We start from the raw sequence: 230000 nt of genomic DNA, 5'->3' as shown, positions 1-230000 counted from the left end.
GGGACAACAAAAATCATCCAAAACCACAGCAAAACCGAGTCAGAACTGGTACAAACCCTCATTCCCAGGTTTTGTGCTCTCTCTTTGAAGCAGCCTGCAGGGTTTTAGTCCAGCAAACTTTTAAGAGCCACCCCAGGTGAGCAATAGCAGGAGGAACACACTGCTGGAGGAACCTGCCAACAGCAACTCCCTGGGCTGGAAAGCACCAGAATCCCTTGGGCACGTCAGTGATTTATCAATATTGCACATTGCAGCCCTGCTCACCCTCTGGGCCTTGCTGCAGCTCCTCCTTCTGAGCAGAGCTGGTTTCCTCTGGGGTAACAAAATCCTGGAGGCCAGGGGGTTGATTAGCCTGCTCCCCACCTGCCTTCAGGTGGCTGATCAAAGCTCCCTCCAGCTCCACCTTGACCTTGGCTTGTCCTGCACATTCTTTACCCCTGGGTAATCGTTTCCCACCCTCTGGGTTGTGCTGAGTCTCGTGGAGGGAACCTGCAAGGAAGGAGAGGGCTGATTTCTGCCTTGATAAATGAAGGAAACCAACCTGGTCTGTGAGAACACAGAGCTTCCTCCCACAGATTATCCCGATTTTATTCCTCAGTTATGTCCCTCTGCTGCTGTTGGCCATGTAGATTTGGGCTGGGACATCCATCTAATTCCTGAGATAAATTCAGATCTCTGGACTCCAAGGCAGTGGTGCTGTCCCTGAGCACCTCCCTGCAGCTGAGGAGTTTGTACTGCTCTGCAGGAGGGTTCATGATAAGAAATATTAAAGAGCTGGCCACAGAATTTTCAGAGAAAAATCTCACTATTGTTTTGAGTCTTCCATCCTGCAGCTGAGGGAGCAGAACAAAACACCACTTTTCAAAATCTCTGCCATTTTCCCTTTTTCTCCCTGGCTGGTTCTGTTTCACCAGTGGATAAAGGTCTGCAGTTTTAACAGGCTGCCTCTTGCAATATTCATGTCATACCCCCTTTTCATATTTTTGAAGGGAAAGGAGTAAAAACCTGAGCTGGGTTAAGACATTTGAAATGATTTTTTGAGAGAGTGCTGGAAGCTTTGTAATATTTCCCCTTGAATCTCGTTGCTCCTGTCCCACAGACAGGTCTGTGAAACCTGCAAAGCCTGAGAGCATTTTTAAAAATAACAACACTGTGAGCTGCTTTGGGCAGGGAGGGGAGAGGGGAGAGAACACAGCTTTCTGTGAGGGTAGAAACTCGAGTTGTGCCTGTTGTTACCTGTCTGCACATCCCTCCCCTGTGCAGAGTGGATCACCCTGACCTTTTCTGCCTTCTGGGCTGATGATCCAGCATTTCCCCCCCTCTGCTGGCTGTGAGGGAAGGGGCTGGGATAGGAACTGCAGGATAATGAAAAGGTCACCCCAGCAGCAGCCTCACTTCAGGGGCTGCACAGGCAGCACGTTTTTGGTACCTCACCTTGGTCAGGGAGAACATAATGAGATCAGGAATCAGCACTGAAGGAGGGGCTGGGACAGGAAACCAAAAATCCATGAGATATTTTTGCTGCAGTCCTGAAACCTTTCAGAGCTTTGGTGGCCAGGGCAGAGAATCTGGTTCACAGCCCTGGTTTGGCTCTCAAGGAACCAAATCAGAAGCAAAACTGAGCGAATTCTGCTGGGTGTGTTCAAAAATATCAATTTTCCTCTGGCAGGAGGAGGAAGGGAAGCAGAGCTCAGGGCTGGCTTAGTGACAGCAACCAGCAGGGCTGGGGGGTTTGCCACCAAGGGCTCAAATATTCCTGGGATGGAAGCACAGGTTGTTGGGAGGTGGGGAAGCAGCTCCCTGTGCCCCTCTGCAAGGTGAGGGTGGGATAGGGCTGCTCCTTTAATTATCATTAATTAAATTGTGGTATGGGATGTGCAGGACCCTGCATAAGGAACGGGGTCACCAACAGTTCGTGTCCAGCAGGTCCATCTGCCAAGGAAGATCAGTAATTCCATCAGTAATTCCATGTTCAGGGGGCTGATGGCAGCCAGCTGAACCTGGTGGCTGAAGGAATTCATGGAGGAACCTGAAAACAACCAGAAAAGCTGAAAAACCCCAGAATCCAGGAACATTTCCACAATTTATCAATATTCCACACTGCAGGAATATCAATATTCCTGCCTTGCTCATCCTCTGGGCTTTATTTCAGGTGCCTTCTCCCCTGGCACAGCTCCCTCCTCATCCTCTCACCCTTCTGTCCTGATTCCCTTCTCCTCAGCCTGGAATCCCAGCATGGTTTGGGTTGGAAGGGACTTTCAAGATGATCCTTTTATTTTTCCCGCTATCCCAGGTTGCTCCAAACCCCATCCAAGCTGCCCTTGGACTCTCCCAGGGATCCAGGGGCAGCCACAGCTTCTCTGGGCATCTCACAGGGGATGTGTGAAATTCCAAATCTGGCTCCACAAGCTCCCAGCCCTCCTCAGAGCAGGAATTCCCAGTTCCTCTGTGCTCCAAGAGCTCTGGGCTGGCTCCAATCCTGGATGCTGATCCCCACCATGGTGTAATAACCCTCCCTAAAAATGCACCAGGCCCTTTCCCATGTCGAGGAAAAATAAATTAAAAGAAAAGAAAGAGAAGTGAAAAGTATAAAGGGGATTTCATGGGATTTGAGTGCCAAACTCCAACAGGCTCTTCTGAAAATCCCAGCTTAAAGCAATAGATTTGTGTTCTTGCATTTCTTTCTCCTGATGTCAGTAATAACGATTCCTGAATTGGTTTAAAGATCTCACATATTGCTCCAGGTTTTGTTTGTTCATTTATTTTCTGCGTTTTATGCTCAGAAATTTAATAAAGGGAAAATTCCTCTGCAAAAGAATGGAGGAAAGAAAAGATAAAATCAGAAATAAAGGGCTGAATTTTCATCCCATTTAAATCCACTGCTGATAATTGAAGAGGAAAGCTGTTTTAAATGAAGGATCTCATGGAAAGATTCTGTTTCTGTGTCCCCACTTACATCCTGCCTATTCCAGAAACAGGTTCAAGTGCAGGGCTCTGGCAAAGGCCGAGTTTAACATTCAGCACAGGGCTTCAAGTCCATTCACTCCACTGTGACTTTTTTATTGGGTAAAACTTAAGCCTGAGTCAAGGTCAGTGGAGCTGAAATTAAGTCTGGAGCAAAGCATCTGCTGGAGTGCTTTGCCTGGTCAGAGCTTTTATTGCTCAGCCTGGTCCAGGAGGAGGCTGGGAAGACACAAAATGTGCTGCAGTTCTCCCCATGAAAAGTTCCAGAGACCCCCTGAAGTTTTCAAGTGAAATTATCACTGAGAGGAGGATGAGCTGTACTCTGGATTTCACTGGGATGAGACATGCAGGAACTGAGAGCTCCCTGCTCTGTCTGGGGGATCTGATTCATCCTGAGCTGTCCCTCTCACCCATCCTGCCTGGTGCCACTTCCAGTTTGCACTCTTGGGTTGCAAGAGGGATGAAAACAAAACAAGCCCTAAAACCACACCAGGGGCTCTGGGGTCGGTGTGTCAGCCTTTGATTCAAAGGAAGAGTTTCCAAAAAACCAGCAAGGAATTTCCCTGTGGGGTTTTTTTTAGTCCAAGAGCTCGCAGGAGGCAGCACAGTTAAACCAGCAGTTAAACCTCAGTCCTGGCCACAGCTCAGCCCTGAGCTTGTCCTTCCTGAATGACTCTGAGACCTCCCCAGCTCTGGGGTCACCCCTGAGCCCCCAAGTCCCTGTCAGCTCCTGATCCTCAGGGTGCCCTGGGAATGTCCAGGCACTCCTTCCCCTGAGGATTTCAGGGAGGATGTCAGAACCCAGGATGTTCCTCTGGCTGCCCTGGAGGGCTCCAGACCCTGGCAGGGGGCTCAGAGACCTTGGCATGGAGGCAAAACTATCCATGCCTTGGGTTTGAGCCCATGGAAACAATTCCCAACTTTGTGTGAGCCACAAGAGTCTGAGTGGAATGTTGGTGGATTTATCACAGGGTGAAAATGTAGAATTTTGGGGTTTTTAGAATGGGGGATCAGGAGGAAGGATGGAGGGATTTGGGGGGAGATTCCTCTGGAGGAATTGAGACCCTGGCAGGGGGCTCAGAGACCTTGGCATGGAGGCAAAATTATCCATGCCTTGGATTTGAGTCCATGGAAACAATTCCCAACTTTGGGTGAGGAGTTACAAGCCACAAGGGTTTGAGTAGAATGACAGTGAATTTGTCACAGGGTGAAAAAGATGAATTTTGGGGGTTTAGAATGGGGGTTCAGGAGGCAAGATGGGGGAAATTGGGTGTGTCCTGTCCTTCTTCTCTTGCCCTCCATCTCCTGCTGGGATGGTGGCACTTTTGGATGGGTTTAGAGTAGAAGCTCACTGTCTGACACAGGTGATGGGGATTGGGAAGTTATTGTAAATAAAGCACAGGTAGTTTTTAGTACAAAAAGCCAACAGCACCCCGAGGGCAGGAACTGTGCCACAACCCGACCTGCAGGACAGAGCTCAGCAGGGCAGGGAAGGAATGGAATGGATAAGAGAAAATGAACAACCCTGAGAACCAGAACTGAGCAATCCCAACTTCCTCTTCGAGCACAGGGCTGGGAAAAAGAGACTTTCCAACACCTCGGGGTCATCTCGACCCCAGAGACCCCGTCAGGAGGTGCCCACCCCTCCTGCTGTGCCAGGCCCTGCAGGATCAGAAGCAGCCAGGGGTCCGAGGAAGGCAAACTGCCAGCGTGTTATTAGTGCTGTCAATTTAGCCAGGGATGTTGTGGCACGTGTGTCACCGGCAGAGACAGAAGCTATTATTGAAATGAGATTAGAAGCGTTTTGAAACATCAACAGTGGCATTATGGTTGGTAACATTTCCATCTGAAATAGATGACATTGATGCTATACAATCAACAATGCCACTGGGAATACAATATAGAACTGAAGACTAGATTGTTTTACTCTCTATTGATTTTCCCTTAGTACTTTTTGATTAACTGTCAAATCAATTAGCTCTCCCCACCCAAACATAATAATTTTTGGTGTCCCCCCTCAGAAACTCCCTGTTCAAGAGCAAACAACCCAGAGGAGCTCAAGTGCTCCAAAGTGCTCCGGAACAGAGGAATTGCAGGCAGAGATAAGTCCCCACAGCGAGCCTGCTTCTCCTCACCCTGCTGGAGTCCAGCCATGTTTTTATTGAATCAGGTTCTGAAGCTGTCTGAGGCACTGAGGGATCTGATTATAGCCTTGCCACGATGTCCTTTTAAAATAAAATGTGTGGCATTTTCACAGTGACATAATGTTCCTTTGTCTCAGCAGAGACAGCGTGGCTGCAAGTTTCTTTACCAGCTTGGCCCTTCCCATATTATAAATCTGTAAATCTATAAATCTATAAATCTAAATCTCTAAATCTATAAATCCATAAATCCATCCATCCATCCATCTATCCATCCATCCATCCATCCATCCATCCATCCATCCATCCATCCATCCATCCATCCATCCATCCCCATCAATCCCTCCATCCCTGTGTCCATCCCCCATCCATCCATCCATCCATCCATCCATCCATCCATCCATCCATCCATCCATCCATCCATCCATCCCTCCCTCCATCCATCCATCCATCCATCATCCATCCATCCATCCATCCATCCCTCATCCATCCATCATCCATCCATCCATCCATCCATCCATCCATCCATCCATCCATCCATCCATCCATCCCTCCATCCATCATCATTTCCCAGTCTCTACACAGCCACACACCTTGATCATTTGATCTTGATCCCACAAAAGCCCCACAGAAGCTGTAGGAAAATGTTATTAAAGGTGGGCATTAAGGAGAATCAGTGAGACACCAGGGAATTTGCCCAAAGTCACAAGCAGGCCCCAAACCCACCTGGTTTGCCCAATTTCAAGTCCCTCACCTGGACTGGAATGGTGAGGAAAAAGGGAAAAGAGGTTTCAGTCCATGAAACAGAAGCTGAGAGCTCACCCAGCTCCTGCCACAGCCTCACACCTGAGCAGCAGTGACTGATGGAGCAGCAGCAGGAAACTCAGATCCACACTGAGGCAAGATCCCAAATCCCAGAAGTTCAGGAACCTGCTGGACCTTGTTTTTTCTTGCCCTTTTTATTCATCAACCACTGCCTTGGTTCTACACTTTCTTTTTGTTTCTCCTATTCAAACTGTGCTCATTGTGGGTGTTGAACGTCTCCTGGGGGTGCTGCACATCTCCCCCATGCACTGGGGCTGGCAGAGTGGACAATGAGGAATGTTTGTGTCAGCAGTGCCTGCGGGGCCAGCTGGGACCAGGCTCTGCTTCTGCGGGGTTGTGCAGCCACCCCAGCTCCAGCTGTGGGGCCCTGGCAGCCTGAATGGAGGGGGCAAGGCAGGGAAGGCTCAGAGTCATGGAATTCACAGAATTCCCAGAATTCACAAAGTCACAGAATTCACAGAATCATGGAATTCACAGAATCACAGAATTCACAGAATCATGGAATTCACAGAATTCACAGAGTCACAGAATCATGGAATTCACAGAATTCACAGAATCATGGAATTCACAGAATTCACAGAATTCACAGAATTCACAGTCACAGACTCACAGAATTCACAGAATTCACAGAGTCACAGAATCGCAGAATTCACAGAATTCACAGAATTCACAAAATCACAGAATTCACAGAGTCACAGAATCACAGAATCACAGAATTCACAGAATTCACAAAATCACAGAATTCACAGAATCATGGAATTCACAGAATTCACAGAATTCACAGAGTCACAGAATCACAGAATTCACAGAATTCACAAAATCACAGAATCACAGAATTCACAGAATCATGGAATTCACAGAATTCACAGAATTCACAGTCACAGACTCACAGAATTCACAGAATTCACAGAGTCACAGAATCGCAGAATTCACAGAATTCACAAAATCACAGAATTCACAGAGTCACAGAATCACAGAATTCACAGAGTCACAGAATCACAGAATTCACAGAATTCACAAAATCACAGAATCACAGAATTCACAGAATAATGGAATTCACAGAATTCACAGAATTCACAGAGTTACAGAATCACAGAATGACCTTCAAGATCACCCAGCCCAACCCAGCCCCAACCCCTCACCCAAACCCTGGCCCCCAGTGCCCTGGTGGGCACTCCACCACCTCCCTGGGCAGAACATTCCAGAACTTTCTCACTTTTCTGTAAAAAATATCTTCCTGATATCCAACCTGTATTTCCCTTGGTGCATCTCCAGGCTGTGAGCTCTGGTTCTGTCAGTGCTGCCTGGAGAAGGAGACAATCACAGGGCAGGGGAGTGTCTGGGACAGGTCCTGGGTAATTCCCAATTCCCAATTCCCAATTCCCAGCTCTGTCCCCGCGTGTCCCTCACCACCAAGGCCTTGGGACAACACACGATAAAGATTAATAAAGACACTAATAAAGACTTCCAGTGTTCCACTAAAACCCAGATCACCCAGCCAACCCTTCCAGGCTCCCCCAGGAGGGACAGGGGTCAGTCCAAGGCTGAGCTGGCCCAGAGCTGGGCTCAGGAGCCGCGGTGGAACCAGCTGCTGCCGCCACGCCGCCAGCCAAGACTCTCATTTGTTTTGGCTGGCGCTGAAGAATCAGCTGAGGCATCTCTGAGAACAAAATGGTGCGTGGAACAGGGCCAAGCTGCAAAAGATAAGAAGCAAGAAGAGTCGCAACAGATTATTTGTCTGGTGAAACAGAAGGAGAATCCTGTGGGGGGGGAACGCCAGCGGATCCCGGTCCGGTGCCGCGAGAGGAGGTTCTGTGTGTGCAGCTCCTCCTGGGCTGCACGGGTGTGCTGAGCTGCTGCTGCTGCTCCTGGGGGATGGCAAACTGCTGTGCCAGGAGCCGAGGCAGAGGAGAGCACTGGAGAGGTGGTTCCTGCACGGCTGCAGGGGAGAGGAAGGCTCTGCAGTGACATGGCAACGCTGCCGGGGAGGGATGCGGGATTCAGCCAGGATAAACACCAGGAGCACCAGTCTGAAATAACTGCTGTGCTCTCCTGTCAGCCTGGGAAGGGAGCTGGGGTTGAAGATTAGCCACAGCCTGCCCCGAGTGATTCTCAGCCAGGCAATTAATCTCTCTGGAACTGGACCTGGGATAAATGTTATCAGCTCCTCGTGTGTTTCAAACAGATTGGGTCCATTTTCGCTGTGGCTCTCACACAGCAGGGGAAAAGAGCAGGGGATGCAAGTGAGGAGGGATGGCACCACACAGATCACAGAGCCCCAGCGTGGCTGGGGTCAGAAGGGACCTTAAAGCTCACCCAGTCCCACCCTGACACCTCCCACCATCCCAGGGCGCTCCAAGCCCCATCCAGCCTGGCCTTGGGCACTTCCAGGGATGGAGCAGCCCCAGCTCCTCTGGGCTCCCTGTGCCACGGCCTCCCCACCCTCCCAGGGAGGAATTTATTCCCAGTACCCCATCTAAATCTACCTTCCTCCAGCTCCAAGCCCTCCCTTGTCACCCTAGTACCGCATGCCTTTGGAAATCCAACCCAAAAGAGGAGAAAAACAGGGAATTCAGGAATCAAATATGAGCTTAATAAGCAGTGAGTGAAGGCTGGCACAAATTCAAGGATTAGGTTCTCACCTGACTCACCCCAGTCTGGCTGAAATAGCCTTAAAGCCCCTAAAGTAATTTTTATTCTATGAAAGCACCTAAAGTAATTTTTATTCTATGAAAGCACCTAAAGTAATTTTTATTCTATAAAAGGACCTAAAGTAATTTTTATTCTATGAAAGCACCTAAAGTAATTTTTATTCTATGTCACGTCCTTAGTCAAATGTGGACTTAACTTCAAAGTTAAGCTTAAAACTTAAAAACACTGATTTCTTTTTTAACAACATCTTCTTTTAAGAAATTAGGATTTAACACCAAATTCACTGCAAGTTTTCCCTTTCAAATCTAGCTTCATTCCAGCCCAACCATCAACTGGGAAATAATCCCGAAGAGGAGGCTCTGAGCAGGCACAAACCAACACCCACCTCCAGCCTAAAGAACTGAATTTGCACATATTTTGTGCAAAAAAACCGAAGGAAAATACAATGGCAGTGTCTGTCTTGGTTTCCCAGCCCTGTGAGGGGATGCAAGAAGACAGATTGCTCCTCCCTGTGAACCCAGGCTGCCTCAGCGTGCAGCATCTCTTAAAATTCAGGATGTTAAAGCCCTTATGATAAACACATCTCTGCAGCCAGAGGGATTTTTAATCTCCCTTGATTTACAGGCATTTCATTGCGTTTGAGTATAACTTATTTTAATAGCCTGGTGGAAATTGCAGCAGGGGCTAATTAGAGCAACGAAGTTAGTTAGATTTGTGTGCATTTGGAAAACAGGCTGCATCTTTTTTAATAGGATAATCTAAATGGATCACTCTGACCTGCAGAGTTTCCCTGGAGGTACCAGGACACTCCTGCACTTCTCTGAGTGAGGTAACTCCCTTGGAATTAGGGGGACAAAGATCATTTATCCCTGCCAGGGCCAGGTCCTACAAATTTGTGGGCAACTCCCCTTCCCACAGGAATACTGGGCAGCTCAGAACCTGGCAGGACTGAACACTGAGAGGGAAAAAAACTCTGCTTTCACTGCCATGTCATTCATAGATGCTCAAGGTGCCAGCAAGCCCCACTGCTTGGGGTTTTTAAGCCTCACAGTCGTGGTCTTAAACTAAATTACAAACCCAGCCCAATCTGACTTGCTTCAACACCACCAGCCTGGTTTGAATTTTTCTCAACCCGAGGTCGTAGGCTCCAGCTAATTCAAAACACGTTGTGGAGGTCAACAAACCTGTCCCTGCCTCTCCCTCTTGTCTAATCCCTCCAGGTGAGTTCTCAGACCCAACCATCCCTGGATCCTTCTAGATAATGAACATTTTGGGGGTACTGAGTCGTTCTCGGGTATTTTAGGGTAAGTCACATTCTACAAGGAGAATTTATTTTAAAGAATTTATTTTAAAGGAGAATTTATTTCTGCACGACCAGATGGGAGGAGCAAACAAAGGATTGACCAGACACCATTCTGCTCCCTGCCACCATCCACTGAACCCTCCCAAGCCTCTGTGGACCCACTTCTAAGAAAATTACCTGACTTCCAACAATTTAAAGGAGGAAAGGAAAAATCATCCCTGCATTCTGCTTTTCCAGGGTTTCCCTGCCTCACACTGGAACAGGAAAAGTCCACCTGGGCTCTAGGAAAAAAACCTGGGGAGCATCTTTGATCCCCTTTGAAATTTCCACAGAAGGATTTCATTTAATTTTCCAGGCTTCTCTGCCTTTCTCCTGCAATAATGGCTGATATCATTTAGTGCAAAGCACAACGACAGCCATTAAAAATGGTTATTAGTCTGGAACTGCCTTCCTAATAGGAAACACACATGGCACATTCTGGGAGTTCAATGGTTTTTAATAGACTCGGAGGAAAATGCCACTGTGACCCTTATTCTTCAGGAGGGAGGGAGGCAGACAGGCAGGAATTCCTTCCTTGGGCTGAGATTTTGCCCTTAGGCAGAGCCTTGGGCGGGAGGTGGAGCAGCTCCACGGCTGCCCTGGGGAGGGACAGAGCCTCTGAAACGCTCCTGGGAGGATCTGCAGCTCTGCTGCAGGGGAGGAGGATGCATCAGCGCTGCAGCATCCCCGCTCAGCTGGGGCGCGGAGCCGGCTCGCAGACTGACAGCCTTCTCCTCCCTCTCCAGCCTTCTCCTCCCTCTCCAGCCTTCTCCTCCCTCTCCAGCCTTCTCCTCCCTCTCCTGCTTCTCCTCTTCTCTTTCCCCCTTCTCCCTTTCCTTTCCCCGCCTCTCCTCCCTCTCGCTTTCTCCTCCCTCGCCGGCAGTCTCATCCCTCTCCTGCCTCTCTCCCGCTCCTGCTTCGCCTCCCCTCCTGCCTTCTCCTCCCTCTCCTGCCTTCTCCTCCCTCTCCTGCCTTCTCCTCCCTCTCCTGCCTTCTCCTCCCTCTCCAGCCTTCTCCTCCCTCTCCTGCCTTCTCCTCCCTCTCCTGCCTTCTCCTCCCTCTCCTGCCTTCTCCTTCCTTTCCAGCCTTCTCCTCCCTCTCCTGCCTTCTCCTCCCTCTCCTGCCTTCTCCTCCCTCTCCTGCCTTCTCCTTCCTTTCCAGCCTTCTCCTTCCTTTCCAGCCTTCTCCTCCCTCTCACTAGCCGTCTCCTCCTCTCCTCCTCTCCTCCCTCGCCGCTTCCCTCCTCCCTCTCCTGCCTTCCTCCCTCTCCTCGCCGTCTCCTCCCCTCCTGCTTCCTCCTGATCCCTCTCCTGCTTCTCTTCCTCCCGCGCCATCCTTCTCCTTCCTTTCCAGCCTTCTCCTCCCTCTCCTGCTTTCTCCTCCCTCTCCTGCCTTCTCCTCCCTCTCCTGCCTTCTCCTCCCTCTCCTGCCTTCTCCTCCCTCTCCTGCCTTCTCCTCCCTTTCCTGCCTTCTCCTCCTTCTCCTGCCTTCTCCTTCCTTTCCTGCCTTCTCCTCCCTCTCCTGCCTCCTCCTTCCCCCGGGCACTGCGGGACCTTTGCAGGGCCGGGCTGCCCTTCAAGGTGACCCTGGCAAGGCTCAGACAGACACGGGGGGCTGGGGGTTCCCAGGGCTGATCCCGGCTCCCCCTGCCTCCCAAATGCTCCTTCTGGAGCGAGGGATGATGGAAATTCCTGCCTTGGGGAAGAGGAAAGCTGGATTTGCCAACCTTCAGCAGGCTGCACATCAACGTTTAGCAGTAACATCAGGGAGAGTTTCCTTTATTTACTCCCCTTCTCCTCCCACACCTGCTTAAAAGCAGAACTTGGGGCCTCTGAAATGAAAATAGCAAAAACACCTTCCCCAGTGCAGAGTGAGGAGCTGGGGGCTCCCTGACCTGGTGGGAAATCTCTAAATCCACGGCACATCCAGGGCTCTCAGCTCTTTTCCCCACCCAACAAAGATCCCCCCCTTCCTCAAAGCCTCTTTCACCGAGTGGGAATTTGATTTGCACTGTCAGGGAACCTCGAGTGCCTCTCTGATGTTTGCATGAGGATTTGTTGTTGTTTTTTGCTCCTTTCATCACCTTAGAAAGGCCACCCAATGATTGCGTGATGCTGAGACTCCTGACAGATGTAACATATGTGCAACAATATTTATCATTTATTTAGCATGCTGGGCAGAGAGGCTGGCAGGGCTCTGCCATGCCTGACTTAAAGGCTGCTGGCATTTCCATGAGATAAAATCCCATCACGCAGGGGGTTAAGAACTCAGGCATTTCAAATCGCATCAGCCTGAATCATGACTCAAATCAGAAAAGCCAGGTTTGGGTTCACCCAGGGCTGACAGAGTCGGGCTAGGGGGAGGCTCAGGGGGAGCGGGATGGATGGCAGGTCACGAATCTGCTCTTGCTCTATGACCAGGCTGGGTCTGCAAAGAACTGGGGGAGAGGGGGGCTCTGCCCAGCTCCAGGAGCATTTTCAAAGGCACCCATCTCCTCCTTGCTGCTCCAGCCAGTTTTGGTGGAGGCAGACATCAGCCAGCAGTCACCCTCTCTGAAAAGCCCCCTGCAAAGGCTCTGACAGCTGCATTTGGAGGAGCACATGCCTGCCAGACACGGGAGCTCTGCTCTGCACCGAGGTCCTGCAGCTCTCGGGAGCAGAGAGGAAAATCTGCTGATGGAGAGAGGCAGCCAGAGCCCCAGGTGGAGCTCAGGAGCTCAGCATCCAAACCTCTGGGCTGTCTCAGTGTCTGTCAGGTGGGACTGACACTTCAGACCCCAAACCAGTGCTCAGTGCAAACATCCTTCCTTCAGCCATCTCAAAATCAAGATTTTGCTGCCGGCTTCAATGGTAATTTCAATTTCTTTTCATTATTTATTTTCATTCTCAATCAAAAAGGGATTAAAGACCCCACCCAAACTGCCAAGGACTGCCAGCTCATCCTGACCCTGACTCTCCTGAAGAGGAATGAGAGGAGTCCTTAAACTCCTGCCCAGTTGCAGCTCCCTCTGTTCTCAGGGAGCAGCAGCATACCACACATTTCATAATTAGGGTGAGAGGCAGAGATAAGGCCGTGGGGCTGAGCACATGAAAGGAACGTGCTGGGTGTGGGGAGATGGTGCTGAAAGGAAGGAGAGTTTTGTCCAGGCTGGAAAAGGCTCTGGCAGAGCAGGGCTAGGGAAGGGGGAGCTGCGTGTGCCAGCGGGAAGGAGCACGTGTGGCAGGAGAACGGGGCTGCTTGCCCTGCCAGCCCCGCTTTCCAAGGATTAAAGAGAGGCTGGGAAAAATCCCAAAGCCCAGGGAAACACATTTGGGAGGGGATTTGGCATCCAGGTAAAAGGAGAAATGCCCTGCAGTCAGAGGGACACAGCCAGGGCGGCTGTCCCCGAGTCCTGCAGGCCCAGCTTGGGGCAAAGAGAAATTTGGGATTTTTCCCTCTGACCATTCTGCACAAATCCACCTCAAGGTAACACTTGGGAAGCCCACTCTGCATTCTGGAGGGCTTTTGTGGTTTTTTTGGTTTGAATAGCCCTGGTTTTGGCAGCAGGGCTGAGGAAACCACACATTTTTACACGATTCCAGGGTGAAGAGAGAGCACAAAGCACACAGCAGTGGCACAGCTTTATTTGCTGAGTAAATCCCAAAAAGAAAAGCCAGGAAAAATGAAAATACAGTGACACAGAACCTGCAAATTCTGATTTTTGGCCTGGTCTCTGCTGCCTGTGGGTGAGGTGACCTTTGGTGGGCCAACCCATGTATTTGTGCCACTCTTACTCCTCACACCTTGGGATTCTTGCCCCCATTCCAGCTCTGGAATCCACAGCTCTGGACCTGCTGCACTCCCGACCTCTGTGGGCACTCACAGCTGCTCCTGAAGCACCAAGAAATGTCTGCATTCCATATTTCACCTCCCACAGCACTCCCTGAGCAGAGAGGAGCCCGAGAGAAATCTGAATATCGGAGCTGATTTTATTCCTGTGAAAATTCCTGGGTGGGAGTAAATCCATATTAACCCTCAGCATAAATCCAGCCCATCTGATTGCTTTTTTTTTGCTGGTTTAGATATTAGAATTCAGGCCTGGGTATCAGGTGTGGGGCAGGGAGTCTCTCTGCTTCAGATAAAAGCAGCTCTCCTGATTTTACACCACTGGTTTTGTTCCAGAGACCCTCACGGAGATCCCTGCCTGATAAACCAGGAAGGAACCACCTCAAAGCCTTTTTATTTTTCTTTTTAACATCTATTGAAATGCTGGGTTTGTACCTGCCAGCCCTTCTGCTGGGGGTTTGCTCCTCCAGCAGCAGCAGCAGCAGCTCCCCACAAAGCTCTCCCAAATCCTCCCCCAAAACCAGCCCATGATCCCCTCCATAAAAATGGGAAGCACTTCCCTAAAACCAATCCCTGTTATTCCCCTGCAGGCCAATCTCATTGTCTGCTCCTTCCTCCAGAGGCTGATTTCTGCCAGGTAGAAAATTCAGTTTCCTTCACTTTTTTCTTGCCCTGCACCATTTTTCAGCGGTTCAGCCCCGTTGTTCGGTGTGGGAAAGCGATTTCCTGTCTCAACAAACAAGTGCACACAAGGCTTTTCTGGACACATAATGGCCTCTTTTTATTTTTTCCTTTCTTCTTCTTCTTCTTCTTCTTTTTTTTTTTTATTTTATACAAAAATCATTCCACACTTAACACATCAATGAAGCCACTTAAGCTCTACTGCATCTGAATTAAAGGGGGAATTGTGTGATCAAAGAGTGTGAAGGAACCACACATGGAGTTCTTCAGACACTTTACTTTTGTTACATTTGATACATAACAAACCCAATAAATATGCTTATCCCAGCAGCCCATTTCATTATCTCATATCCTTATCTTTAAGAGCATTTCCTTCAAGAGTTCTCTTTCCCCTTTGGTTTTTTGTTTTTTTTTTGTTTTTTTTCAGCATCACGCTTTTGAGGCGGTTTATTTTAAATGAAGATGCTAAAAAGAGAGAGAAAAAAAAAAGAATTTATTCTTTTTTTTTTCCCTAGGTGTGCTCAAACTAGACCAAAAATCCCCCTCCACTGGGTATGTATTTATTCATGTGAAAATCCTGGCATTACCCTCAGTTATTGCAGATTTTTAGAGACAAGACTTGCACCAGGAATGATTCCTAAAACTCTTCACAAAAATTCTCCACAAATTCATCCCTTTCCCTCCACCATCACTTGGAAAAAATGCAGATTTTTGTGTGCATTGATGCTTTCAGTGCTGAGAACAATTACCTATCTGCAGCTCAATTATTTAAAATTACCAATATTGGAGCCTGCCCATTTTTCCTGTTGTTTCACATGGAAGTGACCTTGCAACAAAGAAGCTGCAAGGTCTGAATTTGGGGGAATTGCTGGTGATTTGTAGCGTTGGTTTGGTGCCTTCAGTGAAAGATTTTGGCTGTTGGCACTGAAATAAGAGTGGGAAAAGGTGGAACCTCTTAACCTTCAGTGGAGCTCCTGAAAACTCTGGATTTTGCACAAAGAATTGCCCAGAAATGGATATTTTCTATAACATAAATTTATATTTAATATAATTATAATAATTAAAATGCATAATAATAAATAACAATTCAAAATTCATTGTTTAAGTGCCTCCAGAGTAAGATTTAGACACTGAAAAAAAAGTGGGAAAAGGTGGATCTGGACCTTAACTTTCAGTGGAGCTCCTGAAAACTCTGGATTTTGCAGGAAAAAGAGCCCAGAAATTGATATTTTATATAGCATAAACTTATATTTCATAGAATTATAATTAAAATAAAATTCATCATAAAAAATAAATAATGAAAAATAATAAATAATAATTCAAAATGCATCATTTCAGTGCTTCCAGAGCAAGATTTAGGCACTGAAATAAGAGTGGGAAAAGGTGGATCTGGACCTTCACCCTCATTGTGGCTCCTGAAAACTCTGGGTTTTGCAGGAAAACCAGCCCAGAAATGGCTATTTTACAACATAAATGTATATTTAATTTAATAGTATAATAAATACTAAATAATAAATGAATAAGAATAAATGATAATTCAAAATGCATCATTTCAGTGCCTCCAGAGTAAGATTTAGGCACTGAAATAAGAGTGGGAAAAGGTGGATTTGGACCTTCACCTCCAGTGAGCTCCTGAAAACTCTGGATTTTGCATGATAAAGAGCTCAGAAATGGCTATTTTATATAAATAATTGCCTATGTAATGTGTTTTATGGAGCCAGGAGAGCAGGAGCTCTGTGCTCTTGCTGCTGCTCTCCCTTCCAGCCGGGCTGGGAGGATTTTCAGCCCAGGGTGGAGCCCCTGAAGAGCTGGAGAGGGATCTGAGCTGTGGCATTTCCCTTTCAGCCATGGCCAGAGGGAGGAGAGTCCCTCTGGGCTCCTGAACTTCAGATAAGCACGGGCTGTGCCATGGCTCTGCTCTCCTCACAGCATTCCTGGGATTTCCACTGCAGCAGGAGGAGAGGAGACAAAAAAAATGTAAAAATAAAAAGAAAAAATAAAAGGAGAAAAGGGAAAAAAAAAGGGAAGAGAGAGGGAAAGGTTTGGTTTCCTGGAGTTGTTTTTTGGTGAGGTTACCCAAAGGCTGGGTTCAATCTCACACCACACAAAGCTCCTCCAACACCTCCCTCTCCTTCCAGAGGGAATTTTTGGAGGCTTTTCCTCAGTTCCAAAGGAGGAATCTCTGTGAGTCCCACTTTGGAGGGAGATGGTGACTCCCAACCCCAGGGATGCTCCAAGAACCTGGCCCTGGAGAATCCAGCTGCTCCCCAGGAGCCAGGGGTAAAATGGAGAAAAGAAACGAAAAGAAAGACAAGAAAAGAACAGAAAAGAAAAGACAAAGAAAGAAAATAAAAGAAAAGAAAAGACCAAGAAAAAAAGAAAAGACAGAAAAAAAGAAAAAAGAAAGAACAAAAAGAAAAGAAAATACCACCCTCCCCATCCCCGCCCTCCACTACCACGCCATACAATACCCTCCTACTCCCCTCCCCGCAGCTCCCACCCGCACTCCCCTCACCACGCCCCCGGCCCTCCCCTCCCCTACACTCCCCCCGCCCCGCCCTCCTCCCCTCCCTCCTTCCTTCCCTTCCCCTTCCCTCCCTCCCGTCCCTCCCCCTCCCCTCCCTCCCTCCCTCCCGCGCCTCCCTCCCTCCCTCCTCGCCCCTCCCGCCCTCTCCGTCCTCCCGTCCCGCCCTCCCTCCCGACCCTCCACTCCCTCCCTCCCCTCCCTCCCCGCCCTCCGCCCCGCCCCCCTCCTCCCTCCCTCCCTCCCCTCCGCACGCCACAAAGAAATCTGGAGGAGTGGCTGGGACACTTTGGGACACTTTCAGCAGAGATTCCTGGGGGAGGTTCCTCATTTTCTCTGCTCTCCTGAGGGTTCTTCCTGCCCTGAGCATCCCCAAATAATCCATTCCCATCCTCCCAACTGCAGCTCCATCACTCCAGCGATTTTTGGTGTCCACGGGGTTAAAAATGCTCAGAAATCCACAAAGCTCAGGCCCCACTGCCCTTGTTTTCTGATCTGTCACCACCTCAGGGTGCAGAAACGTAAATAAAAACTAAAATAGAACTAAATAAAAAATATAAATAAATATGAGAGAAAGATATAAAATATATAAAATATGAGATATATATATAAGATGTAAGAAATATAAAATATAAGATATAAGATATATAAGATATAGGAAATATAGGATATAAGATATATATTTTATAAGAAATATAAGAGATAAGAAATATATGATACAAGAAATATAAGAGATAAGAAATATATGATACAAGAAATATAAAATACAAGAAATATAAGAGATAAGAAATATCATTTATATACAATATATATGATATAAGAAATATAATATATAAGAAATATAAGATATAATAAATGTAATATATAAGAAATATATGATATAAGAAATATAAGATATAAGAAATATAAGATATAAGAAATATATGATATAAGAAATATAAAATACAAGAAATATAAGATATAAGAAATAGTATAAGATACATACAGAATATATGATATAAGAAATACAAAATACAAGAAATATAAGATATAAGAAATATAAAATACAAGAAATATAAGATATTATAAATATAAAATACAAAAAATATAAGATATAAGAAATACAAAATACAAGAAATATAAGATACAAGAAATACAAAATACAAGAAATATAAGGTATAATAAATATAAAATACAGGAAATATAAGATATAAGAAATACAAAATACAAGAAATATAAGATACAAGAAATATAAGAAATAAGAAATAGAACTGAAAAATAAGAGGCTGTGAGATAAATGATTCCCACACCAATAGACAGAAGCAATTAATTAGATTTAGCTGATAGATGTTCTCAAGTAAAACAAATATCAACTCCCAGGGATTGGTTTCTCCCTTGTATTGTGAGATTTGATCAATTATTCTTCCTTAGAATGCCTTTTTTTAAGAAAATCAATCAGCAGTTGATTTTTTGAGCGAGTTCATTCCTTGTTTTGCTCATTCCCTCCTGCTGGAAGTTCATTTCTGAGCTGGCATTTTGGCTCCCATTTCGTTTCCCACCCATCCAGACAATCCCAGCACAGCCTCTCCTCCCTCCCCAGATAACACTCACTTGCTGCAGAGCTCTCAGGCTGTAAATCACCTCCAGGAGCTAATTTAGGGATATCCACTTGCACTATTCAGGGCTGCACAAACATTCCAAATCCCAGTTTTTCACCAAGACATTTTGCAGATGAAGGCAGAAGATCGAGCTCCAACCTTTGATTTTTTTCTCCCCCTCCTCCAACGAGATTATCTTTATTAATTATGTAATATTCCCACACAGCCAAAAGAAAATATCTCTAATTTCCAGTGTATTTAGGAGGTCCTAAGGGATGGCAGAGTTCCTTCAGCCCGGAGCAAACTGCAGGAACCAGAACCACCCCATTTTTTGGGATGGTTTTGTTGCAACTTCTCCCCCAAAAACCTTGGGGGTGTGACTCTGGAATGGAAGGAGAAAGTGCAGGAGTGCCTCTAGGAATGGCTGAGTTCATACAGATCTTAGGGCTTCTCCCTCTTCTTCTGCTCTTGGTTTCTGGATTTTTTGGTTTTTTGGTTTTTTGGATTTTTGGTTTTTTGGATTTTTGGTTTTTCTTGGTTGGTTTTGTTGCCACTTCTCCCACAAACCCTGGATTTGTGACACTGGATTATGGAGGAACTCAGGGTGGCTAGGAATGGCTGAGTTCATACAGATCTTAGGGCTTCTCCCTCTTCTTCTGCTCTTGGTTTCTGGTTTTTTGGGTTTTTTTTTGTTTTTTTTGTTTTTTTTTTTTAATTTATTTTTGGGTTTTCTTGGTTGGTTTTGTTGCAACTTCTCCCTCAAAAACCTTGGGGGTTTGACTCTGGAATGAAAGGAGAAAGTGGAGGAAAGGCTCTAGGAATGCCTGGGTTAATAAAAATTTTAGGGTTTCTCTCTCTTCCTTTGCTCTTGGTTTCTTGGTATCTTTCAGGATTTTGGGGTTTTTTTTGGTTGGTTTTGTTGTCACTTGTCCAAATCAACCCCAGGAACCCTGGATTTGTGACTCTGGAATTAAAGGAGGAAGTTCAGGAGTGGCTCCAGGAATGGTTGGGTGAATACAGATTTTAGGGCTTCCTCTCCCTCTGCTCTTGGTTTCTTGTTTTCTTGGATTTTTGGGGTTTTTTGGATGGTTTTTTTGCAATTCATCCCCCACAAACCCTGGAATTAATTCCTTGACTCTGGAATTAAGGTACAGAGTTCAGGAGTGGCTCTAGGAATGGCTGGGCTAATACAGATTTAAGGGCACCTCTCTCTCTCTCCCTGTTCTTATTGTTTTGATTTTTGCTTGGTTTTGTTGTCACTAATCCAAATAAACCCCCCAAACTCTGGGTGAGTGACTCTGGAATTCAAGGAGAAAGTTCAGGAGTGGCTCTAGGAATGGGTAAATTAACACAAATTTTAAGGTTTCTCCCTCTCCCTCTGCTCTTGGTTTCTTGTTTTCTTGGATTTTTGGGGTTTTTTTGGATGGTTTTGTTGCAACTCATTCCACACAAACCTTGGGGGTGTGACTCTGGAATTCAAGGAGAAGGTTCAGGAGTGGCTCTAGGAATGCCTGGATTAATACAGATTTTAATGTTTCTCCCTCTGCTCTTGGTTTCTTGTTTTTTGGGGGTTTTTTTTGCTTGGTTTTGTTGTCACTAATCCAAATAAACCCCCCAAACTCTGGGTGAGTGACTCTGGAATTCAAGGAGAAAGCTCAGGAGTGGCACTAGGAATGGGTAAATTAACACAAATTTTAGGGTTTCTCCCTCTCCCTCTCCTCTTTTTGTTACTGTTGGGTTTTTGGGGAGATTTTGATTGATTTTGTTGTCACTTCCCCACACAAACCCCACAGCCCTGGGTTTGTGCCCTGACCCTGCTGAGGGGAAGCTCTGCCCCTGCTTTGGTGCCAGCCCAGCCCTTGCTGCTCCCCGTGGATCCCTTCCCACGTGGGAGCTTGAGGAGACAGAAAGAGGGAGAGGCAGCAACACTCAGCTTTCTGTTTTTAGTGGGGGAGTGCAAAGTGAGCTCCCAAAACTCCTGACAACACTCCAGGAAAATAAACAGAGCTGCCACTGGGATCTGTGCAAGGAATTTTATTTTTCCCCCCATTTTTAAGAGCGCTCAGTCCTCCTCTCCTCTGCTGTCTCTCCCTTTCCCATTTTTTTTTGTTCCCTCTCATCTCTTTGGACAAAAGGTTCCACAATCAGAGATGCAAACAGCAAGCAAGGAGGATTTGTGCTTAAAATGCCACATGGCCAATAAAACCCATTTTACAGCAGATCTCACCTTTTACAAGCAAATTGGCCACTGTAAGGAAAAAAAAAAAATTCTGGCCCAAATCCCGGTATAAAACAGCCCCCAACACAATCACAGCTATTTAAACAATTCTCTGAAAAATAACCAAGATTTTAAAAATAAAATTCACAATCCTGGGAGTTTCAGCATCCAACCAAAACGACCGAAAAGAACGAGGCCACAGATTTCAGGAATTAATTTGGGTTAATTCAGATGGCAGAGATGAGGTAGGCAAAATAACAAGCAATTACCTTTTCCTGCCTTTGAAGAACAATGAACTTGGGAACTGGTCCAACTTTAGGAAGAGTGATCACAGATTTTCTGCTCGCAGAAACCTCTCCCTCCTCGAGACACACAACACATGTGTACATATGTACTTTTTATGGCCATCCACTTATCTGTAGCCCATAACACTTGCAGGATTAATTAAAGATAAAATTCAATTATTTATTACATAGCCTGCTAATTATTTTTGAAGCTCCATAAAGAGAGCAGGAAAAGCTGCCCAACACAAGCCATAATTAAGCAGCGAGGCAGCATTTGTGTGGTCACTTGGCCAACCCAACGTGCAAAACGTTTATCATTTAACCATTTCCTTTATATTGTGCACCAGCCTAGGAGGGTTTGAAAGCTGGGCAGAATGACAAATTCGACTTAAATCGAATTTTGAGGAGGGAATATCTCTTTCGACGAGCTCCGACAATCACTTCAGTGGATAATCAGCAATGTTAAATAAAACATGTAGCTAAATAGGCATTAAAGGCCTTTTACATACTTGGAAGAAAAGAAAACAGTTTTTTTCTCTTTTTTTCCTCCTTTTTTTTTTTTTTTTTTTTGCTGCAGACTGCAGGCATTTTGGTCTATCTCTGTCAAGTGCAATTCTTTCTTGATGAATGACAAGGTACGATAATAGGCTGCCGTTACCAGGGCAACCAGACAGCAGAGCTGTGTGCCTTGAATTTTGTCATCTGAAAATGAAACCAGAAGCAAAAGAAAAGCTGAGAATCGAGCGACAGATTAACTCTGGGAGGGGGGGACTGGCGGGGGGAGAGGGAGCACGGGAGGAGGAGGAAGGAGAGAGGAAGGAGGGGGAGAGGGGGCTGCATTACAAGCAATTAAAATTACTGTAATCTGTGCTCGCTGTGTGTGTCTGGGCTGCAGTTGCAGCTATCATTTGTCAATAAGCTTCCAGCTCTGTTTTCCTCACCGTTCTCTTTGTTCCAGAAACGTGGGGAGGGAGGAAAAAAAAAAAAAAACCAAAAAAGCTTTAAAAAGTACTTTTCAGGGCACTCACCTTTACAAGAGGTGGCTCTGCAGGTTCTCCCAGTTGCTCCCAGTCCCGCTCAGCTGGGAGCTGAGGGTGGGCATGCAACACTCATTTTGGCCAAATTTCCAAACCTTCCATTTGGACCAGGCTCTAACAGCACTTGAAAAAAGGGTTTTGGATTCCTGGCTCACATCTCCAGGTCTCGTTAGGTTAAACAGGATCCCCTCAGCCCAAGAATTCCCCAGGGATTGACCCAATGGCTTCACCCAGGCCTGGGAAAGTCTCCTTGAAGTCCTCACCTCAGTCACCTGGTTTCTGATCTGAGCCATCCCCACGGGAGTTGGTTTTGTCTCACAGGGACAAGGTTGGGGACATTCAGCCATACCTGGAAGCAGAAGAGCTCAGGAGGGGACAGTCCACCAACTCCAACCTGGCATCACATTTAAACACCAGGAGGGCTGGATCTGGCCTTGGTTCAGCTTGGCTTTGTGGAGAAGAGCTCAAATTCTCTCCTTTGTACCCATAAATTCCAATCAAACAGAATCAACACACACACAAGCCTTGGCTTTATAAAAAACACCCAAACTGCCAAGTTTAAGCTGTAGATGCTGGGTGTAAATGGCTTCACAAACCCAAAATATTCCCAGCTGGGCCAAATCCTGCCCGCCCAAGCCCCAGGAACTCAACCTGCAGCAAATTTCCTCAGCTCTGTAACCCGAGCCCTCACAATATTCGTGTTTCACCCTCTTCCATTCCCTCCAGAGATTTTCACGGCTGTCTCCTCTCCCAGACCTCCTCTCAGACTCAACTCCACTCCTGCAGGTTGGTGGAGGAGCTGTTGATAAAATGAACCTCCTGCAATTCCTCCGCAGCCCTGAGGCGAAACTCGCCGCGATCCTCGCGCGGTGTGTGTGAATCACGGGGCTCCTGCACCTCAGGAATCGCCGTTTCTGCCAAGTTGGAAGATGAGGAAACCGCCACAGAGAAAAATCTGCCTGAGTCAGAGCCTTTGAAGAGTCCACGGGACTCTCTCCTCCTCCTTCAGCTTGGACCAGGCTTTCACAGCACTTGAAAAAAGGACTTTGCATTCCTGGCTCACCACTTCAGGTCTCATTAGGCCAAATTTCTTCCCAATGAGCTTGGTCTGAAAACCCTGATTTAGAAAATAGTTAATGCAATTAAAGAAGAATGCAAAGCAATAAATGTTGCCTAACCAAAATTACTCCACCTTTGCACAGGGAAATTATGCTCTGAGCGTGTCAGTCATGGAGATGACATGTTCTGGGAATAAAAATTCATAACCTCTGCATGTTTTTACATGGGCAAGTCAGTTACCTGGTTTTTAAGGTATCTAAAGGAAGTGATCATCCCCCTTTTTTCTCCACAGTCTAATGGGTTCTAAAAGAATGACTTAATTTTTTTGGCATCTTGACTGCCAAACATTTGAATATTTTCCATGGAAGAAGTGATTTTTCTCAATGCCATCACTCGTGTGATTGGCTTTTTTGCCATGGCAAGCCCAGGACGTTGCAGTTGTGCTGATTTATTTCTGCCTGGCTGTGTCTGCGTGGCACCAAGGAGAAGAACCCCTGCTAGCCCTGGCAGCAGCAGCAGCTTCGTTCCACAGGGCCAAATCAGCTCTGGGTGTTTTGGGAGGGAATGTGGCAATTCCTGCACCTACACAACGTTTTGGAGCTGGATCATCCCCACGTTCCAGCTGAGCTCCTGCACAGGTAGCAGGAAGCCAACATTTTGGTTTTTTGGGGGTTGAGGGAATGATCTGGCTGCTCCTCCAGTCTCCATCCAAGCAAGTGGTCACCAGGGCAATTACAAACTGGTCTTTATTGCAAGCTGCTTCCAAACCCTGCATTTGGAAGTTGGCTTATTCCTCCTTTTCCATTCAGTTTTTGAAAGGCAACAGGAATCTGAGCTAGAATTTGTCACCAGCTGCATTCATAATATGTGAAGTCCTGATGATCTGGTAACTCCCAAATTGGTTTTGTCTGATGCAAAAAGGGTTTTTATTAAGAGATTTGTAGTATTTAGGTTTTTTATTATTATTATTTCCTTTTTTTTTTTTTTTTTTTCTATTTCCTTTTTCTACCCTTTCTGCATCCTCCTGTTTGTGCATTGTGAGAAAGGAAGAAAATGAGTTCTGCTTGGTTTGAGTCACTAAAAGTCAGGAGATTTGGAGAACACACTGAACTCCAGCCTTTCTGCAGCTACCACCCATCAGTTCTGCTTTTCCCCACGTGTAGCACAGGTGCCTTCCACCACTTGGGAACTCTCATGGCAGAACCGTGAAAACCATTTGGGAAATGATGCTTGAAACCTCGGGAAATGCTCCTCAAAACCTCGGGAAATGCTCCTCAAAACTTTAGGAAATACTGCTTGAAACCATGGGAAATGCTCCTCCAACTTTGGGAAATGCTCCTCAAACCCTGGGAAATACTCCTCAAACTTTGGGAAATGCTCCTCAAACTTTGGGAAATGCTCCTCAAACCTTGGGAAATGCTCCTCAAACCCTCAGGAAATGCTCCTCAAACCTTGGGAAATGCTTCTTGAAACTTTGGGAAATGCTCCTCAAACCCTCAGGAAATGCTCCTCAAACTTTGGGAAATACTCCTCAAACCTGGGAAATGCTCCTCAAACCTCGGGAAATGCTCCTCAAACCCTTTGGGAAATGCTCCTCAAACCCTTGGGAAATGCTCCTCAAACCTTGGGAAATGCTTCTTGAAACTTTGGGAAATGCTCCTCAAACCTTGGGAAATGCTTCTTAAACTTTGGGAAATGCTCCTCAAACTTTGGGAAATGCTCCTCAAACCCTGGGCAGTCCTTCTACCCGCTTTGGTCAGAAAAAGCCACCCTGTTAAAAGAAATCATCGACACATTTATGATTTTGTCTCATTCCACCCTGCTTTTCTCTCCGCTGGGTGAGGCAGTGCAGAGCACGGCCACCACGATTATTTTAAACTTGGGCCTGAATCAATCCCTCAGAGCTGCCTTAACCCACCAGACCATCCTGCATTTTCCATCTTCCTTCCGTGCACCTCTGTGTTACCTCCAGCTGGGGCTGAATTATGGCTCCTTCTTATCCCTGATAAGCAGGGGCAGAGCAAAGCTGGAGCTGGCTCAGCCCTGTGCATCCATCAGCAGCGTGTCAGGCAGCTTCCAGCCCTGGAATCCTGATTAGCCGTGCTGATGGAAGAGGCGCCTGGAAAAGAGCGGGGCTTTCAAACCCCTTCAGGAGAGGTGACAGCTCAACAAATCACCTTTGGATCTGTGAGCTCAGCAGATTGTTCCTGGAAGCTGCTGAGAGAAAATAAATATGGAAAACCACAATGTCATTTCTAAGAGTCGCTTTTCAGAGCCTGACCACATTTTAAGTATCTGCTAAGTGATGTCCTTTCTCCTCCCCTGCTCCCGGCCAAAACCGATGTTGTATCAATCTCCTGACAAAGACAAGCTTGAGCTGGGCTTCCAGACACCAAAACAAATACCACCTACAGCCCTCGTGAGTCATGCAACTCATGTGATTTAAAACAAAAATAATAATAAAAAAAAAAAAAAATTAAAGAAAGAAAAACTCAACTAATTCCTAATCTGTGAGACTCACAGAAAGGAAATAACTCAGCGAGGATTTTCTCTTAGTGAGTGACTGGGTGTTTGAGGGAGAGAGGATGAGTTATAAATGTGAAATAACGCAGCACATCTTTATGTCATAAATGAATTTTGAGCCAGGCCCAAACCTGCTCTGCATGGTCTGACCCCACGGGCAGCCCCTGTAAGATCTGTCTCTGGGAAAGGGCAAAACTTCCTTTCATTTCCATGGAGTTGGATGGTCCTGCAGAGAATCCCAGAATCCCAGAATGATGAGGTTGGAAGAGACCTCTGAGACCATCGAGCCCAACCCGTGCCCTGACACCCCAACCAGACCACAGCACCCAGGGCCATGTCCAGTCTTTTTAAACACCCCCAGAGATGGTGATTCCACCTCCTCCCTGGGAAGAACATTCCAGTGCTTTATTATTCTTTTGGTGAAAAATTTTTTCCTCATATCCAACCTGTCCCTTCCCTTGAGGCTGGAGGCTGTGTCCCCTGGTTCTGTCAGAGACCGACCCCACCTGTCCCCAGCCTCCCTTCACGAAGGTGTGGAGAGCAATGTGGTCACCTCTGAGCCTCCTCTTCTCCAGGCTGAACACCCCCAGCTCCTTCAAACCTTCCCCACAGGGTTTGTGTTCCCAGCCCCTCTCCAGCCCTGCTGCTCTCAGCTGTGGAGCTGAACCAGCTCCAGCCCTGGGTTATTGATCCTGGAATGCCAGCACAGCCTGCAGACCCCAGCCTGCTCCCTCTGGGAAGCCCTGGACGCTGGCAGGAGCAGCTTTGGTGTCTTTGCACCTGTCTGTCCTTCTGTGCTGCTTAGCAAACTTCTCCGAGTGTCCTTCCTGAAATCTGCTTCAGGGATGAATGGAACATTTAGTAAGGACTGGGGGAAATGGTTCTTTTGGAGAGCAAGATAATGCTAAGCTCATATCCATGGCATCTGGGTTTTCTGGTTATGGGTACATTAAAATGTATTTAAATACTGGTATTAAATGAGAGCTTCTTGCTCTGAGTGCAGTTGTCCAGTAAATTATTTCAGAAATGGCTTCAGACTTTTGCAGTGATCGTTTTTTGGCAAGCAACAGGACTCTTAAAAGAAGCACTTTATCATTCTGAGGAGATCATAAATGAGAGTTAACTCCTAGACACGGTCGTTTGCAAAGCCATCAGAGGTAATAACAAAATATGAGCCACCTCTAAATGGACTCTGAGGAGGAAAAAACCTGTCCCCAGCCCTCAGCAGGCCAGCAGGTGCAGGCAGAGTGGATTCTGCCCTGCAGCCCAGAGATCCCCTCTCTGTCAGATGGAGCTGGCACAGGAGAGCTTTTCTCTCTGAGAATGTCAGAGCTGTCTGGTGGGCATCATCTCCAGTGGGCACTGAGAACTCTCTGCTCCCAGCCCTGCTTCTCCCTCTGATGCCATTTGCAAGTTTCACTTTCAGCCTTCTGCTCTCTCCAACAAAAGAACAAACAAATCTCTCAGATTTTTATTTTTTTCCACCCAAAGAAAAAAAGTCATTGCTCATCAACCTCTGACCACTTTCTACAGAGGGGTTCTTCACAGGAGCACAGCCCCAGGAGGAGATTCTGTCTGCTCTGGGTGCCTGAGGGGCAGCTTGGTTACTCATGCACCACATCCCAAGGGATGGCACTGCTGACTCACCCTGACACAGGCACGGCGAGAAAATGGGAATTGTCACTTTTGGAGGTGGCCCTCAGACCTCTGCTCCCTCTGACCAGAGACAGGACCAGCATGGGGACAATATGGGAATTGTCACTCTTGGAGGTGGCCCTCAGATCTCTGCTCCCTCTGACCAGGGACAGGACCAGCACGGGGACAATATGGGAATTGTCACCATTTCAGGTGGCCCTCAGATCTCTGCTCCCTCTGACCAGGGACAGGACCCGAGGGAAGGGCTGGGAGCGCTGTCAGGGGATTTCACGGATGGGAGAGAATGGTTGGGAAGGGTTTCAGGGGATTTTTTTTGGCCCAGCTGGGAATATTTTGGGTTTGTGAAGCCATTTACACCCAGCATCTACAGCTTAAACTTGGCAGTTTGGGTGTTTTTTATAAAGCCAAGGCTTGTGTGTGTGTGTTGATTCTGTTTGATTGGAATTTATGGGTACAAAGGAGAGAATTTGAGCTCTTCTCCACAAAGCCAAGCTGAACCAAGGCCAGATCCAGCCCTCCTGGTGTTTAAATTTGATCAGGTTCTGTTGGGTGTTTGGAGGAGGTTCTTTGCCCAGAGGGTGGTGGGGCACTGACCCCCCCAGGGAACGGGGAGTGAGCTGCCAGAGCTCCAGGAGAGTTTGGACAAGGTGGGATTTGATGATCCCTGTGGGTCCCTCCCAACTCAGGACATCCTACAATGCTACAGCTCCAGAATAAATCAGTGCCCAGCAAAATGATGTCCCAAAATGAACCAGTTATCCATGGACACTCTGATAAACATCCCTCAGACCCTCTGGATTTGGGGACCCCTGACAGAGAGCCCAGGGCCTCGAGCTGATAGAGGAACCCAAATATTTGGAGAATGACAAGAAGCAGCTTGGCCAATTCCTCTTCTCTGTTCTCACAGCAGTTGGAGAGGCTCCTGCACCTCTCTGGGGAGTGGGTGGGGGGTTAGGAGAGCTGTCACTCTTTGATAAGTAGGGCACTCTGCTCTGGAAGATTAAGGCCAGAGATGAGGATGCAGCTGAGTGTAAATGAGACTCCCAAGAGTGAAGATCAAAGTTGGGGGGAAAACCATAGCAAAGCACGAAAACCAAACTTCCTACCGGGAGCTGAGGCATGAAAGGGCCATGGTGACTTTCAGCCTCGAGGCCAGAGGCTGAAGGACTCACTGAAAGGTTTTGGGGGGTGTCTGTGCCAAGCTGGGATGGTCCTCACTGGAAACAGATGGGAAAGGAGGGGTTCCTGCATGTCCTGTGGAAAGAATCAACTCTGCAGGCTGGGGAGTCGTGCTAACCAAGCCAGACAAGATACAGCTTTGATATTTCTTGGCATTTTTCTCCTATAAATATGAAGACCACAAGACTTTAAAAAAAGCCCAGAGGGTTCTTGTCTGTGTGTAGTCATGTAAACCACTGCTCATCAGAGAGCCTTTCTGGCCAAGGAATTAAAGCTGTTTCCTTCCTGGCCCCATTTGTTAAAGATTTTTTCAGTACATCATAACTGGCTGGGACTTCACAGGATGGGAGAGAGAAAATCTCTGCCACGACAAGGTGATAGCCAGGAACATCATCTGGTGCAGGAAAAGAAGGTGCACTGGCCTCAATTCCATGTTCCCTTTATCACAGGAACTCTGCACATGTTATTACCTTGGCCAATTCTCACTGTCTGAATGACTTCATGTGAAATTTGGGGTGAATAATTCAATTTCCCTGCACCTGCAAAAGAGGGGGGGTGGTTAAATAATGATTGTACTTACCCTATAAACTGCACTCAGCCATTAGATCCATCTGATCTGAGCATCTGATAATCTCTTGCTGCTTCCCACACTGTGAGCATTAAGTTTGTGGAAATCTGGCCTGGAAGGAGCAGGGGTGAGGTCTGTGCTCCTGCTCAGGTCAGAGGAGCAGTGAAAGGAACCCAGAGGAGCTGCTTTGGCAATGGTGTTCTCACCTCCCAGATCCCAGCCTCCTTTAATTAACTTTTCCAAAGTGTGTGAGGAGAGAAGGGAGGAGCACTGAGCTCCTCTCTGTGCTCTGACAGCAGCAGAGCTTCTCCCCAAGGCTATTTTCAGCAGTGCAGCTTCCAGTGGAGGGGGGACAGGGGTGGCATCTCCCTCAAAATGTGCCAGCACTGCTGCCTGCACTGCCACCTCTCAGTTTGGGGTTAAAAAGGATGGTTTAAGGTGCAGTGGAGCTTGCTGGGCTCCCAAGGGGAGGCAGGGCTGCACCCTGGGCAGCTTTGGATTGGCCCAAGGACACCCCAGTGTCCCTGCCCTGGGACAGTGACCTGCTCCCAGGGGCTGATGCTGGCCAGCACCTTCCCTTTCCCAGGGAGCAGGAGACAGAGCCTTGCTGGTTTATTGTCCCCCTTCCCCACCTTCTTCTCCTTCAGCTTCCCATTCCATCCTCATCATCTCTCTCATCAGGTCCCTCCCTCCCTCCATCTCCCTTTTACTCTGGGGACAAGCCAGGTGTGGAACTGCCCATCCCTCCCCCCCAGCTCTGCCCATCCCCAGCCTGTCCCAACCCCAGGGACCCCTGTGCTCACTGAAACCCTGCAGCAATGCCTTTGGCAGAGGTGGGCAGGGCTGAAGGGCTCAGGAGCTGAGCCTGGCTCTGCTAAACCTCACAATCTGCAATTCCTGGGCTGGAGCTGAGAAAGGGCTCTGGGTTCTTATCCAGGGAGCTGGGCCAGGCTCCTTTCTGTGCTGCTGCATTTCCACCCCACCTTTACCTGGGAGCACAGCCACAGCCTCCTCACACCTTCCCCCCTGGCAGCAGAGCCAAATTCTGGGATGAATTCCCATCCACAGGCGACCTGGTTTTGTTCCCACCAGTTTTCCCCTGATTTTGTTCCCACCAGTTTTCCCCTGGTTTTGTTCCCACCAGTTTTCCCCTGGTTATGTTTCCACCAGTTTTCCCCTGGTTTTGTTCCCACCAGTTTTCCCCTGGTTATGTTTCCACCAGTTTTCCCCTGGTTTTGTTTCCACCAGTTTTCCCCTGGTTTTGTTTCCACCAGTTTTCCCCTGGTTTTGTTCCCACCAGTTTTCCCCAGTGCTCTCCTTCCTCCCATCCCTGCAGGAAGCAATTCCTGACTGGGAGCACAGCATCCAGGAGAGCAGGAATATTTACATCAGCTGGGGATTGAACCAGATTATGTTTGGCTTCATTCCCTCGTTTCAGAAACAATAATGTTATGAATAATCCTTTTATGTTCATACATCTTGTGTAAATATCTGAAACATGCAGAAAACCAGGGATGAGAGGGGATTCATTGAGGTGGTCAAGGGGAATGTTGCTGCTCAGGAGAGTTAAAATTGGTTTATCCCATTACTTCTTTAGAAAGAAACCAGGGTTAACTAAATCTAAGGAAATTTTTCTGCACAATGGTGGGTATTAGTTTGTGGAAGCATGTTCCTGAGGAGCTCATGGGAGCATTAGTGTGTTAGTTCAGCTGCCCTAAAATATGCATGATAGTTTTTCTTCCGTGTTTCACTGCAAAATTCCTGATCAGGCAGGTCCAAAGTCTGGAACCAATAATAATTTTTCAATAGAGTTCCATGGATTTACAGGCAGGCCCCATGTGCTCATTATTTAAAATAAATGAGGGGAAGAAACAGTGAATCAAAATGTGACAGGAGCAGCGATTTTTGGAAAATCCCCCAAATTTTAAAGAGACCTTCAAGCCAACTTTTAAAGACAGCACAGGGCAGGCATTGAATTGCCAGCTCAATGGCATCATGTCACCCTGATTTCATCTGCTCCCAGCATGTTCTCCTGGAGTGGAACTCGATGCAGCTCCATCCAGCTCGCTGGGATTTATTACAATTTCAGTGATAAAGCACCCAAGAATGTCCAGGCAATTGGATTAGCCCATTGACTGAGTGTGCAGACAGCTATTTTTAGGGGAGAGGTGTCAGTTTGTGCAATCTTAGACGGCCTGATCTGGTTTTTACTGAGGGGGCAGGGGAATCTCCCTTCTCTCTCGTGGTTCTGATGTTACCTCTGCGCTCTGCTCTTTTTAAGTGGGGATCTGAATGTCACAAGATTTTATTCATCAGAGGTGAGACCAAGTTCTTGACACCCTCTGCTGAGTTATCTGAGGGAGAGAGGCTGGCAGGATGAAACAAGCCCAAATTTTGCCTGCACTTTAAAGAGATTTAAACACGGATTTTGGTGTTCCTACATTCTGTAGGGATGGGTCAGCAATGACAATTTATGAGGAGCAGGACTAGAACACATGCAAGCCTCTGGATGCCAAGTTCTTGATTCACACCATCCCATCCTCATAAATTATCAGGTGGATCCTCCAGGCTGGAAGCTGCTTGGACACACAGCTCCAGACAGACAGACAGACAGGAAGTGGAAAAAAAAAAAGATGCTCCTGTCTTTTGTTTGGCAAATATTTTAGGAAAAGGCATGGAGCCAAAGCCAAAATAACCCTGGAACTGGAACAATTCATGAATAGCATGGCACAACAAGAAAAGGTTGGTGTCAGTGAGGTGAATTCTTCAATTCGGCCAGGAGGAGAAAGTGCTAAAATCCACACAAAGAGATCCCAGCAGGAGATGAAAGGCTCCTTGCAAAGCCTTTGGTTTGCTCAGCTGGGTCACCTGGGGAGCACTGAGTGCTCAGGTGTGGCCTGGCTCTGCTTTTCTTGTGTTCCTGAGAGGGGCTGGGGCGTGGAGAGTGTTCAGTGGGGATGAGATGTGTGGATGGGGCGGGGTAGTTTATCAGCAGTGGGGATTGAGATTTGTGGCTGGTGATGTTTCAGAGCGTGTCTGGAGATGTGTGGGGGCTGGTGGAGTGTTCAGGTGGGGATGGGAGATTGTGTGTGGTGCGGGGGAGTGGTTCGTGGGAAAGGATATGTGGTGTGGGGCTTTGGGGGAGTGTTCAGGTGGGGAAATGAATTGTGTGGGGCTCGGAGGGAGTGTCAGGAGGGGATTGAGATGTTGTTGGGGCTGGGGGTTGTTTCATGAGGGGATGGATATGTGTGTGGGTGCTCGGGGGAGTGTTCAGAAGGGATGAGATGTGGTTGGGGCGGGGGGTGTTTCAGGATGGGATGGAGTATGTGTGGTGGGGGCTTGGGGGAGTGTTCAGAGAGGGGATGGGATGTGTGTGGGGCTGTGGGAGTGTTCAGAGGGGATTGAGATGTGTGTGGGCTTGGGGGAGTGTTTCGGAGGGGATGGAGATGTGTGGGGGCTGGGGGATGTTCAGGAGGGATGGAGATGTGTGTGGGTCTGGGGGAGTGTCCGTGAGGAGGAGATTTGTGGGCTGGGGAGTGTTCAGTGAAGGGAATGAGATATGTGTTGTACTTGGGGGAGTGTTCAGGTGAAGGGAAATGCAGATTTGTGTTTGGAAGGGGCAGGGGCTGGGGGCTGTTCAGGTGAAGGGAAATGCAGATTTGTGTTTGGAAGGACGGCGTTAACCGTTCCAGCCATCCCACACCGAGCTGCTCCCATTCCTCCGGACAAAACCAGGGACAGGAATCCAAAAATTCCTTCCTGTCTTGACAGCAAACCCTTCGTTTCACATGAAAGCACCAGCAGCTTCTGGGAAACAGATTAAATCTAGCTGCAAAGCTCCTCTTGATGTGGATAAAAATGTCCAGGAGGGCTGGCAGGGCTGGGCCCAGCAGGAAGGAGATCTCCTGCTGCTGAGCTCCTGCTCCAGCACTTCAACCCCTGATCTGACTGTCCCTGGGTCACTGTGATGCCTCCTGCCACTCTGACAGTGACATAGGGGCAGCTTGGGAAAGAATTCCTCCTCTGAAAGCACCAAAATCCAGCTCTTGGGGAGGCTCTGAAGGCAGCAAAGAGGGAAAAAGGCAAAACTCAGGAGAGAGATTCATTTAAAAATAGAAAAGAGCAGGTTGAAGTGCTCGTTCTTATAAACATCTCTATTTTTGCATCTCCTCTGGTGGTAGAAATGGTTTGGGTTTGTGGAAGGAGCATGGAGGCAGCAGCAGTGCTGGGGATTTCAGGGATTAATTGATGAGATATTGCTAATTGTGAGGGGACCCAGGGGGCCACCAGGGTGCTGTTACCTTTGTCTTCTGCTTTAGCAGCCAGCAGGGAAAAGCTGCAAGGGAAGGACAGGAAAGGAAAATCTGGCCCATGGGATGTAAAAATAGGGACAGGCTGCTACCAAAATCAGAAATTCCCTCATGGAATTGCCCTCCTGGTGCAGCTACCAAACCCCTCTGGGCTGGGCTTTCCTGGCAAGATTTACATGAGATATAAAATTATAAAATCATATAACACATCCATATGTAAACTATATTTTACAAATATAGATTTTTATTTAGACCTCGTTTTACTCATTTAATATTGTTATACCGATATCTTATATATATTTAGTAATATTCCATTCTTTAAATATAAATATCGATTAATCTATTTTAAAATATTTTTCTTTTTAATCTTTACCTGTATTTTTCATATTTCTTATATATATTTCTATTTCACTCTCTCTCCACCACCTCTTTGACCACTCTCTACTTTTTGATTTTTTTTCTTACTCATTTTATTTATTGGTATCTTTTACTTATATATTTTTCATTTTTATCTATAATTTACCTATCTTCATATCATCTCTATTCTGTTTAATATATATCTAAATTATAACATTAGCTTGAAGGTAATTCTGCAGCCAGTGGTGGAGATGGAGCTGGGAAGTGCAGGGATCCCAAAGGAGCCAGTGCTTCCTTCCCATGGCCATCCCTGTGCTTGATTCCAGGGAATTCCCTGACCCTGCCATTCCCACCCCACCTCCCTGTGCTGCATTTATCCAGGCCTGGCTGGCTGCGAGGCAGAATTTAATGGTGGAGAAAAAGATGTGCAGAGTGAGGGGTTTATAATGATCTATTTAAAAAATAGATAAATTTTAATTTTTTAAAATTTAAATTTAATAAAAAATATTAAAAAAATAAATCAATTGAGGAGCAGGACTCTCACAGCTTTTGGATCTTGAGGTCAAAACCACCTGGAGTCCTGGCTGAGCCAAGATTTGCCTGTGCAATTTTTTTCTGTGTGACTTTTCCTCTCACTGACGTGGGTTAGCAGAGGAAAATCCCTCCTGGAAGCTGAGCAAGCTGCAAAACTCAGCTCTAAACACCCCAAACTCAGCTCCAAACACCCCAAACTCAGCTCCAAACACCCCAAACTCAGCTCTAAACACCCCAAACTCAGCTCCAAACACCCCAAACTCAGCCCAAACACCCAAACTCAGCTCCAAACACCCCAAACTCAGCTCCAAACACTCCAAACTCAGCTCCAAACACCCCAAACTCAGCTCCAAACACCCCAAACTCAGCTCTAAACACCCCAAACTCAGCTCCAAACACCCCAAACTCAGCTCCAAACACCCCAAACTCAGCTCCAAACACCCCAAACTCAGCTCCAAACACCCCAAACTCAGCCCCAAACACCCCAAACTCAGCTCCAAACACCCCAAACTCAGCCCCAAACACCCCAAACTCAGCCCCAAACACCCCAAACTCAGCTCTAAACAAACACCCCAAACTCATCTCCAAACACCCCAAACTCAGCTCCAAACACCCCAAACTCAGCTCCAAACACCCCAAACTCAGCTCCAAGCACCCCAAACTCAGCTCCAAACACCCCAAACTCAGCCCCAAACACCCCAAACTCAGCTCCAAACACCCCAAACTCAGCTCCAAACACCCCAAACTCAGCTCCAAACACCCCAAACTCAGCTCCAACCCCAAACTCAGCCCAAACACCCAAAACTCAGCTCCAAACATCCCAACTCAGCTCCAAACACCCCAAACTCAGCTCTAACACCCAAATCAGCTCCAAACACCCCAAACTCAGCTCCAAACACCCCAAACTCAGCTCCAAACACCCCAAACTCAGCTCTAAACACCCCAAACTCAGCCCCAAACACCCCAAACTCAGCTCCAAACACCCCAAACTCAGCTCCAAGCACCCCAAACTCAGCTCTAAACACCCCAAACTCAGCTCCAAACACCCAAACTCACTCACTCTAACCTCCCCAAACTCAGCTCCAAACACCCCAAACTCAGCTCTAAACACCCCGAACTCAGCTCCAAACACCCCAAACTCAGCTCCAAACACCCCAAACTCAGCTCTAAACACCCCAAACTCAGCTCCACAACACCCCAAAACTGCTTGGAGGGTGGGAGTGCCCAACTCTCAGTGCCCCCAGAGCTGCTGGGGCACAGCTCCATCCCCCCCTGCTGCCTCACCTCCACTGGAGGTGTTTCAGGGCACAGATGGAAGAGGCTGGAAAGGAAATCTGGGAGAGCTGAGGGTGCATTAGGGAGTGATTGCAGCAGGGTGATTTATGGCTGCAGTAATGGAGCTGAAATCCAATTATCAGCCCGGCCATCTCGGGCTAAATGCTCGAGCCAAACTTTCTAATCAGTGCTTTTAGGTTTGGGTTGGTTTTCAGAGGTGCTCAGCACTTCCTCACCCCACAAAAATAATAATAATAATAATTATATCCCTGGCCTGCTGCAAAGCAAAGCCTCAGCCTCCCCTCCCCTGTCCAGGAGGGAAAAATAGATTAAAAAACCCTAAAAGAACCCATTAAATCAGATTATACTTGATATTCCTGTGCTTGATAAATATTTTCAATAACTGGGTCGAAAATCAATAATCTTACTCCATGTCATCAGGAAAATCAAAGTGAGGAAAAGAGGTTAAAAATGGCAAAATTGAGGGATGTGATTCTCTTCCTGAGGGCATCAGGGTCAGGATCAGGAACATTTCTACCCCCACCTCACAAAGGCACCTGGGAGAGTTACCTGAGGCCTCTGCAGAAAGGCTGGAGCTCCACAGGGGAAGCTGCTGTGGAAGGGCTGCATTATTATTATTATTATTATTATTATTATTATTATTATTATTATTATTATTATTATTATTATTATTGTTATTGTTATTGTTATTGTTATTGTTATTATTATTATTATCATTATTATTATTATTATTATTATTATTATATAATGAGGGGCCATCACATGTGAACAAAGCACTCTCAGGTATTTCTAAGTCATAAATTTCTCAGCTGTGTTCTAGATCACTGTGCTGTTTTCCAGCAGCCTCATCCACTCCAACCTGCAGAGGATCAAACACTCCCCAGAATATTTTATATATTTTTTTTTAATTATTCCCTAGATGACAGCACTGTTGTTTCTTTTTGGAGTAATCAAAACAAAAAATGGGATTTCTTTTTTGTTTTTTTAAATAGAAAGGAAGATATTTCTAAGCCATAGATTTCTCAGCTATGTTCTAGATCACTGTGCTGTTTTCCAGCAGCCTCATCCACTCCAACCTGCAGAGGATCAAACACTTCCCAGAATATTTTATCTTTTTTTTTTAATTATTTATTAGATGACAGTACTGTTGTCTCTCTTTGGGGTACTGAAATCAAAAATGGGATTTATTTTTTGTTTTTTAAATGAGAAAGGAAAATATTTCTAAGCCATAGACTTTTAGCTATGTTCTAGGTCACTGTGCTGTTTTCCAGCAGCCTCATCCATTCCAACCTGCAGAGGATCAAACAATTCCCAGAATATTTTGTCTTTTTTTTTTAATTATTTCCTAGATGACAGCACTGTTGTTTCTTTTTGGGGTATTGAAACCAAAAATGGAATTTATATTTTTTTTAAATGAGAAGGGAAGGTTTCACACTCTCAGATATTTCTAAGCCATAAATTTTTCAGCAATGTTTTAAATCACTGTGCTGTTTTCCAGCAGCCTCATCCACTCCAACCTGCAGAGGATCAAACACTTCCCAGAATATTTTGGATTTTTTAAAATTATTTCCTAGATGACAGCACTGTTGTTTCTTTTGAAACCAAAAAATGGGATTTCTTTTCCTTTTTTTTTTTTTTTTTTAAATAAGAAGGGAAGGTTTCACACAGCCTGTGCCAAGGAACAGAACTTCTCCCTCGACATCTGTCCCTGAACAAGAGGGGAGACCTTGGCTCTCCTATCTGAGTGCAGAGATAAAAGTGGCAGCTCCTCCCCTGTCCCACTGAAGTGTCCCACTGGCTGGGACACATCCCTCAGGACACTGCTGGGAGCTTGGAGTCTCCTCTCCCTCCCAGAGAACTCACCCTGATCCTCCACACAACAGAGAGAGCCTGGGCTGGGAATTGGGGCAAATCCTCCTGAAATGTCCCAAAACAGAGGCTGGGGAGCAGGAGCAGTTTGATTTGCCTTTGCAGTGCCAGCTCCTGGGCCATGGATAATTCCTAAGGAAAAGGAGTTTTGCCTGCCTGAGGAATACTCCAGCTCCCTGTTGAATGCTTTTAGCAATTGAACCAAAATGTTGTGCTTCTCCTGGGCTTTGATCAATGTTTTTAGGTTGTCATTTCACATATTCCAAAAGGAATTGGGTGCTGATGTCATCAAGGACACCCCTAATTCAAAACCAGGGCTTCCCTCCTGCTACAGTTTTGCTGCAGCAAATCCAAAATCCACATTATCCCCCAACACTGCACACAGGAGGTCAGGCCATGTGAAAAACAGCAAAGGGGGATGAAGGAGAGCAGGAATTCTACCTGCAAAAAATAAAATAAAGCTGTGCTGTTATCTCTGAATTATCCATCAAACAGGGGGAGGGAAAAATCCAAATTTCAGGATTTTTTTTTCCCCTATTTGGGCCTCCAAATGAGATGCAACAAGCAGACAGTGGTGGAGTGAGAACAGCATTCCATGGAAAGGCAGATTTAGTGTGTGAGGTGCTCCAGGAGCCCACCAGCCCTGTTCCCAGGGAGGGAGAGGCTCTGCAAGCCCTGGTGGGAAGGGGAGAAAGGGGGGAGCAAAAGAGACAAACACAAGGCAAGGATCTGGTTGACAGAGGTGCCATTTACTGGGCTCCTGGTGGGAAACCAAGCTCTCTGCATGCTCACACATGATACAAGCACACCAAAGGCAACCCAAAGTCCACTGGTGACTTTGTGATCCTTCCCACAGCTCGTGGCCTGCTCAGGAGGAGCTGCAATCCAGCTGAGAGCGACTTTATCCACAAATGAGTGCACTGAGAGGGCTCTTCTCCATCCTCAGCGTTTCTGGTGCTTCCCAGAATTTCTGGCATAATTCATCCTCAGAGTGGAGCTGCCAGCGGGGCAGGCGAGTGGGAAGGGAGCACCAAACACCTTCCAGGGCAAGCTCAGCTTCTTGGAGCAGCCAGAGGGAGCAGACTTCTCTCAGGGGCTGAGCTTCTCCTCCTTGCCCTCCTGTCCACCTTCCAGAGGATTCCACAGCCCAGAGCACCAGGCTTGGGTCGGGAGCAGCCGTGGAATAAACTCAATTTATTCAGCAGCCAGGAATCGACTCAGCCAGAGCTCGTCCACTCCTTGTCCCTCAGGTCCTTCAGCAGCTGCTGGTGGGGACAGCCCTGGCTGGGAGGGTGGTGGGAGAGGCACAGCAGAGCCCCTGCTCGTCCTCCCATCCCTCCCTGCCACCCCCAAAACCAGCAGACATTTCCATCAGATTCACCCCCAGCCCACTGCTGAGCGCTGCTGGAGGTGGAGCTCTGCGAGTCGAGGCAGCAAAGAAAGGATTCTGGAAGTGTCAGACATTTCAGTCCAGGAGATTAGAGATTCATTGACTGCAGTGTGGGAAGAGCTGTTAAAGAAAAACAATTGCAAGCAGGCTCACCGAGGAAAGCAGAGGTTCCTCTTTCATCTCGGGAATTATACATTTATTATTTTTTTAAAAATTGGTTGGAATGCCCTCATCTATTCAAACACAGTGCCAGAGCATTGGGTGAAGGACAGAAAAACAGAAAACATGAATTTCTTGTTCCCAGAAGTAGCATGGATCCCACTGTTACAGGTGGGGGTACACCCGAGGGGCTCCTGGCATGGCAGAACCTCATTCCCAACCTGGAATGTTCCAGAGAGGAGGAATTTGTGCTTAAAGAGCAGCAGCCCTGTAAACCAGGAGACAGAAATATCTTGGTGTGCTTTGCTTCCTTGGCCAAAGCACTTTTGGCTGCCTTTTGCCCTCCTGTTCCCTCCTTTCACATTCTGCAAATGAGTCTCCACCTCTTTTTGGGCAGGGAAAAATCATTTTCTTTCAGGGGAGCCTGGAGGTTTTTGCCCTCCAGAGATAACAATAACCCCAAAGTGTCAGATCTTCCCCCACTGCAGGACTTGTGGGGTATCCATGCAGTGAAAAGCACCAAAACTGTAACCCAGGAGGAAAATTCAGTCTGGGCCCAGGGTAAAAACCAGAATTATTGCTGAATCCAAGACTGAGGCACATCCCCTTCCGTTATTTAAGGCAGGAGGTTTTCAAGGGGCTGGAAAAGTCAAAATTTCAGGCGTTCCTTTGTTAGGCAGAGGGAAAAGGAACCCAAATATATCAAACACAGAGGCAGAGAATGGGAGTTTGCAAATGCCTCTGGTGAACCTGGGGATGCATTCAGATCAAAGGAGCAAAATGAGATATTCTGGATAATACAGAGAGATATTCTGAGCAATATTTGATGCAGCTAACGTGCCTCACTGAGTTCTCAGGAGCAGGATCCATGCCCTGCAGGTCCTTGCCCACAGAGAGGATCTGTGGATTGCCAGCCTGGATTGAGCTCAGGGGCACCAGCAGCCACTGATTCCAGGGAAAAAAACCTCATGAATCCAAAGGAAAAATTTCTTTGTATGGCATGAGAGTGGTAGCCATGCTACTGAAGACCTAAAACAACTCCCCAGATGACGATGGAGCTCTCCCCAGTTTGGCTTTGGCCTTGGAATGGGAGCCCAGGTTAAACCAGAGGTCCCAAACCTCCTCTGGACTTGGCCACACATTTCCCAATGCCCAAAATGAGCTGAAACCAGCCAGTTCAGGACCCCAATGAACTCATAAAAAGCTCTTGGACTCCATGAGCTCCCAGTGCCAGCCCCATCCCAAGGAACCCAGGAGGGGCTCCTGGCTGAGGATTTCACCTTTTCAATGGATCCCTCGGGACAGACCTGGCCTCTCCTCTGCTATTGACTAATATTGAGAATTCCAGCTATGCATATTCATTTCCTCTAAATACCTGATCCCCTTCCATGGAAAACATTCTCTTGAGGAAGAGCCCAATTCCATTGTGCAACTCTTTGGTGTTTCAGCGTCAGGTGGGGAAGCAGCAGCAATTCTGGAAAACACGGGATCTTCGGGAAGCCCCACGTGTTGTTAGCTTTGATGAGATCCATTTTCTTGATGGCTTCTGAAAGATCTTCCTGCTAATTAGCTAAGAATACCACTGAATTATTTAATTATCTCTACTTTTGTGCCATAAAATATGTTGTCATATCACACTCTGTCTTGCTGTTGCTCTTCATGCTTAATGATGCCTTTAGAGCTCCTGATTTCCTTTGTTCTCCCTCTGCAAGTGGTTTTTGGTGGTGCTGGGGAAGGAGGGGAGGCCAAGGGAAAAATCTCAGCTTTTAAAGAAATTTTGACGTGTGGGAAAATCTTTTTACACATGCTCAGCTCCAGCTCCCTGTGCCTGTGTCTCAAAGATTTATATATTTATTGCTAATCCAACCAGGAATTCTTTCCAGAGGTGGGAAAAAAAAAAAAAAAAGGAGAAAACACCATTTGGGAAAAAAAATTTAAAATTAAAAAAAAAAAAATCAGCAAGAAATGGTTTTTTTTTAACCAAGGAAGAGGTAAATTATGATAATTACTCTGACTGGTAGGGTCCTTAAGCATTACTAATTAGCATTTATTGCCTGGATTATTGAAACAATGTGTGTGTTCCCAAGAGTGAGGAAGAACTGGGATGCTCTTTCCTTGGGAGCCCTGGGAAAAAGGCAGGGCAGCAGGAATGCGGCACAGTTGGCACCGAGGCTCCTCTCCCCGAGCTCCAGCCTCGTGCAGAACTGGGATTGTACCTTGGGCAAACCCACGCCTTGAACTCCTCAACCCTGCCTGCCTTCCCCCCCTCCCTCCTGGCCGAGAAGGGAACACAATTTGGGGCGGAAAAAGGAGAAAAAAATCAAAAATCAAAAAAGGTTTGGCAGTGGTCGTAGGTGCAGGTGAAGGTGGAGTTCATGCTCTGGGTCTCCTGCTATTCCAGGGATTGTGCACAAACCTCCTGTGAAGGAGCATTTCATGGCTCAAAGCACTGAGCTACAGCACTTCAAAGGGTTAACAAATCCAACAAAAAATAGGAATATTATGGTATTCCCAACTGGCATTTGGAGCGACTCGCTGAGGAGCTTGCAAGCAGATTTCGGCATAAACTGCATTTTAATATCGAGCATTTATAATGGGATTGAGGTTGGGAATTAGAAATCGATCAGGAATTAATCAATCATCTAATCAGCACTGGCCACTGCACAGCATCTCAACTGCAATTTGCTATCTGGCCCAATAAATCCTTAAGTACCTTGGAAGTGATTCAGGGAAGAAAGGCAATAAAAGTAATTCTCCTTTTTTTTTCTTTTTCTTTTTTTTTTTTTTTTTGTAGCTGCAGCACCGTGCAACTTTAGGTCCTGTTAAACCCCTGGAAATAAAAGAGCAACAATGGAAAACTGCAGAATGCCTCGGACCTTTTATTTTTACCTTTTCCTGCCACCAAACCCTGCGCCTTTCAACTTGGGAGAGCAAGTTCCAACTCAGCCACAACGAGGTCAAAGTCACCGAGCTCAAAGCTCCAGTTGCTGCTCAGACAAAACTCCCAGACACAGAGTTTTGCAAAAGTTACAACATTTTTTTTTTAATAAATAATCATATTTTAAAAACCCTACGCTTCACTTGCATATCCTTCTCCTTTTTGATTATTTGCATCAGATATTGCACAGAATATTTAGCAATGTGTTCTATTAAATATAGTGGCAGCATATTAAAAATACTTTTAATTGAAACTTGTTCCAGCCTGGTGGTTTTTATTTTAGCATTATTGAAAATTAGTCTTATTGAAAAAGATCTTCAATTCTTATTAAGCTTCACTTATTCTATTTATTGATTAAATTAATGCCTAATATTTATTTTCTCTTCCATTTTCCTTGTAAGAGGAAAAAAAAAAAAAAAACTTCGTCCATAGATTCGGGTTTTTTGGTTTTTTTCCCAATGAAAACATAAAACCATGGAAACTGATGAAATTGTTATTAGAAGAACTCTGTAACACTAAGAGCAGAAAGCCTCGGAGCCGGAGGAATAAGACAAAATAGAAACCCCAAGCTCAATATCCCTCCTTTTGTCTGCAGAAGGTAAAAATCGCTGCGGGAATGGTTCAGGATCGAGTTCTGCCCGCTCGAACAGAGACGATCCCGGCCGGGTATTTCTGACGGCCCCGACTTTTACCAGCTCTGACATTTCTGCAGCTCCGGGGCACGGCCGTGGCCGAGAATCCCCGGAACCCTCCCGGAATTCTGGAGCGGGGAGCAGCGAAGGGAAGGAGAAGCCTGGGGGGGGTCACGGTTCTATCCCAGCCGCTCTTCCCTCCTTTTCTCCCCGGGAAAACCCCGCTCGGGGGGCAGCGCAGAATTCTCTCTGCCCCCCGTTATTTCCATCCCCTGCACTCGGGGGGCAGCGCGGAATTCTCTCTGCCCCCCGTTATTTCCATCCCCTCCGCTCGGGGGGCAGCGCGGAATTCTCTCTGCCCCCCGTTATTTCCATCCCCTGCACTCGGGGGGCAGCGCGGAATTCTATTTGCCCCCCGTTATTTCCATCCCCTGCACTCGGGGGGCAGCGCGGAATTCTCTCTGCCCCCCGTTATTTCCATCCCCTCCTCTGGGGGGGCAGCGCGGAATTCTCTCTGCCCCCCGTTATTTCCATCCCCTGCACTCGGGGGGCAGCGCGGAATTCTCTCTGCCCCCCGTTATTTCCATCCCCTGCACTCGGGGGGCAGCGCGGAATTCTCTCTGCCCCCCGTTATTTCCATCCCCTCCGCTCGGGGGGCAGCGTGGAATTCTCTCTGCCCCCCGTTATTTCCATCCCCTCCGCTCGGTTTTTTTTGGGGGGCCACCTCTGCCGCTCTGTCCCTTTAAAGCTGCGGAGCCGGAATTGATGCGTCTGGGCCAGTCTAGACCGGGAGCGGCTCCCGAGCGCGCAGGGGCGCGGAGCCTGCGCGGGCTCCGTCCTCCCCCTTCTCCCCTTCCCCTCCCCGCCCATTGTTTTGCCGCAGCCCCGCGCAACCCCCGCCCCGCACCGCGCAAGCAGCGCGGACACAATAGCGACCCCCGGGGAGGGGACAGCGGGGACATTGGGGGGGTCCCGAGGCGGGGACCCCCCGAGAAGCGCGGGATGCGCGGGGGTGCGCGGGGGATGCGCGGGGGAGCCGTCCCAGCCTCGCAGACAAAGCGCTCGCCCCTTCCCTCCTGGCGGAGCGGGGGGGAAAAATCGAGACGAAAAGCACGGGGAAAGGGTAAAAAGAACCCCAAAAAAGGGACTTTTTGGGGGTGTGGTAATGGCTGGACAAAGGTGCGGGGCTCCAGCGCTCCGGATCGCAATTTACAGCGCCGAGCAGGTAACAGAAAATAAATGCGGCTCGCTTTGGAATTAAAGAACGTTTGGAATAATACAGAAATTCAGAAGGACGAGGCTTTCTTGGCATATTTTTTTTCCTCCCCTCGAGGAGGTAAAACGCTCAGTGAAATTACAGCGTCAAGAAAAAGCAGCTAAAATTCATTTAAGAAAAAATATTCAAATCAAACAAACAACCTTTTGCAGTTCAATAACTGTTAAACAACAGGAACCAGCAAACATATCCTAAAGCTCTTAAATACCAAAATGTTACACCGTCAATTAATTTTTGGTGCATCGTTTTTTAAGTCCAAGCATTTGCATTCAAATATCAAACAGCAATTCGGTGCCATAACAAGGTACAGGAACTTCAGCATAAATTGCCTTGCAGAACAGAGATAAGAAATACAGTTCCAGCCAGAATTAATTTTACAGCAACATAAAAAAAATCCAATCATGAAAAACAGCAGCAGCAGGAAACATTTCGAACATTTCTGGTTCATCATTTACACATCATATTGCCCGCAAAAGCAGCAAAGCTGGAAGTTCTAGAAAAGGACTCAAAGGAAACTTCAGCATTTCTTTTTACTTCCCAACCATTAATACACGCAACCATTTTATTCTGCAGTTTATTTTTCCAACCTATAAAACCCAACCCGTCTCCTGGCTTTTTATTTGTATTTTTTCCCCTCTTTTTTAAATTTTTTTTTAATATTTTTTTTTTCTTTTGGTGTGTCCATAGAGCACATTTCCAAGATTAATCGTTCGGTTTTAAACTTGGAAGCATGAGGCATGCTGGGATTTCAGCTGAGGTCAAGCACCAATGTACCGAGCTGTTACTGTTACGCTCTCAGGGTACTCTGTGTTGCTCTCAAGAAGGGGGGGGAAGGCAAAAAAAAACCAAAAAAAAAAATCAAAATTCAGATGCTCTATGCAGTGGCCTGCAGCAAAAAAATCTCCCTGTTTTACCACAGGCGTGATATTAATATTCCTCCATTTTGGAATATCTGTATTTACGGTTTTATTTGCTTCTGTGAATTAATGGGTGTGGGGATGGCCACGCACACCTCAAGAACTGCATTTACATGCATCCATATCGTGTCTATCTTATCTCCACACCATATTTAATAATCACTCCGTGTGTACACACGTACACCCCCATATCTGCATCAGCTGGAAAATTATCTCGTGAATATACACACACACATTTGAAAAGAAAAAATTTATATATATATTTAAAAATAAAAAAATCTCTGCGGCACAAACGCTGATTTTAATTTGATTTTTATAGAGAAAATGGCCAGAACCACCGCCCTACATCAGCCGATGGAGGCTGAGGAGGAGAAATAGATTTATTTTTTCCTTAAAAGGTCTCTAAAGATTATTGTATGTGTGTGTATACGGCTCTAAATATCCACACCCGCGCTCACACTTACACACATAGAGAGAGGAGATATTTCTAAAATAAAATAAAGATGTCAAAGCACAACTCACAGCTCCCAAGAGCCTAACCCGTGGATTTAAAAGCTAAACATCACAAGTTAGGGTCTCAGGGATTGAGAGGGGCGCAACAAACTAGTCCTTGCAAAAAAAAAAAAAAAAATTTTTAAAAATATAAAAAAAATACTGAAACCAACGGGGATCAAAAAATAATAATCATAAAAAATAAAGATCAAAAGGAGAAAGAGGAAAAGAATAGCAGGCAAGTTCAATTCATGGCTCAAGATTACAAAACAGGACACACAGGTGGAAGGAAAGAGCTTCTCTAAGGACCCTCTGTTGAGAGAATACATTCCATTTTTAATCGTTTATACAAAAAATAATAATAATAATAATAATGACATGGCGCGGCAGGTTCCTTACAGCTCCCAACAAGGTCGCTTGCGACAAATACACGAAAAGTCTCCGCATTTAAATAACGAAGAGGAAGTTTGGGGCAGTGACGGAATTATTTTCATTGTTTCAACGAGAAGGAATGCAGAAATAAGAGCAGGAATCCGCAGGCTCGCTCCCGGCCCCTGGCACAAAGCGTGCAGCAGCAGCAAGGCGCTGCCTCCCCGCCCCCTCCGCCAGCCCCGGGGATGGAGAAAAACCCCGAGTCGCCACAAAACCAGGTAGAAACTCACCATTTGGAAGCGGGGGAGGCTCCGGTCGGCGGCGCTGGGAAGGGCCGGGGGGGCCGGGGCAGTGCCCGCACCAGGCTGGGTGCCCGGCGGGGTTTGACACCCGAGCGGGTGCGAGCGTGCGGTGTGTGCGCAGGGAGGGAGGGAGGCGGCCGAGGGAGGGCGGGTGTGTGCAGCTGGGCAAGCCGCTTGCATTTTTAAAACATATCTCTCTCTCTCTTTCTTTTTTTTTTTTTTTTTCTTCCTCTCTCTCTCTCTTCTTTTTTTTTTTTTTTTTTTTTTTTTTTTTGGGGGGGGTTTAAAAAAATAAATAGGGAATATAGCAAGGAAAAGGAAAAAAAACAAAAAAAAAGGGGAGGAGGAGGTGGGGGGGGTTGGTTGAGGGGGTGGGGGGAGGAAAGGAAAAGGAGCCGAATTCCTCCGCAGCTCCTCTCGCCTGCCGCCCTCCGCGCTCCCCGGCAATGCCGCTGCCGCCGTCGCTGCTGTTGTTATTATTATTATGATGAAGAGACGGGGCTGGGGGGCTGCGGGAGCCGGGGCCAGCCCGGTGCCGGAGCGAGCCCCAGACTGTCAGCGGGGAGGAGGAGGAGGAGGAGGAGGAGGAGGAGGAGGTGGAGGAGGAGGAGGAGGGAGGAAGGGCGCGGGCAGCAGCGCCGCAGCCCCGGCCGCCCTCCCCTGCCAGCCGCCGGCCGGGGCTTCAAAGGAAAACCTGGAGAAAAAGCCGCTCGCCCGGGAGAGGAGGGTGCGAGCCCCGCGCACACACAGCACACGGCACACACACACAAAGGGACTCCATCCTGCACCGACTCCTCTCTCCGAGCACCTTGTGCACCCCCAGCCAATGGAAATTTACGCCGGCCATAACCCAGAGCAGGATTTCGTCCCCAGCTTGCCACCTCCTTCCCTCCGCTCTTCTCCCCCTTCCTTCCCTCCCTCCCTCCCTTCCTCCCTCCCTTTCCTCCCTCTTTCCCCCCCCCACCCCCCCGCCCAAATAAATAATACGGATCCGCACCCTCCACCCAGCTCTGGAACCGCTTTAGGCCCAGCGGCATAAGCGGGGAGAAGCCGAAGCGTTCCGGAGGGCCCGAGGTTAAAAATGCCAAATCTGCGGCGCTGCCGAAGGCAGGTCCCCCCCGAGCCGGCCCCGCCGCCGCCCGGCCGGGGGCAGCGGTAACAGGCACCATTACGGAACCATCATCATCATCATCATTCACTCCGTCCTTTTCTCACCTCGGGAGTCTGAGCCCATTCACCAAAGTCCTTCCTCGTCCAGGAGATCAAATATTTTCTTTTTTTTTTTTCCCCTTTTTTTTTTTCTCCTTCTGGATCAGCCAGTCCCGACATCATTAAACTATAGTCCTCCTCTTCCTCCTCCTTCCTTCTCCCCCTCTCTGTCTCCCCCTCTCTCTTTTTTTTTTTTTTATTTCAAAAAGGGGGAGTGGGGGGGTGGCTGGGGGGTGTGGGGGGGAAGCAGACATAGCTGCATGAAGTGGCTGCCTTTTCGAAAGCACATTTAATCTTTCCTGGCTCCCCTAGGCTTCGATGAATTAGAAGGGAAAGGAGAGGAGAGGGGGAAAGAAAAAATCCAGGCAAGGGAGGCTGTTGAGGGACAGCAAGCATCAGGCTCAAATCAACGACCAGATGAAAATGTACTAGACCACACTGCCCCCTCTCTTCCTCTCGCTCTGTCTCCTCTCTCACACACTCTCACTCCTGGAAAGCTTCAGTGTCTGGTTACAGACTCTTTTGGATCCTTCCCCCCGCTCCCCACCCTCGCCCTTTGCCAACTATCCTAGAGATTCCTTGCATGCCTACTTAAATCTTTAACAGAATAAGGACCCGGCTCCCCCCGCCGCCAGCCCCGCACACACTCTCACACTCTCACACACACCACTGCCGGTCACCCTTCCCAATAATCCCTGGAGCTGCCGGCAGAAACCCTCCGGTGCATCCCCGCCGCATCCCCGGCCCCGCCGCATCCCCGCCGGGTACCAGCCCCGGGACCCTCCGGGCGGCCGCTCCCGCTCCCCCCTCCGCCTTCCTAAGGGGGTGCAGGGGGCTGAAGGGGGAGCAGAGGGGGAAGCGGAGGGGCTGCAGCCCCTTCGCCTCGCATCCCCGCGGCTGGCGGCGGGTTTTAAAACAATAAAATCCAGCGCTGGCTCTGGCGGGTGCCCCCCGCTCCCCCCCTCCGCCACGCCGCAGCCGCCCGTGGAAATCGCACGCCCCACGTCTGCAGTGAGGCAGGCAGACTGCCTGGCTCATGCCCGTGATGACTTTAGAGCTGACAACCTCCTCTCCTCGACCCCCCCTTCCCCTCCACACCCACCCCTGCGCTCAATGGCAGCGCCGCTGCCTCTCGCACCAGACTATATTTGCAATATGTGCTAATTTACCAGCTATATGCCCTTGGATTTTAAAATGAACTCATCAGTCAATGTTTCTAGTAGCGGTGCTCCCTCTCTCTCGCTCTCACACACCCTCCACTGCAGACATGTTACTCATTCCGCAAGCATTTCCTCCCCGAATGTCCGTCAGACGCATATACACTTCATTGATCAAACCAAATCCCCTGATAACAATAAATAATAATACAGACAGTTAACATCAGCGGGGAGTGGAGCGGGGGGGCGCGGGGGGAGAGACAAAGATGACGACTAAATCTGCATTGTGCTTCGGGAGCTCAGCCCTGCCTTTCCCAGGGATGCTCCGCACAATGCGGGGCGCAGGTAGCCCCAAATCCCAGCTCACGCCTCGCCCCAGCCCCTCCACTTTGCCCAAACCCTGGGGATGGCGATGTCGGATACCTGAGCCCACACGGGCTTCCAAAGGTGCTCGGAGGAACAGAAGGGAAGGTGGTGCTGGCTGCGGAGGAGAGGAAGCACCTCACGAGAAATCCAGCAAGGAATGCCGGCAGTTTCTTTGTTAGGCTGAGCACCGCACAGACGCTCAGAAATTCCAGGTGTCCGGGCACCCAAAGGCACCAGGAGTGCCAGGAACACCTTCCAGCTCCCCCTGAAACCCCTCTCCTTTGTCCTCACCTCTGCAAGAAGCCAGGTGGGGAAGGAGGGCTGTTGAACATCCCTCTGTGCCCGGTATTTCAGGGGCTTTAGGGCTGCCCTGGCTTTATTTCCCATTTTTCTGGGGCTGAAACAGGGGAGGCAGGAGATTGGGATTGCCCCTTGGGATTTTGGCTGGTTAGACAGCTTGTGTGGGTCTGGCAAAGAGAAAGTGGCTGCAGCGTGAGTGTTCGGGAAGTTGGGGAGGGTGGGGCTATCTAGAAATCTTTGACTCACTGGGGTAACTCCCTGAGCACAGGAATCAAATTATTGCTCCAAGCAAACTGCATTTTATGAGCAGCAGCCTCAGAATGGATTTCTGCATGCACACGGAGCTGAAATAAACGCATGGAAATAAAGATGCAGTCCCTGATTCAATTACTGGGTGCAGTGCAGAAGTCTCTGGGTGAGGGAAGAGGTGGGATTATGCAGCAAAGTCAGTTTGGGAATCCACAGACACAAATTTTCTTATTTATACTGGCATAATCCTGACTGGCATTGGCCTAGACAGGGGAAGAATCAAAGCTGTGTCCTGAAGGATCTCATCTTTGGGAGAAGTAGTCTGGATTAGTGGCTGGATCTGCCAACCATCCTTTCCCTCCCTTTGGAGTCCCTCACCACCCCTGCAAGATTTTGCCACCACACAAAACATTTCACATCCATTGTCTCCTCATCTTCCCTCCCAATAAAAAAAACGGGTGATTTTTTTTTTCTTCCCAAAGTTTTGTAGCAAACACATAATTTCTTTATGCACTTTAGCCAAGCCTTTGGAGGATACTTATTTCAAGCAGTTAACACCTGACCCCAATTTTTGTGGGTAATTAGTGAGCTAGATAACCACACAAAGTGGGTAATTATTTAGGACCCAAGGGTACTGTACAAGAGGGTAGAGGCTGGCGGTGTTAACAAAAGCACATCCCTAATTATTGGATCCATCCTGATGTTTTAGGAATTGTTACTTCCACCTAATGATCCATGATAAATCAGCAAACTCCTCTGCCTCCCTGGGATGGGATAACCACGGGCAGGCAGGGAGGGCAAAGCCAGAGCAAGGCACCACTTCAATTTGTGCAAGCTCCAAGAAAAGAGAGAGGAATCCCCTTGGAGAAGGCAGGACTGGGAGTGCCAGCCTGAAAACCATCCCTAAAATCCACCAGGGTGGTTGGGAGGGCTGGAGAGGTGACCCTGCTGAGGGATCCTGGAGAGCAACTCCATCCTGGTCCCACCAAGCTCGGCCTCGCTGCTGGAAAATCACTTAGAGCTGCACAAAGGGGAGCTCTGGGTTTGGGGAGGCTCAGAAATGCCAGGGGGCTGCACTGGGAGGGATAAAAAATATCCCAGTGGATGAATTTCAGTGATCCATCACCGCCCAATAATTACATTGCATTTCTCCCATGGAAAATGCTGCCTCCTCAGGGGGGTTGTCCTCAAATTTAAGAAGGGAGAAATGAAATCAATATTAAATATTGAATATTATATATATATATATATATATATAATCTCTTACAATTTGAAGTTTCACCCTGAAATCTGGCAAATTTTGAAGTACATCCGTTACTAAGTGATGGAACTGTAGGAATATTTGAAATATTGAATATTTGAAATATTGAAATATTGAAATATTGAAATATTGAAATATTGAAATTGAAATTTGAAATATTGAAATTTTGAAATTTGAAATATTGAAATATTTGAAATATTGAAATATTGAAATAGTGAAATATTGAAATAGTGAAATATTGAACTATTTGAAATATTGAAATATTGAAATATTGAAATATTGAAATATTGAAATATTTGAAATATTGAAATATTGAAATAGTGAATATTGAATAGTGAATATTGAAATATTGAATATTGAAATATTGAAATATTGAAATATTGAAATATTTGAATATGAAATATTGAAATATTTGAAATATTGAAATATTGAATATTGAATTGAAATATTGAAATATTGAAATTGAAATATTGAAATATTGAAATATTGAAATTTGAAATATTGAAAATGAAATATTGAAATATTTGAAATATTTGAAATATTGAAATATTGAAATATTGAAATATTTGAATATTGACATTTGAAGTATTTGAAATATTTGAAATATTGAAATATTGAACTAGAAACTAAACAATATTCAGCAGTTAAACCCATCCAAACATGCCCAAGGCAGGTGTCAGAGGAGGGTGCCAGACTGGTTCTGGTGACAAAGAAAGGAGAAATGGCCAGAAAGTAAAACTCAAGTTCCACCTCAGCCTGAGGAAGAAGTTCCCACCCCGGAGGTGGCAGAGCCTGAAGGGCCCGGGGAGGTTTTGGCTCTCCCTGCCCGGGGCCAGCCCAGCCCCAGCTGGGTGTGTCCCCGTGTCCCTGCTCCAGGTGACCCTCCCTGGGCTGGGGGCCCTCCAGAGCTCCCTTCCCACCCCAAATAAATAATAATAAATTTTTATTATTATTTATTATTAACAAATAATAAATAATAAATAATTATTAAATTAATTAATTTATTATTATTTATTAATTTATTATTTCCCAATAATAATGGGACTCTGTGAGATATAAAAAATTGTTTTTCACCATCATCATCATCATCAGCAGGTGATGAAGAAGGGTTTGCTGGGAACAGATCCAGGGCCTGGAAGAGCAGAGCCCCCATGCCCTGAGCACTTCACACTCACTTAGGGACATCTCCACCAGGACATTAGGCTGCAGGAAAAGCACTTTCCCCTTTTAATTGCTTTGATGAATCACCACCCACATCCAGCCACTTCATTCACTGGAGTCCAGCAACCCTGTTCTGCAAACACTCCAATTCCAAAATGGTAAAGGCCTGGCAAATGTAATAAAATAAAAAGAATTTGAAAGCCAGAGGTGTCATTCTGTTTGGTTTGATGCCAGCTTTGCCTTGCTGCTCAGGCACTGCACCAAAATCACCTGGCCCTGTGACCACCAGGAATCCAAAATTTAAACAGAGAAAGTTGGAGGGGTTTCCACAACTTCTCAAATTTCTCTGTTGTCCCGTGGTTTGTTGGGTTTGGGTTTTTTTTCTTTTATTTCTGGAGTGAATTAACCACAACAGAGAGAGGCCTGAAAATTGTTCTCATATTTAAAAAGGGGCCAAGTCTCTGCAGTCCATTTATAAATAAATATAAATAAAATCGGTGTCCCCTCCACTAATCCTCTCAGGGACATGGTTTGCAGGAAATTCTTGCAGAAGAGAAAGAAAGTTTGTAGAGAGAAGCTGGAAAACAGAAAGGAAGAATGAATTTAATCACGGAGACAGGATCAAAGGGAGGAGAGACCTTGGTAGGTGCTGCTGTAGCAGAAATGAAGTAAATACAAACTATCAGGATTTTTTTTCCCCCTCAGATCAATTGGAATTAGCAATTCAAAGGGGAAGACACACAGGAGAAGGGATGCTCAGCCAGGGAGGAAGCTGTAGGGACTTCAGCATTAAATATAAAACCTCGAGGCCTTTTTGAGAGCAGTCAATAACTTCACTCTGGGCAGAGTGGACAGAGATCATTCAGGAAATGTCTTTAAAATAATGCTTACAGTCAGCTGTAGTTCCCAAAGTCATAAAACCTCTTCAGGGGAGTAAAAACCATTCAGCAATAGAAATTAGGAATTCAAATGATGGGAGGAAAGGTGAAATTCAGAGTGGAAAGCAAAACTGGGCGAAGCTGTCACGATTTGGACATTTCCTGCATGGTGACCTTGCCAACCAAAGGTTCTGATTTGAGCCTCACTGTTGTGCAGACCAATTCCACACCAAATCCCTGATAAAATCAATATTCTGTCAAACTGCAGAACCATCAGGACAACACTTACCCCATCCCTGGAGGAGTGTGAGCCCTTGGGAGAAGCTGCAGTGTCCACATGGCTTCTGTCCCCCTCCTCTGATCCCCTGTGTTCAACAGAGAGGACAGAGAGTGGTTCAAAAATCATCCCAGCCCCGTTTCACCACCCCCAAATCCTTTTCACCCAGCACCTTTCCCCTCCAAACCAACAGATTTTGCCTCCCCCAAGCATTAAAAATTGGATTGCATTGGATTTCCCCCTCACCCTTCAGTCCTGCCAGCAGGTTCTCCTTGAGCCCAGCTCCACCCCTCCCTGGAGAATGGGGAAAAAATGAACAATTAAAGGTGAGAAAGGCATGAAATGATTGGATCTCAAGGTGGTGAAGCAGGGGAAAGGAAGAAGGTGTCTCTGGACACAGGGAGCCCTGGCTGGAGAGGGATGTGGCAGCCAGGATGAGTGTCAGGGCTCAGGGGCTGTGCCAGGAACAGCAGCAGGAGCCCCCGTGCCCTCCTGCACTGCAGCTCTGCTCCACCCCAAACCCTCAGCTCCTCCTGCCCACACTGCACCAAGACAGCTCAGCACTTCCAGGAGGGGCAACAGGAGGAAAACAGGCAGAAAAATCTGAATTTCAGCTGATTTGCTGGGATAATAAATCCTGTTACTTGGGGTTTTTCGTGTGCTGTAGTAACGCTCTGGAGTCGATTGCACAAAACCAGTTTTGGATGATAAATCTCTTCAGTGTAAAGCTAAAAAAGGTGTCAGCCCATCAGAAACATTTCTTCCCAGGGTGATCCTTGCAGTTCCAACGTGAGTGCCCCTGAGCAGCTCGCTCAGGATCACTTCCTCTGCCTTCACAGCTCCCTCAGGAGGAACAAGGACCTCCTTTCACAGGCAGGGAGCAGAACCAAAGGAACACAAGGGACTCATCCCAGACCCCACAGGGAGCCCACAGCAGAACTCCTGGGCCTGCACAAGGGTTTGATCAAGAAAAAGAAATGGTTTCACTCTAAAGACAGAGCCTGTGCAGCCTCTGCCCATCAATAACAGAACCAAACGAGCCCCACCAGCTGCACCCCAGCAAGGGACAGGATTGCAGCGCCAACCTTCACTCACCTGGTGTGCCCAGGAAACCCAAACTCCTGTTTCCCACAGGAAACACCAATTCCCACGGAATCCCTCCCAAAGCCACCTTTACCTGGGATAACTCAGTGCCAACCCCTCCTTGCCACTCTTTGACCCACATGGGTGGTCCCTGCTCCCTGCAGGTGGAGCCAAGTGCAGCAGCAGCAGCTCCCCAGAGATTATTTGATCACTTCCCTGCTTAATTGCCAGCTTTAATTACTCGCAGGGCAACAACAAAAAGTCAATCTGGCAACGGAAATCCATTCTTTGAACAACTTCTGCCTCTTCCCTCAGACACAAACTATTGCTCCATAAGCCATTCCTGATTAACAAGGGGCCCTCGTGGGAAAGCCACTGGATTTCATTTCCTTCAGCTGATAGCCCCAAGTCCCCAAAAATCAAGGGCAAAAGAACCTTTATTTCATGGTGCCAAGATGACACTGCTTTCCCCCTTGCCCTTTTCCTTCAGGAAGATGAGTTAGCACAGCATTTGCTCCTCCATGTGGAGGGATTTCTGAAATAAAAACGTCTGTTCCATACGTCTGAGCTTGGAAGCAGAGCTGCATTAGCCTGTTAACCATCCACGTTTGCTTCAGACTTGGCCAGCCACCTAGAAAACCTGCCAAGACCTCTCTGGCAGCATTCTCCTCGCAGTTCCAGGAAAACATGGAATATTCAAGGAATTTCAGGGGCCTCCCGGCTTCGTTTGTCACCACTCTCCTTGCCCACTTAGAGCTAAATCACAGGCAAATTGCTCTAATGCCCTATTAAAGATTTAAAAACGCTCTTCTCCAGAGGAGGGTATCTGAGGACAAATCTCTGCTAATATATAATGCAAGAGCCCCGTTCAGATGTGATGCAATGTGGCAGGAGGCAGGGAGGGAGCTGCTGTGCAGTCCTGCAACTTCCCAAGGGAGTTCTGTCCTTTCTGGGGCTCTGGGAGCTCCCTGAGCCAGCCAGGCAAGGCAGGGATTGCTTTGTGCTTGCTGCTACTCCAGCAATGGCTGCAGCCTCACAGAGGGCGGGCTTGGATGGGGCATTGGGAATAAATCCCTGCTGTGAGGGTGGGGAGGCCCTGGGATGGGTTTCCCAGAGAAGCTGTGGCTGTCCCTGGGTGCCTGGAAGTGTCCAAGGCCAGGCTGGAGCACCCTGGGATGGTGGAAGGTGTCCCTGCCATGGCAGGGCGGGAATTAAATGGTTTTTGGGGTCCTTTCCAACCCAAACCACGCTGGGATTCTGAACCCGTGGAGTTTCAACAAAAAAGTGAATTTTCAGCAGGGCTTATCATCCTGGGGCTGAAGGCAGTGCTGTGGAAGAGCTGACCTAGGGACAGGGAGGTGACCAAATGACATCAATGGCATACCCAGAACCAGAGCAGGGAGGTGACCAAATGACATCAATGGCATACCCAGAACCAGAGCAGGGAGGTGACAAAATGACATCGATGGCATACCCAGAACCAGAGCAGGGAGGTGACCAAATGACATCGATTCCAAACCCAGAACCAGAGCAGGGAGTGACCAAATGACATCGATTCCAAACCCAGAACCAGAGCATAATCCATGGGAATGGCTCTGGAAACATTTCTCTGCCCTTTAAACCAGGAGCCAGCTCCTCTTGAAGAGGAAAATCCTGAGTGAATAAAGTCACTCCCCACCAAGAGCAAAAACCAGCCCAGGGTAAAAGGCTTTAAATAATTTGGAGAGGTTTTTTTTTTTTTCCTTACAGAGAATAAAACCTCCCTGTGATTTCAGATGTCAAGCAGACTTTCCTTCATTCCCAGCACTAGTTTATGGATTAAACATTTTACCCTTGACTTGAGTATGGATGGAGAGTTCCCTGTTGCTGAGAGCTAAGCAATAATAAAAATTCAGATTATATTATAAATACTGTATTTATTATCTATTATAAACTATACTTTCTTATATTTTTTGTGTTATATATTAAAACTGGACACTGATGGTGTTTTCTCCTTTAACACCTCCCCTGCTCAACTCCTCAGTCAATAATTACTCTCACATGCAAATGAAGCCAAGCACGTGACTGAACTGTCTCAGGGCTCTCAGAAAATTCAGTTCCTTTCCCACTTCAGAAGGGGAGAGAACTCTCTAAAATCAGCTGTAGATCTGCAGCGGAGAGCAGCGGAGCCTTGCCTCCCAATTTCCTTCCTGTTCCCCTTCTTCCCCTCCAATTTCCTTCCTGTTCCCCTTCTTCCCCTCCAGATTCCTTCCTGTTTCCCTTCTTCCCTTCCAGTTTCTTTCCTGTTTCCCCTCTTCCCTCCCAATTTCCTTCCTGTTTCCCTTCTTCCCTTCCAAATTCCTTCCTGTTCCCCTTCTTCCCTTCCAGTTTCTTTCCTGTTATCCCTTCCAAATTCCTTCCTGTTTTTTCTTCCAATTTCCTTCGTGTTTTTCTTCCTTCCCTCCCAATTTCCTTCCTGTTTCCCTTCTTCCCTTCCAATTTCCTTCCTGTTTTTTCTTCCAATTTCCTTCGTGTTTTTCTTCCTTCCCTCCCAATTTCCTTCCTGTTTCCCCTCTTCCCTTCCAATTTCCTTTGTGCTTTCCCTTCTTCCCTTCCAATTTCCTTCCTGTTTTTCCTTCCAAATTCCTTCCTGTTTCTCCTCTTCCCTTCTATTTTCCTTTGTGTTTTCCCTTCTTTCCTTTCAATTTCTTTCCTGCTTTCTCTTCTTCCCCTCCAGTTTCCTTCCTGTTTCCCTTCTTCCCTTCCAATGTCTTTCCTGTTATCCCTTCCAAATTCCTTTGTATTTTTCCTCTTCCCCTCCAATTTCCTTCCTGTTTCCCCTCTTCCCTCCATTTTCCTTTGTGTTTTCCCTTCTTCCCTTTCAATTTCCTTCCTGTTTTCCTTCTTCCCTTCCAATTTCTTTCCTGTATTCTTCTTCCCTTCCAATTTCTTTCCTGTTATCCCTTCCAAATTCCTTCCTGTTTTTGCTCCTTCACTTCCAATTTCCTTTGTGTTTTACCTCTTCCCTTCCATTTTCCTTTGTGTTTTCCCCTCTTCCCTTCCAATTTCCTCCCTGTTTTCCCATCCCTTCCTCCTTCTTTTTCCAAGCCCCACCTGCCCATCCTCAGAGGAAGGAGCTGCAGATCCCAGGGGCAGCTGAGGCTCCTGCCAGGCTGCAGACCCCCCTGGGCTGCTGTTTGTTGTCACAGGAGATGAGAGGCCACTTCAAACACAACCAAAACAAACTTCTCACGGAAGCCACACCAGTGCCATTAATCCCAGAGTGGCTTTGACCTGCTGCTTGCAGCCATTCCTAAATCTCCCTGAAGATGAGGAGCACAAAGGGGCTGCCCAGGGACTGTGGGGACCCCAAATCTCACCAGCCTGGGCTGCTGCACCCCAAATCTGCAGCCAGGGTGGCTTGGGAGGGACCTCACAGTGAAACAGGGCTGGGAGAGCAGAGCCAGCTGGGACCCTCACTGCTCCTGGAACTTCTGTGGTAATGCCAGGCTTAGAGGAAATTCATTTCTGGTAGTGCCAGGCTCACAGAAATTCATTTCTGGTAGTGCCAGGCTCACAGGAAATTCATTTCTGGTAGTGCCAGGCTCACAGGAAATTCATTTCTGGTAATGCCAGGCTCACGGGAAATTCATTCCTGGTAGTGCCAGGCTCACAGGAAATTCATTTCTGGTAGTGCAGGTGTACAGAAATTCATTTCTGGTAGTGCCAGGCTTAGAGGAAATTCATTTCTGGTAGTGCCAGGTGTACAGAAATTCATTTCTGGTAGTGCCAGGCTCACAGGAAATTCATTTCTGGTAGTGCCAGGCTCACAGGAAATTCATTTCTGGTAGTGCCAGGCTCACAGGAAATTCATTTCTGGTAGTGCCAGGCTCACAGAAATTCGTTTCTGGTAGTGCCAGGCTTAGAGGAAATTAATTTCTGGTAGTGCAGGTGTACAGAAATTCATTCCTGGTAGTGCCAGGCTTAGAGGAAATTCATTTCTGGTAGTGCCAGGCTCACAGGAAATTCATTTCTGGTAGTGCCAGGCTCACAGGAAATTCATCTGATGCCAGCTCACGGAATCATCGTAGTCCAGGCTTAGAGGAAATTCATTTCTGGTAGTGCCAGGGTACAGAAATTCATTTCTGGTAGTGCCAGGCTCACAGGAAATTCATTTCTGGTAGTGCCAGGCTACAGGAATTCTTTTGTACAGAAGTCATTTCTGGTATGCCAGCTAAGAATTCATTTCGGTATGCCAGGTACGAAATTCATTTCTGGTAGTGCCAGGCTCACAGGAAATTCATTTCTGGTAGTGCCAGGCTTAGAGGAAATTCATTTCTGGTAGTGCCAGGCTTACAGAAATTAATTTCCTGAGGAGGAAAAAGGCCTCGGCCCATGTTTGGGTGCAGATCTGTGGCTGAGTGAGCTGGGTTTTGTACCCAGCCCTCCAGTGAAGCTCTGCCTGGCCTTGGGTGTTGCTCCCCTTCCTCTGCTCTCCTTTGCACTGGACAGGAATTGCTCAGTGCCACACATCTGAAAATTGCCATGAGCACTGCAGGGCTGCAGCTGTGAGGAGGACAAACACCCATTCCCCCTTCACTTTCACTTCCCAATGGGAAATTCAGTGCTCAGCCCTTTGGAGGAGCCATCCACACCCATTCCCCCTTCACTTTTACTTCCCAGTAGGAATTCCAGTGCTCAATCCTTTGGGAGAACCATCCACACCCATTCCCCTTCAATTTTGATTTCCCAATGGGAAATTCTCCATCCTTTGGAGGAGCCATCCACACTCATTTCCTCCTTCATTTTTATTTCCCAATGGGAAATTCTGTTCTCAATCCATTGGAAGAACCATCCCCATTCATTCCCCCTTCAGTTTTACTTCCCAGTAGGAATTCCAGTGCTCAATCCTTTGGGAGAACCATCCACACCCATTCCCCTTCACTTTTATTTTCCAATGGGAAATTCTGTGCTCAATCCTTTAGAGGAGCCATCCACACCCATTCCCCCTTCATTTTTACTTCCCAATGGGAAATTCTGTGCTCAGCCCTTTGGAAGAACAATCCACACCCACTCCCCCTTCACTTTTACTTCCCAGTAGGAATTCCAGTGCTCAATCCATTGGAGGAGCCATCCACACCCATTCCCCTTCAATTTTGATTTCCCAGTGGGAAATTCTCCATCCTTTGGAGGAGCCATCCAAGGACTGGGCCACACTCCAGACTTCCCCAACATTCCCCCCCAGAAGTGACCAGAATGAGCAGCTTTGGACAGCCCAGATCTGTCCAAAGGAACTCCAGGGAAAATCTGGATTTTCCCTGCTCTTGAGCTGCTGCTTTTCCTCCCAAACCTTCTGGAGTCTCAGCCCAGTTCCAAAGCTGGTACAATGGAGGCCCACAATTCTGGGTATGGTTATTAAAAACACAAGTATCTAATCTGCTCTAGACTTGCAAAGTTCCCATTAATTCTAAAACCAATTAGGTTCTTTTTTTTTTATTTATTTTTAATTAAATACTGGTGGAGAAAGAATGGCTTTGTAAAACAGCTCGAATCTGTCCCTATTTAATTTCACTCACTCTGTGGGACTGAGAGATTCCCAACCTCCCTCCTCATCCTTTCTTTTCCTCAGAACATCCAGTTGGGTGTTTTTTTCCTTTCTGATGGGAATGGTTCAGTGCCTCATTTCAGATTTAGCTCTGCTTTTTTCTGGTATCTTTTTAGCCCCCTTTTGTCCTCTCAGGTTTGGTGGAACAGCTCCTGTGCCATCTTTGGACCCCAAAATTTCCCTTTAGTGCTGATTGAGGGTTTTTATTTTATACGAGGAACTCCCACTTTATCCACTCCCATTTTATACATGGAAAGAGGCCTAAAATATTCATAAAAACAAAAATTCATGGCTCCAGTTACAAATCTACTGGATATAAAAAAAAACAAACAGCAAGATCTGGTTGCCCATCAAGAATTCAATGATTCTTAAACAGGGAGGAGGTGATGGGAGGGAGGAGCCACTGCTGAGGGACAGGAGGAAGAATTCCAATTTCTTTCCATGCCTGCCCCAGAAACCTGATTCTTGAACTTCTTTCCCCAGGAAACAGGGCCATGACATTGCACAAAGATTCTCATCCCACCCTCCAGCATGAACAGAATCTTTGCCTGGGGAGAACACATTTCATATTTTAAATATTATATATTTATAATATAAAATTTTATATATTTTATATTATATATATTATATTTTATATATATTTTTTATATTTTATATATTTTTTATATTTTATATCTATTTTATATAATATTTATATAAATCTAAATATGTGTGAGTGGCACTGCCAGCAGAGCCAGGGCAAGCAGGAGCTTTGTCTTATTTAAAGAAGAAATTCAAAGGAATTTGTTCTTTAAGTAAGAATTAATTTATTCAAATTCATATTTATATTCCCAAACAGTTTGGATTTTCTTCTGCTGTGGGAAATTTCCAGATGTGAGATTTCTTCTCTGTTCCAGTTTGCTGAAACCCTGCAAGTCCAACCCCACAATTTGGAGTTTGTCCCTGAGCGGACACAGAACCCATCCCAAAATTCAGAAATGCTGAATTGGTTCCACCCCTGAATCCCCAAGCTATGGAGAGGGGAAAGTGGGAATGAGAAGGAAAAAGTTGGTTATAAAAGGGAGATGTGCCTTCCCCTCTCTGCTGGGCATTCCCAAATCCTGAGCTGCTCCACACCAGCTCAGCCTTCCTCTGAAAGCACATCTGTGCCCCTTATAGACTAAAATTTTATATGAATTATTCTATTTATTGAAATATTCTAATGAATTTATTAGTTTAATCGATTTATTGAAATATTTTAAATTTATTTATAATTTTATATAAAATTCTATACCTTTAAGGAGCAGCATTTCTAGACTATAATTGATTTCTGAAGTATAATTTATTTTTTTTTATTTATAATTTAAATTATATTTCTTTATTTAAATTTTAAAATTTATGTATAATGTTATATAAAATTCTATAGACTCCAAAAAAGAGAGACAGAGAGAGAACTTCCCTCTCCTGGCACTCCCAAAGATGTGAGGAGCAGCATTTCTGAGCTAGAATTGATTTATTATTTATTTTTTATTACTTTAATTTTATTTATTTATTTAAATGTTTTAATTTGTTTATAATTTTGTATAAATTTTTATTCTTTTAAACTCCAACACATGAACACAGAGGGAGAACTTCCCTCTCCTGGCACTCCCAGAGATGTGAGGAGCAGCATTTCTGAGCTATAACTTTTTATTATATTAATTTTATTTATTCCTTTAACTATTATAATTTATTTCTAATTTTATATAAAATTCTATACTTTCAAACCCCAACACATGAACACAGAGGGAGAACTTCCCTCTCCTGGCACTCCCAAAGGCGTGAGGAGCAGAATTTCTGAGCTAGAATTAATTTCTGAACTATAATTTATTTAATTTTGAATTCCGGGGGCCGTGCCATCCCCTCTCCATGGATTCCCTCTCCATGAATTCCATGGGCTGGGCCATTCCCTCTCCATGAATTCCCTCTCCATGGATTCCATGGGCTGTGCCATTCCCTCTCCATGGATTCCAGGGGCTGTGCCATCCCCTCTCCATGGATTCCCTCTCCATGGATTCCAGGGGCTGTGCCATTCCCTCTCCATGAATTCCATGGGCTGTGCCATTCCTCCATGATCCCTTCCATGAATTCCAGAGGCGTGCCATCCCTCCATGATCCATGGCGTGCCATCCCTCTCCATGAATTCCCTCCCATGAATTCCGAGGCTGTGCATCCCCCTCCAGATCCCTTCCATGATCAGGGGCTGTGCCATCCCTCTCCGGATTCCAGGGGCGTGCCATCCCCTCTCCATGGATTCCATGGGCTGTGCCATTCCCTCTCCATGGATTCCCTCTCCATGAATTCCAGGGGCTGTGCCATCCCCTCTCCATGGATTCCCTCTCCATGGAATTCCAGGGGCTGTGCCATCCCCTCTCCATGAATTCCAGGGGGCTGTGCCATCCCCTCTCCATGAATTCCATGGGCTGTGCCATTCCCTCTCCATGAATTCCAGGGGGCTGTGCCATCCCCTCTCCATGAATTCCAGAGGCTGTGCCATCCCCTCTCCATGAATTCCAGGCGTGCCATCCCCTCTCCATGAATTCCCTCTCATGAATTCCAGGGGTGTGCCATCCCCTCTCCATGAATTCCAGGGGCTGTGCCATCCCCTCTCCATGAATTCCAGAGGCTGTGCCATCCCCTCTCCATGAATTCCAGAGGATTTGCCATCCCCTCTCCATGAATTCCAGGGCTTGCCATCCCTCTCCATGAATTCCCCAAGAAGGGCTGTGCCATCCCCTCTCCATGAATTCCAGAGGCTGTGCCATCCCCTCTCCATGATTCCCTCTCCATGAATTCCAGAGGGCTGTGCCATTCCCTCTCCATGAATTCCAGGGGCTGTGCCATCCCCTCTCCATGAATTCCAGAGGCTGTGCCATCCCCTCTCCATGAATTCCAGAGGATTTGCCATCCCCTCTCCATGAATTCCAGAGGATTTGCCATCCCCTCTCCATGAATTCCAGAGGATTTGCCATCCCTCTCCATGAATTCCCTCCCAGGCTGTTTCTGGTCCTTCCCTCCCCGCTCAGGGACCCCAGGCCAGTCCCAAGTTTCCATTTCCCTATCTCAGGACAAACACTCTGCTGGGAGCTGGATTGTTTCTTTTGCCTTTCCCATTCCAGTGGAAACATTCCCTGACAAACATTCCCCTATCTCCCTGGCCATCCAGAGGCTGAGCTGAGCAAAATCTGGGAGTGCATCCCAAGGAAAACAGGGCCCTGCTGTGCCTCCCCTGCTCCAGGGACAAACCCCGCCATTCCAGGCATCCCCTTCCCTCTTTCCTTCCTCCCCTCCTCACTCCCAGCTCCTGAGCTGTTCCTCCCCTCCGTGCAGAAGGTCCAGGGCTGTAACAGAGCCACGTTCTCCTGGAAATCTCCTGGAATGGCACATGATGGGAGCCATATGATGGCAGCCTAATTACACAGGGGGCATATGGGAGGCATACGACACGGGGACATATGGAAGGCATATGATGGGAGGGCATCCGAGGACAGCTGATGGGAGTCTAATTAATTGACAATACTTCCCTCTCATCAGGGGGAGAGCTGGAATGCTGCTTTGTTCACAGGGAAAATATGCACATGGAATCCTGCTCACCACTGGCCATTCTCCTCTTTTAACCGTGGCTCCTCAGCTTTGGAGCGGGATGGGAATTTCATGGACAGCTCCCAGCTGGGTTGGACAGGATTAGTAGAAATAATCACCAGGTTTGGACCTCCTGAAGTTTGGAGTGTGAGGAGCAAATAGGAAATGTTACCATCAAAAAAAAAATATATATATATATATAAAAGCCTGCTCTTATTTGGGATTATTCACCAAGCTGCTCCTGAAGAAGTCCCAAACAGATTAAAAAAACTACAAAAAAAAAAAAAAAAAAAAAAAAAAAAAAGAAAAAAAAGAGCCTGTTTTATTTGGGATTATTCATAAAGCTGCTCCTGAAGAAGTCCCAAACAGCTTAAAAAAAAATTAATAGCATGTTCCTAATGTTCCTATTTGGGATTATTCACCAAGCTGCTCCTAAAGAAGTCCCAAACAGGCTAAAGAAACACAGGAAAAAAAAAAACTAAACAAGAGCCTGTGATTGTTCACAAAGCTGTGCCTAAAGAGTTCCAAACAGGTTAAAAAACCACAAAAAAAAAAAAAAAAAGAGGCTGCTCCTATTTGGGATTATTCATAAAGTTGCTCCTGAAGAAGTACCAAACAGCTTAAAAAAAAAAAATAATAGCATGTTCCTATTTGGGTTTATTCACAAAGCTGCTCCTAAAGAGTCCCAAACAGGTTAAAAAAAAAAAATAGCATTCCTAATGTTCCTATTTGGGATTATTCATAAAGATGCTCCTAAAGAAGTCCCAAACAGGTTAAAAAAAAAAACAAGAAAAAAAAAAAAACAAACAAGAGCCTGTGATTATTTAGAAAGCTGTTGCTAAAGAGTTCCCAACAGGTTAAAAAACCACAAAAAAAAAAAAAAAAAAGAAAAACAAAAAAGAAGAGCCAGTTCTTATTTGGGTTTATTCATAAAACTGCTCCTAAAGAAGTCCTAAACAGGTTAAAAACCACAAAAAATACCTGAAAAAAGAACAGCCAGTTCTTATTTGGGTTTATTCATAAAGTTGCTCTGAGAGAGTCACAAACAGGTTAAAAAACCACAAAAAGGAAACCCTAAAAAAAAGAAGAGCCTGTTCTTATTTGGGTTTATTCACAAAGCTGCTCCTAACGAAGCCCCAAACAGGTTTAAAAAAATTAAAAATAATAGCATGTTCCTATTTGGGATTATTCATAAAGCTGCTCCTAAAGAGTCCCCAACAGGTTAAAAAACCCACAAAAAATACCCAAAAAAAGAAGAACATGTTCCTATTTGGGATTATTCACAAAATTGCTCCTAAAGAGTCCCAAACAGGTTAAAGAACCACAATAAAAAAAAAAAAAAGAAAAAAAAGAAGAGCTGGTTCTTAACTGGGTTTATCCACAAAGCTGCTCCTAACAAAGTCCTAAATAGGTTAAAAAACAAAAAAAATACCCCAAAAAAGAAGAGCATTTTCTTATTTGGGATTATTCATAAAACTGTTCCTAAAGAAGTCCCAAACAGGTTAAGAAACCTCAAAAAAGTTAAAAAAAAAATAGCATGTTTTCATTTGGGATTATTCATAAAGCTGTTCCTAGAGAATTCCCAAACAGGTTAAAAAACCACAAAAATACCAAAAAAAAAAAAAAAGAATAGCATGTTTTTATTTGGGATTATTCACAAAGTTGCTCCTAAAGAGTCCCAAACAGGTTAAAGAACCACAAAAAAAAAAAAAAAAAAAAAAAAAAAAAACACCAAAAATAAAGAATAGCATGTTCTTATTTGGGATTATTCACAAAGCTGTTCCTAAAGAAGTCCCAAACAGGTTAAAAAACCCAAAACCCCTCAGTGTTGGATGGGAATGAATGCAGCTGAAAATGTGCACTTCCATCTGCAGAAAGATTCATGGGGGGGAAATAAGGCAGAGCCTGGAAGGTGCCAGGAGGATTCCTCAGTGTCTGGGCCATGTGGCTCCCTAAACACAGAGCAGCCTTGTGCTCCCCCTCAGCCTCCCCTCCTCCTGAGGAGCTGCAAACCACGGCAGGGCTACCTGGAACCTCTCTGGAAGCAAAACGGGATAAAATCCCATGAATCCACACTTGGAAGAACTCCCAAGTGAGCCCTGAGTAACCCTCACAGCTCTCTCTGCCTTCAGCAAACAGGGATTTGAAGATATTCAGGTTTTTAAGGGCTGCTTTACCAGAAAAAAACCCAATTTTTGGGTTATTTACGTGCCTTGAAATATCATTATGGCGTTCACACTTTCAGATTATGGTGTTCACTTTCACACTTCCAGATTAATTTAATGAAATTAACCCAGTGCCTGCTCTTCATTTCCCTTCACCAACTGAACAAGTTTGGGAAGAGACAGAGCCTCTTAATTCTGGGAACTCAGAGAACCTTGCCAGAATTACTCATCTAGAGAGGGAAAAGATTGAAATTCAGGTCCTGGGCCCTGCCCAAGGGTTGTGGCCACCACCTTCCCCCAGAGGACCTGAACCCTGAGTGCTGCCAGCATGGAAATGTTCACTTTGAAACCCTTGAAAGTCTCCTCTTCCAGCTTGAGGAGACTTTCAAGGGTTTTTCAGGTCTCCAAAATTCAGGCAAATAAACCCAAGGGTTTCAGGAGCAGTTGGGTGAATTGGATGTTCCCAATTCCCTGCATTTTAGACCTGGAAAATACACCAGAAATGTGGGGTTTGGTCCCACAGCTCCTCCACCACATTTGGGGTGTTCCCCATCTCCTTCACCCAAACTGGAAGGGAGAGGCAAACATCTGCTTTGATTTTTAGGGTTTTTGTCCAATTTTAATGGACAAAAACCCTAAAAATCCCCCAAAATTTCAGCTGAATGCATTCCACTGGATATTCCCAAGGAACAGCTCGCCTGATTCAGGTACTTTCACCAAAACCCTCCAAGGATTTATCTGGAATAAAACTCTGGATAAAACCTCCAAGGCTTTATCTGGAATATCTGGATAAACCCTCCAAGGATTTATCTGGAATAAATCTCTGGATAAACCCTCCATGGATTTATCTGGAATAAATATTCCCATTTCCCTGCATTTTAGGCCTGGAAAACACACCAGAAATGTGGGGTTTTGGGTCCCACAGCTCCTCCACCACATTTGGGGTGTTCCCCATCTCCTTCACCCAACTGGAAGGGAGAGGCAAACCTCTGCTTTGAAACACCCAATTTTAATGACTAAAACCCCTAAAAATCTCCAAAAACTTCAGCTGAGTGTATTCCACTGGATATTCCCAAGGAACAGCTCTCCTGATTCAGGTACTTCCACCAAAACCCTCCAAGGATTTATCTGGAATAAATCTCTGGATAAAACCTTCCAAGGATTTATCTAGAATAAATCTCTGGATAAACCCTCCAAGGCTTTCTCTGGAATATCTGGATAAAACCTCCAAGGCTTTCTCTGGAATAAATCTCTGGATAAACCCTTCAAGGCTTTCTCTGGAGTAAATCTCTGGATAAACCCTCCAAGGCTTTATCTGGAATAAATCTCTGGATAACCCCTCCAAGGAGTTATCTGGAATCTCTGGATAAACCCTCCAAGGCTTTCTCTGGAATAAATCTCTGGATAAACCCTCCAAGGATTTATCTGGAATAAATCTCTGGATAAACCCTTCAAGGCTTTATCTGGAATAAATCGTTGGATAAAAACTTCCAATGATTTATCTGGAATAAATATCTGGATAAGGCCTCCAAGGCTTTATCAGGAATATCTGGATAAACCCTCCAAGGCTTTATCTGGAATAAATCGTTGGATAAAAACTTCCAAGGCTTTATCAGGAATATCTGGATAAACCCTCCAAGGCTTTCTCTGGAATATCTGGATAAACCCTCCAAGGCTTTATCTGGAATAAATCTCTGGATAAACCCTCCAAGGCTTTCTCTGGAATATCTGGATAAACCCTCCAAGGAGTTATCTGGAATCTCTGGATAAACCCTCCAAGGCTTTCTCTGGAGTAAATCTCTGGATAAACCCTCCAAGGCTTTCTCTGGAATCACCAGCCTTGTTTAACCCCCCGTGTAGAATTAACGGAGCCAACCAAGGACTAATGGGAAGGAGGGAAAAAACCACAGGATATTTTTACCTTTGGAGACTTGCTGGCCATGCAGGCAGGAGCACTGGGAGGTTGCCATGGTGCTTTTTTGGGAATGTTAACACCACCAGGCTCGAGGGCTGATGAAGGAAGACAAACATCACTGGATTTGCTACAAACTCAAACCAAACAGCACCAACAAGAAACAACATCTATAAAATCAACATTCTGATCATTCTAGAGAGGCAGAAGGATTCCAAAAAGGTTTTCCAGCTGGTCTTACCTGCTCTTTTCCTGTTCCAGGTGTCCAGAGCAAGGAGTGCTGAGGATTTTTGGTCGCTCCTCACGCCGGTGTGTGCAAGACCCAAGGAAAGCTAGGAGGTTGTACAGTTATCTCCCTTGGTGTAATTCTAAACTATACAACCTACTACCTCAACCTGGATGCATGCAGTCAAAAATTCATAACCTCAGGGGCTTCTACTCACAAAAAAAAATTATATAAAAAAAACCAAAAGGCCTGCAGATCCTCCTCAGTGGTTTAATTTTAATTTAGAGGGAATAAAGTGCTGGGGGAAAGACACCGAGCCCAAATTCAGCTCCCCACGATGGAAATGTGACCAGACACGACAAGCCAGGCCTATTCCTGCTGGGTTTGGGTGAGATCACTGAGCTTTTCACACCAGATGGAATCTTCTCCCTGGCCAAAATAACGGTGCTGCCCTTCCCCAGATTCAGAACATACACAGGCACATTTATTTCTTAAAAAGCAATTAAAGAAGGCTGAGGGTGACATTTGTCCTGCCAGTCCTTTTCCTTCCTGAACCCACCGCGCTGACCTTGGCTCCTGCGTGATGTGCAGGATGGGGCTGGGAGAGAACTGCACCAGGGGCACAAACCCTCAGGTGGATTTGACCCTTGCACCACAGGGAAAAGCTGGATTCTGGAAATCTGAGTCTGGAACATCCCCTCAGCCCCCTTCCCTTCATGAGCCACACTTTTTCACTTGTACTCATGGGATGGAATTCCATTCACATTCATTAATGTAATGGATTAATTCCCAGCCAAACAAGCAGGGTGTTATCCTTGGGACTCACCCAGCACCCACCAAGCTAGCACAGGCTGCCTGACTATTATTATCATTATTATTATTATTATCAGTATTATTATTATTATCATTATTATTATTATATATTATTATTATTTATTTGATTATTCTTATCTTTGCATTATTATTATTATTCATTCTTTGATTATTATTTTCTTATTATTATTTTATTATTATTATTATTATGCTGATACTTATTATTATATTTGCTGATATTATTATTATAAATAATTTGCTGATATTATTATTATATGGCTGATATTATTATTATATTTGCTGATGTTATTATTATACTATAATTTGCTGATATTATTATTATTATTAATATTATTATTATTATATGGCTGATATTATTATTATATTTGCTGATATTTTTATTATAGTATAATTTGCTGATATTTATTATTATTATTATTATATGGCTGATATTATTATATTTGCTGATATTATTATTGTAATATAATTTGCTGATATTTATATTTATTATTATTATTATTATTATTATTATTATTATTATTATTATTATTATTATTATTATTATTATTATTTATTAAATTTGCTGCTGTTATTGCTATTTTTGTTGTTATCATCCCCGAATGTGCTGGTGGGGCTGGAGCTGCCCCTCAGGTGCATCCAGCCCCTGGCCTTTGGAATCCCAGGAAGGGGATTCCAAGGGATTCAAAGGTCAGGGATGAGCCCTGAGCTCTGCTGAACTCCAGGAATTGCTGCTGATGGAGAAGGCACTGCCCTGCCTTTGCACCCCAGGCCTGGCAGGAAATACAGGAGGGAGATGGGAAGCAGCATCACTGCCCAGAGTTCAGCCTGCAGCAGCAGAGAACGAGCTGGGAAAAATGCAAAATAATCTTTCTGCGATGTCTGAGTGCCCATGGTGTTGGTGGTATCCCAATTCCTCAGGATTCCATATTTAGTAAAGTTTACTTTGACCAAGGAGTGGAAATGCAGCACATTTCAGTCAGCAGAGAGCAGAGGCACTGTTAACTCTTGGAGCAGTGACCAAAGCACAGCTCTGGAAAAGGAGCCGGACAAAGCCCCATTATTGTGCCATTATTGTGCCATTATTGGTGCCATTACTGGTGCCATTATTTATTTGTGCCAATATTTGTGCCATTGTTTATTTCAGCCATTATTTGTGCCATTATTTATTTGTGCCACTGTTTGTACCATTATTTTTGCCATTATTTTTGCCATTATTTTTGCCATTATTTGTGCCATTGTTTGTGCCATTATTTGTGCCATTATTGGTGTCAGTTTGTGTCATTATTTGTGCCATTACTTGTGCCATTATTTATTTTTGCCATTATTTATTTGTGCCATAATTTCTGCCATTATTTCTGCCATTATTTGTACCATTATTTTTTTTGCCATTACTTATTTGTACCATTATTTGTGCCATTATTTGTGCCATTATTTGTGCCATTATTTCTGCCATTGTGCCATTATTTCTGCCATTATTTATTTGTGCCATTATTTATTTGTGCCATTATTTGTACCATTATTTATTCGTGCCATTATTTAATTGTGCCATCATTTATTTTTGCCATTATTTATCTGTGCCATAATTTCTGCCATTATTTGTGCCATTATTTATTCGTACCATTATTTATTTGTGCCACTGTTTGTGCCATTATTTGTGCCATAATTGGTGCCAGTTTGTGCCATTATTTCTGCCATTATTTATTTGTGCCATTATCTGTGCCATTAATTGTTTTTGCCATTATTTATCTGTGCCATAATTTCTGCCATTATTTGTACCATTATTTATTTGTACCATTATTTTTTTTGCCATTATTTATTTGTGCCGTTATTGGTGGCAGAATATTCCCAAATTATTCTATTCTATTCTATTCTATTCTATTCTATTCTATTCTATTCTATTCTATTCTATTCTATTCTATTCTAGTCTAGTCTAGTCTAGTCTAGTCTAGTCTAGTCTAGTCTATTCTGAATATTAAAATAATATAAGAACATTCCCAACTGCTGCCATAAAACCGTGCCTCATGCAGGAACCCCCTGCCCCAAATCCCCCTTTTTATGCATTTCCAGACTTTGAACAGGACTCCAGCAATGGGCACTCTCTGTGATGGGCAGGGAAGCTGAATTTTGCCCACTGGGTACCAGGAAAATCCCCCCTGAGCTGTGGCTCTGACCCCTCGGGCTGGGAGAGATGCAGGAGGAGGAGGAGGAGGATGAGGAGGAGGGCTGAGATCCCATTCGCCAAATTTCAGCCTGGAGGGATCTTTATTTTTATTATTTTGTTTTTATCCACCTCAGACAGGAGGGGTTTGTCACACTGGGAATGCTGACAGGATTCCTGCTGCTCACCTCCCTCCTTCAGCTTTATTTGGTGGAACTTTCTTAGAAGTTGGGTGCAATGAGGAACCTCAAGGTTTTCAAAGGTTTAGCCCAGCTCAGAGAGCTCTCCTCAAAGTCTGGCAAAAACACTGAAAGGGGCTGGAAGGGCAAGAGGCTGAAAGCAGGGAGAGAAACCTCATCCAGGCTCAGCTGAAATCCAGAGCAAGCAAATATTTTGAAAGCTCTCCAAAATGTTTCAGCTCATGACAAAATCCTTGCCTCCACTTTTAGCCGGGGTTGCAGCACTGAAGGTTTGCTCAATCCTGCATTTCCAGCTCGGGGTTTTGCTAGGGGAAAGGTGGCTGGGCTGTCATTGCTGGGCTCTCACTGCTGGGCTCTCACCCCTGGGCTCTCACTGCTGGGCTCTCACTGCTGGGCTCTCCCTGCTGGGCTCTCCCTGCTGGGCTCTCACTGCTGGGCTCTCACCCCTGGGCTCTCACCCCTGGGCTCTCCCTGCTGGGCTCTCACCCCTGGGCTCTCACTGCCTGGCTCTCCCTGCTGGGCTCTCCCTGCTGGGCTCTCACCCCTGGGCTCTCCTGGGCTCTCCCTGCTGGGCTCTCCCTGCTGGGCTCTCCCTGCTGGGCTCTCACTGCTGGGCTCTCACTGCTGGGCTCTCCCTGCTGGGCTCTCACCCCTGGGCTCTCACCCCTGGGCTCTCACCCCTGGGCTCTCACCCCTGGGCACTCACTGCTGGGCTCTCCGCTGGGCTCTCACCCCTGGGCTCTCCCCCTGGCTCTCACTGCTGGGCTCTCCCTGCTGGGCTCTCACCCCTGGGCTCTCCCTGCTGGGCTCTCACCCCTGGGCTCTCACCCCTGGGCTCTCACCCCTGGGCTCTCACCCCTGAACCTCATGGGGCCCTGGGGAGCACCAGCCCTGGGTGACACAGCCAAACCCGAGCACCCCGTGCTGATCTGGGGGGAAATGGCACCAGCCAGGAGGGTGACATCACTTGAGGGCATATATTCTATAATATACAGGGTATATATTATATATTATATACTATGGATTATATATTATAATACTCCAAACTCACCCCAAAAACCCAGAGCAATCAGCAAACATGCTCAGCCTCAGAAATAACTCCCTGCTCCTCCTCCCAGCAGCTCCCCCACTTCTGCTGCCACTTCTCTCAAGTTTCCTCTCCAAGCATCCAGCTGTGTTTAGACCAAGCCTCTCACCAAAAGGAGGTAAAAAAAAAAAAAAAAATCAGATATTGATCAGCAGGTCCCAGCTTCTTCAGAGAGAAATTGCACTAAAATGTTTTACAGAGAAGAAAAAAAAATCTGTTTATTCTTTCTTTTTTTATGATTCAAGTATTGATTTCCTAATTAAAAAAAAAATCAAATCAATTGGTGGTGCCTCATTTTGGGACATATCTGACCCAATTCCCCTGCCAGGGGGTGTTTGGCACTGTCCAAGCAATGCCACCTGAAGGGCCAGAACATCCCTGGCCAATTCCAGGCTTTTCTCAGCCCATTCTACCCCAAATGGCTTCAAAGAGGAGAGACCATGTGACAGAAATCTGGATTTTATTGGGTTTCACCAGCTCAATTCTCCTTGGAGCTCAGACTAAAGGAGCCCAGGCTTCCCTTGGAGCCATCACTGTCACCCACATGTGCCATGAAAAATCCTTTCCTTGGGATTTGTTCCTCCTGAGGAGCTGAGAGAGCTCAGGAACAAACTGCAAACAATTCTTCTCTGCTGCTGTGGGTGCAGCAGGTGGGGCTGGGATTGGTCTCTGGGGTTGTTTCTGATCAATGGCCAATCCCAGCCCAGCTGTCCAGACTGGCTGGGGCACAGACAAACCTTTGTCATTCATTCCTTTGCTATTCTCAGCCAGCCTTCTGCTGGAACCCTTCCTTCTGCTCTTTTAGTGTAGTTTAATGTCATATAGATCATAAAATAATAAGAATAACATAAATTTTAATGTCATAATATCATAAAATAATAAATCAGCCTTCTGAACATGGAGTGATCCTCCTCCCTTCCCTCACCCTGGGACCCCTGAGAACACATCCACACCTGCCCATGGAACAAAACCATTCTTAAGGATCCTTCCAGCCCCAAACCAGCCTGGGATTCCATGGGATGTGAATTCCATCTCCCAGTCCAGTCCAAGCCCAGGAGCTGAGATCTGGGAGCTGAAACCTCCCCTGGGGGCAGGAGGCCACCATAGGAAAATGCAGTTTAACAGAGGGAGCTGGAATGAATCATTCCATCAACAGAAAACCCAAACCTCTGTCACCAACCTGTTCTATGAAAAATCCTTTAATGTAATCTATCTATCTATCTATCTATCTATCTATCTATCTATCTATCTATCTATCTATCTATCTATCTATCTAATATATATATTTATATATATAATTTAATGTAATATAGATCATAAAATAATAAATAATAAATAAAGTTTTAATGTCATATATATCATAAAATAATAAACCAAGCCTTCTGAACATGGAGTCACCTTTCTCATCTCTTCCCTCACCCTGGGACCCCTGTGAACACTGTCACAATCAGGTGATGAACATCCACAGCACTTAAAAACCAACCCCAGAGCAGCCCACATTTTTCACAGATCTTGTTGGAAAACCATTTTTTACTGTCCCCATCTCCATTTTTTGCTGTCCCCATCTCCATTTTTTGCTGTCCCCATCTCCATTTTTTACTGTCCCCATCTCCATTTTTTACTGTCCCCCCGTGGATGGAGCAACGTCCACCCTCCAGATCCCAGAGGAGAGCTTGGCTCCAGGGCCTCTCCTGGGTAAAATCCCACCACAGAACAGTCCAGGAGCAAAAGTTCTGCTGGAAACGACTCCTCAGCTTTCATTCCTTGATTTCCCATCCAAACATTTGGGGAATTTTCAGGACCAGCTTTTATGCCCGACTGTAAATCACACAGGACACCAAAATGCAATTTTTCCCCCTTTTTTTGACCCTAGTTTCAGCTCACAGGGAGAAAGAAGAGTGGTTGGACTTCTCTGACTTCGTTTTAATATAAATGTTTAATAAAACTTCTGTAATAAATAGAAAACACAGAGAAAACCCTGGAAATTCAGCAAAGAAAGGAAAAAAAAAAATCCCCTTTTTTGGCCTACAGCAGGATGTGTCAAAGCAGCCAAGTTCAAACCAGAGAAATTTAAAAGTGGAAATGCAGAGCAAATCTTTGGTGGAATTAACACCAAAAGCTGCTGGAAAGAAACAGTCAGGCTTTATTTTGAGTTTACAGCCTAATTATTTTCATATAGAATCTGTACATTGGGGTTTTAAAAAATGACTCCTTCGAGAAGAATTGTTCCACTCCCCCAACTTTAAAGGTCACTTTTCCCCAGCAGCCTTTGCACTGCCTGCTCCCGTGGGCTTTTCCTGTCCTACCACTTCCTTTGCACTTCCCTGCATGAATTTTCTCTTAAAATCTATTTGAAAAGACACAAATGCCATGAAATCAGGAGGAATGGGTGCTGTATAAACTGATTTTTGAGAGTGGAGCTGGAAGGCCAAGCCCCTCCTGTGTCAGAGAAGGGATTCCAAGTTCCTGGATAGAAAGGAGGAGAAGTGATTGCTCCTCTCACAAATTCCTGGGCTAAGCAAGGAAAGATCAACTCCATGTTGGTTTTATAAATGAAATTATTTTGTCTCTTCCAGAATCAGAGCAGGGCAGGCCATGGCTGTGGGGATTTAATTTCTCCAGCCTGATGTCAAATCAAGTCCCCCCCATCCCCTTTTTCCTCAGCACCAACCAAGCAAACTCCCCTTGGGCGCTGAAATCTGAGGGAGAGCTTTGCAGCTCCACTTTTATATTCCTCTAAATAAATTAAAAATAAAAATAAATCAAAATAAAAGAGGGAGGAAGGAGGGGAAAAAGGAGGGAAGAGTGAGGAATGTTTGGAGGTGAAGTGCAGCAGCACCCCAGGGTGCTCTTGCCAGCCAGCCCCAGACCTATAGATACAAGCTTGTGTGGAATATGAGCACAAGTTCGGATCTACGGGTTTGTGGCAGCAGGCAGGGATTCCTGCTGGCCCTGACAGCGTTTGGGGTCACTTTTGGGAGGGGATGGAAAGAGGAAAAACCTTCCTGCAAGTGGAATTTCTGAGTTGTAGCCGGGAGCCTTCGTTCTCCCAAAGCCCCTCCTTGGAGGTGGGGGGCAGAGTGGATGATGGATTTTTGTTCTGACATAAAGCCACAGATTCCTGTGGCCTTTAGGAAATCAGCAAAATTAAATAAAATAAAATGAAATTAAAGCAACCAAACTAGAGCTGATCTGTGGTTCTTCCTCACCAGGACTTTGCTGGGCAGGATTTCAGGAGTGAGGTGAACAGGAATTGAATTGAGGAGCAGCGCTGGAGGTGTGTCACTAAAACAGGGTGGGAAATGATCCAGCAGCAAAACTTCGGGATACAAACAGAATTCCAACACACAGCCATCCCCCCACCCTGCAAAAAGCTGTTTCCATTCTGGCAGCCTGGCTGAAGCAGGCAGAAGAAAACTCCCTGAGAGCTGCTTTAACTTTCAGAGAAGTCATTACCGGGCTGGGGATCGACTTTAATTCTATTTTTAAAGGCAAAAAACAAAACCCCTGTCACTGTGCTGAACAAGCTGGCAGGTCCCCCTAACCTCAACTCTGCATTTCTTCCACCCAGACAAACAGAAAAGTTCTTTAGGATTTCTCTAACAAAGCTTGAAAAGCAAAGTTTTGCCCCCTCCTTCCCTGAGGTTTCCAAGTTTTCTCTCCTGTGGAAGGAACATTTCCCATTTTATGGGTGGGGAAAACCAGCCTGGCTGGGAGCTCCACATGGAGCTGGGGCAGAAAATCACTTGCTCAAAGTGTCTCCAATTTTTCACTTCTTTTCCTTCAGGAGACAAACCATATTAATGCAAGTTAATATTATCCTCTGTAAAATCAAACAGGCAACACTTGGAAAAGAATTTTGCTATTTGGATGCTGTTAGAAAATTCTCCCTCTTCTTTTTTTTTTATTTTTTTGGGGCAGGTTCTTAAAATAAATCACTTCAACCTTTGCAGCCTGGTAAATATGCAATTATAAAATGCAGTTTTTTTCCTTTATTTGGCATCTCTGGGTGGCAAGAAACTCCTGTTATAGATGTGAAACTTTCACCATCTGCCCAAAGGGTATCTAAATTCATCCTCCAACTTTACACTCCTCTGCTGACACTCACCTTTAAAGCATCCAGCTTTCCCCAAAGGTCTCAGCAGCCCAAATCCCTCCTGCAGCATCTTGGAAAATCCAGGGTTGGAATTGTGGGGTGGAGAAAGCTCAGTGCCTGCAGTGGTGGAGGCAGAGCGGGGCAGGGACCGTGCCCTCCTTGGGAACAGAGCTGCAGATGGAACACAACAAATGTTACCCAGCCAAAAACAACCAAAATAACCTCCAAAAATAACCAAAATAACCTCCAAAAATAACCAAAATAACCTCCACCACACAGCTCATTTACTGCAGCAACCTGAGGCTTAAACCCAGGTTAAAAACTGGGCCCAAAGGTTCAGTTTTGGGGTCAGTCAGTGCTGGGTGCACCAGGATTTCCCCCTGTAAAAGGGAATTTTGCCCTCAGCCTCACTGCGCTGGGAAAGCTCCACCAAATGCTCTCTGTCTGTTCAATATGTTCATTTTTAACCCTAAATGGGGGAAATGAGCTGGGAGAGAAACCCTGAGGGTGAACAGAAGGTTTGGTGAAGGTTGTGGGAGGTTTGGTTTGCTGGGTGTGGTATAGGAGGTTTGGAATATAGAAGGTTTGCATGGTATAGGAGGTTTGTATGGTATAGAAAGTTTATATGGTATAGAAAGTTTATATGGTTCAGGATGTTTGTATGGTATAGAAAATTTGTATGGTATAGAAGGTGTATATGGTATAGGAGGTTTGTATGGTATAGAAAATTGTGCCCCCTGGATTCCTGAGAGCAGGGAGGAGTGGGCACAGGGATGGATTCCATGGCACCTGGGGCACAGGGATGGCATTCCATGGCACCTGGGGCACAGGGATGGATTCCATGGCACAGGGATGGCATTCCATGGCACCTGGGGCACAGGGATGGATTCCATGGCACAGGGATGGCATTCCATGGCACCTGGGGGCATAGGGATGGATTCCATGGCACTGGGGGCACAGGGATGGATTCCATGGCACCTGGGGGCACAGGGATGGATTCCATGGCACCTGGGGGCACAGGGATGGCATTCCATGGCACCTGGGGGCACAGGGATGGCATTCCATGGCACCTGGGGCACAGGGATGGCATTCCATGGCACTGGGGGCACAGGGATGGCATTCCATGGCACTGGGGCACAGGGATGGCATTCCATGGCACCTGGGGCACAGGGATGGATTCCATGGCACCTGGGGCACAGGGATGGCATTCCATGGCACCTGGGGCACAGGGATGGCATTCCATGGCACCTGGGGCACAGGGATGGATTCCATGGCACCTGGGGCACAGGGATGGATTCCATGGCACCTGGGGCACAGGGATGGATTCCATGGCACCTGGGGGCATAGGGATGGATTCCATGGCACAAGGATGGCATTCCATGGCACCTGGGGGCTGGAAATTGCAAATATCCAGCAACCAACCTGCTCCTTTTGGAAAAGGACAAGCTGTAAGGCAGCAAACTGAGGAATGCAGCAGCAAAGCAGCAGTTTTGTTTGGTGAAAAATGTGGATTTTAAATTTTTTTTAATGAGAGCTGCTTTTTAAACTTCACTTGTCTCCAATATATTGAGGGGGATTGAAAGGGAGCCGTGGGTTGGCCAAGATGTGGGGTTGGAAATGCTCCCCCCATTGATCCATCCCAGATCTGATTGATCCATCCCAGATCTGATTGATCCATCCCAGATCTATTGCACCTTGTGGAAACCTGATGAACATCCCCAGAGAGGCAGGAAATCCACCAGAGGCAAAGAGATCAATCTGCATCAGCCTGGATGGGCCTCGAAGGCTGAGATTCCAAATAAAAAGTTCCACCTGTGCATGGAGGGATTTTTATTTCGGTTTCTCAGATCCTTACAGACTTTTCATTGTTAATTTTACAATACCAGTGATCACAGGATCTGCTAGGTGGGACAGTCAGAAATGCAGAATATTTGTGTCAGCAACAGCCCAGTATAAAGAGATTTTAGAGATTTATATCCAAAGGAATAGAGATGGAAATATGGAGAAATAAAATCTCTAAAGATCTGACTCTGGGCTTTGGTCTGTGGGTGGTTTTTCCTTGCAAACCACAGAGCAGAAATGCCCTGTCCAGGGAAATGGATCCCTCTGGAATGCATTGTGTGCCTGAGCAGAGAGCTGTGTGCAGCCACTTGGACCTCCTGCCCCCAAATTCAGGCAAATAAGAAACACAACTGTCAGATAATTCCCATTCTTTTCTCCCCAGTTTTAACCCCTAGCTAATTAGGCCTATAAATAAATAAATAAATAAATAAATAAATAAATAAATAAATAAATAAATATATATATTTGCATATACACACACACATACACTCTATCCTAGCTTCAAAAAGCAACTTTTTAAGGATTCCTGTGCTTGAAATAATTTTAAGGAACTCGAAGGGAAGGGGAGATACTGACTGAGAATCCAAATTACCTCAGCAGCAGCAGCAGCAGCAGCATTCTGCAGGATTTCCTGCCATATTGCTAGGCCCAACTCCTCGGGAAGGCATTCTGGAAGACAAAATATTTATGGATATTTTCATATTTCAAGGAATGGATGCTGTTTTCCTACACCCAGAGGCTTCCAGCTTTTAGGAGCAAAAGGAACAGCCAAGCTCCTGGGAGAAAAACGCCGCCCCACCTCCCAACATCTTCATTTTTAAATTAGTTTTTTTTTGGGTGATCATTTCCTGTCTTCCACCTTGGCTCAACCCACTGGTGCTCTTCCCCCGTGGAAATCAAACATTCCTGGGAATACAACCCCTGGAGAAGTTTGCCAGTGCTGTTCCCACCAAATCCATTGAGGGAAAGAAAGAACCAGCGAGGTGTTTCTCTTTGCCTTCCTTCCCTGGCAGTTCCTCCCTCCTTTCCTTCCCTGGCCATTCCTCTCTCCCTCCTTCCCTGGCATTTCTCCCTCTCTTCCTCCCCTGGCAATTCCTCTCTGTCTTCCCTGGAAGTTCCTCGCTGAATTCTGTGGCAGTTCCTCCCTCCCTTCCTTCCCTGGCAGTTCCTCCCTCCCTTCTTTCCCTGGCAGTTCCTGTCTCCCTTCTTTCCCTGGTATTTCCTCCTTTCGTTCCCTGGCAGTTCCTCCCTCTATCCCTTCTTTCCCTGGCATTTCCTCTCTCCCTTCCTTCCCTGGCCATTCCTCCCTCCATTCCTTCCCTGGCATTTCTCCCTCTCTTCCTTCCCTGGCAATTCCTCTCTGCCTTCCCTGGAAGTTCCTCACTGAATTCCGTGGCAGTTCCTCTCTCCCTCCCTTCTTTCCCTGGCAGTTCCTCTCTCTCTCCCTTCCTTCCTTCCCTGGCATTTTTCCCTCCCTTCCTTCCCTGGCAGTTCCTCCCTCCCTTCCTTCCTGGCAGTTCCTGTCTCCCTTCTTTCCCTGGTATTTCCTCCATTCCTTCCCTGGCAGTTCTCCATTCCTTCCCTGGCAGTTCCTCTCTCCTTCCTTCCCTGGCAGTTCTCCCTCTATCCCTTCTTTCCTGGCAGTTCCTCGCTCCTTCTTCCCTGGCATTGCTCTCTCATTCCTTCCCTGGCATTTTTCCCTCCCTTCCTTCCCTGGCAGTTCCTCTTTTCCTTCCTTCCCTGGTATTTCCCATTCCTTCCCTGGCAGTTCCTCTTTTCCTTCCCTGGCATTTCTCTCTCCTTTCCTTCCCTGGCATTTCTCTCTCCTTTCCTTCCCTGGCATTTCTCTCTCCTTTCCTTCCCTGGCAGTTCCTCTCTCTCTCCCTTCCTTCCTTCCCTGGCATTTTTCCCTCCCTTCCTTCCCTGGAAGTTCCTCTCTCCCTCCCTTCCCTGGCCATTCCTCACCAACTCCTACAAGTGATTATTTCTCCTCTGCAGCCCCTCACCCCCGAGTGCAGCTGGAGCAGGCAGAATCCAAGAGGAGCAGCGTTACCTGCTCTGGAGGAGGATCACCAAGCAAGCTTTGTGCAGCTTGTTGGCTCTTTGAACACTGACACAAGGAACAATCATTTCTGGCTGGAAAGAGGAGAAGCCCCGGGTTGTGGTGGCTCCGTGGATGCTATTCTTTTTGCACCACAGCAGGATTCTTGGCCGCCAGTCCAAGCTGCTTTCACTTGCCAAGTTTTAAGATGCCGGTTTTGCCTTTCATTTTATTGTTCCTTTCGCAACGTTAAAGAGCGACTTAAAAAAAAAAAAAAAAACAAAAAAAAAAGGGAAAAACCCAAAAAAAGGAAAAAAAACCCACATGCACAGCTGCTATCAGGGAGGGGGGGGGATTATTTGAATTTTGCACAAGAATGGAGAGGAGGAAGGAGAGCTCTGTGTTGTAACCACAACGACACCCACAGAAATATTCCCAATATTGAGGGGGACGGGCTGGCTCCCGGCGCTGGCCAGGAGAGCAGGGAAGAACAAACCCCAAAAGCAGCCAGAGCCACGAGCAGCCAGGCTGGGGTGGGGCTGACACCTCTCCCTCCTCCCAGCACCACCAGCTCGATTGTTCACCCACTCAAGGCTGCTCCTCCCCACGGAGGGGTTCACCAGGGGGTGCAGGGATGGTGGGATTGGGGAGCAATCCTGCCTGAAGGATTCCCCTGCACACCCCACCCTTTTTCCATGATGGGATTCACCCATTCCCAAACATCCCAGCCTTTCTTGGATGCAATGCCACTGGGAAGAAGCTCCATGGAAAAGCCTCTTGGTCCCAACTCCCTCCAAACAAATTCCTTCAGCGTAAGCCACCGAATTTCATTTTTAAAAATTTTTGTATAATTTGTCAATAGATCGATTTTAATTTTTTTCCTTTTTTTTTCCCTTTTTTTTTTCTTTTTTTAAATGTATTACATTTTTTAAAATTTGGTTTTTATCATTATTATTTTTTTAAATCCCCAACTTCACCACCGAGGAGTTGATTTATTTCATTTTCCTTGACGTAGAAACAAAACTCCTGGGAGCGGTGCCAAGGCTCGAGCGCATTTAAATGAACAAACAGCAACAAAAAAAGTTGTTTGTGATCCTTCTCGGGCTGGAATATTAAAACCATGATGGGGCTGATGCTCTGTGTACACCGTGAAGTGCAGGATAATGGAGCCTGAGCCACCACTTGGTGCTGCAGATGTTGGAGGGACACAAACTCCAGATGTGGGCAGGGAAAATCCCGGCTCGGATCCTCAGCTCCCTGCTGGACACAGCTCCTTTCCCCAGTGCTTTTATCCCAAAAATGGGAGCTGTTCCCAGCTCACAAAAAGCCCTGCCAGCAGCTGCTGGGTGTGCAGGATGATGGAGGCACCCCCATAATTTCACATTTCAAGGCAAAATCCTGAGTCCCACACTCCAGATGTGGGCAGGGAAAATCCCCACTCGGATCCTCGGTTCCCTGCTGGACACAGCTCCTTTTCCCAGTGCTTTTATCCCAAAAAAATGGGAGCTGTTCCCAGCTCACAAAGAGTGAGGTGCAAACAGCCCTGCCAGCAGCTGCTGGGTGTGCAGGACGATGGAGGCACCCCCATAATTTCACATTTCAAGGAAAAATCCTGAGTCCCAGATGTGGGCAGGGAAAATCCCCGCTCGGATCCTCAGCTCCCTGCTGGACACAGCTCCTTTTCCCAGTGCCTTTATCCCAAAAATGGGAGCTGTTCCCAGCAAAAGCCCTGCCAGCAGCTGCTGGGTGTGCAGGATGATGGAGGCACCCCCATAATTTCACATTTAAAGGGAAAATCCTGAGCCCTAAGCTCCAGATGTGGGCAGGGAAAATCCCCGCTCGGATCCTCAGCTCCCTGCGGGACACAGCTCCTTTTCCCAGTGCTTTTATCCCAAAAAAATGGGAGCTGTCCCCAGCTCACAAAGAGTGAGGTGCAAACAGCCCTGCCAGCAGCTGCTGGGTGTGCAGGACGATGGAGGCACCCCCATAATTTCACATTTCAAGGAAAAATCCTGAGTCCCAGATGTGGGCAGGGAAAATCCCCGCTCGGATCCTCAGCTCCCTGCTGGACACAGCTCCTTTTCCCAGTGCCTTTATCCCAAAAATGGGAGCTGTTCCCAGCAAAAGCCCTGCCAGCAGCTGCTGGGTGTGCAGGATGATGGAGGCACCCCCATAATTTCACATTTCAAGGGAAAACCCAGCCCCAGCCCCGAGTTTCTGTGCAAGCCCACCGAGCCTGGAACAAAAGCAGCGTGAATTAACGAAAGGGGGGAAGGAAAACAGAAGCTTTGTTCTAAAGTGGAAGCAGAAGATGTGAAATTTCAAAATCAGATGGCTGGGGCTGTGATTTCTTTCATTTAAATGAACTGATCTGTTGCTAAACTGCTGCTCTGGTGCCAAGAAACTTTTAACTCCTTCGGCTCAAAGCCGGCTGAGTTTTGCTGTTTCCTCTCTCCTCCCAGCCAGGCAGAGATTAAATCAGAGGGGAGAAGTGAAAAAGGGAGGAAAAAATCTCAGAGCATGGAAAGGATGGGGGTGAAACCCCCAGGCAGCAGAGGCAGAGCACAAAGGAGCTCCGGGAGAATTCCTGCAGGAGGAACAGCGAGGTTCTGGTCCTGCAGCCCCCTCCCAGCACTTGGAGAGGGGACAGAAAGGCCTTGGAGCTCCCCAGCTGCACTTCCAGCACCAGGAGCAGCAAGGAAAAGCCCAAAATCCCTGAAATCTCTGACCTGACTGCTGGCAAACGTTCACTTACCGAGAATGCCAAAGCATTTCCAACAGAGCCCCCTTCCCTACGTGTGTGAGAAAGAACAACCCAAAAAAATCCCTCCAAAACAGCCCTGGAAAAATAAATGCATTGGGAAAATTTGGGTGGAAGCTCCTACTGCTTTTCCATTTGGTTTTGGGGTTGTTTTGCCCTTGACAAAAAAAAAAAAAAAAATTAATTAAAAAAAAAAAAATTGAAGAGAGACGTGTTGTAATTAGAGGTAATTCCAGGGGAAAAATATTTATGTGTTGAACAAAAAAAAACCAAAAAAAAACCAAACAAAAAAAAAATAGAAAAAACAAAAGAAAAGCAAAATATATTTCTATATTTCTGTATCTCCCACTTTGCAGTTCCCCCTAAACTGCTGCTGCTTGCTCCAATCTGCTGCCTGCTTAACGACGGAATGACAGGCAACATCTGTTTGTATAGAAGCCAAGATCAAGCCTTCAAAATGTTTTTTGGCTCAGTTTCTTCTTTTTATTTTTTTCTTTTTCTACCCCCTCCCTTTGGAAATTAAAAAAAAAAAAAAAAATAGAAGCAAAAGAAAAAGTAAAAGCACCCAGGAAGATTTTGAAACAACTCAAGTGAGGCTGCAACTCTTTTCCCCTTGAGTTATTTCAAGGTGCAGGGCTTGGAGGAGAACTCGGCTTTTCTCCACCCTCCTCCCCTGCTCTCCCCACCCTTCAGCCTCTCTCTTGCCCCATGCTATTAATAAAGGATCACAGAAATGTGGGAAAAAAAAAAATAATCCAACGTACCTTGATCCCTACAAGGCCACTCCCTCCTCTGGGGAGGGAGGGGGTTCTTCAGGAGGCCACTAAAAAAATGGCACGGGGAAGGGAATGTGGGATTCAGGGATAGACTGCCACGATCCTCTCACCCCGGTGGGTTTTTTTGTTTTTTTTTCCTCCTCTCCTCCATTTTACAGAGTGTTAAATATATTGGAAAATCATAAATATGTTTGGAAAATCAAAGGGGTTGTTATGAAATGAAAAAGAAAACAAAACAAAAAAAAGATGCGGGTGATTAAAATAAATAAATTAATAAATGAAAAAAAAATTACAAGAAAATCAGCCCGGCTCCAAATACAATTGCAATGAGTAACAATGTCAGGCTGGTGCCAATTCTGTGGCAAATGGGGAGAAAGCAGAACAATTCCACAGGCTGAGATGTGAACAACTGCAAAGGAACCAACTCTGGGCAAGTCACAATGAGAACCATCCCAGTGCCCCCTCTGATCTGCCATCCTTCCTGGGGGTACAGGGGAGAAAAAAAATAAAATAAAATAAAAATGAAGCCGCTAATTTAAAAGGAAAAGGCAAAACAACCCCGAGACCGTCAACGAAGCGGTTTAAAAACTCGGGGAATGTTTTATTCGCTGGAGATTTGGGACAACGCCGCCGCACTCGCACATATGGGGGGGGAAAAAAGGGGGAAAAAAGGAAGAAAATAATCAGCCAAGTTGCTAAGGAGACTTGTGTAAACTGGGAATGCAGCACGCTGGTGGCCTTTCCCCCCGCGCTGCATCTGGCATTCCGATCACGCAGCACTGCGGCACCATTGCAGCACGGCTCCGCTGCGAGCCAGCGCGGCCCGAGCGGCGCTGCCGGGCACGGCTCTCCCCGAGCCCCTCCGCCTCATCCTTCAACACCACCGAGCCCCAGGCAGCCGGGGGGAACGGGCACCTGAAGATAAAATAGGGGAGCAGCAGCTTGGGAAGGGAATTTTAAGGAGGAAGCGTTCTCCGGGAGGCTCGGGCTGCGTCTCTCCCTGTCTCTCCTCTCCCCTCCCCTGGCAGATGTCTGAATCCCTGCCAGCTCTAACGATGTCCGAGCCACTCGCTGCCACCAGACACTGGGGCTGGCTCTCCCCCAGTTATTTTAACTCCAAATCAGTGAAATTGGTACCCAGGCAGACGCTGAGCTGGGCTGGGGCTGCCCACACTCCTCTGTGCCCTGCAGAACTTCACCCAGGGGAGCAGGGAGACATTCCCTGCCCTTGTCCCTGGGGTGAGCAGGGAGACATTCCCTGCCCTTGTCCCTGGGGTCATGGATCCACACCAAACAAGGGGTTTTTTCCCTCCCCCTTCAGTTCTTCCCCCCTGCCTGTTCCCAAAGCACACTCTTGGATGTTATATTTTCACCTTCCACTTTTAGGAAGGGACAGATCAAATCAAAGCCTGAGCTATTTGTGCCTGCTGACCTTGTCTGGGACAGGATTAAACTTGGTGGGGTTTTATTTTATTTTATTTTAATTTTTTTTTGGCTGTTCCTTGATTTGGATGCAGGAAATCCATCTCTTTCTTTAAGCCCTCCTTCCCTCTCTTACCCATCTCAAACCCTCTCCTGCTGATGAGCCCAGAGGGATCATTCAGCACCTGCTTTTCCTGCTCCTTTTGTGCCCTGCACTGGGGGAGATGAGATTTCCATCCTCACAGAGGGATCCAGGATTTCCCTCCTCACAGAGGGATCCAGGATTTCCATCCTCACAGAGGGATCCAGGATTTCCATCCTCACAGAGGGATCCAGGATTCCATGCTCACAGAGGGATCCAGGATTTCCATCCTCACAGAGGGATCCAGGATTTCCATCCTCACAGAGGGATCCAGGATTCCATCCTCACAGAGGGATCCAGGATTTCCATCCTCACAGAGGGATCCAGGATTCCATCCTCACAGAGGGATCCAGGATTCCATGCTCACAGAGGGATCCAGGATTTCCAAGCTCACAGAGGGATCCAGGATTTCCATGCTCACAGAGGGATCCAGGATTTCCATGCTCACAGAGAGATCCAGGAATCCACAGAACCAGCAGCACACACGTGGGAAAAGCCAATTTCATGGGCATTCAGCACTCAGGAGGATTTGCAGCTCCCAAGGAAAATTCCTCCTATGGCAGGGCCTGGGATGAGGTGGGCTTTAAAGTCCCATCAGATCTGGGATTCTCTGAGTGAGGGATGGTCCTGAAGGCAGCACATCCCAAAACAGGAACCCACAGTTCCCCAAGGAGCATCATCCTTGCTTTCTACCCAGGACAAAAGCACAGGAGAGGGAATTCCTCGTGCTCAGCCAGAGGTTCCCTGTCCAGGCCAGCCCAGGCAGGAGAAGCATTCCATGAGCTGGGAGCAGAGATCAACATTTGACTCACCTGAGTGCTTGTCTTGGTTTGGGAGAGCCCACCTGAAAGGAAAATACCCAAATAACAAATTAAAACTGTTCATCTGAGACTCAGCTTTTGCCCTAAAAGCAGAAATCATCCCAAAACCAGGATTTTGGAGTGTTTCTGTGAGTTAAACAAAAACACACAAAATAAACATTCCCCTTCCCTCAGCTTGCTCAGCTCCTTGGTACAGGCTGGTGCTTCTGTCCCAAACCCAAAAATGTGGGGGTGAGGCACCTGCCTTGAGCTCCAGACATCAACAAACAGCTGGAATGGGGTTGGAGGGGGTGCTGAGGATGATGAAGGACAAACAGCTGGAATGGGGTTGGAGGGGGTGCTGAGGCTGATGAAGGACAAACAGCTGGAATGGGGTTGGAGCGGGTGCTGAGGCTGATGAAGGACAAACAGCTGGAATGAGGCTGGAGGGGGTGCTGAGGCTGATGAAGGACAAACAGCTGGAATGAGGCTGGAGGGGGTGCTCAGGCTGATGAAGGACAAACAGCTGGAATGGGGTTGGAGGGGGTGCTCAGGATGATGAAGGACAAACAGCTGGAATGGGGTTGGAGGGGGTGCTCAGGCTGATGAAGGACAAACAGCTGGAATGGGGTTGGAGGGGCTGCTGAGGATGATGAAGGACAAACAGCTGGAATGAGGCTGGAGGGTTGTTGGAGGAGGTTTTCACTTCCACAGCAGAGCCAGGAGATGGGATCCAGCCACACTCCCAATGTCCATGAAATCCCAGTTATTTTAACTCCAAATCAGTGAAATTGGTACCCAGGCAGACGCTGAGCTGGGCTGGGGCTGCCCTCACTCCTCTGTGCCCTGCAGACCTTCACCCTGGGGAGCAGGGGGACACTCCCTGCCCTTGTCCCTGGCAGCCACCTGCAGCTCTCCTTGGAAACCTCTCCCTGCAAAGCTGAGACCTCCAGCTCTGCTGGGGCTGCCTCAGCCCTTCCCCATCCTGGGAAAGCACCAAGGCCTGAGCAGCCCCAAAAAGGAGCCCTGGGCAAAGCTCCTGAGTGCAGAGAGCCCTGAACGACACCACAACGGAGAGAAAGCTGGGAAATAGCAGGAAAAATCACTTTGAGCTGACAGAGAGGGGGTTTAGTTGGGATCCTGGGGAGGAATTCTCCCCTGGCTGGGTGGGCACAGGGTGCCCAGAGCTGCCCTGGATCCCTGGCAGTGCCCAAGGCCAGGCTGGAGCAGCCTGGGGTGGATCTGGATGAGCTTCCATGTCCTCCCCACCCAACCACTCCATGGCTCTCTGGAGAAAAGCACAAGAGGCAAAAGGATGCTGAGCCCCACTGCAGGGGCAGCTCCAGGTGCTCTTCACACCTTCCCACTTTGGGGCCCCGAGGTTTTCAGAGGAATTTCTGCTGCTGAGCTTGACTGAGTGGGGCCACATTTTTGTTTTGGTTGCCAATTGGAAGCCACTATTTTTATCCACCAGTCCCCCAGAGCATCTGTTTCCCTGGAGCTATTTAAGATTTCCTTTTATAAGACCTACTTCGAGGTGCATCATTATTTTTAAACGTTACTCCACGCAGCCCCACTCCATTTTATCATCATTACAAGTGTCATTAGCCCTGCTTTGAACTGGGGAATTTAAAGGAGAGATAAAATCCTTGCAGGGGGGATGAGAGTTGCTTCCCCTCCAGCAAATATTTTGGGATAATACCTGCCACTTGGAATGAGCTGAAAGGAAAAGAAATCCCAATTTATCTTGGGAAAAATTATATCTAGGAAATATTAATACCTAGGAAATGATAAAAATGTTTGGAAGCATCCACAGAGCAGATAAATCTCCAGAAAAGAGGGAGAAAACCCCACCTAAGTGTTCCTATAATGTGGTGTAAATGCAGCTCAGGTGATTTAATTTAGGGAGCCTTTTCCCTTCTGCAGTTTCCCTCATGGAAAAAATAATATCCAGGAAATAAATAATAATATCTAGGAAATAATAATATCTAGGAAATAACAATATCTAGAAAATGATAATATCTAGGGAATAATAAAACTGTTTGGAAGCATCCACAGAGTAGAAAAATCCCCAGAAAAGGAGAAAACCCCACTCAAGTGTTCCTATAATGTGGTGTAAATGCAGCTCAGGTAATTTCATTTAGGGAGCATTTTCCCTTCTGCAGTTTCCCTCATGGAAAAAATAATATCTAGGAAATAAATAATAATATCTAGGAAATTATAAAAATGTTTGGAAGCATCCACAGAGCAGAAAAATCCCCAGAAAATAAAAAAAAAAAAAAAAAAAGAAAAGAGAAAACCCCACTCAAGTGTTCCTATAATGTGGACTAAATGCAGCTCAGGTCATTTCATTCAGGAATTTTCATTTTCCCTTCTGCAGTTTCCCTCATGGAAACTCCACCTTGCTGCTGCTGGCCATGGGGGTTTTTATTGCCTCATCACCACGAAAATGAAATTTTTCTCCAATCTCTTCCTACCTTTTTTTTCTTTTCCACTCAGATGGGCCATGGAACACCACCAGGATCTGCAGAATTTCCATTCCTGACAAGCCACAGCCCAAATTTGCTGATATTTGGAATAAGAGCTGCCTCTCTGTCCCAGAGCAGTTAAATGCATCAAGAGAATCATGACTTAGGAATGGTTTGGATTAATTTTTTCACACCTGTCAAGGCTTTCTAGCAAGAAATTTTGACCTCTACATGCCCTGTTCTAGAAATCCCACGGAGAAAAGGAAATTTACCTTCTTCCAGCTTGGAATTAAAGCTGTGAAAAAGGCAGATTTTAACACCAAACCAGGGCAGCTGATCCTGCAAACTCTTCTGGACACACAAACCTTCAAGTACAAATTAATTTAGCAGAAAATAGATGGTGACACACCTAAAGAAAGAGTCCAGAAATTCTCCTTCCTTCTTCCCTTCCCTCCTGCCAGGTACCAGGAGGACAAACCTTCATCCATCAGATTGTGACACTGGCCAAGAATTTCTCCAATTCAATGGATTTCAGTGACCTCACTAAACAAATACAGCTCTGGAGGCACAAAATTAATTCTTCTTCCCATTGATCCCTCCAGCATTGCTGGTGGACACTCATTCCTTGGGAATCTCACCAAAGCCAGGGGAAAAGGCAGCCTGGCACTGCCACCCCCAGGCCCTGATCCAGGCTGTCCCTCACTGTCACCAGGCTGAGGAAAGGGAATTCATCCCTGTCCTTCAAACTTCCTGAGCTTCCTGGCCTTCATTTCCAACTTCAAGCTTTGCAGGAAGGTGGGGATGGAGCACTGGAATTTTAGCCCCAAACTGAAGGATTTCAGAGCATTCCCTGGATTATCAGTTCAATCCCCTGCTGAAGGGATCACAGGCAGAGGATGGGGATGGAACACTGGAATTTTAGCCCCAAACTGAAGGATTTCAGAGCATTCCCTGGATTATCAGTTCAATCCCCTGCTGAAGGGATCACAGGCAGAGGATGGGGATGGAACACTGGAATTTTAGCCCCAAACTGAAGGATTTCAGAGCATTCCCTGGATTATCAGTTCAATCCCCTGCTGAAGGGGTCACAGGCAGAGGATGAGGATGGAGCACTGGAATTTTAGCCCCAAACTGAAGGATTTCAGAGCATTCCCTGGATTATCAGTTCAATCCCCTGCTGAAGGGATCACAGGCAGAGGATGAGGATGGAGCACTGGAATTTTAGCCCCAAACTGAAGGATTTCAGAGCATTCCCTGGGCTGTCAGTTCAGTCTCCTGCTGAAGGGGTCACAGGCAGAGGATGAGGATGGAGCACTGGAATTTTAGCCCCAAACTGAAGGATTTCAGAGCATTCCCTGGATTATCAGTTCAATCCCCTGCTGAAGGGATCACAGGCAGAGGATGAGGATGGAGCACTGGAATTTTAGCCCCAAACTGAAGGATTTCAGAGCATTCCCTGGATTATCAGTTCAATCCCCTGCTGAAGGGGTCACAGGCAGAGAATGGGAGCAGAGGGAGCAGCAGAGATCTCCAGGAGGTGACAGAGGAAGTGACCATCAGAGCCTGGAATTTCTCTCACATCCCTTGGTTCCAGTCCAAATGTTTAAACCACCACATCATCCCTCAGGCCTGGGACACCAACAGAACCTTTAACCCTCGTGCTGGAACCTCCTGAATCCCTGCCCAAACTTCCTACAGCAGAGGTGGCTCCAGGCTGGGGCAGGACCCTGCTCTGGAGGAACCCAGCCCAGTTTGGGATCTCAGCCCATGCTGGGTTCCTTCTCAGAGTTGGGCATTTCATGACAGAGCCCTCCAGGTGTTTCTGCCTCAGCTGGGCTGGGGCAGCCTGCTGGGAGCTGGAAATGGGGAGGGAGAACTTTTCAGACACAATTTCTCACCGGGAGAGTCTCCCCTGCCATTCCTTTCCAATTGGGGGAAAAAAATGAAATGGGAACTTTAGGAAAACCAGGAGGTGGTGAGAATAATTTAAAAATAATCTTTAAGTTCTCATGGAGGTTTGTGGGGAGGAAAGAGGGAAGTCTTCTGCTGTCCAGAACGTGGCTTTAGCAGGCATAAAACCACTTCCAGCCCAGTGTCCTTCCACACTGAGCCAGCCAAAAAACACAATTAAAGGGTGCTGATTACCACAGCAAGAGTGATGGCTGGGGAGGGAAACAAGGAGGAGGAGGAGGAGGAGAGTGTCCATTTTCCCAAGCTAGGTCACCCCAGTCTGTGCTGCCAGGGCTACCTCCACCATTCCCCATGGTCTGGAGTAAGTCAGCAGCAGTTTTGGGAATGTTGAAGAGGTGACAGCGCCCAAGGAATGAATGGAGGGGGCTCCTTACAGCCCAGCCATCCAAGGAGATGGATCACCAACCTTGGGATGATTCACCCACAACCCAAAGCTAAAAAACCACATTGTCCTGGGCTCTGGACACAGCCCCAGCAGAGAGCATCCTTCCTTCCTTCTCCCATTCTGGCTGCAAAACCCTTCTGTGGTGAGGGGAACCAGGGGTGGAAAGGGCATCACACACTGCTGGCAACCCTCTGCAGGTACCTTGATTGTCTGAGAGCAGCAGAACTGAACTGGAACCAGAACAGCTGGAATCAGATGAAAATGAAGATTTTTTTTTTCCCTTTCCTTGCTCTTATGGGATTGTCCTGGGCTCTGGACACAGCCCCTGGAGAGAGCATCCTTCCTTCTCCCATCCTGTCCCAGGCTGGCTGCAAAACTCTCCTGTGGGGAGAGGAACCAGGGGTGGAGAGGCTGAGGAAAGGTTTCACACACTGCTGGCAACCCCTCTGCAGGTACCCTGATTGTCTCCCTGCAACTCTGAGAGCACCACAACTGAACTGGAACCAGAACAGCTGGAATCAGATGAAAATGAAGATTTTTTTTTTCCCTTTCCTTGCTCTTATGGGATTGTCCTGGGCTCTGGACACAGCCCCTGGAGAGAGCATCCTTCCTTCTCCCATCCTGGCTGCAAAACTCTCCTGTGGGGAGGGGAACCAGGGATGGAAAGGCTGAGGAAGGGCTTCACACACTGCTGGCAATCTCTCATGATTGTCTCTCTGCAGCTCTGAGAGCAGCACAACTAAATTGAAACCAGAACAGCTGGAATTAGCTGAAAATGAAGGTTTTTTTCCCTTGTGGGATTGTCCTGAGCTCTGGACACAGCCCCAGCAGAGAGCATCCTTCCTTCTCCCCATCCTGGCTGCAAAACCCTTCTGTGGTGAGGGGAACCAGGGATGGAAAGGGCTTCACACACTGCTGGCAATCTCTCTTGATTGTCTCTCTGCAGCTCTGAGAGCACCACAACTGAACTGGAACCAGAACAGCTGGAATCAGCTGAAAATGAAGATTTTTCCCCTTTCCTTGTTCTTGTGGAATTGTCCCCCAAACCCTGAAGGCCGAGCATGTACAAGTTGGTCCCGTTTGTCAGAGCAACACCCACTGCTGCCAACGGGGAGAGGGAGAAGAGCTCCAGCCCTGCTTTGGATTAGGAAGAGACAGGAGAAATAAAAAGAGCATCTGACACCAAAATAAAACTGTTTTGGTCACTGCCATCTCTCTTATTCTAAATGAAGCAATTGTGGGCCCCGTTTGTTTTGCATTCGTAATTAGCAGACGGAACAGATGGCAAAGGCGTCACTTAAAGCCACACGTCCACAAAATCACCCAGGCTGCCAGGGCTGCTTCTCTCTGGGAACAAGGAACACTTCCCCCTGAAAGGCATCCCAGAGAGAGGAGGCAGCAGGGGAAAGGAGCCCATTGTGTGGGGAGGGTGCTGGGAGGGAAGGGAGGCAGCAAATGGGACAGAAAATAGGGGTGGGAAGGAGCAGAGCGCTGCCAGCAGCACAGCCAGGGGCTCAAAGGACACTGAGCCCCTCCTGCCTTCAGCCCTGGGCTGCAGGCAGAGCTCTGGGCTCCATCTCCAGGATGGATGGGAGGTGTGGTCCCTGGAGGTGCTGTGCCACTGCTGTACCTGGCTCATCCTCTCCAGACCTGAGGGAGGATGGTCTGGGCTCTCCTGAGGGGAAACTCACTGGGAAACTGCTCAGAGCACTCTGGGCTCCATCTCCAGGCTGGATGGGAGGTGCTGTCCCTGGAGGTGCTGTGCCACTGCCATTCCTGGCTCATCCTCTCCAGACCTGCAGTGGGATGGTCTGGGCTCTCCTGAGGGGAAAACTGACTGGGAAACTGCTCAGAGCACTGCTGCCCATCCCTGGGTGTCCTCAAGGCCACGCTGGGCCAGGCTTGGAGCAGCCTGGGGTGGTGGAAGGTGCCAGGGTGGAACTGGATGAGCTTTAAGGTCTCTTCCCACCCAAACCACCCTGGGATTCTCTAAACCAAGCAAAGCAGAGCAGGGGGGAAGGACCAAGGGAAAGAGGAGGATGTGCTGTCCCTCCAGGCTCTCAGTGCCCCCAACACCCAGCTGTCCTGACCCTCCACAGCTCCTGCTAGAGTTGTGGGGAAAGAAAGATGGAATTTCCACGTTTTCAGTGGGGGAAAAAAGGATTTAGTGCACTGAAAATTGCCACTGATGTGCTGCCTTGGGCACTCACCTGGCAAAGGGGAAAGCTGGGCTCTGCTCCCTGCTCCTGTTTGAAAAATCAGCAATTAGAATGCACAATCAGCCCTCAGAGCTATAATCTCATTAAAAATAAGGACTGAAATTAAAGAATTCGCCAGTCCAAGCCTTCCTAGGGGCACTGGGGAAGCAGGAAGGGAGTACCTGCAGTCAGAGCTGCCTCTGCCAGGAGCTGGCTGCTCATGCAGCATTAGTGCAGCTGGAATTCAGCACTCTGACATTCCTGCAGCCTGGCTGGGGCTCAGATTTCCTGGAGGAAGGGAGGGAAGCAGAGCAGGCTGTGCCACATCTGAGGTGACCACACTGAGACACGGGAGGGAAAGGAGCTGCTCCCATCGCCTCCCACTCCTCCCTGATCCTGCCAAACCCAGCCCTGAGAGATGAAATTCCATCAAATCCCAGCATGGCTGGGCTTGGGAGGGAGCTCAGAGCTCCTCTGATTCCATGCCATGGGCATAATATTAGAAATATTTTATTAGATTGTTAGACAGATATGAGAATATTCTATTAGAAATATTTCTGTGCTATCAAAGGACACCTCCCACCATCCCAGGCTGCTCCAAGCCCCTGGATTGTCCCTGCTGTGTGGTGTCCTCCTGGAATGTCCCTGCTGTGTGGTGCCCTTCTGGATTGTCCCTTCTTGGTGCCCTCCTGGAATGTCCCTTCTTGGTGCCCTCCTGGATCGTCCCTGCCTGGTGTCCTCCTGGAATGTCCCTGTTTGGTGACCTCCTGGAATGTCCCTGTCCTCCTGGATTGCCCCTGCCTGGTGTCCTCCTGGAATGTCCCTGCTGTGTGGTGCCCTCCTGGGTTGTCCCAGCTTGGTACCCACCTTGATTGTCCCTGCCTGGTGCCCACCTGGATTGTCCCTGCCCTCCTGGAATGTCCCTGCCTGGTGCCCACCTGGATTGTCCCTGCTGTGTGGTGCCCACCTGGATTGTCCCTGTTTGGTGCCCTCCTGGATTGTCCCTGCCTGGTGCCCTCCTGGAATGTCCCTGTTTGGTGCCCTCCTGGGTTGTCCCTGCCTTCCTGGGTTGTCCCTGTTTGGTGCCCTCCTGGGTTGTCCCTGCCCTCCTGGGTTGTCCCTGTTTGGTGCCCTCCTGGAATGTCCCTGCCTGTGCAGCACCTCTCCTGTGCCTGGCATTCCTTCCTGCCCTGGGCAGGGCTCCCACAGTGCCATAAAACACACACTTACCTCACTGCTCATCATCAGCTCAGGAGAATGAGGTAACCAAACTCACCCACAAGAAATCCATCCTCATTATCCAACCCCAGCTTGCCCCTTTTTTATCATTATTAATTAAACTTTATCATTATTAATTAAACTTTATCATTATTAATTAAACTTCTCCCTGTGCCAATGCATTTATGGCACCTTGAATGACCATCCCCTGGTGTGGGTGACTCCCCAATATCCCACTGGAGAGATTCTCACTTGGCAGGAGATGGCTGCAGCCTCTTCCCAGCTCCCAAAACAAAGGGATGTGCACCAGCACCAAGCTTCTGGAACCTTCCACACCACAAGTGCCCCAGGTGAGTTTTCCCCACAACTTTTCCAAGCTCAGGCAAGTGGGCTGAGCTTAGGAACAGCTGAGCCAGTGCCACAGCCTCTGGAAAACCAAGGTTTTTATTGATTTTTGCATCTCTAAGGACACTGGGAAACCTCAGAACTCTGTATTTCCAGTGATTTTGACAATGAGACTCTGATACTGCTCAGGGCTTGCAAAATACAGATAAAAAAGCACCCTGATCTCAGCATTAGGACTTATTCTCTGATAACAAGTTGAAGTTCCTTTGGCTCACTTTCATCCTCTTCCTACCAATTCCTGCCCACATTTCTCTGGAGGGTAGAACTGGAGTCCCTTCAAAAGCACCAATAAATAAAATAATAATTAACAGGTGACTCAGATAAAGGCTTTCCATCTCAGGGCAGAGGAAAGTATTAGCTAATTAATCATGGAGTTGGCATCACCTTATCTTTTGGCACCTCCAAGAAAATGTAAATCTGAAACGAGTTGGGGGTGGTGGTGTGTGGAAACAAAGGAAGAAGAAGCCAACAATGGTTTTGGAAATGGATGACAAAACCCAAATGTTCTGCCTGACTGCTGCTAAATTAAGCTCTGTGTTATCAGTGCAAAGATTAGGAGAAGAGAGATTTTCCTCTGAACCTCCAGTCACACTCAGGAGCTGCACAGGACACGGCAGGAGTGGAGACAAGAGGATTCACTCACCCTGGAAAGGAGTGGAAATGGAAAAGGATCTGCTCGGTTCTGGCTCCCCCCAGACACGGCCCTGCGGAGGAAAGGAAGGAAGAAGGGGTTAATTCATTGTGTAGGAGTTGAAGAAGGGATGCCCACCCTCCCTCCCACCCCAGGCTCCATCCAACCCACCTCTGCCTTCAGCCCTTTGGGCCCTTTTTGCCCCAAATTCCCTTTTCCCCCACTCTGAGTGGGAAGGGCTGCAGTGAGATCCCACTTGGGCCAAACGCTGCTCTGGGAATTATTTCCGTGCTAAAGCAACCAGGAAAATTTATTTTCCCACCTTCATCTGAGGCTCCCAGCTGCTGGCCAGGGATGGAACTTCATCAGCTGGAATTGTGTTTGCTCCAATTGACATTTTTTGGGGGGTTTCCTTTGAGTAAAATCTCCCTTTCAGGGAGGGGTCACCTCCCCAAGCACCCATTAAAGCTCCCTCAAACTCTGCTCGAATTTAAACCATCCCAGCTGGCACTTCCACCCCAAACCCAGCCAGGGAAATGATTCCACACGTTCCTCCCTCCACTCCAGTTAATAAAGATTCAGCTCAGCCCCATGACAAAGGTTTTGCAACCACCTGTGGGAGTTTATGGGATCAAAGGAGCTGCATTCCTTCCTGCCCAGGCACAGATCCCTTCCCTCCTGCTGGAGGAGGCAGTGCCACGGATGGGCACGCTGCTCCTCCAAAAAAAGCCACTTCATTCCCAAAGAACTGGGAATTAGGGAAGGTAGAAAGGCTCCCTCAAAGTATTTTTGTCTTTAATTCAACATATCCTGACCTCCAACAACCTCCCAGGTGACATCCAAGTCTATAAAGCAGAAGGGATGAAGGCAAGTGGCAGCTCCAGGAAATCATGATATTCCACAAATCCAGCTTCATTTGGGGCTGGATTTGTGGAATCAATTCCTGATCAATGAGTCAAAAAGTTGATTTATTCCTAATCAATGCTCAGGCACAGCGCAGAGCCCACAGAGCCTCTGCAACCCATCCAAATCAAAACTTATTCCTTCCTCTCTTCCCTTCTGTTTTCTTTTTGCCCCCAAAATGATGTGAAATCCAACAATTCAGCGCGTTCTGATCAAATGCACAAAAAACCACCAGGACCTGGCTTTAGCTGATCAAAGCCCAGCAGAGGCTGCATTTTCTCCCCCAACTCATCCAGCCACAAAGATTTACAAATATGGCAAAGGGGAGCAAAACATTTTTAGATCCCCACAGAAAAGAAGATGCAGGATTTTTTTTTCTCCATTAACTTCAAGAATGAAGTCAAAATTTTTATTATATTTTTCCTCTTTTTTTCCCTTTTTTTTTTTTTTTTTTTTTGGTGAACGTGGCTGGTTATTTGACGGGTGAAGCATTAGATTTGCGAGTTGTTCTGCAAGCCAAAACACGCTCCCTTTTCATTCATAACACTGAGCTGCTCGGCGTTAAACAGCCGATTATCATGAATGAAGTGGGTGTAACTTCCTTGAAATCCTCCAAAGACCTGTCAAAGCACAGCTACCGCAGCTCGCTTTTCTCCTTGAAGCACACACATCATTGCTTTAATTGTTCCCCTATCCCCCAAATGTGTTCCGTTCAAAGTGAGCTTTTTTGGGGTTTTTTTGGTTGGTTTTTTTTTTTTTTTTTGGGGGGAGGACAAAAAGGAGAAGGGTGGGGAATATGCCTCGGGATAAGAGAGGGAAAGTGGGGCTGTGTCTCCGCCATCGAATTTTGATTTTCTTGCGGGGATCTAAATTAAGCTTCATCCGTTTAAAAGTGTGGCAGACAAAACCTCCCAAATCAAAGCCCTGGCCTGTTTTGCATGGATAACCAAGAGCCGCTGGCTCTTTTTCTAAGAGGAAACGTTTAACCCTCAAGAGAAGAGGACTCTGGGGTTGAAGTGCTGGCCAAGCACTTCGAAAATTTAAATTTGACTCCAGGTCTGCCATTCTCCACCTCCTTCCCAAGACTTTTTTGCCCCGCCGTTGCCACTTTGATGTTTGCAAACTGGGATGGTCTGAGCCAAGAGGCTGAAAACCTGCGCTGATAAAAACACATTTAATCGAGGTTTAATTACAGATCTTTCCTAGGATGAGCATTATCCCAAAGAAAGACCTGCAGCATTCTCAGCCATTCCTCTTATCCCTCTTATCACTCCCACATTCCTCTTATTCCTCTCATTTTTCTTTAGGACACCAATCTCAGCCAGCATAAATCGTGATCTCACCACTGACCCACCAAATATTTCACTCTCCTGCTAAACACTGTTACAGCCTGGAAAGCTCCAGAAAAGCCACTAAAACAACCCCAAACCCACGAGGACTGACCCACTTAACGAGGTTTAGTCTCAGGAAACGCTGGGGAAAGTGGCACCAGGGAAAACGATTAAAATGTTCCTGTTTCAGCTCAGACTCCCCGCTAAATGTCATTATCTCACCCACAAGCAAAACATCAACAACAAATCTTGATGGTGCTTCCCTGACAGCAGCTTTTGCACATCCCTTCACAGCTCTAACACTAACAAAGGCTGGTGCTTGGGGGGGAAAAAACATAAATATTTGTCCAGCATCTTGGAAAACTCCAAACTTGTCACGTATTGCAGCCAGCTCCAGAGACAGGAACTTCCCACCTGCTCCAGATTTTTATCCCAAAGGGGTGGTGCCCACCTGGGAGCTCCCACCTTTGACTGGACACTGGATCCCACTGAAAATTCCAGTGAAAAAAACTGGGTCCTCCACCAGCTCCACCTCATAAAAACCCACATTTCTCCCTCACCCAGCTCCCCAGGGATTTCCCTGCTCCCATGGAAGCCGGGGGGAATTTTGAGGCTGGTTTTGAAGGCAGTGAGAGCCGGCTGACACACGAGCAGATCTGACAGGCTGCACTCTCCTCCTCCTGGCTATCATGGGCTGGAGGATTCACTGCAGGGCTGCATGCAGCTGCATTGCTGTGAAATGCATCACTCCCTCTGACTCACCCTGCAAAGTTCACGTTTGTAAACTGACCCAGCACTGACAAAATCCTCTCTTTCTTCACTTGGAGGAGGCGAGATGAGGCAAAGGTTCCTCGTGTGATTCATTTCCTGGGGAAATTTTTACTCCCTGCATCTTTTTTCAGTCCTTATTCAGCCAGCGAGTAGTGAAGTGATTAATACAAAATCCATGCTTGACACAGAGTGGAAAGATTCATTCAAATTCTTTTAAAATCAGCTCTTAATTAATTGCTTAGAAAAACAACCCGTTGCCAAAAATGTGGGGGGTTGGTTTTCCTGCTTTTTTCTTTTCTTTTTTTCTTTTTTTTTTCCAATTGAGAAAGCTTTTTCAGTTGAGAAACTAATTACAGGCACACAGCAAAATGCACGAAGGACAAAACCTGGCACCTTTTTGATATTCAGCCCCTCGGAAGGAAGAAAAAGGAACGTGGACAGAGCTCCAGGGCAGCTCCAGCTCTGCTGCTTCTTCACTTCCATCCAGCCCTGCTCCTTTCTCCCAGCCCTGCAGAAATCCTGCGAGGATCAGGCACAGGGAGCAGGAAATTCAAACTGCCAGAAATAAAAGCTAAGGCAAAGAGAGCCCTGTGGAAAGTGCTGTAAGTTTCTGGGCAATTTTTATCTCCCTGATTATTCATCCCAAGGCAGTACTAACCAAGTCCAGATCGGGATGGGTTGGGAACAGTCCCTGGGGCTTGCAAGGCTCTGCAGGGCTCGGCACTCGGGACCAGCCTGATTTCTCCATCCTGCCAGGGAGGGCAAGCTCAGCCTCCAGGATTCAGGAGAAGAACGAGCCTGTCCTTTCCCTTCATTTCTTCTCCCTGCCTCTCCCTCTCTCCACATTCTTCTCCTCTCGCCTTTTCCACGGCGAGCACTGAATGATGGGATTTTTGACATCAGAGGAAAGTCATCCCTTCTCCACTCCCCCAGCTCCTGGCTGTTTCCTCCTCAGCCACTCTGCTCCTTCGCGAGCTCCATCCCCACTCGGGGATCAGCTGATCCCACCACGGCAGCATCCCCGAGCATCCCAAACCCTGCCCCAAGCACACCAGCCCCATCCACTCCCCCTGGCAGCCTTTAGAGCTCGCTCCGGCTGCTCCAGAGCTGTCAAAGCTGCGGCCAAGTCATTGTTTAGGCAAGGTAAAGCCACCTCTGTTTGCTGGGACAGCTCAGCCGCCCGCAGGGAATAACTGGGCTGGAGAGAAGTGAGAATGCGGCTGGGAAAGCTCCGCGCTGGCCGCCACAATGAGCCGAATGTTCGGGCAGTTCATGCCCTCTCTCCTGCGGCTTCTCCAGCCCTTTGATTTATTATCTGCAGCCAGACAGGCAATGACCCCATCCCGCTGCAGCCAGCCAAGGACAGATGAGAGACTTGTTCAGCTCAGCGCATTTTCTGATCCTGCCAAATACCCCGTTAATTATCATAAGCTGCCAGGCACCTGCCATAAGTTGTTTATTAAAGAATAGCACTAACCAAATCGGGATTTTTTTATTTCAAATCCCGCATTTCCTCCTCCAGCAGCACCAGCGAATTCCAGCTGGACCCATGTTGGGGTGCACGGCACTTTGGATCTTATTAGCACAAGGTAATAAATTGATAGACATTGATAGACAATTGATAAGAGAATTGATAGACAAAAGAATTGATAGACAAAATGCCTCGGCAAAAGCAAACGGAACTTTGAAAATTAGACCTGGATTGCAAGAAGATTCAATCAAACAGGTTTATGGGAAAAACAAAATCCCATTAAACTCTGCGAGCAAGAGATATTGTTATATGCACAAGTTTGTGCGTGTGATTTTAACCTAATCATTGCAGTACACATTGCTAGTGTCCCTAAAATAGTGCATAAATGCTTGTGTCCCGCAATAAAATCGGATTCTGGTCACCGAGTCTCTCTCCATCGCCCACAGAGCCAGGGAAGGGCGAGCGGGGCTCGGCGGGGTCGGGGGAGCCTCGGGAGCGGCTGAGTCACGGCGCTGCCCCGGCTTCCTCCGTGCTCCGGGGGGGCGGAGGTCGGAATTTCCTGCTGGCCCTTGGCCTTGTAAATCACCACGTCCTGCCCGAGCAGCGCTGCTGGGAGGTCAGCGAGTGGGAGAGATGGGGCTGCTGCCCGCTCCACCTGCCCGGCAGGAGGAGGATGGGAACGCTGGCCCCACGGCACGGCAGCACCCCGAGCCTCCTTGCTCCACCCGGAATTCAATGATCCGTAATTCAGTGTGCCCTGACACCTTCAGATCCCTGACAACCTTGCTGGAACCACACACTGACCATCCAGCAACCCACAGACCCAAATCTCCTCGTACATGGACAGCACTGATACAGCCCCAGGTGATCTCTCTGCCTCCCTTCCCCATAAATGAGAAGCCCTGGTGTCAATCACCCCTATGGATTGAAGGAAAAATCAAAATGTTGGGTGGAGGTCCTGGGATAAATCCAACCCTGTGAAAGTTTTCCCAGTTGAATTCAATTTCAGATGGGCTTGAAAGATTTCACTGTCCCAAAGAACTCAGATATAATTCAGTGATCCGTAATTCAGTGTGCTCTGACACCTTCAGATCCCTGACAACCTCACAGACCCAAATCTCCTCGTACATGGACAGCACTGATACAGCCCCAGGTGGTTTCTCTGCCTCCCTTCCCCATAAATGAGAAGCCCTGGCGTCAATCACCCCTATGGATTTGAAGGTGAAAACCAAAATGTTGGGTGGAGGCCCTGGGACAAATCCAGCCCTGTGAAAGTTTTCCCAGTTGAACTTTATTTCAGTTGTGGCTGGAAAGATTTCACTGTCCCAAAGATCTCCTGGATGAGCTGTGCCACCATCACCCTGAGAAAAGCCAATGGGTAACTGTGGCAATGGACCATGGATAGTCAGGAAGGGATTTCAGCCATGTGAGGATCACCTTCCAAACCCAACCACCTTCCAGAGCAGACCCAACCACCCAAAATCAGTGTTTGAGGTAGGAAACAGTGCTGGGAAGGAAAAGGGTGCTGATGGCTCCCAGCAGAATTCCTGGCCATCCCCCAGGGCTGGTGACAATCCCAAGTTTATCCTACACCAAAGGCATGTCCAGGAGGGAAGTTGAGCTCAGCACACCTTGGCAGGTGTTCCTTCAGACTCTGCTCAAAGCTGACAGACAGATTCACTCCCAGGCTCACCTGGTACCTGCCCTTGGTGCCCAGCTGTGATCACTCCACTCAGAAACTGCTCAATATCACACAGTGACAAAGAATCTCACGCAGCAGCTCAGCAGCCCCTTCCACAATGGGTTCACAATCCCCTGCCAACCATCAGGGGGGACTTTTAAACCTTTCTCTCCAGTCCTGCACCTTTACTCTGCTATCACTTCATCCCTTCCAGCTGAATTTGCTTTAATTATTGCAAGGAAAATTGTCCCAATTTCCTGCCAGTGGAGGCACAGAGATCCCCAGCCCAGCCCAGGACTGCTAAAAGCATTTACAGCACCGACACTGCCTGGGGAGTTTGTGGGTGGTCAGACCTGAATGGATTTTGGCACATCCTAAAAATATTACAGTTTTTGAGAGAGATCAGTTGGTTCCTCTCAGACTTTCACGTCTTATCTGGGAGATGACGGCTCTTGGAACATCTTTTGTGCCATATCATTATCTAAGGGCATCAAAGACCTGGACAAAATAAATTTCCATGAGAAATACAAACAGGTAGAAGCACGGGGAGATTAAACCTAAGTAGGTTTTGACCAAAACCAAGATTTTCATCAGCCAGAGGCAATTCCCCCCTGCAGGCACTCCTGAAGGCCAGTGGGTGGATTTCCATCACTCAACATTTCAAAACCAAGGCTGGGTATTTTTCATGCAGACAGGGAAGTCTTTTGGCCAGCAGTGCCCAGAAGGTCAGAGCAGCCTGAGCTGAGGATCCTGGCTGGCTCCAGCTCCTCCCCAGCACTCACCTACAGCAGCACTTGTTCACAGCCAGCCTGTTTCCCCACGGATGACCAGAGCTGACCCTGCTTCGATTACAAAAGTTAAAGGGTCCAGAAGTGAGGAAAACAGGAAATCCAAACAGTGAAAATCTCAGCAATAACGTTTCCTAACAAAGACCTTCAGATCTCGCTCGGGGCCAGCAGCTGTCTTGGTGACGTCCAGAAAGGGCCATGTTCAGCCTGGTCCTTCTGCCATTTATTTTTACCCTGTTTATTTTTCTATACTGTGACATTTTCCTCCTTTTTTTAAAGGCCTGGTCATAAATGAGGGTGCCAATCCAGACCTAAGAAAACAGACCCAAATGCACGCACCCCATGTGCTTCCATGGCATGGAATTTTCCCTGCAGAACATCAGGCTGTGCACCCTTAAATCCCTTTTTGGGCCCCAAAACTGGGATTGAATCCTGCAGGAATCTGAAAGGAGATGTTCCACATCTTAATTTATTGCACCATAACCTCTGGGGCTGCAAAGTAACTCCAAACATGATCCTGGTAAGGAATTATGAGCTTCATTTTGAAGAAAAATATCATGTTTGTTTGTTTTGGTGCTTCTGCATCTTAGACCTCGCCCAAATCTCCTGACCAAATATTCTGTGTAGGTCTGCCTGTGATGCTGCTGTGGGCCAAATCTGTGGGTGGCATAAACTGGCATGAACTGGCATCACTCCTGTGCCACTGGCTCATCAGGGAAGACCTTGTCCTGGTTCTTCCCAGAGCCCGTTATGGGAATTGAAGGAGCTTGGAGAGGCGTTTTTAAGGCCTGGTTGTTTTTCCTTCAAATTTGAAATTTCACCTCCGCGGGTGGTTTTGGGGTGAAATTCGCCTTTTTCTCCCCGGCAGGGCAGGTTTTTGCCATTACACTGCCACCTAGTGCTGCGAGCTCGCAAGGGAAAAGAGCCCCGGCCTGGAGGGGCCACCACAGAGAGAGCCAAGCTCGGGGTCCGGGAGTAAATTAAATCCAATTAAACAAACGGGATCACCAAGTGCACGGCCACTGGTGGCCCTCAAGCACGGCACAATAACCAAACACTTTTACAGAGGGAATGGCACGGAAGCTCATCCATTATCCAGCTGTTCTCCATGGTGGGGCACCTTTGAAACTCAAGGTCTCCAAATCCAGCTGCTCACCTGGCACCAGGTGTTACTGCTGCCATCAACAAGAGTTTTTCCATGAGAAGAACCCTCCTGCAAGCCCCTGAATGCCTCCAGCCATGTCTTTTCCCCTTTTCCTGGATCTCTTCCTCAGCCCAGCTCCCTCCTGCCTTCAGCTCGGTTGTATCACAACATCTGGGCCAAATTTATTCACTTTGTAATTGATTTCAGTGGTTTCCACCAAGGGCTTTCTGGAGTCCCTCTCCACAGCCATCCCTGTGATCAGCATCCAGAAAGGATTTTCCAAGCCAGCACTCACAGAAACCCTCCCGAGGCTCAAGGCCTGGGCAGCAAAGCTCAAACTCAACATCTGATCTCTCACAAAGTGACCTTTAGGAGTTAAAATCCCCAGTCCTGAGGTTTTACTCATGCAGAGGATATTTGTCCTCTGTGGAATGCGTGTCAGAGGGCGTGAAAGTGAGAGTGTCTCGAGGTTAGCGATGGTTCAGCCTCAGAGTGGATGAATCATCTGATAACACCCCAGCAACATCCTGCAGGATCGTCAGGAGCCTCCATTTCTCTATTTCTGGCACTGTGTCCCTGCCCTGCCTCATGAGCAAACGTTATTTGTGCTCTGCTACGGAAACCCCAACGCAAACACTGCGGGAGGCTCCTCCTGACAGCCCAGCCAGGATCCCCAGGGCCTCCGTGAGCCTGCAGAGCCCCACTGGGTGCTGGGTGCTGTTCACAGGGCTGGGATGGAGGGATGGATGGAGGGATGGATGGAGGGATGGAGGGATGGATGGATGGATGGATGGATGGATGGATGGATGGATGGATTGATGGAGGGATGGATGGATGGATGGAGGGATGGATGGATGGATGGATGGATGGATGGATGGATGGATGGATGGATGGATGGATGGATGGATGGCTGGATGGATGGATGGGGGATGGATGGCTGGCTGGGTGGAGGGATGGAGGGATGGCTGGCTGGATGGATGGATGGCTGGATGGATGGATGATGGATGGATGATGGATGGATGGATGGATGGATGGATGGATGGATGGATGGATGGATGGATGGAGGGATGGATGGATGGATGGATGATGGGCACCTGAGCTGCTCTCCACATGTGAGGAGCAATATTTGTGTTTCCCTGGGCGACACTGAGTTCAGCTGGAATACACTGGGCACAGGTGAGGGCACACCTGGAGTCCCCATCCCTGGGTGTGTTTGACAAAGCCTGGATGTGGCACTGGGTGCCAGGGTTTAGGTGAGGGGTTGGGGCTGGGCTGGACTGGGTGATCTTGAAGCTCATTCTGTGAATTCTGTGAATTCTGTGATTCTGTGAATCAGGGATCTGGGACAAGGCTTGGGAGGCTCTGGGTGCTGAGGGAACAAGCTCAGCAGTGCAGGTCAGATTTATCTTTGCCTGTTTCCCTCCTGGATGGCCACAAGAAAATAATTTCGCTTTTTCTCCCTCTTTTTTGCCTCCCCAGAGCCCCAGCCCACGGCTCTGCTGCTCTTTGAGCTGCACCAGGAGCACACTCAGCTTCCTTTGCCAACCTCAGCACAAACTGAGGATCTTTAAGGTCCTTCCCAGCCCAAACCACCCCACAATTCCACCTGAGGGAAGCCAAACACGGCGTGGCACAACAAACCAGATTTTGGGATTGCAGGAACCACACCAAGGAGCTGCAGCCTGAAAATCCAGCTGGGATCCCAGTCTGGAAGTTCGAGCTCACATTTCTAACCCCTGAACCCCACAGGTGGGGCACAGACAGGAGATCTGGCTGCTCTGGGGGGCAGATCCAGCTGCTCCATGCGTCCCTTCCTTGGGAAAGGTTTGCTGGAGGAACTCTTGGAGCAGCCACTCTGAGGGCAGAGGCCCTTCCCGAGGTGATGGCAGGATTTTGGCCTCTGGTTTGGGACTCTGCTTCCAAAACATCAACAAATAGAGCTCACATTTCAGCCATAATCCCACAAAATTCCCGGGAACCGTGGTGGAAACACCCTGGGAAAAATCAGGATAATGGCACAGCAACATTTTTGTGGGGAATAACACCAGGAGAAACCTTTAAATCCTGTAAAACTCCACTCAAAAACTTCCAAACAAATGTTTCATCCCTCATTAGAAATTACATTTTGCTTTTTACTTCGACATGGGTTTGACTATAGCTTTACTCTTATTTTTTCATATATGGAAGACAAATCCAATGTCAGTGCAGAACCCTTTTAATCCATCCCCAGTGAATGTGTGTTGCCTTTTAAAAATAGCCAAGGTTTTGGTGAAATGGGAAATTCTGATCAAATGGATTCTTTTTAGGAAGAAAAGAAGAAAACCTTCTTACAGAGAAAGTCTGGGCCTGTTTCTGAAAATAGCTAAATTTGAAATATTTTGCAAGAATTATCTTCTCTTTAAACCCAACAAATTTCTCAAACAGCACTAAATGATCACCATTTCTATTTTTCCATCTCCACTGCAAACACTTGCAGGCTTTCAAGCACTACTTGCAGTAGGAATTTCCAGGATATTCCCACTAATAAGAAGGAGATTTTTAAAACAATTAAAAAAGGAATTAGCCACACATCTTCCATTAAAACTAAAGCACCCTTGACTGCTTTACAATCTCGTGGGATTAATTTGAAGAAAGTCTATTTAAAATGAATGTAAAAGTGGGCCAGTATTAAAATGTGGGAGCTGAATCCCTTCTCAGTGGGATCAGATGGGAATTTCCACACGTGCAGCCCCCAAAAGGTGCTGCTCTGGATTCTGAACAGAATCAAAACGATTCCATTTTTACTGAAATCATTTAATTCCATGTCAAAACAAACACTGAAACCAAAACCAACTCAAAAAAAAAAAATCAGTTTAAAGTCAAACAAGCCAGTGAGGACGTCAGCAGGGGAAGGCAGAGACGCTTTGTGAGGTCATGTTTACTCTTTTGGCTCGGAACCTTTGGATCATTTGATCCCATTTTTCTGCTTTCAAATCCCAGACCTCAACCTGGCTCTGACACAGCCCCAAAATCCTGCACCACCCCAAAACCTGACACCCCCCCTCCCCTGCTGCAGGCCCAGCCAGGCTGAGCATTCCTTCCTCTGAAACGAGGGGGGGAAAAAAAAAAAATCCTGTCAAATTCAAAAAATATCTCCAGTGCTGCCTCCTCCTCATTTCCTGACTGCAGGCAGAGCGGAAATAGCTACATTTCCTGAGCAGGGCTGTTCTCCAGGGAATGGCAGCCTGTCTGTCTGTCTGTCTGTCTGTCTGCAGCAGCAGCAGCAGCAGGGGCTGGGCTCAGGAGAATCCCTGGATTTCCAGCAGGAGCTGGGACGATGGCACTGGGGTGCAGGAGACACCCAGGGTGCTGAGGAGGGAGATGGGAGCATAAAAATGGGTTTAGAAGGGGAAAATAGGGGAAAAAAGAGGGAGGAGGAGGAGGAGGAGGAGGAGGAGGAGGAGAGTGCTCAGCAGGCAGGTCTGAGTGCAGGGAAGGCAGATGGAACTTGGTGGTCCCCCAGATTCTGTCTGGGTTCTGTGAATCCTTAGGCTGCACTCCAGATAAAGGGAATCTGTTTGCTCCTGATCCCTTTGAAGGTGGGGTTCCTATGTCCTTATTCCATATTCTGGATATGGAATATCCAGAATATTCAATAAAGATATAGAATATACCTATATCCAGATAGGGAATAGCCAAAATATGGAATAAAGGTATAAAATATATTCCTGTATCCAGATATGAATATCAAATTATGGAATAAATATATAGAATATATTCCTATATCCAGATATGGAATATCCAGAATATTCAATAAAGATATAGAATATGCCTATATCCATATATAGACTATCCAGAACATGGAATGAATATATAGAATATGCCTATATTCAGATATAGAATATCCAGAACATGGAATGGATATATAGAATATACCTATATTCTGATGTGGAATATCCAGAATATTGAATAAAGATATAAAATATATTTCTATATCCAGATATGGAATATCCAATATATGGAATATCCAAAATATGGAATAAATATATAGAACATACCTATATCCAGATATGGAATATCCATATCCTATATCTGGATATAGGTATATTCTATATATTTATTCCATGTTCTGGATATTCCACATCTGGTTATAGTAATATATTCTATATATTTATTCAAATTCTGGGTATTTCATATCTGGATATAGGGATATTCCATCTCTTTATTCCATATTCTGGATATATACATTATGGATATCCATTTGGGCCCTAAAAGTTGACTTTGCATTCTCAGCTCTTTGTTTTGGTGCTTTAAATCCCAAATAAAGAGATTTAGGCAGCTCTGGGAGGAAACCAACCAACCCTAAGGCAGAGGAAATGATGGACACTACCCATCTCAGCTTGAAATGAGTCAAGAAAAATCTCATTCACAGAGGCAGTTTGAGGAAAAAGAACCCAAAAAAATCACAGGTGAAGGGCCTACCTGCTATTGTAATTAACAAATAATCCCCAAAATTGTGACCTGAGGTCTCCCCTGGCTCTGCCTGCTGGAAGCTGCCTGGATTGGACCCCTGGATCATCTCCCAGAGAGGATGGCAGCTGATAAAAGTGATAAAAGACAAAGTTTTCGTGCTGAAAACATCACCTCAACCTGACCAGGATCAGACCCAATCAATCTGCTGAGCTGCCCCAATTTCCACCCACAAAACATCTTTTCTTTGGTAATTATCAATCACCCTGCTGCAGAAAGGTTCCTCCAATTTTTCTGAACTACTCAATCCTTGGAGAGACAGATGAATTTTAATGATTGAGATTATTAACCTAAAGGTTGATCCAGACTGGGAGGAACAGAATAATTTGTTTAATCATTATTATTATTTATAATTATTTAACATAGGGGAGAAAAATATCACCTTAAATGTCATCATGATGCTTTTTTAATTGCCTCGGATGAAATTCAGAATAATCATTACCCTGTAAATGTATACAGATCTAATTTTAAATACCCCAAGATGCTGGATATTTCTCTGGAAAATGCAGAGGATGCACATTCATTCCTGGATGGGGAATTGCAAAACCAGAAAAGAATTGATCAACCACTTATTGAAAATTAATTCTTCTCCCACCTCACAGCTGGGCTGTCATTTGGTAGAAGAAGAAGCTGAGCCAGGTAATTTTTTCTTATTCCCTCATTCCAGAACTTTAGGATGTGCCCTTTAGGAGCAGGGATGGCTTGTGGCTGCCTAAAAATGTGCTTTTAATTTGGAATATTTGCCTTGTGGATGGTCACCCTGAGGGATGCCCAGCACAGGGACAACTCCCACCTGGGAGGAATATCAGAGCCCAGCCCCACATGGGGTGTGCAAAACCACAGCAAATACACAAAAATCAACATTTCACAGGAATTGTTGCTGCTTTAGCTTGGTTTGGTGTTTGTTGGGGGATTTTTTTGGGGCTCATGCAGCTTCTTTTTGGAGATGAACAGCAAAAAAAGAAAAGAAGTTTTGGGATGGAATAGGGTGCCCAGAGGAGCTGTGGCTGCCCCTGGATCCCTGGCAGTGTCCCAGGGCAGGTTGGAGCAGCCTGGGACAGGGGAAGGTGTGGAAGGAGAAGATATTTAAGGTTCTCTCCAGCCCAAACCACTCTGGGGTTCACTGAAGGACAATCCAGCATCTCCAGGGCATGAACAGCACAAAAATGGGAAATGGGAAATGGGAAATGGGAAATGGGAAATGGGAAATGGGAAATGGAAATGGGAAATGGGAAATGGGGCTGCAGGGCTGCCCCACAAACCCACCCTAAAGCAGGGACAGCTCCTATCCAACAGTGCCATGGGAACTGGGCCCTCCCTGCAGGTTCTGGACTCTGGGATCACTTTCAGAGCTCTGTTTTCCATCCCCAGGGGCTGCAGAGACCCAGGGCCAGGAAAAACTCCCAGAGAACCCAAAAGATGGAAAGAGAGAACTAAAGGATCCCCCAGCCCAGTGCCAGGCAACACAGAGCTGAATTTGCTGCACTTCCAGCAGGTAACCCTGCATTTCTCCTGCTCCCACTTGATTTTCCAGCACCCTTGGACTTCCAACTCTCCATTTTCCCCTGCTCACATTTGGTTTTGTAAAGCCCTTGAACATTCAGCAGGTAACCCTGAATTTTCCCTGCTCACACTTGGTTTTCCAACACCCTTGGACTTCCAGCAGGTAGACCTGCATTTCTCCCTGCTCACACTTGATTTTCCAAAGCCCTTGGACTTCCAGCCCTGAGTTTTCCCTGCTCACACTCAATTTTCCAGCACCCTTGGGAGTTCCAACCCTGCATTTCTCCCAGCTCACACTCAACTTCCAGCAGGTAACCCTACATTTTCCCTGCTCAAACTCGATTTTGTAACACCCTTGGAGTTCCAACCCTGCATTTTTCCTGCTCACACTTGATTTTCCAACACCCTCGGACTTCCAACTCTCCATTCTCCCCTGCTCACCCTTGATTTTCCAACACCCTTGGGACTTCCAACCCTGAATTCTCCCTGCCCACACTCAATTTTCCAGCCCCCTTGGGAGTTCCAACCCTGAATTCTCCCTGCTCACACTGGATTTTCCAACACCCTGGGAGTTCCAACCCTGAATTCTCCCTGCTCACCCTTGGTTTTCCAACACCCTTGGACTTCCAGCAGGCAGCCCAGGCCTGTCCCTGCTCACACTGGATTTTCCAAGCCCTTTGTCCCCCCAGGAGGCTCAGGACAAGCCCTGCCATTCCCAGCCATTCCCTGTGCTGGGGACAGGCCCCTCCAGCCTGGCTGGGGAAACATTTGCATTTTCATTGGCACAGGTACAGCATTCAGAATTCTTTCAGGCCAGGCCAATTAAAACAAGCTGAAAACTGCTGAGTGAGGCACTTTCAGGCAGGATCTGCTTACATTCCCCCTCAGAGAAAAGCGGGGGGCCCACTTGCTGGAACTCTCTCCCTCTCTGCACAGCGTGGGGGTTTGAGCTTTTTTTTAAATTTTTTTTTCCCCTTTTTCTTTTTTTTTTCCCTTTTTCTTTTTTTCCCCCCCTTTTTCTTTTTAAGGTGGAATAACTTGTGCCCTTTACATCTCTTAGAGATGGGTGGCAGGACTTGAGAATGTGGCTTCGTTTTCAAACCAGGCTGTAAAAGCAAATTGAGGCATGGGAATTTTGTAAAAAAAAAAAAAAAAAAAAAAAAAATTAAAAAAAAAAAAGGGAAAAAATAAAGAAAAAAAAAAAAAACACCAACCCCAAAACTGGTAACTCTGCACAGATTAACACATTTACCTCCTTCACAAACCTTGCATGGTATTTTCTTAAAAAGGAATAAAGCCACATAATTAGCAATCAGTGGAAGCCTAAGGCTTTTCTGCCACCACAGAGACTATTCAATGCCTGCTGGCTCTCCCAACACACTCCTATTACTCCTGGGTTTCATTTTGGACAGCCTCTTTCAAACCTCAGCTGGGTTCTAAATGCAACCTGACAGGTTAAAAGATACCATTTTTATACCCCTGAGCAAATAAAAGAAAAAGAAAACCCCATCCTACCAGGGCTGCTTTATTTTAGAGTGATAATCCTTGAGAGGTGCAAGGCTGGGGAATGATGAAGGGTCCCAAGGATGGAGAGTTGTGTTCTGACCCCCAAAGGGTCAGGATTCTGCATCCACCCCTTTATCTTTGGGAAAACCCAAGGATTTTTATACTCCTGAGCAAATAAAATAAAATAAAAATAAAAATCCCATCCTACTAGGGCAGCTTAATTTTAGAGTGGTAATCCTCAAGAGGTGCAAGAAGGTTGGAGGAATGATGAAGGGTCCTAGGGATGGAGCCATCTCTGCTCCAAAGGGTCAGGAATCTGCATCCACCCCTTTTTCCTGGGAAAAAATCCCTGGATTGTTATACCCCTGAGCAAATAAAATAAAAGTAAAAATCCCATCCTACCAGGGCTGCTTTATTTTAGAGTGATAATGCTCGAGAGGTGCAAGGTTGGGTGAATGATGAAGGGTCCCAGGGATGAGGGATATGTTCTCCAGAGGGTCAGAATTCTGCATCCACCCCTTTATCCTGGGGAAAAAAACCAGGATTTTTATACTCCTGAGCAAATAAAATAAAATAAAATTTAAAATTCCATCCTACCAGGGCTCCTTTATTTTAGAGTGATAATTCTTGAGAGGTGCAAGAAGTTTGGGGGAATGATGAAGGGTCCAGGGATGGAAGGATATCTGCTCCAAAGGGTCAGGATTCTGCATCCACCAGAAGGGTGGGTTTATCCTGGGAGAAAACCCTGAGCAAATAAAATAAAATTAAATTTAAAATCCTATCCTATCAGAGCTGCTTTATTTTAGAGTGATAATGCTCGAGAGGCGCAAGAAGGTTGGGGGAATGATGAAGGGTCCCAGGGATGGAGAGTTGTGTTCTGACCCCCAAAGGGTCAGGATTCTGCATCCACCCCTTTTTCCTAGGAAAAAACCCTGGATTTTTATACTCCTGAGCAAATAAAATAAAATAAAATTAAGTTTAAAAGCCCATCCTACCAGGGCTCCTTTATTTTAGAGTGATAATGCTCGAGAGGTGCAAGGTTGGGGGAATGATGAAGGGTCCCAGGGATGAGGGATATGTTCTCCAGAGGGTCAGGATTCTGCATCCACCCCTTTCTCCTGGGAAAACCTTTTCTATTGGCAGTGCCAGAGCCCACAGTGGCCACTGCCCCCCTGCATGCCAGGACTGCCACAGAGACAGCACCTGCACGTGGCCCTCACCAGGCTGGGGGACTTTGGGCTGACCCAGCAGAACAAGCCAGGCCCAGGATTTGCACTTGCTGTCCTGGCTCTGAGGTGGGCTGCAGGGAGGGGAGGGGGCTCTGCTGGAAAACCTGGCTCTGTTTGGGCTCAGGCTGGGCTTCAAACAGAGACAGCAGGGAGAGGGGATTGAACCCAAATTTCACCTTGGTGAAACAGCACCGGGCTCACAGAAATACCAACAGCTCCCACCAATGCCTGAGCACCCAGAGCAACCAGAAACTGAATCATAACCAGAGACTAAATCACAGAGACTGAATCACAACCAGAGACTGAATCACAACCAGAAAATAAATCACAACCAGAAACTGAACCAGAACCAGAGACTAAACCAGAACCAGAGAGTGAAGCATAACCAACGACTAAACCAGAACCAGAGACTAAATCATAACCAGAGACTGAATCACAACCAGAGACTGAATAATAACCAGAGACTAAATCACAACCAGAAAATAAATCACAACCAGAAACTGAATCATAACCAGAGAGTGAACCATAACCAGAGACTAAACCAGAACCAGAGACTGAACCATATCCAGAAACTGAATCATAACCAGAGACTGAAGCATAACCAATGACTAAACCATAACCAATGACTAAACCATAACCAGAGATTGAACCATAACCAGAGACTGAACCATGACCCTGCCCCCTCATCCCTCACTAGTTGTCCCCAAGGTGTCCCTGAGAGGTGCAAGAGGAACAGAGCAGGGGACAGAGAGGACGGGAGGCCGCAGCAGTGCAGCAGCAGCAGCAGCAGGTTGCCCAGCAGCAGCAGCAGCAGCAGCACAAACAGCAGCAGCAGAGCAGCAGTGCAGCAGCAGCAGCAGGAGGTTGCCCAGCAGCAGCAGGAGGTTGCCCAGCTCATCCCCCAGAGGAGCCAGCTCTCCCCCCTGCTCTCAGAGCCCTGCTCTAGGAACAGGCACCCCAAGGCCTTGGCCAAGCAGGACCTGAGGGCTGCTCTGGATCCAAATCCTTCTCTTTTCCAAAGGCTCCCGGGTGCCCCCTCAGTGACCTCGAGCAGCTCAGCTGTCACCTGGCACACAGGTGCCTGCAAAGGCATTGATTGATTTCACAGGGCAGACAGAAAACGGCCACCAGCAGCCCCTGAAGCACAGGGGACGTGCCACCAGCATCCTGTGAGCCCAGCTCTGCCTGGACTGAGTGAGGGCTCACTGAGCTCTGGAAGGGCGAGCACATCCTCAAATTATAGAAATAAAGGATATTTATTTTATTGTATTTATATATTTATTTTATAGAAATAAATTCTATCGATATCTATATAAAAATTATATAAAAATTATAAATTTATAATAGTATATGAATAAATAGATAAAAATAAAAAATACAATATAGAAATAAATAGATAATAAAGATAAAAATATAAATTATAGAAATAAGTAGATAAATCAATAGATAGAAATAAATATATATTATATCAATAAATTGATAAATAAATAAATAAATAAATATAAATTATAGACATTAATAGATAAATTAATATAAAAATAAATATCAATTATAGAAATAAATAGAGAAATAGAAATAAAAATTATATTGATACAAATTATATCAATAAATAGATAAATAAATGAAAAATATATATAAATTATAGAAATTAATAGATAAATTAAGAGGTAGAAAGAAATATAAATTATAGAAATAAATATATAAATAAATAGAAATAAATATAAATTAGATAAATTAATAGATAAATTAATAGATAGAATAAATATAAATTATAAAAATAAATAAATAGATAGAAATAAATATAAATTATAGAAATAAAATATAAATAAATAGATAAAAATAAATATAAATTCCATCAATAAATAGAGGGCCGTGTGTGACATTCAGTGGGGACTTTGATGCTGGAGTGTGAGCACTTGCAAGGACCCAGCTGTCACCTCCCCTTGCTGCCCTGCTCCCCAGCCCCTCCTCTCTCTCAGATATCACCTCCCATCCCTCTCATCCAGAAGCCATCATCTCTTTTATCTGGTGGGAGTTTTTCCTGCTTTCTTCCCCTCCCTGAGGAGCCTCATGTGATCTCCACCTGGATTCACCTGTCCACTTCAAAAATCCAACAGCAGCAAACAAAGTGAAACATCCTCCAGGCAGAGAGCTCATCTCCAGGTGGAGGGGATGGTGAATGGAAATCCAGGCAAGAAGGGAAAGAACACAGAGAAAATCTTTGCAGCTGAGCTGCCCTGAGGTGGATCAAGGTGCCACCTGCCTAGGACACTTTCTAGTGACATTTGTATGGCCATCCCCAAGCTGGCATTCCCTCAGCCACGCTTTTCCTCCTGCTCTTCAAGAGGGAGTAAAAAAGAGGCAAAAAAATAAAAGAGGGGAGCAGGAAACACTCACTGGGCCACGTCCTGAGCGATTCCCAGGACGTGCCCATTCCCTGAGCGTGCCCAGCTCTCCTGCTGTCCCCTCGAGGATGGGATTTTCCACTCCCACCTTTCCCCCTCCCACTTTTCTCCCTCCCTGCCGGCCCCAGCCTGCTGAGCCCAGCAGGGCAGATTAGATGGGAGCAGTGCCCGGAGCCCCGGCTCCCCCAGACAGCCTGGAGAGATAAAAGCAGCCAAACACTGTCCAGACCAGCCAGGGCAGCTCCAGCAGCTCCCTCTGGGTGACACCTGGGGCTGGGGACACTCCAGCAGCTGCCCTGCCAGCCCCAGAGGCAGAACCACTTCTTCCTGCACACCCTGTGCTTAAACAGAAATCTGACTGCCCAAAATATGCAGAGGAAACCTTCTCTGAGCAGCAAGGAGCTGCTGCTGGGGGTGCAGCCAGTGCCAGCCTGCAGGAATGTCACCCAGCTCTGCTGAATGTCACCCAGCTCTGTCTGTCCCTGCAGGGTGGCACTGTCAGGGTACACAGCTGCAGGGTCGGTGTCCCCAAGAGCTGAGGCCCAGCAGAGCTGTCCCCACTCCCCCAGGGGAGGGCCCAGTTCCCATGTCACAGCTGGACAGGAGCTGTCCCTGCTTTAGGGTGGGTTTGTGGGGCAGCCCCATTTCCCATTTCCCATTTCCCATTTTTGTGCTGTTCATCCCCTGGAGATGCTGGATTGTCCTTCAGTGAACCCCAGAATGGTTTGGGCTGGAGAGAACCTTAAATATCTTCTCCTTCCACACCTTCCCCCCCTCTCTGGTGACACAGCAGCACAAAAATCCCCAGTGCCACTGGCAGGGCAGCGTGCAGGGGACTGTCCAGAGCTGGAGCTGTCACATTTATCTCAGACTGCTCCAGAGCTGCTTGGAGCCGTCGGGCAGAGCACACAAAGGGACCATTCAGGGCAGCCCAGCCCCAGAAACAAAGCAGATGCTTTGGGGGAGATTGCAAAGGAGGCACAGAAGGTTGGCAAAGCTCCTGTCCCAGATCAGGGCCCATCTCCAGGCAGCACCGGGAGCAGCCCTGGGGCACTGTCTGCAGGAAGGGCAGCCTGGGGGACAGAGCCTGGCAGCCAGCAGGGATGCAGAACTAAACCAAGGCTCAGAGGCAAGCAGAGCTTTAAACTCTTCCACCGAGTTTGGCTGCTGAGGTCTGTTGGGTTTTGGGTTTTTTTGGTTTTTTTTTCCCTCTCACTGTTCTGGCAAATTAAGGAGTGGAGTGGGAAAGCAAAACCTCCCCTGTGACCTGCTGGGAGCTTCACTCTGGGAAACACCCGAGGGGCCAAGGTGCAGGGAATGTGTGCTGGAGGGGAGGTCTCAGAGGCTGCAGGGTGGCACTGAGCGATTCTGAAGCTCTCCTAAAAGAGGATGCAATAAATCAGGTCTGAAACCAGGGACTGGCCCAAGCCAGGTCAGTGTTGTGTCTGGAAAGGAAAGATTCAAATGCTGTAAGTGAGGGGGAAAAAAAAAAACAACCCAAAACCAGTTTGAAATGAACTTCCTACTTATTGAAAGACCAACCCAAACTGCTTTTTTGCTCCCAGCTGGTATTTCAGGAATGAGCCCGACCAAAGGCACCTGGTCTGGTTTTACAGACTGAACCACTTTTGGAGAGGAGTCAGGAGGGCTTTGGACAAAAACAGCAGAGGCCCAGACACGGAGGCTGCCCTGGGAGAGCGTCCCAGCTGTCTGCTCAGCCTCAAACCTCTCCAGGGCAGGCAGGGGGACCTGTCAGGGGTGGCTCAGCTCCGAGCTCGGGGACAGCAGGGAAAACCCTGGCTCCAGGGAGCCTGCAAACCCTGAGCAGGCAGGGCAAGGGGACTGTGAGCAGCAAAGGTGGATGTTGGAACTCAGGAGAGCAGCAGGAGGAATCCTGGCAGGACCTGGATGGCCAAAGCACCTGCTGGCCCTGAGCTGGGAGGTTTGCAGTGGTGCCAGGGTGAAGCAGCCCTGCCCTCCCCAGCAGGCTGGCACAGCCCCTTCCCAGCCCTGCCATGCCATGAATCCCAGCAGGGTTTTGGGAAAGCCCATCCAGTGCCACCCCAGGGACACCTTCCACCATCCCAGGGTGCCCCAAACCCATCCAGCCTGGCCTTGGGCACTGCCAGGATCCAGGGGCAGCAACCCTGTGCCAGGGCCTGCCCACCCTCTGATCACCTTCCTATCTCATCCAAACCTCTCCTCTTGTGGCTCAAAACTGATCAACATTTAGCTCTGGGCCCAGCAGCACCTCCAGCCCAGCCCAGCCCATCCACCCTGGAGCTCTGTGCATTCCCCTGCAGTGAATTCACCCAGGCTCAGGCACCTCCCAGCCCCTTCCCAGCCCTGCCATGCCATGGGCAGCACAGGGATCCAGCACTGCCTCAAACAAAACAAATCCTGGCAAGAAACGTGTGGGAAACACTGCAGGGCCCTCCTGGAGCTCCCCAAATCCTGCCCCCTGCTCACAGACAGTCCAGCAGGGTCAGGAGCTGCCAGAGTGCAGTGCCTGCTCTCTGGGCATCAGTTCTGGCAGCCTGGCTTCTCAGGGCTTTCCTTCATGGGATCCCAGCATGGTTTTGGTTGGAAGGAACCTCAAAGCCCATCCAGTGCCACCCCAGGGACACCTTCCACCATCCCAGGGTGCCCCAAACCCATCCAGCCTGGCCTTGGGCACTGCCAGGATCCAGGGGCAGCCACAGCTTCTCTGAACAACCTCTACCAGGCCTGCCCACCCTCTGATCACCTTCCTATCTCATCCAAACCTCTCCTCTTGTGGTTTAAAACTGATCAACATTTAGCTCTGGGCCCAGCAGCACCTCCAGCCCATCCACCCTGGAGCTCTGTGCATTCCCCTGCAGTGAATTCACCCAGGCTCAGGCACGGGGGGCTCTGAGCTCCACTCAGGGCCTCTTGTTGCTGCCACGGAGCAGGAAAATGCCAAACATGGCTCATACCAATCCCACCTCTCACTAATCTGTTTTGTCAGCTCATCACAATCTTGAAAGCAACCTTTAAGTGCTGGGAGGCATCCTGGTTTCTAATTAGGCTCAGTCACATTTTGTGGTTTAGTCAAGCCAACCTGGCTCGCTGCTGCAGCTCCAAACATGTGCACTTGAAATCAGTTTTTCCACTCTGAAAAAAAAAGATAAGGGCCCCAGTTTCCTCCTCTCAGATAAGCTGGAGGAGAAAGGAACATGAAGTCATGTCCCTGCCACCCCAGATCCGTGTGGCTCTGTCTCTCCACTGCCCCAGCTGGGCTCTGCTGGCACCCAGAGCCGGAAATTGAGGCACAGGATACTCCAAGGGTGGAGAGTAAAAGGATCCAGGGATTTCTGAGCCATCAGAAAAGGTTTGATAAGCTGCTGTTCACTGCCACTGTTATTTGTGTTTTCAGGAGTGTCACGGTGTTCTCAGCACGCTGCAAACCAGCCAGAGCTCACAGACTTTCCCAACTGACTACAAAATGCAAAAAAGGCACAAAATTCAAAACTGACTCACTGTGCCTGATCATAAAGCACTTCCTGAAGCTTTTCACCAGCCATTTGCTTCCTATCAGAAAAAAATTGATCTAATCCAATTTATTGAATCATTTCAGCTTTGCAACTCTGTAATTCCTGACACCAGAGCATTTCCACTGTGCCATTTGGATCACCCCTAAAACCATCTGCAGGGCCTGAGGGATCAGGGATGCTCCTCAGGGCTCAGAAGGCACTGACCTGGAGCAGAGGTGACACACAGGACTCCTTGGGATTCAGCTTGAACCTTGGTAATCCCTCCCTGGCAATCCCTCCTTGGCCATGGCATTCCCTTCTCACCCAGCTGCCAGAAGGAGATCTGAAATGAAAATAATTCACATCAATCACTCATGGCTTTGTTGTTTGGTGGGTTTTTTTCCCCTGCTGAGCATCCAAACCCACATTTTAGATAAACAAACAGCACAAAGCATTTGGCCCCAGCCAAACCCTGGCTCTGAACAGATCCGGGTGAGGCACCGGTGGCTGGGCCCTGTCAGAGGGAATCCTGTGAATTCACCCCCCTCAGCTGTGCTCATTATTCCCACCCCAAACCCAGACAGCTCCCATGGACATGCCCTGAGGCTTGGGCACATCTCACTTACCTTCAGGGACTGCCTGAGGAAGCTGAAGGTGAGGGGCATCCCCAGGGCACTGCCACAATGGCACGGGGGGCTCCTCTGGGGGCTGCATCTCTCAGCATCAGCCCCAGTGCCTGAGGGCAAGGCAAAGCAGCTGCTGGGAGCCAGCCAGAGCCTCAGACCCAGCCTTTTCCTGGGCTCCCTCATCCTGGCTGCTCCTTCCTCCCACCCCAGACAGCAGCACCTGGGCAAGGTGCAGCCCAGCCCAGCAGGGAGGGCGCAGGGGCTGCCACCCTCACCTCACCTCACCCAGCCCATCTTCCCTTCCCCAGCTCCAGGAGACACCAGGGAATTGCTGTCCAGGTGGGGATCAAGGGCAATTCAGCCCTGAAACCCTGCAGAGCTCTGCCTTGTGTTTGCAGCTCCAGTTTTGCTGAAAAGGGATTAATTAATGACTGGTGGACAAGCCCAGAGTGCTTCTCTGGCAGCTCTGCTGTCACTATGGAGATCCTGCACTCCATGGCTGGTGCCACACCTTATCCTGGCAGGAGGATGCCCACACCCAGCCAGGATCCCACATCCCCCCTTGTGGGAATCCATCAAATCTGAGGGGTTTGGGAAAGCTGCAGGAGGCCTCAGAGGCAGCAGAACTGTGACTGGAGCTGAGCAGGAGCTGTGAGATTGGTCAGCAGAACAATTATGGAAGAAATAGAAAAGGACAAATGGAGCAATGGTCTGTGTGTTAAGGCTTGTCTGGAATAACTCCCTAAGCTGCAGAAGTTTATCTAGTGAGATATTAGGGAGTTTTAAGCTGAATACTGGAGCTCTGTGCATTGTGTTTGAGGCTCACAGCAGGTGTTGTATCTGAAATAAGCCAGCTTTGTTTAACCAGAGGTACCTGTGCTTGCAGGGGTGGGATGGAACCACTGTCAGTATAGAATATATACCATACAGATATAAATACTGTCAGTGTGCTTTGGGCAAAAAACTTTTCAAGTGAGTTGTAGCATTGTCTTTAGGCTGCTGCCTGGGATGTGAGCTGCTGGCATTTCCCATTGCCATACCCATGGAATGAGAGGGATGCTGGAAAATAGAACAGCTCAGGACCCCTTCCCCAGCAGTCCTGTCCTGGTGGTGATTTGTGCACAGCCCCTGGCTGTGACCCCCCTGAGCTGTGGGAGCTCTGGTGGAGCTGCTCCAGGGTTCCCCCTGTGCCAGGGGAGCAGAGAGCTCCATCCTGGCCTGCAGATGGTTCCCCCTGTCCTTTGGAGAGGCTGAATGACTTTTCAAACCTTTGATTCCTGATGTATTCACTTCAGGAGACACAAAAGTACAAAGCCTCAGCATGGAGTGACTCCCTCGCTTGCTTTATGATTTTGTTGGGTTTTTTCCTTCCCACCCCCCCACCCCTTGTCTTTTCTTTTCTTCTCTCCCTGGACAGTTTTATAATTTTGGCCTGTGGCCAGAAAGTCTGTCCTGATTAGCCTGGGCTGGCTGTGAAACACCTGCAGCCCATTAGAGCAGGAGGAGAGGGAAAAAAAAAGAAAAAATCCCTTGTCATAGGTGAAGTAATGACCACTCCTTCCTTTGTTTTAACAGCAGAAGGACAGTCAGGAGGAGACCCAAACAAACCCACGGTTCTGCCCCCTCCCCTGCCCCTGCCTGCTCCCAGCTGCAGCCACTGGCTCAGTTCTGCCTGGTAGGTGACTCCAGTAATTTGTTGTCACTCCAGCCCGGTGAGATTTACAGGTTATTACACAGGATGTGCCCTTGCTGCACTTGGGCAGTGCCCCCTGCACCTGATTTCGTGTCTGTGAGGAGCCAACCAGGCACAAGCAGGAGGAAAACCCTCTGGGCAGGTCACAGCTGCACTGGCTCCTTGAACCCCTCCAGTGTCCCAGCTGCTCCTGGCTCAGCCACCACCAGGGCCAGCAGGGCCTCCAGGGTGGCAGAGGGCTCAGGAGGGGACAGGTGCCAGTGCCACAGCCCCAGAAGGGTGACAGGGCACAGCAGAGGTGCTGCAGTGGCACTCAGGGCAGCACTAAAGCTCTTGGCTCTGGCACAGCGCAAAATTTTTTATAAAAAACACAGAAATTGTCACGACCTGGGTTCAGGGTGGCACTGGAGTACAGGGTGGCACTGGAGTACAGGGTGACAATGGGGTACAGGGTGACACTGGGGTAAAGGGTGGCACTGGGTTACAGGGTGACAGTGGGGTACAGGGTGGCACTGGAGTACAGGGTGACACTGGGGTACAGGGTGACACTGGGGTACAGGGTGGCACTGGGGTTCAGGGTGGCACTGGGGTACAGGGTGGCACTGGAGTACAGGGTGACAATGGGGTTCAGGGTGACACTGGGGTTCAGGGTGACACTGGGGTACAGGGTGACAATGGGGTTCAGGGTGGCACTGGAGTACAGGGTGGCACTGGAGTACAGGGTGACACTGGGGTACAGGGTGGCACTGGGGTACAGGGTGACACTGGGGTACAGGGTGGCAATGGGGTACAGGGTGGCACTGGGGTACAGGGTGACAATGGGGTTCAGGGTGGCACTGGAATACAGGGTGACACTGGGGTTCAGGGTGGCACTGGAGTACAGGGTGACACTGGAGTACAGGGTGACAATGGGGTACAGGGTGGCACTGGGGTACAGGGTGGCACTGGGACACTCAGAGGCTGCAGCTCCGATCTCAGCTGAAAGCCCAGCCCATGGTTCCCCTGCAGGACTCTCCACCTGGAGAGGAGCCCCACTTCTGGTCCCAAACCCCTTCCTAAGATCTGCTTGTACACCAGGACTGCTCCAGAGAGGGCCTTGGTGGCCTTGGTGCCTGCTGAGGGTCAAAACGTCCTCAGAGCCCTCCTGCTGGGCAGGGCCACGACCAAAACACACCTGGGATGGAGGGAACACCTCAGTGAGACCTCAGAACACACCTGGGATGGAGGGAACACCTCAGTGAGACCTGAAAACACACCTGGGATGGAGGGAACACCACAGGGAGACCTCAAGATAGACCTGAGCTGAAGGAAACACCACAGTGAGACCTAAAAACACACTTGGGATGAGGGGAAGGCTGCAGTTACACCTCAAGTAGACCTGGGCTGAAGGAAACACCTCAGTCAGACCTGAAAACACACCTGGGATGAAGGGAAGGCCACAATTACACCTCAAAACAGCCCTGGGCTGAGAGGAACACCACAGTGAGACCTGAAAACACACCTGGGATGAAGGGAACACCACAGTGAGACCTGAAAACGCAGCTGGGATGAGGGAACACCACAGGGAGACCTGAAAACGCAGCTGGGATGAGGGAACACCACAGTGAGACCTGAAAACACACCTGGGATGAAGAAAAGGTCACAGTGAGACCTCCTGGGGTGGGGACACCTCTCTGAAAACCCGTGTGTGTCCCAGGGACAGGAGCTGGGGGGACAGAGGTGCAAACCATCCATGCTGCTCCACACCTGAGTGATGACAACAAAGTGGGAGCTCCAGGGCAGCTCCAGGAGTTCTGCTGCTGGCAGCATCTCCAAGGGCTGGGGGGCATTTCCATCCCAGCAGCTCAGCCAGCCAAAATGTCAAAAAACCCAGAGTTCCTCCCCAAACTCGCTGTGTTTTCATCACAGCTCTTGATGTAGCTGCAAGGCACTGGAGACATTTACGCCCCAGCAGCTGAATTTTTTTAGTTCTGCATCCACGGGAGTTCAGCCATCAATAAAAGAGAAAAGAAAAATTTGTGACCACGAGGGACTCTGTCAAATATTCCTGCTGCTGTCCTGGAGCATGGAAAAGCAAATCTGCTGCTGCACACAGGTCTGACTATTTGCATTTTTAATAATTCAAGAGTTTAATTAGTATCATGCCCTTAATCAGAGGCTGAAAATACAGCTGAAGTCATCAGAGCTTAATTAGTTTAAAAAAAAAAAAAAAGATTCTGCAGTGAAAATGTCTCGACTAACACAGAGTCTGTCCTCAGCTTTGGGCTTCAAATGAGCTTTTACCTGTTGCTTCTGATTTTCAGTTCCAGCCCAGCTCAGAATAACTTAAAATCCTCAAACAAATCAGCTCATTTCCCTGTTTATCGCTCTAAACTCTTCCACAGCTTTCTTGAACTAGACTGAGAAAAAAAAAAAAAATCAGTTTGAAGATAATAAATCAAATTAAACCAGGTGTATCCCATGAGCTGCATGTGAAATTCCCCTCTGCAGGAAATAAAACCTCCAGAAGTGTCTCTGGATCTTCAGTCAGGTCAGCAGGAGCACATTCCTGGGGGGGATCACTGGCTGGGCAGAAAATCCCCTCTCAGCAGTGGGACTGGGAGCTCAGACTGGTCCCAGTTGGTCACTGGGTGGTGAAGCCTGGCAGGTTCAGGGGAGTTATCCCAGTTTGGGATGAGCAAATCCAAAATCCAAACCCATCCCTGCCCTCCCTGCAGGCTGGTGGGGCTGTGCAGGACACCCTGGATGGGCTTTCCCAGCAAAATTCCATTTAATGCTGGAATTCCTCACTGCCCTGGGCCCTGGGGACTGAGCACAGCCCCGGCTCCAAAAGGGATTAGTGAAATTCATGGAAATTAGGCCAATCCCAGGCAATTAAATATGCAAATCCGGATGCAACTTCCAGTTCAGGAAGTCAGGCAGCCTCATGCCCTTCCAGCTCTGATTTACTTGGAAAAAGGAAGCCAGAGAAAGTTCTCACCCTGCCAAAACTGTCCCCTGGCTCCGAGCATTAGTGAGAATCACATAAATCCATTTTTTTCTTTGGCAGGAGGAGGGGGATACATTTTCCCTCAGCAAGGATATCACAGCCTGCTGCTTCTTTCCCTCTGCAGCTCCTGAACCTCTGGGTGACCTCCCAGCTCGCTGTCCCCTCAGGAATATCCCAGATAAATCAGAGAAACCCACTGGAAGGTGATAGCAGTCACAGATAGCACTGAATTCCATCCTGCAGGGAATTAGGAACCCAGGCACTTCTGCACCTAGGAAAGGTCTGCCTGGCTCAGACTGAAACAAAAAATGGGTTTTTTGGGAGCACCAGGCCAGAGGAAGATGCTGGAAATTCAAGACGGAAAAATCAAAGTTGGTTTGTCCACCAGGAAAGTTTCCTGTAGCCCCAGCACAGTTTGATTTGTTCCTGACACTCCTGGGGGAGCTTTTATATGTATAAATAAATATAAAATGGGTTTATACATCTAAATAAATTTAACATAAATACATTTTCTCCCGTGGCCTCATTCCCTTTGAACCCTGCTCAGCTCCTGACCCAAGGAGCAGAATTTGGCCTGGATTTTCTGCTCCCTTACCTGCCACAGGAATTCCCCCCTCTGCTCCTCCTGAAGGTGTTCGGGGGCTTTGCTGCAGAGCAGAGGACAAGATGACAAATGAGCCATCAGCCAGCACAGGAATGCAAGTGAGGCTCAGCTATTTTTAATTAGGGAGCGTTGACAGCTGACTGAATTCCCTGACACTGCAGGGAAAGGCTCCCTGACCCAGCCACCATGGGCCACCCTCCTGTCAGGACCCAGGACATCCCTCTGGCTGCCCTGGAGGGCTCCAGACCTGGCAGGGGGCTCAGAGACCTTGGCATGGAGGCAAAGCTACCTCTGCCTTGGATTTTAACCCGTGGAAAAATCAACTACCAGCTTTGTGTGAGCCACGAGAGTCTGAGTGGAATGTTGGTGGATTTATCACAGGGTGAAAATGTAGAATTTTGGGGTTTTTAGAATGGGGGATCAGGAGGAAGGATGGAGGGATTTGGGGGGAGATTCCTCTGGAGGAATTGAGACCTGGCAGGGGGCTCAGAGACCTTGGCATGGAGGCAAAATTATCCATGCCTTGGATTTGAGCCATGGAAACAATTCCCAACTTTGGGTGAGGAGTTACAAGCCACAAGGGTTTGAGTAGAATGACAGTGAATTTATCACAGGGTGAAAAAGATGAATTTGGGGATTTAGAATGGGGGTTCAGGAGGCAGGATGGGGGAATTTGTGTGTGTCCTGTCCTTCTTCTCCTTGTCCTCCATCTCCTGTTGGGATGGTGGCACTTTTGGATGGGTTTAGAGTAGAAGCTCACTGTCTGACACAGGTGATGGGGATTGGGAAGTTATGGTAAATAAAGCACAGGTAGTTTTTAGTATAAAAAGCCAACAGCACCCCGAGGGCAGGGACTGTGCCACAACCCGACCTGCAGGACAGAGCTCAGCAGGGCAGGGAAGGAATGGAACAGATAAGAGAAAATGAACAACCCTGAGAACCAGAACTGAGCAATCCCAACTTCTTTGAGCACAGGGCTGGGAAAAAGAGACTTTTTAATACCTCAGGGGTGATTTCAGCAACAACTCAAAACCCAGGACCCTCTGAAGGCCGGGCTCCATCAGTCCCACTGGCTCTGTTATTTATAACATAAATTATAAATTGATCTGTTATTTATAACATAAATTATAAATTGACATGCACGCCATCTGCACTGATACAGGGCTCACCAAAGCCAGGCTGCCACCAGGCTGCAGACCCTGCCAGAAACGTGGCCAGGCTGAGCAGCAGGAGGAGGCAGCAGGTGAGGGGAGGACAGCCAAGGTCGCCGTGCTGGAGGCGCCAGCACTCATCCCCAAGAAATGTTCTGGAGGTTTGGACAAATCCAGCTGTTATTTTCATTTTTTGGTTGGTTAAAGCAGCAATAGGTTGAGCAGGGGAGAGGCACAGGGACAGGAAGAGCAATTCCTGCTGTAAGGCAGAGAAGGGACAAGGCAGGGCCTTTTCTCAGGGATGGGCTTTGTCAGCCCACAGCTCACAGGGAGGGTTTGACTGAGAAATACCAAAGTGACCTGGATTTGGAAGGGTAGGGATTCACCTGGCTTCATGTAAGGACTCTTTGGCAGAGCTGGGAGCACAGTCCAGGTGTCCAGCTCACACTGGCACAAGAGACTGGCACAAAAGTGGCACCAGACAGCCCTGGGGAGATGTCAAGAGGAAAACACCAACCACAAAGAGAGAATATGAAACTCCCTTTTGTTCTCAGAGCTCTCCCAGCAGCGATTCCAGCAGCTGATCCCTTTACCTTGAGCTCACTTGTTGGCTGTAGCAGAGAGAGAAAGGAAAGGTTCCCTTCCAGCCTTTCCAGAGGGCCACAGGGAAGAGGGAAGAGCCAAAGTCACCCAGATCACGTAGGAACTTGGCACGAGCCAGACAAATACATTAAGGGCCATCATCAGGAACTTTCCAGGCTGGCTGCAGGCTGGGAGGGGGCAGAGCTGCTCTCTGCTGTTGCTAAGAGAGCCCCCCCAGCCCTGCTCTCTGCCAGCCCAATCCACAGCTTCCTCCTCCCATTGGCTCCGCAGCCGCATCGAACCATCCTGACAGCTTCTCCTCCTCCTCCTCCTCCTCCTCCTCACCCTGCTGCCTTCTGCCTGTGGCCTGTCACCAGGGGAGAGCCAGCCAGCCACGGAATCAATAGTTTGTGCAGGGCTGCATTTGCATTCCAGCCCTGCCTGCCCGTGTCTCGGCACTGCCAGCCGTGCCCACGGAGGAGGGCAGGGGTGGCAGGTTGGTACCTGCAGTGCCACAGCCAGCAGGACCCAAGGACCATCAGCATCCTGCCCGGGCTCTGCTCAGGGCCAGCTCCTTCCCAGCAGCCTGGCTGAGCTGGTGTCCCCAGCTCGGTGCTCTCTAGACACCAGGGGAAGTGTCACAGTGATGCCCTCTGCAGAGAGAGTTTAGGAAGATTTTTGGTCTGAAAGGACCTGGAAATCTTCTGGAGCAGGCAGAGAGTGTGGGAACACACCCCAAAGCCACAGAAAGCTTCCTTGGTGGACCAGGTGCTGCTTGGGCACAGCCAGGCTGCAGAAATTTGGGAACAGGGACATCCTGGTGGTGGGCAGTGAAACACAGCAGCACTGGGACAGCTCATCAACCCACCCCAGAGCCAGGCAGGATTTGGGAGCAGGCACAGGGAAGGGACAGAGGAGCTGGGACGGGTTTCCAGCACCCAGCAAAACAGGCTGGGACTGACCCTGGGCATCAAGGAGACACCAAAGACCCAAATATTGCCCCTGGCTTTGGGACAAACTGGGAGAAAGAACTCACTCAGCGGTGACAGCGACCTGGGGGCCAGGAGAGGGGTGAGTAACTCCAAAAGCAAAGCCAAGCAGCTGATGAGCTGTCCCCAGGCACACTGGGACAGCAGGGAACAGCAGCCCTGTGGCTGTTTGCCTTCCCCACTCAGGTGAGTCAGCATCCGGACTAAGGAAGAAAAACTGGAGTTTCCTTTTCTGTCCAGGACAGCAAGAGGTCAATGAACCCAGCAGAGCCATCCACTGGATGGACACTGTCCCTAAATGCCAGAATTTCCCATCCTGGACCTTCCCCTCACTCCCTGTTAGGCAGAGTTCTAACCCAGACTGTTGTAAAATAACACAAATTGTTGATCAGGACAGGAAAATCTCCTCAGGAAATTTCCACTGCTGAACCTATTTGGGGGTGGCTGGACACAAGACACCAGGTCAGTTAAAAAAAATAAAGTCTGACCTGATTAAAGCAGTTTTATGAAATCCCCAGGGATGGTTTCTTTAATATAAGATGGAACTTGGAGTTGAAAGGAGGAGAGAGAAGAAAAGAGCGCGCATGAAAATCAGGTTCAAATCCCTGCTTGGCCTCACTCAGCAAAGAAATCTGAATTAGGTCCTCAGTTACTGAAACAGCTTCAAATATTTTGGGATCTCTCTGCAGTTCCTATGATCTCAGTTTCATCCTGAGGCAGAACAGCAAGAATGTTCTGAGCTCCCAAAACCGGCCACGGCTTCGGACAGACGAATTGAACCCAGCTTCAAAACAAACCTACTTTTCTTTCTTTGGGACTTTCTGCCCTGGGATTCCTCCCAGTGGTGTGCTCACCCTGCTGCAGAGCTCCATGGAAGGAATTAATGGGCTGGAAGGAGAGCTGCAGTTATTTTTCTGTCTCTGCACCATGTGAGCTTTTCCCTGTTGCCTTGAAGAGAAGCATGAAATTCAGCAAAAGGCAGGATGATAAAATGAACCCAAATAAGATCTTTGCTGAGAGTTAAACCTGTTGTAGCTACTCAGGACAGAGCCTCTGAATGCAGCTTTTCTGATCAATAAAAGCCTTTTAAATAAAATGAAAGCTCTCAGGGTAATTTCAGGATGGATAAAATTCCATCCATGACAGCCTGGCTCCAAATTCTTCTCCTTCCTGTTACTTCCTACAGGAACATTTACCTGGACATGTTAGGTTTGCTGTGGTTGGAAAAAAAATAATAATAAAAAAAAGAAATCAGATTCTTACCAGGAATATGGAAATATCCAGCAGAAGTCAGAGCTGGGATGGAGCACCTGGAGAAGCAGCAAGAAGATGAAGATGAAGATGAGGAATAATGTGATGGATATTGACAATATTCCTCTGATATGATGGGTGCCTGACAGGAATCCCCAACCCAGCAGAGAAAAATCGTGTCCATGGCTGTGTTTCCCTAACCAGGATGGATCTGCCTCTGGCCAGGATTCCAGGATTCCACTCCCCACCTGCCTGGCACAGCTGATGGAGAGCAAGAGCCAAGAAACCTGAGAGCCATTCCTGAGCCAAGGACTGTTCCCAGCTCCCTTCTGCTTTCAGATCCCCAGTTCAGAGATAAAATCCCCAGAATATTCATTTTCACATCTCCCTTCTCTCAATATCAGCTGCCCTGTCTTTTTTGTTCTAAGAGATGGTTTTCCAGGTGCATGTTGGAATTTTGGACAGGGAAAGCCAAGCCAGGGCTGCAGCCCTCCTTGCTCTGTTGTGGAACTGCCCTGAAGGGATTTGATCCCTGCCTGTCTCTCCTGGTTTGCTCCCCAGCCCCATCCCATGGACACAATTCCTCAGGAAGCTGGGGTGGGAAATAAAGCCAGACCACAGGAATAGTTCCCATAACTGCTCCATTCCTCTGGTGCCAAAAGCTCTCCAAACTTCAATTTCATCTTGAAATAGTCCAGGACAAGGTGTTATAATCCCATTTTGCTGTTAAAAAGAGGTGCAGCAGAGTGCTAGGGATTGTTCCAGGCCTCAAAACCAGCAGAAAAAACGCAACCAAAGCCCTGATTCCTGATCCAGAGCCACTTGCTCCATCCCAGTGGACAACACTGTGTCCTAGGATGACTAAAAATATTGGGATCTTCTGTGAAATTGAGTTTTGAGGTGAAACCACCAGCCCAGCATGGGAAACTGGAAAAGGGGATGGAATATCCCAAATCCCCAAGCTCTGCTCCCATGAACAGCCTCACAACTTGTTTCCCACACAGGATTTTGGGGGCAGGCAAGGAGGGTTTGTGCTCCCTTCCCTGGCTCCTTTACATCCCTCCATGGCCAGAATGGAAGATCCATGTGCATAAATATCCATGTGCATAAATATCCATGTGAATAAATATCCATGTGAATAAATATCCATATGCATAAATAAATATCCATGTGAATAAATATCCATGTGCAGATAGATCAAAGGCATTGAAGTGGGAAGGGACTTGGATGTTGGACTCAAAATGCTGCTGCCACCACGCAGAGCTGTGGGGATGAGCTGCCTGCTCAGAAATCCAAGGGTTTGGAGGACACACCTTCCCCTCCAGGGGCTTCTTCCCACCCCTCACCTGTTCAGGAAAATGGATTTCCCATGGTTCAGCCTTGACCCCTTCTCCTGGGTTTGTGCCACCCCATGAAACTGTCCCACTACCACCACACCAGCCCTAATAATTAGAATTTTGGTAATTAGAAACATATCTGGATGCCTTCAGTAGCAAACCAATCCTCTCACACATGACCCTTAAAGCAAAATAAATCCAAAAGAAGCAGCAAGTAAGAATGAGAAAAAACAACTCCCTGCACTCATTTGTTTAGGATGACAGATCAACAAGCACAGGCATCTTATTTATTTCCTTTTTTTTTTTCTTTCACAAGCAGCTTTTTATATCTCCTGACCCAAAATAAGCCCAGCCCCAGCTGCAGTGCCTGTCAAACAGTAATTACTCTATAAAAGGCTGGCCAGATGGGGATATTGGTGGGCCAGAGGCTCAGAATTATTTTGGGACTCACAGAAACTTTCTCTGGGAGTGCTGAGAGGAGCTGTGGGCACAGTGGTGCACCTAAGAAACCAGCAAACACCAGAGGGGTTTTTTATTTCCCTGCTTGTTCCAAGCTCACCACCTGCTGTGAAATGGCTTTCCCAAATTTCAGCTCAAGAGAAAAAAGGGGAAAAAAAATAAAAAAAGAAGTGAGATCTGTTTACTCCTCAAAAAAAGAGGTTTTGCTCTGTGGCAGGTTTGGAGTTTTTTCCCCCTCCCAGGAATTCCTGCCACAATATGTGGCAGAATGGAAGCAAGACCCTTGGAATATTTCATTCTGCTGGGAGGAAACAAAAAATAATTAAAAAAAAATAATAATGAATCAAGTCTCACAGAATTCCCAGAATAGCTGGGGGAGACCTCAAAGCTCATTCCATGACAGGGACACCTTCCTCTACCCCGGGTTGTTCAGGGCTCCAGCCAGCTCGAGGATGCACTTGCTCCTGATTTTTTGGCCATATTTTGGCAATATTTTGACAATATTCAGGCTCCTGCTGAGCCTCAAGGAGCAGGAGCCCCTAAATCCCAACTCCCTCATCCCCTCAGGAACCTGAATCCTGTCACCTCCCACCTGTGGGAGGCTGGGGAATCTCTGTGGGAATCCCAGTGTCTGAGAGGGGCAGTGCCAGGTTCAGAAACCCGGCAGGAATTCCTGGAACTTTTCCAGCTTCCAAAATATCCCTCCTCCCTCTGCCACGGGGAAACAGGGTGAAAAAGGAAAGTGGTTTGGTGAGTAAGAACACAGAAAATTCAAAATAGAAGCAGAGGGGATTAAAGCAAATACCCAGAGTGTCCCAGCCTGTGTTTACTGCCCAAATCCTGCTGTTTTCAGGGGGTTCTTCCTGTGTTGTAACTTTGGGATGAAACTTGGCCCATGCAACTCATCTGGCTGCAGCTCCCAGGGGGAAAATGCTTCTCAAACCATCCTCCAATCTCAGAGCCCAAGGCACCAAACTGCACATGGATTTTTGCTGGAAGGGCTGGGAGAAAGTGGCAGCGTCTGCCTGACGTGAAATTCCCATCCTTAATTAGGGATTTCAAAAATAAATCCAGTTTTCCCAGCAGGATGGTGGGTGTCCAAAAAAATAAAGGGAGGTTTTAATGATCTCAGTGAGAGTCAAGTCTGTTTCCCACTTAATGTGTGTTTTTGCACCCAGAAATTTCATAGAATCGTGGAATTATTTGAGTTGGAAGGGTCCTTAAAGATTACCCTTTTCCCACCCCTTAATTTCGGTTTAAAAAATGGTGGCAGCAATGGGTTTGTGTGATATATCACAGCACAAATACACAAAAAAAATCTGAGTTTCAAAGTTCCTGAGCTCTTAATTCTCAGTTCCATTCCCAGCTGGCACAAGGGACAAAAGGCTGATTCCTGCAGGTGACAGGATGGAACATCTCACCTGTACACAGCTCCTCCTCAGGCTGCTGGCCAGTGGGAAAGAGGAGGATTTGGGACAGCAGATTTTGTGTGTGCTGCTCAAAAAAGACTTCACCAGCACTGGCAGACCCTGCAAAAGAAGGGAATTCATGGTGAAATTAGAAATTAACTGCAGATTTTCCTCAGCTGTTGAGTGCTGGAGAGCCCAGCTCTGGCCACGTGCTGGGAGTGGCCTCAATGGGAATATTTTCCCCACTTCTTTCCTCTTTGGGTTCCCTGATTCTGAAACCTTCTGAATACAACTGAGGTAAGAACAGCATAGAAATTGCAGGATAATTAAAGAAGACCATGGAGAACAAATCCACATACCCTGTGTTCCACGGAGTGGCTTTGGAAGGGTGGGGTTCTTCCTTCTCCCTCAGTCTGCCACCAGCACTCGGCTACAGGGGAAAAAAGGAGTGGAATTAAATTAAATTACAATAAATACCGTGTCTAGTTCGTTATGAACATCTCCTAATCAATGCTGAACCTCTCTCTTTGTGCCATAACCCAGATTTTGGGGACTGTAAGGAACTGGCAGCAGGCTCAGACCTGGGCTAAGTTCTGAGTTAACACCTAAACCACAAAACCAGCAAGGAAAAGCCCAAGTTCTGTAAAAGTTCCCCCGGCCCCAGACGCTCCTTGCAGCCTCTCAAGGTGAGAGATGTGACAGATGGCTGCTCCTGCAGCACAAGCCATGCAGCACCTCTGTACAAATATTGTACTGTGCAAATATTCATCAGCTCATTCCTGCCACAACGGTGTCAGGTAAGATCATTAACACCACCCCTAATTTCCCTGATAAGTAGGCTGAGACAGGAGGGTGGAGAGCAATGTCTAAACTGAAGCTGTGAGTAACAAAGAGAGCTCTGAGCCAGCCTCCCCTCCCAGAGTCCATGCGGGCTTTCATTTTTTTTCTTAATTTTTTTTCTTGTTTAATTCAAAAAATGAAATCTTTGGGGCAGTTTGACCCCGTGCCAGCTGAAGTTTGACAGCACAAAAAAGCAAACAAACAATGGATTTCAGCTCACACCAGAACTAATGAAGCATTGATGTTACCCTGAAATGGGGCTTAGCTTAAGTATCCATTTTTAACTCTCAGCTGAAGTGAAAACATTAATTCATGCAAATCAATGTTCCCTAAACAATAATTTTCCTCTAGAACGTTTCTTCTTTTTTAACATAAACTCTTATCTAACAGAGCCCATTTAAAGGATTATATCTGCAGAGTTCAGCAATTAGCTCTGTAAATTGTTTTCCTTGAGTGTAGGGAAGGTTCCATTACACAGTGAAATATAAAGTGTATGCTACAGTCCATGAAAACCTCTCTTGGAACGATGATTATCCTTCAAAAAGGCTGGGATGAGGGCCAGATTACCAGAAAGAACTCAAGTTCTATTTGTACACCCAAAGTCCCCCTTTATTTCGTGTAAGTATCCACTTGCAGCCCATCTTCAGGGGTTTGAAAGGTAATTGTGTCTGTGGAACACCCACAGGTGGAGTTTTCTCTGAACCACAGCCCTGAAAATCCACTCTGAGGGATGAACAAGCAAATAGGAAAGGGGTGCAGGGAAACAGGGAAGGGAATTGCATCAAACAGCCAAAAAAAAGGGTGGGAAATGGCACTGAGGGATTTCAGGTGCTGCTGGGAGTGAGGATGGAGAGGCTCCTCTGCAAATCCAGAAAATCTCTGGAGAGGTTTGTAGAACAAAAGTGCAGAGGGTGTAGAAGATGGCTGGAAGTCACCTGAGCCACCACTCAAATAATGGATTTGATTTTTAACTAAAATGGAATCTGCTGGTGTCCACACGAGCTTGAAGATCCTCAGGATCAGAGATGGCACAGCCCCACTGAGCTGCACCACGCTCCCAGGTCTGGGGGTCCTCCTCTCCTTAAATCCAACCAGGATTTCTCCTGCAGTGACAGAAGGGTTTTTCCCTGGTTTGAAGGCAGCTTCATTCAATCAGGGCACTCACAGGTGACACCACCACAACACCCTCCCCACCCTGCTCCTGAGCCTCAACATCCTCCTTGGCACAAAGCACAGCCCCTTCTCCTTGTTTCCATGGATGGTCAAAGAGTTGTATCCATCCATCCATGGATCCATCCCTCCATCCCTCCACCCATCCATCCATCCATCCATCCATCCATCCATCCATCCATCCATCCATCCATCCATCCATCCATCCATCCCTCCATCCCTCCACCCATCCATCCATCCATCCATCCATCCATCCATCATCCATCCATGGATCCATCATCCATCATCCATCCATCCATCCATCCATCCATCCATCCATCCATCCATCCATCCATCCATCCATCCCCCATCCATCCATCCATCCCAGCAATCCAGACCCTTCCAGAAAACCCTGATTCAAGTCCTCAATCCTGAAACCCCGATGAAATCCAAGTCCTGGGACACACACGAGGCAGTGCCAGGCACACAGAGGGGACAAACTGCCCAGAAGAAAATCCAGGAACCCCAATTCCTCCTGTTCCCTGTTACCTGTGAGACCAGACATCCTTTGGGGATGAGGAGAGAAGCCAAGCTCCTCACGCAGAGCAGTCCCACGGGGTCTCAGCCCAGCTGATCAATTTTGGTGCCTCCCAGAGCTTCCACCATTCCCACCAGCGACTTACACAGTGAGATCCAGCTCGGAGCACCACCAAACACAACCCTGATTTATTCCAAGCCCATTCTATTTCTCGCTGTCACTCCTCTTTTCCATGCCAACATGCACACGCTCAGGAGACAGACACATTTCCATGCTCTCAGCTGGGAACCGTGTTCCTGCAAGGCTGGTGGATGATGCACAAACTGTCTCTATTTGTGTCCCCCCTTTCAGATGGCAGGCTGCCCACCAAACAAGCTGATTATCACTTGCCCTGGGCTATCAAGGCAAGGCAATGGTATGTTTAGATCAGCAAACTGCATAACAATATAAATGTCATCTATTCCACGAGAAGCCTTGGCAGGATTTTGCATCTTGCTCCTCTTTGCGGGGATGTGCCAAAAAGAAACATGAAGACTTGCAGGAGGAAAGGCGGGCACGGGGTTCCCACCCCTTCCTGCTTGCCAAAGCACGTTGTGCAGCACTGGGTGTCTCGTTGTCATCCCCCAGGACCACCCCGAGGTGTCAGATGATCCATGAACACCCTGGTACGGATATAAATATACAGAGAGAGCTCCTTTTCCTGTTCAGCCAGGCTCACACGCAGAAATGAGGCACAAGCAGCGTGGCTGGCACAGCTCAGGACATGATCTGTACCCTTGCCCAGAAAGGATGGCAGCCAGCCCGAGGAGAATGGCCCTGGGTGGGCACTGCCTGGGCAACATCTCTGCTGCCAGGGCAAGGCTGTGGGAATGCCCAGCAGCTCCAGTGCAGGACGGGGTCAGGGCACTGGGATTGGGACACTTGGACTGGGACACTGCAGCTCCAGTGCAGGACGGGGTCAGGGCACTGGGATTGGGACACTTGGACTGGGACACTGCAGCTCCAGTGCAGGATGGGCTCAGGACACTGGGACTGGGACACTGCAGCTCCAGTGCAGGATGGGCTCAGGACACTGGGACTGGGACACTCTGTTGGAGAATGGGCTCAGGACACTGGGATTGGGACACTGGGACTGGGACACTGCAGCTCCAGTTCAGGATGGGTTCAGGACACTGGGACTGGGACACTGCAGCTGGTCGGGCACTCTTTAGGATCTGATTCCTGCTGGAGACCTGTGTGACACGGAATGTGGGGCTGGGGACAGCTCCTGGTGAGGGAATGTCACCACTCTCACAGAGAGTATCCATCCCCATGGGCTTAGGGAAGGAGATGAAGGGGGAAAAGGCTGATCTGTGGCTCATTGTCAGCCAGGGAACTTCCAGGACATGGCTGGGGACAACCAGGAGGGTTCAGAAATTTTGTCTGGACAAGTTGTACATAAATCCTCAGCAGAAACCCCAGACTGGCCTGGCTTGGAAGGGACCTTAATGGTGACCTTGGCCAGGGACACCTCCCATAGCCAGGGTGCCCAGAGCTGTGCCCAGAGCTCCACCCAGCCTGGCCTTGGGCACTCCAAGCTGGGGCAGAGAAAAGTGCAGGAAAGATGCACCAAAGGAGAGAAAAAAAGCAGGAAAGAGTACCCAGAAAACCATCCTGGCCTGGTGTGCTCAGGGAACAACAAACCCAGACCAGCAGACACAGGAACGGCGTTGGGAGCTCACCTGGACAGGACACTGTGACAAACTGCAGGAGTTTCTGTGGATTTCACAGGTCCTTCTCTCCAGTTTTTGTTCCCACACCAGGAGCCAAGAGCATGTCACAGGTAAACCCTCAAATTTTCTGTGCCAATTAACCCCAGGGGTAAAGCAAAGCTCTCAGCAATCTTCCAAAACTTTCCTCCCAGAGCAAAGCCAAGAGTTTTCAGCACAGTTTCTATAAATTCACAACAAAATCCTTTATCATGGCTGCTTATTAATGACTATGGTTTCCTTGACTGAAGTTTGATTTTCAGAGCAGACACTCAAACCCCTCGAATGAACTCTTCCCACCCATTTCTGAGCAAGGTTCCTTCTCTGAGGTGCTCCTCAGTGCTCTGTACTGATCTCAATTTCCTGACTCGAGTCCTGGGTCAGTGCTGGAACCACACACAGCAGAACTCCACAGGGCCTCTCCTAAGGAGATTATGCAAAATGGCACTTAGCATAAATTCCTGTTTGAAAATGGAAGGGTGCTTTACTCAGTTATGCTAATGAAAATTCAAAAAAAATATTTTATATTTCTGATATTGAAGAGAAGCCCCAAACTTTTTCTTAGTCATGCCTTTCTGCTGTTGCATATTCCTCATAAATTCATATTTACAACACCTTCTGTTACCAATTTCTTTTATTTCTGAGAACAGAAACGGCTCTGAAATGCTTTTGTTTGCTTAGCAATATCCAGATGCATTAAACTCTTACATAAGAGGATTTGTACTTTACATTAAAGTTTTCAGGGGAGAGATATTTAAAAGATTATGAAATATGCTTGCAAAAAGAATTAAAAAAAAAAAAAAAAAAAGGAGAATGTTGGAACATATCCATCAATATTTCAGTATAAATTGTTGAAGCACCAGAATTACACGGTGCAATTATCTGGCAGAATGTATAGCTCCTAGCACTGATCTTTATGTTCAACAGAAAAAACGGTTTAATACATCACAAATGAATGTTCATTAAGTTGTTGGGGAGAATTCTGTCATAATTGAATAATGAAACGACTGCACCTTGAGCATCTGCTTCAAACCTCTGCTGCTCTGACTGGATCCAGCACAAGGGGGCTTTTATGGGATATTTCTGCCAACACCAAGCTTTGTATAAAATCAGATTTCCTCTGATTATAATGCCAGATATTTTCTGATTATTATTTTCTGGCTATTTTTCTGATTTATTCCGATTATTGACCACAGATCTGGTTTGGACTCTCCCAGTGAGCAGTTCAGAATATTGAACAAGCCAGTGGCATTTCTGATCCTTGTGGGTCCCTTCCAACTCAGGATATTCCAGGATACTTCAAATGAGCTGGACAACTGGCTCCAAGAAAATATTTTGTAAAAAAGACTTGGATTTCTCCCAAGTTTTGGGGTTTTCAAAAGAAATTCATGTCAATTCAGTTAATATGTCACAGAGTCTTTTTTCAGTATTATTATTGTGATGATGACAATGATGATGAATATTATTATTATTATTTTCCTCCATATTCTCCCTTTGTAGCAACAGCTCCCATGCACTGATCCAAAGTGTTTGGTGGCCCAGCCTGGGCTGTGACCTAGAGCAGAGGCTGGGCAGAGTTACAGAATAAAGCAGGGATTTATTGAAAGGATTTCCTCCTCCATGGATGCACAAGAGCCCAGTCAGGGCTGCACCCAAGATGAACCAAAATGGTCCCAAAATGAACCTAAGATGAACCAAAATGGCCCCAAAATGACCCCAGGATGAACCCAAATGTTTCCAAAATGACCCCAGGATGAACCAAAATGGTCCCAAAATGAACCCAAGGTGAACCAAAATGGCCCCAAAATGCCCGAGCGCTCCCGGGGTCTCTCCCTGGGATCAGCTCTGCTCCATTTGCCCCTTGCAGTTCATTGTCCCAGCCCAGCTTTAGCCCAGCCAGTCCCAGCCTTGTTTTTCTCTCTCCAGCCCACGGGGTTTGTGCTCCTGGGCTGAGATTTGGATCATTTGTCCTTGGTGCCCAGCTGGAGCAGGAATTGTTTTGTCTCCCTGCTCTGTGCACAGAGCTCACCATCCCCTGATGTGAACCCAGACCCACACACTAAAGCAGCACAGAATGGGAAAAACAGAAAATCCAAAACCTGAGGCATCAAGTTTAAAAAAAAAAACTGTTTTATCCCTGCCAAACAGGGACAGAACCCCGTGGCCAGTTTGGGTTGGGCCTGCCGTGGACCCTCAGGACGGGTTTTCCCTGGGCTCAGCCCCACTGTGGATGTCCAGGCTGGCTGTTCCCTGGGCTCAGCCCCGCTGTGGATGTCCAGGCTGGCTGTTCCCTGGCAGTAAATATGCAAAGTTCCCCCGTGGCACACAAAGGGAGCCGTTTTTCCGCTGCTGTAGATCAGGCCGTGGATAATCAGCCCGCTATTCACTTCCCCGGCGCTGCGGAAGCGCAATCAGGAAAGCATTATGAGCAAAAACCTGCCCTGCAGGGATAGACTTGCTTTAATAATGTTTATGACTTGTCCATATTGTATTTATGTCTGGAAGTTGATTCCTTGGGTTTTCCCACCCTTCCCCCCCCACAACTGCCAGCCCCCAAAAGACAATTTGCAAGCTGGATGCTCCGCCAGGAGAAAAGGGGGAAGTGCTGATGGACACTCTCCTCCCTCCAGGCTGAAGATCCCAGCCAGAAATAACACTTGATTTGATTTTATTTTGGTTTTTTTTTCCTAACCTCACCTTTTCCTGGAGCGCCTGGTTCAAAACCAAGCCCGTGTTTCACAAATTAACAGGTTTGGCCTCAAAAAAGTGCAGCGCTTTGGGCAGGTGCTGCCCTCCTGTCCTGAAAGCCAGCCAGGATTGATGCCACAACCAGCAATAATGGGAGAAAATGATTGGAGATTTCCCCCAGAATCTCACAGTTCTCACTGAGTTCTTTTAAAGCCATCCATCTCAGCCTCCAAATCCATCCCAGAAGAGCCAATCTGCGGAGCAATTGCAGGGACACAGGCTGGGAGAAAGCTCAGGCACAGATTTGCTCCATCTCCACAGTGCCAGACAGCTTCTGCAGCAGGACTCTGCTGGGTTTGCTCTCCTTGGGTTATTCCACTTGGATTCCACCTCTCCCTGCTGCAGAACCTGCCCCAAACTTCCCAATCTTCCAAGGTTTTCGAGTCACCAAACGCTGAAGGTTTGGTTGAATTGTGGCAGGTAAATGTGGTGGCAAAGCACGCACAGAAACTGAATCTCCAGGGAGGAAAGAGCACAAGAATTCCTAAATTCCAGGGATTTCCTGGGTGCTTGGCTGCATTTCCCTGCTGTCCAAGTGCTCTCACACTGCTGGGAGGCAGGAAAATCCCCGGGCACCTCTGACTTTGTGGGTGCCTGGATCCAGAGCTGGATCCAAGGATGGCTCCAATCTTTAAGCACAAAAACCTTGCCCTGGCTGAGGGGCTCCTGGCCTGGCAGACCATCCCCTCCTGAGAACAAGGCCCAGCCCCTTCTGGCACAAACACCCCAAAATGAGGCAAGAGCAGCTGGATCATTTCAGGACCCAACCAGAACGAGTGTCTGGGCTCCCCAAACTCAGCAGATCCTCCCAAGCCCCCTTGGCTGCACAGAAACACCACAGAAAGCAAAGCCGAGCCTGAGGGAGATCTGAGAGCACAGAGGTCACCCCCAAAAGGAGAAATTTGGATTTTATCCCTTCCTTGGGGGCTCTCCCTGGCTCCTGCAGGGAGATGGAGAGCAGGAATCATTCCAAAGGCTCTGCTGCTGGCCCTGGCAGCAAGGGCAGGCAGCAAGGGCAGGTGGAGGTGAGCATCTGTGGCTCCTGTGCCTCGCAGCTGCCCTGCACTCAAAGCTTTGTTCTGTTTCACAGCACTAAAAGACAAAATAAACAAGTCAGTCATGATTTCACTCGCCTGTGAGCCCGTATTTGCCTACAAGAAAAGCCCCCAAAAGCCACAAGCTTTCCTTTTTATTTACCTCTTTTATCTTTGCTTATTTTCCCTGGTGAAAAGTAACCCAACCTTGGCTGGCTAGAAACCCAGGCAGAAACAAAAAACCCTCTTGAATTCCTCTTCATTATAAATGGATTGTCAATGTGTTAAATAAATCAGTGAAAATGGAAATCCAAAAATAAATAGCCATCCTGCTGTTGCTATGACAACTCAAATTTTTTACCTGGACAGAGATTTTCTGTTTCACAGTTCGGAATTGCTGAAAAGGAGGGTCACATTTATTTTATTTTATTTTTTTTTGATCCTGGCACATTTCACCACCTACCCCCCAACATAAAAAAAAAAAAAAGGGGGGGATTATTTTTGGTTACTTTTTAGCAAATGAGGGGAAGATGAAAGAGAGGAGCTATTTTTCACTGCAGACAGGAGAAAGGAGACACATTCCATTTCCAACAACAGAGCTCAGCCCAGCCAGGACAGAGAGCACCAAAATTTTCAGCATTTCAAGGCTTTCATGTGGCCCTGCCAGGCCACAAAGGCAGGGCACGTCCAGAGCAAGATTAACAGAACTTAAAACCATATTTTGGCTCATTTATTAAGGCTGTTTTACCATGGGAAAAAGCAACATCACCTCAGAGCAGCAATAAACATTTTGCAGCTCGTGCCTTTGTTGATGTCAGTGAAATGTGTGTGTTTAAATGACCCAGACTGCAAAATTAATGCAATTGCTGCTGCTCAAAATGGGAAAAATCCACCCAATTCCCCCCAGATCCACGTGGGAAAGCTCAAAGCACTGAAAAATCTGGAATTATCTCCTGTTCTACCCCACCAGCGATGGCAAGGAACATTTTGGGGTGGGAAATCGAGGGGAATTCACCAAGAGCTCCCTCAGGTGTCACCTGGGACTCCCTGGCCAAGCCCAGCAAAGTCACAGAAAGGTCTTTTATTCCATTTTAAATCATCTCCTTGGGATCTGCTTGTCTGGAGCCTGGTGGGTGGATGATTCACAGATCACAGAACACCTTCATCTCTTGGCTGGCACGCAGGCAAGGAGCCTTTCCTTCACCCCAAGAGGTAAGAAAAAATAAAAAAAAAATAAAAAAACCAGCCAAAAAATACTTTGAAAGTTCAGAAATTCAAAAAGGCAGCTAAAAAAAAAAAAAAAAAAACCACTTGAAAATAGCATCCCTTTGGTTTGTTTCCATTGGCCAATTTCTTTGTTAAATAAAAGGAATTTTCAAAAAAAAAATGGAGTCTTGGCCAAAATATTTTCTTCAGGTTGAAAATTGGTGGCTGGTTAAAATAACAAAGCAACAAATAAAAACAAAGAAAAAAAAAATTCAGACTCAAACAAACAAACAACACCCAAAATATTCCAAAATGTTCAGAGTTGGGGGTAGGGAGGAAGCGGCACAGAAGGGAAATGCTCCCAGTGAAGAATCTTCACAAATCAGCCTTTTCCACCAAAAAAACCCTTTTGTCACAAAATGTCTTGACTTGCATTCAATGGAATGGATTAATCTTGGTTAAAATTCAGCTTAATGGCAAGAAAATGCTAAATCCACCCCAGAAATCAGACAAGGCTAAATCCACCCCAAAATCCAGACAGTGCTAAATCCACCCCAAAAATCAGACAAGGCTCAATACACCCCAAAAACAGACAGTGCTAAATACACCCCAAAACAAGACAATCCTAAATACACCCCAAAAATCAGATAATGCTAAATAGACCCCAAAAACAGACAGTGCTAAACACACCCCAAAAATCAAGACAATGCTAAATCCACCCAAAAATCAGCCAGTCCTAAATACACCCAAAAAACAGACAGTGCTAAATACATCCCAAAAATCAGCCAATGCTAAATCCACCCCAAAAATCAGACAATGCTAAATACACCCCAAAAGTCAGCAAATGCTAAATCCACCCCAAAAATCAGACAAGGCTAAATCCACCCCAAAAATCAGACAATGCTAAATACACCCAAAAAATCAGATAATGCTAAACACACCCCAAAAATCAGACAATGCTAAATCCACCCCAAAAATCAGACAATGCTAAATCCACCCCAAAAATCATCCAATCAGTGAGCAATTCTCATGCAATCACAGGCTGGATAAAGAGCTTTTGCACTGAAATGTCATTTTTTTGTTATTACTGTGTGTTCCTGCCCGTGGCTGGGGTTTTTATGGCTCTCTCCACACACACAGGGATGGGGAAAGTGCTCCAAACAAATCTGGGTGTTTGCATCCTGCCTTGCCCGAGAAGCAAAGCAGACTGTTCAAGCAGCAGCCGCTGAAAGCAAGCATTCAATTCTCCTCAGAGGCTCGTTTTCCTCTAAATGGGCCTCTCAGACTCGGTGACAACTCTGAGCTGCTTGAGGAGAAAAAAAAAAAAAAAAAAAAAAGCTGGAATAGAAAAAAAAAAAGAGGAAGAAAAAAAAAAAAAAGCAGCTATTTTCCAGTGCAAAGTAATCCCTGCTCCATTGCCATGGCACCAGACATCCGTCTCTTTCTTTCATTGACCAGACGAGGTCCTCCTCAGCCTCTAGCTCCTTTTTTTTTTTAAAAAAATAGAATTTTTTTTTTGTTCATGCATGTGTGTGTGTGCTCCTGAATTTGTTTCCTTGGTAGGAAAAGGAGTCATTAAAGTATTAGTTGGGGTTGGTTGGTTTCTTCGGGGAGAGGAGAGGGGTGTGTGGGGCTTTGTCAGGGTCTCCAAGCAGAGGTGCAAGGTTGGAATGAGGAAGGGAAGGTGCAGCTTGGCCCTTGGAAAGGCAAAGAGCCCCCTTTGCAGGCTGGGAGTTGAATCCCTTCCAAGAAAACTCGGTGGTTTCTCCAAGGTGTTGTGAGCATCCGTGGAATAAAGGAGGAGGACAATGTGATCTCTTTTTGCTTTTAACTTCAGAGCAGTTTACACGATGGTGCCATGGCTGAGGGGCTGGCTGCCTGCAGACTGCAGCAAAATGTGAAAGGAGAAAAACAAAACAAAACAAAACAAAAAGCAGAAACTGAGACTGATTAAAGTGAAAAAAAAAATAGAGAAAAACAATAAAAATTAAATATATACGTATATATACACTCAAAACCAAAGCAGGAAATCACACAGAGGTTGCCAAAACCACCTTCACTCTGCTCCTTTTTTTTTTCTTTCCCTCTTTTCCTCTCCTGCTTCCCAGGTTAAGGAATCCAACCCAATCCAGCTTTTTGGGGTGCACACGGTGCTACAGCAGCTCTGGCTGATGACTCAGCATCTGTTGCTTTCTTTTCTGATTAAATTCTTTTTTTCTGATTTATTTTTTTTATTTATTATTTATTTTCTTTTCTGTTTGAGAGCCACCCCTGGCTCTGGGCAGCTGGAATTGTCTCCCTGTGGGGTGGGGGATGCTGCAGGTGCCTGGGGGGTTTTTTTGGGGGGGATGATTGAGCACCTTGGCAGGATGTGGCTCTTGGGTGGCTGGGAAACGTGTGCAGCACACGTGTGACTGATTTCCCCATCAGGGGAAGAGAACCTGATGGGTTTTGTAGGGAAAACAAAGGAAATTTTCCCTCACGCAGAGGGAAACACCTTTAGTGCGATTTTTGGGGGTATTTTTCCCAACCAACACCCCCAAACCCCCACCAACAGGAGCCCTGAGCAGCCAGACGGCTCTGAGCTGCCTAATGCCACGCTTCACCTTTGGATTTGATAAAAAAATCAATTTCCAGTGGCATCTGCAGGCCGGGGCAGGAGGAGGAGCGGGGCAGGGGCCGGGGGATGCCCTGGCAGCGCTGCCCAGCCCTCCCTGGCTCCTGCAGCCTGAGCACTTCTGCTCTCAGCACACAGCCAGGGGGATTCATCACTCCAGGTGGATCCACAGGAGCAGAGCCCAGGGCTCCAGAGGTTTTTGAGTGGCCCCTTCCCTGATTTAGGAGCAGCAGGGCCAGCCCTGAGGGTGACACCAGTGCTGCTGCCATGGTGGCGTTTCCCAGAGGCACCGTTTGGCCCAGATTTTGTTATTTGGGTTGCTGGGCACAGAGAGGGGGAGGGAGAAGGAGAAGCAGAGGGCTGAGGTGATGTCAACCACGTTCATGACATCGTCTCGTCACCCTGAGTCCATTCATTCCTCAGCCTGGAGCTGACCCCCTCCCCGCCAAGGCCACGAGGACACTTTTGTAGGACAAGGGACAAAGGCACCACCCTGCAGTGTTCTGGATGCTTTGGCACTCACACATCTCAAAACTCATCTCCCACTGCATTAAGGAAAACGTGTCTCCCCCAGTTGGCACAACTGTGAAACCAGCTCCTGTCTGACACCTCCCTGAGCGCCAGCAGCTCACACAGGGAGCCAGGAGAAGCCTCCTTCCATCTCCATTCCAGGTCACCATGTCCTACACCCTCAGGAGAAGCCTCCTGCCATCCCATTTCTGGGGTCACCATGTCCTACACCCTCAGGAGAAGCCTCCTGCCATCCCCATTCCAGGTCACCATGTCCTACACCCTCAGGAGAAGCCTCCTGCCATCCCCATTCCAGGCCACCATGTCCTACACCCTCAGGAGAAGCCTCCTTCCACCCCTACACCCTCAGGAGAAGCCTCCTGCCATCCCCATTCCAGGTCACCATGTCCTACACCCTCAGGAGAAGCCTCCTGCCATCCCCATTCCAGGTCACCATGTCCTACACCCTCAGGAGAAGCCTCCTTCCACCCCTACACCCTCAGGAGAAGCCTCCTGCCATCCCCTTTCAGGGTCACCATGTCCTACACCCTCAGGAGAAGCCTCCTGCCATCCCCATTCCAGGTCAGCATGTCCTACACCCTCAGGAGAAGCCTCCTTCCATCCCTATTCCAGGTCACCATGTCCTACACCCTCAGGAGAAGCCTCCTGCCATCCCCACTCCAGGTCACCATGTCCTACAGCCCTGATAACCACAGCAGACTTTTCCATTCCTTTCCTGTTCCAGAAGATTCTGGACTCCAGGAAGATTCCCTGGCGTGTTTCACACTCAGCAGTGGGTCCAACCCCCACAGGAGCTGCAGGAAATGGAGCCCAGGAAGGACAAAAGCAGAGAGAAAACTCCTCAGCTCCTGGCTGTCCCTGCAAAGGATGGGCAGCACTGAGGGAAGGATGAGATCTCTCCCTGCTTTTCGTTCTCTCTTCCACCCAACCCCAGGCTGTAATTTAACACCTTCCCTGGAATATTTTCCTGCCTCCTCTAAAACATCTGGGTGGAGGTTATGAACTCCTGTGTGGTTCCTGCTGCAAAAAAAAAAGAAAGAAATGCCACGGAGCAGGATGGCAAATGTTGGACAATTAGTCAGGAACTCGTCTGAGCTGAATGACCTTTATGGTCAGACTCAGGTTCTGGAAGGTGGAGCTGGGACATGGATATAAATATGGCTTTGAAATAAAATCTCTGTTCCTACACCCAGAAAATTCTGCCCTAATTCCAGCCCAGAGGCTCCAAGCCTGATGTCCCACCTCACTCCCTCACCCCACATTCCATCACACGTTTGCTCTTTGCAGCCAGGACCATCCACAGCACCCGATGGGATTTTTTATTTATTTCCTTGCTTATTTTCCTTCTCCTGCCTCCCACAGCCCTTCCTGAGGGTGTCCTGGGATCGCTTCTACAACTGCCAGGATTTTTATGCAGACAAATAAAACGCCAACCACGAGCAAACCACGAGGGCAGCATTTCACTTTTCACACCTTGACCTCTCCCAGGCACAAACCAGCAGTGAGAAACACTCAAAACAGAGCCAGGTCAAACCTGACCGGGGTGAGCTTCACACAGAGCACAAATCACAACCACAGCACCAGCTCATCCTGCTCCCTCATTCCCAGCAGCTCTTCCGACCTGCGGAATGAAAATGATGGGATTTGCCCAAACCCCATTGTCTGGGCTCGCCTCCTCTTCCCTCCGTATCCAATTCCGTAGACAACCAGAAGAGGGGGATCACATACAGGGCTGACCGAAAGGTGACTTCAGCACCAGAAGCACTTTTCCTTCAACACATTCTTTTATTCATTTAAATTTGCCCTTTCTCCACTCTCATTCCCACTGGTGATGGGGGGGGAAAAAAAAAATAAATCCCCTCCTCTCCAAGAATCCCATGTGAACAAAGCTGCAGTCAGTGAGGCAAGGTGGTAACAGAGTAATTTATGGTGGATTTAGGAGGAAAAGTGTGGGTTTAAGTGAAATCACACTAAATTAAAAAGAAAAAAAAAAATTTACTTCCTGAGAAAAAGTAATGCTGGAAGAAAAAAGGAATAATAATGGAAAATAATGGTAAATAATGGAAAATAATGGAAAATAATGGAAAATAATAACGGGCCTCAGAGCAGCTCTTGTGGACCTGACTCAGGTTCCACAAGTTCCAGTAAAGTAGCAAAATGCTGACAAACAGCCTGGCTGGGGGGGCTGGTGCAGAAATCACATCCATCCTTCTTTTTCTTAATTTTGGAGGGAGAAACAACAGCACAGCACTCAGAGAGAAGAGGGCAGAAACTTCCCCAGTCCTTCCTCAAGTGGGGGAGAAGCCAAGCCCAGGACTGGCCTGGATCTGACACCCCACAAGGAGCAGAAGTCTCAAAGGATCCTGCCCAAACCCTGGAATTCAAGGGAAAACCTTGAACCCTGCAGTCATTAGGAGACAATTAAGAATTGATCAGCTTTGCCTGCCCCAGGCTGCTCTCCCAAGTCATCCTTCCCTCTCTGCTGCCCTGCACCTGCCCCCTGTCCCCTGCTCCTCTCTCAGGCATTCCAGGACACCCCACAGCTGCCAGATCCCTGCTTTTCCAGCATCCCCAAATCCCCCCTGGCAGCAGGGCACCCCCAGGGCCACTAAAGAGTGCAATTCCTGCTCTACAGGGATTTGCCTTGCTGCATTTCAATGCTGAATTCTGCAGATTCTGGCACCAGAGAGAAGTGGATCAGGCACCCAAATCCTGTAGGCTGCCACACAAATCCTTGTCATTGTCCCTCAGTTTTTCCCCTATCCCTTCTGGCAGGTTGATGCAATGCATTACCACACAGCAAATTCAAAATAAAAATTAAAATCCCCCCCCAAAAAAACCCCATTTGGATGTCGTGGGCCAAATTTCCATCAAAAACCGAGGGAGGATTGACGCTGATTTAGCCAAGGTGGGACCCAGGTGCTGCCCAAGAAAAGCTACCCAAGAAAAAAAAAGAATTAAATCTATTTTCCCTGGCTTACTTTCACAGAAGAAAGAAAGCAGCTTCAGAAATAATCCAGGCAGACCCCTGGGGAGAAGGAGGAATAAAAAAAAACTAAAAAAAAAGAGGGGAAAAGCAAAGGAAAGCAGAGCAGAGCAGAGCAGAGCAGGGCAGGGCAGGCTCCTTGTGGTGTTCCCAGCCCGGGGGAAGGAGGGGGCGAGTCTGGCAGGGCAGGGCCGAGCCCGGGGAGCCGGGGCGGGATGGGGCACACCCGCTAAGCCCGGACAATGGGATGAGCAATGTGTGTCGGGAACAAAAGCCATCTGCTGAGCGCGACAGGAGCGGGGACAGAGGCCGGGCTGCCCCGGCGAGGTGCCAGGGTCAACGGCATCCCGTGGCCCGCAGGGATCGATAATGCTAAAAAACCCCCAGAGAATCGCTGCGAATGCACTTGGAGAGGATGGAAAACCCTGTGTGACACCCGGGCAGCAGCGGGGGTTTGGGGTTTGTGGGGTTTGTGGGGTTTGTTGGGTTTGTGGGGTTTGTGGGGTTTGTGGGTTCGTGGGGTTTGTGGGGTTTGCAGGTTCGTGGGGATGCTCCGCGCCGGAGGATGAGATCCTGCAGGGTTTGGATGCCCCAAATTGGGAGGAAAGCAAGGAGAGCTCAGGTTTGGGGAGGTGTGCCCACGTAAAGAAGGTGTTTAGTAACAAACCCCACTTCTCTAAACGCCCCCTGAGCCGTCAGAGCCTGTTCCAGCTCCTATAAATGTTCATTTCTCTGTCTGTGCTCACCCCCTACCCAAATTATCCATCAACAACCAGGGGCAAGGCAGATGCTGGAAGAACAAATGGCTGAGGAATCTGAGCCTCAAATTTGGAATGCTCCTGCTTCAAGTCCCTAAAATGCCTCGTCGATCCTTTCTCAGGACACCTCTCCCCATCTGTGCCTCAGTTTCCTTTTTGTGAGACAGGATTTGTGCACCCTGTGAGAGGAACACTCCTGGAAAATAGGACAGCCCCTGATGCTGCAGTAAATAGGCCAGGCAAGAACCTGCATTGCCATGGGAAGAGTTGCTTTAACCCAATTATTAATACACCATTTACTCAGAATTAACTGCAGCTGAAAAGCAGCAAACTCCCAATAAGTGATGTTTCAACAGGTCCTGCTCTTTCTGCAGGACAGGCTCGGCCTGGGGATGGGTTTATAAATCATCTTTACTCAGAATGCTTCAGGTATTTCAACCTCTAGTTCCAAACTGGCAGGTGATAGCATTATCTTTTGGGATGATATTTGGGATAAGAACAAATCTCCCCTCCTTATTTCAGGTTCAAAGTCAGGTTATGCCCCTCAGCTCTGTAATTTGTGTGATCCCCTGTACTTCAGCACATCATGGGAAAAAAAAGAAATTATTTTTCCCCACAAACGCTTTGGAAGGATCCCCTCCCCCTTGGAAATACGATTCATACTTAAGAATTTTTTTAACCAGATTTTCCTCCTAAAAACCACTGTCTCCACTTGAGAAAATTCACAAAATCTATATTTTAAAGTTTCATTTTCTACTTTTTAACTCCCCATCTTTCATTCCTAAAGACTCCTATGTGCATCTTTCTGTGCCTGTTCAACAGTCCAGTCCAGCTTGACAATTCCTGGAATTATAAGGTGGATTTTGCTGTTCCATGGCACAGCACTGCAGGGAAAACAACAATTCCAAATCCATCAATGAATTCCAACTAATTCAGCCCAAGAAATCCAGGAAAGGGAGGCAATGCTGAGGGAGGCACTACTCAGCAATCCCCATCTCAGGAATTAAATGAATAAAAGCAATCTGAAGCAAAGAGGAACAAAATAGCAGAGCACACATTTCCACTTCCCCTGGCATCTCCCTCTCTCAATCATCTGAATGGTTCATTTAACCTGTTCCTAAGTGCCCCTGTGGAAAAAAAAATGCAAATTTTCATCCAAGTCAAAATGACTCATCACTTCAACAGGAGCATCTTCACCCAAGTCAGCAAAGAAGTGAAAAGTGAAATCAGGGACGCAGATAAGCCACAAAGCCACGAGCAAAGCTGAGTCTACATCAAAGAGCAGCAGAGAAAACCCAGCTTAAAAATGGTTCTGAGTGCCAGGAAGTCGTGCCTTGGCCTGAAAGATTCCACACTGCAGCACCAGAGCAGCACCGAGCCCAGAATTCTGGGACCTGGAGCAAAACCCCTCCAGTGGGAGGGCAGGTGAGGAAGGTGGATGGATCTCAGGGCTGGGTGAGGAAGGTGGATGGATCTCAGGGCTGGGTGAGGAAGGTGGATGGATCTCAGGGATGGGTGAGGAAGGTGGATGGATCTCAGGGCTGGGATTGTTGAGGAAGGTGGATGGATCTCAGGGCTGGGATTGAGGAAGGTGGATGGATCTCAGGGATGGGATTTCCCCTTTGGTTTCCTGTTTCCCCACCCCAGACTGGTTTGCGTTGGAAGGAACCCTAATCCTCACCTCATCCCAGCCCTGCCATGGCCAGGGACACCTGCCACTGTCCCTGCTTGCTCCAGGCTGGCCCTGGACATTCCCAGGGATGGGAACACCACAAACAGCCTTGGCCATCCAGCCACACTTCCCTGCCCTGCCAGCTGCTGAAATCCAGAGCTTTCCTTGCCTAGAGAAAGGCAGATGAAAGCTGCTCTCCACTCCAGACATAATAAAGCACAAAAACACCAGGCAGAGCCTTTTAGAGAGCCAGGGGGAGAGAAGGAATTAGGAAACCCAACACCAAAGAGGCCCCAGCAGCACTCGGAGCTGGGTGAAGCCTTTCAGGCCGAGCACAAATATTATTATTATTTATTATATAACACCTGGGATTGCTGCCTTTTCTCTTCACCCACAGCCACCTCCTGGAGCACTTACACTGCCACTGTCCCCATGCTGGCTGAGTTTCCCAGCTTCCTTCCATCCAGGTAAATACACAGGCCCCATCTCAGAGGCAGCTGAGTACCTATTATACCCTGCTGCTCCTGCCTTGCACTTATCCTATTATGCCATTAAGCTGCTGCAGGCTCGGGTGTTTTCTAGTTTGTGACATAACATTGTGGGCCCAGGTCCCCCCCCCCTGCCTGTCCCCAAAGCACAGGAGTGCTGGTGAAGAGCCCTTCAGGTGGCAGCAGGCAGGGCCACCAACGTGTCCCCTCAGATGGGGCAGTGGCTCCCTTTTATGCAGGAATTACCTCCAACTTTAAAACCAGGCTGCACTAATCTAGAAATGGATTATTAATTCTGAGGAATATCTGAGGAATATCCTGAGGAATATATGAGGAATATTCTTATAAATTCCTCATATATTCCTCTGGTTCCTCTTATATATTCCTCGTATATACTCTGGATCTCCCTCAGAATATTCCTCATATATTCCTCTGGATATACTCTGGATCTCCCTCAGAATATCCCCCATATATTCCTCTGGATATACTCTGGATCTCCCTCAGAATATTCCTCATATATTCCTCATATATACTCTGGATCTCCCTCAGAATATTCCTCATATATTCCTCGTATATACTCTGGATCTCCTCAGAATATTCCTCATATATTCCTCATATATACTCTGGATCTCCTCAGAATATTCCTCATATATTCCTCGTATATACTCTGGATCTCCCTCAGAATATCCCTCATATATTCCTCTGGATATACTCTGGATCTCCCTCAGAATATTCCTCATATATTCCTCGTATATACTCTGGATCTCCCTCAGAATATTCCTCATATATTCCTCAGAATTCTTAATTCTGAGGAATATATGAGGAGTATTCTGAGGGAGATCCAGAGTCAAGGGGAACCAGAAGAGAATGAGAAGAAATTGCAGAGTGTGAGGAAGGATGTTTGTGGTACCCAGGGGCTTCTGCTCAAACCAGCCCCATCCCTGAGCTCAGCAAATTCATTAAAACAACAACCAAGCCCTTCATCATTGGAGGTGAGGGAATCACCCCCTTCTGTCAGGGCCACACCAGCTCAGGGATGGGCTGAGGCATTCCTGGAGCTCCTCCTGAGTGGGGCTGAGCTCTCCAGGAAAGCTCAGCAGGAAATGGGAGCTGCTGACCTGAGAGTGCCTTTGCTGGCACAGCCCGGGCTGGGAGCAGCAGAGCACGAGCTCACCTTGCTGAGAGGAATTACCCAGACTTTGGTGACTTGGAAAATCCTGGAGCTGCCACAGGGAGCTCTCCTTGCACCATTGAGGGGCTGAGTTCTGCAGCAGCTTCTTGTTTAGAGGGGTGAAATCTCACTGCCAATAAGGTGGGATAATCCACATGTTGGGAAGAGTTTGACCCAAAGATCCATTGGAGCTCCCTGAAAGGCTCCCAGCAGTTTGTTGGCTGTGAGATCAGCTTCCAGTCCAGCATTCCTGCAGAGAATTTCCCCCACCAACTATTTAATTCCATTTAAACATCCCAGCTCAAATTGCACCTGACAGAGATCCCGACACAAATTTCCCCCTCTGGGTTTCTGGTTTGCACGTGCTGCCAGTGTCTGTCAGCCTTTTCCTACAGCCAGAATCCCTTCCCAAGATTTGGACTTCACTGAAATCCACGCAGAAATCACCAAGAACACATTCACAGCTTACAGCAGCTCCAGAGTTTTCCATGAAATCAAATATTCCTTTGCCAGCACTGTAACATCCCTGTCCTAGAGCCTGTGGTTGATGCCACTGAACTGAACTGGTGTCACAACAGGGGACAAAGCAGCAAGAGGTGAGAATTTGGGTTATTGTTTCCATTCCTCAAGTAAAAAATCCAGTGAGCATCAGCATCAATGCCCATCTTTAGGGTGGATTAGTTCATGGAGATGTCTGAAGTAGGCTCCTCTTAAAATCAGCCTGGAATGTCACAGAAATGAAATTATTTTAGTAGTTCATAAGGTTTTAATCTCCCAGTGTGCAGCCCGGGGCATTTTAGGTTGTTGGTTTGTCATAGCTGCTTTGTCCAGCTGCCCCAGGACTGGTCCAGAGTTAAACCAACAATTCCTTCCAGCCCAAGCTGCAGGTTCCAAGTCTAAGAGCCAAGTCTGAGCCAGTTCCTCTGGGATTTGGGCACTCCAGAGATGCAGGGAATCATTAAGGTTGGAAAAAGCCTCCAAGACCATCAAGTCCAAGCTGTGCCCAATCCCCACCAGAGCTCTGAGTGCCACATCCAGGCCTTCCCTGGACACCTCCAGGGCTGGGGACACCAAACCTCCCTGGGCAGCCCCTGCCAGTATTTCACAACCTTTCCATGGGGAATTCCTGCTGATTCCACCCTGAGCCATTCCCTCTGCTCCTGTCCCTGTTCCTGGGAGCAGATCCCAAATTCCCCCGGCTGTCCCCCCCTGGCAGGAGCTGTGCAGAGCCACAAGGTCCCCCCTGAGCCTCCTTTTCTCCAGGCTGAGCCCTTTTCCAGTCCCCTCAGCCCCTCCTGGTGCTCCAGAGCTTCCCCAGCTCCATTCCCTGCCCTGGACACTCTCCAGCCCCTCCAGGTCCGGACTGGCCACAGCCCTCGAGGTGTCACCTCCCAGAGGGACACTGCCCTCCCTGCCCAGCCCTGCCCCGTGGAGAGAGCTAATTAACCTGGCATAATTAACCTCTGCATCCACACCAGCCCTGCTCTGAGCATCCCAACCAAACCATTTCCAGTTTGCTCTCCCCTCCTTGGAGCCCCCCCAGCCAGCGGAGCTGAGCTCGGGGTCAGACCCAGCTCAGCAGGCAGCAAATGGGGAGGCTGGGGGAGAAACAGGCAACAAATCCCTGGTTTGGGCAGGAAGGGGCAGGACACAGCTCAGCAGCACTGCCAGGACAAGGGGACACACATCAGGCACGTTCCAGGGGGTCCCACCAGCAGCTGAACTCACACAGAGCTGCTGGGACCTCAGCTGGACCTGCCCCAGCTGGTACAGACACGTGTGGCAGAGCTCTTGGTGAGATTATGGCTGGATCAGAGAGTAAATATCTATTTATATGGATAGCTATATTCTGGTTAAATAGATAAATAGATGTCTTCGATAGATAAATTTCTACAATTAAAATAGATCATATTATCAATTAAAATATATCATATTATCAACTAAAATATATAATATTATGTACAGTGAATCATATATTTTTGGGTCCCACAAGCAGCTGAACTCACACACAACTGCTGGGACCTCAGCTGGACCTGCCCCAGCAGGCAAATGAGGCAGAGCTCTTGGTGAGATTATGGCTGGATCAGAGAGCAAATATCTATTGATATGGATAGTTATAAACTGGTTAAATAGATAAATAGATGTAGTTGATAGATATATTTCTACAATTAAAATATATCATTTTATCAATTAAAATATATACTATTATGTACAGTGAATACATAGTTTTTTGCGTCCCACAAGCAGCTGAACTCACACAGAGCTGCTGGGATTTCAGCTGGACCTGCCCCAGCAGGCACATGAGGCAGAGCTCTTGGTGAGATTATGGCTGGATCAGAGAGCAAAAATCTGTTGATATGGATAGCTATGCATTGATTAAATAGATAAATAGATGTCTTTGATAGATATATTTCTACAATTAAAATATATAATATTGTCAATTAAAATATATCATTTTATCAATTAAAATATATACTATTATGTACAGTGAATACATATATTTTTGCGTCCCACAAGCAGCTGAACTCACACAGAGCTGCTGGGATTTCAGCTGGACCTGCCCCAGCAGCACAGACACGTGTGGCAGAGCTCTTGGTGAGATTATGGCTGGATCAGAGAGCAAAAATCTATTGATATGGATAGCTATGCATTGATTAAATAGATAAATAGATGTCTTTGATAGATATATTTCCACAATTAAAATAGACCATGTTATTTACAGTGAACACATGTTTTTGACAGATCAGCACAGCCAGCCCCATCTGATCTGGACGTGGAGGGGAAGCTCAGCCTGAGGTTCTGTTTCCAAGCCAAAGCAGCTCTGGCTGGTGAAGCCCAGCCTGAGAGGACAAGCAGGGCTCTGGGAGCTCAGCCTGAGGTTCTGTTTCCAAGCCAAAGCAGCTCTGGCTGGTGAAGCCCAGCCTGAGAGGACAAGCAGGGCTCTGGGAGCTCAGCCTGTCCTCTGCAGCCACCACAGCTTTGCTTTAACCCTCAGCACAGCGAGGGTTTGTCACCCAGCCCCTGGTCTGAGCTGCTCCCAGCACTGTCCCCAACCAGGTGGCCCAGAAGGTCCCCAAATATCACTGACAAAAGTTTAGATTTCTCTACCACAAAATGAAACAACACCCATCCAACACTGGCTGTGAACACTAAACTCCCCCTGCTTTTATTTGCTGTGACTTTAATTACTGGGTTCAACTCTAAATCTGATCATTTAGCTCATTCCTTCCATCCTGTGCCTCCCCATCCCATCTTCCCCTTTTTCACCCTTGCACCTCCAAAAGCTGAGTCACACCTGGAAAGTTCACAAAGCTCTGGGATCACCTCAAATCACGTGGGATGAACAAAAGCATTTGGGCTTCTTCCAGCAATTTTGAAAACTTCAGTAAAACCGAATTTTTTCCCCATTTCTTTGCAAGGAGATATGAAAATAGAACCTCTCCCAGGATTTAACTCCCTGAGCTGTTACAGCTTTCAATAGAAAAATGTCTCAGTGAAAAACTCCTCATCAGGTTTTTGATTTAAATTAAGGGCTCAGATTTTGCTAAACACAAATCTTTCCTCCTCGCTCACAGCTCCTAGAGGTGCAAACTAGAAATTAACAAAAACAATAAAAAGGTTATCAATATATTTTAAGGGAATCTTAGAATAGAAGAAGAAGTAAATATTCTGTTTATGTTAAGAAAAGAAACATATTCTAATATATTCTTACAGTGGAGAAATGTCCCATGATCCAGACCTGGTTCCTAAAGTTCCTAAAGCCTCAGAGGGGTGACAGTGTGGAACTGTGGAATTGTGATTTTGTGACAGTGGAATTCTCCCAGAAAGCCAAATCTGAGCATTTTGCACCAGCAGCAGAGGCTGAAGAGCCAAGACTGAGTTGCCTGATTTCCACAAGTCACAAATAAAAATAAAAATAAAAACAACCTGCCAGGTGTAATCTCATTTTGGGATCCCTTCTTCCCCACGCCTGGGTGTGGAAAGAGAGCAATGATCCCACCAGCCAAAAACAGAAGGAAAAACAAGGGCAGGAGGGACTTTGTGCAGCTCCAGAGTTTGGGATTTTAGGATTTTAGTAGGAATGGTTAAAATAGATCAGGTAAGAGAAAGTTTGGGCAAGTTTCTTCCTGGAGGAGCCCCAAACCTCCAGCTTGTCCTGTAGGATCTGAACCAGAGATTCTCTGAGACACTGAGGCTTTGCCAGAACATTTCTGCTACCCAATTTCTCATATCCATACCATTATTATTATCATCACTATCACTATTATTATTGTTATTTTATATTGTCTAATAATTCAAAGAGGGAACCCAAGCAATAACTAAAAAGAAAAAGAAAAAAATCCTACTAAAAGATAAGAATGCAAATGGGAAAATGCATTTTTATCCACTGAGCAGCCAGCAGCACTGGGACATTTGCAGATTTCAGGACTTTAGATACAGGAATATTGTCCAAAGAGAAATAAAAAAAATATTAATTGAATCATTTCTGTGACTCCACCCAAGGTTCTGAGCCAAGTCAGGTGGGAAAGGACCTCGGGAGGTCTCTGGTGAAACTTCCTGGGATCCAACCAAAATATTTTGGGTTTTATCCCATTCCTCATCCACCCTGTGGCTTCCAGCAGGAGAAAATCCTCCACTGGAATTGCTGAAATCACTGAAAGGGGGGAAAGAGCTTTAAAAAGGATCCAATTCCAGGATTACACCAGTTGCTCTGGGTAATCACCACCACCATTTGATTTTCCCTCCCCATTCTGTAATTTTAAAACCAACTGGGTGCTTTGTTGTGGTTTTTTTTCTGAGCTGCAGATTGCACCCCTGAATCAATTTCATTTTTTGTCTAATCACCCATCATTTATGCAGGATTCAAAAAGGCATCCCAAGAATAACTAAAACCCCTTGACAGGATGCCTCAACTCCAGCTTAATTCCCAACCAAAGCAGAAATGAGGAGAGAGATCCCTGGTTCCAGTGAAATCCCACCCAGGGATGGCTCAACTCTCCCAGCCCTGACAGAACACAGCAATTCCAGAGGGATAAATCATTTCACCTGGTCACTGCTGAAGGAGGGATTTGGAAAGGTGATGACAGGGCAGAAAACTGGCAGGAATGTGAACCAGAGATGGAAATCAGGTTATCAACAGCAGGAGGGGGGCAGAGAGAACCAGAAATTATTCTGGAGGAAGAAGAACATGGCTTGAAATTGGTTTATTGCTCTTAAAGCCACCACTGGCCCATTCCTGAGGGTCTGGGTCCCTCCTGAGTCAGGGTGACCTCAGCCAGTCCTACCCAGAATTATTTGTGACTCCTTCCCCTCATTCCTGCCTGGTTTTGCCACATAAAACAAGAGGAAGCTGGACAAGAAAATGAAAAGTTGTGAAGGATGGAAAAACTACCAAGAGCTCAATTTGGCTTTGATAAAGGCCTGGAGGGGCCTCTTCAATTTACAGAAATCATGGAATGGTTTGGGCTGGGAGACCCCTGAAGCCATCCCAAGCTCCTGGTCTTGGGCACCTCCAGGGATCCAGGGCAGCCACAGCTCCTCTGGACACCCTCCCCACCCTCCCAGCCAGGAATTCCTTCCCAAAATCCCATCCCAAACTCTCTAAATGCCTCTAAGTCCTGCAGCAACTGCAAAACAACCAGGCCCTAAAAGGTGACACCACACGAGTGTCCCTTCTCCAACCATGGATGAAAAAATGTGGGAAAACCCAAAGAAACACAATCTGTGAAATTCCATTTTCACCCTATAGCTCACAGCCAGGCTGAGACCTTTGGAGTCAAAGCAAATGTGAAGAAAGGAAACAATGCCCACAATTTTCAGGAATTTCCACCCTGAATTTCCACAATTTCCACCCTGGCTCAGGAAAATGCATTCCTGCCAATAAAAGTGGGAATTCCATGCACGGCCTGCTGAAAGCAATGGAGCAGATTGCAGGTGTAGAAACACAACTGAATTTGTACCACAAATCATCTTCCCACCCAAATCCCCTCGTGGCAAAGAGAAACAACGTTCTGAAATGTGAATTTAGACAGATTTGAGCACTTCTACCACAACATCAAAACAGAGCAACTGACCCCAGTTGGAAAGAAAGTAACCATTAAAAAACTCTTTTTTCTCTTTCTTGCCAATATTGTCCCAAGAAAGTTTTCTGCTGTGCTCACTCTCAGAGCTCTGGTTTGGTTAAACATGTTTTGAAAAAGGAGGAGTGAAATCTGGCAGCACAAAACTGCCTGAACTCGGGGAAGTCCAGCCTGGGCAGGACACATCCCTGACATTCCCACTCAGGAACTTCCACCTGCAACCAGCTGATGCTGGGACAGCTCCCAGCAGATCAGGGCTGGCCCTGCACACCCCCTGCATCCTGGAGCTTCCCAGTTAGCCACAAATCTGCCCTGATTTCCTGGAAACCAGCATCACCTCACCCACCAGGAGAGAATTGCCTGCCTGGTGTTTCACCCCTCACTTCCCCTGCCTGAATGAATCTCTCCAAGCAGGCTTTTCCCACTGGAAGAAAAGAAGTTCTTTCATGCCTTATTTCAGACTCTTCCACTTTTAAAGAAGCTCTTTCCTGCCTGCCAAGCTTTGCTCCCATCAAGGGATAAATCCCATGAGCAGGAAGCAGGGGCAGTCCCCTGGCAAGGTGCTGCCCATGGCACCCAGAGCCCACCTGGACACAAAATTCACGGGGGGTTTGCAACCCCCAAAACCCTGAAAAGGCAGAGGGCTGATTAATCAGTGATTTAAAGTGGAGACAGGAAATGGATTTGGGATTAGCCAAAGGCTCAGAACCCAAGTTCAGCTTTTCCTGACACAGCTCCTGCTGAATTTTGGGCTCTCTGAACCCTCCACAAGGGCGCAGTGGCAGGGGACAAGATCCCTGATGAATGCACGGAATTCCCATCAAATTTTGATGCAATCCAACTTCACTGAGCCAATTTCTGCGTGTGAGAACTCGGAAGGACTCACCAGTGAAGCTCCAAGCAGGGAAGTGGTGCTTGCCTGGAGCTCCAGGTGGGATGGAGCTCTGGAGAGCTGAGATCCTCTTCTTGCTCCTTGGCAGGTCCTTCCTGGAGATTTCTGGCCCTGATTCCCAGCTCCAGAAGAATCCAGGTGATCCTTTCTCTTTTTCATGAGCAATTCCCACTGAAGTTACTCCTATGAGAGGGAAAATAAAAAAGAGAGAGATATTTATTTCTTTGTAGAACAGAACTGTTAGGGTTGCTCACTGAAATCCCACAAGGAAGAGTGAAAGAGGTGCCTGAACTTGAGCTGACAGCACACAGAGCAGTCCAACTTCACATTAAAAAACAGAATCTGGGGCAAAAAAAGCATTTTCACATCCTCATATTAAAAGCAAAGTGAACACAAGTTGTTTTGATTAATCAGGAGACAAAATAAATTTTAAGAATTAAACACAGAGTAAAGTTTTCCCTTCTGCACCCGAAACAGATCAGAGTGGAACACCTCACCCCCTGAATCACCCTTTTTACAGCAAAATTCATCTCTGGGGCCAAATGTTTCTGCCTTTGCTCTGAAAAAAAAACTTCTTTTTCCCCCCTGGCCAACCTGACATCTCAGCCACGCTGCCCTGCCACTCTGGAGTGCCCAGACACACCAAATTCCCCCTCAACTCTGAGATTTCCCTGCCCAGACCTACCTAAAGAAAACCCCTCGATTCAAACATTTATTCCCAGGTTTGGAAGGCCAGGGAGGAGGAGGAGGAGGAGGAGGAGGGAGGAGGGAGGAGTGGGACTCGGGGCTGGCACCGTGTGCTGGAGTCACTCATGGGCACCTCTCAGCAGGAGTGCCAAGCAGAGCTGTGCCTGCAGAGAGCTCTGCCAGATCAACCCACAGCCTCAAAAAGCAAAGAAATGAGCCAGGCCTGATCCTGATTCATCAGTATTCAGCTGTGGATTCAGAGGGGCAGCTCGGAATTTACACTGGAATAAGGAAAAATCAGGATTAGGCACCATCTGTCTCGGCGAGGGGAGCGAGCAGGATTGCTGAGCACATTTGAATCCTCTTCCCCCATTTCTTTAATCTCCTGCACATTCCAGGTTTTCCATTCAGCTCCGGTGACAAAAGGTTTTACAAAATGACAGTCCAGATTGAGAGAACAGAAATTACAACCTCTGACAAAAGAGATGCCAAACTTTTTATCAGCGATAAGTGCTCCTTCCACGCAGAGCCTGGGCTGCAGTGGGGAATAGAAGGCAGATGTCGAATGGAAATTAAACATTGTGCTCCCAGGGTGGCCTTGGCTGCATCCAGAGCTTGATTTAAAACAAGGCCAGAGTTCTTTCATCATTTCTTCCAAAAAAAAAAAAAAAAAAAGTTTCAAGCATAGAGATATTCCAAACAGGAGCACACTCGACCTAGAACTTGGTGGGGCAGGACAATAAATGAGTGTGAAAAGCACCAGCACGGGGGGGGGGGGAAAGGCAAAGAGAGTTGTCTGCAGGATGGGCTGGGAGAATTCAGTCCTCAAATCACTTCTATTTCTGCACCCTGAGAGTTAAGAGGGAACCCAGGTGAAATGTCTTGGCCCCTTTTCTAAATTCCCACCAGAACCTCTCCTTGGGGGGGCTCGGCCAACTCGATTTTCTGCAGCAGAACCAAAACCAAGCCCGAGCAGTTTGAGGAGAATTTCTCAGTGAGCTTCTCTAAGAGTTAAACCATCTTCACATCTTTGCCTGGTATTATTAGAGATGATAAAATAGCACGAGACGTTTGCAGTGGCTCAGATATTCAGCCTCCAGCAGCACATATTTGAACGGTCTGCAGTGTTTGCTTTTAATAATTTCTGATCATAGAAGAGCCCAGCCAAAAGAACACAATTACAGGCTTGCAAAAATTAAACCCCCAGACTGTTAAACATCCTGCACACTGAGGGCAGTGAGGAAAAATTTAAGGATGGAAAGGATGATGCTCAAATTTACAGAAACAGTTAAAAAGCACAAACCAAATTCAATTTGCTTCTCTTTCACTTTGTTAGATTTATTTTTTTTAAACGCAAGGAAAAATAAAAATTAAAGTGAAATGAGTAAAATATTTACAGCTTGAGCACATAAATATATATTTGCACTCTTCTGGCCAGCCCACGTTTAGAAATCATTTTCTCCTCTCAGCAATTTCATCTCAAACGCAGTAAAACAAAAAAACTTTGGAGGCCGTGACTTTGTAACCTCCCTGAAGTTTTGAACACGGGCAGAGCTGGCCTGCACACACAAGACAATCAAACACATGATAAATGGCAGGTAAACTCCTGTCTGGAATAATTTTTTTCCCCCCTCCACCAAAGGAAGAAATTGTGACAAGGTTTTACTTTGAATGCCCTGACGAAGCAGCACTTTCTGGCACGAGCAGGACACTCATCCCCCTTCCTCTCCCAGCACAAGATTCAAGCAGCTGAAACACAAACCTCATTCTGCACTGAGAGATTTTTTTATTTTATTTATTTTTTTCCCCCCAAATAAAACCAAGTTGCAAACAGCCTCCCTGGCCTTTTCCAAACCCGCTTTCAATTGCTTTAAAACATAACATAGAGATGGAGGGATGGATGGATGGATGGATGGATGGATGGATGGATGGATGGATGGATGGATGGATGGATGGATGGATGGAGAGCTAGAGAAATGCTTTCAGTCATGCTTCCTCCCCCCCACACACACCTTTAAAATTGAAAAGCATCAGTATCCAAATAGCAACAGGAAATTTTTACCTTGTGGCTAAATAGCTCACTGTTCACTTTGCAGCTGCCTCTATTTTTTGCTGGGCAAAAAAAAAAGAAAAAAAACCACCAAAAAAAAAAAAAAACACCACTAATACAAAAGTCTTTCCTAAGCAAACCAAGCTTTTGACATAAGGGCAGCGCCAAACGCAAACCTACAAAGAAATTTCTTTTTCCCCCCGTCCCGTCGTTATAATTCCTAATTTTGTGGGATGTATTGCTGGGGCTGTTTATCATAACAGTGTGCAATAAAAAGGACGACTAACTCTTGCAATTTTCTCCCTACTCCTCCCCTTGACAGGGGCCACTGATAGGGAAAGAGGCTCGGAAAAGCAGAGCAGTGAAAGGCTAAGAAACAATAGGCAACCATGGCTTTGACAATGCAGCCCTGAACCCTTTCTGCTCCCGCTGTGACACTTGCATTCAAGAGCAAGGGCGGCTGCCATCATAAGAATGGACAATGGCATAAGGAATACAAGGGAGAGAGGGGGGGGATAGAGAGAGAGAGAGAGAGAGAGGGGAAAAAAAAAAAAAAAAAAAAGGAAATCAGATGAATTCAGAGCTAAGATGGCAGAGCTCTCACCTTTTCCGCTTTTTTCGAGTAATCTGGATGGAGACGTCCCGCAGAGAAGAGATAAAAAGGGTTGTGCTGAACTGTTGGATGGTTCTGAAGACTTCTGCATTTGCAAACGCATTTTAGAACTATTTGTAGGGGTATATATGCTGCATGCCATCTCTCTGTCTCTGTCTCTCTCTCTCTCCCTGTGTCTCTCTCTCTTCTGTTTTATGTCCTGCTATCTCCATCACACACCTCTAATAGTACGAAGACTTTCTGCCCGTGTAAGTAAGTGAGAGTGTGTGTGTTCCTTAATGTTTGAACCAAGACACACGTCTGCATGCATTTCTAATCCAAGGAGCCTATGGCAGTTACTACAACTATCAATTAGTCAGCAATAGCTGGAGATCCCCATGTGTCTGGGTGAACAAAGGTGAGAAACACATGCAAATAGTCCTCCAGCACCTGGGTCACGTACAGTAACTTAGCCAGCAACAAATAATTGCCTCTGTTTCTGCCTTTTTTCCCTGCTCCTCGCTGGTCGGGATGCAAAGTTCCAGGGTATTAATGTGGAATAGCAGCACAATTAGGCATGGCACTGGATATTTTCAGCCCAACGACACAATAAAGGGGAATTAAGCTGAGCTGGGATGGGAATAAACGGGGCACTTTTAAGGGTTTAAAGTAAGAGATGCTCTCGCCTGTAGCAGGGCTTCAATTTTTTTATTTTCTTTTTTTTTTTTTGGAGCAATTGTTTCTGAGTTAAAGGATGTAAGATGTATTTCATATCTGTTAGATAAGAAACTGATTATTGCAGAGGAGACAGAGTGGATGCCTAATTTCCAGAAGTTAAGTCCTTAAAGAGGGTAAGCTAAATCTGTTCCTATTTTTTATTAATTAAGCGACTGTTACTTCTAAGATCATTTTAAGGGTGTTTTTTCAGATGTTTCAGACTTAAGCCAAACAATTAAGAAGAAAGATACGGTACCTTTTACTCTCTCCTTCTTCTTAACCTCACAAAAAAATGAGCCTCACCTTTAAAAACTGTCAGAGTCAAAACGGACTAAAAAAAAAGAAATGAAACAAACAATAAAAAACCCTAAAAAAATTAAATTAAAAAAAATCAAGAGCAATAAAATGCAAAAAGCTCCGAAATCCAGCACCACCCTGACTCCACCACAAGAAAAGACAGAGCTAGGCTGCGATCCAGAGAGCGTTTCAGAGGTGACAACACAGGCTGGGGACAATGTTATTTACACAGATCTGATCAGAGCGGCCACGGGCTCCAAACTCTAATTGAATTTGCAGAAATTATCCAGCCCGCGTTTCGGAGCGCGGGGAACTCCGAAAATGAAGCGGTTTCATACAGTTTGGGGCTGAGAATAAACATTTTTTTTCCCCCCCTCTGCTGTAGAATATGCTCAGAGTCCTGCAAGGCTGCACAAACTCTCTCGTTATGTCCCTTTCCGTGGGAGGATAATTAGTGACACCAAAAGCAAAATATCCTCGCTGCTTTTTGGGCTTGGAAGAACTGAGTTTATTTAGCTTAAAACAGCATAAAGAAAAAGAAAATGAAATTAAATCATCTCCAATTTCAAATAACTAACGAAAGCAACCCCTCCCCAGCTCCCTCACCTTTTAGGAACAGCCAGTGGCTGGAAGGTTGGAGCTGCTAACGGCACTGGAGGTGCTCAAGATTAAAGGAGAGCTGCAGGAGCAGCCCTGGGTGGGAGCATCCCAGAGCTGAGCCTGAAAATAAAGCAAGAAGGGGCTGGAAAAACCCCGCTGCTGGGTGGGTGTTGTGCTCTGACCCAGCTCCATTCCCAAACTTCGCTGCTGGGAATTGCAGAGCTGGAGATTCCCAGCGTGAGGAGCAGCACCTGCAGCGGCCGGGCTCTGCATCCCCGGCAGCACCGGGGGAAAACCCTCCCCAAAAAAAAAGGAAAAAAACCCTACAAAAATAATCTCAACCCTCTCGGCGAACAATGAGACCTCAAAAATCCACGTTCGGGAGGGTATTCCGTGCAGAGAGGCAGGGGGAGGGGCGGGGATCAGGACAGCATTTCCCATCAGTGCCGTTTATTCCTCAGCCCGGGGAAAAGGCGCTTTAAAGCCCCACTTTAACGGGAATCACTCCTCTCGGCCATCGGGCCGCTCTGCCTGCCTGCACATGGCCAGCTCAGGTGGGAAAGGGCATTTGTTTAAGGGTCAGGCAGAGAGTGATCACTCCATGCCTTCCTGGGGGTGAGAAGTGGTTAAATAATAGTAAAAAATGGTCATTTCTGCGGTGATCTGCCTGCTAAAACATTTAGGCATGCAGATCCGGGGATGGGAAAGGAGCTGAGGGAGGAAGATGGTTAAAACAGAAAGCTGCCTATTCCCAGCACTATTTTACATCCAATTCTTCCAACTTTTAGCTTTCTCAACACAGCCCATTCCCATAAAATAAGCCAGCTTTCTTTAGGAATAAAAAAAGCCCCACGCAGATGAATAGACAGCACTAATCAGATGGAATGTAATCGAATACTCTTCTTCATCTAATCTGCCTGCTCTGTGTAATCTCGCCATTCTCCCAGCTCCAGCATTTGTAACAGGCATGACATTGATTCCCATCTCGGATAATGTTATTTCAGTGTTTTATTCTGAAATGAGCCCACAAGTTGGGTGGCTGCTTGGCATTCCAAACTCTTCATCAACTTTGCGCGGCGATCTGGGGGTGTGAGGAGGAGCAGGGCTGCTCCTTTTCGAGTGGTTGCATCTCCCAACCCTCAGAGCCTGGCAGGAATTTTGATACAGACAAAAGAACTTGCAGAATTTAACCACGGAACTGCACGGGATCAACAGGAAAAAAATAAGAATTGAATCAACCCAAACTCCACCAAAGCTCGTTCGATAAGATCTGCCTGCAGCCAGCAGCTGGGAAAAGCTGAAATCTTTGCACACAGAGCTGGTGTTTTGGGTGTTTTTTTTTCCTTTTTAATATTTTCTAAAATGCAGAATGATTTCTTTAAATAAACATTTCGCCAGGGTCCACCTAGGTTTTCCCCAAAGAGAAAGGAAAGCCTGGGTTAATTTTCCAGGACGAGCAGGATTCCCAGCGAATCGGACAAATCGTTCAGCTGGGGGAATGACAGCAGTGGGGAGAACAAACAAACCCTCTCAGACAAACAAATATATTTGAATGTAATAAAAATGTTGACAACCGTTATGTGATTAAAGCAATTGTTTTATTCATTTAAGGCCTCACCATCAGAATAATTTAAAATTAAGTGAGAAACATCAGCCCCTTGGGTTTTGCAGAAGATATTTAATTTGGAGGAATAGTTGTGGGGTTGTCTTTTATTTTTTTAAACATAGCTATTTTCAACGTTGCAAGATAAAGCTCTCTCTCTCTTTTTTTTTTTTTCCTAATTTTATTTTAAGAATAGACCCCATTTAGGATTTCACATTGTAAATCTCCCTATGTCTGAATGCTGTTACAAGGTTTGACAATGAAAGAATAATTCATGTCAGACAAAAAGAGCCCTTCAATCAGCTTCATGCAGCTTTTCTCCTGCAGGGCTATGCCAAAACGAATGTGGAATCCTGAACTGAACCATCCATCACATTTCCCGAGTCTTTCAATTAATGACACTGCAATCAGATCGATGGCGTGTAATAAGAAAAGAGCTTTGCATTTCTATACCTATTAATTCGCTGAGTAACTCCACTGGTAAAACGTGACCAGAAAGGGAAGAGAAAAGAAAATTTCATCCTCCTGGCGAGATTTTGGGGGATGTTGAAGCCACGCTGGACATGCTGGGTGTCACCCCAAGCCCTGCTCAGAGCAGGAATCTCACAGGTTTGTTGGTGGTTGAAAGCAGCTCAGTCTCTCCTGCAGACAGGTATTTTCTGCTGCCAACCCAGCGTTTTCTAGGGAGGCACTCTAAAGAGGAGCCTGTTTTTCTTGCAGGCTGGCCGAGGGTGTCCCAGGGCAGGGGGTGCAGCCTCGTTTTGCAGGGCAAAGGCAGCGATTCAGTAATTAGCCACCAAATTCCCAGCTCACAACACGCGCCGAGGACGGAGCTACCGCACGCAGCGACTGAACCTCCAACAAAACCAGCTGGGGAGGGGGTGAGGGCAGGCAGGACACACACACACACACACACACACACCAAAAAAACCCTCTGCCAGCAGCCCTGGGATGGAATCAGGGTGACCTCACGTCGGTGAACTGGTATAAGATATTTTGGATCGATGACAAAAAATTATCGAGGCTTTGCAGAAGGGAGCTGCCAAGCACATTTCAATTCCCTTCCTGCAGCGCTGGGGCGATTGTTTGGAGAAGCAGGGAGCTACAGGCAAGGGAAAAGTGCAGCTCACCAGAACACAGGCGTGATTAAAAGGAGCTAATTTGCAATTTTTTTTCCTCTTTAAATGTAGATTTTGTGCCTTAAAATGCCCAGCTAACAAAATACCATCTCTGAAAACTGAACTGGAACCGAGGGTTTCACCAGCGTGGAAGGAAGGAGTGATGTGGAGGAGACAAGAGTGGATCTCCGGTGGTGGGAGACAAATCTTGGCTCCAGAAGGATCCCCTTGTGTTGTCCTGGGCAGGAAACTGGAGGTGAAATGTCCCCAGCAGCCCCAGCCCTTCCTCTGGGCTGGATAATTCCTCAGCCTCCAGCCCTGACATGAATTTCAGCAGCTTTGGCTTCACCTCAAAGGAAAAGGAGCTGCAGCTGGGATAGGAGATGGACCTGGGTCAAAACCTACAAAAAGACCTTCTTTTGGGAGCCATAGACTTTCAGGGAGGTTGTGTACTTTGGAAGTCTTCAGAAAAGGAAAAGAAAAAAAAACTTTATGAGAGAAAACAGGGAATGGAACAACAGGAAACAAGGGAGGTTTTCAAGGTTCACTTCCCTAAATATCAAAGAGTGCCCTTAAAGGATCGTTTCTGGCTTTGCCTCTTGACATCTTTTTACGATCAAATTTCAGCAATTTGAAATTTCAGCAATTTGAAATTTCAGCAGCCTCTTGAAAATAAAATTTAAAAAAATTAAAAATAAATTTAAAAAGGAAAGAAAGGAGAGAAGAGAAGAAGAGAAGAAGAGAAGAAGAGAAGAAGAGAAGAAGAGAAGAAGAGAAGAAGAGAAGAAGAGAAGAAGAGAAGAAGAGAAGAAAAGAAGAAGAGAAGAAGAGAAGAAGAGAAGAAGAAAGCTTTGTGAATGCTGCAGCTGAGGGTGCCCACCCGTGCCACACACAGGGAGCAGACACAGCCTGGGCACCCAGGATGGGAACTGAGAATTCCAGGGCAGCAACAGCAAAATGGGACAGTGCCCAGGAGCTGAGTTGCAAAATAACTGCAACCCCAGCACAGGCTGAGGTGCCCAGACAAAGAACAATAAATAAATAAATCATGTTGAAGCAGAGGCAATCCCTCTGCAATAAAGCAGGAGAGCTGAATGCAGGCTAAAGAAATCTGAAAAAATGAAATCTGGGATGGGGAGGGGAGAGGCTGGAAGGGAATTGGAATAGGAAGGCAAATGCCAAATATTTCTGTTGCACATCAGCACATGGTGTCCTCTCTCTGCAGGGGACACGAAGACAAGAGTGTGGCTGTGCCAGGATCCCACAGGGCTTTGGAGGAGCAGATTTTGGAGCTTGGGGACAAAAGATTTTGGAGCTTTGGAGCCCTCACACCTCAGTGACCCCTGAGGAACAGCCACTCCACCAGGCCTGGCCTGCAGAACAACAGCCCCAAGTGGTTTCAGTGCATCCAGCAGCCCCACACAGGGAGGTGCCTCCAGTCCCAGGGCTTGGGGCTGTTCCTGCCATCACACAGGGTCCCCACAGCTCATCCCTGCCTGGAGATCTCCAGCTCTGAGCAAACCCCTGCCCACTGCTGCTGGATAATGGTTTTTTTTTCTGATCTGGAGATGGGGTGACTGAGAGGTGCTTTAAAAACTTTCATTTAAATTTTATGTGAAGGGTGAGATAATATAGGTGTTACCATTTATGTTATCATAATTAGAAGGTGTTTTGCCATAAAAAGACTTCCAATTCCCAGAAATTACTCCACAACCTAAAGGAGTTCAGCAAGATCATAGAAAACATAAAGCCTCCAAACCTAGACTCCCCTCTCTTTCAATAATTCCAAATAAAATGGCCTCTTGTTGCCAGCAACTTAAAAAAAATTCTTTTTTCAGCATTCCACTACATCCAGAAGAAACTCCTCAATTTCCCTTTTCACTTCCAACCACCACCCTGCAAGGCTCAGTTTGTGCTCCACGGCTGAATAAAGTGCAAATGTCCTGTTGGGGCAGAAGGGTTCTGCTGCCTCCAGCCACGATCCCAGCCCTGGCTGCACCCCAGGAGCTCAGAGAGCCCCACAGGGCTGGGCAGCCCTGCTTGCATCTGCCTCCCTCTGCTGCAGCTGCAGACAGACCTGCACCCCGCTCTTTTCTGGGGTTTCTTGCTTTTAAAATAGGTTTGGAGAAGCTTTTGGGACGTTTTCTCCCAAAAGCTCCTCCTCTCTCCCAAAGGAGCTTGGGGAGTGATCACTGCAAATTAATTTGATGAAGAGAAAATTCTCTGTTTGCCTTGTTCAGGGCTGGGGCAGAGGCAGCATCTGGGCTTGGGGTGAAGCATCTGCCTGCAAAAACTGTGGGGCCCTGCCAGCAGAGCCAGGCACTTCCTTCTTTCTGGACAGACGGACAAAAATCCCCACCTGCACTGCCCAAAGCAAAAAATCCTCACCTGGACATCCCAAAGCAAAAAATCCCCACCTGGACATCCCAAAGCAAAAAATCCTCACCTGGACATCCCAAAGCAAAAAATCCCCACCTGGACATCCCAAAGCAAAAAATCCTCACCTGGACATCTCAAAGTAAAAAATCCCCACCTGCACTGCCCAAAGCAAAAAATCCTCACCTGGACATCCCAAAGTAAAAAATCCCCACCTGGACATCCCAAAGCAAAAAATCCCCACCTGGACATCCCAAAGTAAAAAATCCTCACCTGGACATCCTAAAGTAAAAAATCCCTGCCTGAACTGCTCAAAGCAAAAAATCCCTGCCTGGATTGCCCAAAGCAAAAAATCCCAAGAGAGTAAAATCTCTCCCTGAACTGCCCAAAGCAAGAAATCCCCACCTGGACATCCCAAAGCAAAAAATCCCCACCAGGACTGCCCCAAGCAGAAAATCCCCACCTGGACATCCCAAAGCAAGAAATCCCAAGAGAGTAAAATCTCTCCCTGGGCTGCCCAAAGCCAGGGCCAAGCCCAAGCTGTGGGGCCAGCCCTTTGTCCTGTGCATTTCTGGGAATTCAGGGGCCAAGGTGCAATCCCAGCATTGCAATATCGTTATTTTCATTATTCCTTTGGTTTCTTCCCACTGCAAAGACACTTTCTCCACGCTCCTGGTGCTCCTGGCCATGATTAATAAAATAATTACAGGTCAGCACTAAAGCAATCAATGCAACAAGGGCTCCCTGGAAAATGTCCCTGGTGCCTATCTGGGAACCCAACCTCAGCTTTCTCCACATCCAGAGTGCTGCAATCGCCCCTTTCCAGGCAAATAAAAGTATTTTAACACCTGCCTTTGACAAATAATTACCTGACAGCACAAGATTATTGAAAGGTAGATGAGAAAATGAAAACCTGAAGGTGGGTGAGATCACAGAATGAAGGCTGGGCTGGGTTGGAAGGGACCTTCAGTATCATCCAGGGGCTAATTTGGAGGATGTGCCTGGAATTACAAGGTTGGACACAGTTTGGGCTCTTAAATGAAGGGAGGGACAGATATTAGGACAATTCTGTAATTTCTGTAATAAGACAGGGCAGCCTTTAAACTGGATGACAATGGGATGAGGAGTCAAAGCCCAGGGTGGGGCAGGGCTCATCCCAGCTCCCTATTCCTCACCGGGCCATGAAATTTAAAAAATCCCTCAAGTTTTGGTCTGGGCTCTCTGCACAGCCTGCCCTCACCCCCGGTAAAACAAGGGAATCTCATCCCCAGGTATTGGCAGCTCCCAGGCTGGATTTGACTCCGATCTCTGGGGGTCATTTCTGCTCTCAGGTTGCACCAAAAAGCTGGAGCAGCCCCTGCCAGGGTGTGCCAGGAGCAGCTCAGCCCCCAGGCCCATCGGGAAGGGGATCAGGACACACCTGAGGGGAGGGAGAGGCACAGGAAGGGGTTTGTTTGTTCACTGCCCTCTCCCACTGTCCCTGCTGGGATCTCTGCCCAGAGCCACAGGGCTTGGCGTGGGGAATATCCCAGTGGGTTTATTCTCCTTCTGGAGGGGTGGGAAACTGAATTCCCAATGGAATGTGGAGGCTGCTCCTCCTGAGAGCAAGAACCAGCCCCCCACACAGCCTCAGAGTCCATCCTCAGCCAGCAGCAATTAGCTCCTGTTCCCTCATTAGCAGCGTGCCCTCAGTCATTTAATTAACAAAAATATTTCAGTGGTGCAACTTGGTTTGAAAAAGAATCTTTTTATATTTTTTTTTCCTTTCAAGAGTTTGCCTAGAAAGATTTTCAGCACGATGGGCTCTGCCTACAAACACACAAAAATCCCCAGTCAGCCTCTGGGTTTTTATCTGCATCTTCCAACTATTAAACTTTTAAATTCTGGGCATTACCTGTTTAGAGCTGCCACTGTAGCCATGATTTTTGATCAAAATGATTGAGGGAGTCTCCCCACACAAGTGGAAACACTGCTAAGAAACTGATTTTTAAGTAGTTCAGATCATTCCATCTCTGGACCTGCCCCCTTCTCCTCACTGGTTGAGCAGATTCTGACTGACCAGCAGAATTCCTAATTTTTAGAAATTTACATCCACACCTCTCCAAGTGTTCAGCCCTTGGATGAGGAGCATGAGGATTTCCTACAGGGCTGTGGCAGCCAAAAACTGATAAAAGTTTGGAATTTCCTCTGACATTTGCAAATAACAAATTCCCAAAGCCTTGGCCGGTGTTTAACTGTCCCTCACAACCTGGTGCCATCCAGACTGATCAGTTTTGGGAATTCCTTGAATTGTGAGAGTGGTTATGGGCAATGCTATTTGTGCTAATTAAGCAAATATCTCATTAATTCACCTGCCTAGAGTTGTTAGAAAGATTTTCAGCATGATGGGCTCTACTTACAAACACACAAAAAATCCCCAGTCAGCCTCTGGCTCTTTATCTGCATCTTCCAACTACTAAACTTTTAAATTCTGGGCATTTTTAGAAACTTTAGAAATTATTAATTTCCTGCTGTTTGTTACCTTGGTTTTCACCCTCTTGTTGTTCTTCTCCCTCTCCTCACTTTTAAACATAACACACAAATGGATTTGCTCTTGGCAGATGTGGTGATAACTCCCAGAAAAAGGAGCTTAATCTTAAACAACGCCAGGATGCAGGAACAAAACCAATCTATTCCCGTTCCTGTGGGCTAGAAAATGCATTTTATTCACTCCACAGCTGAGAAATGGCATAATTGGGCCCTATCAGATGCTTATCAGATTGATGCCAGTGGTTAGTGAGCCTGAACTGCAAACACAGACATATCTGCTCCTTTTGGAGGGAAGTCACCTCTCCTCCCAGGGTCCATTAGTCACAGGGAAACTGTTGAACCTGGAGAAATAAAACTTTCCTGGTGGTCACAGGAGTTGCCTGGTGGAAGAGTTTATTACCCTGACATTAGGCTGTAAAATTACCATTATTATTGAACTCCAAAGTGAGCGCTGCTTTTTCCAGCAGTGCATTACAACAGGCTGAGCAGGCTCTGAGGGGGATTCAGAGCTCCAGAGGCACAAGATGAGGAATTTCAACTGTTTGGGCTCACTGGAGGACGAGCAGGAGCTTTAACACCCATCTAGGACAGGCCAGGATTTTTGGTTCCCCATCAAAACATTCCCAGACCAACCCTATTTAAGGTTTTTTATCAAAACTTTACATTTAGTAAAAAGAAAATGAAAATAATCTCCTCTAGACAGTTCTTGTCATCTAAAACCACAGCAGGGATGATCCAACAGAGGGTCTGGACTCTGGTGCTCACCTTGAGCCCTTCCCCAGGGAGCAGAGGCCAAATGCCCTGGGCAGCTTGGATTCACCTCCCTGGGGTCCTGCACACTCCAGCACCACTGGGCTATTGCCCAAATTTTTCAATCCAGTTTCTTTCAGGAATTGACCTTCAGAAGGAGGTTTGGGAAGGAACAGCATTAGCACACCATAACTCTCATTACCTACAGGCTTGCTAAAAAAAACAAATCCTGGAGAAGCCCTGGAGAGGGAAATGCAGCCTGGGCTGAGGTGGAGGGGTCAGCAGTGAGGGTTTAGCCCATTTTTCCCATTTTTCCCATTTTTCCCATGGGAAATGTGGCCCAATGAATGCAGCAGAGCTGCAGAAACAGCCATCCACCACCCGTGATCAGAGGCTGAGGTTTCTAAACCGTATTGAGGTTGCAAAAACAAATTGACATCAACATATGGGGGAAGTCTGAAGTTGCAGCAAACATTCGCAAATGTGAGAAACTTTGGCATGCAAGAGTCCCCATTAAATTCAAATACACAATGCACAAGATTAAAGTTATTCAGAGGCATTAATGTTTGCGAGATCAGACCCCTGAGATGTCTCTGTGTAGTAACAGTTCCTTTAGGTTTAATCTGTTATTGCATTAATATCTATAAAGAGCATATATAAATACAAATCAGATGGCAGCTGCAGTCTCGCTGAAGGAAAAGATTGAAGGGCCTGGGGGGAACTGAAATTTCCACGATGGGAATTTCCAGTGCCACGTATTTTGGGGATTCTCATCCTGCTCAAACTGCAGCTTTCTTTTTTTTTTTTTTTTTTAGACAGACACAGATACGTGTGAGAACAAAAAATGCAAGGAAAATAATTAGGGAAAGGAGGGAAGGACAATAAAAATTGTTTTTAAGTGGACAGATTGCCCTTGGACTGGAGCAAGTGATGGTCTTAAGCATGGCAACCCCCTCAGGTTCCTGTGAAAAGCCTGATGTGCTCTACTTCACACTTAAGAAAATTCCCTGGGGAATAACGACCTCTAATTTATTTTGGCCGCAGTGATGTTGGTCTGTGCTTCTGTTCACCTCACTCTGAAGATTTCAGGGGACTTTAGAGCTGGAGCCTGGCTCATTCTGCAGCCCTGGTAGTTAATCTGCTGGGATATTCCCCCAAATCACCATCTGCTCCACCTTGGATTTGTTTCACTCCCCGACTATCTCAGCTCTTGGTCCGTCCTGCTGGCTTATTCAGCACTCTTTAAATTTCTCCTCTGGCCTTATGTCTGCTTGCTTATGTTTTGGACAGACAATAGAGGTGGTACAGGCCATTATTCATGAGAAGCTTCAAGTGTAACGTGAGAAACATCTCATCTCCTGACCCCTGTTAGCATAAGAATCGCTGATAAAATTCTGGACTGAAAGAGAAGAATCTTCTGGGAAAAATATCGGCAAAAGTTTCACTTGAGATGGGTTTTGTGAGAATAATCCAGATTAATTCTCTGCCTAAGGACCAGGTCTAACTCCTGGTGCGGTCACCGGGACTCTGGAGAGGTGCTGTGGCAGAGACCTTGGGGGTCCATGGAATCTTAAAGAGGAGAATATTCTTTACACTCCCCCAGCCTGGGCTCCTGCATTTTATATCTTTTTATCCAAGGATCACAAAGTTATTTCCACCCTCAAGTGAATTCAGCCTCCAAACGCTCCCAGAGAGGGTGCAAATATTGATTCCACATCTGGATCACCCGAATTAAAGATTGCAGAGCTCTCCTTGGATCATGCCTCATCAAGTCACCAAGTTTGAACCAGTTTGTACTTATTTCAGCAGAGTCACATCTGAAAGCAGCTGGGAAAATCACAATACCTGTCAGAGATCATCACTGAGCTACACCTGATCGTGGCAAGCAAAATTTGGCCACAGTTTCTTCTTTTTCCTTGTACCAACCCCAAGCAGACTCACAAGCAAAGAATTGGTGCTGTTCGTGCCTCCAGTGGGATTTATTTGCCATCAGAGAGGTTTATTCAGCAGGAGCAGAGCCCTGAATCTGCCAAGCACAAACCCAACACCCCTTCAAGTGAAAAATGTGAAATAAATGGCAAACAAACCAATTAATACCCTCGGGTGGATTAATGGAAACAAAAATCTCCAGGCGCTCACTCGGAATATCCCAAACCCAAATGGAAACCTGCCAAGGGATGTTTATGGATGCTCCAAGTGCTAATGGCATGCAGAGCCTCATCCTTCAAATCTCACAGGTCAATGGAACAGGAATATGTGCATTTCCAAATGCTGCTTGCTTGGCTGAGCCATCAATATGATAACTAATACATACTTAAACTCCTCGATGGACTCCCTGAAATTAAAACAACCAGAGAGCCCAGAGAAAGCTTAAATAACCATCCCCAATGGATTTCAGATAAAAGTCAAGGAATAATTCCACAAAGATCACCCAACACAATCACAAAAATCAGTTTTGGAGGTGGGAGATGGAACCAATTCCATTTCGTATGCAGAGGCCGTTCAGCAAAAACTCTGCCCAGATGAGAAGCTCGGCAAAGTTGCTCTCCTCACTAATTGATGGGGGAAAAAAAACCATCAGTAAATGAAGAATTTTCCCCTTCCAGCAGTGACAGAGCAGATGTTTGCTCAGAGACAGGGTTTGGGGACAGGCTGCACCTTTTCTTTCTCTATTTGGGGAAATCCAGAGTGGCTGCTCAGTTTTTTTTTATGCTGAGCATGGTCTGGGAGATCCCTGTGGTCACTCGGGGTCACTTGTCCTGGCTGTGTCCCCTCCCAGCTCCCTGTGCAGCCTTGTTAGAGGGGTGAGGTGCAAAAAAGGGCTCTGTGCAAGCTCTGCTCAGCTGGAACTAAAACATCCCTGTGTTATCAGCTCTGCTGTCAGCACAAACCCAAAACACAGCCCCGTGCTGGCTTCTGTCAGGAAAATTAACTCTCTTGCAGCCAAAAATCTCAATTTTAGCACCACACAGAGGTTTCAGCTGAAATGAGGGCGCCTCAATGCTACAGACTCACTGCACAATCCAGGTCCTCAAGGAAAATATCAAATATTGCCCAATTCTCCCCAAAAACTGGCAGCTGAGGAGCCCTGGCAGAGCAACCTCAGCTGTGGGTCCTGAGAGCATTTCCAGCACAAAATGAGTGAACCATGGGTGGGGGTTAACTCTGAGCTCTCACAAAAAAGGAAAAATGTTCCTCTCTGGGCATCCCTTGCTGCAAATGCAGGTTTGGAGCTGCCCCTGGGGCTCTCCTCTCTCCGGGGTGGAGCCCTGCAGCTCCTTGCTTGCCCTGCACATTTGCAGTGTGTCATTCCTGGCTGACCCTCCCCAAAGCTCAGAGGTTTTCCTCTCGGAGCTGCAGGAGCAGCTTAGCAAGAGAGCAGCCCAGAGCTGGGTTACTCTGAAGGCTTTCGGGGTCTCCAGCAGCTTTTTGAGAGGTTGGGGAAAGCAGGAGGAGAGGTGGGAGCCATTTCCCCCTGAATTTCAGCCTTTATTTTCCTTTCCTCCCCGTGTGCAGCCAGAAAAATATCACGTGGATTTCTGGTTGTGGAGCCATTCCTTGGAGGACAGGACAGAGGCCAAATCGTGTCCAAAATTGTCCAAATCTCCAGTTCATGCCCTCTTTTCCCCTCCACACCCAGAGTCTCTTCTAAAAAGGGGATAAAAGATGAAGTTTGTGGATTGTGAAGCTTGGCTGCTTTAAAAAATCAGACAGACCCAATCAGCTGAGCCCAAATTAAACTCCAGGAGATGGTCAGAGGAATCCAGCCCCCACATCTACTCTAAACCTTGGCACCTCCACATTTCTGAGGCTTCTCTGACCTCCTTTAGCCTCTTCCACACAAAATTTGGCTCCCGTGGGGTTGCATTTGGGGGTTTTTGGGAGCTCTTTTGGGCGCTGCTTTCTTTGAAGGGGCTGGAGGAACAGAAATCAGCCCTGAACATCTTGGATTTTCCAAGACGAATCATTCCAGGAACAAATGAAGGAAACAGGTTCCCAGGGCCCCTCATAAATTCTGGCCAGGAGAGGCCTGTGCTTCCACGAGGGACATTTCAGAGCAACATTTCCTGAGGCATTGCTGAATGCTGAGCATTTACAGGCAGGGCTGATGTCTGCACAAGGCCTGGCCCACAAAGGTGGCAGAACAATGCAGCAAGAAACAAATGCAAACCCCTTTTTTTCCCTTCATTTCACTAAAAGAAACGAGGCCTGATTCCCTTTGTCTGGCACCAGTGGGGCACCATTCAGTGCCCAGGGGTTCACCCTGATTTACTGCAGCACATCCCAGCGCAGGAGCCACCCCGAGCTCCCTCAGCCAGGGAAGCCAGCTCCCACACCTGCAGCAAACTCCAGTTCTCCTCATCTCCCACCTCCCCTCCTGGCTTCCTGGTGACCATGAAGGCAATCACATGAATTTGTGAGTCTGAGATGGGGGAGCAGTGTCAGCCTCCATGGTTGGGTTTCTATGGAAACAATTCCCCCGGCATCCTCAGCCCACATTCGGTATTCCTGTCTGGCTGCCTCCTTCTCACACTCAAAATCCCTCCTCTCCAGACACTCAGCTCTGGAGGGGGGTGTGGGCTGCTCCCCCCTGCTCCCCACTGAGCTGGGCAGGGATGGGATGGGCAGGGATGGATGGGCAGGGATGGATGGGCAGGAATGGATGGGACGGTCACTGCTCCCCACTGGGATGGGATGGGATGGGATGGGATGGGATGGGATGGGATGGGATGGGATGGGATGGGATGGGATGGGATGGGATGGGATGGGGAGGAATGGATGGGACAGTCATTGCTCACCCAGTGAGCTGGGATGGGATGGGATGGGATGGGATGGGGAGGAATGGATGGGACAGTCACTGCTAACCCACTGAGCTGGGCAGGGATGGGATGGGCAGGAATGGATTGGGGCAGTCACTGCTCCCCACTGGGCTGGGATGGGCAGGGATGGGATGGGCAGGGATGGATTGGGGCAGTCACTGCTCACCCACTGGGATGGGCAGGGATGGGATGGGCAGGGATGGATGGGCAGGAATGGATTGGGGCAGTCACTGCTCACCCACTGGGCTGGGATGGGACGGGATGGGATGGGATGGGCATGGGATGGGATGGGATGGGATGGGATGGGATGGGATGGGATGGATGGGACAGTCACTGCTCACCCAGTGAGCTGGGCAGCATTGGGATGAGAGAAATGGGGCAGCCACTGCTCCTTCCTGCTCCCCAGTGAATTGGATAGAACTGGGATGGGCAGGAATGGGTTGGGCACTCACTGCTCCCCACTCCTGACCCAAAGGAATCAGGATGGAGGTAATGGCAACACAATCTCCCCTGGCCCTTTAGGGTTTTGCAGTTTTAGGACTCAAAATTAGTCCTGATCACCGAGGTTTGGCCCCTTTCAGCCCTCAGTGAAGACCATGACTTACAAAGGAAACTGATATTTGTGGTAACTTCCACACAGAAGCTGCCACCTTTCCACCTCCTCCTCCTCCTGCTCCCTGGCAGCCTCAGCCATCCCATAAAAGCATTTCTTATGGGAGAGGTGGCAGCTCCTCAGCTCCCTGTGCAGCCAGGCTCAGCAGGCTCCAGCCCTGGGATGGGATTGTCCCTGCCCAGCTGGAACAGGGAGCAGGGGAGGCAGCCAGGAATTAACCTCTCGCTTCAAACTTGGCCACCATGCCTCAATTAGCACTCCATCCTCAGCACAAGTCCCACTTCCCGAGCACCAGGGCCTCCCCCACTTCCCTTCTGAGACTCTCTCTCAGTCCAAGGGGCTTCACACTTCATTTTCCTCCGGGCCAGCCCCCGTTTTTAATTGCTCAGCCTCGCTGTAACTCAATCCCTGCAAACAATCCGAGCCTTGTGAGGGCAGAGCAGCCTCCACCCCGATCCCCTGGGCAGGGACAGGACTCAGGGATCCTGGGGCTGCCAACCCGAGCCTGTCCCAGCCAGCTCCACTCAGTGCCTGGCTACTCATGGACTGCTCCACTCAGAGCCTGGCTACTCATGGACTGCTCCACTCAGTGCCTGGCTACTCATGGACTGCTCCACTCACTCCTGGACTGCTCCACTCAGAGCCTGGCTCCTCATGGACTGCTCCACTCACTCCTGGACTGCTCCACTCAGAGCCTGGCTACTCATGGACTGCTCCACTCACTCATGGACTGCTCCACTCAGTGCCTGGCTACTCATGGACTGCTCAACTCAGTAGCCTGGCTACTCATGGACTGCTCCACTCAGCACCTGGCTACTCATGGATTGCTCCACTCAGAGCCTGGCTGCTCATGGACTGCTCCACTCAGAGCCTGGCTACTCATGGACTGCTCCACTCAGAGCCTGGCTACTCATGGACTGCTCCACTCAGTGCCTGGCTACTCATGGACTGCTCCACTCAGAGCCTGGCTACTCATGGACTGCTCCACTCAGTGCCTGGCTACTCATGGACTGCTCCACTCAGTGCCTGGCTACTCATGGACTGCTCCACTTAGAGCCTGGCTAGTCATGGACTGCTCCACTCAGCACCTGGCTACTCATGGATTGCTCCACTCAGTGCCTGGCTACTCATGGACTGCTCCACTCACTCATGGACTGCTCCACTCAGAGCCTGGCTACTCATGGACTGCTCCCCTGGGCTCGTGCAGGGTTACACCTGCAGCCCCTCAGAACTTCTCCCCACAGTTTCTGGGGCTCTTTCAGGCTTTTCTCTGCTGGTTCAAGAGCTGCCTGTGTCTCTGCAAGAGCCTGCTAACAGAAATGCCCTCTCTTCCCATTTTTTGCCAATATTCAGCCCTGCAATTAAAGGTTTTAAGCTTGCTGGCTCTTGCCAGCGTTTTGCAGAGGGGCTACAGAAGGAAGATGGACAAAAATCTCCCACATTTGACCATTCTGCACTCTGGACACACCAGGAGTTTCCTTGCAGGAGTTAAAACACCTCCCTAAACTCCCACTTCCACCCCTGCTGTGCCAGCTTTGAGAGAGTGCAAGGGCCACATTTTTAGAGAGTAGAATTTGGCCCAGATCCCCCGGCTCCATTGTTTTCACTGGCACTGGGGTAAGTCACACCAGATGAGGATATTGCTCGGAAAAGATTTTCCTTTCAAACAAACACACAAACAAAACCATGTTCAGACAAGAGCAGGGATTTTGAAGCTGCATTCCTGTCTCCAGAAACTTCCAACGACTGGCGGTAGTCTGTGCTTCACCAAGCCACAAATTTGTAACGCTTTAATCTTTCCATGTAAGTCAGTTCCTCTCCTCCCTTAATTGTTTTTGTTGCTCTTCTCTGAATTCCGTCCAATTTACCACACAGTGCAGACTCCATTACATCCAAAGGCCAGAAGGATGGTGTACAGAAGCTCATTTTCCAACTCTATGACCTCAGTTCTTGGGAGGATTTCAGAGCCCAGACACCAGGCTATAAATGAAGAATGTGAGCCCCTATAGCTGGGTAATTTAAATGCATTTTCTGTGAATAAATCTACTCGGTACTTTCTTGATCTGTACAATCTTCTGCCATAGGGGCCTAACATAAAAATACTTCAAAGGCTCCAACAAATTCCCTCAAGATGTGATCTTCAGCATTTCAAAAGCTGAAAGACATAGACAAGGTTTAAAGTGATCATGATATATTTTCAAGGTAACACTCTTCAGCAACTCCTGTTCTCCCTTTTCTTGGAAGTGAAATTCTATCACCCCTCTCTATACAGATCTTTTTCACTTATTGACTCGCTTATGAGCAAGGCAAAGATGAAGTGAATTTGACTTTTGGTTAGGGTTTATTAGACCTCATTACCTTTAAATGAAGCACAGCAATGCTTCCTTCCTTCCAATACCTACTAGACAGGGCCAAGTGGAAATCCTGCAGCCACAGACCCCTCACCACTTCCCTCTTGCAGCACTAGGAAAGTTTAAATTTGGATTCAAGTTTCAGCCTCCATCTCCCTCCCCGTTTCAAGCTGAAACACGACCCTGTGTAGCTACACTCCAGTGAAAGATTATTTTTATGTCACACCTCAGCCCCATCTCTGATATTAATTATACACTTCGAGCCTGAAGTCAAAAGAGATTTTAAAACTGGTGCTCTGGGCTGAAACCAAGATTCCTCCTGCCTGCCTTCCAAGCAGTTCCACAACAACCTCCCCGAGACTGCAGCATATTTAATGAGAATGCAGCTGATCAATTGCAGCCCGCCTTGCACGGGTAACTCAATCAACAAACTACTAATGACTCCAGCATGTTACAGCTTTTTTGGCTAATGAGAACCGCATTGACCAGATTTTTCCCCTTCTCCCAGGATCAAACAGGCCAATATGGAACGAGTTCTGCTCCAACTGTAACTTTAGCCTGCAAGCCAAACTCTGCCCAGCCAGGGGACAAAGCCTGAGTGTCATTAGGGAGCAAAAGGAGCCCCCAGAGCCCTGGGCCAGCCCTTCCCAAGGATGTGTCTGGCTGGTGAAACCAAACTCCTGAGAAAGGCAGAGCTCCCACCTTGGTGCATTTGGAGGCAGAAAAGCCTTTTGTTCCTGCACCACCCCACTCCTCCTCCTCCTCCTCCTCCTCCCTGCTTTCTGCTGCAGGGTAATTTGTAGCAGGTGAGAAGTAAATACCTTCTGCTTCCTCTCTCTTTCACTTTTGTTGCTGCAATTTACCTCCATTTTTTTCTCTGCCTCCTCCTTCCAAGCAGAAGTGAATTGACCTCGTGAAGGAATTCAGGGGTGTACAGAGATCACAGAGTGAAAAAATGGGAGCCTTGCACCTCTTCATCACCAACAGGGACCATTTCCCACATGGGAATCCAACCTTGGGCAGTATTTATTGCAGAGCTTGAGGTGGGAAACAGCTCCTGGGGTGTTCCTGCCTGTTTCCATCCACTGTCAAACAAAGATTTGCTCCCATGGAAGGAATTCCAGTGACTCCAGTCACCTTTGGAGCAACACTTTGTTTCTTTACCAAATAAACCTTTTCTGATGCACAAACCTGCCCGTTTCTGAAGCAGGTTTTCCCTCCTGTACCCTGGAGGAAACACAATGCTCCAGTCTGACCAACTCCTCTCCATCAGGAGCAGAAAGAAAGAAAGAAAAGGAAAGAAAAAGAGAGGAAGAGAAGAAGAGAAGAAGAGGAGAAGAAGAGAAGAGGAGAGAAAAAGAACTAAAGAGAGAAATAAAGAACTAAAGAGATAAGAAAGAGAGAAAGAGAGAAATAACAGAGAGAAAGACAGAACGAGAGGAGCGAGAAAGAAGAGAGATGAGAGAGAGAACGAAAGAAGAAGGAAGGAAGAACAGTGAAGAAGGAAGTAAGAAGACAGAGACAGGAAGAAAGGAAGACAGGACTAAAGGAAGAAAGAAGAAAGGAAGAAAGCCGACGAAGAAGAACGAAAGAAGAAAGAAGAAAGAAAGAACGAAAGAAAGAAAGAAAGAAAGAAAGAAAGAAAGAAAAGAAGAAATCTCCATCAGCAGATTTTTGGCTGCACCCTCGTTTTGCTGGGTGAGCTCCTTGCCCCAGTCCTCCTCTCCCCTCTGTCAGACAGGGATAACACAGAAGGTTTGGTCCTCTAGGAATCAAAACTGCTACAGCAAAACCCAACCCAGGCATTATTTTGCTTCTGATGTCGCTCTGCCATCCTTGACTGCCACAAAACTGAGCAAAAAGTGGAGAGAAGGAGCAATTAGGGCTGGAGAATCAACTGGAAACATCAATCCAGATTTATCTTTTCAGCCTAAGCTCATTTTTGCTGGGATCACTCTGAGCAGAAGTCATGGAGGATGCACAGAGTGCATCACTGGGGACTGCTCCTTCCTCTTCAAGAGCAGCTCCTGCACAGTTCCCTCCACTTCTAAAGGTTAAAATATTAAATATCAGCCAAGGGGTGGTGGGGGCCCACACTTGACTTCATTCCTCCCTTCACCATGTCCTGGGATCAGGAATTCAGGCACGGAACAACCTCCCTGGGCTGGGAGCTCCCCACCTCGGGCTGCCCTGCTCCTGCAGGCTCTGCTCTGCCCACAGCTCCACCAGCTTGCTCCTGCCTTAGCCCTGGGATTCAGCCTTCCCAGCTTCACCTGCAGCTCCTCACACACTTCCTCCTCCCTCTGATCTCAGCTTTCACCCTACAATACCAAAACCCTTTTTTCCCCTTTTCCTACCCCAGTTTTCAGATCTCCTGTACCAACATCCTCTCCCAAGATCCACAGATCTCTCTGCTGCAGGCACCTGTCCTGATAAAGGATTTTTAAATTCATTTTTAATTCTGAAGGGCCTAATTTTTAACAGTCCACCATCCTCTTCTTGCACAAATTCAGCTTTTCAAGAAGAATTCCAGTGACTTGTGAGCTGGAGCTCCAAATCCACCAGAAATGGATGCTGAGAGCCCTGCACAAAAACTGATCATGTTTACCTCCTCCAAACGCTAAAATTTTACACAGAAAAATTCAGAATTAGGTCAAAAAGGGTGAGATTTAAGCCCATTCTTTGTCCACTGCAAGCAGATAATCATTAAGAGAATCATTGATGTTGGAAAAGCCCTTGGAGTCCAATTAATGCCTTGTGCAGGCTGGCCTGGAACAGAGGCTGGAGAAGTTACAGAATAAAGCAGGGATTTATTGAAAGGATCTCCTGCATGGATGCACCTTGGGCAGCACCAGAGCCCAGCCAGGGCTGCACCAAAGGTGAACCAAAATGGTCCCAAAATGAACCCAGGATGAACCAAAATGGTCCCGAAATGAACCCATGAACCAAAATGTCCAAAGCCCAGGATGAACCAAAATGGTCCCAAAATGAACCCAGGATGAACCAAAATGGTCCCAAAATGACCCAGGATGACCCAAAATGGCCCCAAAATGACCCCAGGATGAACCAAAATGGTCCCAAAATGGACCCAAGATGATCCAAAATGGCCCCAAAATGCCCGAGCGCTCCCGGGGTCTCTCCCTGGGATCAGCTCTGCTCCATTTGCCCCTTGCAGTTCATTGTCCCAGCCCAGCTTTAGCCCAGCCAGTCCCAGCCTTGTTTTTCTCTCTCCAGCCCACGGGGTTTGTGCTCCTGGGCTGAGATTTGGATCATTTGTCCTTGGTGCCCAGCTGGAGCAGGAATTGTTTTGTCTCCCTGCTCTGTGCACAGAGCTCACCATGCCCTGATGGGAACCCAGACCCTCACACTAAAGCAGCACAGAGCCTGAAATACAGAAATCCAAAACTTAAGTCATCCCAACCCTTAACCCAGGTAGGAGCCATTCCCTCCCAGCCTGGTTTAGGAGATGTCAAAGTCACTTTTTTTCTCCTGGCCATCCAGAAGCCAGGCCTTGAAATACAGCTCTGGCAGCTCCTATGGAAAGTAAACTCAAGTTACAGCAAAAATAACATTCCCAATGCTCTGGGTTCTCATTTGTAAATGGACCAGGGCTTCAGCACAGCCAGGTTTTGGTGCTACTTCCTCAGATTGCTTCTAGGTTCATTAAGCTCCAACTTCAGGAAGAAAATGGGAGCATTTGATTTATGGGTGTGGGGGAAGAAGGATGAAATGAGCAATAAATCTCCCACCAGTGGTGTTCCTCCAGCTCTCTGCCAGCCAGAGCGAGGAGCTGCCAGTCTCCAGCCCAGCATTAACACCTGGTGGCCAGGGAAAAACCATCCCCCTGTTCTGTGCCTCAGTTTCCCTGGTCAGAATAAGGTGATGCCAACTGTGAGGCTGAATTCTGTGACATTTAAATAGGAAGCTGCTGACTTGGAATGGGGTATTTGTGGCTTCTGAAGCAAATATGAGAAAATGAATGGATTTTCTGCCTGGGTTTTTTTGCCTCTTTTTATTGCCTTCAAGGAGCACAGAGGAATGACCAGGAGGTTTTCTGGACAGATCAATGAAAGTAACACCCAACAAATGACCTTTCCTCAGTGTCTCATAAGTACCTGTCAACTTCAGGAGTGCCACCACCCTTGAATGGAGAGATTTAAAGCCAGACTATTCATTAGAGAGCAAACTATTATTCCAGAGGTTTAAATGAATTGGCCAGTGGCCAGCCCTCCTCACTGCTTGGGGACTACTGGGAAAAGGGAAAGTGGGTTTGCAACAAAAAGCAAAAAAAAAAAATAGGATTTAAAGAGCAACAAGAACCAGGCTGTGATGGTCTGACACCCTCAGAAGGTGGCAGAGGGGTAAGGAGATTTGAGCACCACCAGGGAACCACGAAAAGGAGTCTGTAAATAGCAGAGATGGCTCCTGTTTTATGGCAGCACTAAATCAACCTGCTGGGCTGGCTCTCAGCAATGGCATCCAGAGGTGAAGAGGTTTGGAGAGAGCCTCAAAACCCCAATTTCTGCTGTGGTAGAATCCACTCACTTGCCACGTGCAGTTCTGAATTAAAAGCTAAAGATCCTTCTCTGCTGTACTCAGATTTGCATTAAACCTCAAAGCAAGAGTTACAAACCTCACACAAAATTTTCTTACCCTGATGAGGAGCCCTGAGCTGGTTCTGGGTTTCTCTGCTCAGCAAATGCACCAGAATATTGCAATTAATTCTCCAGGAAAGCAGCAATTAAATGGAAGTGGGTTTTCCACCCAAGCTGCACCACAGCAGCAGCACAGGATTTCCCTGTGGGTTGGAGCTGGCTGCAGTGCTTGCTGACAGCCCTGGGGAAATGTTCCACCACAAATCCAGCCTGCAGCTCCTGCCCCACTGCTGCTGCTGAGGGTGGTCACCTTCACCAGGTCATGGGCTCTTCCAGGGACACCTTCCACTCTCCCAAGGTGCTCCAAGCCCTGTCCAGCCTGGCTTTGGATATTTGGGGTGTCCAGAACTTCTCTGGGCATCCCGGGCCAGGCCCTCACCACCCTCACCAGGAGCAGGATGTCTTATTCCTGAATGTCCAATCCCAGCCTATGCTCTGCCAGTTCCTTCTGGAAAGGAATTCCTGGCTGGGAGGGGGAGGAGGGCCTGGGATGGAATTCCCAGAGCAGCTGTGGCTGCCCCTGGATCCCTGGAAGTGCCCAACATCGGACACTGAAGATGCTGCCCCTTGTCCTGTCACCACCTGCCCTTGTGATGATGTGAGCCTAACACACACAAATCACCCACAAGATCCTCAGGCACTTGGATGACTGCTCCACACCTCCCAGAAAGTGTTGTTTTTTATATAAAACAACCTCTTTTTGCAAGGTTTGAAAGATGAAGCAGCTGCCATTACTTCCCCACGACATCCCCACTGACTTTCCCAGAACTCAGCCCAAATCTCCCAAAACACCTCCAAGCTGGTTTTGCTCCTCCACATTTAACTTGAATTAAAGCACAAACACAGAGAGTTCCCTGCCTTTCCATGCCCCATTCCCTTGCCACTGACACCCCAGCCAGATGTTCCTGCTGCAGGGATTTTGCACACACAAACCCAAATGTTTTTCAGGTGTGGGAGCCTCAGACCCCACCCTCCACATCCCCCGTGGTTGCCTCACCTGATTTTGGGCTCTGTCACCTCAGCACAGGTGTGCCACCAGCTCAGCTGCCAGGGGAACCTTCCCCTTTTGGTTTTCCAGAGGTTCCTACTCCATCCCACCACTCTTTTTATCTTGGATCCATTTAAAAACTCCTCTGCAGCCCCTTGGAGGAAGCTCGTGGTGAGTGGTGGTGCCCCAGAAGGAAGGCTGGACAGGACACACAGCCACACAGCCTCTCCACGTGCAAAAATAAGATTACACCCCACAGAGCTGGCCTCCAAAGCCCAGCTCTGCCACAGATAAGGCTCAGCATGCAAATCAAGCATTTTTCTTTAAAAAAAAAACCCCTCCCCAGCTGCTGAAGGTGCAAAAGGCAGAGTTTGAGGAGAAGCTTTTTTTTCCCATCACACTCTGCTCATGATGATTTAGCTGAGTGAGTGGATCCAGAATCTCTCAGAGTAAAACAGGTCAGGGAGGGAATGGGAAAAGATATTTCCGTTCTTCAAAGGCAGAAAAACAATTTTTTCATCTTTTTTCTGTTAAAGAAGATTACAACTGGTATGATTGCTGTTGGCAGCCTGTGTTTGACCCATCATTCTATAAAAATATAACCAACCCTCCATATATTGACTGTCAGGAATTTTCCCCCACGTGCTTTTTGTTCTCCTCCACCTACTTGATATGGAAAATTCACCGTACAGATCTGCATTTAAAGCCTCCTTGGCCTATTTCATCCCCAGACAGAGGAGATTAAAGGGAATAGAACAAAAGCCCAGCTCAGAACTCTGTCTGCTCACAGGATCCTGGGCTGGTTTGGGTTGGAAAGGACCTTAAAGCTCATCTCAAGCCTTGGGCAGGGACATCTTCCACCAGGCCAGGCTGTGCAAGCCCTGTCCAACGTGGCCTTGGATGCTTAGACTAGCCCAAACTCAGCATTAAAGTCCAGCTTAGCTGCTCCAGGTGCAGCCTGTGCTATGGGAAGTCCCTAAAACCCAGTTTGCCAGGAGCTGGGAGGACACAAAACCACATTTACAACGAGTTATTGCCTCTGAGCCCTGCCAGGGAGCCCTCTGCTCTGCTGCCATCTCACCCAGCGTGCCACCCCGAGCCTCTCAGCTGCCCCAGGGCTCTGCTTTCTCCATCACCAGGGCAAAACCCCTCCAAACTCCCTCCTCAGGCCCCTCCTCTCGTGCAGAGCACCCCCAGCTCTTGCCCACACAGGGATTTCCTCGGGATTTTTGTTGGTGACAAGACCTTGGCCCAGGATGGAAAATCCAGATGAACGCAGCCAAAGCCCCGTGCAGCTCCCTCCTGGCTGCTTTAAGTTTAACTTTCCCTGTTTACCTTTTAATTTAATGTATTCTTTTGATCTCTCTTCCTCTCCTTTCTCTTGTCTCCCCGAGTTTGCTGACACAGGAGAAGCATGACAGGCTCAGACAGGCCTAACCTACATTTCCCTTTTCTCTGGTTCATGTGAACGCTCCCACTCTCCTTCCCAGCATTTGAAAGCACATCCCAAGGATCATTACCATGATATTTCCAGTCCCCTGTGAAGTAATTCCCCCACTGACAGCTGAGGCAACTCAGACACACACAGAGCTCTTAAATTACTTGCCCCCCAAAAGGGGAAATAAAACCCACCAGGCTCCTGCTTTTCTTGGTCCCAATCCCTATAAAATTCCCATTTCTCAACCCACCACAGGTTTGGGAAGTGCCCCCACTGCCAAGGAGAGGAACAGCAGAATTGAAGGTGTCCAGCACAGGGGGTGGAGTGCAGCTGAGGAGCTCAGGGGACCCTGCAGGCTGTGCTGGCACCTGGGAGCTGCAGAGGGACTGGGGACAAGGCAGGGAGGGACAGGACACAAGGAAGGGCTTCAAACTGACAGAGGAGAGGTTTGGGTGGGAGTTTGGGCAGGAATTCCTGGCTGGGAGGGTGGGGAGACCCTGGGATGTAATTCCCAGAGGGGCTGTGGCTGCCCCTGGATCCCTGGCAGTGCCCAAGGCCAGGCTGGAGCACCCTGGGACAGTGGGAGGGGTGGGACCCATGGTGGGTCTGGCTGGGCTTTGAGGTCCCTCAAACCCAAAGCATTCCAGGATTCCATGTTTAGATGGGATTTGGGGAAGAAATCTTGGGAGAGGGTTAGGCTTAGGGTTAGAGTTGGGTTAGGGTTAGGGTTAGAGTTGGGTTAGGGTTAGGGTTGGTTAGGTTGGGTTAGGGTTAGGGGGTTAGGGTTGGGTAGGGTAGAGTTGGTAGGAGGTTCGCAGAGTTAGGGCGTTAGAGTTAGGGAGGTTAGAGCAGAGTTAGGGTTGGAGTCGGGTTAGGGTTGGGTTAGGGTTAGGGTTAGAGTTGGGTTAGGATTAGGGTTAGGGTTTGGGTTAGGTGGGATTTTGGACAGGAATTCCTGTCTGGGAAGGTGGAGGGACCCTGGGATGGAATTCCCAGAGGGGCTGTGGCTGCCCCTGGATCCCTGGCAGTGCCCAAGGCCAGGCTGGAGCACCCTGGGACAGTGGGAGGGGTCCCTGCCCATGGCACTGGGGAGCTTTGAGGTCCCTCCCAACCCCTCCTGCCATTCCATGGAATTTATTTCCTCCCCACCATGGATGTCCCTCAGCCAAGCTGTTTTCCCTCCTTGGATGGGATAATCAGTGCTAAGCCACTTGACAGAAATCAGATTCCCAGTTATGACACCAACTAAAATCCCATCACTCCCTCCAGGGCACAGAATAAACCCCAGCAATTACAAATGTGAACTTTCAAAAGCAAGATTAAAATTAGACTAAAATTATCTGAATTCAGATATTGACACCTTTGGGGTTCAGATTCTCAAGGATGTTCTCTGCAACACTTTTTTTTTTTCCTTGTGAAAGCTGAAATTAGCACATTATCTTGGAGTCTGAAAGGCAAAAAAACCCAAGCAGTGCAAGGAAAGAATGATAAAATCAAAAGTGGACTTTGAGCACCTGCACCAGAGCACTCAAGATAACCAAACTATATTAATTAATTTTTGAGTTGAGTTAGTTGAGAGCTGCTTAAAACCCGTTTACACTTCACAACCAGAGTGGCTTCAGTTTGGTCTCACTAAATTTAGTTCAGAACCAAATCAAATTTACACAAAATCTCTTCCACCAAGACCAAGAGCGACCACAAAGGGGCTCAGTGCCCCCCAATGCACTTCACCTGTGCATCCCCACTTCCATCAAAATGAACTTCTGCCCACCCCAGAGCAGACAATCCCACAGCTCTTTCCACCTGGAGGTGCAATAATTCTCCTTTTCCAGCTCAGCTTTGCCTCTGCTCTCATGTGGAATTATCTCCAAGGCAGCAACAGCCACAGCACCCCAGAAAGAAATCAATGCTGCCTTTGCTGCCAGCCCTGAATGCATGGATTGCATGATCAGCCTCCCAGAACAGGCATTTGGGACTGCACATCTGGGCACCACATGAGAGGCCACCTCAGCTATTAAATTATTTTGCAACCATCCCTCTCAGACCCAGCTCTGGGTATTTTTTTTCCTTTGTTTTGCTACCAAAATTAAAAAAAAAAAAAAAAAAAAAAAAAGAGAGTGTTTTTTTTTAGTTGGTAAGATGTTAATTAATAAAATTTCAGCTGCATTAATGGGATGATTTCCAGTCCTAAAATCCCCCTCTAGACTCAGGCACCTTACCCAGAGGATTTTGGGGTGCTGGTGCTCTCTGTTCCTGCCATCAGCCCTGGGACTGGTTTCTCCCCTCTCTGACTCCCAGCTGCTTCTGGGCACTCCAACACCTTTCTAGGACACCCAGAAAAAGAGAAAAAAACCCCAAAACCTCCAGAAGAGCAAGGAAAGATGAAGTGGATTCAGTGGTGGCAGCTCTGAGGGGCTAAAGGAGGAGAATTCCCACGGCACAGCAGCTCCTCAGAGGGACCTGCACCCACTGAGGGTGGGGAGCATCTCAGTGATTCTGTTCTCCCTTCCTTTAATTTCCAAACCTGCCCAGTGCCTGCAGGGAGAAAATATCAATGAAATGATGTGGAGATGAAACTGAGTCCCAGCAGGAGGCAAAAAGGCCAGAGCAGGAATTTTCCCCCTGTCCCACCCCAGCCCCTGCAGCAAGAACTGGAACCTCTGCCAGAGGCTGGATTTCAGGGAGGGAATCACAAAATCCCCAAATCCACCACGATGGCACCCATGGATGCAAACATCAGCTCAGGAGCAAACATCATTCAGAAGCACAAAAGGATTTTGGTGGAGGTGGAAAAACCCCTGAGAGCTTCAGGCTCCCTCCAGCTTGGGAGCTGCCCCTTGTTTTCCACTTCAACTAAAACATTTCCTCGAGGAAAAATCAGGGAAATGACATTTGGGGCAACGTTTCTGCAGTGAAATGTTCCCAAACCCCCCTGGGGTGGGTTCTGGCCAGGACTGGAGTTTCAGACAGGGGCTGAAGCCCTGGGCTGGTGCCACGTGTCAGATCAGGATTCACATTTCTCCCTCTTTCTTCCAGGTTTGCCTTGGAAGCCCCAACAATCACTCAGGGGAGCACCCAGGGTGTTTTCTGTGCTCTCACCCCTCCCTCCCTCTGTTTCAGGAGAGTGCAATGCCCTGCAAGGGTCAGATCTTGGATTTATTGCTGCTGGGGGCCAAGGAAAAAGAGTGAGCCCCATAAACACAGAGATGCCAAGGAGGCTGCAGCTGGAATGCCCAGCCCTGGCTGCTTTGTTCCCTGGAATAATCAATAGATTGCCAGAGATGATTTAAAGAAAGTGGAGGTGCCAAAAATACCATTTAATTTCTTATTCTATCCCTGTGCCCCTCCCATAAATCCTAAATCTTTTTATTCACATTTCTACTCTGATTTGACACCTCCTGTTCTGCTTGTTCCCCTCCACAGGTGCTACCAAAATATTTCACAAAAATATTTTGGGAAAAAAACAATTTGTGAAATAATATTGCACAAAAAATCTTGGGGGTAAGAAAACCAAACTTTTATGGCTGTGGCACATGGACCCACTGGAACCCAAACCCCACAGAAAATAACCAGATTTATTTGCAAAATTTAAATTCTGTTTGGCACACAGGCTCCACAAATGTGGCTCCACGGGCCAGGGAGGTTGAATTTTCACTAAATTCAGCTATCCCAGGCTAATTTAGTGCTTTCCGTAGCAGCAGCTCCCAGAAAATCACCTGGAAATTAAATCTACCCAGGTCCAGAGTGCTCTGCATTCCTCTGAATCCTGGCTTTCCCTGCTGGCCCCACTGCCCTGCCCCACAGCAGAAACCCCAGGGCAGCTGCTCCTGCTCAGCCCTTCTGCAGGATGAGCCCTGAATTCCCAGGGAAGGCAGTAAATTGGAATTATGCAAACTCCTGTGTCATAAAGCCCCCCCTGTGCTGCAGAACCCTGAGCTGAGCAGCCTCAACTGCAGGAAACCACCCCAAACCATCACCCTCATCACAGGATGACCAAAACCCCAAAACCTCCCCCAAAAACTCCCCCAGGGTGGGAGGAGGGGGCCTGGAAATCCCTGCAGCCCAAGGACTCACTGCCAGCCCAAGGTTCCCAGCAGAGCTCAGCTTTCCTCCAAGGGAACTCAGGAGCAGCAGGTTTTTCCCAGGGAAGTGGATTTAGGATTTAGGATTCCCTAAATCCAGTTACTGATGAGCTGTGTGGGGCAGGAGGCAAAGGCTGCAGGGCAGGAGAGAAAACCCCACTGTGAGAGGGGCCAGCAGCTTCAGCTCAGGACTTGCAGTGTTTAAACCTCATTTAAACTTGTTTTTCAATCTATAAAAGCTGAGCAGGAAAGTAAATGTGCTACGACATAAAATAAATTAAATTTTAAAAAATAATCCCTCAGCCTGCCCGCCAAAATGAGTTTCCAGCACAAACCAAAACCTTTTGCCCATCCACACACAAATTTCCAGGGCTCAGCTCCAGAAACACTGCCAGGCCATCCAGGTGAGGCTTTTGCATTCAGGTTCACAAACTAAGATGTCATTGTAAGTGCTTTAGAAGCCCAGCAAATCTTCACAGCCATGCCAGCGTGTGTGACCAAAGGGATTACCCACCATGGCTCACCTGATTAGTTATACAAATGCCTGCCCTTTATTTCTGTTTTTTTTTTTTTTCCCTTTTTTTTTTCCTTTTTTTTTTCTTTCTTTCCCCCTTTTTAATCCGAGGCCGTGCAGAGTGCCAGGCAGGAGAATGGGCTGTGTGCTGGAATGTCTGAGGGCTGCAGCCTTGGGATTTATATTCCATGCTGAATTCATTGTTCTCCCTCCTACCCCTGCTGCCCTCCAAACCACGCTGCAGCCATGACAGAAATAAATGAGCCCGAGGTACAGGTCACACCTTCAAGGGCAGGCAGAACTCTGGGTAAAATCAATAGAGGAGAGGGGAGTCTCGACCAGCTGAAGCAGAAAGAATGACACATTGAGGGCTTTACACATCCCCAGACAAAGGCACTGGGGAGAAACCCCGGTCCCTGCTGCCTGGGGAACACAAAGCTCGTTTTTCCAGCCACCTGAACCCCCAGAGCAGCTCAGAAAAGCCCCATTGCTATGGGGAATTTGCATCTCGATGCAGAAAGTTCCATTTCTTTGCACCTCTGCCCTGAAGGGGATTCAGATGCTGAACTCTGGCCCAGGTTGCAACTCTGAAACCTTTTTTTTTTGCAGAGAGCTGAATCTGCACTGAACTCCTGCTTAAATTTTGCAGCACTCCCCAACCCCTCAAGGAGTTTTCCCAACCCCAAAAACCTGCCCTGAACTTTGGTGAGCTCCACGAGGCACCAACAGCCACTGAAATACGTGTGGCATTCATTATTTTCATTTGTGATTTGAAAGCAATGGATAACACATCCCAAATCATGGAGAGCCTCAAACTCAGCCTCCAGAATTTCTGAATGCCAGCTCCTGTGAAACCAGGAGATGGAGACTGAGCAGGGTTTGGCTTTGGGAAGATTGATGCAGGAGTCAAGTGGGTTTTGCTGATGTCCCCATGGTGAGTTAATATCAACTCTCAGAGTGAGCCTCACAACCTGTTCAGACACTTCACAGATCCCACGGGGCTCCCACCTGCCTTGCCAGGCTCCTAAAAGCTTTAAAGGCTGATTTAAGCTCCCACAATACTTCTAAAAATAGGAGTTAAACTTCTCAGTCCCGCAGGAGTTCCTGGAATTGCTGCCCAGGAGGTTTCTCAACAGACAGAGCTAAAAGCTTTTCTCCTCTCCTGTCCCTCCCAGACTTCTCCAGAGACAACTTTGGCCCAAATGCAGCTGGATCTAAACCCAAATGAACCCTGATTTTCTGCAAAGCCAGCAGAAAAAGGTCAAATAAATAACTTTCCCCTGACCTCCTTGTTTGTTTGCTTTTTATAAAAAAAAACCCCACACAACATCAACACTTGTCTTGTGCTTTGATCTCGTGTCAGACTCACACTTCCACCCATGGCAAGAGAAATTCTGTTTGTACTTACATTTGTGGAGCCAAAGAGAATTGTTTCCATTCCCATTGGAATTGTTTCCATTTTGCTACCTGCAAAAAGGAAAAGAGGAATTCACCATCAACACCAGGAATTGTTTCCATTTCCATTGCTGCCTGCAAAAAGGAAAAGAGGAATTCACCATGAACACCAGGAATTGTTTCCATTTCCATTGCTGCCTGCAAAAAGGAAAAGAGGAATTCACCATGAACAGCAGGAATTGTTTCCATTTCCATTGCTGCCTGCAAAAAGGAGGCAGGAATTCACCATGAACACCAGGAATTGTTTCCATTTCCATTGCTGCCTGCAAAAAGGAGGCAGGAATTCACCATGAACAGCAGGAATTGTTTCCATTTCCATTGCTACCTGCAAAAAGGAGGCAGGAATTCACCATCAACAGCAGGAATTGTTTCCATTTCCACTGCTGCCTGCAAAAAGGAGGCAGGAATTCACCATGAACAGCAGGAATTGTTTCCATTTCCATTGCTGCCTGCAAAAAGGAGGCAGGAATTCACCATGAACAGCAGGAATTGTTTTCTGCCCCATGTCCCAAATGATGCAGCAACACCTGCAGCACCTCGCTGCCTTTGAGGAGAAATTGGGGTAAATTCAACAGCTTGGGGGAAAAGGTTTTCTTTTGAACCTGTAAAGAGGTTTTATTTTGAACTTTTCCAACTCCTCCACGGCTCATTCCCTGCAGCAACTTCCACGTGCTCCTGCTGGGGACAGGGAAGGTGGGGAAGGAACATTCTGGATGTTCCCAGGGGTGTTTCAGAGGAGCCTCCAGGGACCTGCCCTGCTGTTCCCTGGTTCTTCTCAAGGACCAGAGGGGGATGATAATGCACATTTCTGCCTGAGGCACCACTTGCAGTTTTCCCCTTACACTTCTGCTCCAGACACGAGCAAATGCCGTTTTTAATGCCTCCTCCAAGGAGATTCCACGTCCTCCTCTGCTGCAGCTTCCTCCAAAATAATCATCCCTGCTCTTCCACCTCCCTGAGCCCTCCCACATGGAGAGGGGAGAACACCCCAACAACCACAGTCTTCACCTGCAGAGCACATCCAGGAATGTGACTGTTCCTAAATCCCATTCAGGATGCAGGAATGACCCCCCCCATGTGGGGCTGCTTCCCTCATCCCAGCTGCCCCTCTTTCCCAGGGTGTTTCAGATGGATCTTGACATCCTGATCCTCAAAATGCTCTGAGAAATGCCCATCTTCAAAAAAAGAAAAGAAAAAAGAAAAAAAAAGAAAAAGGGAAAAAACCTGAAAAGGAAAAAAAAAAAGGAAAAAGAAAAAAGTGGAAAAAGGGAAAAAGAAAAAAAAAAGGAAAGAAAAAAGAAAAAGAAAAAGAAAAAAGAAAAATAGAAAAATGCAAGAAAAAAGAAAAAGAAAAAGGAAAATAAAAAAAAAAAAATAAGAAAAAAAGAAAATAAAAAAGAAAAAGAAAATAAAAATAAAAAAAAAAATAAAAAGAAAAAATAAAAATAAAAATCAATAAAAAATAACAAAATAAAAAATAAAAATAAATGACAAAATAAAGAATAAAAATAAAAAATAAAAAAATAAAAAATATTAAAATAAAACAATATAAAATAAAAATAATACAAAACAAAAAATAAAAAATAAAATAAAAAATATGTGTGAGCACTGGGAGGTGCCTGAAGTGCTCCAGAATTCCAAGAGCAGGAGCAGCCCTGCAGCTCAAGGAGATGGGATCCAGCCCATTCCTCTCCTCCAAATTTCACCTCTGCCTCTGGATTGTGGCTGGATTCAGATTTCAAATTTTTGCTCCATTTCAAAGAGCAAAACCATCCATGGAACTTTGGAGGGACACACGAAGGTTTTTTCCCCCTATTTAAATAGTCCCAAAAGCCCAGGATTCAGCCCAAAAACGGAAGACAGAAAATGAGGTTAAGCCCATTTGCAATGGTTTGCTCCACTCTGGAGGTAAATGCAAGCTGAGAAAAGGTAAATGAAACCTTAGAAAGACCTGGGCCTTTCCAGGAACTGTGGAATTCCCCTCCCTGGGTTTAGAAATAAAGAAGGATTTAAATGCAAGCAGCAAACAGGAGCAGACTTGCCTTGGGAATACCTGGGGAGGTGGAGGAAGAAGCAGATCTCTGTCTGAGGATGGAAACAAAGGAGGACAGGAGGATGAGGGGATTCTTGGATCCATCCTCATGGAATGGAGCTGAGGGTTTCACATCTCAGCTGAAGGTCTTGGCTCCTCGGGCCAAGAGTTCTTTTCTACTTGAAACATTTGCAAACCTACAAATTGCAAACTCTCAGCCCTGGGGAGGGAAATTGAACAATCACAAAATATTTCCTGTGTGAATTGTAATTTTACACGTGAAATGGGTTTGTACAAAGCTGGATCAGTGAAACTTGGGTACCTGCAAAGGAACAATGGGGATCTCAATGTTCCACATCACAGGTGAAAGTCTGGTTATGGTTAAAAGTGGAAAAGTTGTTTTCCAACTCCAACTTTTTCAAACCTACAAATTGCAAAATTTCAGTGCAAAATTTCCTCCTGGGAAGGGAAATTAAATAATCACAAAATATTTCCTGTCCTGAATTATAATTCCCACATGAAATGGGTTTGTACAAAGCTGAGTCAGTGAAACTTGGGTGCCTGCAGAGGAACAATGGGGACCTGAGTGCTGCACATCACAGGTGAAAGTCTGGCCTCTACGGACCAAGAGTTTTTCTTCACTTCCAACTTTTTCAAAGCTACAGATTGCAAACTCTCAACCCTGGGGAGGGAAAATAAACAATCACAAAATATTTCTTGTCCTGAACTATAATTTTACACATGAAGTGGGTTTGTACAAGGCTGGATCAGTGAAACTTGGGTACCTGCAAAGAACAATGGGGATCTGAGTGTTCCACATCTCAGGTGAAAGCCTGGTTATGTGGACCAAGAGTTTTTTTCACTTCCAGCTTTTTCAAAGCTACAGATTGCAAAATCTCAACCCTGGGGAGGGAAATTAAACAATCACAAAATATTTCTTGTCCTGAACTATAATTTCCACTTGAAATGGGTTTGTGCCAAGCTGGATCTGTGCAATTTGGGTACCTGCAGAGGAACAATGGGGGAGGCCACGTTGTTTGTGCCTGGATGAGGACAATGGCTCTGGGATCAATCTCAGGCACCACAAGTCTGTGTTCAGCACTCACACAGGGATGTGCAGCTTTGCAGCCTGGCTTTATTCACCTCTCCAAGCACAAGGCATTTCTTTTTCCCCCATAAATATGCAAAGTGCCTGACAAAGGACCCTCCCCATTTCCCAGGAAATGGAGGGCTGGAATGGCCAGGGGGAGAGAGCCCCGTGGCCCCACCGTGTCCATCTGCAGCACCACCACCCCCAGCAGGCCCCCAAATCAAAAGGCAGAGACATTTCCCCAGCCTTGCCTCATCAAAACCTCCCTTGGATCCCAGGGGGTGCACGTGGGGAAAGATCAGAGAGCTCCAGCTTTGGGTTTTTGCAGATTCCTTCTGCCTGGCCTGGCTGCTCGCCGTCCCTGCCCGGGCTCCAGGCAGGTAATCCCAGTGGGAATCCCCCAGGAGATCCAGCAAAACCCCCTCCTCCTCTCCCCCTCTGCACAGGGCGGGTTCTGCAGAGGTTTTTCAGCAAAATTGGTGGAGTTTGCAAAGATATTTTCCACTCCCAGTGCTCCAGCCAGGAGTTATTCATCATACCTGCTATCCCTTGTTTCCCACTGAGACCCTCTGCATGGCACAACTCCCAGTTTGGAACAGCCAAATAATAAATATACAGCTTTTAAACACAGGGATTTCACGTTTGCACGTGTCTGAGTCATTTTCTTCAGCTTCTAAAACAAATATCCAAGTCTGTACCCACTCCTCAAACACACAAAATTAAATCCTAACTTTTGATAAAGCACATCGCTATTCCCAAGTGTATCCCAGGACAAAATTTAACACCAGGAGCTGCCAAATGTTTCTGACCCACTTCAAACAATCATTAACTACAGGCAGTTTCTAATTATTTAAGTCCATTTCACTTCTTATTCAGTGGTCATTTTGTTTCTTGGCCATTTGGCCTACGTTCAGCAAAATCTCCATTAGGCAGCACAAAGTCTCACAAAAAGAAGAAAAATTCTCTTTTCCCATTCAAAGGTTGGGAATATTTTCAATCCTGGAGAGACAGGAGTTCTAAATATGCTTTTAAAAGCAAAAAGGTAGAGAGCACTTAAAAACTGAAAAACTTAAAAAAATTCAGCCACCGAGTCAAATTCAGTGATCAACTCAAATTGCTTTCTCTCACCTCTCTGCTAAAAGTTTTGCAATTCCTTTTTCCAGAAAGAACTGGAAAATGTATGAAAAGGCAAAAGCCATGGATGCTGGACTGGGAGCAATCACATGAACAAGCCACAAGATTTGCTTGATAACACAGAGTTTATTATTCAAGAACGAGTCTCGTTTTCAGCTCAGGCAGAGGGCGGGGAGAGAAAGGGGGGACCAGGCTGTGAAAGCACACGCTGGAAGCCCGGGATTGCATTCAGAGGGAAAAGGAGAAAGAGAAGAAAAAGTAAAGGAAACAAAACCTCTGTTCTATCAGCAAGTCGACTTTGCAGAAGTTCAGCTCAGCTCCCAGCCAATTTGGGCTGGTTTCACTCAAACCGAGTTTACCTTCAGCAGAGAGAATCAACAAGCAGAGAACTGCTGAACTTTTTTTTTTTGTGGGTTTTTTTTTTTCTCTTTTTTCCCCCCCAAAAAAGTTCAGCTGTGCTGGAGATGGGAAGGGATAGAGGAGAGCAGAAACAGGGGAGTTCAAAAGCCACAAAAGCTGCTCGCAAAGTTCCTCTGCGCCCCCTCGTACTGACCTAAGCAGTCTTCGCTTCACAGGTAGCAAAGTTTTGTCTCCTTCTCCAGGGCGAGATTCCCACTGGCAGGAAAGCATCAAAAGAACATTGTTTGCACTCCTCTGAGGAGGAGGGAAGGGGAAAAAAGCAGCCCAGGCAGGTAGGGTTTCTTCCTGAAAAGTAAATCCGGCGTTCTGGACCGAGTTCAAACCAGGCTTGACAGGCAGGGCAGAGGAGCCTCTTGCAGTGAGCATGCTTCGTCCTGCACTGCCTGCACACTTAATGAACATTACTTCCTTCCCAGTGGTTACTCCTAGCAGAAATCCACTCCCCCTCTTTGAGAAGTGAGGAATGCAGCTGAAACCAAAGTCCAGAAAACATGCCCGGCACCCAGACAAGGCCCCACGGATCAATAAACTCAGGTTGTGACCCGCAGGTCAGTTTGTCAAACAGGACATCAGGCTGAGTTTTTTCTACACTTGGTGGAGTTTGCTTTATGCCTCAGCTAATGCTGCTCGCTCCCCAGAGAAAATAAAACTGGGCTGCCTTTTAGAGAATGATTAAATGCTCCAATAACAGATGGGAATTCTCTTTCCAATCTTGTCTTTCCAAACCTGCTGCAAAGTGAGGGAAGAAGTTGTGCTGGTTTTTTGTTTTTCCAGACTGAACTCGGTTCTTGGACTCCTGAACAAAAGCTGTTTGAATTTGTCGTAGGGAAGGAGTATCTGGTGACTGGAAAAAAAAAAAAAAGCAAAAAAAAAAAAAAAGCTCCTTTTATTTAGTTAGGGTCTAATCCTGTTCCGTTTGCAATCACATGGAGTTTTGTCATTACCTCCAGTGGGAATAGAGCTGGGGTTTTAGATTACAAATGCTTGCAGGCAAGAGCTGTGTCTACTCCAGTGACCTGCACAGGCCAGACTGGTTTTGGCACTTCCATTTGCAATTTACACCATTGCTGTGCCTGAGCCCTGCGCTGCAGCAACCCCCCCTTCCCCAAATTCACAGGGAATTGCTGAAAAGAAGCAATTTTGCAAAATTGCATGGGTTGTTTTTAAAGGTTTCCATTGTATTTCCAGGGTTTTTTCCACTTTGCTCTCATGTCTCAACTCTCCTCCGCAAGAGGAGCAGAAATTTTGGTCCTGGAGTCTCTGCTGGCTCCGTCACAGCCTCCAGGGAAAAGCCAAATGCAGGAATTAAAATGAAATAAGACAGAATATTGTCAGGGTGAGGAGCCCTAATCCCAGTCACAACTGCAGGGGACATCACACATTTAAAATGGGTTAAAACTCCTCCTGAGCCCGGAGTGTGAGCAAAGCCAGGCTCCAAGGGCTGCAGGTCCTGCGGGGAGCAGCACAAACCCCGACAGAAATTACATCTCTGGAGCCCAAAAGGCCTCGGGACCAGAGCCCCAATTCAGCCTGCAGACTGTGACAGTGCCCAGGGGACAGAGCCACACCAAGCCAACTTTGCTCCTCAGGGCAGCCAAGTGATGTCATTCCTTTACAGAATTGTTTCCTTGCCCACACTTCTCTGGTTTCCCTCGTTTCCTTCGGGACCGTGGAAGGAAAAGTCCAAATCCTACGTGACAAACCCAAGCTGTGCTGCACTTCCAGTGCACACAGAGCCTGAGGAGGGTTTGGAAAGCCCCAGAGAAAGTTTTGGGTTTGGAAAAGCAGCCATGGCAGGCTAATTAAACACAAATGCAGCCATCAAAAAGATTTTCTCTTTTTTTCTCTTTTCTCTTTTCTCTTTTCTCTTTTCTCTTTTCTCTTTTCTCTTTTCTCTCTTCTCTTTTCTCTCTTCTCTTTTCTCTTTTCTCTGTTCTCTCTTCTCTTTTCCCTTTTCTCTTTTCCCTTTTCTCTTTTCTCTTTCCCACTTCACATCCCAAAGTTTCCCTTGCTCAGGAAAGTCCCTCAGAGGCACAAAGTCCCTAACAGGGGACTTTCCTAGCAGGCAGCTAAATTGGGATTTTATCTCCTCTGGACCATCTCAGGAGCTTTTCTGGGATGTGCCAAGGGCTAAAATCAGGTGTTTATTGATGTCCATGGAGAGCAGGGGGACAGGGGCTGGAAGGATTCACCCTGAGCTCTGAACTGATAACTCAGAGTGGGGATTTCACACATCCTCGTGTCCCTCAGCTCTTCAGAGAGTCCTAAAATGGTTTTGGTTGGGAACAGATTAATTATATTAAAATTTTATATTCTTATATAATATATATATATTGATATACTAGATATTACATATTATATAAGTATATATGTAAAATACATATTTAAATAAACATGTCTATATAGTATTATAAAATATATAGTATATAAATATATCAATAGAGTCTATACTTCGAAAATAGAATAAGATAATAATATAATATAATATAAGAAGAATATAATATAATATAATAGAAGATAATATAAATAAGTAAATAGATAAATAGAATAGTAATAGAAGAGATAAATATAGAAAAGATATAATATAAGATAATATAAGATAATATAATATAAATAATATAATATAATATAATATAATATCAATATAATATAATATAATACAAATAATATAATATAATATAATAGAATAGAATAGAATAGAATAGAATAGAATAGAATAGAATAGAATAGAATAGAATAGAATAGAATAGAATAGAATAGAATAGAATTAATATCAGCCCTTGAAGCATGGAGCCAAGATTCTCATCTCCTCCCTTCCCGAGGCCGCCTGCAAATCCCACAGCCAGGCTGAGGACAGAGCCCACCCAGGCCCATCCATCCAGCAGGAACACCCATTGTTCCTCCAGCTCTGCCACTTCCAAGGAGCACCAAACCTCCTCCTCCTCCTCCTCCTCCTCCTCCTCCTCTCCCGGAGCCAGCAGCTCCAGCTGGGACAGCTTTGCCTCCCTCCTGTCCCCTCAGTTCTCACGGATTCCTGCTCTCCCTCCTGACTCCAGAGGATTCTGGATCCCTGCCCTCTGTGCTGTGAGAGCTGAACCGTGGCCGGGCTGTTTCCAGCATCTCCCTTGCCTGGGGCTGCAGAGGGATCCCATGGGATCCCATCCCATCTTTCCAGCCCATGTCAGCAGCAGGCAGGGCTGCGTGTGCCAGCCCAGCCAGCCCGGCCCTGCCTGCCCCTGCTGCCCTGTGGCCCCTGGAGGCACCACAGAGGGAGAAAAGTGCATTTCCCGAGGGGTTCTGCCTGTGTTCCCTTTGTTCTCAGCATCCAGCCTTCAGTCCTTGGTGGGAAAGGACAAATTGAAGCAAGGCTCTCGAGGGTGGGGCTGGGGTTCTGCTCCTCTCAGCTGTCATCTTGGCTTCTGGCTGCTGAAGAGCTCCTCAAAAAGGCTTTCAGTGACTCAGAAACCTCAAATCTCTCTGTTTTCAGCGGCAGTTGGGCTCTGGGCTCCTGCTGGAGCTGCAAAAAGCATGTTCTGTTGTGAGTGTCTGGAGAACCATCCTGGCTTCTCCACATCCAACAGCCCTGGGACAGGCTCTGGGAGTTTGGGGCTGGGATGTGACTGCAGTGACCTCTGGAGCTCTGGGATGGGTGCAGCTGGCCCTGCTGCTCCTGCCAAGCTCATTCCAGCCTTGCACGGGCAGCAAAAGGGACCCAGGAGACTTCATGGCTGTGGACAGGACAAAGAACTCAGCCAGAGCTCAGATCATGTCAGAGAACATAGAAAACCAGAGAACACTAAAAACCAGAGAACACTAAAAACCAGAGAACCCAGCCAGAGCTCCAGAGAACACTAAAAACCAGAGAACACTAAAAACCAGAGAACTCAGCCAGAGTTAGATCATGTCAGAGAACACTAAAAACCAGAGAACATTAAAAAGCAGAGAACTCAGCCAGAGTTAGATCATGTCAGAGAACACTAAAAACCAGAGAACTCAGCCAGAGCTCAGATCATGTCAGAGAACATAGAAAACCAGAGAACACTAAAAACCAGAGAACTCAGCCAGAGTTCCAGAGAACATTAAAAACCAGAGAACTCAGCCAGAGTTAGATCATGTCAGAGAACATTAAAAACCAGAGAACATTAAAAACCAGAGAACCCAGCCAGAGCTTAGATCATGTCAGAGAACTTAAAAAGCAGAGAACTCAGCCAGAGCTCAGATCATGTCAGAGAACACGAAAAACCAGAGAACTCAGCCAGAGTTAGAACATGTCAGAGAACACTAAAAACCAGAGAACTCAGCCAGAGCTCAGATAGTGGTGTGTCCCCAATGCCCCCAGGAGAGAAGGCTCCAGGAGATCAGATGGACCAGAGAGCCAAGGATGCCATGGAGGGACCTCCAGAGCTGATGCCAGAGGCAAAGTCTGACTCAAAGGGACTTTGGGGCTGTTTCTGTTGGGAATTCAGTGAAGGAGATCAAGATTGCAAATCCTGCTAAAGAGCTCCAACCCCAGCAGGCAGAAGCAGAGGGAAGAGAAGGAGTGGAAGGGTGTGATGTGCACAAAAATGTGCCAAACTATTGCTCTATTCCAGCTTAAATCAAGAAGAATTTACTGCATTGATTTGATGGAGCCCTAAATAAGAGCAGCTGGCACATTTTGCAGGGTGCAGCAGGTAACCCAGACATGTTTAATGCTAAATTACAAAAAAGTTGGACTTTGAAGATGGTGCAAGGACGGAGCAGGAAGCACAGCAGCTCCCAAGGGTGCCCCAGCATCCCCTGATCTTCCCCACAACTTTGGGCCAGGCACTTCCCATCCCTGATTAAAAGTGACCAAAGGTTGCTGTGATAAAGCTGAGGCAGCAAATAATGCAGCAAAGATGCAGCCACAGAATTCCAGGGGGCTCAACTCCGTTTAACAAATTAAATTAATGATGATTTCTTTTTTTCAGTGTCTCGTTGTAGGGTAATAAATGACAGCAGGCATTTCCCTGTGACAACCTCTGCTTTTATATTCCAGGAAAAATAAAGTTGATGGGAGGAGGAGAAAAAGACAAACTGCACAAGCAGCAGCATTGAGCTGGGGGAATTTAATTTTTCTCCTCTCTCAGGAGAGAGCTGTCTCAAGGCTAAATGTTTTGTGTGCACAGGTACATGTGATAAATACTCGTGGAGAGATGTTGAAGTGCAATTCTTCTGAAGGAGCTGAGCTGCATCACTTGTGCTGCATTCCCAACCTGAAAAGAGCTCAACTTCAATAAGACATGATACTTTAAAAGAGAAGGGAAGAGAAGAAAGGGAAAAAAAAAAAAAAAGGGGGGGGGGAAATCAAGATTTGTTTGTAATTTCATCAAATACACACCCCCTGCCTTTTCAAGCCACTGCCTGCTTGCTGATTTATTCCAAGGACTCTCCTTTCTTCTCAATATCTCCCTTATCCTTTCTTTGCCTGTTGGTAACTTGGCTTATCCCATTTAAGCAGTTTGCAGGGTCAGAGTGAGTGTCAGGGGATGTTTGTCTTGTGTCCCATGAATTTAAAAGTCCCTTGTCCTGCAGATGCTGCTGTCCCTGAGGCTGCATCACCCCCTTAACTGTGCACCACACACAATACTTTGGTTTTGGGTTTTTTTTTTTTTTATGTTGTGTTTTTTTTTTATGAGGTTTTTTAGTGATTTTAACATTTTTTTAAGGTGTCTGGGTGAATACACACAGCTCCAGATCACCACAGCCCTGCCTTGAGCAGTGAAAGCTTTTCATTTGCTGCAGAGGGAAATGCAATAAATACCCACAGCATCTCCAGCAGGCAGGACTTTGTCTGGTGTTTACTTGGAAACCACTCTCAGATGTGTTCCTGCCATAAACCCCTCATTGTAAAAGACTAAAACTCTTGGTATGGAGTGCTACACCTCGTGGTAAAGTGTTTGTAGCCTTTTAGTTTTTTTTTCTTTTGACTTTTAAACAAATAATTGCACGCAAACAAGGTTTAGAGAAACAAATAATAATAAAGAAATCACTCCAGACTGCTTCACACATTTCTGCTGGGGGTTTATTCCCCTGCCAGCATGCAGGGAGTTCATGCAATTAAATTGAAATTATTAATGAATATAACCTGTGCAGCAGGAGAGAAAGCCCAGGGATTTCATGTGCAATTTCAGGAGTTTGGGTGCTGCTCTGCCATCCCTGCCCAGGGAGAGGCTGCATTCACCTCTCTGCTGAGCCACCAAAGCACTTTGGGTCTCTCAGACAGAGAAAATGCTCCAAAACACATTGCAGAGTGGGATTGAAAACAGATTTCTGCTATGAACTTCTGCAGAAATTCATGATAAAAAATGCACAGACACTTTGAATGCAGCGCCTTTACAGACAGGTATTTATAATTTATATATTTGGGAACACAGCTTCCTTCAACAATTAATCTTTTTATTTTGCATTAAACAGCAAAGTAAATTTATTTTTATTTCAACAATTAATTTTCAACAATTTTCCTTTGCATTTAACAGCCATGGGGCAATGGAATGCAAGTGCTTGGAGCAGGGCTGGCACCTGCATTCCCCCTCACCAGTCCCAATCCATCCCTGCAGGATTAAGGAGTTTTCTGGTGCCCAATCCCAGCCTGGTGGAGAGGGCAGAGAATATCAGAGCTGAACAGGAAGATCAAGGCAGAAAACAACCACAAGGAGCATCAGAATGCAGGATTTCTCAGCCATCCCCGTGGCACAGGAGCGAGGCTGGGCCCTCAATCCAAGCAGTTCTACAGAACCCAGGCTGGGTCAGCAATTGGATTTTCTGCTCCCCCCTTGATCCTGCAGCATTTGCAAAGCTGGAAGATTTTCCAACTTGAGTCCCTTTTTCCTCTCCTGGTCCAGTGACCTTTCAGATCTCCCTGCAGAGCCCAACCCCTCCACACCCAGAGCACAGAGCCAGCCCCAACCACAGCCTCAATAATTCCTAAAACAAGCAAAGAAAAATAAATTCAGGGATAAATCCCTGCTTTCCTTCTTTATTAGCAGCTTATCCTCCTTCTGTTCACAACTTCCAGGGGGAAATAATTCCCAAGGGAGCCTCCTTGAGCCCCCCTGGCTCAGCAGGGCCCTGGGTTTCATGCATTCTCTGCTTGGGGTTATGGAGGGGAATTCATGGAAATGATGGAAAAACTCCTGAGGAATCCCAACTTCTGACTTTGTAACACCCCAAATCCCTTGTTCCCACTCACAAAGGGGGTTTGCAGTTCTGTGCTTGGGGTTATGGATGGGGATTCATGGAAATGATGGGAACACCCCTCAGGAATCCCAACCTCTCCCTTGGTAACACCCCAAATCCCACTCACAAATGGGGTTTGCAGTTCTGTACTTGGGATTATGGAGAGGAAAACATAGAAATTATGGGAAAACCCCTCAGGAATCCCAATTTCTCACTTTGTAACACCCCAAATCCCACTCACAAAGGGGGTTTGCAGTTCTGGGCTCAGGGTTATGGATGGAAATTCATGGAAATTCATGCTGGGAACAGCCCTAAGGAATCCGAGCTTCTGACTTTGTAACACCTCAAATCCCACTCACAAAGGGGGTTTGCAGTTCTGGGCTCAGGGTTATGGGTGGGAATTCATGGAAATGATGGGAACACCCCTCAGGAATCCCAGCCTCTCACTTGGTAACACCCCAAATCCCACTCACAAAGGGGGTTTGCAGTTCTGTACTTGGGATTATGGAGAGGAAAACATAGAAATTATGGGAACAGCCCTAAGGAATCCCAACTTCTCACTTGGTAACACCCCAAATCCCACTCACAAATGGGGTTTGCAGTTCTGGGCTCAGGGTTATGGATGGGGATTCATGGAAATGCCGGGAACAGCCCTGAAGAATCCCAACCTCTCCCTTTGTAGCACCCCAAATCCCACTCACAAATGGGGTTTGCAGTTCTGTGCTTGGGGTTATGGATGGAAATTCATGGAAATTCATGCTGGGAACATCCCTGAGGAATGCCAGCCTCCAGCAGCAGGCTGGGCAGGCTCAGCCCAGGCCCCACACGCCGTGCCGTGCAGCAGGGCGGGCAGGACGGGGAGAGGCAGAGCACTCAAAGCTTCTCCTCTCCTTTCTCTCCCAATCTGTGGAAGTGAGGGAGGCAGGGCCAGCTCTCCCACAGCTCCTGCTGCTCTCCTGCCAGCTGGAAGGAGACCCAGCTCTTCATGGGTCAGAACTCCCCAGCAATGCTCCAGTTTCCAGCTCGTGTCTCCTGAGATGCACAGCTCCCCCTGTGAAACTCAGGCACAAAGCAGGGGAAATTGGGGCTTGTTTAGGGAGTTTTGGGGATTGTCCAGGGACTTTGGGGGATTTTCCAGCACCAACACATCCTGGAAAACCAGGATATTATGGATAACACCTCCCTGCCACCTCAGGCTGAGCCCTGGAGCTGAACCAGCAGCTTTCATCCCCAGCAGGTCCATCCCTGCTCCCCCCTCACTCATTCCCACCTCCCTCCAGCTCACCTTGGACATCATTTCCTTCTCACCTTTCTCCATTTTCAAGTTGCTGAGCAATAGAAATGTTTTAATAGCCATTTGCAATGCTTGATTGACTCCACAGTTTCTGAGGAGGTTTCCTCATACCCCAAGCTCCTCTCAGTCCTGTCTTGCTGGTGTTTGTAACTCACAGGAGTTCAGCAACTGGTTTAAGAGGAAGCAGCTGGTGGGTGGCTGACAGGGAAGGAGCTCCCACATCTCAGAGCATGGAATGCTTCCATGGCAGGACAGAAGGGAGCTGCAGGTTTTGGGTGAGTTTGATGGGATTCTGCTCCTGTCCCTTCCTGTCCTTCCGTTTCTTTCTTGATTTCTCTGTTTCTAAAGCCACAGGTATGAGGAGTTCATTGGTACTGCTCCATTCATACAGAAATATTTCTAGATTAAATCAGAAAATCATTTCCATTGGAAATGATCCATTTTCAGGAGCATCCAGTCCAACCCTTCACCCAGCACTGCTGAGCCCATCACTAACTGTGTCCTCTTTTAAGGGAAAAAGGCCAATTTATTGCTGAGAACCCTTTCTGCCATGCCCTAAACGCTGTTATTGTTCCTCTTGCGTGGTGCCTGCAGTCCTGCTGTGAGGCACTCTGCAAACACAGAATTAAACCCAGACTGGGAGGGTTTGCAGTGGCCTCAGATCCACTTTCTGTTCAGCGTTCCCTCTCAGGTGTTCAGAGGAGGCTGTGCCAAGAGAAAGGCAGGAAACTCTGGGATTTTGGGGGCTGGATGTGGCCTTTGGCCCAAGCACAGGCAAGCAGGGAAGACCAGGATGCTGCCACTGCCATTGGAACAGGAGCAGGCAGTAAAATCCTGCTTCTGACCCATTTTCCCTCAGCCTCACCAGCCATCAAAGCCAAATCCCTCCTCCACTGCATCCTTTTTTCTTGTTGATGAAAAGATTCAAGATTTCAACTTTTCCCCCTTAATCCCACCCTCACGGAGAATCAGAGGGAGCTTCAGTGCCAACATCACCCTGACAGATCCCAGGCATCCCAGAAATGGAAGAACCAGGAATGTTTGATGCTGCAGAGCCCCTCAGCTGCCCCTGGCACATCCTGGGGTGTGCACAATGCTCAGCCCTCCAGGCAGGGATGATCTTCAGGCACCAAACCCTGCTGGCCTTGGTCTCCACCTGCAGCACTCATTTCATCCACTGCACTCTGCAACAAGTTCTGGAAAGCAGGGCTGGAAAGCCAGGAAATGAATTAAGGAAAGGGTTTGAACTTGTGCTGGAGAGGGAAAGGAATCCTGAAGGAGTTACATGAGAGCAGCCAAAATTTTAAGTTCCTAAACTGCACACAACAGTGGGGGAAAAGGAATTTTTATAGAAAATATATTCCAGTTCAATGTTCCACAAAGCTGGAAGCAGTTGATGGGATTAAACACTCCAGAGCCTCCACAGAGAGATGGTTACTCCCATACCATAATAATATTAACTAATATTATTATAATATTAACTCAGCCATATTTTTATTTCTTTATGCCTGATGTTAATTCAGGGACAATGAGCACACCAAGATTTGAACCTCACAGGGCAGAGGGGAATGGGAACCCTGGAGAAATGACTCAGGGTTGTTTCAGAGCTGCTGCAGCAATGCTCCATCCCAGTGAAATCCCTTTTCCTTCACCAAAAGTTGGCATTTCCCTGAAATTGTTGTGATGACTGAAGGGTGGAAGTTGCAGGGCAAGCTGCAGGATCCCCCCAGATAAAAGACATCCAAGCATGAGTTTCACTGGGGAAATGGGGCTTGTTTAGGGAGTTTTGGGGATTGTCCAGGGACTTTGGGGGATTTTCCAGCACCAACACATCCTGGAAAACCAGGATATTATGGATAACACCTCCCTGCCACCTCAGGCTGAGCCCTGGAGCTGAACCAGCAACATTTTCATCCCCAGCAGGTCCATCCCTGCTCCCCCCTCACTCATTCCCACCTCTCTGCCCTCAGCCCAAACTCTGGAGTTGGGAGAGAAAAATCCAAACTGACTTGGAAATGGGTGTTGGGAAGGAAATGGGCTCTCCCTGAGTCACAGCAGGGCCAGAACTCATGAGCAGCTGGGGAGGAGAAACCAGCGTGCTGAGCCCCACAAAACCCCAGAGCCTGGCTGAATTCCAGGATATTTGGGTGTGGGAGCTCAGCCCATCCCTCCTGATGTCCAGAGCTACCCAGAGAACCCTTGGGGGGCTCGGGAGCCTTGGAATGTTGCCAGAAGCACTTGGTGGATGGATTTTGATCCATCTGGGGATGTGCCACCTGTGTATGAGGAGATGGAACCTGTGGGAATCACTGGGGTGTGAATGGTGAAGGGAAGACACAATTATAGGGTAAATCCCAGATTTTGGGGTTTGGTACAGGGGGGTTGTGGAGGCAAGATGGAGGAATCAGGGCGTGTCACAGGGCTCTTCTTTCTTCTCCTTGTCATCCATCTCCTGCTGTGGTGTTGGCACTTGGGGATTGGTCTGGGGTGAGGGTGCACTTGGTGACGAGGGTGACAGGTATTGGGGATAAAAGGTAAATCTGATATCCGTAGTTTTTGTTATAAAAGATGTGCCCGCCTTGGGGGTGGTCAGAGTGCCTTTGGCTGCCCTGCTGGTCAGATCCAGGTCGGGCAGAGAAGGGACTTTGTAGGTAAGAAACAATAAACAATTCTGAAGACTGAAACACCCAGAGTGCAGACTCATCTTTTGAGGCCCAGCGTGCCAGAACCATCCTAAGGGTGTGTGGGAGCAGAGATGGACAGCCCAACCCCATATTGGGGATATTTTTGCCCCCAGTTTTTCACAAGGTGGGGATCCGAGCGTGCCACGGAGCCCACCCCGAGCTGGCCTCACAGGGAGGGGAAAGCCAAGCCCAAACTCAGCACAGCAGCAAAGAAACCTCTCTGGGCCAGGGGGACACGGCACAGGGACACTGGGCTGGCACTGGAGGCAGCCAAGGCGGCAAAAAATGGGAATTAAGGAGCTCCCCTGCTCCAGAGCTGCTCCCACCCGCAGCCATTGATGCTCTGCACCCTTTGGTAACCCCATTGTGCAGGTTTGCCCATTGTCTGCAGCTGCAGTGGCTCTGGGGGACAATGAGAGCCAGGCTGCACTCTGGCACCTTCCTCCACATCCCAGTGCCCACCCCTTTCCCTTTCTCTCCACAGAAAGGGCGGAACAAAGTTCAGAAAATAAAATAAAAATTAAAAAACCCCCACACTTTGGGTTCTGCCCCTGAGCTCTGACCTGCCTGGGCTCAATGATCCGCCAGAGAAAAGACCTAAATACAAATATTAGAGCTTAAGCTTTCATTTCCCACTTAATTAATTAATATTTCTATAAACACACGTACACCTCTCTTCCCAAACTTCTGTAAGTCAGCACATTTTTGATTTTTATATTCACTGCAGACTGTAGCTCCTTCCCCAACCCCCCCCCAACCCTCGCTTCAAACTTTATTATAAAGCCCCAAAAGTTCACATAATGTCTGGCTATTGTTTCTCCAAAGAGGAATTCTCCTCCCCGCCTCCTCCTTTCTCTGTATCTCTGAGGCACCACATGGCACAATAAGAGCCCTTTCATGTTCAAGACTCCCGGTGGTTGCTGTGGTAACTCACCCAGCCTCACCGAGTATCCAAATAAATAGTGAAAATTAAAAAACCCCAGCCCCAGCGGGGCCGGCTGCAATCTTATCTCTGCTTCAAGGGACATTAAGAAGCCAAATAATAACCTTTTGCCCAGATTAGTCACCTAAAAGTGGCGATTATTGGAGACAGAAGGACATTTGTGCTGTTCCAACAAGTATTTGGAGCACAAAGAAGGGGAAGACGCAATGCAGAGCGCCAGTAGCCAGTGGCATCAAAATGCTGCTCTGGAGTTTTTAACCGCTTGCAGACAGATTTCTCTCCCCTCTCCTTTTGCTCCTCGACAGCTTCGGGGAAGATTTTTTTGAAGGATTTTTTTTATCTCACGGGCAGCGAGCAGCACAAAAGTGTCATTAATTGCTGCCACAAAGAGAAAAATTAGTTATTTATTTTCCCCTAGGAAAATAAATAACTAAAATTTGAAAAAGGGATTTTTATATTTTTTTTTAATTTTTTTCTTCTTCTTTTTTTTTTTTTTCCTTCTTCTTCTTTCTCTCCCCTCCCTCTACGTGTCGAGACAAGCCACCGCTTGAGGCCCCCGAGTCTGTGCTATTATCAGTTAAGTCACGTCTAGTGCCAGGCAAAAGGTCATTTCAGGTCATTCCCGAGATGAAAGGAAGGGGTAATGTATGTGAGAATGCCTGAACTGGCAAGCGAGGAGAAAAAAGGGCCAGGGGGTGAGGGAGAGAAAAAAGGGAGGAAGGAAAAAGGATGCGAGACGAGGAAGAGAGGGATAGAAAGAGGGAGGGAGAAGATGAGAGGATGATACCAGGCTGAAAAGGAATGTTCTTATTGCCAGGAAACAAATAAAAGCCCGGCCCGCAGCACCTCTGCTGACACGCTGTGAACTTGATTCCTCATCAAATAAAAAGGCTGCCGCGTTTTCCGGGGTCATCTTTTTAATTCATTCCTTCAATTAGGGTTTTCTGCTTGGTTTTTTTTCTTTTTTTTTTCTAACCTTAACTGCTGAGAAAGGCAAATGCTTAAGGGAGACAGGACCATCCATTGTCTGGGGTGTCTGCTTCAGCTTCCTTTGTCTGGGAATTAGAAGAGAGAGGTAAAGGCTGCTTGCTTGCCTTTTTTTTTTTTTTTTTTTTTTTTTTTTTAATGCATTAAAAAAAAAAATCAATTTTGCATTTAGCGGTGAAAAATAAAATATCACGATGCTGGAGAGCAGACAGCCCAGCCTTTCTCCATTTGCCTTTTCTCACTTCTCCCCCTTCCCCCGCTCAGCTCAGCTCGGCTCAGCTCAGCCCCCCCTTTGCAGAAGGCAGTAGTCGGCTGAAATGTTCAGCGGAGCCCATCAGTCATTCCTGAAGCCATTCCAAGGCTCCTCGCAGCCTCCTCCCCCTGCTCCCAGCCCCGGCTGGACTTGTCTAACAAATCATTTCTGGAGGACGAGCTCCCGGCTCTCCCCGGCACAGCCTGAGCGGGCTTGTGCTGCTGGTGTTCCTTTATTTGTAAAAACATTCCCGTTCTGGGATGCCCCTTCCTCCTCCTCCTCCTCCTCCTCGTCTCTGCTCCCCCCAGGCTCGAGCTGACCACACTGGCTTTGCCTGGAGCCTCAGTGGAGTGTTGGGATGACATCACATGAAATTATCCTTTTATCAGCCTGCCGGGTTCCCTTCCGAGCACAGCAGCCTCACCCAGCCCATAAAAACATCTTCTTTGTGCTTCATCCCCCAGAATCTTTTTTATTTATTTATTTATTTTTCCTGGATGGTGCTGCTGTGTCTCCCTCTCCATCCCACCATACCCATTTGGATTTACCACATTCTCCCTCTCCATCCCACCATATCCATTTGGATTTACCACATTCTCCCTCTCCATCCCACTGTATCCATTTGGATTTACCACATTCTCCCTCTCCCATTTGGATTTACCACATTCTCCCTCTCCCATTTGGATTTACCACATTCTCCCTCTCCATCCCACTGTATCCATTTGGATTTAGGGCTTCCTGAGGTTTGGGAGAAGGGAGAATGACCTGGGGAAGGAGCCCAGGTGTCTTTGCCAGCAGCAGGGTGCTGTGTTTAGGCAGCTGGGAGGGGAGGGTGGGTGTTAAACCTCCAAATTTTGGGGGGTTGCTGAGGGTCTGGGTGGGCACAGAGGTTCAAGGGACCTCTGGAGATGAGCAAAGGCTGTGCCACCCCACCCTGCCCTTTTAAACAGCACAAAAACCTTTAAAAGCCCGGGGCTAAAACAGCTCTGGACACTCCAAAGCCCCAGGTGAAGGCTCTGGCAGCTGCTGATCATGGTGGCACCCCCACCCCAGGCCTGTCTGGAGGGGTTTCCTGGTTATTGTTCTGGCAGGGCCTGGAACCAACAATTAAAATTCATTTCAAGGTTTTGCAGAGTCCTCCGAGAGCCCCAGCGACTCCGTGGCTGGAGCTGTGCAAGACCAAGGTTTCAGTCCCATACCTAATTAACCAGGCTGAATTAAGTTCCCTCTCTCCTGCTGATGGTTCTTCATTGCCAATAAATTACCCTGTGCATTTCTTTTTTTTCCCTCAGTCATGCTAAGTTTCCAGCAGCCCCACTCTTCTCCCCCATTTGTCACTTTTATTGCAGCACTATCAGAGACTCAGAGTTGCAGGCACTCCATCAACCCTGCCCAGCTCTTGGGGCTCTTTGCCACTTGCTGCAGCTCTGGAGAAGGTTCCTCCAGGGTTCAGGATCTCCACTAGGAAACCTTGGCATTTTTGCTCGTCCATTTATTTCCTAATGCTGCAAGCTGATGCTGAGTCGGCCTCCTCGGAGCTTGCTGCCAAACAAAAATCACTCCTGCTGTCAGCTCCTGAAATGTGGGGAGAAAACAAACCCAAAGGTCCCTTCTTGACACAGAAGTCACCCCAAATCCTGAGATGTTTTTTCTGACATTTCTCCAGCTGTGCCCCTCCAAAGGGTTAAAGCCTTGCAGAGGAAGAAGCTGCAGGTGTGAGAGCACTAATTGGTGACTGAGCAGTAATGAAGGCAAGCAGGGTGCAAAGGGGGGCTTGCAGCACTCTGGAAAACCCCAAACACGGGGTTCTGTGCAGGGAGAGCAAACCAAAAGTGAATTTGGCAGCTTGGCACCCAAGGTGAATGATTCCCACCCAGCCCTGCTTGCTCTGCCCCATCCAGGATGGCAAAGCCCCACCAGCCCAAGCTCGAGCTGAGAACTGACTTGAATATCTGAGCTATGATGAACAACACTTTCATTTTTCAGTAAGAATTCAAATTTTCAGCCAGAACCCAGGAGAAAAAGAAGCTTGGCTCACAAAGGAAACAAAGGGAAATATTATTAATTATTGGAGGCAAAAATTCCAGTCATGGAGGGTAAAAATATCCTCAGCTGTGGCTCAGTCCAAGCCCTGGCTGTATTAAGGTTGAGAACCAAAACAAAAGCAGTGTAACTCAGAATAAATATTGACCCCAGCAGCTCTTGGAGCTCCCAAAAATCCTTGGAAGAGGCAGGGAACACTTCCAGGGATGGGGCAGCCCAATTTCTCTGGGCAACCAGTGCCAGGGCCTCACCACCCTCACAATAAACATTATTGTCCCCAAAATCCAACCTAAACCTGCTGAGTGTCAGCTGGGAGCCATTGCCCCTTTTCCTGTCACTCCTCATGCGAGACACCAAACCCTGAGAGGGGCTCTCACCATGGAATTATATATTTGAGGGGTTTTATACTCCTCAGGTGGGTGTTGAAGAGCACCACGGGTCTCAGCCAGGGTTGGTTTCTCACAGCCAACAAGGGATGCACTGCAGAGACTCCTGAGGCAGGGACTGCAGAGAACCCCCTGCAAAATTAAAAATGTAAATGCATTTATGTCTGATATCGGGTTCAGACTCCATCCCCACACCCCACTTCCTGAAAATCAGTGTGGATCAGCCTCTGCCACCAGATTTCCAAGATAGCTTCCTGTGACAGGGCTGGAGGCATATGCCACCAGCACCTGAATATGACTTTGTTGTTAGGGACCAGCCATATGTTTCCTATTTGAAAAAATTACTTTCTATCACAGGAAGCCACTTTTTTCTAGCAACAATAGCAGAGGTTCTTGTAACCATTTCACCCACGGAGGGGGAAAAAATAATGACAAAGCACCCCAGTGGAACGGCTTTCTCCGAGTCACAAGTGGAACCTGGCTTTTGAGGCTTCACATTCAACAAATCTGGGGTTGTGATTAATTTATTCAGTGAAATGGTGCTGGTGCAACAGCAGCCAGGGGAAATTAAAAGACTTCAGGATATGAACAACATGTTGGAATAGTGTCAGCTTCCTCCGTCACCGAGCCTGGAACCAAAGCTCAGCTTTATATAGGGACAGAAAAGACGGAATGTGACAGAACGTTTGGCGCTCTGACAAGGAGACACCTCTCCACCATGAAAACTGAGACCCAGCCACTCAACACAGAGTTTCCAAAATCACATTCGAGGCAGCTCCTGATGCTACACACAACCACAACATGGAGTGTCTGCAACGGGAGGCAGATGGGAGCCTGCCAAAACCATAGTAGGTTTTTTTCATTGGGAAAGGAAACTTTCTTTCAAACAATATTATTCGCTCTGACAGCGATTTTCCTCCTGGAAAACATCCTGAGCACATTTCCATGTGAAGGAGCACTGCATCACCCCCGAGCCTGGGACAGGAGAGGGACCAGGAGGGATCAAACAGCACTGCAGGCACCAGGATGTCTTAGTGCTGGAACCGAAACCGTTTGGGTTTTCAACTACAATATTTAGTATTTGATTTCTAGCAGGAATAAGAAAAAAAAATTTGTCTTCATCAGAAGCCCTTCTGGAAAAGCTCCACATCCCATTCCTGCTTTGCCAGCTGGCCAAGCCTCCAGAAACATGGCACTGAGCTTGTGGATATTTATTTCCCTTGGATATTGAGGTAGACATTTGATGCGTCTCTTGACAGAAACTGAAACGGAAAAGTTTGGGGAAAAAGCAACAACAACCAAACAATCAGGAAGGTTCTCCAGCGATGGGAGGGGTCAGTATTGCAGTTTTATCGAGGGGTTCTGGCCTCCATATTCCTGGTTTTATCGAGGGATGTCTCCTTTCCAAGAAGGGAGATTTCCAAGTCTCCAGCTCTGCTCTGGGAGAAGCAGCTCCATCCCACTCCTGTCTCAGCTACAGCTGGGACTTCTCCGTGGCCAAGGTCACAAAATCCCCAGTCAGACACAGCAGAGCTCTCAATCTGGTTCCTCATCCAGTTTAGGTTGTCACAGCATGTGCTTGAATTCCAGATGAGATTCTCCTGATATTTTGGGGGAAAATGGAAATTCATGACAACCCCTGCCTTGATCTGCATCCCAGCATTTTAGGTTTCTTACCCCAATCTAAATTTCCTCCTGGGGAATAAAGTAGTGCCCATGTAAAACTCCACAGCCTGGCCCAGTTTGGCCTCACTTTAATTCATAGTGTGCCACTGAAACAGCCACAAATTCAGAGTCAGGCTCAAGAAAAGCTCAGGCACATCTCTGATGGGAATATTTTCTCAAGATAATTTGATGCTTCCAGCCCTAACAAAACCAAATGTGTGAAAACCAGCAACCGCTTAAGGTTAAAAAAAAAAAAAAAATCAAACAAATTATTATTAATTAATTATTTTTTGCCAAATAGATATTTTGGAGAAAGGCTCAGGCTGGCTGGGGGGTGGCTCAAAGTGCCATCTGCACGGGAGACAGTGATGGGATGTGATGGGAGCGCAGACACAACACGGCTCTGCCTCACCCCCGCCATTGTCTCGGCGCCTCTGGGAGCTCTGCCTGCATCTGGCAGAAAAGTTGATCAACTTGGGGTAGCTAATCAGGCTGCTGCAATTTCCGGCCCTTTCTTTTCCCAGATTCCTCAGATCAAAGTTCAAGTCCCAGAATTATTATTCCCCGAATGCTTAATGAGCTCCAACCGAGGGACACCAAAGGCAGAGCTCAAACATTGACCGTGCACTTCATTGAGTTTGGCCAATGCGCCTAAAAACAAGAGGGTGGGATCCATGGCATGCAAAATCACAATATACAGATTTGGATTTTAATCCAATTAAGATTCCTGCCAGGGAACGGGGCTGGCCAAGGGCTCTGGGGGCTTTGTGAAGGGACCTTTGCTTTTCCTCCTCGCTTTCCCCCCCAGATGAAAATTTTGCAAAGGTGGAATCGGCCTCGTCGTCAATCATTTCTGAAGAGGGAGAAAAGCACAGCCCCACAAGCACAAAAGCTTCCTTGGAGAATAAAGTTCAGGATGTTGAAATGCAAAAGTCAGGTTTTGCCAGGAGGCATGATTTCTGAAGCCAGATGATTCCACCTCAGATTAACTTACTGAAGATCTTTGCATGCAGAAACATTTCTTTGTTCTGGCAAACCCTCCCCAAGTTTTCTATTCACAAATCCTGACCCTTAGGAAAGCCAGCCAAGATTCTTTTGCGTTATCAGGTCAGAATGTTCAGGGCCCAATTATTTTAATAGTTACAAAAAAAAAAATAAAAAAGGAAAAAAAAAAAAAAAGAACCTGACAATGCTTCAGAGCACCAGTGAGAATAGAATTCAGGGACTTAACAAGTCACTCACTCTAACATCTGGCATGTTCTTTGGAGAAGACTAAACACATGGAGAGTCTTGCTGCAAAAAGTCAATGGAGAGGAATGATAATTGCTCATTAGAATGCCTCCTCCACAGGTTATTTTTAACTTCCCCTACTCTTTCTAATCACGGTGCACGCATCAGATGCTCCTGAAAAGGGTCAGTGCTTAGGTTTCTCCTCTGCAGAGCACACTTGGAACAAAGCCCTTTAACCAGGCTGAGGGTTCACCCACGGCACCTGCTCTGGGCTCAATCTCAGAGTCCCCTGTTTGAGCAGGGGCCCAAACAAAGCAGTCCCAAAGCCCCTCAGCCAGCCCAAGGCACAGCACAGGGTGGGAAGGTGCAGAGCTGTGTTCCAGTGTGTGGTGCAGATTGTTCTCCCTCCGCCTCAGGAGCAGGAGCAAGCCCAGGTGCCCAGGAGCAGAGATGGGAGGGGGCAGCAGGGTCCCGACTCCAGGAGCTCAGTGCCAATAAGGCAGAAGCCACCAAGTGTCAGAGGAAGCAAACCAGGTCCTTCCTCCACTTCTGGAGGAGGAAGAATCCTGGCTGGATTTTCCCAGCGTGTTTCACGTGATGCTTCCAAGCCTGCAGAGACAACTCAGCCCAGCCCTGCCCAAATGAGCACAGCTCTTTTGGCTGAGCCCATCACCGTAGCACTGGGGCCTTTGTGAGGGACACAAAAACCATTTCCATGGCTCACCCCACTTCCTCCCATCCTGCCTACGGGAAACCCTTCTTTTTTTTTTGTTTTGTTTTGTTTTTAATGGGGGTTCAGCAGAGCATTTGGAAAAAAAGGGGGAGATTCTTTGTGGTGCAACATCAAAGGCTGCACACAAGGAATCTTGTTCTGAAGCCTCTCACCAGGAAAAGCCAAACGAATTAAAAGCTCACATCAGACACTTCCAAGACAGCAAAGACAACGGATCCAGAGGCACAGGGAAAGCTGAAAGCCAACGGTTTATGGCCAAGACTGGGGAGGCTGTGTCCTTATTTAAGGCTTTTTAAAACAGCAAAAAGCTGTTTGAAGAGGAACTGAAGGACATGCTCATAATGGGCTGTAATTTGTTTGTTTATCTGTCTGTTTTTAATGAAGGAACCGCAGAGCCTACTGGAGAATATTCGAGTTTCACTTCTGTCACCGGCCCAGCCATTCTCTAAAAGCGCTGCCACCACATCAAACAGCTGCCAGAGCTCCCTGGGAATGGGCCTTAAAACATATTTCAGAGCCCTGAGGGAAGAGAGTGGCTGGACAGAGCCCCTGGAATCTCCTGGAATGCAAATCCCCTTTCAGCAGCCAGCCCCGGCAGCAGCCCTGCGAGCATCCCTCACGCCTCCTGCTCCAACCTGCCCCCGGACCACCCTGGGAGGAGAATCCTGGGAGGAGGGGTTGGGATCAGCCATGGAAGGGCTTTTCAAGCCTTGATAAGTGGAGCGGAGCTGCCGGCGAGCCACCCACCCGCCACGGCCGCGGGGACGCTGCTGGTGGGGTGGAGAGGTGGAGAGGTGGAGTTCCTGCAGCAAACAGCTCCAGGGGGACACTGGGACAAAAGCAGGGCTGGCACGGGGAGGGGAGAGCCTGCAGCTCGAGGGCCACCCCAGCTCAGAGCCATCGAGGCTCTGCTCCCAGCTCCCCAAGGCGTGAAACCCACACTGTGGTCCTCTTGCCCCTCTCCTTCCCAAAACCCACACTGTGATCCTTTTACCCTTCTCCTTCCCAAAACCCACACTGTGGTCCTTTTACCCTTCTCCTTCTCAAAATCCACAATGTGCTCTTTTCCTTCCCAAAATCCACACTTCCCTCTTTTTCTCCTTTTCCTTCCCCAAAAATCCACACCATGCTCATTTTGCCCTTCCCCAAAAACCCACACTGTGCTCCTCTTGCCCTTTTCCTTCCCCAAATCCACAATGTGCCCTTTTCCTTCCCAAAATCCACAATGTGCCCTTTTCCTTCCCAAAATCCACACTATGCTCCTTTTCAACTTTTCCTTCCCCAAAAATCCACATGCTCTTTTGCCCTTTTCCTTCCCCAAAAATCCACAATGTGCTCTTTTCCTTCCCAAAATCCACACCATGCTCCTTTTCTCCTTTTCCTTCCCAAAATCCACACTGTGCTCTTTTTTCTCCTTTTCCTTCCCAAAATCCACACCATGCTCCTTTTGCCCTTTTCCTTCCCCAAATCCACACCGTGCTCTTTTTGTCCCCTCCCCAAAAATCCACACCATGCCCCTTTTGCCATTTTCCTTCCCAAAATCCACACTGCCCTCCTTTTCTCCTTTTCCTTCCCCCAAAATCCACACCGCGCTCCTTTTCTCCTTCTCCTTCCCCACCTGGGACACATCCCCGCTCCTCCCAGCATCCCATCCTCCGCCAGCCCTGCCGAGCACAGCTCCCAAACTGCCCCCAGGTGCCCGGCAGGAATTAACCTCCCTCCCGGGTCAAGTTTTCCTCCAAGGCCACTCTGACTTTTCCCTGCCATTTCCACAGTGCAACACTGACCTCCCGTGGCTGCGGCTCCCCAGCCCTGCCCCAGAGCGGCTCTTCCCTTCTCCCAGCCGGCTGATGCGTATTTAGATTATTTTGGGGGGATAAAAAACCTGAAAAACTCACCCCGTGCACATCTGCTTGTGCTGTCTACCAGCAGAAAGGGGGTGAAGGGAAACGTGCCTTTGCTGGCATCAATCCCAAAAGAAAAACAACTTTTAGGACATCAAATTTCCTGGTTTGTGCATTCCTATAAAACAAGGCATGTGCTCTGCAGAGTTCTTGTGGAACTGCTGCAAGCAGGTGAATTCCACCCCTGATAATTTGTTTTTTTCTCTTTTTTTTTTTTAATTTTATCTTACCAGATTTCTGGTAATCTGTTGGGTTGGTTTGTTTCGGTTTGGTTTTTTTTTTTTTTTGCCTAAATTGAAGCAGAAATGGGATCTTGCCTGTGTTGGAAGTGGATCTTGGAGAAGTGAGGATGTGCAGCCCTTCCCACAGACACCACCCTGAGCAGCTCCATCAGGATTCTGTGCTTGTCCCTGTCCTGAAATTATTTCCACAGGGTGCTTTCCCTCCCTGCCAGCTGATGCTCTCAAAGCAGAGGCAATGAGAAAATCTCTTCTGGGAGACAAAGGCAGATTGTCCAGGAGAAATCCTGCTGGGATCCCACAAGAACAGGGGATCCCACAGAACAGGGGATCCCACAGAACAGGGGATCCCACAGGAACAAGGGATCCCAGAGGAACAAGAGATCCCACAGAACAGGGGATCCCACAGGAACAAGGGATCCCAGAGGAACAAGAGATCCCACAGAACAGGGGATCCCACAGGAACAAGGGATCCCAGAGGAACAAGAGATCCCACAGAACAGGGGATCCCAGAGGAACAAGGGATCCCAAAGGAACAAGGGATCCCACAGAAATGAGGGATGGCACAAGAACAAGGGAGCCCACAAAAACAAAGGATCCCACAGAAACAGGTGATCCAACAAGAACAAGAGATCCCACAGGAACAAGGGATCCCCCAAGAACAAAAGATTCCACAGGAACAAGGGATCCCACAGGAACAAGGGATCCCACAGAACAGGGGATCCCACAGAACAGGGGATCCCACAGGAATCCCACAGGAACAGTGGATCCCACAGGAACAAGGGATCCCACAGGAACAAAGGATCCCACAGAAACAAGGGGTCCCACAGCTCATTCAAGTGGCTCTAAAAGCTCAAGGCTCCCAAAATCCAACTCCTACTCCAAAAGTGCATCAGAGCCATGCCTCAGCTGAGGAGGGCTCTGGGATCCCCTCACAGGAGCACACAGCAGATCCCTCTGGCACTTTCCCCACTCAGGACCATGACAAACCTGGTTCCAGGGATCCCCTGGGATGCTCAGCACATTCCCAGCTCCAGCAGCCCCAGTCTGGCTCTCCACACCCTCTCCAGACTCCTGCTGGTGCTGCTGCTCCCCCCTAGCCTCAAATCTTTAAAATAACCCAGAATTAGAAGATTTTTACCCTGAGCAGCAGCCACCCCCCTCACAGACAAACAGGAGCTCAGCAGGGACCAGCTCATCCCACAGAGGGACATTTGACCTGTTGGGTGGCTCCAGGGGACCCCAAAACCCATCAGAGTCCTCCAGGTGTGGCTTGGGAGCTGCTCCCAGGGGACAGGCAGCCAGCAGCTGTCCCTTGCCATGGAAAGGACACTTTCCCTGTCGTGCCAGCAGGCAGCAAGAGGGAACCAAGCCCTGCTGGCCTTGCCAGAAGCTGTTCATCAGCTGGGCTCTGGCCCTGCTCAGAACAGGGGCTCCTGCTGAGCTGAGGGTTCTGAAGCTGCATTTCCACTCCCAGCCGCCCCCACCCTGCCCCTGGTTGGGAACACGGGGTTGTAAATGATGCATGACCCTGCTGGGCCTTCTGCCTGGGCACAGGAACCCTCCCCCAGCAGGGGAATTCAAATCTGGGTTAAACACACTTGGCACTCCAGTCACTTCCTCAAAGCAGATGTAAAAGACTTTTTCTCTTTTTCTTTTTTTCTTTTTTTTTTTTTTTTTTGTCACTTCTCATTAGATTTTTGGGATGAGATCCCCTGCAAGGCTGGAGGGGTGAGATCACAGCAGAGAGAGAGGGGCTTGAGGGACCCACGAGGAGAGAACCTCTGTGTGCCTCACAGGCTCCTTCTCCCACAGCTTTCAGCCATTTCTGCATTGATTTCCCAGAGTTTGTCAGGGAAAATCCACAGCAGCCACAGGAGAGGTGAAGCTGGCAGGACAGCTGAGTGCACATTTCATTACCCTGATCCTTAACTGAGCATTCTGGGGCTCCAGCACCTCCAGAAATGGCTGGGTGGGGTGTTGGGAAATGAAGCACCCCAAAGTACAAAAGGGAGGTCACCAGAGAGGTGACAGCTCCATGGAGCCCCAGAATGGTTTGGGTTAGAAAGGAGCCTAAAACTCATCTCATTCCACCTAAAACTCATCTCATTCCACCTAAAGCTCATCTCATTCCACCTAAAGCTCATCTCATTCCACCCCTGCCACAGGCAGGGACAGCCTCCACTAGAAAAGGTCCCTCCAGCCTGGCCTGGCATCCAGGGGCAGCCCCAGCTGCTCTGGGCACCCTGTGCCAGAGGAGCAATTCCTAATTCCCAATATCTGCCCCAAAGTTCAGTTTGACCCCACTCCCCTTTGTCCTGTCACAGAATCCCTCTCCTGCTTCCTTGGGCACCCTCCAGATGTTGGAAGGTGCTGGGAGGTCTCCACTAAACCTTCTCCAGGCTGAGCAGCCCCAGCTCTCTCATCCTTCATGGCCTTGCTCCAGCACTTCCATGTTCTCCTTTCACTGGGGGCACCAGAGCTGGGCACAGCACAGTCACTGTCACTCATTGTCACTGTCACTGTCACTGTCATTGTCACTGTCATTGTCATTGTCATTTTCACTGTCATTGTCACTGTCATTGTCACTGTCACTGTCATTGTCACTGTCACTGTCACTGTCACTGTCACATTTCCTGAAAAATCCCCTCGCCAGGATTTCCCTCCTGGGAAGCTGAGAAGCCTCAGGGGGAAATGAAAACAAGAATGATCTGATGGCTCTCCTGTGTTTTGGTGTTTGGATGTGGCTGGAGATTGTTTACCCGCAGGGGAATTGTTTGGTTGGTTTCTGGTGAATTGTTTTGACCTAATGAGCAATCACCACCAGCAGGGTCAGGCTCTGAGGAGTCAGTCACCAGCTTTTCCTCAGTGTCTTGTTAAACCTTCTGATGGCTCCTTTCTCTACTCTTTAGCAGAGTTTTGGTGTAGCATAATATAATGTAAATACAATATAAATACAATATGATATAATATAAATCTAATCTAATCTAAATATGATATGATATGATATAGTATGATATAGTATGGTATGATATGATATGATATATAATATAATAAAATATGATATAATATAATATAGTATAGTATGATAAGTAAGTGATATATATAAGATAATATAATATAATATAATATAATTAAGTATGTAATGTAATGTAATGTAATGTAATGTAATGTAATGTAAGCAATATAATATAATTAAATATAATAATTAAGATAATATAATATAAGATAATAGTAATATAAATAGTAATATAATATAAAGATAATATAATATAAATAATATAATATATAATATAATATAATATTACTTAGTATAGTATGACTTAGTATAATATAGTATTATATAATATAATATAGTATGATATATAATATGATATGATATAATATTATATAAGATAATATGATATAAGATAAGTGTGATAATGTAATAGATATAATATAATATAACATAACATAACATAACAGGACATGACATGACAGGACAGGACAGGACAGGATATGACATGATAGAATATAATATAAGATAAGATAAGAAATAGAGAAGAGAAGAAATAGAATAGAATAGAATGATAAGATAATAGAATATAGAAGATAATAGAATATAATATAAGAGAAGATAAGAGAATAGAATATAGAGAATAAGATAATATAATATAATATAATATAAGAAATATAATATAAGATAATATAATATAATATAATGTGATGATATAATGTGATAATATAATATACTATAACATAACATAACATAACATAACATAATATAACATAATATAAAATATATAATATTCCTTCTAAGGACATGGAGTCAGGTTCCTCAGTTCCCTCCTCCATCCTGGGCCCCCTGCAAACAGCACCCAGCACCCCAGGAGGGTCCCCAGGAGCAGAGGGGCAGGTGCTCCATCCTCGTTCTCCACAGCAGCGGGAGCACTCAGCCCCCGTGTCCCCCCGCAGCAGAGCTGCACAGCTGGGTGCAGCGGGAGGCCCAGCAGAGGAACGTGCAGCTGCAGGAGAAGGAGAGCAGCGAGACACGCCGTGACATGTTATCATTAGGGAGCCATCATTTCCTTCCTGCAGTCACACAACAGCTGTCAGCAGCATCTCCAGCCCGGAGCAGGGAGTGCAGCGCCAGAGCAAACAGGAGGAAAGAGAGAGAGGGCACTCGGGGAGGCTGAGGAGCAGGGAGGGTGTTCTGACAGCCTGAGCGCATCCACCTCCCCGTGCGACACGCACAGCCTCTGCCAGAACGGGGCTTGGGGCACCTGCCCCAGCTGGGCCTGCACAGAGGGACCAGCAGCACCCCAGGGCCACCAGCGGGCCCAGTCTGGCTGCCCAGGGACACCCACTCGCCCACTGGCACCTCGGGGCTCCAGATGTGCAGCTCCACCCCCCCCACGTTGCTTACCAACCCTCCCAGATGTGTGTTTGGGGTTTGGGAGGGCCAAGGGGGTGCTGGATGTGCCGTGGGTGTCCTGTGGGCGCAGGTTGTCCTTGCACATGGGAATTGCCTCCTGCCTTGCCTTCAGGAGCAGGGAAGGCACAAAGGCATTTTTCAGGCATTTTTCAGGCTTTTTTCAGGCTTTTTTCAGGCATTTTCCAGGCATTTTCCAGGCATTTTTCAGGCTTTTTTTTTGCCTTCTCTCTATGATTTTTACCAGCCCTGTGTCCCTCCAATGATGCCATTTCAAACCAGAAATAATTCGGAGTCCTCAGTGGCTTCTCCCTTAATCCTGAACTTCTTAGGAGGCCCCAAACCACCCTGTTCCACCTCCCCTTGGCCGTGAGGTGCCAGCCAGAACATGGGAATTACCTCCTGCCTTGCCTTCAGGAGCAGGGAATGCATCCAGGCATTTTCCAGGCTTTTTTCAGGCATTTTTCAGGCATTTCTTACTTTCTCTCTATGATTTTTACCAGCCCTGTGTCCCTCCAATGATGCCATTTCAAACCAGAAATAATTCGGAGTCCTCAGTGGCTTCTCCCTTAATCCTGAACTTCTTAGGAGGCCCCAAACCACCCTGTTCCACCTCCCCTTGGCCGTGAGGTGCCAGCCAGAACATGGGAATTGCCTCCTGCCTTGCCTTCAGGAGCAGGGAATGCATCCAGGCATTTTCCAGGCTTTTTTCAGGCATTTTTCAGGCATTTCTCACTTTCTCTCTATGATTTTTACCAACCCCGTGTCCTTCCAATGATGCCATTTCAAACCAGAAGTAATTCAGAATCCTCAGTGGCTTCTCCCTCAATCCTGAACTTCTCAGGAGGCCCCAAACCACCCTGTTCCACCTCCCCTTGGCCATGAGGTGCCAGCCAGAACATTTCCAGGACAAATTTTCCTCCCATGGATCAAGTCCTGAAGGGTTCCTGGGATTCAGGTGCCTCCAGTGTTTGCCATCAGCAGTTGATCCAAGGCAGGCTGATTATTAAAGCTTCCAGTGCAGCTTTTCCAGGAGCAAGGGCTCTCATTACCAGGCAGGCTGCAACAACTCATCAATCCTGGGCAAAAGATAATTAATCAGCACCCAGAGCCATTTTTGCAAATATAAAGCCTGGCTGAAACAAACCAAAATAAGAGGGGGGAAGGGGGGCAACCATGACAGAGCTGTTGGCACTTGCCAACTCCTCTTGATTAAACTTATTTTCACCTCCAGGTGCATACACAGGATGAGTTTTGTTAATTAAACCTGCCAGTCACCTCATTATGCATTCAATTAAAAAAGCCTTGATTTTATGCAGCTGGCAGGCTGAGCAGTGACAGGCAGTGTTGTTAGAGCGCCCAACTTCTGATGGGGAGGGGAGCAGACACTCCAAAATATGGCCAAGTGCAGGATTTGCTAATTGGAAACCCTCTCTTTTTGCATTTCTTTAATATTTTTGGTGGGTTGTTTGTCAGGCAGGCTGTTCAGGGCGGGGGCAGAGGCAGAGTGTGCTCATCTCATTTGGAAACCCATAAAAAGATGCTGGGAATATTCATGACAGGCTCTGGCAAGGTTAAGGGATGAGGAGAGTGGCACCTAGGTGCCATGGTGATGAATGCTGTGTGAATAGATTAGACAGAGGCCCTGAAGCTCCTGGGAAATGGTGGGGGTTTAATTTAGATGAAAGATAGCCTTTATTCTTGAGGCAGCACGCTGGGAAGAGCTGGATGCAGGTCCTGGCTCTGCCACAAACTCCTTGCACGACCTTGAATCAATCCCAGGGCACCATCCCCTGGAGGTACCTGCAGCTCACCTGAGCCAGCCCCGTGTCCCTCACCCCTCCTGTCCCTCGTGCCTGGCTGGGGACACCCAGCTGCCCAGAGCAATTCCTGCTGCTGTGCCCCACCAGGAGCCCTGGCACAGCAGGCTGAGGAAACCTGAAATGTCTGTGACAAAAGGCTCTGTGCCTCCACACTGCAGCTTCCACCTGCCTCACACTGGCACTTCTGTGTCTGCTTCACGCTGGCAGCAGCTCTGAGGAGCGACCTGCAGCAGAGGTGACCCATCTGTCGTGCTCTGAGGCAGGGAATTTCATTTTCTTCTTCTTTTTTTTTTTTTTTTCTGCTGTTTCTCTTGTTTTCTGCAAGTTTCCAGAGAGCTGCTTGGACAGACAAGAGAGATTCTCTCCCAGCACCCTGCTAAGGTGTTCATCACATCTCTCCCTCTCAGACCCTTGGGAAAATCTGGGAATTAAAGCCCACACCAGCCATGGGAAGACCTCTGGACACTGCCAACAGCATTGATTTCCTCTTCTCCTTTTCATTTTTGGAGCAGTGCTTTGTAGTTGTGCCTTTTCCCACCTCTGCTGCAGCTCCCCCGTGGTGAGAGGACATTTTGTGCAGCAGATATTCGGAGCTCCCCCCGTGTCCCAGAGCTGGGTGTGGGAGCTCAGCCCATCCCTCCTGATGTCCAGAGCTACCCAGAGAACCCTTGGGGGGCTCGGGAGCCTTGGAATGTTGCCAGAAGCACTTGGTGGATGGATTTTGATCCATCAGGGGATGTGCCACCTGTGTATGAGGAGATGGAACCTGTGGGAATCACTGGGGTGGGAATGGTGAAGGGAAGACACAATTATAGGGTAAATCCCAGATTTTGGGGTTTGGTACAGGGGGGTTGTGGAGACAAGATGGAGCAGTCAGGGCGTGTCACAGGGCTCTTCTTTCTTCTCCTTGTCATCCCTCTCCTGCTGTGGTGTTGGCACTTGGGGATTGGTCTGGGGTGAGGGTGCACTGGGTGACGAGGGTGACAGGTATTGGGGATAAAAGGTAAATCTGATATCCGTAGTTTTTGTTATAAAAGATGTGCCCGCCTTGGGGGTGGTCAGAGTGCCTTTGGCTGCCCTGCTGGTCAGATCCAGGTCAGGCAGAGAAGGGACTTTGTAGGTAAGAAACAATAAACAATTCTGAAGACCGAAAAACCCAGAGTGCAGACTCATCCTTTGAGGCCCAGCGTGCCAGAACCATCCTAGGGTGTGTGGGAGCAGAGAGGGACAGCCCAACCCCATAGCTGGGAGTGTGAGGGGCTGAACTCTGACCACGGAGATCCCTCGAGTGCTGTTTGTTCGATCAGAGCGTGAAATGGAGAGGGCATTGTTGTGACTGTTGTGCCCTCCTGGGCTCTCTGCTTCCAGCCCCCCTGGAAGCTCCACCAGGGACAAAACACACCCCAAATCCTTGGGAGATGACCTGAATGCCATTGCCCAGCAATGTGAGAGAGCTGGTCCCAGCCCAGAGTGGATCAGCAGCCCAGCCTCCCTTCCCTGGGGGTGGATTTGTTTCCCTGTCCCAGCGAGGCCACTCGGGGCTGGAGGAGCCACAGCAGCTGGGCTGCATTTTTTCTTGCCACTCTCATTGAGAAATCCTCAGCCAGAACAGCAGAAGGAGCTGTGGAGGGTGTTGGGTTGGATATTCCTGCTGGAACAAACACAGGATGGGCCGTGGAGCCCATCCAGCCAAATTCCCTTGGGATTGGAGCTGGGCTTGGAGCAGCCTGGGGTGGTGGAAGGTGTCCCTGCCCATGGCAGGGGGGTGGAACAGGCTGAACTTCCAGGTTCCTTCCAACCCAAACCGTTCTGGGATTCTCTGGAAATGCCAAGTTCAGGCTCAGTTTAATGCTCAAGTTTAAGCTCAGAGCTGTTTTCTGAGCCAGGCTTAGGCTGGAGCCTTTCACATCCCAGGTGGGAACTCGGCCCCCTGAGCCAGCAGCTGCTCTGCTGAAGGATCTCATTTCCCTGTGAAAGTTTCCTGAAAAATCACAGCTTGGACTCAACATCTGGATGGAAGAAAGTGATAAAACCACAGATTTTTGTTGGTTTGGGGTTTTTTTTTTGGTGTTTTTTTTTAAGCAACCTGTCATTGTTGAATTCCAGCCAGGAACACACAGCAGCAGGAAGAGCTCCTCACCCTTTCCAGCAGAGGATGGTTTGCAATCCCCCCCACATTTATTAACACATCCCAACACACTCAGAGCAGCAGCTGCTGCTCAAAAATCTCAGGACAGGACAAAATTTCCCTTCCCATCTCAAACTTCCAGCACAGGAAAAACAACTGGGTAATTTTCCTGGTGACAGAAAAAGAAATTGAAGGGATGGGACGTGCACAGAGATGTCCTCCCATGCTTTGTCTTTCCAGCCCTTGGCTCCAGGGATTTTCTCAGGCACAGAAAACCAGCTGAAAACAGAAAATTGCCACCTCAAAGGAAATGCAAAAATTTATAAAATTTAAAAATAAAAGGAATTTCAAGAGAAGCTGGAAAGTTTTTTTAAAAAACCCCAGAAATTCCAAGAGAAGCTGGAAAGTTTTTTTTAAAAAAAACAGAAATTCCAAGAGAAGCTGGGAAGTTTTTTTCCACCCTACCACTGTAATTGCTGCTGTCCTCTCTTCACACTCATTTCCAGGGATAAAATAGGAAATGAGGGAGCTGCAGCATCCATGAGGAAGGTTTTGAAGGCTTTGTTTGTTCCTCAGGGCCTTGTGGGACACAACAATTCCCTGTGCTCAGCTCTCCACCCCAGGCCCAGGCTGCTTTTGAGCACCTTTATCTCTCACCTAGGAAATCCTGGCCCTTCCTGAGCTGCTCTTTTTGGGGTAAAAGTGCCCTGTTCCCTCCTCTCAGTAAGTAAGGATGGAATTATTCTGAGATCCACCTCTCTCTGTGCATTTCCCACCCACAATTATTGCCCAAACAGCCAGAAAACAAAACAGAAATCAGGGACTGCCATCTGACTTGGGAAAAAAAAAACTCAATTAAAACAGAACCAACTCCAGGCTCAGTACATTTTGTACCCACTAGATGGGGCAAAAAAGCCATATTCTGATTTAAAAGGTTCTCCAGGTGCTCCTGGCACTGCTCTCACCTGGCCCTGGGTGGGGAAAGGTCTCAGAAATGTGGAAGAATTACAGAGAAGCTTCCCCTGATCTCCCAAAGAGAAACTCGAGGTTCTGACACCCTGGGGTGGTCCTTTCTCAAAACCTTCCTAGAAAACACCTGGAGGGTGAGGTTCAGCTCTCAGGGAGGTTTTGAAGGTTGAAATCCCACTGCCAGTTGGGATTCCAAACCGTCCCAGAGCAATTCTTTACAAAAGGAATTGGAAACCAAGGCTGGGACACAACAGCTGATGGAAAAACTCATCACTCCTAAAAAAAGTCAGGGAATGCAACCCTGCTTGGGGTTTAATGGCTCTGGGACAGAGCCTGAGCTTAGAACTGGCCTAAACTCCATGGAGGGGAAAGGACAGGCAGGGCCTTTCCCTTTGGGGAGAAATTTGGGGTTTTGTTCATCAAAATTCAAAATATCACCATCCCCAGGCAACTCCTCTTCTTGTGGTGGCCAAGCTGGGCAGAATTCTCTCAGGAAAACAAATTCTCTCACAAAACCAAATTCAATTCAATTGGGGAATTATTCAATTATCCCAAAATAATCTTAGGGAAGGGGAGGATTAGGGGAGGGCAAATTAAAGCTGCATTCAGGAGGGAGTGGGGAGGAAAGGAGGCAGAGGAAATCAGTGTGAGCAGCCAACAGCAGAGGGAAGTGCAGCACCAAAATCCAGCCCGGAAAGAGCAGCAGGAGCCAGGCTGGGCTCTGGGGTCTGTGCTCACCCCCAGGGGTGTGGAATGTTTGGGGCTCCCTGGTGGAGCCTCCCCCTCCCCTTGGAGTGATGCTGATTTATTTCACTCCAAATACTTGAGCAAAGGCTGTTATTTAAACCCAGGCTTAAGTCTGAAGTCATTCAAATCCAGGTTTAAGTTCAAAGTCACTTAAACCCAGGTTTAAGATTGAAGTCATTTAAACCCAAGTTTAAGTTTAAAGTCATTAAACCCAAGTTTAAGTTCAAAGTCACTTAAACCCAGGTTTAAGTTTGAAGTCATTTAAACCCAAGTTTAAGTTTAAAGTCATTAAACCCAGGTTTAAGTTTGAAGTCATTTAAACCCAAGTTTAAGTTCGAAGTCATTTAAACCCAGGTTTAAGTTTAAAGTCATTAAACCCAGGTTTAAGTTCAAAGTCATTTAAAGCCAGGTTTAAGTTCAACTGGACTGCATCAAGGGGCATTTATAATTAACATTTTTTCTCCTCTCAATTCAAGTTTTCCATCAGCTGCTCTTTGCCACAGTGCCCCTAAAATAATCCAGGTGTCAGCTCTTACTGGGATGGTTTAGTGTTAAAATCCCTTGGAAGCAGAGATTGTTGGGCATTCTGTGCCTTCTGATGCAAGGCTGCAGAGCTCATGGCTGGGAGAGTGTTTGTGATAAGAGATAACAAACAGCTGAGTGTGAGCAGGAACTGCTGCCTCCAGTGCAGACCCAGAGGAACCCACAGTTCCCTCCTGTTTACCCAGGAAGGTTTCTCCCCTGTCCAGCCCCTGTTCCAGGGCAGCCTCCTCAAGGCCCCCCTGGCAGCTCCCAGGCTCCTGCAGGGATTTGGGCTGAGCTCAGAGGAGGAACCCCGGGCTGGTGCTCTCGTAGGAGACGAGCAGAGCATGGAAACGCTCCCCAGAGCCAGGCAGAATGAGACACAGACGGGCAGAGAGCTGCACACAGGAACTCCCTTCCCTTCCCTTCCCTTCCCTTCCCTTCCCTTCCCTTCCCTTCCCTTCCCTTCCCTTCCCTTCCCTTCCCTTCCCTTCCCTTCCCTTCCCTTCCCTTCCCTTCCCTTCCCTTCCCTTCCCTTCCCTTCCCTTCCCTTCCCTTCCGCTTCCCTCCTTCCCTCCCTTCCCTTCCCTTCCCTTCCCTTCCCTTCCCTTCCCTTCCCTTCCCTTCCCTTCCCTTCTTTGCCTCCCTCGCTTTGTTTATCCCTGAGAGCCCCAACACCAAACACAGGCAGGGAGAGCACTGCAAGTGCCTCCAGGCCAGGCTGCAGGGCACTGACACGCTCATTTTGGGTGGGATGCCTTGAGAAGGCATCAAGTCTCACCTTGATCCCCCCCAGGGAATCATTTCCTTGCTGGGAATACAACAAGGATACTCCAAGTAGTAAAATTAAACATGTGTGTGCACTTTTGGGACTGTCCTAACCAGGAAATCTGATTTATTTGTTCTTTTTCCAGATGACAAGAGCAAGGTTTGTGCTAAATGTTATCAATGCAGATCAGAGTTTGGACTGAGAGTATTTAATTCTCTGCAGCACTGCCATAAAGAGAGAAGCAGCTGAAATCCAAGTTCTATGGAAATTTGTGCTCCAAAGGATGAATGTAACATTTGAGTAAATGATTGCAAAGAGTTACACATGGAGCCACAGACGGGGGAATTCAATTTGCACAGAGCAGCCTCTCTCTTTTAGCCACTCATTTAATGAAGATTTAAATATGAAATAAATTGCAGACACTTCCAGCAGGAGCAGGATGTTGGATGATGCTCATTCATATTGAAATTGCAGCTCTGAGCTCCTCTCCAGCTACAGAAATGTGTTTATAATGGACACACACGTCCATGGCAAATAATCCTCTCCTCCAGTCATTTCTAAAGTGATGTTTTCCAGATAAAAATCTTATCACAAACATTAAAAATCTGCCTCCCGTGTCCCTAAGCCTGGTTGGTGATTACAGCAGAAATATTTCCTTTTCAAATTTTGCTTCTCTCTGCCATGTGCTGCTTTATTATTTCTCTTTCAATGAACTTTGTGAAACTTGGCTGAGCGTTTTCACAGAAGCATTTCCAGGCTCTTCTCTCCATTCAAAGGCACAAAGAGAGGAAAGTTAAACAGCAAAAATAACTCAGGAAAAATGAGGAAAGGAACCAAAGCATCACCCCATTGATTCCAGCTGGTTCCTGCCTGTCCTTGAGATCAAATTAAATCAACCCTCATTTTATTCCAATATCCTCGTATTATCCCAGACAATTCTACCATTCCAATTCTACAATTTCAATTGTAGGATGAATTAGGATGATTTCAAATGACCACAAACACCCCCTCCCCTTCCCTAAAACATTCTGTGAAACAAAAGCAATTCTTTATTTTTTTTTCCTCCAGAGAATCCAAGGAGGGCTCAGGAATGCAGCTTAAAAAAAAAAAAAAA

At 47.5% G+C, this 230000-nt stretch overlaps 2 long non-coding RNA genes across 4 annotated transcripts; both read right to left on the bottom strand.

Annotated features, from left to right (window-relative positions):
- Positions 1–38149: 38149 nt before the first annotated feature.
- LOC108963276 (uncharacterized) lies at positions 38150–46118 on the bottom strand. Its single transcript, XR_001991972.3, has 2 exons — positions 45888–46118; positions 38150–40540 (listed from the first exon to the last, which is right to left on the bottom strand). It is a non-coding gene; the product is annotated as an uncharacterized LOC108963276 (long non-coding RNA).
- Positions 46119–62695: 16577 nt separating this feature from the next.
- On the bottom strand, positions 62696–196531 carry LOC115484460 (uncharacterized). 3 transcript variants are annotated; one of them, XR_007779497.1, is made up of 13 exons: positions 196090–196530; positions 191234–191292; positions 157040–157228; positions 130947–131017; positions 130600–130707; positions 127395–127441; positions 117723–117840; positions 94775–94835; positions 85499–85530; positions 78137–78213; positions 75715–75873; positions 67111–67199; positions 62696–63157 (listed from the first exon to the last, which is right to left on the bottom strand). It is a non-coding gene; the product is annotated as an uncharacterized LOC115484460 (long non-coding RNA). The 3 variants fall into 3 exon arrangements; XR_007779499.1 differs by lacking the exons at positions 62696–63157; positions 67111–67199; positions 75715–75873; positions 78137–78213 and adding an exon at positions 81487–85252 and having other exon boundaries at positions 196090–196531; XR_007779498.1 differs by lacking the exons at positions 62696–63157; positions 67111–67199; positions 75715–75873; positions 78137–78213 and adding an exon at positions 81487–85240 and having other exon boundaries at positions 196090–196531.
- Between the last annotated feature and the right edge of the window lie 33469 nt (positions 196532–230000).

Source organism: Serinus canaria, chromosome 24 (genome assembly GCF_022539315.1).
Source record: "Serinus canaria isolate serCan28SL12 chromosome 24, serCan2020, whole genome shotgun sequence".
Lineage (NCBI taxonomy): Eukaryota > Metazoa > Chordata > Aves > Passeriformes > Fringillidae > Serinus > Serinus canaria.
This window is presented reverse-complemented; position numbering and strand designations above follow the sequence as displayed.